The sequence below is a fragment of the Manacus candei genome, unplaced genomic scaffold (genome assembly GCF_025592945.1).
Source record: "Manacus candei isolate 608988 ecotype Guabito, Panama unplaced genomic scaffold, ASM2559294v1 h1tg000073l, whole genome shotgun sequence".
In the NCBI taxonomy this organism is placed as follows: domain Eukaryota; kingdom Metazoa; phylum Chordata; class Aves; order Passeriformes; family Pipridae; genus Manacus; species Manacus candei.
In genome coordinates, this window is record NW_026138121.1 from 4,744,754 (window position 1) to 5,000,000 (window position 255,247).

The 255,247-nt window shown below is 55.5% G+C and overlaps 19 protein-coding genes and 1 non-coding gene across 36 annotated transcripts in view; 10 read left to right on the forward strand and 10 right to left on the reverse strand.

Annotated features, from left to right (window-relative positions):
* Positions 1 to 9,623: 9,623 nt before the first annotated feature.
* SRSF3 (serine and arginine rich splicing factor 3) lies at positions 9,624 to 15,811 on the reverse strand. Its single transcript, XM_051808797.1, has 6 exons — positions 15,683 to 15,811; positions 14,701 to 14,908; positions 13,658 to 13,792; positions 11,389 to 11,427; positions 10,715 to 10,801; positions 9,624 to 10,440 (listed from the first exon to the last, which is right to left on the reverse strand). The coding sequence occupies exons 2-6, from the start codon at positions 14,904 to 14,906 to the stop codon at positions 10,413 to 10,415; spliced, it is 495 nt and encodes a 164-aa protein (XP_051664757.1). The 5' UTR covers positions 14,907 to 14,908; positions 15,683 to 15,811; the 3' UTR covers positions 9,624 to 10,412.
* Positions 15,812 to 15,914: 103 nt separating this feature from the next.
* On the forward strand, positions 15,915 to 25,708 carry LOC127480563 (parathyroid hormone 4-like). Of its 3 annotated transcripts, none has more exons than XM_051808798.1 (4): positions 15,915 to 16,004; positions 16,626 to 16,841; positions 24,168 to 24,337; positions 25,193 to 25,708. In XM_051808798.1, the coding sequence occupies exons 3-4, from the start codon at positions 24,249 to 24,251 to the stop codon at positions 25,578 to 25,580; spliced, it is 477 nt and encodes a 158-aa protein (XP_051664758.1). In that variant the 5' UTR covers positions 15,915 to 16,004; positions 16,626 to 16,841; positions 24,168 to 24,248; the 3' UTR covers positions 25,581 to 25,708. The 3 variants fall into 3 exon arrangements, with proteins under 3 accessions (XP_051664758.1, XP_051664759.1, XP_051664760.1); XM_051808799.1 differs by having other exon boundaries at positions 15,927 to 16,004; positions 16,623 to 16,841; XM_051808800.1 differs by lacking the exon at positions 15,915 to 16,004 and adding an exon at positions 16,019 to 16,122.
* Positions 25,709 to 27,901: 2,193 nt separating this feature from the next.
* Positions 27,902 to 43,812, forward strand: STK38 (serine/threonine kinase 38). 3 transcript variants are annotated; one of them, XM_051808750.1, is made up of 14 exons: positions 27,902 to 28,096; positions 30,288 to 30,423; positions 32,927 to 32,978; positions 33,123 to 33,245; positions 33,749 to 33,832; positions 34,535 to 34,658; positions 35,257 to 35,411; positions 36,993 to 37,095; positions 37,625 to 37,686; positions 38,230 to 38,347; positions 38,690 to 38,813; positions 39,484 to 39,579; positions 39,824 to 39,918; positions 40,710 to 43,812. In XM_051808750.1, the coding sequence occupies exons 2-14, from the start codon at positions 30,293 to 30,295 to the stop codon at positions 40,838 to 40,840; spliced, it is 1,398 nt and encodes a 465-aa protein (XP_051664710.1). In that variant the 5' UTR covers positions 27,902 to 28,096; positions 30,288 to 30,292; the 3' UTR covers positions 40,841 to 43,812. The 3 variants fall into 3 exon arrangements, with proteins under 3 accessions (XP_051664710.1, XP_051664709.1, XP_051664711.1); XM_051808749.1 differs by having other exon boundaries at positions 27,903 to 28,096; positions 30,291 to 30,423; XM_051808751.1 differs by lacking the exon at positions 27,902 to 28,096 and adding an exon at positions 29,439 to 29,453 and having other exon boundaries at positions 30,291 to 30,423.
* Positions 43,813 to 44,698: 886 nt separating this feature from the next.
* Positions 44,699 to 72,908, reverse strand: KCTD20 (potassium channel tetramerization domain containing 20). 3 transcript variants are annotated; one of them, XM_051808759.1, is made up of 9 exons: positions 72,830 to 72,908; positions 68,018 to 68,092; positions 53,854 to 54,053; positions 52,745 to 53,024; positions 51,594 to 51,696; positions 50,955 to 51,075; positions 49,825 to 50,022; positions 49,249 to 49,359; positions 44,699 to 47,890 (listed from the first exon to the last, which is right to left on the reverse strand). In XM_051808759.1, exons 3-9 carry the CDS (start codon positions 54,002 to 54,004, stop codon positions 47,598 to 47,600), a joined length of 1,257 nt encoding a protein of 418 aa, XP_051664719.1. In that variant the 5' UTR covers positions 54,005 to 54,053; positions 68,018 to 68,092; positions 72,830 to 72,908; the 3' UTR covers positions 44,699 to 47,597. The 3 variants fall into 3 exon arrangements, with proteins under 3 accessions (XP_051664719.1, XP_051664720.1, XP_051664718.1); XM_051808760.1 differs by lacking the exon at positions 72,830 to 72,908 and adding an exon at positions 66,569 to 66,616 and having other exon boundaries at positions 68,018 to 68,078; XM_051808758.1 differs by lacking the exons at positions 68,018 to 68,092; positions 72,830 to 72,908 and adding an exon at positions 61,402 to 61,498.
* Positions 72,909 to 74,451: 1,543 nt separating this feature from the next.
* ETV7 (ETS variant transcription factor 7) lies at positions 74,452 to 80,343 on the forward strand. The gene is given in 8 exon segments (XM_051808805.1): positions 74,452 to 74,498; positions 76,268 to 76,385; positions 76,656 to 76,820; positions 77,057 to 77,164; positions 77,968 to 78,234; positions 78,518 to 78,660; positions 78,972 to 79,072; positions 79,399 to 80,343. Coding segments are annotated over 8 exon segments (1,020 nt in total). The 5' UTR covers positions 74,452 to 74,492; the 3' UTR covers positions 79,511 to 80,343.
* A 7,092-nt stretch (positions 80,344 to 87,435) lies between these two features.
* On the forward strand, positions 87,436 to 92,452 carry BNIP5 (BCL2 interacting protein 5). 3 transcript variants are annotated; one of them, XM_051808767.1, is made up of 6 exons: positions 87,436 to 87,544; positions 88,592 to 89,328; positions 89,978 to 90,115; positions 90,579 to 90,640; positions 90,882 to 91,139; positions 91,812 to 92,452. In XM_051808767.1, the coding sequence occupies exons 1-6, from the start codon at positions 87,537 to 87,539 to the stop codon at positions 91,857 to 91,859; spliced, it is 1,251 nt and encodes a 416-aa protein (XP_051664727.1). In that variant the 5' UTR covers positions 87,436 to 87,536; the 3' UTR covers positions 91,860 to 92,452. The 3 variants fall into 3 exon arrangements, with proteins under 3 accessions (XP_051664727.1, XP_051664729.1, XP_051664728.1); XM_051808769.1 differs by having other exon boundaries at positions 89,981 to 90,115; XM_051808768.1 differs by having other exon boundaries at positions 91,815 to 92,451.
* A 4,397-nt stretch (positions 92,453 to 96,849) lies between these two features.
* On the forward strand, positions 96,850 to 105,813 carry PNPLA1 (patatin like phospholipase domain containing 1). The gene is made up of 9 exons (XM_051808773.1): positions 96,850 to 97,140; positions 100,232 to 100,464; positions 101,581 to 101,646; positions 103,585 to 103,797; positions 104,224 to 104,284; positions 104,366 to 104,506; positions 104,788 to 104,881; positions 105,145 to 105,255; positions 105,787 to 105,813. The coding sequence occupies exons 1-9, from the start codon at positions 96,939 to 96,941 to the stop codon at positions 105,788 to 105,790; spliced, it is 1,125 nt and encodes a 374-aa protein (XP_051664733.1). The 5' UTR covers positions 96,850 to 96,938; the 3' UTR covers positions 105,791 to 105,813.
* Positions 105,814 to 120,867: 15,054 nt separating this feature from the next.
* LOC127480545 (E3 ubiquitin-protein ligase RBBP6-like) lies at positions 120,868 to 135,176 on the reverse strand. Of its 2 annotated transcripts, none has more exons than XM_051808771.1 (11): positions 134,887 to 135,176; positions 133,126 to 133,225; positions 131,443 to 131,479; positions 130,158 to 130,202; positions 128,295 to 128,383; positions 128,080 to 128,176; positions 126,559 to 126,698; positions 125,506 to 125,696; positions 123,547 to 123,650; positions 123,071 to 123,111; positions 120,868 to 121,165 (listed from the first exon to the last, which is right to left on the reverse strand). In XM_051808771.1, the coding sequence occupies exons 1-11, from the start codon at positions 135,050 to 135,052 to the stop codon at positions 120,937 to 120,939; spliced, it is 1,239 nt and encodes a 412-aa protein (XP_051664731.1). In that variant the 5' UTR covers positions 135,053 to 135,176; the 3' UTR covers positions 120,868 to 120,936. The 2 variants fall into 2 exon arrangements, with proteins under 2 accessions (XP_051664731.1, XP_051664730.1); XM_051808770.1 differs by having other exon boundaries at positions 126,559 to 126,701.
* Positions 135,177 to 141,186: 6,010 nt separating this feature from the next.
* LOC127480554 (SUN domain-containing protein 5-like) lies at positions 141,187 to 144,976 on the forward strand. Its single transcript, XM_051808788.1, has 8 exons — positions 141,187 to 141,204; positions 141,403 to 141,443; positions 141,663 to 141,714; positions 142,008 to 142,077; positions 142,474 to 142,586; positions 143,541 to 143,708; positions 144,029 to 144,118; positions 144,764 to 144,976. The coding sequence occupies exons 1-8, from the start codon at positions 141,199 to 141,201 to the stop codon at positions 144,908 to 144,910; spliced, it is 687 nt and encodes a 228-aa protein (XP_051664748.1). The 5' UTR covers positions 141,187 to 141,198; the 3' UTR covers positions 144,911 to 144,976.
* Positions 144,977 to 148,456: 3,480 nt separating this feature from the next.
* Positions 148,457 to 150,801, forward strand: LOC127480565 (lysozyme C-like). Its single transcript, XM_051808801.1, has 4 exons — positions 148,457 to 148,667; positions 149,012 to 149,170; positions 149,410 to 149,488; positions 149,840 to 150,801. Exons 1-4 carry the CDS (start codon positions 148,511 to 148,513, stop codon positions 149,898 to 149,900), a joined length of 456 nt encoding a protein of 151 aa, XP_051664761.1. The 5' UTR covers positions 148,457 to 148,510; the 3' UTR covers positions 149,901 to 150,801.
* Positions 150,802 to 156,242: 5,441 nt separating this feature from the next.
* On the reverse strand, positions 156,243 to 159,261 carry PPIL1 (peptidylprolyl isomerase like 1). Its single transcript, XM_051808795.1, has 4 exons — positions 159,161 to 159,261; positions 157,936 to 158,090; positions 157,780 to 157,848; positions 156,243 to 156,515 (listed from the first exon to the last, which is right to left on the reverse strand). Exons 1-4 carry the CDS (start codon positions 159,223 to 159,225, stop codon positions 156,295 to 156,297), a joined length of 510 nt encoding a protein of 169 aa, XP_051664755.1. The 5' UTR covers positions 159,226 to 159,261; the 3' UTR covers positions 156,243 to 156,294.
* A 184-nt stretch (positions 159,262 to 159,445) lies between these two features.
* On the forward strand, positions 159,446 to 164,535 carry PSRC1 (proline and serine rich coiled-coil 1). Of its 2 annotated transcripts, none has more exons than XM_051808752.1 (6): positions 159,446 to 159,489; positions 160,964 to 160,994; positions 161,138 to 161,195; positions 162,274 to 162,613; positions 163,041 to 163,771; positions 163,998 to 164,535. In XM_051808752.1, the coding sequence occupies exons 2-6, from the start codon at positions 160,979 to 160,981 to the stop codon at positions 164,245 to 164,247; spliced, it is 1,395 nt and encodes a 464-aa protein (XP_051664712.1). In that variant the 5' UTR covers positions 159,446 to 159,489; positions 160,964 to 160,978; the 3' UTR covers positions 164,248 to 164,535. The 2 variants fall into 2 exon arrangements, with proteins under 2 accessions (XP_051664712.1, XP_051664713.1); XM_051808753.1 differs by lacking the exon at positions 159,446 to 159,489 and having other exon boundaries at positions 160,458 to 160,994; positions 163,041 to 163,197; positions 163,282 to 163,771.
* Positions 164,536 to 164,541: 6 nt separating this feature from the next.
* CELSR2 (cadherin EGF LAG seven-pass G-type receptor 2) lies at positions 164,542 to 197,574 on the reverse strand. Its single transcript, XM_051808804.1, is given in 39 exon segments — positions 164,542 to 165,139; positions 166,427 to 166,658; positions 167,024 to 167,123; positions 167,125 to 167,234; positions 167,538 to 167,681; positions 167,752 to 167,834; positions 168,474 to 168,502; positions 168,504 to 168,605; positions 169,111 to 169,227; positions 169,686 to 169,812; positions 170,660 to 170,736; positions 170,813 to 170,925; positions 171,769 to 171,943; positions 172,988 to 173,188; positions 174,560 to 174,686; positions 175,231 to 175,407; positions 176,199 to 176,442; positions 176,882 to 177,025; positions 177,841 to 178,024; positions 179,218 to 179,427; positions 179,511 to 179,605; positions 180,588 to 180,689; positions 181,257 to 181,440; positions 182,311 to 182,431; positions 182,772 to 182,913; positions 183,580 to 183,754; positions 184,148 to 184,261; positions 184,358 to 184,546; positions 184,857 to 185,023; positions 185,436 to 185,561; positions 186,028 to 186,191; positions 186,908 to 187,080; positions 187,440 to 187,528; positions 188,287 to 188,380; positions 189,283 to 189,533; positions 190,900 to 191,541; positions 193,478 to 195,752; positions 195,754 to 197,347; positions 197,462 to 197,574. Coding segments are annotated over 39 exon segments (9,519 nt in total). The 5' UTR covers positions 197,560 to 197,574; the 3' UTR covers positions 164,542 to 165,111.
* A 2,023-nt stretch (positions 197,575 to 199,597) lies between these two features.
* Positions 199,598 to 212,958, reverse strand: SARS1 (seryl-tRNA synthetase 1). The gene is made up of 11 exons (XM_051808743.1): positions 212,736 to 212,958; positions 210,431 to 210,501; positions 209,213 to 209,293; positions 208,788 to 208,946; positions 206,533 to 206,676; positions 205,982 to 206,137; positions 204,116 to 204,337; positions 203,625 to 203,754; positions 202,566 to 202,723; positions 200,481 to 200,610; positions 199,598 to 199,985 (listed from the first exon to the last, which is right to left on the reverse strand). The coding sequence occupies exons 1-11, from the start codon at positions 212,869 to 212,871 to the stop codon at positions 199,831 to 199,833; spliced, it is 1,542 nt and encodes a 513-aa protein (XP_051664703.1). The 5' UTR covers positions 212,872 to 212,958; the 3' UTR covers positions 199,598 to 199,830.
* Positions 212,959 to 215,863: 2,905 nt separating this feature from the next.
* ELAPOR1 (endosome-lysosome associated apoptosis and autophagy regulator 1) lies at positions 215,864 to 230,564 on the reverse strand. Of its 3 annotated transcripts, none has more exons than XM_051808727.1 (22): positions 230,427 to 230,564; positions 227,892 to 228,012; positions 226,959 to 227,151; positions 225,917 to 226,064; positions 225,234 to 225,314; positions 224,489 to 224,594; positions 224,256 to 224,405; positions 223,440 to 223,528; positions 223,176 to 223,353; positions 222,665 to 222,793; positions 222,487 to 222,577; positions 222,297 to 222,402; positions 221,623 to 221,760; positions 221,022 to 221,273; positions 220,194 to 220,367; positions 219,435 to 219,603; positions 219,002 to 219,098; positions 218,828 to 218,929; positions 218,015 to 218,141; positions 217,033 to 217,211; positions 216,786 to 216,951; positions 215,864 to 216,099 (listed from the first exon to the last, which is right to left on the reverse strand). In XM_051808727.1, the coding sequence occupies exons 1-22, from the start codon at positions 230,532 to 230,534 to the stop codon at positions 216,031 to 216,033; spliced, it is 2,973 nt and encodes a 990-aa protein (XP_051664687.1). In that variant the 5' UTR covers positions 230,535 to 230,564; the 3' UTR covers positions 215,864 to 216,030. The 3 variants fall into 3 exon arrangements, with proteins under 3 accessions (XP_051664687.1, XP_051664686.1, XP_051664688.1); XM_051808726.1 differs by having other exon boundaries at positions 215,865 to 216,147; XM_051808728.1 differs by lacking the exons at positions 227,892 to 228,012; positions 230,427 to 230,564 and adding an exon at positions 227,702 to 227,792 and having other exon boundaries at positions 215,865 to 216,147; positions 226,959 to 227,600.
* A 2,228-nt stretch (positions 230,565 to 232,792) lies between these two features.
* On the reverse strand, positions 232,793 to 233,108 carry LOC127480663 (small Cajal body-specific RNA 2). Its single transcript, XR_007907976.1, has one exon. It is a non-coding gene; the product is annotated as a small Cajal body-specific RNA 2 (non-coding RNA).
* A 730-nt stretch (positions 233,109 to 233,838) lies between these two features.
* On the reverse strand, positions 233,839 to 235,866 carry TMEM167B (transmembrane protein 167B). 3 transcript variants are annotated; one of them, XR_007907952.1, is made up of 4 exons: positions 235,735 to 235,866; positions 235,042 to 235,173; positions 234,288 to 234,761; positions 233,839 to 234,206 (listed from the first exon to the last, which is right to left on the reverse strand). XR_007907952.1 is itself a non-coding variant. In XM_051808802.1 (3 exons), exons 1-3 carry the CDS (start codon positions 235,742 to 235,744, stop codon positions 234,679 to 234,681), a joined length of 225 nt encoding a protein of 74 aa, XP_051664762.1. In that variant the 5' UTR covers positions 235,745 to 235,866; the 3' UTR covers positions 233,839 to 234,678. The 3 variants fall into 3 exon arrangements, 2 of the variants coding, with proteins under 2 accessions (XP_051664762.1, XP_051664763.1); XM_051808802.1 differs by having other exon boundaries at positions 233,839 to 234,761; XM_051808803.1 differs by lacking the exon at positions 235,735 to 235,866 and adding an exon at positions 235,273 to 235,297 and having other exon boundaries at positions 233,839 to 234,761.
* A 2,388-nt stretch (positions 235,867 to 238,254) lies between these two features.
* Positions 238,255 to 246,210, forward strand: INAVA (innate immunity activator). Of its 3 annotated transcripts, XM_051808735.1 has the most exons (9): positions 238,255 to 238,360; positions 238,918 to 239,042; positions 239,535 to 239,654; positions 241,246 to 241,450; positions 242,664 to 242,717; positions 243,217 to 243,619; positions 244,000 to 244,071; positions 244,140 to 244,677; positions 245,738 to 245,970. In XM_051808735.1, the coding sequence occupies exons 1-9, from the start codon at positions 238,288 to 238,290 to the stop codon at positions 245,822 to 245,824; spliced, it is 1,677 nt and encodes a 558-aa protein (XP_051664695.1). In that variant the 5' UTR covers positions 238,255 to 238,287; the 3' UTR covers positions 245,825 to 245,970. The 3 variants fall into 3 exon arrangements, with proteins under 3 accessions (XP_051664695.1, XP_051664694.1, XP_051664696.1); XM_051808734.1 differs by having other exon boundaries at positions 244,000 to 244,677; positions 245,738 to 246,210; XM_051808736.1 differs by lacking the exon at positions 244,000 to 244,071.
* Positions 246,211 to 247,021: 811 nt separating this feature from the next.
* Positions 247,022 to 251,895, forward strand: SHISA4 (shisa family member 4). The gene is made up of 5 exons (XM_051808792.1): positions 247,022 to 247,491; positions 248,587 to 248,758; positions 249,831 to 249,964; positions 251,241 to 251,420; positions 251,514 to 251,895. The coding sequence occupies exons 1-5, from the start codon at positions 247,419 to 247,421 to the stop codon at positions 251,558 to 251,560; spliced, it is 606 nt and encodes a 201-aa protein (XP_051664752.1). The 5' UTR covers positions 247,022 to 247,418; the 3' UTR covers positions 251,561 to 251,895.
* A 503-nt stretch (positions 251,896 to 252,398) lies between these two features.
* The window catches only part of LOC127480548 (myb-related transcription factor, partner of profilin-like), a 3,793-nt gene continuing 944 nt past the window's right edge, over positions 252,399 to 255,247 (reverse strand). The window contains exon 2 of the mRNA XM_051808774.1: positions 252,399 to 253,092. Within this exon, the coding sequence (XP_051664734.1) occupies positions 252,578 to 253,092 (515 nt within the window). The 3' untranslated portion in view covers positions 252,399 to 252,577. The remainder of the gene's footprint in view (positions 253,093 to 255,247) is intronic.

Below are 255,247 nucleotides of genomic sequence, written 5' to 3' on the forward strand. Positions count from 1 at the left end.
GGGAATCAGAAGGGAATGGGAACATCCAACTAGCAGCTTTTTAAAGTGGCAGAGGAAGGAGCTTGTGCAACCTGGAGCAGCTCTGTAGCTGCTGATGCAACAGTGAAGGATTCAAAAAGTGAAGTGACAGTGAGATAACCGACCAGCCTGGCTGCTGAGAACATCCCAGTTCCACCAGGGATCCATCCCAGGGCTAAACCAGACAGAAAGTCAATCAGACACAGATTTTCCCCTAGGAAAGTGACTCCATGATTCTCTCAGTGATTTTTGGTGGGGTGGGGATCTGCTCCCTGTGCCCTGGGATGGGGGGAGCAGGTTTCTGGCTGTTGCCAGCTCCACTCTCGCTTCCCTTGCTCTGGGAACTGGGGAGTTCTGGCTGCACAGCAGAGTCAGAGGAGACCTCAGCCAAGTGGGTTATTGGAAATGGGAAGTGGGGAGAGGGATGGCGTCAGGGTCTGGGTCAGGGAGTCCATGGGCACATCTGCAGTGGCATCACCAGAGAAAAAGGGGGAGAGGGGGAAGTGTGATTAAGAAAGAAGGTGGTACAGGAACTTTAAGAAAATCCCAAAGGTGACTCATGTTCAGTCCCACAACAAGAATGAGGAGGGGGAAGGCAGAGACAGGGAGCTGGGGACCAGGATCAGTGCCGAGGGCTGATGGGTTATTTCCTCCTCACCATTTATAGCCACCCTGTGGGATCTGTCACCTCCCCTGTGCCCCTCCCCGAGGGGTCCCAAACCCCCCAAACCAGGGGTCCCTGGAGGGGTGTGATTGTGGGAGAATCAGTCTTTATATTTCCTTGAACAGCTCATCCTAATGCCTGGAAGCAAGAGGAACATATTAAATGCCTGCACATTTCAAAGAAACCTCCTTCCCAGCATCAGGGGCACCCAAATACTGAGTGGCAGCCACTGCCTTGGCCATGGAGCCTTTGGTTTCATCCCCAGGGGATCTCCCCAGGTGGGGTCTGCAGACACTGAAGGGAGTGGAAGTCTCTGAAGACACGGATGCAAAGGCATTACTCACAGCAGGAGAGGGTGACTCAGCCCGTCCTCAGCCCGGCACAGCCGGAGATCCAGCAGGGAACGTGCTGGGGCACATCACTGCTGACTGCCAGCCTCATCCCCTGCCCTGTGTCCCGCTCTGACATGGGCAGCAGCACCCCCAAAAGTCAAGGGGATGTGGGTGGGAGCTCCAGCAGGGAGCAGGGAGTGGTTTGAGTTGAGGGAAAGAGTCAGGCTTTGAATGCTCCAGGCTTGGGTGGGATGGAAACCAGGGACATGTGGCTTTGTGGAGCCACATTTGGTGGGAATCACATGCTGAGGTCCAACCCGTGCTCATAATGACTGCTTTAAATGCACACCAATCCCTACATGTAGGGATTTTAGATGGTTTTGAGATTTAGTGGTCAAAGGTGTACGTGAAGTAGGGTTTTTTTGGGAGGGGGGAATATAATATTCCTGCTACATCAACCAGCATAGAGGGAAAACCAGCAAAGAGTCGGGCAGATGAGCATCCCTCAGGTCTTTTGCGATGGAGTTGGCAGAGATCAGGGCACACACTTCTTTTTCAAGGTGGGATAAACATAAACTCTGCAAAAACCTGAATTTCTGCCCAGGGAAACAACCTGAGAATGGGGAGAACTAACACAGCATCTCCATCCCAGCACAGAGAGAGGGACGAGCCCACGGGGTTGGGGCTCAGTCCTACAAAACACACCTTCCTACACCCCAAAGGTCCAACCAGGGCTGTGTCCCCCTGCTCTGTGGGGCACTGGGGTGACTTTTTTTCCTCCTCAGACAGCTTTTACTCGCCAGAACACCCCGGGCAGGTGTGAAATCACTGAGTTGGGACAGCAGATCGACAGGGGCTCTCCGGAGGCGTAGGAGGCTCTGCTGGGACAAAGTCCTGGGTATTCCAGCAATAAAAACCCTCTTCAGCAACATTCAAATCACCAAGAATTTTTTTCGTGCGTGCGTTTTTTTTTTTTTTATTATCTCTACTAACAAGCTTTTTTTCTTTTAAGTGGGAAACGTGAAGGCTCTTAATGAAAGCCTCACGCTCCAGCAGAAATCTAAATGAACCCAGTGTTCGGCTGGAGGGCGTTTATATCCCAGAGAAGCCTGTTTTCCCATCAGCTCTTTGAAGTGCCCAATTAAGTGATTTTATACTAATAGGATTTTCCCAGGAAAGAAAGACAAGAATGACAAAACGCTGAATGCTTGATTAACTCTGCCCCTAAAAGAACTCGGATCATGTTAATTGACTGTTTCCCTGCCATATCCAGCCCTTGTTTGCCCCATTTATGAAGGCATTTTGATGAGACACCAGACCCAGCAGAGTGGAAATACAGTCCCACCAGGCACAAATGGGGGATGAGACAGTGCCTAAAACAAGGCCTTTGCTTACTGGAAATATTCCTGGATGCGGAGCCGGGCTATGAATCGGTCGCTTCATTCGGCCCCTCACTCGTTTTCATCCAAGATTGTTTTTAGCCCCATTCAGAGTCATTAACGTAATTGCTTCACTGACTTTCCATGAGCAGCTTGGAAGCTTTGTGGGGTTTTTTTGCTGGCAGCAAAGGCCTCATTGTTCGGAGCATGGCTGGAGTACCTGGCTCCGAACCCCGCGCCCGTCTGCCCCTTTATTCACTTGCTGCTCCACCTCATTGCCCACGGCCCCGGCGCAGGACGGGGCAGAGCCCTGGCACCACGGAGGGGGCACGGACACCCCGCTGGGAACCGCTCCAGCCTCCTGCACAGCTTCCTGCAGGGAAGAAGCTCCATCCAAAATGTCCACACGGGGTTGTTTTGCAGCCAGCGATTCCCCGCAGGCATCGCAGCGAGAGGACAGGGACTGCTCCAGGAACACCGGGATCTTCCACAGCAGGATTCACCCCCTGGGTGGGAATAAGGAAGGGGAGCATGGGGTGGGGTTGCTCCCATCCATGTGGCTCCTGGAGTCCCCAGCCCTCGGCAGCTCTTGGTGCAGCCAGGCCCATGGAAGCTTCTTCCCACGTGTGGCACAGTACTGTTGATGAGGGATTTGTTGGTCCCCAGGCCATGGGATGGTTTGAAATCCATTGGGAGCTCAATCTGGCCCCTCACAGCTCTGTGTGAGAAGGAGGTGACAGCAGGAGCTGCTGACTGAACACTTGCTCACGATGTCACCTCTGAAACAGCCCTGATTTGGTGGAGCACCCTCTGCTCAGAGCACTCAGACAGGAGGGTGCAAGGCAAGTCCCTCCACTCCCACTCCAAAATAAATATTTTGGTGATACCAAAATGGTCTGTCCCACACAAACCTGTGCTCTGGGAGGTGCCTGCTGGCCCACTCACCCATCCCGCTGGCTCACCATGTGTCACCATCCCCTGGGATCTCCCTGTCCATGTCATACATTTTGGGAATGCCACCACTCCAGGTGAGGGTGGGCACAGGGTCGTGATTCATTCTCCCCTGTGCTCGGGGGCGAGGGGAAGGGCTGGGCATGGGGAGAGGGAGGGAAGGGGAAGAGCCAGGGGCAGATCAGCCCTGATCATGCCCGATCATGCCATGTAGGAGGGCAGCACTCGGTCCATGGACAGACAGACAGATGGACAGACCCCTGTCTTGCACAGTGACTTGTGCTGGTGCACAGTCTGGTGTGGAGCAGAGGGAATGGGAGGGGACAGCTGACATGGCAATAAACCCGTCGGTGGTGATATGAGAGCCACCACCTTGACACCAGGGTAAGGGTCGATTGCACTTTCCCTTCCCTGAGCAGAGCAGGATTTCCGGGAGTGGGGATGAAGCAGCAGCTCTCACCCCACACCGAGCCCCTGCTTGGCCCTGAGCTGGGCAGTGGGGATGAACGTGCTCCACACGCTCTGATGGAGCTCTGCCCAGGTCCACCAAACAGGGATCAAGGTCGGGGAATTCCAGGTGCCAAAATAAAACCTTTTTCTTTCGGTTTCAGCCCCCCTCGCTGGTTTCTGGGCCTCGCCTTTGGAAAGGAAATTCACTGGGACTTGGAGCTGCTCTGAGCAGTGCCACAGAGGATGGAAACAGGTTTAAAATGTCCTGTACTTCACCCTCCAGCAGTGGTGCTGCACCAGAGCCCTTCCCACCTCCGTAACAAACCTGGGCTTTGCTGAAAAGTTTAGAGATGATCAACTGTAAATCCACAAAGGGAGCAGGAGGGAGACAAAGAGGGAGAGGGAGGTTGTGAAACTGGGGACTGTCCCTTTGTGCTGGGCACTGCTAAGGCACCTCGAATCCTGGGTTCAGTTCTGGACTCCTCATGACAGGAAAACCATCGAGGTGCTGGAGCATGTCCAGAGAAGGGAATGGAGCTGGGGAAGGGTCTGGAGCACCAGGAGCAGCTCAGGGAGCTGGGGGGGCTCAGCCTGGAGAAAAGGAGGCTCCTTCTCACTCTCTGCAACTGGGAGGAGGGTGGAGCTGGTTGGGGGTTGGGCTCTGCTCCCAGGGAACAAGGGACAGGACAAGAGGAAATGGCCTCAAGCTGTGCCACGGAAATTCAGGTTGGACATCAGGAAAATTTCTTCCCCAAAAGGGGGGGTCAGGCACTGGAACAGGCTGTCCAGTGCAGTGGTGGACTCACCATCCTTGGAAGTGTTAGAAAAGCGTGGACGTGGCACTTGGGAAGACGGGTTAGTGGTGAACAGGGCAATATGGGAATGGCTGGACTTGAACTTAGAGGGCTTTTCCAACCTAAATGACTCCGTGATTCTAAGAAACTTGAAGCCCTAAAAACACGTCTACAGGTCAAAAAATACCCCACGGGTCCCTGCCAAATGTCCCCTGCGCAGGGGAACTCCTGAGTCCACTTCTGGTGAACTTTCCTCCACGAGTTTCCGAGCGGCACGTGTCACCAGGCAGCTGAGGGACAACTTGGCAGGAGCTGCAGTGGACACACCTGGAGCCAGCCTATCTCCCCAGCTGGGGCAGCCTCCTCCCACAAAGTTTATAGTACAAGTGCATGAAAAGCTGATCAATCCAGCACCAGGAAGGCGCGGCCCCGGGGCAGGCAGAGCAAAACCACTGGGGTTAGTCAGAAATACATGGAGCCCTCACAGCACCTTCCAGTGCCTGAAGGGCTGCAGGGAAGGGGGACGGGGATTCTTCATCCAGAACTGGAGGGAAAGGACAAGGGGGAATGGCTTCCCACTGCCAGAGGGCAGTGTTAGGTGTGATATTGGGAGGAATGTTCCCTGAAAGGGGGGGTGAGGCCCTGGCACAGGCTGCCCAGGGAAGCTGTGGCTGCCACCCTGGAAGTGTCCAAGGCCAGGCTGGACGAAGCTCTGAGCAACCTGGGCTAGTGGAAGGGCTGTGGAATGAGATGAGCTTTAAGGTCTCTTCCAATGCCAACCAGTCTGGGATTTTATGAAACAGTGACTGCAAACACTGACGTTGAGCTGTCAGTCAGTGGGGAAGGCTGGACAGTGCTGGGTCTTCCTGATGAATATTGTTGAATATTCATGTTCTAAGCAGCCTCTGCCCACGGGGAGATAATGCCTGTCTCACAGCTGGCAGGGCTGATTTTCCCAAGTGACACCCAGGGTGACACAGTGCCCCACCCTGCTACCACTGCCCCACCCTGATAGCAGGGAGGGCTGGGGCTGCCCAGGGCCTGTCACACCACGTCCTCGTTGTTTTGGGGGTGGTGCCATCAGCCCATCACAGCCTGTCAGTGTCTGTGTTGTCCAGCAAATGCCTGGGGACAACAATCTGACTGTAGCAGGATGAATCCTCTGGTAGTCAGGGAGTAATACCATTGTAATCAGTGACAGAATCTATCTGGGAAGGACACACACTTCCCTTTCCTGGCTGGGATCACTCCCACAGAAAATCTTACTTAGAGGACCAGGCACAAACACCACCCGAATCGATGTGAAGATTTGTTCAACTCCCAAGTTATGTCAGACACTAAATTATTAAATAATAGCCGGATGAATCACTTGGGAACGAACATAGCGTTCCTCTTGCATCGTCTACTTTATATTTGTCTGGATCTCGTGTTTATTTTAGTCCCCAACAGTGTTTGTTTGAAGGGCACTAACAGAGAGAACTTGTGGCCGTGCCCCAGTGAAGCTGCAGAAATGAAAGAGCCACCCCAGACAGTGACTGTTTCTAGGAAGCCAGAACACTCCTCACGCAGAGGGGATGCGGCTTCAGCTCCAGGAGCCGCTTCACCGGCTGACTGTGAACGTTGCCAAAGCCAAAATTGGCTTTATTTTGCCTCTCCTTGGCAGGTTGAGGTGTGAAATGGGAGCCAGCTGCATTCCAGCACCAGGGAAATGCAGACCTGCCCCTTTACAGCCCTGTGCCAGCACCTCATGTGTGGGAGCTAAGGTCGAACCGGAGCGACTGGAATTGCACTCCTGCCCTTCGGCCTTCTGTTTGCAAAAGGGGTTGATGCCCCGGTTTTTTCAGTGTTTTTCCTTTTCCAGCCAAGAGACTCTGCACTACAACAGCACCAGAGCAGGGGGATTCGTGGTGGGGACTGCAGCTCAGGTTTTGGGTGGTATTTCTGGTGTAGGATTTGAATGTGGGTACAGGACAGGGATTAAATCCGGCAGAAACTGGGAAGTTTGTCAAATGTTCAGACACTCTGAGGATCTTTATGTCAGGAGACATTGGAGGCATCTCAAGGTGATGAGATAATGGCAGATGAAAGTAAAACTAGAAGCTGAAAAGAGGTGATAACAGCAGAAAAAGGCTGCAGAACTGCTCAGGCACTGGTCACGTCCAGAGGTGGGTTCTGCTGGCAGGTCCCCACGAAGAAGTTCAGAGATAAGAACCTGTAACCTGCTCCAGGGCTGGTGCACAACATCTACAGGCACTGTGTGGTTCTCTCTGATCTCCTCTGACTTCAACCAAAAGAAAATGCAAAGGCAGAGAAAGGATGAAACACAAGGATCTTCCATCAGTAACGTATTTTAGTTCCTGGTATGGCTGGAGGACAAGAAGAGCAGAGCTCCACAACCAGGTGGGGTTTGGAGGAAGAGGGGGGGATAACACAGCACACCTGCTTGTCCAAGAGAAAAATAAAAGCTACTACATTCGGCTCTGGACTTCTGAAGTTCTTTTCTGCTCTTTTAGCAAGGAGGCAAATCAGTTTAATAGAGGAGAAAGCAGAAATTACCAGGCTCTCCCCCTAAACTGGGCCTTGGCTGCAACTCTTCCCAAGGCTCAATTTTGACATTAGCACTGAATATGATTACACTGGCTTCCTTCAGCTTTCTGAAGAGGGCCACTTGTAGCCCAAAACCTGGTGAATTTGAGTGGAACAGACAAAAACTAATGTTGCAAATACTTCACTTCGTTTTTCAAGGAAATTTTTTACCTTGTTTTTCTAACACTGTCTGTCAGCATTGCTTTTCTCCAGTTTCCTGTCACAACTACCACGTGGATGTGGACATGTCATCCTGCACATTGAACTGCAGCAGCTCTCCAGAGTAGCTGAAACACAGCTTTTTTAACCAAAAGCACTGTCATTATTGGGGAGGGCCACAACTCCTCACCCAAACACGACCCTGCCCAAAGGTCAGTGGAACAAATTGCCAAAAAAACCAGGAACATCCTTAACCTCTCCCTTTTCTAAGTGCAAGGCACATTCTTAACATGGTCTTCTGTCATAAATAAGGAGCAGCATGGACATAAAAAGAAAAAAAACAAGATCCTTTTTTTCCCAAACCCATTTGCACACAATGATCTCCCCAGGGACAGTGTGAGAAAAGAACCTCTGGGACGTGCTCAGGCACTGCTGAGGAGCCTGAGAGAACTCAGGATTAACCCCAGGATGCTCCTGCCTGAAGCTGGGGCAGCTAAACCTCTCCTCTAATTAGAAACACAGCTGAGATCACTGTCAACACCATGAAATGGGACACTGAGACAACTTGGAAGGTGTCAGGCAGCAGTGAGTGACCCACCACCCCTGGGGTCTTCAGAGCAGGGCTGTGGCTGAGGATGGGGTGCTGCCAAGGAGCCTTGGATAGTGTCCCTCTGTCCTCTCCTGGCCAGGACACACTGCTTGGTGGCTTTTCCTGGTTTCAGAATCTCTGGGGAGAGGCAAGGGCTGTCCCTGGTCTTACAACACCAACACTTCCCTGTACATTTAATTTCAGAGAATTAAACACAAGCCACAAGGCTCTACCTGTAAATCACACTCCCAGGTCGGTCCCTCCCTCCCAGAAAGGAATGGGAAGCCTGAAATCCATGAATGTGTTGCTGCATAAAAAATAACTCTTGCTAATTACACCCCGGGGGAAGGGCTGATCAGTCAGCACTTTTACATATTTATATATTTCCCATCTTTCTCTAGAAGCTAATTACTTTGTTTCCCTTCAATCCCCCCCATTATATAAAACCAGCACGGTTCTGATCAAAGAGGCAGCTTCCTTATTCAGCTGAGGAGCAAAATAGTCAGAAACCCGAAGCTGAAATACTTCCAGTTCCGCAGACTCTGTTGGGTATGAAAACCACCACCTGCTTCCCCGCTGGCACTTCAGATTTCTGTCCCTGCAGCAGCTGAAACAACTGAAGGCTCCTTGTCCCCCCGCGTAACCACAGGAGGAACAGCCGTGAGACACCACAGGCTGTGACCCTTCCACACCTCAGACACTGCCAGAAGCACGCAGGGAAAGGGAACAGGGCTGTGCACGCCCCTGGGCAGCGCCGGCACAGTCGGGATGTGGCACTTGGGGAGCAAACGCGGCCCAGCCCCGGCGCGGAGGAGCCGCCCGGGCCGGGCCCGCCCTGACCTCTGCCGGGGGCCTGCAGCAGTGCACGGCCCGGGCCGGCTGCACCCGCTGCTCCCTCACCCTCCGCGGTGAAACAGGGTCCTCCTCACGGAAAAGAGGGGCAGGGAAGAGCCCGGGAACCTGCCTCCGCCTTCCCAGCTCACCTGCATTTCAGTGACACACTGCAGCACACAGCTTTAACTGCTCAGGAGAATCACTCGTTTAGGTTAGAAAGGACCTTTAAGATCAAGCCCAACCACAAATAGTACTGAGTAATTAAAAAATCAATCAATCCAGACACTGAACTTAGCAGCCAAGGGGGCAGCACCAGCAGGTCCTTCCTTCACAGCTTCATCATCACCTTGTCCTTGCCTGGACAGCACCAGTGAAAGAAATTCCATCCTCAGACTGTTCAGTGTGAGGGATTTAATATCTAAACCACACAACTGAACCAATGGAGCACATCTTCTCTTGGATACAGGACCAAGGGAACAGACATCCACTTGCTCTCCAGTCGTGCCACAGTTTTACAGGGAGTGAATCTTCATGCAAAGCTCTGGTTTCCAGACCAGTAATTCCCAAACTGAGAAAGGAAGAACACCTTCAATGCTGTGCCCAACCCACACCCAAGATGCAAAGCCAGTGAACCCTTGCATCTCTAGCTGGTTTTCCAAGGAAGCATTATGGGGATCCCTGTTGGGCAAGAAGTGCCATCAGCTCCTGAATCCACCCTGGCTGAAGGGATTGGATTCCCGTGGAATTCCCTGAGGAGCAGAGGTGAGCAGAGACTGCAGGTACAGCCCTGCTGGACAGTTCAGGTGAGCTATATATAGCCAGGTGTGGTGACTGTCAGTCAGGTACGAGTAAATACCAAACAACGAGTTGTAACCAAAGCTTTAATCCCAAGGATCTCACAAAAGACATTTTACAAGTGACATGAAAAGTCTTTTACAGTAAAGAAATGTTTAACTCCTAAAGTTTACAATGTACCATCAGACACTTAACACATCCACTCCAGGTGTCAGTTCTGCTTGTGGATTTGGTCTATTCAGAGGCTCTGGAATAGATGGTCAATCAACAATCGGCTAATTAAGGACTCTACTCACACCAAGTACAAAATTAACTGATCCTACAGCTAAAAATTTGTAATTCATGGAATATAAAGCAGCTCAGTTCCAAGTAATGCAGTCAGAACTGGAGCTGGATGAAGCTGCAGCCCAGCCCTTCCCTCCCCGTGCCACTGGCTCGCTGCTCTGACTCTTCCCTGCAACTGGGCCATGGAGCACCCACATCCTGCTCTGTTCCAGGCCACAATTCCACAAGGAACACACCATCCCAGCACACTTCCTTGAGAGCTGAGCCCCAGCAAACCCCCCCAACTACAGACACAGAACATTTACCATTCCACACACACACACACACACACCATGTCTGATGGTACATTGGAAAACCATTAATAATACAAATCATAGGATCTGCTCAGAACCATATACAGATTCACATCTTTACATTTGCCACCTGTTACAAGATACAAGGAACAAAGCAAGTTCAACAGCTAAAACATTTTAAAAATGCACCAAGCTTTATGAAGTTTCAAAACAAAACAATGTTCTGTACATACTCCTGGCCTCGGACCTGGTGACTTCCTGTACACAGCTCCTTCCCACAGTCCTATTTCCTCTCATTTGACCTGGAGCGACTGAAGGACAACAGACAGGGCAGGTTTGGTTAAATCCAAGGTGCCAAGAGCAGCAGATTTTCCTTTAAACACCCCCAGTCCCCATCAGCAGATATTAAAGCATTTAAAAGATACTGTTCATTTAATAAAACTGAGTATTTAATTCTTCAAGGTGAAGAACCTTGTAAGATACTGGAGGTATTTCTCCACCACCACCTTTATCAGTATTACCAAGGCACAGGAAGTCATTTTTACATGTTTACTCAGAACACAAGTACTGGAAGACTCTTCTTACCTGCGAGACCTGGAAAAGGAGCGAGAAGGCTTGTGGTTCCTCTCCCGTGAGAGTGATCTCTCTCTTCTTCTGTCTCTGGAGAGGGACCTGGTACAGATCACACCACCACATGATCAGAGCAAAGCTCAATTAGGCCAACAAGGCTCCTGAAGCTTCCCTTCAGGAGTGAAGTTTTTGAACTATTCAACCAGAGGAAACCTGTTGCAGATGCCATTAACCTTCCCTTCAGGGAAGAAGATCAGCTTGAGCCAACAGCTTATGCTGTGCTGTGCACAGGCACCTAGTCCTCTGCAGCAGGTTTTTTTGCAGAATTCAACCTCATCACCATCCTGATTTATGGCTGATTCAATCCTGAAGGTCTTTTCCCACCCAAATGGTTCTGTGATTCTACACTTCTGGCAAAGAGCAGCACATTAACACAAACTCTGTGGAAAAACTGGCAGAAAACCACAGGGCAGCTGCAGAATGGAAAATACTTCTATTCTTAATATCCTTCCACTGCTAACTCTGGAATCTCAAACAGCTGAGTAATTCCAGGCAAACGACAGAAGCAAACCTATTTCCTTTTTACCAAACTATGGTCTGAATGTGCACAGCACATGGGGCTGTTTTGGGCTGTTCCTTTTCACCCCTCCAGGCCAGAGCAGTCCGTGGGGTAAGGAAGGGGTTCGTACCTGCTGCGGCTCCGGGAGAAGCTTCTCCTTCGTGGTGATCTAAAACCAGAAAACCAGATGTGAGGCACTTTATCCATTCTTTGAGCATTAACGGGGTGAGGCATTTCCCAACTTGTCAAACTCACTGTTGGGCCCAGGGAACGTGCCAAGAATAACTGGCATCCATCATCCAGTAAAAGGCATGGAAAGATTAGGCAGTAAAACCAAGCTCAGTGTGAACAGCACGTTTCCAACCACGAATTCACTTTAACTAAGAATGCGTCAGAGCAGAGTTGTCCAATGCAACACTTTCCATTTCAACTAAATACACTGCCCAGAACACCACACCAAAGTCCCACAAGTGGTTCCAAAAAAAAAAAATAAAAATAAAAAAAAAAAAATAGCACAGAGCAAATGTTTTGGAACCCATGCAAGCCAAAAAGGTCCGTAACAAGGCATAAGAGATATCAAGTGGGAAAAAAAAGTGAAAATGCGCTCAGTGTCAATTTGATAATGCCATTAAGTGCTACATTAGAACTGCATATTTGTGATTGTCATTTTTAATGCCATCGAGTGTGTTTATACTATTTTCTTATAAAAAAATTAAAAAATTAAAAATATAACCTTAGCTCGGCCCAGTTCATCCCAAAAAGTAATTGTTTTAAGTTTTGAAAACTGTTAGTAAAACCATTTAAAGGTGATAGGATTTTTCTGGCAAGGAAAAGCTACATTTGTTAGAGCTTTATTAAAAATTTAGTTTGGCATCTCACATGCAAATATCCTGGTTTTTACGTTATTCACAGTGTAAGAGCTTCCATATCACCCTTAAAAGTTTTCTCAAGCAACATATGTACGTTACCACTCAATTATGCACAGCCAGCCTTTGATTGAGAAAAGTAATTACTTATAAGCCGCTTACTCCTTATTTTAACCAGCAGTAAACTGTATAAGCAGGAAAAACTTACAAGTCTTTGGTTTCAACAAGCTAGAAATGGTGAGGTGAGGCTGCCGGACTGACTGCCAAGAAGAATTTGCTGAAAAGGTTTTGCCAGATGTTGCGTTGTATTTAGTTGGTTGGCGAAGGGGGTGTTGTGGATTTTTCCTGCTTTTTTGTTAGCCGAAGGCTGCTGCTGTAGTTGTTGTGAAGACATTTGGTAAATAAACAGCTGAGCTGATTGGCCGGGAATGTGTGGGCGGTCGAGGTGGCTGCTGCCGATTTGGTTAAGGTTGGAGAGAAGGCTGAGAGAAAACAGCATGCTCGGGAACCAAAGGGCGGTGCAACCTGACGACTGGCCATGCCTGGGTCATGTGAAACGACACCAGCCAAGCTGCATGGGGCGCGCTGGTCACATGACGCTGAAAGGGCTAGTTGGCTGGCTAATGCAGACTCAGAGGGTGGTGAGAAGAGACATGATGGTGACTCTGTAACGGGTTCATTTTTATTAATAGATGGACCAAAAAGCATAAAAAAAATGAAAAACAAGCCATCAGTACAACCATCTATTAGCTAACAATACTCCTAATGTGTTATTTTTTTTTTTTTTCTTTTCAACAGCAAAAGGGTAAGCTTGAAAACCCTGACTCGGGAGGACTTCACTCACCTGCCACAGGTAAATTCAGTCCTGTAAAAACCACGCTGCACATCTGAACAGCCAGACTAACTAGTCTGGGTCCAAGAACGTGCCAGTTCCCAAAAGTCCTGCTATATATTAGAGGTGTGTTTGCAAACCTCAACTGACAGGAATATCACACGATGCTTTAATTCTAACACTAAAGTGTAAAGATTCCAGATGTTTAAAGCAACTGTTACTTGATCCATTATTAAACAGCTGCCTGCTTGGGAAGTATTTAAATTCTGCAAACAAAGCGGAGAAACCCATCGGTATGGAAATGCTAAACTGCTGTATGTCATGTTCTGCCATTATGGAATAAAGGAATGGAACAGCCTAAGTTGAAGTATGGGGAAGAAAGGGAAAGTGTGACTAAAAGACGAGCAGATTTTAGGAGGAATGAGGATAAGCCCAGGACAGAGGGCACTGACTACCAACTGCACAGTCACCTAAGGACAAAAGCCAACATTCAACACAACTTAAAGTTCACCTCGATTTTGTGGAGGGGTTGATTTGGGGATTTTTTCCTTTTTTTTTTTTTTTTTTTCAGCATTTGTCATCTCCAAATCATGATCAGATAGATGAACGTTATCCATCAACATGCCTTTAACAAGCCTGCTTCTAGGATGCTACAGTGGTAACAGTGCCAAGAGCTCTAGGTGTGCTGTGCCCCCAGGTACCTGCGCCGAGGGGGAGGACTCCTCCTGCGATAGTCGTCCCGGGGACGCCGGCCCCACGAGGGAGGGGGGCCGCGGTTCCGACTCCGCTTCTCCCCGTTGGAGAGCTCCACTCTGACCCGGCACCCACACAGCGTTCTGGGAACAGACACGGGCACGTTAGTGTTTCCAGGGAGAAGGCAGCGTGGAATAAAAGCTGCCAAGTTCAGAGGAAAAAAAAAGGAGCAGACAAGGTAAAAACATTCTGTCTACAGGCAAAAGTAAAAGTGTTCAGAACAACTTCTGTGTGACAGTGGCTGCACCACCCCTGGAAGCGTTCAAGGCCAGGTTCAATGGAGCTCTGAGCAACCTGGCCTAGTGGAAGGTGTCCCTGCCCACAGCAAGGGGTGGAATGAGATGTGTTCTAAGGTCCCTTCCTCCCCAGACCAGCCTGGGATTCTAGGGCAGACGAAAGGTTTGGTTGCTTCTGAAAGCTACTGTGCCAGTGAAGGAGGCAGGGAAGAAACCAAGGCGAGTTTCTCTAATCAGTTTTACCTCTTTATAGTTACACTATCTTCAATTTAGCACATATGCAGACATCCAAATCATTTCTAACTTGAGAGTCCAATTCAGAAGTGCAAAATTAACCTGCCCTTCTTCCTGAATAGCATCAGGATGATTTTGACTGGATATTGGGAAGAAATCTTTTCCTGTGAGGGTGTTGAGGCCCTGGCACAGGTTGCCCAGAGAAGCTGTGGCTGCTCCATCCCTAGAAGTGTCCAAGGCCAGGCTGGATGGGGCTTGGAGCAACCTGGGCTAGTGGGAGGTGTCCCTGCCCATGGAAGGGGGTGGGACTGCATGAGCTTTAAGATCCCTTCCAGCTCAAACCATTCTGAGATTCTACTTCCGCACTATTAAGAAAACCCTTGGATCACACAAATAAACACTTCATAACAACCACATCAAGTCTTTGGCCCTACAGTTGAAACTTTTCAATTTACACAGCAAAACTACCCCAAAATTTCTTTTGCACAAGCCGAGCCAAACATACAAGCAGCACATCTTACCTTCCATCTAGTTCTCTTACTGCATCAGCTGCATCTCGTGGATCTTCGAATTCCACAAAGGCAAAACCGGGAGGATTTCTCGCCACCCACACACTGCGCAGTGGTCCATAGTAGCCAAAGGCTCGCTCTAATTCCGTTTTGTTGCCATTGTTTCCAAGGTTACCCACATAAACCTTGCAGTCCAGCGGACAAGAGTCGCGATGCATTGCTAGGACAAGAAAAAAGAAGTTCACACCTACTTAAACACAGAGCGTGCACTTGTTCACTTCCAAGGAAGTCGTTCTGTTGGCTCCTTCCGCCTGAAACTTCAGCGGAGATACGACCTGATGCGATGGAAACATTAATCTGCGTGCAACGGGCGGGCAGGGGGGGATTAATATCGAACAAAAAAATCCGAGTTGTTATGTCGCAGTGTGATTAAAATTCACTGTTTGGGGGAATTTCGTCTACTTTTAAGGTTTATGGCTTTGAAGGGGAGGGGTGGGGGGGGGTGTCCCTACGCCCTTTCCCTGCTTAGCGCGGGGGGGCCCGCAGGGGGCGCAGCGCGGGGGAGGCTCCATTGTTCCCGGATCGGGATTAGGATCGGGATCAGGGGGATCTGCACAGGGGGGTGGCAGCGCCATCCCCAGCCGAGCCCCACCGGCAGCGCCCGGGGAATCCCTACGGAGTGGGCTCCTCGGTGCGTCGTGAGGGACCAGCGCTGCCGCGGGCGGGCGGGACGGCGCCACTGCGCCCCCGCGGCACCTCCCGCTTTGCCTCGCACACCACCGAGAGCAGGCTGAGCACGGGCTCGCCCAGGCAACCCGCGGCCTCCCCGCCGCCTCCCCTCAGCGTTGCGGCGGCCGCCGCCCGCGGCCCAGCCTCACAAAATGGCGGCCGCTCTTTGTTTGCCGCCGATGCCGCCTCCATCCGCCCCACCGGAGCCCGAGACCACGGGTGCCGCCGCCTCCCCCCACAAGCCCTCTGGGATGAAGGTACTCACCGATGCTCAGAGGGGGGGCGCGCGAAGGGAGCCCGCGCTAAACTCAGCCGACTCGACCCCTCAGCGAGACCCCAGCTCCGCTTTTCCTCACTGGACAAAATGGCGGCTGGCGCTTACCCCGCCCGCCTTATATACGGCCAGCCCTCTCTCACGTGACGCGAAGTGACAGCGAATCAGAGAGCGCCGTTGAGCTGATTGACAGGTGGCGTCACTCGGCGTGCGCGGGTGGGCGGTGCCTCCGCGCCAATGGCGGGAGCGCTGAGGCGGCTCTGCGGGCCCCGCCCGGGCCCTGGGATCAGAGAGCGGCAACACCCTCGAAAATGTTGGTTTTTAATGGCCAAAATGAAAAATAAAGTTTTACTTCCTCGTGTCTCTTGCCCGGTCGGGTCCCTACGGGCCGTGGTTTTTAAGCATCATCCTCTCAGCACTGGGGTTTACACGTACGAACACTTCGTACGAGCAAACTGCTGCAAACTCACAAGTTTTGGCAGATTTTATATGGGTTTATGAGGCCCAAGAGAGGGAATTGATTTTTTTAGCACTAGAGAAAACAGTATTAGAACTGAGGATTTTTATTTACAGATACACAGTGCTGTTGATGTGCTTTACTAAACTCTCCTTCATACATGACATTTATACAACATGAGTTTTAACATGAATTAAACAAATAACTTGCTCTGAAGGGGTTTCCCTAGATAAAAAACCTCTTATTTTGGGATATCAGGTAATATAAGAATCCCCATCTGAGGCTGTTGCTGCAATAACCTCCCAAAACCTCCTTTCGCAGCCAAGCTGTGTTTAATCCAGACTTTATGTCTTTGACCTGGGCCAGGGAAGACAAATTTCTCTCTACAAGTAGAATTAATAACAGTTTAAATCAAATTATATGAGATAAGGCATTCTGAGTACAAATTAATGCATGTGGACTGTGTTTTCCAAGCAGGAACTGTGCAGAGGATGGGACGTCCTCAGTCTACGGGAATTCTACCAGCACGTAAATAAAACCCAGCTGGCATTAGAAACAACTAGCTGAGATAATTCCTTAGAATTTTCTGAAATATTTTGCAGCATCGTCCATTATTTTTAAGAGCTTTTTCTCAGTAAAATCCTCCAAGGGTCAAAACTGGCCAGGAGACAGAAACACAACAATGATTTTGAGGTAACGAATGCCCTAAAGTATCTTTATCATGTGTGCAGTTATCTCACAGTTACCTGCCTTTAATTAAGGAAATCTAATCCATTGTAATCTAAATTAGCTGATGGTTAATTTCCTGAGGCAACACAAACAAAGGAAATAATTTGAAGCTTGGGGCTGTTCAACCATTTCACTTTGTGACTTCTTGGAGACAGTGATTTCCAGGACTCGCCTCCCTTCTCCAAGGGGTTTGCAACACTCCTAGGCCCTGCTCATATCACATAATGTACATTTCAAATATGATTTAAGATTTGCAATAATGAATATTTTTTAAAAAACCAAACCAAACAAATATTAGTTAGAGAGCAACGTGGACAAGCTTGTAATCCTAACAGAACTTTTATCTTCATCCCAAAGTTACACATGATACAGGAAAATAATTCCAGATGACAGATTTGGCAACAAAGGATTTGTTCAGAAGTAAGTTCACCTCCTGCAAAGCAAACACAGCATTCAGCACTCACCTAGGACATGCTACCTGCTCTATTCAAGGTGCTTCTTACCTGGGGTTAAGATTATCACCATGTTTCATAAACCACAGCCCATAAAAGTCATGTCATATAAACATAATCTGTTTTCAGTTTGCTTTTGGCATCATAAAGAAACTAAATGTGGCCCATCACTGGGACAAAAGGCCTATTGGAATATTCAGCCTAATTCCCACAGTCGGGGTTGGGATGTCCCAGTACAGGCACACAGCACTTCTGTCATCCCAAAATCAGCATTTTGCTTGTCCTCTCCCAAAGACAGTCCCCGAGCCAGCTCTGAGAGCACTATATGTGTGTGTTGCACATACACAGAAGCTGAATTGTGTTACATTACTTTCTTCCTTGTTCCAAGTCTGTAAGGGTCTGAAAAATCCTGCTGGATCGAACTTTCTGGCTTTCACAATAAGAAAATGCCACTCACGTCTGATATTTGTGAGAGGTACAGAACTTTTACATTCATCAGATCTTGTGTGAAAGGAAGGAGAGAACATGGACCTCACAAACAAAACCAGACCTGCTGTGAACAGGTGGGTCAAGACTAGATTGGCAAGGTATTTAATAGCTGCACAGTGCAGGGGAGCACAGTCATCTGTTTTATAAACCTCCAGACCAGGATCCATGAGCACACGGACCTGGAGTAAGGTGTTCCAGTCAAGCTGCTGTCGTGGTTCCTGAGATTTCAATCCCACAGAAGAAAATGAACATGTTCTAGACATGATTTGGAAGAAACCTCAGCTGTGTGAGGCAAATTTAAGGGATCACAAATATCCTGAGTTGGAAGGGACCCACAAGGATCATCGAGTCCAACTCCTGGCCTTGCACAGGACACTCCAACAATCCCACCATGTGCCCGAGGGCGTTACCCAAACACTCTGTGAGCCCTGGATACTTCAGGAGACAGACAGTATTTACTGGGGAATATTTCTTTCGGGATCTCTTAGGGCTGCTCCTCAAGTGAAACTAGACATTACCAAAAACAGTTATTTACTGGCCTGGTTCTGCCTGCAGAAAGGGCCCTTGCTGGGAAATGTCACTGCACGAACACAACAGGAACTGGTGGTGGGGACATGTCTTCAGTCACAAACCAACCAACTGCTCACAGGCACAGCTCAGGCTGCTCGTGAGGTTCCTGTGGATTCGACCCATTTTCACATCCTGCCCAATCTTGGTGAAGGGCATTTTCTACTGAAACGACGACTTACACTTGCCTGATCTTTAGATATATTGCATAGATAGATATTTAGATATATTACAACCAGCTTGAGTGAGCTTATTCCCACAAATTCTTGTGTTTACAGCATAAGGTCCCTATCCTTTATTCCCTCGCTTTTAAAACATATGTATTTTTACACTGTGAAAGTTTTTAGCTGCACCTCAGACCTCATCTAAAGGGAGAGTGAAACAACAAACTGTGATTTTTGCATCACAGACTTAAACTAAGAGACTCAGCTCCCAGTGCAGGGGCACAGCACATCCCCAAGACTCAGCACTTGGGGATTAATTAGCGAGAAGTTCGTTTATTTGAATGACATGTTATTTGGAGACTTTTAGTTGCTCGTCCTTCATCCCCTTCTTTCCAGGTGTGAGCCTTCTGCCACTGTTGGGGTCCCACCTCCAAGGTGTGGGCAGCAGAGGGTGACATTCTCTTGCAGGGGCAGATCCCACAGAGCTCCTTTTCAGGGGGACAGGCCCCATGGAACAGGGAGACACATCTCCCTGTGTTTTGCTTTTGCTGGGGTGAGGTTCTCAGGAGACCTCCAGGCACTGCAAGGCTGTGGAACCAGGGATTAACTCAGAGAGCCCAGGGAGTGTTACAGAAGCAGCACAAGGGACCTGAGGCTTTGTCTCAGCTTCACCTGAATTTGTTTTGCACACAGAAAATATCCCATCTGGAAACTGTTATGGGGAAGGAAAACTAGAGTCAGCCCCAGGCTTGGCTGCAGGGCAGGTTTTGAAGGACAAAACACTCACCCTTGCTACTGTGTTCTGACAGAGCTGCCAGTCCCAGGAGCTTCTGTAAATCTGGCTTGAAATCAGAAAATGGGAAATGAAAACAGAGAGTCTGACTCACTGCTATTCAACTCTAATTTTAATTCCCTGGAAGATGGGAGTTCTCTCTGGAATGAAGCAGTATGTAGTGGATTAGGGGCCAAGATTTCAAACTGCTCCTGGAGTTTACCCCCCTCCCAAATGGTATTACTGGCATGGGACTGTCCTCCAGCAACAAGGAGGTGACACAGAGGAGCTAAAAGCACCCAAAGCAAAATGGAAAAGCCTGGAACCTGCTCCTAGGAGCTGAAATCTACCTCTTTAAATGGTTATGGAAGCAAAGGTGCTGCTGGCTGCTGGTGACGCCCCTGAACCACCTCGAGGTGTGAGTGTGGAGGTGCCAAAGTCTTTGTGGCCTTGGGGTTTGCTGCAAGGTGTCATTTCCTCCCATCTCTAGGTGAGGGAGGCCAGGAAGGGAGAGCAGCCCTTCATCAGCTGCTGCTCCACCAGCAGCTCAGGGGAACTATATTTACCAGGACTGTGGTCAAACCGTTTCCTCTCGGCAGGGCGGTGTCTGGTTTTCCACACACAGCACTCAGCAGCTCACAGGAATTCTGGTCTGATGGGTAAGAGCAGTAAGGGAAAAAAAAAAAAAACACAGCCCAAAAAACAATCCCAAAAAAACCGAGTTGACTTTTACATCAGGGAAGCACTTCTGGAGCCCATGCTCCTGTTACTGGTGAGTAACAGAGAACAGCACGTGGAAAAAATTCCTCAGATCTCTCTGCCCATCTCCCTGCAGATAGAGGATCCCTTTGATGCAGTACAGTCTTTGTTTAATTAAGTTTTCAAATCCCAGGCCAGAGGATCCCCCTTGCCCTAACGAGGCTATTTGCACATTTGCTTTGCTTTCTGTTCCCTCCCCCAGTTCCTTCTTCCCCCTCAACGGGGCCTCCAGGCTTTCTCTTCCCTTTTTCTTTGCTCTGCAGCAAAGCCATATTCCCTTCCTCCCCCACCTGGCTCCCTGGGGGAAGGACTGGAAAGCAAAACAAAAGAATCACTCGCTGGGAAACTATAATTGGCACAACCCTTCTCGCTCCAAACCTCCCACTGGAGAAGGTGAGGGAACAGCAAAGGCCCCTCCCGTGGGGAATCAGACCAGGAAAAGCTGGAGGGAGGGAGTGAAGGCTTTGAAGCCAAGGCTCAAAGCTTTGATGACTCCAAGAGAGCTTTGAGGGAGCCTCGAGGTAACCAAACTCCGGTCATCCCGGTTAATGCCATGGCAGAACAGGCTCCTGCTCTGCTCTGCACCGTCCAGGGCTCCTGCAGAGGTTAATTTATCTCAACTAAAAATATCACCTGGTTGTGCTGTTGGCACAATTTCCCGTTGTGACATTGGCACTGTGTGTGTGGTGGGGCTGAAGGGATGGGTAGGTAGAGCTGTACCAGCACCAGGAACAGATTTAGAGCTCGATGAAGCTGTAGTTTAGATCAAAATAATCATTGCACAGTTGCACCTTCTCGTTGTCCCTTCCATAAGTCAGAAATCATAGCTCAAAACATTACCTCCTGTGTGAGTGGCTGGTGTATAAATGTGCAATTGACACATTTTATGTATTTTTAGACATATTATAAAGCAGGAGTCCATCCTTGCCAGTGTCTCTTCCTTGCCCTGGGCTCCTCTCAGGGATACACGGGAACTCCAGTGCAGGTCTGGCTCTCAGGGAGATGTTACAAAGTCACGACCAAGTTAATTTTGACTTGTGCCAAGTCCTTGGGTGGAAGGAAAGGGCCAGTGGCAGAGTGTAGCCATGGCAGTGTGCTGTGACCATTAGGATATGTGCCCATGTACCAACCCCACATCGCCAGCGGTCACTCAATTAATGCTCTTCCAGCAGGGATGCTGAAAACTGCATCCAATGAAAACCCATTGTACACCAGAGGCTCGAAAAGTTCAAGGCTGAATTGGACCAGATGCTTCAGACATGACTTTGGCCAAGGCTTATTAATCCTTGAAGATGTAACTAAGGAACCTTGGACCCACGGTGGGTAATTCGGTGTAACCGCGGTGCAGCTGCTGCCCTGGAGACTCGGATGTGAAGCCAGGCCCTGATTTACCAACATTTAACAAATGTCATCTTTAATTGGTGACACTTTAATGAGTGACACGCTCCTTAACAATCAGGTAACGAAATTGGGAACACTCAGAAAAAGTGGGGCTCCAAATCTGTGTGAGGAACACAATAAACACCAATTTGGTGTCCATGGGAGCCGTGAGATCACACGAGGCTGTGCTAGCCCAGTCTCTGCAGGACAATGTGTCTGCATCCACCTGAGCCTGGCTTTGACTGTGCCTATGGGAAAGGAATCCACTGCTGCTGGTAACTAAGCAAATGATCTTTTCAATCCTTCTGGGGAATTGCTCCTCAGAGATGACAAATACATTCATTGTCTTTCACTTTGAGGAATAGGAACTGGTCCTCTTAAGTAGCTTCAGCCTAATGATCCAGCCACATCCTGAGTACCCAAATTCTGCTCCAATTACCTGTTAGAGCTCATACAGTGAGTATCAAACCTCACATGGTGCCAACTCATAGGGTTTCAAAACATATCAGAATTTGGCTTTTTGCCTGAGCCACAGCTTGCACTTCTATTGTTCAGTCACTTGATGAGTCTTCTCTGTTTCTCCTCAGCTTCCAAGATTTCAAACTAATTTCTTTACTGTACAATCAACAGATTTGAATGAACTTTCTACTGAGCATTAAAATCCAGTGGGATCTTATTTAGATTGCCCAGAGAAGCTGTGGCTGCCCCATCCCTGGAAGTGTCCAAGGCCAGGTAGGATGGGGCTTGGAGCAACTGGGTTTAGTGGAAAGTGTCCCTGCCCATGGCAGTGGGTGGAGCTGGATGATCTCTAAGGTCCCTTCCAACCCAAGTCATTCTGGAATTCCATGATTCTATGATTTACCAACCCCTCAGTTAGATTTTCAGTGAATAACTACCCCGTTTTGCAGATTTTATGACAACTGGCATCGCTGAACTCACCAGTATTACTAATTCAGATTCCTCCTACCCAAATCCGGTGTCCCACACGAGTCCACAGGGACAGGAAAGGAGGGAGATCTCTTCTGCATCCAGAGACCCTTTTCCTGATCAACCCTGGAACAACAGGGATCACCATCACCTTGGGGCACAGGAACCTTGTGGTAAAATCAAGTTCACACAGAACAGGAGAGACAGCAAAGGAATAACAAACTGCCCATGAAGTTGTGATGTTTGCCTTAGTCACAGCTGAACACTTTAGAATCCAGGATTTACTATCAGTGGGAACAGGGAGCTGTCTCATTTCAGTGACACGAGAGGAAAGGCCTTAGTCACAGAGAGGATGCCCATTGTCTCTGTGCTCCCAGGGCTGGTATAAAAGCAGGTGAAGGGCACTCGGTGTCACTGCAGGAGGACTTCACTGGGCTCAAACAACACCACCAGTGAGTAGGTAATGTTCCTTTTGTAACACATAGTAGGTAATGTTCCTTTTGTAACTGCAAGATGCTTTGTAATTAACGTATATTTTACTGTTGATCAAAATAGTGTTGCTTCTCTTTTGTGTATGAGCAGGAGTTCTACATTAGCACAATTTAAAATGTCATTCAGCAAGTAGATATACACATCTGTATGTATATTTATGTGCATGTATCTGCTTTTAATACAGATATTTTTAATCAGGGCTAATACTCATTTGTTATTTCATATCTAGTTTGATTTCAACGTGCTGCCCAAGGAAATCACTCACAGATTAGTGGAGCAGACTTATTAAGAACAAGCTTAATTGTTACAAGCAAATATATAATTTATTTGTATTACATTAATGTATAATTTGCCTTTCTATCCAACCCTTGACAATTCAATATTCAAGTTAGTATAAAGACAAGTCATTTGAGGAGATGCTGAGTTTTTTATTATCCCAAACTTCCCCTGCACAAAAAGAAGTATTTCTTCAAAGAGTTATATGGGAATATATCTTTACTATTCTTACATAATCATTTGAATGCTGCAGCTTTTGTTTTGTTGTCCCCCCAGGTTTTGATGTAACGATTAATACAGGATTTTCAGGTAAATGACTAAAGGGACAGACTGGAGCCAGTCCTGAAGCAGGGTACAGCCATTAGTGTGAAAAATGCAGAGGTTTTAGGGATAGACCTGGCAACAAAGACATGGTGGGTTGAAGGAATGGGTGGGAAGAGGTGTATCAATGCCAGAAGCAGATATAGAACTGGATGAAGTTATAATTTAGATTAAAATAATTATTGCACAATTACATCATCTGGTTGTCCCTTCCCTAAGCCAGAAATCCACTCCTTCACTGAAAAGAATTCTTGCATCAGTCTAATAAAACCCCAGATATTTGCATGTCAGCACTTGTACTGCTCATGGAAAAGGCCCAACCCCCAGGGCTATGAACACCTTTTAACTTGATATTCCTGCTCCACTTTTAAACACTTTGTTCTGTGATTTTCAGCAATCCTGATCTTCTTGACAAATTTCTGTGAAGTTTTATCAGGGAGGTCTCTTCCCAGTCCTGAAATGTACTTGCAAATGCAGGAGAGTGGGAGGTGTTATATTGAGAGGCAACACTGGGAAAGGAGATTTAGGACTCTGAGCAAGGAAATACAGAACTAAACCCTGAATCCTATTCATCTTTTCTGGTGTATGTTCAAATCCACATGACTGATGTTCTGGGAGGTCCTGGGATGATTTCCCATAGCACAATGCTCCACTTTTACCTGTGCTTAAAGGCTGAAATTCATTTTGTCAGGTGAAAGGAAGAACAGAGGGAAAGATTTCTGATCCCACCATCAGCTGCTGGTCCTGTGGAGTGGATTTAAGAAGAGAGGAAATGTTCCTGCCCCAGAGGTCTCTGCAGACAGTTACATTTTTGGCAATTCTTTTTTTTGCCTGTTTTGCAACGTGTCAAGAGATTGAAAAGTAAGTAACATCATCCTTTTACTTCATTATTATAATTAGAAAACTGCTTGGTTCTGATTTAACAGGCTGTGTTCTGCACTGCTGTCAGTAACTCCAGGCATGGGGGAAAGAAAATTCAATATATTTGATAGAGCAACATTTTACATCACTCTCTCTGCAGAATAAAATTAGCCCAATTGCATTTTTAGGTGTGTAACGTATCACATCAGTTGATGCTTTTAAACACAGTGTACAAACCATGTAAGGATGTTCAGCACAGGCCATGGGGATGGCACATGCTAAAATTCCATATTTAGGTTCCCATTTGGATTCAAATCTGCAGCAGGAGCCTATAGCTGCAGTTAGATGTTATCTGAACAGCCTGAAATCCTGAAATATTTGCATCCCAGAATTAGCCTGCCCTCCTCACTCAACACTGGGCTCAATATTTTTGAAGAATCTGAAGAAAATAAGGTTTTGTTTTTATTTCATGGACATCAGTGATTCCAGCTAAATTCCTGTGATTCCAGCTCTGGGAGGAGAGAAACAAACCCCAAAATCCTGTAACACTGAGGTGAAGGAAAGGGAACTTTATTCTGAAAAGAATCTAAATCTGGGAAAGCCCAAAACTCTGTGAGAGCTCTTTAAACCCGCTCAGGTCATTTTGTTGGTCTTCCCAGTTTGCCTTTTTTAGAAAAAGGAGGTTCAAGGTGCACCTTTGGGAATGGCACAGGGTTCCAGCTTCCTGCCTGACAGGCTGCTGGGCCAGCCTGAGTGGGAATGGTGGGCTGTGGCACCCCCAAAATGCTCCTGTGTGGGGTTGGTGGATGCCAATCAGCACCTCTGGTCCCTCATTCCCTCTTTTTTTCCCTGCAGCAGAAGAGCAGTGACGGAGCACCAGCTCATGCACGACAAAGGGAGGGCCTTCCAAGGGCTGAAGCGCCTGCTGTGGCTCCACAACGCCCTGGGCACCGTGCACACAGCCAGCAGCAGGGACATCCCACCTCCAAATGCCACCTGGGACGTGCAGAAGGGCCAAAATCCCTCAGATCTCCACAACAGCATCGATGGAGACGAGACTCCCAGCCTGATGAAGCAGCTGCTGGAGCTGAGGGAAGCACAGGGATTCCTCCCGTTAAAGCAGCTGGATTTGAAGAGCCCAAAGGGGAACTGGAACCCACGAGGCCTTTTGGAGCTGCTCCAAACCAAAGAGCTGGGCAGCAAGAGAAATCCCAGCACGCAGCCACAGGACTATTCCCGTTAGCCCTCAACCCCCCCCTGGGCTGTCCCTTGCTTTATACATGTGCTCTTGTAGGGAAAAGCTCCAGCACAAAGGTGAACTGCAAAATAAAGATAATTAACTGCATTTACACCTCCAGATGTTGATAGAGACCCTTATAAGGAGCCAAGTTCTCTCCTGAGCAGCTGAGTGCTGTGACTGTGAGATGGGTCACTTGTCACAGGCACTTCTCTTTTACATCAGGGCCCTCCCTGTCTGTCCTGGATACCTTAGGGGTGCTGCAGCCTCTTGGAGCTCCTGTAGCCTACTCAGCAGGAAGTTTGGGTCATTAATGTGCATATTTGGAGGCTCACTGGAGCCTAATGTTTTGGCTCCTGAAGAAAGTTATCTCCTAATACAGGTTCTCTTTCATTTCACCCCTGCCTGCAGTTCTGCCCCGCTCTAATAATGACTTTTCTTATACTGTAGGTCCAAAGGGGTTTTTTCCCTGCTTCTTCAGTGTAATGAAAGTTTTAAGCCTCTCATCCCTCAGTTTGTCCTTCCTTTTGCCAGGTAAAAGTTGACAGTGATCCCCACTCAGCCAAAGCCCTAAACATTCACCTTGTTCTGCTGGTGGAAGGATGAGAACCAGCTTCCAGGGTCTCTATTTCAGCCTTTTGTTCCAACACTTCCTTCCTTTTCTTTCCTCATGTGAAATCCTCTCCCAAGAGCTCCCACAGCAGCAGAAAACCAGCTTCATGAGGCCACCTGCATTTCCTGGAGTAGGTACCACAGGATTTTGCTGTTCACCTTTGCCATCAAACTGATCATCTCTGCCTAAGCAAAGCAAGGTCCAGTTTAATTGTAAAATCAGCCTCTCAGAAATGAAATCTCTTGTGTGTTACAAATTTATCAGCGTTTCCATCGTGTAGGGACTCCACACACCATTTTAAATCCTGAAATTCCTCTGTTGCCGATAGACTTCAACTGTGCAGAATGTATTTCTCAGTGATTAAAATGTTGATAATAAAAACCCTTTTCACCCTCTGAATTGTACTTGCTTTTGTTTTGGTAGAAATGTAAATAAATAAACGAACAAATAAATAAAAAACCCCTTTTGCCAATATCTGTCCACACATCTGGGATGAGTATGGAGTCACGTTTTTTTGGTTGTGTCACTCCTCACAGGTCCCTGTTAGATTCCCAAGGCCAATCAAACCATTACTGAAGCAGATGGTGAGGTGAAGAGCTGAGAGGGGTGAGGCAAAACCAGGTTACACTGCCCAAGCTATGAATTTGCTGAGCTGGGATGTGGGAACTCTTCCTCCCTGGAGCCCATAGGATGGAACCCCGGGAACCTGACTGTGACCAGCTCAAACCTCTCCAGAACTGGCTGTGTCCTGCCCAGCACACTCTGGAGCAGCCCCTCTGCCCCTGCAGATGTGGATTCCTCTGGGAATGACTCCCTTTGAGCCCTGGGAGGTGGAGGTGACCATGGGCATCGTGGTGGCACCTGTCCCTGGCTGTGCCTCCCTCCTGTGTCACCACGGGGTGACCTGATGTGTGTCACCCGTGTGGGGCTGGGGAAAACCGACCTGCCCTGGATGGTGAGAACGGGCTGTGTGCGGGGAGGTGAGACTGTGCCGAGTCCCCACGCTGTGAGCCCGCAGGTCACAGCACCATCGTGGGAAGGGGGGAAGGCAGCAGGACAGGGCTCGCCAGCCCTGCGGGGCCATCCCAAGAGCACTGCCAGGAGCAGGAGGAAGGCTGGTACCCCGGTGCTCCCTCTGAGGGGAGAACACGGGCCGACCCGACCCGATGCAAAGCGCGGGGGTGCTCCCGCTGCCCCCACGGCTGGGTCCGCACCAGCCCCCGAGCCCCTCCAGCCCCGGAGCCCCCCGGGCGGGCCCGGGGCCCAACTGCAGAGCCCCCGGCACGGCTCCCAACCTCGGAGCCTCCGCTGCCGAGCCCCAGCCGCAGATCCCCCATCGAGGAGCCCCCATTCCGGAGCCCTCAGCACAGAACCCCCATCCCGGAGGCCCCCGTTGCAGACGCTCAGCACGGACCCCAAACCCCAAGACCTCCCTCTCGGATCTCCCCATTTTGCAGCCCCCACTACAGAACCTCCATCCCGAACTCCCCATCCTTGAGCCCCCATCCTGGACCCCCCAACGTGAGCCCCCACCCCGGTCCCCCAGCACAGAACCCCCAGGGCGGAGCCCCCAGCGTGGACCCCCATCCAGAGACCCCGCCCCGGAGCCCCCACTCCGGAGCCCCCTCACAGAGCCCCCTCAGCCCCGGCCCGGCCCCTCAGCCCCGGCGCAGGCGCGGCGGGCGGCCCGGTCGGTCGCTGCCGGGCGGGGCGGGCCGGGCGCGGGGCGCCTGCGCTGCCGGAGCGGTGCCTGGGCCGCCCGTCCCGGCCGGGTCGCCGTCGGAGCGGGGGGGACGCGGCGGTAGCGGCGCGGGGGCTCCGGTGCCCCCGGTCCCCCCGGTCCCGTGCCCCCCAGCCGCCTCGCCGAGACCCCGCCTCGCCTCCAGCCCGCCCCTCCCGGGGGGCTCCGGTAAGCCGCTCCCGCCTCGTTACCGCGGGCGCTCCCCGCCCGCTGCTCCGCATCCCCTCCCCGCCCTCCTGATTCCTCTCCTCCTTCCCCCGGGCCCTTCGCCGCCGCCGGGGGAGGGGAGCGGGTGTGGGCCCCCCCCAGAGCTCCCGGGTGTGGTGGGGCTGGGAGCGGGGGTGCCGCGGGCCGGGGTCTCTCCAGCGGTGGGTTCCCCCTCCTCCCCTCAGGGCGGGGGGCTCGGGCCGCCTTTGTCCGCTCCCGGTGATGCTGCAGGGCCCCTCCGCCCGCCGGGCCGCGGAACCGCCTCCCCCGGTGCCCCCTGCCCGGTCGATCCAGCCCCGCACCGTCCCACCCGCCCCCGTGGGGGTCGGCGGGCTCTGAGCCCCGTCCCCGTGGAAGGGGCCGCCGCCACCAACAGGTGGTTTGACACCGATACTTTCTCCTTTCTTCCCCTTGTCTTTTTATCCCCGCACCTCTTTCTGTCAGATAATTCTCCTGGTTTGATCTCTAGGAAGTGAGAACCGCTCATGGCTTTCACACCTCCCGCTTAGAGCTATAGGTGTAACAGCCCCATCTCCGGGGGTGTAACAGCCCCATCTCCGGGGGTTGTAACAGCCCCATCTCCGGGGGTGTAACAGCCCCATCTCCGGGGGTGTAACAGCCCCATCTCCGGGGGTGTAACAGCCCCATCTCCGGGGGTTGTAACAGCCCCATCTCCGGGGGTTGTAACAGCCCCATCTCCGGGGTTGTAACAGCCCCATCTCCGGGGGTGTAACAGCCCCATCTCCGAGGGTGTAACAGCCCATCTCCGGGGGTGTAACAGCCCCATCTCCGAGGGTGTAACAGCCCATCTCCGGGGGTGTAACAGCCCATCTCCGGGGGTGTAACAGCCCGTCTCTGGGGTTGTAACAGCCCCATCTCTGCAGAGGGTGATACCCCATCTCTGAGGTTGTAACAGCCCCATCCCTGGGGATGTAACAGCTCATCTCTGCAAGGTGTAAAACCTCTCTCTGGGAGCACACGGAGAATGTGACCCCCCCTTTGCGTGGAGTCACTCAGAGCTGCTCCTCCACAAAGCCACGGTCCCACCTCGCATAAAGAAATAGCACCATCCCCAAAATCATCCAGCTGAAGGTCCTTTTCCGCCAGGATCCTGCACAGGCAGCACACAAGGAGCTGGTGTCTGTAGAGGAGGTGGTTTGCAGGGGCCCGGCGGTGACGCCTTGTAAACAGCTGCAAAAAGTGAACAGAAAGAGTCACTCAGAGCTGGTTGGCAGCACCCAGGGTTGTACAAAGGGGAAGTGTCTCACCTATGTTTGTCTGCAACTTCTAGTAACAGTTGCAAAAGCGTTACCTCACTGTGAGTTACGTGATACCCAGGAAAACCAGTTTAAGGGGTAGTTGCACGTTTGAAATCTTTGTTTTTAATGCATTTTAGGAAGCACAGCTTGGTTGTCAGATATGCCCTGAGACTGCTACTGGTCGGAAGTGGCACACACCAGTATTTACATATTGGGTTCACAAAGACAGAAATGAAAATATGAAAATATATATTTTTTTCTCAGAAATAAATATGTAGGATACTTACACTAGGGTTTGTTTTTTTGGGGGTGTTTTTTAAACTGCAGTGTGTTCAAAGGCAGTGATCTTCTGGATTTGTCCAAATTTTTGGGTGAAAACATCTAGGAAAAGTGCTTAGAGGCAACTAAATGCCTTTTTTGTTCCTCCCTCGGTTGCGCTGTTAGTGGGATGACTTTCAGGATGTTGATGACTTTCACAGCAGAGGAGCCAGGAGGCAACTGATGGAGTTATTTCTGCAGGGGTTACAGGAAGCACAACTTCTGGATTAGGTGTTTCAGGGTGATATTCCTGAATTTTAAACATTTACTAAAGATAGAATGTGTTGGGAGCAACAAACATACGCAGTACTGGCTGAAATTGTGGTTTTTGAGGCACCATATTTCTTAAGTTTCCTTCCCTCTTATTTCAGATCAAATATGTTCAAAACAGGAAGTTTGACTTGTACCTTTTATTTTGTAAGACTTTTCCCTGCTTCGTCTTAGTTCAGACTGGTGGTATTTGTTGTTAAAATCCGAGCTCTGTGATTCAGCATCATTAAATTGATTTCAGCTCTTGTTTGAAGGCTATTTGCCATTTATGATGTTTAGTTTTCTCCTCCCTTTTTCTCTCCTAGCAGCCATGGCAATGACAGGCCCCACGCCGTGCTCGTCCATGAGCAACCACACCAAGGAGCGAGTTACGATGACAAAGGTGACGTTAGAAAACTTCTACAGCAACCTCATAGCACAGCACGAGGAGAGAGAGATGAGGTAAAGATCCTCCTTGTTTCTTTTCCAAACTGGGTAAGAGCCCAAATTTATATTAACTGCGTTTAGCTTTCCTGAGCCAAAGCAAAAATCATAAAATCCCAGGATGGTTTGGGTTGGAAGGGACCTTAAAGCTCAGCTCATCCCACCCCCTGCCATGGGCAGGGACACCTTCCCCTAGCCCAGGTTGCTCCAAGCCCCGTCCAACCTGGCCTTGGACACTTCCAGGGATGGGGCAGCCACAGCTTCTCTGGGCAACCTGTGCCAGGCCCTCCCCACCCTCACAGGGAAGAATTCCTTCCCAATATCCCATCTAACCCTGTCCTCTGACAGTGGGAAGCCATTCCCCCTTGTCCTGTCTCTCCATCCCTTGTCCAAAGTCCCTCTCCAGCTCTCCTGGAGCCCCTTTAGGCCCTGGAAGGGGCTCTCAGGTCTCTATGGAGCCTTCCCTTCTCCAGGTGAGCACCCCCAGCTCCAGAGCAGAGGGGCTCCAGCCCTTGGAGCATCTCTGAGGCCTCCTCTGACTGCCTCCAGCAGCTCCACGTCCTTCTGTTGTTCCCAGAACTGGAGGCAGCTCTGCAGGTGGGGTCTCACCTGAGGGGGCAGAGGGGCAGAATCCCCCCCCTGCTGCCCACTCTGTGGGATCAGCCCAGGGCACGGGAGGTTTCTGGGCTGGGTCATGTCCAGCCTCTCATCCACCAAACCCCAGAGTCCTTCTCCCCAGGGCTGCTCCCAGTCCCAGTTATCTGCCCAGCCTGTGTTAGTGCTGGCATTGCCTCGATCCATGTGCAGGACCTAAAGGAAGGCAGTCTTTTCAGGGACAAGGAGGGGTTGCTGTGAGGAGTCACTCAATGCTACCTGAACCTGTGGCACCTCTTTAAATCCATCAATCCAGTATAAAATGGGATTGGACTGAGCTGTGTGACTTTCCTTTGGCTGGATCTTCTCATTTGCTGAATACCCTCAAGCTGTAGCCCTGGGACTTCTGCTGTTCTCCCAGCTTGCCATGGAGTCTATAATCAGAATTTGGAAAACGGTTCAGTGTTGGTTCCCTTTTGGCCTTGCTGCCAAAGCCATAACGAGCTCCTGGAGCAATGAATGCCAGCTCACTACAGGAGCTGCAGAAATGAGGCAGCAATTTAGAAATAAATCCTAACTTGCAGAGATATTTCCTTCAAAGTTTCAGATTAGGAGAGATCGAGGTCTAATTCAGACAGAAAACATCAGTGATTTAATTCCTTTCTTTCTCTTTGCACAGCTCTTGCTTTTTAAATGTATTTATTTATTATGAGCACTATTGTCTACTCCCCAAAATCTCAATGTTTGTTTTTTTTTCCTGTTTGGGATCAAGACTTTGTCTGAACAAACAGACTGGACTTTATAAGTTGCATGTTTTTTGTAACAGCAGCTGTGTCTGTGGTTGTGCAGTTTGGAGTTTCAGTGGTGTTGACACTGTACCCTGAAGTGCAGATTGGGCCTAGTAAGGATATTTGAGGGAGTTCTGACCTGAGCTGTTTAATTCTGTGCACTGCACTGGCTGCTGGAGTCACTGGTTTGGGTGTGGACTGGGAGGACTGGACTCAGAGGGTTCTTAAACGAGGGCAAAGCGATTGAAATGTGCCTGATGGTGAAGTGATAACCCCAAATGTTATCACTTTGCAGCAGCTGCACAGGGCCCCAGGAGACAGGAAGAGGATCTTGTGAAGGATGACTTGCAGAAAGAGAAGGAATTTTTTAGTGCATTTGTGATGTTAGACAATAAAACCCCCCAAACCACCAAACCCAGTTCAGCCAGCTGTAAATATCGTTGGCATTGGGAAAAAATTCCCAGAGGATAATCATTGCAAGTATCCCCTGAAGCCATTCCCCTTCTGAAGTCTTGCTTCCTTCTTTCCTTTCTCCCAAATGATCCTTGTGGACTAAGGCTGTAAATATTTCTGAATTCTTTAAAGAGGAGAACATGTACAGACACGTTTCCTCTTCCCAAATATTTGGAGTATCTCAGGTCTTAGGCAATCTAAAGTAACTTTTCTCCTCCCACATATGATGAGTTGGAGATGCAGAGAAATTTTAAGGGTTTTTAAAGAACCAATTCTCCCTGGAATAGGTGAGACTTTGATGTTTATTTATTATGGCTCTGCCCTGAAGTGACTTGCCCAGCTGTCAGAACGAGATGAGAATTGAACCCAGATCTCCTCAATCTGGGTTTGTGTACAACAAAAATGTACAGTTGAATAACATGTGAAACTCAAGGCAGGTTTAGATTATTAAAATTAAAGAGGACAAAGCTGGAATTTTAAATTTGGATAGTAGATGCTTCAAAATTAATCTCCTGAGTCTCCCTTGTCCATAATACATTTGCTATTTGCTGGCACAGAGCAGGGCTGGTTGTTCTGTGCACGTGATTAAGAAACAATGTTAATGATTCAACCTTTATTTTTCTAATTTGATTAAAAAACAAGGTTAATGATTCAACCTTTATTTTTCTGATTTCTCTCTACTCTAGACAAAAGAAACTAGAACAAATGATGGAAGAAGAAGGCTTAAAAGATGAAGAGGTAACAAATATGGAAAAATTATCTTAATGCTTAAATACAAGTATTTTTCTTTTCCAAATGGAGATCTGGGATCTTTCCTTGAAGTTGCTGTGATCCCTGTGGAACCCACCTGCAGAATTCTCACTGGGGTTTCTTAAATTCTAGAAAAGAATCAGGAGATCAGCTCATGCACAAAAGGAAACGGAGTTTCTTCGCCTAAAGAGAACAAGGCTTGGGTTGGAGGACTTTGAGTCTTTAAAAGTAATAGGCAGAGGAGCATTTGGAGAGGTGAGTCCAGAAAAAAAATGTGGTTTTAACTGGCTCTGGAGTCTGTTAAAGGCTTGCTTAGTTTATACAAGCAAAAGGTAAATGTTGTAGCAACCACAGACTGATTTTTAGCTGAACAGTCACGTGCATCTCTTTACCTAATAAATGCTGGTTTAAAACATTCTGTGCTTTAAAGGAACCTGAACGATGTCGAAAAGGACTTGATGGGCAGGTTTGGAGAGGGTTTTAATGGTGAACTCCTGGGGCTGGGCTTAGGGAGGGCTGGAGGGCCCTTGCAAAGTCTCTTCTGGTGGCCTTTGGAGCACCTGCTTTAGGTGTGAATTGCTGGGTGCCATCTCTGCTAAAATTCTCTCTTAGAATTAACGGGACTTTTTGCTCTTTCTGAGCACTGTGCTTTTTGGGGCTTCATAATCTGTTTTCATTAAATGGAAGCCAAGGGCTTGATCCCCAGCTTTGTGCAGAGGTGTGCTGGGTCTGACTGCAGTTCTTTGTGTGCTCCCCAGGTGAGGCTGGTGCAGAAGAAGGACACGGGGCACGTTTATGCCATGAAAATACTGCGCAAGGCTGATATGCTCGAAAAAGAGCAGGTAAATACCCCCCTGGAGCAGCACTGGGTGACTCCAGGAGGTCACTGGGATGTGCAGAGGAGGAACAGGCAACTCTGCTTTAGGTTTAGTAGCTAAAAAGTTGTGGGCTTTTTTTTTTCCCCTCTTTTTTTACTGAGGAAATAAGTCAGAAAAACCTCTGAATTCCTAAGGACTCGTCTTCTAGTGGGTCTTTCAACACAAACTCATGCAAATGATTCATTGGAAACTTCAAGATCAGTGTTTTCTTGCATTTCTGACTTATGGGATCAGGTATAAATTTCAAAGTGATGCAGCTGCTGGAATTCAGACTCAGACAGACATGAAGCAGCAGCATTTAACATTTTTAAGGCTTTCCTGTAGTGCTTCTGGGAATAAAATGATCTGAGACAGTCACTTCTTGTTCAGCACTGGGGTGAAGCTCTGGGTTTTCAAAAAGAGATCTAATGGTTTGATATTTTTGTAAAGAATTGAGATATTTTTGAGTGTATGATTTATATTATATATAGGTTTAATGGGTATATATAACATATAAACCATACTATATAATTAACCACATATTGAAATTCTGATGGTGTTTCTGCCCTTGTGCAGAGGTTTGACTGTTGAATTCTCAGTATTTGCTGCTTTCCAATATAATACTTGAATTGCCTGTGCAATAAAAGCATCAGCTAAAACTAACCCAGGGCATCTGTGTGTGTCCAGGTTGGCCACATCCGTGCAGAGCGGGACATCCTGGTGGAGGCTGACAGCCTGTGGGTTGTGAAGATGTTCTACAGTTTCCAGGACAAGCTAAACCTCTACCTGATCATGGAGTTCCTGCCTGGAGGTAACTGGAATCCAAAAACTGCTTTCCTGTTGTTTGGGGATTGCTAATTTCTTAATTGGCAAATATAGTCTGAGATCAGAGTGTGTGTGGGTGCCCTGTGTTTGTACATCTGGGAAGGAACGAGTCTTTGTAAAGGTTTCTGCTTTTTGGGGTACTGAGATGTTTGGGGCAAGCTTGAGGTCTCCTGCTTGGGTTTGAGCTGCAGGTGTTTAAACTTGGCCTAAATATTCTTCTAGTTCCTCCCCTGGCTGTCAGCAGAACCCCCACATAACCAGGTTTGGATTCTCTAACCTGTTGGTTTTAACTGAATGCAGCAGAAATAGCTTTTTTTCTATAAAGGTCCCAGTTCTTTCCTCATAATGACCTGGACTGACCACATGGACTGATAAAATCCCAAATCTGGTTTTCCTGATTGAAAATTGAAAGTGGTGGGACAGTGGTACCTGGAGGCTGCAGGGGGGAGAAGTTCCAGTGGGAAACTGGACAGAAGGTCCCAATTCTTTCCTCATCACAACCTGGACTGTCACATGGACTGTTAATTTAATGTCTTAAATTAGTGAGAGTGGAGCCTGTGTGTTCACCTTTGGGGGGTTTCCAGGTGACATGATGACACTGTTGATGAAGAAAGACACTCTAACAGAGGAGGAGACACAGTTCTACATTGCTGAGACCGTGCTTGCCATTGATTCCATCCATCAGCTGGGCTTTATCCATCGGGATATAAAACCAGACAACCTCCTCCTGGATAGCAAGGTATGGACTGGCCACTCCCTGGGGAGGATAAATAGGCCTTGTGATTTTTAATATTGACCTGAACTAGTGATGAGGGTTGTGAAAGAAGATGGTGCTTCTTTTTTTAGCCCTGTTCTTTCCAGCTTTTGAGGTGTAGCTGCCATAATCCTGGGAAAAACCCAAGCCAGGAAAGACCTCCCTTCCACCCCAGCTGTGCTCAGACCTCGAGCCCTCTGACAACTGTTTAAGCTATTTTTGGCTCTTTTAGCTGGAGTTTCAGTTCTCCCCTTGCAGTCAAAGCTGTTTCCTTTTGCTCTCACATCTGTTACACTCCCACTTGCCAGCATGGGCATAGATGGTTCTATCAAACATGAAGGATGTGGCTGTTCCAGACTGAGAATGGAGGTGGGATCTCCCTCAGGATCAGGATCTATTCCTGAGGGCTGGCCAGGCTACCTGGTTATTGCAGGCAGTTTGCAGAAAGCCTCATTGTTTGAGTATCCTCCTGTTGCTCACTCCAAATATACCTAAAATCAAGCTTGCTTGGAAAAGGTTTGCCAGCAGTAAATAATTCCTTTCCCACTACCAGGTTGGAATTACTGATGTAAATAATAGAATCACAGAATCCTGGACTGATTTGGGTTGGAAGGGACCTTAGAGATCCAGTTCCACCCCCTGCCATGGGCAGGGACACCTTCCACTAGCCCAGGTTGCTCCAAGCCCCGTCCAACCTGGCCTTGGAGACTTCCAGGGGTGGGGCAGCCACAGCTTCTCTGGGCATTGTGTCCAACTCAGTGTGTTTACATCTAGATGTAGATAAATTTGGGGCTTTGAAAATATATATTTTAGATATACTTCCAAAAATTGCACTTAGTGTGGTCATGTTATGCACCAGGACAGATCCAGTCACTGAATTTAAGGTGTTTCTGTCTCTTGGGGTCAGTTCACAACCCAGGGGCTGCAGCTGCATCTGGAGATGTTTCCTTTCACTCTGAAGTAATGGGGAGCTGCAGGAGCAGAGGCTTCTTGAAGGGCTTTCTTTGTGGAATAGTGATGAAAGTATCAATAGCTTCATTCCATGTACACATCCAGTGTTAGGCTAAAACAAGGAATGCAAAGGACATGGAGGTGCTGGAGCATGTCCAGGGAAGGGAACAGAGCTGGGGAAGGGGCTGGAGCAGCAGGAGCAGCTGAGGGAACTGGGGGGGCTCAGCCTGGAGAAAAGGAGGCTCAGGGGGGACCTTCTGGCTCTGCAACTCCTGAAAGGAGGTTGTGGCCAGGTAGGGGTCAGGTTCTGCTCCCAGGGAATAAGGGACAGGACAAGAGGAAACAGCCTCAAGCTGTGCCAGGGGAGGTTTAGGTTGGATTTTAGAAAAGATTTTTTCCTGGAAAGCATGTCAGACACTGGAATAAGTTGCCCAGGGAAGTGGTGGAGTCACCATCTCTGGAAGTGTTCAAGAGGCATCTGGATGTGGCACTTGGGGACACAGTTTAGGGGGGTGAAGATGATGCTGGGCTCTCTTCCAACCTTGCTGATTCTGTGATTTGCTCTGATAATGTCTTGTCTTGGTTCTGTCCTTTGGTTGGTTTGTTCATTTCTAGGGCCACGTGAAACTCTCAGACTTTGGTCTGTGTACTGGACTGAAGAAAGCCCACAGGACAGAATTTTATAGAAACTTGAACCACAGTCTTCCCAGTGACTTCAGTAAGTTCTTTGGCTCCCAAGGGTATCTGGGTGGTTGTTCTCAGTGCCTGACATAACTCATTTTAGTGTGAAGGTAGAAGGCTACAGTGGGGGGGGTTTAATAATTAAATTATATCTTGAGATGTAATTTTGATTTTCTGTAAAATAAAAACAGTTTCAGTTACTTTAATGTACAAACCCATCTTCACTTCCAGAAGTTTGTCTCTGAAACAGGCTCTGCTGTAGCCCTTTGCATGTGTAATAAACCTGGCATGAAAAGATGGTGGCTGGATCTCAAGTGTTATTTAAATTAATAAGCAAGGACAGGCTCTTTGAACATACTTGGATATGGAATAACTTGGATCATGGATTTAAATAAACCCTGCAAGCATGGATCAATAATGAAAGGCTGTTGTCAGTCAGATGATGTCTATCTTACATGGGTTTGGAAGTTGCTGGTAGGTTTAGATTTAGGGTGTAACAGTTTGGGGGTTAAAATGTGTATTGGGTGACTATTAGGATTCAGTCACAGGTATTGAATCTCCTTCAGCTTTTCAGAACATGAATTCCAAAAGGAAAGCAGAGACCTGGAAGAGGAATCGAAGGCAGTTGGTAAGTAGGTCTCACCTGGCTGGAAATGTTCCTGCATCCAAATGGCCCATGGATGCACATGGAAGGGGTTAAAGCATTCCAGAGTTCTGAACAATCCTGAAAGGAAGAGATTGATGCTTTTTTTTTTTTTTTTGGGAAAAAAAGAGGAATGACTCTAATTTGTCCTTCACCCATCTGCTGAACAGCTGGTGACACATGTGCCTGAGATGGCACTGCCAGAATTATTTGCATGGATATCTGATGCCTGCCAGGCAAAACTAAAGGTTCTTGCCATGCAATCTAACAAAGGGCTGCTGACCCATTCCAAGGTATATCTGGACAGTGGTACCTTTCCCCACATTCCTGATGGTATTTTAAGACACCTGCACATGAACATGTTGACTTTGTCTCTATATATCAGGAAATAAAGGCTTTACCCAGCTTTGCTAAAGGATCTCAGAGACAATCTGGTGTCTTCCTTAACATAACCAGTGTTGTGTAAGTCCCCAGTTCCACGTCAGGCAGTTTTCCCTAAAGATGCATGACTGATGGTGTTTGTTCCAGGCTTTTTCTACTGTGGGAACTCCAGATTACATTGCTCCTGAAGTTTTCATGCAGACTGGGTACAACAAGCTGTGTGACTGGTGGTCCCTGGGGGTCATCATGTACGAGATGTTGATTGGTAAGTGCAGGGGTTGTAAACAGGGACTGTGGTGTAGGATTCCAGCTGCATTTCAGGGAATTCCAGACTGGTTTGGGCTGGGAAAGACTTTAAAGCTCATACAGTCCCATCCCCTGCCATGGGTAGGGACACCTTCCACTAGCCCAGGTTGCTCCAAGCCCTGTCCAACCTGGCCTTGGACACTTCCAGGGATGGGGCAGCCACAGCTTCTCTGGGCAGCCTGTTTATGTGCTCAGAGCATCCACTCCTTCCCTGGTCAGTGAGGTGTGCTCTGACCAGCACACTGCAGACTTCAGGAACTGTTTTTCCTTTATCTAAGGCTGTATTTTTGTTTCTTTTCAGGTTACCCACCCTTCTGTTCCGAGACTCCTCAAGAGACTTATAAGAAAGTGATGAACTGGAAAGAGACCCTGACATTTCCTCCAGAAGTTCCAATCTCTGATAAAGCAAAGGATCTTATTTTAAGGTGCCAGTCACATGGTTTGCCAGTTAATATAGCACTGATTTTCTTGTCTTGCTAACTGTGTTCTGTGCCTCTCATGGCTTGTTTCACATGGGAAAACCCTGATGGTACAAACCATTGTGCACATGCACCAAATGCTGAACTCCCTCGTCAAATACTTTTGTCTCTCAGGTCATTTAGTTGTTCCCTGACTGCTCTGGCAAAATGTTTCTGCTCCTTATTTTGCTTGCAAGCTTCTCATGGAAGCCACTTTAATCCTTTTGCCAGAGCTGGCTTCTTACAACAGGAATGATTTTGCCATTGTATGCACTGGAGCATACAAATGTATCCCAGTGCTTGCTGACTCATTGTATTTCCAATCATTATCTATTCTCAGGACAGAAATATAAAGGTCTACATTTATAGACTTTATATGTTCTCCTGCTCTATCCTGGTCCTGAAATAGAAAGGCCACATTATCCTGTTGTGAAGGAATAGCACATCTTAACTGTGGCATTGGACATGACATTCCTGAACATAACTCTGTGTGTTGGTTTTGCTGTGGGAGTTCTTAGTCTGCTCCATTTATATGTTAAGAAACTGTAGCAGTATCAGTCCAGAAAGCTGTTCCATTTCTGGGTGGAATGCTTTCATTTTCATTCTCCCTTCATTTTCATTCTTCCTTCCATCCCAGATTTTGCTGTGAATGGGAGCACAGAATTGGTGCATCTGGTGTGGAGGAAATAAAGAGTAACCCATTCTTTGAAGGGGTTGATTGGGAGCACATCAGGTAAGATGCTTTGCAGAAAAGGAAGCTGCTCTTCTCTAGGGACTGTCCAGGCCAGTCCTGTTCAGCAGCAGGGAGCAGGTGAATGGAATTTATCATATCCAGGTGTGGGTTAAAGTATTTTGTTCCCTACCTGAAGCTTGCTGAGGTTTAGGCACTTTCAGTCTTGATTCTGTTAAGAAAGGGAAAGTGGCTGCATCCTGCTTTGTCTTTGAAATCTTAATGCTCCATCTGCTCTCCTTGGCAGAGAGAGACCTGCTGCGATTTCCATAGAAATTAAAAGCATTGATGATACCTCAAACTTTGATGAATTTCCAGAATCTGATATCCTTAAACCAACAGGTAAATGATTGTTTGATTCTGCATGTGAACAATCTTTCCTCTCCTCCAGTAAAATCATCTTTCCTGTTAATCACAGAAAGGATCTTACTAGATGCTAACTTTTTTTTCTCATGAGCACATGCCTTGGTAGCCTCGTGGTGCAGGGTGTGCAAGCTGGAATTGGGGTTCCAGGAGATGCAGGATGGAAATGATGGGGGAATTATCTGAGAAAGGGCATCTCTGAGGCAGCAGAGCTCCCAGCCAGTTCAGATCTCAGCAGGACCTTGGTACTGGCTGATCCCTGCTGGCACAGCTGACACTTGGAGTAGTGGGTGGGGAAGGGTGGGACAGAAGGGGGATGTTTTGGTGTAAATTTCTAAAGGATCACAGCATAGTCACACATTTCTCCATGAGTTTAAATACAGAATCACAGAATGGTTTGGGTTGAAAGGGACCTTAAAGCTCATCTCATTCAACCCCCAGCCATTCAACACCTTATACTAGCCCAGGTTGCTCCAAGCCCTGTCCAGCCTGGCCTTGGACACTCCCAGGGCATCCACCACCTCTCTGGGCAACCTGTGCAAGTGTTTCACAGCCCACACTGTAAAAAATTTGTCTGAATCTACCCTCTTTTAGCTTAAAAGCATTGTGCCGTGTCCTGTGCTCCAGCAGTTCTTTCCTGGGCTTGAAGCACGAAGCTGAATCCTGGGTTTATGATATTTTTTCCTGCCCTATCCCACATCCCGTGTTTTGTATGAAAATAAACTTGGCAGTCTCCAAAGGGTAACTTTATTTCTTCTGTGTCTTCCCAGTGGCAACAAGCAACCACCCAGAGACCGACTACAAGAACAAGGACTGGGTTTTTATCAACTACACCTACAAACGTTTCGAGGGCCTGACGGCCCGAGGGGCAATCCCGTCCTACATGAAAGGAGGGAAGTGACACAGCTTTACCTGGGACTTCTGAGCCGTGGAATTCTGTTGCTGTACTTTGGGTTTATACCCATAAAAGAATTTTTTTGGTTTTTTTTTAAAGGAAACTTGAGGGCTGTCAACTCTCGGAGGAGACTTCAGGGCCCTGTTTTGTTACACACCTGGTTGTTACTAAGGATTTTTTTTTCCTGCGCCATTGAAAAATTCCACAATGTGTTTGCATCATCTCTGCTGCCAGCACCTTCTGCTGCTTCAGGAGCAAGAGTTTTTCCTTTTTAAATCCTTTGCCACATTGTACAGTCCATCGGGAGATGGGAGCCTTCCCTTTGGCATTGCAAAGCACGGGATTCTGTAGGATTGTTTGCCAGTCCTGCATTTAGTGACAAACTCACTCTGCCAATTCTGCCAGCACTGTTTGCCCAGTGGCTGAGGACTCCAGTAACAAAGCAATAATTAAAGCTTGAGACAGACAACTCTCCAGGAAACTGTCGAGCAGAAGGACACAACTCGGATTGCCTTAACCTTAGTTTGTAGTGCTGTTTTTATAATGCTTCTTGGAAGCCTCTCAATAGCATTTCTCAGCTCTGTCACAGTGGCCTCCAGTCCTGGTGCACTTTACTTTTGGTACTAAGTTACCCTCAAGCCATTTAATATTTTTTCTAAATTAAGAAATTGTGCAACACTTTTCCTTCCCCGCATAGAGGAGAAATGGGCCATTCCCTGCTCGAGCACGGAGTCTTTGGTTGCTGTGTGACAGGGGGGATCTGTGAACAGCCCAGATAAACCACAGCTGGTCACACTGTGCATCTGGAATTAGAACAGAGGGAGGGAAGTTTCCTGAACCTGATCCTTGGTGGGTAAGTTGTGCAGAGCTGGCTCAGCCCAAGGCTCCCTTGGCTGGCTGGTGCCATCTCTCGGCCATATCTGAGCTCTGCTACATCTTCACTGGTTTAAAGACAAAAAAAACATCTGTGGCGTTTTTGCTCTTGGTTTTGAGCAGAACAGGATCAGAATGTTGCTGATGGAGGCCTGCCTAGTGTTTCCTTACAGAGCTGCTCTTGCTGTCCTGGCTGAACCATCTGTCCCTGGAGTCTTCCACAGACTGGGGTCACTTTTGGGGCAGTGGAACCCACCGTGTCCACTCTTAGATTATTGCCTACTATAACTTATAAAAGTTCTGATCAGGTTCTCTACAGGAGAGCCCCAAAGTGCCTTTCCTTGCCTAAGCCTCTCTGGGAACATGGTACCATTCTGGGAGGGAGGGTTCTGCCTCAGTTGAGCTTTTCCTAATTCCTTTTTCTAACCACGAGCTCCACGTTGAGCCTGTTTGTAGTTAACTCTGCACTTCCAGGGGCAGGTGGCATTAACCCTTTGGGTCTGCCTGGCTCCAGTCTGTAATTTGCAATCAGATTGATAAAAATTATAACTTTTTGAGGTTTCTAAAAGCATGTCTCAGTTTGAATTATCTTGGATTCCTGCAGACTTCTGTTGGTGCTGAACACTAACTCCAGAGTACAGACAAGACAAAGCTCAAGTGACGTTTCACAGGAAAAAAAAAAAAAAAAAGGCTTCCAGGGCTGTTTAGTCTTGAATTTCTTGATTAGGAAACAAAACAAAATGGGTTTGTAGTGGAACTTTTTTTAATAGGTGCTTTTAGGGAATTTTTACCTACATGTCTTTTGAGTGCCATCCTGAAGGACTGATGGGGGATTGCCAGTACTGTACATAACTCCTTCGTGTCCTCTCCTCTCCCTCACCACCCCCTGTGCTTTTTGTACTTGTCCCACGACTTTAATGACTTGCCATAAGCAGTTTAGGTACCAGTTGGATCCTACCAAGCTGAAATGCAAAGCAGCCTTAATCAGAAGTGATCCCAGGATCACTGCAGTCAGTAGGGCTCACTTGGATGAATAAGGGCTAACGGAAGGAATGACTTATAGGATCAGGCTTTTACCAACTCATCCCTAAGATCACCTTCTGCTCCCTTTGTACTTTGTGTGAAGGGCTGATACCAACTTCTCCTGCAGTTTCTTCCAGCCATTTGAAAATGTTGCCTTATAAACCATTGGAAATAATATAAAACCATTTTTTTTTTCAATTCCTAACTACTTAGTTACTGCCTTAAAATGAAATAAAAATCAGAATCCTTTCAAGCTGCTGTGGATTAGCAACAAATGATTTTGAGATAGTAGCTGCATTCGTAGCCCTTTACTGAAAGGGACCAGCATTTTTATTTATAAATACCAAAGAAGCTAAACAATTATAAGTTGTGATGACTTGCTGTGAAAAAACCAGCTCTCTAGTACTGTGTATTGTGCATTTTTAGTGCTGTGTTTGAAGTGTGACCCCTCAGGTCACTGAGCTCAAGGTGGTTTTTCAAAGGCATGAGGAGCAGTTGGGTACCTCATTCCTGTTGTCTTCCAGCAGAAGTTGGATGTCTTTGAATCCAGTCCTCTTGGACACACCTTCAGTGGTAGCATCTGTATCCCAGGTGCATTTTAAGCCTGCTTCCTATTCCAGTTTTTCACCAACTTTAGGGAAAAAAAGTGTGTCCTACAGTGTCTCCTTCCCAGGATCCATAATTCACTGCTAACTAAGGATTTTGGATGCCTGTTCCATCTCCCATGGTAGCCAAACATTTTTCTTAGCTGCTTGTGTTTTGAGGTTGTTTGTATCTTTGGCTCTTTTTTATTAACCTGCAGTTGCTGGACTTGTAGGAGTAATTCCAATCTGAATTTCCAATGGATCTGAACACCTTATGCTGCCAGTTCATCTCTGTATCATGCCTAGCACAAAGCTGCACTAAGTGTTTCTTATCACTGTGCCCCGACTCTGCCTTAACCTCTTCAGTTGAAAAAGCATTCTGTAAATATTTAAAAGCTGTTCCAAAATTGCACTGTAAAATTTGGCAGGTGTAGTCAACTTTTTATGGATAGATCTCATTGTGTTGTGTAAATAAATAAAATCCACTTCGTAGACACACTGTTGCTGGCATGTTGTGTTTTACAAACTGGAACTGTGGAATCCCAGACTAGTTTGGGTTGGAAGGGACCTTAGAGATCCAATTCCACCCCCTGCCATGGGCAGGGACACCTTCCACTAGCCCAGGTTGCTCCAAGCCCCATCCAACCTGGCCTTGGACACTTCCAGGGATGGGGCAGCCACAGCTTCTCTGGGAACATGTGCCAGGGCCTCACCACCCTCACAACCAAGAATTTCATCCCAATATCCCATCTAATCCTGCCCTCTGGCAGTTTGAATCCATTCCCCTTGTCCTGTCACTCTGGTTCCTGATGAACAGGCCCTTCTCCACCTTCCTTGTAGCCTCTTCAGATACTGGAAGGTGCTCTTGAGGTCTCCACACAAATCTCACCTTGTTCAAATTCTTAATGCCTTTCCCAAGCTTCATCACGAAAACCCTGGAAGTCCATCCAAGGCTGAAGGTGGAAACCAAAGCCAGACCTGCTCCAAAGCTGTTTTCTTCCAAAGGCAAGTAGGTAGAAGTGCAGAGCAGCTTTCACAGCACTGACCAAAAATCCTGGGGCCTGTCAGAGATGCTGCAGTTTGAGGGTCAAGGGGGGTTGTCTCAGGCCTGGGCTGCCTTTGGAACATCCCTGCAGTGAGTTGGGATGAGCTGAAAGAAACTCAGAGTCTTCTCAGCACAAAAGGTGGGAACATCTCTGCAGTTGGGCCCTGCCAAATCAACCAGGCTCTGTCTGATGCCAGGCTACTCCTGAGGCTTTGGAATCACAACCACAGGTACTTTATGAAGCAAGGAAACAAAACCTTCTATCCCCCTGTCCCCAGCCTGTTCTTCTACTCTTCTACTTGTTTTAAAACAAGTTTTAAAACAGCCAAACAAGCCACATATAATTTATATTTTAATACAGAAACCATACATCTGGAGTTCATACACAGCATGGGGAACACTTCAGTACATCTAGAATAAGACAAGAGTTGACCTTGTACCTGAAGTAGGTGACCATGAGAGGAGGAAAAGCAAACACTTTTTTAGTTTTATTCAGTGTTCCAATGGAATTCACTTTACTAACAAAAATTAAAATCCTGAATTCATCTTTAGTTACTTGGGAAAGCCAATAAACTACACTGGGTGAGTGGTAAAAACTTCATGGAAATCATGGGAGCTGGAGGTCCAGTTGATTACACAGGGAACCACGAGCTCCTACAGGCAGTGACAGTCTTTAACCCATGGCCACTATTTCTAACAAACTGGCCAGATCCTTCCAGAGGCTGAGGTGACCCCTGGGCTCAGGGACACACACGGTGGGATTTGGTTTGGCTGGCCATGGCACTTTGCTGTCAGATCCCAAAAGGTGCCATCGAGGTCCAATTCTCAGCACCTGATGCCTTGACAGAGTCCTGAAGAGGAGCTTTCAACAACACCCCCCCTTCAGTCCCTAGAGCAGAACATGTGTAAGCTCCAACTCCAACTCAGCTGGGCAATACCAATACTCAAATAATCAAAACTGACACTGTAGTAAAAATAAATACACACTGAAAAACATAATCACAGGGCCTGGGGGGCATCACTGCTGGGCACACAGGGCCTGGGGGCAACCTCCATCCCTGCTGGGCACACACAGGCTCACCAGTGCTGCTGTCTGTCCTGAGGGAATGGCTCATCACCAGGGCTGGGAATGGGGCTGGTCTGGCCCCAGGTGGGAGGTTAATGGTCCATATGTCTTCCTTTCTCTACTACAAAAATAGAAATTCATCTGGAGCAACAGAGGGAGTGACTGCACACCCCCCCAAGCTCTGTGCAGGCACTGAAGGACACTTCTTGTACTGACCCAATGACACAGAGGGAGGAGTTTTCAAAAGTACTCAGGTGGAACTTGGACATCTGAAACCCTGGGACCTGAAATCTTCTCACAGGCACTTTTAAAAAGAAGAGATCTATTTGCTGCACTTGGGAAAAAAGCTAAGAACAGAATCAGAAACCTGTATCCACACAAATGGGAACTGAACATATCAGCAAGAGGTGTCTTGGCAGAGATTTGTTACTCATAACTAAAAAGTTTTGCTTGATCTTGTCATGTTACACCGAAAACCACAACCATCCTCAGCAGCAAACAGCAGCAATCTTCACTGGTCAGCAAATGCTCCATGCACTTGGCAGTCAGAGGGAGAATAATACAAATTGATGTATGATGCAGTCCTGATAATAAAGGATTAAACTTTCTAGGGGCAGACTAACACTGACCTCTGCTTTGCCAAGTCTGACCAGGTAGCTCAGTGCCCAAATGGTCCAGGTTTCAACACCATCTAAGAGCAGCACTGACCTGAACAACTCTGCAAGGAACCCTGTCCCTCTCTTTCTTCCTGAATGGTTTCAGCTTTTCTTTGCAGCAGCACCATGTTCAAATACTGTAGTTCTGGAGTCTTTAAACTCCCCTCCAGCCAGAAGGGATGGCTCTGTGAGGCTGCCCTGTTCTGAGTGCCCTCAGCTCAGCTGGGGCAGAGCTGAACTCACCATGTGCTCATCAGTGGTTAAGTCAACCTAGAGGGAAGTCCTACAGGTAACTCCTACAGAAAATTCCTAAAAGAAACTCCTGCTGCAGGAACAAGACCAGCAAGCTCCAACCTATCTATGCTAAACCAGCCTGGAGTGTGTCTGTTCTCACAGTCACAGCTTTGTTGGCCCTGAACCCAAAATTCCCAGAGCCTTACACAGACCAGGATACTACACTCAGAGCAGCAAAGGAGTTGTTGCCAAGTATGTGTATTTTTCTCTCCTGAGGGCTGGGTTACTATTGGTATTTCTTACCTGTCTGACAACAAAATAGTCCACTCAGTTCCACACTGGGAAGTAGCTGGCCTTTTAAAGCTGCAGCAGCACAGTGTTCCTTGGAGAGTCTACAGGAATTCTGACCAACTAAGGTGGATGAGACCATGGATTTTATTCAGGTACTGTTTGTTCTGGGAGCTCCTCCACTGGCTTTTTTTGTCTTAGCAGGGGGATGGAGGAGACAACTGAAAGTCTGTAGCATGCACAGTCACCTCTAGAAAGGTTCACATCTACTTGGCTACTAAACAGATTTACTTGGTTGGTAAAACATCAGCTACAGTCTCTTTTGGGTTTTCCTTCAGCACCATCTACTCATTTTACTGAACTTAACAGAAAACATTCCTAAAAACAATGATTCCATCTCATGGAGAAGTATATATGGGACATTCCTGTGAACAGGCATAAGCTTCCTATGGACCTGGTTTATCCTAGACAGTACAGCATGCTGGATCCAAAGCCAGGTGGCAGTGCAAACAGATTCCTCCACGCTCAGGATTTTGCTGTCACAACTGTGCTACATTTCTGCTGGTTGATGAAAGAGCATCATCTGTCCTGCTTTGATGTTCACTCCTCTGTAACTGATTCCCACAAAAGCAAAGCTAAGTGCCTAATGGTAAAGGAAAGCTTTGTCTTGACAGGCCCAGAATTTCCTCTCTCATGTCAAACAAGATGTTTCTACATAATTGTGCTCTTCTTTTAGAAGTTTAGATAAAATATTCAGCACCCACCAATCCGGAAGCCTTTGTAGCAGAAACAAACGGCATCGTTTCCTTTTTGTCTGAGGAGATGTTGCTTTTGATTGCACAATTAAGACTATGGAGTGTGGCTCTTTATTAACATGCTTGTAATATGACAACGCAGTAAGAGCATGAATAAAGCACCTTGCAGGAGTCTGTGTTCCACTGCTCGGGACGAGACCACGCTGAGATGTTCCCACATCCAGCAGGATTCTCCAGCACTAATCCGGGACATCGTTCAAAACCATCTGGGAGAAGGGGGCGTTCAGCCTGTCCAGTTCATCCACCTGGGGGGGGTGATGCATTATCACCTCGTGGTCCTCTGAGACATCATCCCCCACCGTGACCAGGTTTGTGAGGGATTTGCTCCGAACACACTGGAAATCCACGTGGCGGCTCTTGCCCTCCTCCTTCTCCCAGGACATCTGGATGAAGGGCCGCTGGACGTAGTTGTAGATCACTTCTGAGCGCCCACCGGGCCTCCTCTTCACCTTCTCTTTGCAGGTGGGATAGCCTGGAAGCACAGACAGCCCCTCAGCTGCACTGCACCCCTCTGACTCACAGCAGCATTCCAGAAGAGCCAGGTGGGAGTGACTGTGGGGTCAGGGAGGGACACACACACACAGCTCAGCAGACAAATGCTCACATTCCACATTTTACATCACTGGCTTGCAAAAGACTGTTCTCTTTTCCCCTGCCAAGGAGTTCTGGAAGGCTGGACATTCCTCAAGAAGGAAAACTTGAAGCTGCAGGAGCAGGCCATTCCCATGTGCCAAAGGTGGGGATGAAAAGGAGGAAGAAGGGGCAGGCAAATCAGGAGGACTCTGAGGATGTCATGAGGTTACGCAGGGGAAAAAATGAGAAGGGCCAAGGCTAAACATGAGGCCAGGTGTACCCAGAGGGGCAAGGAGGCCAAGGGCATCCTGGCCTGGACCAGCAATAATGTTCCAGTAGGACCAGGACAGTGATTGTCCCACTGCTGAGCCCACACCTTGAATCCTGGGGTCAGAACAAGACAGACATTGAGGGGCTGGAGCGTGTCCAGAGAAGGGAACGGAGCTGGGGAAGGGTCTGGAGCACCAGGAGCAGCTGAGGGAGCTGGGGGGGCTCAGCCTGGAGAAAAGGAGGTTCAGGGGGGACCTTCTCACTCTCTCCAACTCCCCGACAGGAGGGGGGAGCCGGGGGGGGGGAGTCGGGCTCTGCTCCCAGGGAACAAGGGACAGGAGGAGAGGAAACAGCCTCAAGTTGCAGCAGGGGAGGTTTAGGTTGGATATGGGGGAAATTTTTTTCACCAAAAGGGCTGTCCAGCCCTGGCACAGCTGCCCATGGTGAAGTCACCATCCCTGGAGGGACCTAAAACAGATGTGAATGTGGTGCTTGGGGACATGGTTTAGTGGTGGGCTTGGCAGTGCCGGGTTAATGGTTGGACTCAATGATCTCAGAGGGCTTTTCCAAACTAAATGATTCCCTGATTCTCTGACAGGAGGGTGCAGCACTGTGTGTAGTCAGTCATAGGATCAACAGCTGCACAGCACCAGCCATTTTGTGAGCAAACACAGCTACTATAAAAATAAGACAGTCTCCCAGGACAGAGCACAACTTTCTCTAAATCCCTAAGGGACTGCTTGGAGCAGCAGGTGGAAGCATTTGACTCCTGTTTCCTGTTTACTCATTCCTAGGCTTACTGGTACATTTTATGTATCTTTTACCTTCCTTTAAGGCGAAGGAACATGCCCAGATTTGACCAGTTTCATGAAAATAAATGTAAACCACAGAGTAAACCAGGAAATGCCTGGAGTTCAGAGGGAACCAGGCTTTACTGACTGTGGAGTCACCTGTTTTAGGATTTCCCTTGCTGAAGCAACACCCTACCTTCGATGCCAATGCGAATGTTTTTCAGGCCCCGTTCCTTTAACACGGCTTTTGCCACGTCCCGGTTCTCGATGTACTTGAAGAATCTGTACAGCTTGGAACTGTAAAGGACTTGAGAAATAAAAGAGGTGATTAGAATCTACAAAGAGGAACCTTCTCCCTGTTTTTGACGTGCTCAGCTGCGAGGCTGCCTAAAACCAGGTGTGGTTTTCAAGGTGCCTGTTCTCCTCACTGGGATTAGCTGTACTTCCTTGTGGGAGGGTAGTGATGCACATCACAGTCAGGACAGACTGGGAGGTGATGGGAGTGGAAAGCAAAGAGTATTCCCTCACTAAGGAGCCAGGAAAAGGCTCAGGAGGAGGCAGAAACACAAGGAAAAGCTGCAGTGTGTGCTGTCAGTCCCAACACAGGGATCAGAGCACAGCTCTGGTATCCTGCCTCCAGCAGTGGCAGCTCAAAAGGAGTGCACAAGACAGGGCTCCATGTGCCAGCACCTCCTCCTGGAGGAAGCCTGGAGTTTGGGAATGGGTCCTTTCCTGGCACACAGAGCCAGGAGCCCCAGTGCAGAGCCCTTACTCTGTGAGTACTCCTCTCCCATGGGAGGTGGATGATCTTCATCCCAGTCCACGGTGTCTTCATCTGTCAGCACGACGATGTGACATTCCCGCTCCCCCTTCCTGGCACTGTCCACCATGATGGGCAGGATCAGCTCCTCCAGGTAGCTGTCAAACTGCTTGTGAGCCCCATCGTTGGAGAGCTCGTGCAACAGAGCACCTGGGGAGGCAGAAATCAGACAATGAGCTGTTCTGCACTATGAAAATGTGTCCCAGCTCTGCACTTCCAGATCTATCCAAGAGCACAGCGGGAATTCTTCCTTAGACAAACTGCTCAACATATGCTCAGAGGCATCAACAGCCTCTAGCTCCAGAACTGGCAAAATCAGATGTACAGACTGCATTTCAAATGGGATACAAATTACACTGCAGAACCATTTCATGGCCACAAAAAAACCCCCCACCAAGCTCCAACCAATACAGTGAAACAGTAACAGACTGAATAATTAATTCATTTTGATTCTTAACTTGAATTCCCAGCAACAACCTCTACCCTTGAAAGTACATTTTGCTGCCTTCTCTGTGATCACTCATCAGAGAAGAGGGCAGGAAATTCCACCCACGGCCTGTGCTCCTGTACCACACACTCCATTTCACTACAGTGCTTTCCACAGATTTGCCTGTGCCAAAAGTACTTTCTTGGCCAGCATGCCCACCAAAAAGCTGCTCCCAATCAAATCCCTTCATGTCTAGGAACTCTGCTACTTCCCAGCTTTGGTATCCTTTGTTCCTGCTTTGCCCATCATTCTTTAGCTTAAATTATTCATGATTCTCTGGTACATTTTGGATACGAGTCATAACCCTGCTTTTAGCTTTCATTTTGTGGGCTATAACAGCAAGCTCTGCTTGGCCTCTGTTACAAAAAGAGACCAGAATGTTTATAATTTGCTTTTTGACCAAGATGTCTGCATTCTGCAGGATTCAATCACTTCAGTTCTGATTAAGGCAGCAAAAAAGAAGCTGTTTAAATGCAACTTGAGCCCTAGTGGAACCCACATGTTCATGCTTAAACTAAAGCACATGATTAAGAGCTGCACTGAATCAGGATCCACGCAGTTGATCTCCCAGGAGCTGATTTCTTTCCATACTTACTTAAGTCTTGACATTTGATTGTGTTGAAATCAAAGTTTATGCAGAGGTAATCACATGTGTCTCGAAGGTCTGGGATGGAAATCCCATCAGGGCAGTTAATGATTCCAGTTTTGTAATAATCCTGTGAATATAAGGACAGTTTTTAGAGAGAAAAATTAAGGATGTCTCGGACTCTGATAATTCCTAATTAGTTCTTGGTTTTGTTTACCAGCATTTGAGAGTTAGAGAGGCTGTTTAGAGCTCTTTGAACAGTAAAAACAACCCTGATTGTTCAAGAAGCTACATCTGCAGGTCCTCTTGGGTCTGATAAATGATGAGCTCCAGTTAAAACTTTTCCCATGGCACAGAGTTTAGTAATATCTCATATGCAATAGACATTAATATGCAACCACAAGGTCAGGGTGCAGCTCAGGAATTCCAACAACAGGACTCAGGGAAGGTAAAAGGCAAGATGAGCAAATATCTGGAAACACTGACTTCTACCAAGGTCTCCTATATTTTTTCTTTAAAAATCACGATGCAAAATGTAAAAACAGAATGTCCCAGGGAGTGCAGCTGCCTGGAGATGGCTCAGCTTTGCACATGTGACAAACAGATTGTTTATTTCTCTTTTTTCCCCATCTGCAAACATCTCCTTACCAGCACCGTGCGGAACACGGCCGAGCTGATCCCCTCTGCGATTTCATACTCTCCCTTCTCATTGGGCCTGGTGAAATTGTATTCTCTTCCTGGTCCAAACATTCTGAAGAGAGAAAAAACCCATGTAATTCCACAAGAACACAGAAATGCATTTATTCCAAGGACAAAGAGATGCACTGGGGTTAAAAAAATGCTTCCCTGTGAGGGTGGTGAGGCCCTGGCACAGGTTGGCCAGAGAAGCTGTGGCTGCCCCATCCCTGGAAGTGTCCAAGGCCAGGTTGGACGGGGCTTGGAGCAACCTGGGAGAGTGGAAGGTGTCCCTGCCCATGGCAGGGGTTGGAATGAGATGGGCTTTAAGGCCTCTTCCAACCCAGACCATTGACACAGAGATACAGTGACTTAAACCCACACTCCAACTTTACTTCCACGCTAAATAGGGACAGGAGCTGGCTCAGGGAAGTCTGGGCTCTGTTGCTACAGCTACTGTGTAAGGAACAAGTCAAGGAACAGATCATTCAGCCCTGGGGCAGAAAATCCCCTGGCAATAAAGCCCTTTCACTGACCTACACCCGATAACTCCACGTGTTTTGATCCCCTGTTTCATTTGTGTTTTACTCAATGACCAGTGCAAGGGTCAGTGACCTGACAGGACTGACCTTTGGTCAGAGAGGGGGGGAGTGCTGGCAATACAGAACATGAGTGTTTCTTGTTGCAGAAGCAGGTTCCAACCTCCCAGTCCTGTTAGAGGGAGCCGAGTAACTTCTCTTTTGGGAGAGTATCAAAAGAGGGCAGCAGGAGGGGATGGAGCATTATCATACTCCCCACTCAGGAGGGAGGTTATCAGCTGTGGACAGATGTACTGCTTACAAACCAGGCAAACACTTGGACAGAAAAGAAAATGAGACCACATTTGGCTTAAAGTGTGCATTTTCTGATGGAAGTGGACCAAAGGGAGACTCAATCTAGAGAACTACCAGTTCTCCACCTGGTCAGGTCTTCAGGGCCTCCCTCACAGGCAAGTTCTCACTGAGGTCACCCTTGCTTTGCTTGTGTGTACAGATGAGATCACAAAACAAACATTGTGGGTTTGCTCCATTTTAACAAACATTTGACCCATTTCAGTTACCTTGGAAACAAGGGCCGTGACCCACCTTCCCAGCATGGTGTCAGGGTGAGCAGTGAAGATCTGGGGGTTCACTGCAAAGCGAGTGCCATCCACCACAAGGGTCACTTTCTCAGGAGCCACTGTCTGTGAGCTGCTGCTTGAAGACAAAGCACAGCATCCATGGCGTTCCTGGGGACTAAAATATTCCACCTGTCTCTTGTTTCCATCTGGGAAATGGCAGCTGTGAGTGTCTTCAGGAGCAGAGAGCATGCAGCTGATCTGGGGACTTCCTGGGCAAGTGCTGTGTCGGCATTCGGGCTCCAAACCTGAGGGAGACAAATGAACACTGCAGGGTAAGAGAGAATTTATTGGAAAACATCATTTCATAGTAACACCTCCTACTGCAACGAGAAAACTGAGTCATACAATTAAGGACTCCAGTAGACACAACTGTCAGAGTAATGTTGTATCACAGAATCACAGAATATGCTGAGTTAGAAGGAACCTACAAGAATTACCAGTCACACTCCTGGCCCTGCATGGGACAACCCCAAAATCCCACCACATACTGTGGTTCAAACACTTCTTGAGCTCTGTCAGCCTTGGGGCCATGACCACTGCCCTGGGGAGCCTGTTCAGTGCACAATCACTTTTGGGGGAAGAACCTTTTCCTAATATCCAACCTAACCCTCCCCGACACAACTAGACTGTGTTTTTGGATAAAAAAATTTCCTAACGAACCCCAGTGATGGTTTCAGTGGCAAAGGGCAGGAGCACAGGAATTAAACAAGCTCAAAACACAGACACAGACCCTCCCAGGCAGCTGCAGCAGCAGCACACACCTCACCAGGTGCTGCAAGTCAGCAGTGCTTGATGCTGGTCCGTGGTGGACACACTGCCCAGCTGCTTCCAGGGAATCTGTTCAGGGACAATCCCAGCAGGAGCCATGAGCTGGCCAGCCAGGGCATTCCCATGGGATGATGCTGCCAAGTTGCTGAACTCTGCTGTGAACTGCTGTCCTTTAGAGCAGGGTACACACTCCCCAGTGCAGCCTGCCTTGTGATAGTGGAACCTCTTCCAAAACTGAACAGCCCTCAGAGAACAGAAAATAACCTCCCTTGAGGATTATGAGGTGAGGACACTATCCTTACTTACCCTCAGTCCTGGGAACTGCAGCAGAGCTGTGACCTCCTACCACCACAGCACTTTCTTCTGACTCATGAGATGCCACAGTTCTGTTCTCCACAGGGCAACTGGACTCTGGGTTCCTCGACCAGTCTGTCCCCCCAGCACAGTTCCCATTCATGCTGGGCCTCCGTGCTGTGAGGAGTTGGTGGCGTTTCCTAAGGGAAGAGCTGCAGAGAAAACACCAGGTTGTTGGTTTTGGAGGGAACTCCCAAGCAATGAAGCTCAAATCCCTGCATCTGCTACCACAAGCCAAGTCCCTCAGGCTCAAAAGGCATTTTTGCAGGTATTTAACTGTGTTTCAGAGGCTTATGATGCCCCTGTACTCACTTAGGAAAACGAAAAAAGCGTTTAAAGCAACCAGGGGTCTATTAAATATATTTCATCTATAAACCTTTGCTTTTTTTAAAGCTAAGTCTAAAGCCACTGATGTCTTTAGATCACATGTGCATTCCTGCAAATACCTTCCTGGCAATTATCCTCCCTCCAGAACTCTAGTGCCCTTTAAAAATGTTTATGTATCTCTTGATTCCCAGCCCTGGCAAAATGAGCTCTGTAACATGGCTACAGCCTGAAATATAACATTTTCCCAGTTAACAGCTCAGGAGTTGCCACTTAACCACTGTGAGGTTTGACCAGGAGGTTCCCTGCTCCCAGTCACTCCTTGGTTTTGGGTTTTCCTTCTTGATTTATGCCCCTGCTGTCACACAGTGCTCACTCCAGTATTTAACCCAAAACAGTCCTACAAAACCCACTTGTATGATGCAGAACATCCAGGACTGGAGAAGCCTCACACACGATGATTTAACCAACACCACTCAGATCTGGAATGTTCTTCCAGAATATGCAGACACAGCTTCCATTTTTTTTCCAAGTGAAATTCTTCCTCCTTGTTTCTATCTTTAAGACCCACTTCACTCCCTGTATCTCCTAACAGATTTCTTTGCCCTCTTTCCCTCACTCTCTCTGGCATTTGTTTTGCCCTGGACAAGAACCAGCTCTCCTTTCTTGCCTTCAACTGTTTTCCTTCTACTCTCTAAAACACAAAGCACCAATTTCCTCATTAATGAATTTTCCCAGTTTCCCCCCTGCTGCACAATTGTCCTGGGTCTTTTCCTTGGCTGAATGAAGACTCCAGGGCCTGTGGGTGCCATCTCTTGTCTCCTGGCAGAGCCCTGCCTGGTAGAGACAAACCAGATAAAACACAGCACTAATAAAACAACAAATGCCAAGGCAGAGTTGGCCAGTTTTCTGGACAGGACCTGCTGAGGGTGAAGCCTTAATGAGCAGTTCAGTGGTGGGTTTCAAGCCCATTGTTACTGGCAGTCAGTGGAACCATTTAATTCTTAATGAGAATTTAAAAAAGGAAAAACAATTCCTTTCCTTTGCTCTGTAAACCCAATATTAAGTTGCCAGCATTGTTATATCTGTGTATTTTTAGAAAATCTGTTGCTTACACATCATGTGATGTTCATCTGAAGGAAAATTTTTGGCAACAGCAAACCCATTTCTTTTTTAATGGCTCTGGCTGGAAGGAACAGCGACAGGAGGAGCCTCCGAGGGTCATCTCAGTCCCAGCAACTGGGCAGCTCTCAGGGAATCACCTCCCCCTCTGCTCTCACCCAACACAGCCTTGGAAACTCCCTCTCCCACATCTTCCTGGACCCTGGGCAGATCCCCCCATCACTCCCACCACAAACCCACCAGTGGCTGTGAACACTGCCCTGCACTGGGGAACACTCATGGATGATCTCCTGATTATTTCCTGCATTACTCAGCAGAGTTTAGGCAGGGAATCAGAGAAAGGCAGCTTCATCCAGGGACACTCAGACTGCACACCTTCCCCAGAGCTCTGCCTTCCAAGCCCTATTGAAGAGATGTCAAACAGAACAAAGCCCCAACAGACTGAATTTCACAGCCACCAAACTGGGTTGGGTGAATGTTGCAATCTTTGTTCATCACCTCAAGCTCTAATTAAATGCAGGCACAGCTGAAGAGACCCTGAACACCCCTCAGCAGTCCTCAACTACAACAGCTCTGAAATTATTTACAGAACTATCATCAGATACACAGGAACTACAACACATGAATTTTCCCTGATAATTTCCTATTCTTCTGCTGCTTAATCTGCTAAGCAGGATTTTTAGGAGAAAAACCCCAGCTGATGGACACCCTTCTCCTTGTTCTCTTCTGTTAAAACACATTCACAAACAGCTGCTCTTTGCAATGTGGTGACTCTTCCAGTGTCAGATCTGACTTTCCTTATTGAATCTTCAGGAAGTGGAACATCCAGCCCTGCTGATTATCCAACCTGGGCCAGGCTGATGACAATTCCCTGTCTTGTGGCCCCTCTTGGCATCCCAAATCCTGCACACCAGGTGTCAGCAGAATTGAGGAAAGTGAGTAAGGTTCCTTTAGCACATCTGGCTGGTACAATAAATCCCCAAAGCGGTGATTTAATGAGACAAATATATTGCAAACACACAGAACCCAGCAGGGAAACCAGGACACAAAGACTTCAAGGCCAAACTCCTGCCTGACCAGCTTACAAATGTCCTGGTTTCCTTTCATGCCCAGGATCAAGGAGAACTACCTGTGCTGAGAGTGAATACCTATAAATAATAATTAGCACTATTCATCTTCAAAGCTTTTTACAAATATTAACTGCTCATTGCTCCTAACAGCCCTGGGAAACACTGCAGGGAAGTGTTTTATGAGAGAAAACAGGGACACAGAGGAGGAACCATAATCCTGAGGATCAGAGGAACAGCTCCACTGCCTACCCAGGTGCTACTCTGACTTGCAGCACGTTCACCACTCAGCTCCAGGCACCAGCAATTCCCAGGTTACCACCTTCCTTCCAAGGCTCTTTCCATGCATGTTTCCACCCTCTGGGAAGTGTAAATTAGCTGGTACCACAGAATGGATCATGAGCAGTGAACGAGCACCTCAATCTCTTTCTCACTTCTCTGTGACCTGTTTGTGTTCTCAAATCCTGGAGGATCAGGTGAGGAGCAGTTTGTGTTCTCAAATCCTGGAGGATCAGGTGAGGAGCAGTTTGTGTTCTCAAATCCTGGAGGATCAGGTAAGGAGCAGTTTGTGTTCTCAAATCCTGGAGGATCAGGTGAGGAGCAGTTTGTGTTCTCAAATCCTGGAGGATCAGGTAAGGAGCAGTTTGTGTTCTCAAATCCTGGAGGATCAGGTGAGGAGCAGTTTGTGTTCTCAAATCCTGGAGGATCAGGTAAGGAGCAGTTTGTGTTCTCAAAATCAGTCCACAGAGAAGCTGGAAGACTCAGCTGGATTTTGGGAGATGGGCATTCAGGAGTAGCAGAAGTTCAAGTCACATTCAACACTAAAGATCAAAGAGCTCCTTAACAGGCTGAGATTTTATTTTTTTAAAGGAAATCAGTATCAGAGTCAAAAATCAAAATTCCCATCTGGCTCTGGCCATTGGTTACCTTAACTTGGGATATGTAGGTCCCTCCTCCCTCCAGAACATGCCAACACCAAAAATGAGCTGTGCAACTGCACAAACATCTGTCTCCAAACCATGTGCTGGTGGTCCTGGTGAAATAATCTTTATTTGAACTTGCCTAGAAGCCTTGTCTTTTCTTGAGAGAAAAATATGGAAGTCATATTTAAATTATTTTTAATCACCAAGTGGAAACAGTTTTATTTAGCAACGAACCTTTGGCACAAACAATTCATGCTCCAAATGCTTTGCAGAGATGAAGAGGGTGATCCTTGTTCTGTGCAGTTCTTAAGAAGGAAGCGTTTCTGCAACGTTGAGAGGCTGGGAAGATCTTCAGCACGTTTTCCTTCCCCACCCTAACGAATCTGAGGCACATCCAAAGCCATTCCCAAGGTTTACAGTTCTCCCTCAGCTGCTGGAAGGAGCTGAATGGCTTAAGTTGCACAGAGCACCATAAACAAGGTGATGTGTGCCACGAAAAGGAATTGAACTACAGCAACATGCCCAGCAGAGAAAACCCATTAAGATGCAGCACTTTATTAAACAAAAGGTAACAAAAGCATCAGTACAAACCTGCTGGTTTCTACTTTTATTAATTATATAAATATAATATTTTGTTATATTGATAAGGATATATTCCTTACCCTTGGGACTTTGTTTTAAAGAACCACTACAGAGTATTTTAGGTATCAAGAACTTCACAGAAACTTCAAAGGAAAACAATGAAAAGCTGAGCTGTCCAAACCCACTGAATTACAGCCCCTGCTGTAACATCTGACAGCTTTTGCACGGCTTCACTGTCATCTGGCATGGCAGGAGAGAGGTTGTAAGAGAGTAAAAATAGTAGAAATGAGTAATTTACTTCACCATTCGGTTTGTAAACGGCAAGGAAGGACAAGCAGTGAGTGAATCAGGTGGTGAGCAACCCTCCCCCTCCTCCTAAACCACAGCATAACCACCAGGACTGAAATAAAACTCCAAACAACTGCTTTTTAAGGTGACAACACTCCTTTAAGTCCACAAAAACATTCCCATGTACAATTATTGTCAGAAATATGAGCCAGCAGGAAACACGAGTACGCAGGGTGTGCCTGACCTAATTCTACAGTCAACTCCTTCAGAACAAGATGGATTTCTAATGGAACTGCATGTTTTTCCACAATGGCCAAAGCCTGGCTTTAATGTCTGTCCTGGTTTAACCCCAGATGGCAGCTCAGCCTCACACGTGCTCATGTTCCCTGCTGGGATGGGGAGAGAGCTGGAACAGAAGCTCGTGAGTTGACATAAAGACATTTTAATAGCTAAAGAGAAGAGAAGGTTGTGTGGAGACCTCACAGCCCCTTCCAGGATCTGAAGGGGCTACAAGGAAGATGGAGAGGGACTCTTAGTCAGGAAATGGCCTGACAGGACAAGGGGGAATGGCTTCCCACTGCCAAAGGGTAGACAGATATTTGGGAGAAATTCTTCCCTGTGAGGGGAATTCTTCCCTGAGGCACAGGTTGCCCAGAGAAGCTGTGGCTGCCCCATCCCTGGAAGTGTCCAAGGCCAGGTTGGATGGGGCTTGGAGCAACCTGGGACAGTGGAAGATGTCCCTGCCCATGGCAGGGGGTGGAATGAGATGACTTCTGGGATTCCATGACTCTATAAAAACTGCACGTGCAAGTAAAGCAAATCAAGGAATTCCTTCCCCACTTCCCATGGGCAGGCAGGTGTTCAGCCATCCCAAGGAAAGCTCCATTACACCTAATGGGGACTTGGGAAGACAAACACCATCACTCCCAACATCCCCCCCTTCCTTCTCCTTCCCCCACCTCTATATTCTAAGCAGGATTCCCTATGGTGTGGAATATCCATCCCTTGGCTCAGCTGTCCTGGCTGTGTCCCCCCAACTCCTCAGTGGTGGGGTGGGGAGCAGAGCAGACCTTGGCCCTGTGTGATTCCTGCTCAGCAACAACTAAAACATCCCTGTGTTATCAGCCCCCTTTTCCAGCACAGATCCCAACCACAGTCACCTACTAGTTACCAGGAAGAAAATTAACTCTCTATCAGCCAAAACCAGCATAAATTTCTTAAAAGACATCCTTGGAACATGCCAGAAGTTTCTCTGAACATAAAAGCAGAGAAACAAACTCCTAATGATTGATTTCCTACTCTGTAAAGGGAAAGCCCCTTTGGGCACTGCAAGGGGCTCTGAGGTCTCCCTGGAGCCTTCTCTGCTCCAGGCTGAACATTCCCAGCTCTCCCAGCCTGGCTCAGCAGGTGTCCCACAAGGAGGGAAGTTGGAGTCCCCAGGTGGAGCCCCAGGCACTGCCCTGTGCACCTGAACCAAAGGAGATGCCCAGGGCAAGGTGAGAGTTGGCAGGTCTGAGGCTGCCACTCCCTGGCACCTGTGGGTACACCTGGACCACTGGAGAAAAACATGGAAGTGCATCACATGGATTGCACCAGAGAGAAAAACACCTACCTGGAGCCTTATCATGCTCTTCATGTACCTATTAATGATCCTCATTTCGTTTTCCAAACATGAACACAACCAGACAATAAAAGCTGATTTAAAGGTTGAACCAGCACAGGCACAGGCCAAAAAGCTTTTTCCCTTGTTATGAAATAACTCTATCAATATACAGAGGATTCCTTTTCCATCTGGCTCCAAATGATAGATGGAAAATAATGTCCAGCAGGACTGATGCAATGCAGGGCAGCCCAAAAACTTTGGCAAGAGACAGCAAGGAAGCTGATGAAATGCTGGATTGTTCCTCCCATTCTGTGCACAGAGCTGCACTGTTAGCAAAGTTTACTGACTTACTCCTTTACTTGAGGCTTAACAAAAATCCACTGTTTCAACCAATGCAATTCAAAACTACAGCTGGCAGTCTGCTTTTAATGGTTTAACACTTCATTTGCACACCTGGGGTTAAGACCCAAAGCTCACCAGGTCCTTCTGTCACCACCAGTGCTCTGTTGAAGGAGCCACATCAGTGCCCCACACTCAGAGCATCACTTCTTTTTAATCACTAAAATTAACACATGCAGAAAAATCATGGAGATTTATGAACTTGATGTAACCTTTTACAGACTTGTCCAAAATAGGAGAGTCCTCATGGCAGCCTCATCAATGGGATGGATGAAGTTGTCCCACCACAGCAATGTCCCACCACCAAGAGGGTCAGAAGGGAACAAAATTCTCCACCAAGGCAACAGGTTAATGCTTTTCTATTTCCCTCCCTGTGGGGCTCAAGGTATTTGTGTTAAAGAGCCACAACCAAGCAAACTATAAAGGCTCTTCACACTGCTGGAATAAAGGCAAAAAAATTATGTATTTGATCCTCATAAAGAGCTTTTTACCACTATGGCAGTGGCAGCTTTGCTAGTGCTGTCTGATTGAATTCAGCAATTTAAATAAAGCTGGCTTCCTTGGCAAAAGGATGGAATGTGCAGATCTGATGAGGGTAAAAGGGAAAAACTCTGGCTAAAGATGAGCTGTTGCAAGTATAAGCAGGTTATTTTTATCTAGAGACAGGAAAAACAAATGTTCCTCTGCTAAAATAGAGAATACTGCGCTAAATAAAGTTTTAAGGCAGGTGACACCTATGAGTTACACTTTCCCTTCATCTGTGTCAGATTAAGCTACAAACACTTATGTAAAAACCTGCAACAAGAGAAAGAGCAGCAGAAAACAGAGTTTTGCTGTGTTCTCTGTTCTACCACTTTCTGCAAAAGTACTTATAATGCTTTCAGAAAAACCCACGTGTTCCAACAGAGCAGAAAAGCAAGAGCTGCCTTATCCCCTTGGATTTTAAAATGCTGGTTTCTTTCTCAAGTTTTGCTCTTGGACAGCTAAACTGAACTCCGTTTCAAATTCACACATTCTTAATTGTAAGCTGCAGGACAAAAAGCATAAGGAGAATTTCTGAGGGAATTCTAAAGGGAATCTGATCCACCTGCAGCCATTGGAACTTCTGAGAGAAAACTAATCCCCCCCTTTTTCCTGGAGTAACTGTGGAGCAAACCCTGTGCCCAGCACCCCCTCCCAGCTCCTCACTTACTGCCGGCTCATCCGTCCTCAGTGCTGCCAGCACCTGGATCCCCAAATCCTCCTGGATCCCAGGGAAGCACTCAGGCACAGCAGGGCTCGGTTTAACCTCTGGGAGCAGCGCTGGTCACTCCCCCAGAGCTGATTCACGGCAAAATTCCAGTTTAAGAGTCCTCCCCCCCCCCCCGCAGCTGATTCACCGAACGTTTGAACACAACCATCTGTGCCCCGACAAACAGTTTTATTTTAAGGCTTCTCTTTCGAGCAAAAGTTCCCCCCCAAATTCTGTCTCTCTCCCAGATTCCTGGTTCAGCCTGTTTTTGCAGGAATTGTGTGGTGGAAGAGGTCCAGTTTTGTTAAACACCCTCCTGCCACATGTCCCTTGTGCAGGTGGAGAGGAATCAACTACCAGATTTTTTGGATCTGTACATAACCATGTGCATGTGGATTCCCAAGTCCAGAAGACCTTGGCCTTGGGCCCAAATCAATTTACAGTAAATGAGGATAAAATGAGTTATTCTGATACATCATGAGCCCCTCCCTCAGTGCTCAGGGGCCCTCACACAGCAGGGCAGAGCTGTCACACTTTTATGCCACCTGGAAAGGTTCCCCTCTCTCAGCTCAAATATGAAATCAATCTGTTCTGGTTTTCTCACTGCCTTCCCCTAAGATAAGAGTTGGATTTCCCAGAGACTGCTCCAAACACAATTTCACAGAACAACAGAATTAAATACATCACACACCACCAACAATACAGAATTTTTAATGTAAATAGAGCCCGAAGAAGCAGGAAACTCTTTTTATCCTGACCAATGCCAGTGACAAAACATGTCCTGACAAGTCTTCAACTGGGAATGAAAGATGCCTTAAGAGGGATCTTACTTAAAAACAACCTATCCAACATAAAAAATTCCAAGTTGTCCCTAATTTACTGACTTTTGCATTTCAAGCACTTGTTAATACCTTTGGTTTGGGGGCAAGATTTTATTCCCTTAATGCCCAATTATCTTGCCTGTTTAGATTCAGGTGCACCAAAGCACCTGTGGCCTGGTAAAGAAGTTGGGGAAATGTAAAGAGCAACAGCCTCTAATCAAGGTGTGTTGTCCCACAGCAGGTGAGGCAGGTGGCCATCAACAGGACTACAAAAAAAAAAGCTTTAATAACAATACACATTTATATATTATATAAAATAAATTTATATAATTTATATCATTTTTATACCTATAATTTATAGAGTAGCTTTTATAATTAATATGAGTGGATTATCTCAGAGCAGAATATCAGCAGAGAGAATAATCAGCCTAAAACAAAACACTCTTTCCTCATTTATGGAGCTTTTAGTTTCCTACAAAAAGTTATCTGGCGTGTCACCCCTAAAAAAAGGCACCTACTTGCTTTGACTCTTATTTTAGAAGGGCTGTGAGCAGCTCCAAACTCCACCTTCCTCCTCTGGAAGGGATCCCAACTAGTAACTGCTCCCTCATTCCCAGCTCGTGCCCTACAACTCCAACTGCCATTGATTTTTAACCAATGACACAGCAGCAGTCTGGAAAACTAACAATAGATGGCACAGTTTTGAAAGTTTGAATGCAGCTACAGGAGCTGTTTACCAAAGGGATTTCAAAATAATAATAATAATAATAATAGAAACCGAAACAAAACGGGGGAAGCTGCAATGGAATGCAATTTAATTTGAAATATTGCAGAGTTGAGAAAGAGGTTCACGACTCAAGGCCCAGTGTGGAAGGGCAGAGCCAGGCCTGACAAAACTCAGGTGTTGTCACCCAGCACAGGAGATCTGTCCCAAACTTTGGGATGAGACAGGACACCCCTGCCAGGGGGATTATGTGGCATCCCCAGGAGGCACTGCCACATCTCACCACAAGAGTCACTGGAAGGCAGCTCAGATAAAGCCACAGCTGAATTTTCCTGCTGAAGGGCCGAGATGCTCCTTGGGAGCAGAGGCACAAAGGGAAGATTATCAGTGTTGTCCTCAAAAACAACAGTTCCCTGAATCAAACCCACTGTTTAACTCTCACTAAGATACTGATAATACCAAAAAGCAAAACAAACATAAGGCTACTCACAGAGTGGAGCCACATCAGTAACTACAAGCAATGCAGAGTAATCCAAACCCAAAATAAACACGGGATTTTTTTTTAGCACAGTTACAGCTCTTCGGAAAACACATCTTGGTTTATTTTTAGGGAGGCAAAAGCAGGGGCTAAAATTTCAGCCAGGTGAGGCCAACCATCAGCACTCCCAGTTCATGTCAGCAGAGAACCTGATACCTTATTTTCAAGAACTGAAATGCAGCTCATGACTCCAGACCAACAAAAGTTCACGGTGGGACACTGGCAAAACACCTCTTGATTTGTTTACACGTCTGGATAAATATTTTACATGTCAAGCATAGTTCTAACACTTTCTAAGAATATTCCCTTGCATTCTTTCTCCTGTGACTAATAATTCTTACAGAAAAATATTTGGCTACTGCAGTGGTACAGCAAAATTAGCCAGGAACTGGAGCCATATTTTGTGGGAGTTTAAAAAAAAGGGAAAATACCACTAAAAAAAAAAATACACAAAGTTGAGAAAAGCAGAGAGGATGCCTGTTTCGACACACATAATGAGGTGGTGGTGCAGAGGAAAGGTGCTCATTTGGGCATTGAATAAGGTCACTCTTGAAAAAGGAAAGTTCTAAAATTGAAGAGTATTCCAGAACAGTCCACTCCATTTTGTTTTTAATCTGACAAGAAAGAACCCATCAATATTCTTGCCAAAACTGCAGCTGGTTTCATGTTTATATCCAAGCCAACATGCAAAAGAAAGGCCAGGACTTAAAAAAATTAATTTATTTCAAAGAAATGGTCTTCAAAGGTTGTCCTTGGGAGGAATATTCAACTCTGCTGCATAACCCCAGAGATTCACAAATAAATAAGCATATTCCAGTTTATGCATGATTTTAACAAATCCTTAACAAGATAGATTTTAGTGCAGAGCCTGCTAATTAAAGGGTCTGTTCATGTCCAAAGCAGCTCTCTAACCCAAGAATTCCAACTCAGTCCTGATCAGACATGACCAAAACAGTGACATTTTAGAACTTTTAACATGAAATGAGTTGGCTTTTGTCAATCTGACTGGGGATACAAGAAATCAGCTCTTGGTGGTAAAGCTGCACTGCCCCTCACATGAGCAGAAATCCCAACAGGCTCAACACCAGCAGGAGAATGTTTCCTCCAGCCCCGTGGTAGGATGAGGGGCTGGAATGTTCCCTGTCAGGGCTCCCTGCTCTGGGGAGGAGTAAAAGCCTTTAAATCTCACAGCTGGTTCAGAGGAGGTTCTGTTTTGTTATTTTTGCTTCAGCTGTGACAGCCTAATTAAAGACACTGCTGAGTGTGTGCAGCACACAGGGGGAGAGGCTGGAGAACACTCCATTTTCTGCTTTAATAATAGTTTCATCTTTCAGAAATGCAATAATTCCACTCTACAAGTGGTGAAGTGGCATTTCCCATAGCTGCTCCCACCACCTTTAAAATGCTCTTGGAATGACTTAACAGCACCAAGTGAAGACACAGAGATGCCCCAGCTATGGACATTAACCAATTTTCTGAAAACAACTGAGAGCTTCAAAAGCAGCTTTTAAAAGGAGAGGCCCATGATCTTGGCAAAGAACATTTTGTAATAGGGACATTTGGCAGACAAAACACCATTTAAATATAGCACAGCCCTAATGCACTGAGCTCTCCCCAGGTTTATAATTATCAATAAACAGAACCCCAGTTTCCCCCTTGCTCAGGCAACACAAGGTAACAGAAATCATCAGACTGGTTTCACTTCAGTGTTTCGTGCAGCACATTCCCAGAGGACCATCTCTAACCCAGCTGTCCATCACTCCTCAGCAGAACCCCACGTGAAAGCAGCTCCTCAGATCAAATACATTCCTTTAGGTCTTCCTGAGATGCACATCATTCCCCCTGGGAGGGGACTTCCCTCCCCAGGGAAGCACTTCCCTCCCATTCCCCCACTGGCCAGCACCCCAAACCCCCCGAAATGGGGCAGGGACAGACACATTCCAGCCCTGGCACAGGCTGAGAAAGCTGGGAATGGGAAAGCTGCTCTCCCACATGCCCAAGAAATGTGAGGGATCAATATTTCTCCCCATCAGTGCAGCACCCAGATCAATGGTTTCCATCCCACTCAAAAGGGAGGTCTGAAATGGCTCTGTGGCACAGCTGCATTTGGGGTAAAAGCTAAAACCTGCCCAGTCCCAAATGACTCAAACATCACCTAATTTACACACCATTAGATGGGAACTCATAGAAACTGGATGTGAGCAAAGCCTTATGGTTTTGAGGGGCTTTATATCAAACTGAACCATTCCTCAAACACACCTGAATCATCTGATTTGCCCATCACCGAATAATCTTATTTTTTTATACTTGCAACTTGGCCTGTCTGAATGGAAAAGAGTGAAGTAGATTCTATAGAAAAGAGTCAGATTGTGCTTACCTATATTAGAGAAACTCCATGGATTTCAGAAATCAAAATGTAACAGCAAATTAGAAACTGAAATTCTAATAATCTGTATTTCTTTTCTATTCCTTAGTTGGTCTCCTGATTAAAGTTTCCAGAAACAAAGCAAACTTTTAAAAAATTTCCAAAGACTCCTTTCCCAATATAGGCAGTGAGGTCTTTTTTCCAAAAATCCTATCAGTACAAAGGCCTTTGCTACATAAATGTCCACCTCCTGAGCCTGTATCAGTCCCCAACACCTGACCAAGGGCTTCTCAAAAACCATCAGACTACAGGGAAGTCTGCAAGTGCCTGCTGGAACATTTCTGTCAATGGATTAGGGAACTCATTCATAATAACTCCCAACTGCCCCAGCAGATAACATTCCAGGCAGACTGGAGGCTTTTCTGGGGGTAGAGATTATGTAACACCACAGTTTTTAATCCCCCCGCCCAGAGGAAGAAGAAATGAGCTCACTTTCATGTAGGTTAAAGCTCCATTATTGTGTTTTTTTCCATTCCTTGTTCCAGTTATGCTGAACTAGCAGATGCAATGGGAGCACATGAACTGAGGGACTTGGAAAATCCACCCAGCTCATCTCCAGCCCGACCAGGAACTCTGCTGCTGCTGTGAAGTTCCTCCCTTCCTGCCTTTTCCCTACTCACCTCCTTTGTGGACCTCTCACTCCAGTTTCTCCAAGTTACCAGCACAACCTGAGTGGGAACTGCAGTCATTCAGTTATAAAACAGATACACTTGGAGAAAAACAGCATCACTGATTATTAAATTGAGAAAAACCACTCAAACTGGGGCAGGTGCTTAATCCAGGCAGTTTACAGGACATCCAATGGGATCCTGTGGACTCAGAGATTCCCTCCAGCAAACGGGACTAGCTGCTGTCCCAGCACAGGGAGCCACAGCACTGGGCTCCAAGAGACTCAGCTGTGCTTTCTAGACCAGGAATTACATTTATTAAAAATCCCTTGCTATTTACACCTGCCCCATCTGTTTTTCAAAGCTGCACAGCCACAACTTTGCCTACCAGCAGCAATCAGTAACTGTCACACACCCTCTCACTGCTGTCACAAGGGGCAGTTCTGCTGGTTTTATGGCTGCCAAGCTCTGCTTCCTTCTGAAAATTCCCTGATTGCATGGACTGAACTACAACACCCCATCCCAAGTGAGGGACTGTTTTATGAGAGCTGTTTGGTAACTGATTTCATTTCCCAGTTCCTGTAATACTCACTGTTGCTACTGAAAGCATGACTAATAAAGGCTAATCTATATTATTTGTCCACAAACTGCAGAGGCAAACCTGACACGCAGAGCTGCAGTCTCATTTCTCTATATTCATTCCACTTCCATCACCCCTTTTTTTATTGCTTCTTTTGGCTATTTCAGTATTGAATCTCAGGCAGATTTTCATTCTCACAGTCAATAGCTGAGTAATTCTCCAGCCACTCTGACAGTGGGATAAATATGACCCATTTCAACTTATAGTTCACAAGGGTATTACTATATTTGTGTGTTCAGGAGCAAAACTGAGGACTGAACATTCCCGCTCCCAGGAGCAATCCATGGATCAGCACCATTTCTAATAGCTGCACATAACACATTTGAGGTTGTTCTGAGGGCAAGAGGGAAAAAAACAATCCCAAACTGCAGATGAAATTACTGAATGTTGAGCTTCAGTGACTACAGCCCACTTCAGTGCTGCTCCCAAGACTAACAGCCATTGATTTTCCTTCTCAATTTCAGGCCTGTGTTGCCCTTCAAAAGTCCTCAGTCCTTCTTTTGTGTGGAGCCAAAACCCACCCAGGCCAGCCTAAAGTCTCTGCCAGGTCAGAGGACACACTGTGACTGCAAATTAGAACAAGACACAGGAGGGGAAAGGTCCATGAAAGCTGATGGAATGAGACACAGGGAAGGCAGCTGCCAGGACTTCATTTACTTACAGCAACTGTCATTATTTCCCTGTAACAGATTCCCAAAACACATTCCCTTCCAGCTGCCTGGCTTACAAGTCCCAGGTTCTCTCTACTGTCAAGGCTCAGAACAGTAAAGAATTCCCATGGCAAAGCCATCCAAAAGCCAGGGACCCAAATTTGTACTAACCTTGGCTAAAGAAGGTCCAAAAGCTTTAGCTGATTGTCATGCTGGAACTGGAGATCCAATCCAGGCATCAAAAACCTGAAATTAGAGGGGTTTTCATCAACAGTCTGGCCAGGTCTCCCCAAAAACCAGATATGGCAATTACACTGCTTCTACAGAAAAGGTTAATTTTAGCAAATTGGTAATTTCTGAACTCAGCATTAGCTCTGGTTATGCTACTTATGACTAAAGTATGGAAAAGAATGCTGGTGGCTCCTCATCCTTTCACATTCCCTCACAGAAAGGTGTTTATTGTGCTGCTTGTCTGGATGTGGGTTAAATTAGCCAGTAATGAACTGATCCTCCAGATAAATTCACTTCTTATTAAGCAATTCATCTAAAAATCAGGAGATCCTTTAGACAGCTCAAGTGACCTTTATCAGCAGGCACCAACTCAGCATTTTTCTTGCAAAGAAAGAGCTCATTATCCACACACTCCTCTGGGATCCCAGAGCAGAATGCAGCAGTTGCAGAGTCTGTCCCGAGCTGAAGCTGAAGGGAGACTCACTTTGTATTTATTAAACTTTCTAGAAGGAGGAAGAGCCTCTGACAGTGGCTTTGGCAGGAACAGGCACCAAAGTGAGAGTGCACAGGGACATACAGTGTCAGGGAGCCCTGCAAGGCTCCTTTCACAAGTTCTTTGGCTGCTGGGTTGGCCTCTTTTGCAGTGACTTTCCTAACAGGACTCTGCAGCTCTGATGCAATTATTAATCCAGTCCCACTGCTTGGCCAATGTCCCTTTATGATCCCAGCTTTTGGCAAAAGGGGACAAAGGTGGTGTTAACTACAGCACTGGAGCCTTAGAGCAAATTCATTACAAAGGGTGAAGTGTTATTTACCTTTCTCTACACCCAAAATTTTCTGCTTGTGGGTTTTCAGGTGTTTAAAGGAGAGTTAATAGCAACATTTTTAAATAATATTACACTCTGCTTCCTTTGACTGTGCTGCTACACTGTGAACTAAACACTTGGCTGCCCATCACTGGCACAGGGAAGGAGTTCAAGATGAGGCTGAGTGACAAACACATCCTGGCATGGCCCAAACTTGGTGCTGAAAGCAGCAACTAATAAAACAAGATGATGATTCTTACTTCTCATGAGCTATAGAGACAGACTGAGTCACCACACAAAGAAATGGTACAATATCCTGAACAGAAAACTCCAAGCCAGCGCTTATGAAACCTGTTGGATTCTGAGAAGGAAAGACTGAACGTGCCAAGACATGAAGGTACCTCAAAGACACTGGGGTAGGATCAGATTTATGACTAAATCAGCTCAGGGAAGAGGGTTTCTCAATTCTGATGGTTATAAAAGACATAGCTCAGGTAAGGCTTCCTCTGGAGCACAGGAAAATAAAGTGTAACTCTGAGTGATTTTGAACATATCCAACAAACTGAGACTGATCTCAGATGATACATTTCTGTTTGCACAAGGAAGATCAGTGATGAGGCTTCTGGAATGACTGTCTTAGCTTCCACTCAAAGAACTGTCTCAAAACCTGTCCAGAAAAGAAGCAACCCCAAGAAACCCCACCAAAAAATAAGATAAAGCCCCCAGCCACTTCCTCTGCCTGTAGGTCCATGCAATCCACATCAAAGCTCAAATGGCTTTGCTATAACTTGGTTCTCACCACTGTTGAGAAGAATAGAAATAACCAGTTTGGTCCTTCCAACTACAACTTCTTCCAGGTCAGCACCTGCAGCTTGACTGGGCTCACTGAGCTCCACTCATTTATACAGTTTAATACCAAACAGAGAGCTCCCCAAAAATGAAATGATGTGATGAACTCCTACAACAAAGATCACTCCTTTCAAACAGAAAACTCACCCCCTTCAACTCTACCAGCAAAAGGCAGCACTGAAAGAGATCCAAAAGCTTTTTCTGTGCTGCAAATAGGTCTGTCTTGAAACAATATCAATAACTCAGCACGTGCCTAATTCCATGACAGCAGAACTTACTTTAACCTCTTCCTAATTGCTTTAAGATAAGCTGAAATAAGTCTAGACACAATCATCTGCACAGGTTTCACTTATTCTACATAAACTGCTGTATTTGAGCTGTAAGATCAGAGCACAGAAGACCCTTTTACGTGGATGTTATTATAGGAAATAAAGACAATTGTGCCAGGATAAACAATTGTTGTACAGGCTGCTTTGCAAAAGGGCATCTTTTTTTAGTGATGTAAGTACTCAGAGGTTATAAACAGCATCAGTCTATTTTGGTAAAAGGTGACTGTCCCTAAATAGAACAGTAATAAAGGCACGTGGCAATCCAGCCTGAAGAATAATAACAACTCTCACAAGCAGCTTTGTCTACAAACTAACCTACAATTTCTGACCCCAGTAATTCACTTGTTTTGATGTTTACATCACAAAAAACACTTCTCTGAACTGAGGTATTTACAGCCCTCAAAGCCAGGTGACTGTGTGTAGTGGCAGCCTCACAGCCCCAGCACAGGGTAAACAAGGACACACCTCATCAGGGAAAGCTGAGCCTTCCCACTGATTCCCAGCCACAACCTCCTCCCAGTGAACTGTTGGGGATTGTGCAGGAAGGACTGGGACTGAGGTGAGGATAAGGCACGTTCAGGGAGAACTTTCTGCCTTAAAGCCATAACCTACTGCTACAACAGGATTTGGGTTTGCAGCAATCCTGGCAAAGTCATTCAAAAAACTCCCCCTACAGAGCTTCTCAACCTCCCAGGTTTATAGAACCAGAGAATGGCCTGGGTTGGAAGAGACATTAAAGCTCAGCTTGTTCTACCCCTGCCATGGGCAGGGACACCTTCTACTATCCCAGGTTGCTCCAAGCCCTGTCCAACCTGGCCTGGGACACTTCCAGGGATGGGGCAGCCACAGCTTCTCTGGGCAACCTGTGCCAGGGCCTCAGCACCCTCACAGGGAAGGATTTCTCCCAGATATCCCAACTAATCCTGCCCTCTGGCAGTGGGAAGCCATTCCCCTTGTCCTGTCACTCCGTGCCCTTTTAAATAGTCTCTCTCCATCTTCCTGTTGGCTCCTTCAGGTACTGGAAGGCTGCAGTCAGTCACCCCAAAGACTTCTCCTCTCCAGGCTGAACAATCCCAATTCTCTCAGCCTTTCCTCACAGCAGGGCTGCCCCATCCCTCTGATCATCTTGGTGCCTCCTCTGGACCTGCTCCAGCAGCCCCATGTCCTTCCTGTGTTGGGGACCCCAGTGCTGGAGGCAGCTCTGCAGGTGGGGTCTCACCTGAGGGGGCAGAGGGGCAGAATCCCCCCCTCCCCTGCTGCCCACACAGTGGGATCAGCCCAGCATATGGGGGGTCTCTGGGTGCCAGGGCACATCCAACATCTCATTCCCAAGTCCTTCCCCCCCTCTGCAATCAATCCCTTCATTCCCCAACCTGGATTGATCCCGGGGGTTGCCACAACCAAGGTGCAGCACCTTGAGCTTGGCCTTATTAAACCTCATACCCAAGACTGTTTGCATTATTATCACCCCTTCCCTGAAAAGCCTCGGGTCACCGAGAAGGCAGCACAGAGAGAGGCAGGATCAGGGATGACACAAGAAAGTGCCTACAAGCAGAAGTGGGCTGAGGTCTCACCTACTCACTCATTTAGGGGAAAATCCCTTAAAACATCTGCTCCTTTCAAAGACCAGTGGGGACAGAAAGGAGGGAGGGCAAGGAAGGTAAACTCAAGCCTAAAACCATGGTAAGAATAACACTGCACCAGCCTAGAGCCCCAGAGCAGGCATGGGAGGGCAGTGTGTGACCAAGCAACACCCCAAGGGGAGGCTGGTTCCATTCTGGGGGTGGTGGGCACAGCAGCAGGCTCAGCACAGGGCACTGGGCACAGTCCTGGCCTCCCACACAGCCCAGGAAACAGGGTGACATGTCAGGGACACAGGGATGCAGCACTAACCCACGGATAACAGCCCCAGCCCCCTGCAAACACAGAGTGTAGGAAACGCCCTAAAGACCCCCTTTCCAAGTAAACACAAAAAAGAAAGGGGCACCCCCAGCCCCACAGAGGCTCCCACTCAGTGCACACAAGGTGCTGCCCCCAAACACACAGAGAGTAGCCCCCAAAGCCTGCCAGGCCCCTCCAAAGCCCACTGACAACAATAAAGCTCCCTGTAGCCCCCCCCCGACCTCTCCTCCATGTCTCCTATGATTCCAGACCCCTTCTCAGCCCCACAGCCCCTCCCAAAGCCCACTCACAACAATGAAGTCCCCTGTGACCCCTAGACCCCCTCTCAGCCCCGGTGACCCTAGACCCTCCTCCATGTCCCCTGTGACCCCCCAGACAACCCCCTGGCGCCCCAGGCCCCTCTGAAGCCCAGCGACAAGAATAAAGCCCCTTGTGACCACCCCAGACAACCCCTCAGCCCCCTCCTCCATGTCCCCTGTGACACCCGCACTCTCCCTCAGCCTCGCGCCCCTCTCCACGTCCCCTGAGGCCCCACCTAACCCATTCACAACATTGACACCCCCACTGACCCCCCCCTCGGCTCCGCATCCCCCTCCATGTCCCCTGTGATCCCCAGACCCCCCGACTGTCCCCTGTGATCCCCAGATTCCCCCTCAGCCCCGCACCTTCCTCCCTGCCCGCGGCGCAAGGAAGCCCCCCCCCTCCCCAACCCCACGGCACACCACAGACGCCCCCGGGCCCATAACCGCCCGCAAAGCACGGAGAGGGCCGTGAAGACCCCTAAAGGCTCATAATGAGCCGGGAAGAAGCCCCCTCAAAGCCCCAAAGAGTCCCGACCCCTCGCCCCCATGCCAGGCCTCACTCACCGCGTCCCCGCCGCGGCCGCTCCCTCGGGCGGGCGGTGGGCGGAGCCCCGCCACTGAGCCCCGCCCGCCACCCACACCGACAGGCGATTGGCCCCGCTACGTGATTGACTTCCCAGACTGGCCAATGGGAAGCGAAGAAGTGGGAAGGGGTGGGGCGTGAGGGGGCCGGAGAGCGGAGCTCTCCCAGTCTATCCCAGTGCCCTTCAGGACACCCCAGTGCTCTCCCAGTCTATCCCAGTGTCCTCCCAATACATCCCAGTGCCCTCCCAGTCTATCCCAGTGTCCTCCCAATACATCCCAGTGCTCTCCCAGTCTATCCCAGTGCCCTTCAGGACATCCCAGTGCTCTCCCAGTCTATCCCAGTGTCCTCCCAATACATCCCAGTGCTCTCCCAGTCTATCCCAGTGTCCTTCAGGACACCCCAGTGCCCTCCCAGTCTATCCCAGTGTCCTTCCAGGACATCCCAGTGCCCTCCCAATACATCTCAGTGTGCTCCCAGTCTATCCCAGTGCCCTCCCTGTACATCCCAGGGCCCCTTTTGTCCCTAAAAAGTTCCTCCCAGTCCTTCCCAGTCCCATCCAATCCCCGCCAAGGCTATCCCAGTCCCCTCTCAATGGCTCCCAGCCCCCTCCCAGTCCATCTCAGTATATCCCAGTCTACCCCAGTGGCCCCAGCGGCTCCCAGTCCCCTCCCAGTGCCCCTTTTGTCCCTCCCAGTCCCACCCAATCCCCTCCCAGTCTATCCCAGTGCCTCCCAGTCCATTCCAAGTGCCCCTTTTGTCCCTTCCAGTCCTTGCCATTCTCATCCAATTCCCTCTAATTCTATCCCAGTCTATCCCCAGTGGCCCCCAGTCGCTCCCAGGCCCCCTTTTCTTCCTAAAAGTTCCCTTTTTGTCCCTCCCAGCTCCATCCAATCCCGTCCCAGCCCCTCTCCGTCTATCCCAGTGCCTCCCAATCCCTCCCAGTAGACCCCCACGACGTGTGCCTACTCGCCACACCTGAGGTGTGCGAGCGGGCAGGTGCGCACCTTACAGGTGTGCCCCCACCTCCCGCTGCTCGCAGACCCCTCCCCCGGGTCCCCCCGCCCCGCCCGGCGGAGACAAAGGACGAGCCCCGGTATTCGAGGTGATCCCGGCCTGTCTCGGGATCTCTCCCTCCTCCAGCCGTGTGGGATCCAGGGAGAAGATCTCCCGGACGGGATCCCCGGGAGAAGAGGGTTCCCCGGTGCTGTCCCGGTGCCGGCAGCGAGCGGTGCGGGACCCCCCGCACGGAACGGGATGCGCCAGGAGGATCCGGCTGCTCCGGGCGGAGCGGGATTCCCCTGAATGGATCGGGATGCCCTGGCAGGATCGGGATGTTCCGGGCGGAGCGGGATTCCCCTGAAGGGATCGGGATGCCCCAGGAGGATCGGGATGCCCCGGGCGGAGCGCGATTCCCCCGGAGGAGCGGGAGGAGATTCGGGTCCAGGGCCCCGAGAGGGGCGGAGTGGTGGTGGTGGGGGGTGAAGGCCACGGCCCCGGGCGCTGCCCCCCGCCGCTCTCCTGCCTCCCGGGGCTCCGGCTCGTTTCGATTTCGTTTCTCGCCGCGATCGCGCCGAAGCCGCAGCGGCCGCGGGGCCGGGACCTGACCGTGCCGGACACCGAGGGCTCCGGGGCGCGCCGGGGATGCAGGTAGGAACCGCCTGTCCCCTGCCCGGGCCCTCGTCCTCCCTCCTCCCCGTCCCCACGGGCTTTCCCCCCCTCCATTCGAGGTGGAAGCTCATGCCCCCGCCGAAGGGTGACCCCCCACCCCACCCAGCCCACCTCCAAAGGGCCTCGCAGAGCCCGGAGCAGCCGCGGGGCTTCGCCCCCCCACCCATTTGGGACTGAGCCAAAAGCTGCTCTCACACATCTAGGGGTTCCTTTTCACCCCCCTTTTTTCTGGCTTTCCCGCTCCAACCCCTCCAAGGACAGTATTTCCTCTTGAAGCAAAGAAAAACTGTCTTGGAAACGTGTGGAAGCAGATAAACGGGGATAAAAGCGAGAACATAAAATCAGGAGAAAGTAATAAAAATTCAGAATGTATCTCGTGGCCTAGAAATCTTTAGGAGCAAGAAAAATACGAGATTTGTTCTGTTTTTACTGTAAATCTTGTTGTGAGAGAGTCACACAGATGGGAGAATAAAATAACTTTTAGATAGTTCTAGACAAAATACACTGCTCATTTCTTTCACTTTTATTTTCCCCTTATTGCTTAGAATGAATCTGAAAGATAGTTTGCATTGCTGCCAAGCCTGCTCAGAGTTTATTCTGGAGTCCCACTGGTTTGCTTGTGCAGTGTCATGGACCTGCCTGCTTTGCAGAGACAACCAGCAGCCACCAAATTGTCCTTCTGCTGAGGAAAACCCCTCACCAACCTGCTGCTACTGCCAGGGAAGCACTTTTCCCTGGAGGGATGCAGTGCATTCCTCCTGTCCCCCATTCTCCTGGTTTTGGGAACGTCAGCTTTGCATTTAAGATGTTTCCAAGCCTCACCACTGTAACATTCTTAACCTCTGATTTTCAGGACACTCAGCTCCTCTACCCCGCACACACAGTCGAGGGGAGGCTGCTTTAACCACCTCCAAAAACCTGCCTGAGCCTGAAGTGCTCAGAGTTGGCAACTGCTTTAGAAAATACCATTTGCCTGCAAAATTGTTAATTTTCCAGTGGGTGAAGCTGAGAAATTGCTGGGATTCACATGAATAGATTTTTAAGGGGAAATATTATCTGCTTGGCTGCCAGTAATGTTCAAGATCTAGATGGGGCTGGAAGCAGGATCTGAGCTCCCTTGTGGCTCGTGAGCTCTGACTGAGAGAGAAAAATAATTGTTGAAGGGCTGGAACTCGATGGCTGGTCAACAAAAGGGGTGGGATGGCCATTTCCCCTTATGCCCAAATGATCACTGGGGATAAAGCTGGAGATCTCTCTTCACACAGTGTTTTTAAGACAAAATCTAAGCACTATTGCCAGCTTTATTTCTCAACTCTAAATAATTGAAATGCTGTCCTAAAACCCTGGGCATCCAACGAGAATCTGAGGATCCTGCAGGAACTGGGAGCACAGGCACTGCAGGCTCTGCCAGTCTTGGATCCATCTCCTACTTCCCTGCAGCCCATGGGGCAGTGGGGATGGATAACCTCCTTCCAGAGCCTGACTGAGGGCAGGTTCCTCTGCTAAAGACAAGAGCTGGAGAAAGAGAGGGGAGTCTCTGGCTACTAAAACTGAGTTGGGCAACCAGAGACTCATCCTGGGGCTGGGGCGAGGAAGAACGTGAGGAAGATGTATGGAAGAGCTGCAGACAGCACAACAGGCTGCTGGGAGAAAACAGCTTGAAAACACTGGAGCAGGCATTTCCAAAGCCAAGGCAGGACCAGAACTGGGAACTGACCCCACTGATATGTCTGATCTCTTTTCCCCAGGGCAAAGTGGCCATCAGCTCTTCCAGCCCTGTTGTGGCAGCTTCATTACCACCCCCATCCCAGGCCAGACAGCCACTCATCAGCACTGGGGAGATCTTCAAGCTTCCAGGCAGGCTGAGTGAGTAGAGGTTGAGCAAGTCAAAGCTGCTTACTAAAGGGCAGGGTGGGGTATGGTGGGTACAGCCACAGTGTCCCACCCAGGGACCATTCCCTGCTGGCAAGAGGGACAAAGTGTCATCAGGGTTCATTTTCTCTCTTTGGAGTGTTTTTGATCTGTGAGTGCTTAATACAGAGGGAAAGTTCAATGACAGAGAAGAAATCCCACCCTGTCCCTCAGCAGTTTGGAGGATGGAGATAGAGTTGTTTCAGAGGCTGCTCCTGGTTTCAGGGATCCAGCCCGCCCTGTGGAGCAAGGATGACGTGATCCACTGGCTCAGATGGGCTGAGAGGGAATATTCCCTTCGGCAAACCGACGAGAGCAAGTTCGAAATGAACGGCAAAGCCCTGTGCATCCTCACCAAGGAGGACTTCAGGCACCGAGCTCCCAGCTCAGGTTAGACCCAGTGCAAGGGGGTCTCAAGGATCATCCAAGCACAACCCGTGGTCTGCTGAGAGGGGCTGGATGGGTCCCAGCAGGCCAGGCTTTAGCACTTTGGTGCTGGAGACAAGGACAACCCTTGTTGTTGGGGGGGAATAACCTTGTTATTATGTTATGTTATAACCTCAGCAACATCACCTTGAGAGAGTCTATTGTCCAAAGTCATCTGAGCAGAGTTGCCTTCCCTGTAGGTGATGTGCTTTATGAAATACTCTGCTTCATTAAGACTCAAAGAAGAGCTCTGGTGTGCAGCCCTTTGCTGAACTCACCCTTTGGGAAGGCCAGGAGCACGGAGGAAGGTAGGATGGAGAACAGCAGCTGCCCAGCAAGCAGAACCTGCCCACAGCTCCAGTGGGTTACACACACCTGGGGTTTGGAGCTCAGCCAGCTGAACCCATCCCACAGCACCTGAGAGAGGCAACCAGGTCCAACAAAGTCCAGGTCATCTGGGAAGTTTGTAGTGATGAAGCAGGTCTGGGCAGAATGAGGCCTAAGCAGCACCAGGGGGGTCTGTAGTGACCAGGCAAGTCTATGACTTCCCTAAGAAATCTGCCTGCAGAGTGAGATCTGGATCAGGGAGGGTCAAGCGTCAGGCAGAGGCACAGCCCTGCTGGAGACTGGTCCTGCTGCATAGCTGGGAAAGGGCTGAGGAGCCAGGGCTGAGCTTAAATAGAGCTTCTGGGCCAAAGGGTAGTGGGGAGAGGTCCCAGGTGAGGCTGTGTGGGCCAGTGAGGCTTATTAGTGCCCTGGGGGGGCCCAGGTAGGGGTTGGGGTGGGGAGAGGTTGGTATCATGGCTGGCTGTGTGTGGAGGTGGATCTGGGAGGTGGATCCTGAGCACTTCTGCTGGCTCTTGTAAAGTAACGAGCACCTTAAGTCTCTACAACAATTTGCCAGGGGGTGCCTGTGCTCTGGCACATCCTCCAGTTCCAGTTTTTCCTCTGTACCTGACCCTGACCCTACTTGGCATCTCCTCTGACCCTCCTAGACTTTCTGCTGCTCCTGCCTTAGGAAAATCCCAGGCTTTCCTCAGCACCCTCCTCCCCTGCCTGGGCTCCACCAGGCTGATAACCACCCTGGGCTGTCCCTCCCCTCCTGTTTCAAGGCTTTGGAAGATCTGGGACCTGCCCTAATGTGCCACAGGGTGTTTATTTGGCTTTTTTTCCCTTTTATTTGCAGGGGCAGACTGCAGTGCTGAGGCTGCCCCAGTCCTTGTTCCCTCCTGGCTGGGCTGTGCACAACAGCCTGTGTTCCTCAGCCACGTGGAGCCACTGAACCTGTCCCATCACAGCTCAGAGAGTGGCTGCAGGGCAGGTGCCATCTGCTCCTTTCCTACAACCCCGTTGGCCCCAGTGGATGGGAAAATGGCAGGTAACTATGAATTTATAGCCTGGCTCCTTGGGGAAATGACATGGTGCTTTGTCCTGTCTGCCCAGCTGTCTCCCTCCCCTTTATTTCGTGCTTCCCCACCTCAGTTTGCCCCCCTGAACAAACTGCAGTTCGTGCCTGTGTTCTGAGATCTCGCAGTAGAAGTGCTCTGGGCTCTTCTGATATTTATTGTCACTGCTGCCACGTGTGATCCTGGTGCTGATACACCCTTGCTGGAGCACAGTGGGAGCTCTGTGACCATTTATTCCCCCCCCCCATTGCTCAGACTGCAGGTTGCTGTGGGAATACGTGTACCAGCTCCTCTCCGACCGCCGCTACGAGCCCTACATCAGGTGGGAAGACAAGGAAGCCAAGGTCTTCCGGGTGGTTAACCCAAATGGACTTGCCCAGCTCTGGGGGAACCACAAGGTAAATGCAGTTGAGAACAAATTTGTCACCCCTGGGCTTCTGCAGGTCCCTTTCGTGACCTGTTCCCCAGGGCTGATGGCACAGGGAAGGGGAAGGGGGGTCACGGTGGTTGCTGAGATGCCAGCCTGGTAAAGAAAGAGGGACTTTCTCATCCCCTGGAAAGGAAAATGATGATTGTGAAGGCAGTCTGGGTTGGAGACCTACACTGGAACCATCTAGAATGTTCCACTTGTGGTCCTGCTGCAGACAGACCCAAACCAGGTGTCGGCACTTGCTTTCACTCAACACCCCACAATTCTTCCCCTTTCCAGAACAGGATGAACATGACCTATGAGAAGATGTCACGAGCACTCAGACATTACTACAAACTCAACATCATCAAAAAGGAGCCAGGGCAGAAGCTGCTGTTCAGGTGAGACGAAGCAGAACAGAGAAATGAACCCAGGCCCCCTCTGATGGTGCTTCCTGGGTTCCAAGCAAGAGCTGGGATCCTCAGCAAGGCCCAAGGGTGGCAGATCCCCTCTGGTGAGCTCCAGAGCTCAGCTGATCATGGCTTGGGTTGGAAGGGGCCTTAAAGTTCATCTCCCCTGCCATGGGCAGGGACATCTTCCACTAGACCAGGTTGCCCCAAGGCCCATCCAGCCTGGCCTTGTTGAGGGCAAAGGCTCCAGTATTTACAGCCTGCTTTGGGGCTGGGTTTGGACATACCCTTAAAGTCATGACAAAAATGTATTGCAGGTTTTTGAAGACTCCTGGGGAGATTGTCCATGAGAAATCCAGCAAACTGGAGCAGCTGGAGAATGAGGACCATGAAGATTCAAAAGAAGACCCACTGGAGGTTTCACTCTAGAAAATCTTTGGAGGTGCCTCACAGACAGACTTGTGCTCTGCTGGGAAGTGCTGGTGTGTCTTGCATCTCCTGGACAGAAGGCCACAGAGCTGGCCCTGGATTTCAAAACCTGCCCTGAGCCAAAGCTGGGACATCTCTGGGGCTTCATTAGCAAAACTCCCCCAGAAACCATCCCCCAGCCCCGACAGTGCATGGGAATGTGTGTGGACTGGTCTTCTGCTTGTTTCTCTCCTGCCCTCGGGGAGAGAATGTGATATTTTTGCTCTGAAAACTTTGATGCTTGTCTTTAAGGCTCAAACTTGCTGGCAGAGATCTCGCTGTTCTTCCAGAGAGATGTGCTGAGCAGAGCAGAGCGTGTGCTCTGGGTTGAGCAGCCTTTGCAGTGAGTGGTGTCCCTGAGTGTGAACGTGCTGCTCTGAGTCTGAGCCATTTCCCTGACTTCTAAATGGACTTGTGTTGCAGAAATGGGGCACACTGGAATCACAGTGGCTCCCCTGTGATTAAGGGTGGGAGTGTGGTGAAATATCTGCCTGGATCAGGCCTGGCTAAAGCTCCAGGGTTGCCCTAAGCTGGTTCTCACTTTAACTCCTTTCCCTCCAGGTGATGCTTTTTGTAATTAGCTGATTGAATAATGTGAAAAGAAACAAAGAAAGTAATGACTGTGAGCCCAGTCTGGTCAGATATGTGGTTATTTGCTTTGAGTTTGAAGCAGGAATGCCTTGAGGGAACAGAGTGTGTTTGTGTGTGTGTTTGAAAACATAAAATACCCACTAATATTTTCACATTGCTTTTCATTGAGGAAATAAAATCCTGTGACTGTGTAAAGTTGAAAATCCCACTTCTTGCTGGTTAAAGGTCTGAAACTGGGAAAGTCCAGCTTTCCTCCCCAGGACAAAGGTCTTTGGGCAACTTCTATACCTGAGTGCAGCAATCTGAGCCACTCAGGAGCTGATGGGTGAACACAGCACAGACATGGGGGGGTTTTGCACCATGAGGTTTCCACCAAAACTGGTGGTTTCCAACCTGAAATTACAGTTCCTTTTTTGCTGTAACTGGTGTTGCTCCTCCAAAACTACTTTACAGCTGGAGGCTGGAGATGCTGGTAGGGCTGTAGCCAGCAAGAGGTGGTGGTGGGATGGGTGGTGGCTGATTGGCAAAGCCTCAGCAGCTCCGGAAACACTGCCTGAGAAGTTTCACTTCCACAAAAAATCACCAGCTCACTGGTAAAAAAGAGGTGCTTGGCAATTCAAGGGAGGGAGGAGAAGGAAAGGAAAAGCTCTAATGGGGTAAATGAGAGTAAGGTCACAGCCTGTGGGAGATTCTGGCCGGGAAGGGAGGCCAAAATCTTTGCTAGGAGAGGGGCTGGAGGTTACCCAGCACCCACCAAGCTGCAGCCTGGGGCTGCACCACACCAGGAAGGTGCAGTGAAGCACCCAGATCTCATCCTTCCTCTCACAGAGGGGGCTTTTTGTCCCAGGGAAGATTAAAACCAGATCTTTCTTGGGATAAAATCCATCAGAGTAAGGGTAAATCTTCTCCAGCCCTGCTGGACATCTTTGGTGGGACAGCAGACTTCCTTCCTTGGCCACTGTCCCACGCTGGCCCTGTGCCACTCCTGGAATACACACCCATGGGTGCATTTTTCGTGACCTTCCCTTAACAAGACATCCCTACACTTTCTTGCCATGCAAACAGCCCTGATGGTTGCTGAGCATTCCATCACTTCCCCAACCCGTGTGCTTGTTTTGTTGGAGCAGGTGACAGTTGGTGACCCTGGTGCTTGTGATGTGACCTCTGTTCACTTGTTTTTCCTGTGATGACTCAGGATCACTCTGGACTTGGACGGGAATTTCCTCTCCTGCCTGGGAAGCTGCCAAAACCTCTCAACACTCCTTGATCTCAGAGGGTGAAAATCCAAGGGCACCTGAAATCCAAAGGTTCCAGGCTTTCTTTCCTGGAAAAAAGGGCTTTTGTTGGCCTGCAGGAGCCCTGTGCTGAAACTGCCAGTCCCACTCCTGAAGGTCAGTACAGGAGAAGATTCCTCCCAGAAAAAAGGTGCCACAACAGAAAGCTTTTGCTGCCCAAAGAGTGCCAAGAGTGGCCCACCACCTGCACACGAGAGACAGGCAGTAAGGGTTTTCTTTCCTGGGGGGAAGGTGTGAGATCCTGGATCTGAATCTTGCTGAATTATTGATATGGGTCAGAACCAACTCACTCTGTGTGTGTGTGTGCAGGTGGGGAAGGACCTGCAGGAACGTGGTAAGCCTGTGCTGAGGGCACAGGGCAGAGCTGAAGGCCTGTAGCTGGGCTGTCAGTCAAGTCAGACCTGCCTGGTAGCCTGAGCACACCACAGCCCTGCAGCCTGTGACTGGCTACAGCACAGCTCACTCTGGCCTGGAATTGTGTGAATGTTTTAGTGAAATGCTTTTTTCTTGGTTGAATTTTACTCCTGTAAAAACCTTTTGCCAAAATATCTTATTTTTTCCCACTAAATTAAAAAGAATTTCTCTTAGAGAAGAGTGTGTGACTCTTTCTCCGGACGCTAATTAGAGGTTATAACGAACCAGAAGGCCTTTAAAAAGTCTTAAATAAAAATATAACTACTCTGGGCAGCTTATAGCTTAATGAAGAGTGTAACAGGCAGCAAGAGTTTTCTGTCCTGACAGCTTTTGTCTGGGAGGAATCTTCCTCTGTGTTCAATTTTGGGAGTCGGACTGGCAATTTCAGCACAGGGTTCCTGCAAGTGAATGACTGCCCTCCCCCAGGAAAGAAAACCTGTAACCTTTGTAATGCAGGTAAAGTTGGTGGGCCACCCTGGGCACTCCATGGGCAGCAAGAGCTTTCTGTCCTGGCACCTTTTATCTGGGAGGAATCTTTGTTCATATCCAATTTTGGGAGTGGCACTGGCAGTTTCAGCACAGGGCTCCTGCAAGCCAACAAAAGCCCTTTTTTCCAGGAAAGAAAGCCTGGAACCTTTGTGTTACAGGTCAAGCTGGTGGGCCACTCTTGACACTCCATAATCAGCAAGAGCTTTCTGTCCTGCCACCTTTTGTCTGGGAGGAATCTTTACCCGTGCTGAATTTTGGGAGTGGGACTGGCAATTTCAGCACAGGGCTCCTACAAACGAGTGACAGCCCTTTCCCCAAGGAGAGAAAGCCTATAATCTTTGGGTTTCAGGTGCAGTTGGTGGGACACTCTGGGCACTCCATAGGCAGCAAGAGTTTTCTGTGAGGGCACTTTTGTCTGGGAGGAATCTTTGTCCTCATTCAATTTTGGGAGTCGGACTGGCAATTTCATTGCAGGGTTCCTGCAAGAGAACCACCTCCTTTTCCCCCAGGAAAGAAAGCTCTAACCCTCGGTGTCTCAGGTGTAAGTGGTGGGCCACCCAGGACACTCCATAAGCACAAAGAGCTTTCTGTCCTGGCACCTTTTGTCTGGGAGGAATCTTCATCCGTATTCAATTTTGGGAGTTGGACTGGCAGTTTCAGCACAGGGCTCCTGCAAGCCAGCAAAAGCCCTTTTTTCCAGGAAAGAAAGCCTGGAACCTTTGTGTTACAGGTCAAGCTGGTGAGCCACTCTTGACACTCCATAATCAGCAAGAGCTTTCTGTCCTGCCACCTTTTGTCTGGGAGGAATCTTTATCCGTGCTGAATTTTGGGAGTGGGACTGGTAATTTCAGTGCAGGGCTCCTACAAACGAGTGACAGCCCTTTCTCCAAGGAGAGAAAACCTATAATCTTTGGGTTCCAGGTGCAGTTGGTGGGACACCCTGGGCACTCCACAAGCAGCAAGAGTTTTCTGTGAGGGCACCTTTTGTCTGGGAGGAATCTTCGTCCGCATTCAATTTTGGGAGTCGGACTGACAATTTCATTGCAGGGTTCCTGCAAGAGAACCACCTCCTTTTCCCCCAGGAAAGAAAGCTCTTACCCACGGTGTCTCAGGTGTAAGTGGTGGGCCACCCAGGACACTCCATAAGCACAAAGAGCTTTCTGTCCTGGCACCTTTTATCTGGGAGGAATCTTCGTCCGTATTCAATTTTGGGAGTGGCACTGGCAGTTTCAGCACAGGGCTCCTGCAAGCCAACAAAAGCCCTTTTTTTCCAGGAAAGAAAGCCTGGAACCTTTGTGTTACAGGTCAAGCTGGTGGGCTACTCTTGGCACTCCATAATCAGCAAGAGCTTTCTGTCCTGCCACCTTTTGTCTGGGAGGAATCTTTATCTGTGCTGAATTTTGGGAGTGGGACTGGCAATTTCAGCACAGGGCTCCTGCAAACAAACAACAGCCCTTTCCCCCAGGAAAGAAAGCCCTTACTGTCCGTCTCTCACGTGCAGCTGGTCAGTCACTCTTGGCTCAGGGTGGCCCAACAAGTGCACCTGAAACCTAAAGTTGACAGCCTTCCTTTCCTGGGGGAAAAGGCTGCTGTTTCCTTGTAGAAACCTGCCCTAAACTGCCAGTCTGACTCCCAGTATTGAATACAGGTGAAGATTCCTCCCAGACAAAAGGTGCCAGGACAGAAAGCTCTTGCTGCCTATGTAGGGACAAGGGTGGCCCACCACTTACACCTGAGATACTGAGGGTAAGAGCTTTCTTTCCTGGGGGAAGGGCTGTTGTTCCCTTGCAGGAACCCTGCACTGAAATTGCCAGTCCGACTCCCAAAATTGAATATGGACAAAGGTTCCTCCCAGACAAAATGTACCCTCACAGAAAGCTCTTGCAGCCCATGGAGTGCCAAGAGTGTCCCACCACCTGCACCTGAGAGACCTGGGCTGAGGGCTTTCGTTCCTGGGGGAAAGGTGCAATTTGGGAATTTTGGAGTTCCCGGGAATCTCTCATATCCTCCCTGGGGCAATGTGTGTCTTTCCCTGCTATAAACAGTGGCAGGAGGGCTGTAAATCTGCTGATTTCCTGGAATGGGGAGCCATCCCTGTTGGTAAACAACGGAGTCAGCACTGCTTGTGCCGGGGAGTTTGGTGTGGGTGTGTGAGGAGGGAGAGCACACAGCCCTTGACATGGCTGGAATCAGGGGCAGTGGAACACAGGCAGGTGCCCTGTGTGGGCTTTCCCAAAGGTTTGCAGGTGCTTTGATCCCTGGAGAACATCACCCACATTCAGCAGCACCAGGTCTGGCAGTGTTTGGGGCAGAGTGTTGCACAGTGGCTGTTTTTTACCCCACTCATGTGCTGGGGGAAGCAGCTAAAACCAGGCTCAGGGGTGGAGGAAAAGAGGATTTTCTTTGGGGGCTGGTGCCCAGCACCCTCTTGGATCAGATGAACTGCACAACTGGGCTGAGAGGTTTCCAGCAAAGCCATGTGTTGGCTGTGCTGTCCATCCAAACCGGGGCTGGTGCAGGGAGTAGTGTCTCCCCTCAACATCCTGTTGTGGTTCAGGTTATCTCCTCAACACCCCTGTCATGGTTCATATGCTCTCCTCAACACCCTGTCATGGTTCACATGCTCCCCTCAACACCCCTCATTGTGGTTCAGGTGCTCCCCAAATGCTCCTGTCATGGTTCAGGTTTTCTCCTCAGCACTCCTGTCATGGTTCAGGTGCTCTCCTCAATACCCCTGTTATGCTTCAGATCTGAAACTATGGATGTTTTTGTGCCCAGGAGGTTGTTGTTGGCTCGTGGCTGGTGTTGGCTGCAGGGCACCTTTGTGGTCCATGGAAAACACAGCAGGCTCCAACACCCACTCAGGTTGGCTGTGGCTTTGGGTAGCCAAGCCTTGGAGACCTCCAAGGATGGTGATTCCCAACCCCTCTAGACACCAGTTTGAGATTGTCCCACCCTCCTGCAGAGGAGAGTTTTCCTGATGTCCAACCTCAGCCTTGTGTCCTGTCGGTCTTCTTCCAAAGAAATTTGGGTGATTTGACCCTTGCCACCTTCTGAGCCTGTTGTAATCCCCTGTTCCTCACAGCTCCATGTGGGCAATGCCTCTCCTTTCCTTTTGTTCCATCTTCTGAAACAATTTCCTGCAAGGAGGTTGGTTATCCCCTCCTGTGTCCCCATGGATTTAGTTCTGCTTTTCCCTCCAGCATCTCTGGCCCGAAGATACCAACCCTGGCATTGTGTGCTCCCTCCTCATGACCACATTTCCTACCAGCCTCCTTCTCTCCAATACTGATGAGAAAAGTGGACAAACTTGGATCCAGATCCCTCCCCTCCACTCTTGTAGTGGGGTTTTGGTTCCTCTCAGTCTCTTGCAAACATCTTTTTCTTATGCCTCTCTCCCACTGGCTTTGAGCCTGTCCCAAATCCCAGGAGGGGTCTGAACTTGCATAAAGATCTGGATCCAGAATCACAGCTCGGGTCAAGATTTTTCCTGGTGTCACTTCAGGTATCCCATCTCCAGGCTGTGTCTGGAACTGCTACGACAAAGAGCAGAAGTCTGCAAGAGGTCACAAGTTAATACTGATTCCCAGCTGAACCATGACAAGCCCTCCATGAGCAGAGATGGGATTTAGACTCAGCCTTGAATAACCTCCAGTAGCAAGATCTCCAAACTGGAGGTGGCCAAACTGCTGGAGTGGATGTGGCTTTTTGTTTTATGGGTGTTTCAGAGTTAAAAAACCAACAAAATTGATTGTGAAAGTCCTTTTCCTGCCCCGGAATCGACCTGTTTATGGAAGGATGTGGACATGTGCTGGGGAGCAGCACAGAGCTCCTAATGGAGGATTTAATTATTTATCAATAAATGGGGATGCTGAAAAACCGAGCCAGGTAATTCCAAATCAATACTAGACTCTGATTCATCGGTGTGGGCTCAGGAGAGACGTGCACTGGATCTCTCCCAGTCACAGGAAATTATGTGTCAGAGAGTTTACAGAAAGGAAGAAAATAATCCCGGGCTGTTCTGACTGCAAACCGAACCCATAATCGGGAAAAGGCCATTTGTATCCAGGGAAAACCTTGGCTGCACATCATCCCAGCTGAAAACCAGAGACAGTGCATCGCTGCTCGGCTGGGAATCTTTCCGAGGGGTTTTCCAGGAGGGGTTTTTCCAAAGCCTGCGTCCCGCCCGGCAAAAGCATCCGGCTCCCTCCCTGCGAGGTGCAGTGCGGAATTTTGCCATCAGGTGGCAAAATAGTGATGGGGAATGGGGGAAGCACCTGCCGGAGGGTGTCACACTCACGGGGGTGGGCACAGAGGTGGCCCTGGGGTCAAAAGGAGCTTTGGTGTAAGAAAGGTTTGATCTCAAGAAGATTTTCTTGGCTCGGGTGCGGTTTGCAGGTGTTGGGATGTGCCCGGTGGGAGATGCTGCGTTCCTGGGAGAGGCTGAGTGGGAGCCACGGGGGTGTGAAGGATTCGGGTCATGAGCTGCTGCTGATTCACGTTTTAGGGTGGGTCTGAAGGACCCCAGGGTGGGGTTGGAGGATTTCAGCCCAGCCATGCCCAGTGTTAACAACACCAGGGTTGTGGGTTTGATCCCTGTATGGATCATTCACTTAAGAATTGGACTCGACGATCCTCGTGGGTCCCTTCCAACTCAAAATATTCTGTGACTCTGATTCTGTGTCTCAACAACCTGACAGCACCGTGTCCCAGAGTGTCTGTGGTCCCACAACATCCTCTGGGAACTGACACGAGCAGGGCAATCTGCTTCCTTCTTTTGTCTGAGAAAAGTTACGACTTCCCTTTACAAAAACAACCCAGAAAAGCCCATAAAAGGCACCACGCACAGTGAAAAACAACAAACCAAACCAAACCCAAAGCCGAGCAGCTGCCTGAGATAACTGGTCTCAAAGGCCAGCTCTGACACCGGCTGACAGGTGATTTTTATGCTGTTTTTGCTGCCACTTGTCACAAGGAAATTGTTTTCTCCTCCAGTGAAACTCACGCCCACTGGTTTCCGCCACGAGGGCGGTGATAACGGGGATTCCTACCTGAATGGCTGCTAAAAATAGGAATTATCTCAGCCCTCCACCGGCTTGGGCATAAAAGGGCACCTCCCAGGAGAGCCTGAGAAGAACCCTTAGCGCCTGTGGCCGAGGAGCTTGTCTTGACCTGTGTCCAAACAGGCAGAAATACTGATGGAAAGGTAAAAACCAAATAATGAACAGTGTGGCCAATGCACTCGAATCGTCGAAGTAGGATGGGGGTTGTGGCTTTGCTGTGATTAAATTTAGTGGAATGATTTGTTATTGGGTGGTTGGTGGGGTTTGGTGTTGGCTTGGATGAAGGAAACTTGTCTTCCTGATCCCCAGAACCAGCCAAGGTGGGGTGGGTGGGTGTGCTGGGCATTCTGATGATGTTCACTGAGTCTGAGGGGAGGCTGATGCCCAACTCCAGGGTGGTTTTACAGCCCAGTGTACCAGGTTTCTGTGCTTGCTCCCTCTGTGCTGTTCAGTGGTGGAGAAAGTCTGTTTTGGGTCTGGTTCTTTGAAGGGTGAAATTGGTTTCAAAGATAAAACCAACACAAGGCACGGTCACAGCTTCCTGGTTTTTCAAAAGCAACATTCCTGTTTAATTTTGCTTGCCAATACAGAGAAAAAGGGCAATGGGAAAGGCAGGGAGTGGGTGGTCCGAGCTCTGTTCACAGCCCTGTGCTGGTGGGAGCTCAGAGGGACTGTGTCACTGAGCAGATTTACAGGAGCCCATATTTCCCTTGACCTCTCCAGCCTTGCTGAGGGAGGATTTTCTTTTTAGCAGCCAATACTTTAAGGGGAAATACTCAAAAATCTGAATTGTGTCATTCACCGTGTGCTCCTGGGGTGTCATTTTTGATCACAATGTGGGAACACGTTGCAATGGGATGACAGGAGGGTGTCTGGGTGATGACCTTACTGGGTGAAACCCCCTGGATGGTGACCAAGTTCTCCCCTGAGACATGCCCAGCCCATCTCCCGCTCCCTGTAGTTTCAGTTCCTTTATCAGTGGTGTCTACAGTCCATCATAAAACCCTGCACCAGGAGCAGCCAGATAACCACTGTAAAACTGGCTGATCAGTAACCAGGAACATTAACAGACTCAGGCACCCCTGGGTGCCAGAATGGGGGGGGGAGGATTTCCATCATGCCCAACCCAACTGTGCAGCCACTTGGGGAAAGCAAAAGCACCAGGCTGAAAATGTTGTTTTTCTCCCCAGCAACGTGAGGGCTCCGGCTGAGGAGGTGCCTCGGTGGGATGTGGGGAGGCAGCCGTCGGGCAAGATCCTCTCCCTGGACAGGCAAGAGGCCAAGAAAGTGCTGGAGATTTATGTCAGGCGCTCGCTGAGCTGCCGTGAGAACCCACCAGGGGCCAAACAAACCCCACAGGAGAAAACTGGAGGGCGAGGGAGGAAAACGGACGGGCTGCAACGGTCAGAAAGCGACTTCTGCACGTACTCAGGTGCCAAATCCAGCCCCAAGAAGAACCAGGAGGAGGGACTCAGAGTGCTGGACCTGGAAGAGGCTCTGGATGATGACAGCAAAGCTCCCCAGGAGGTCCCTAAAGAGGGGCCGAAGCCCAAGAGGAAAAGCACAAAAAACTCCTCCCAAGGCAAACCCCAGCATTCGGGTTCAAAACCAACCTGGTTGAAAAGTTTCTTAAATTTCTTCTTCAAGAGGAGCCCCGAGGACCAGAAGGAAAACGCAGGGCAAAAAGCAAAGGAGAAAGATGCCAAAGCTTCTCAGGGCTCCAAACCAGAAGGAGCCAAAAAGCACAGAGTAGACTCAAGCACGTCCCCAGTGCCAGGCAGAGCCCCGAAGAGGAAAACCAGCCTCAAGAAGGTTTTCTCCTTGAAGAAGCACGGGGAGGAGGAGCGGGGAGAGGCGGGATCCGGGGCGAGGACCAAGCGACCCGGCTGCCTTCCCCTGAGGCACGTCCTGGCACCGGCCACGCCAGGTGGGACCCCCACTCACCCACCCCTGACCCACCCCTTCACCCAACGGGACCTCCCTGGGCTTCTTTTGGGAAAAACGTCATGTTTAGTGCTGGTTTCTAATGAGGTGTCGCCCTCCCGGGGCTTTCTGGGGTTTTGGGGTGGGCTTTGGAGACTCCAGTCCCAACCCGCTGCCCCAGGAAAGGGTTGTTCTGCCCGTGCTTTGAGCACCTGTCACCCCAAGCCTGATGTTGGCAGTAACCACCCAAGCACAAGTTTTCGCCCCTCTGGCAACCAAGGGTCACGGGGGTTTAGTTTAAACCTGTGTTTGAGACCTGAGATTAAATCCCAAACCACTCCGGGGCCGATGTTAAGGTGTTTGACATTTGCCATGGGGGTGGGTGTGGTGCAGCAGAGCCCGTGGGACACCCAGTTCCACCCCTTCCAGTGCCAAAACACTGGTGAGGGGATTTACAAGGAGCTTTGGCAGATCTGGGGCAAGTCACAGCTGCTCAGCTGTGGCTCAGAAGGCGCAGCCACATCCTCCAGCACAGGAATGCACTAATCCAGGGTGGGCACCAGCACATCCAGTCCCTGCTGCAGCTGCTTTTCCCTTTCAATCAATCACCAACAAAAATAATCCTCACTGCTGAATGTGTGTTTTCCTTCCAGCAGAGGTGGAGCAGCCCGATGGCTACTACACAGAGGTCTCAGAAGAGATTGGGCTGATCGTGCAGGGCAGTGAGAGCCAGGGGAGGAGGGCAAGTGGATTTGGGGAGCCCCCACAGCCACCTGGCACCGATGGGGTTGGTGAGTGTTGCCCTTGCTGGCACCTACAGAAAAGATATGCACACAAGACTTGTCCCCACACAGAGCCTGCACAGCACCCAACCCCTGCTGCAGTCCTGATGCAGGGAATACAAAGGCTTTGGTGGAGGTTTTCAGCATCAGGTCTTGATTGGGGGAGAGAGAAATTCATGGAATCTCCGAATGGTTTGGGTTGGAAAGGACTTTAAAGATCATCTCATTCCCTCCCTCTTCCATGGGCAGGGACAACTTCCAACTAGACCACACAAAGGGCAAAATTCAAAGGCAGGAGCGTGGTTTTGCTGGGTGAGGGTAACAAGGCACTTGGAACAGGCTGAAATGGTTTTTGGAGGGATGGAGAGGGACAAATGTTGCTCAGGGAATTTTTTCTGGGGACTAAACAGAGCACGTGGGCGTGGGAGGCTTGGAGAAAGGGCTGGAGATAATGTGGGATCTCTGTCTGCAGATGAACCCATCAGGAGGATCGTGGCCCTGCTCCGGAGCGCAGGAGATGAGCTGGACAGGCAGGTGAGAGGAGAGCTGAGGGAATGTGGGCCAGGCTCTGCACTGCTGTGAAATGCAGCAGCACCATCGATCCCCTGGCGCAGGGGATCAGTGAAATCAAGGAAATGGCAACTCCCAATTCCCCAGTCCTGGGCGTGGTCGGGGCTGTCTGTGTGTCCTCCCTCAGCGTGGGGTGAGGGCACCAGCACGGGGCTGACACGTGGGACCCCTCGCTCCTGCCGTTGTTCCCCTGCCTCTCCCCCAGATGCGGGAGGACGCGCGGCTGCAGCTCTTCTTCAGGGACATGTCCTACAGCTCCTTCAAGGACCTGGCCGACGCCTACGTCCGGCGGGAAATGACGGCCAGCAGGGCCGATGCCGACCCCCAGGAGATCCAGTTTGCCTTCACGGTCCACCTCACAGCCACGCTGGCTGGGATCTGCAGCCAGGCAGTGAACAGGATCATGGGCTTCGGCACACGCTACCTGGAGGATTCGTTTGCGCCCTACGGCAAAATTCTCCAGGTGAGGAGGAGGATGAGCCCGGGGCTGAGCTTCCAGAAGAGAGTCAGGGCAAGTGCCCAGGGAAGCTGTGGTTGCCCCATCCCTGGAAGTGTTCAAGGCCAGGTTGGACGGGGTTTGGAGCAACCTGGGCTAGTGGAAGGTGTCCCTGCCCATGGCAGGGGGTGGAACTGGATGAGCTTTAAGGTCCCTTCTCAACCCAGACATTCTGGGATTCCATGATTCTGGTGCCCCTCTGCTCTGGAGCCAGACTGGAGCCCTCTGCTCTGGAGCTGGGGGTGTTCAGCCTGGAGAAGGGAAGGCTCCAGGGAGAACTTACAGCTCCTTCCAGTGCCAAAAGGGGCTCCAGGAGAGCTGGAGGGGGACTTGGGGCAAGGGTCTGGAGTGACAGGACAAGGGGGAATGGCTTCCCACTGCCAGAGGGCAGGGTTAGGTGGGATATTGGGAAGGAATCCTTCCCTGTGAGGGTGGTGAGGCCCTGGCACAGGTTGCCCAGAGAAGCTGTGGCTGCTCCATCCCTGGAGGTGCCCAGGTTGGACAGGGTTAGGAGCAACCTGGGCTAGTGGAAGGTGTCCCTGCCCATGGCAAGGGGTGGAACAAGATGAGCTTTAAAGTCCCTTCCAACCCAAAGCATTCCACGATTCCACGATTTTATGAACGTTTCTTCTGTCTCAGCAGAACAGAGAAAAGCTCAGGACAGACCACTGTGACAGCCCAGACTGAAATCAGCTGCTGTGAAGGGCCTGTGGTGCCTGGGAACCCAAGGATGAAGATTTACTGGTGGGAGGACAATCCCTGATGGTGACCTGGATGTGGGGTGAACTTCTGAGCCCTGGATTTAAAATCCTCGAAGGAAAACCTGAGCAACAACCAGAGCACTGTGAAATGCTAAAAACCCTCCTGGCTGGGGGCAGAGAGTCTGTGAATCAAACAAAGCCCAGATTTCACCCTGTATTTGCATTTTAGCTCCCACCAAGTGCATGTGTTGAACCTCAGGGGTTGTTGGTGTTTGTGTACGTGTATTTATTTACCTGCTTTTCTATATGTATCTGTGAATGTACAACATAATTTTTGCAGTTTCTGCTGTCAGCCAAGCATCCAGTTTGGAAAAAAACATAAAACTCAACTAAATTGGTGCCTAAATGCCAGCCAGGCTTATCTTCAGGGTGTTGTGTGAGGCTTTTATAGATGGAATAACATTTGCTTTGCTCCAGCTGCTGTGGCTGCTCCTTCCCAGCCAGATGCCAAGTGGCACAAGGGACTCAGGGGATACACAGTGCTGTCCTGCCAATTTTACGATTTATAGTCATTCCCTTTCCAGCAGAAGGAGATTTACTGCCCAAAGCAGCTTGGGTTAACACCAAGAACTGGGTAAAGCTCGTTCCTGAGCGGCGCAGGAGCCGTCACTCCCTCGAGGACCGAGGGGATTTGCAGCTGCCAGGGTCTCACCTACAAGCTCTAAGAAGATGTGAAATGTCAAAGGGATTTAAACCCTAATCACTGGGAATGTTTCCAGCTAATCTTTGCCCAGACCCCTAAGCAGGGCCATGGATTAAGGCAGCTTGGGGTGGGGGGGGTGAGTGTTGCCAGGGCTCGGTGTGATGGCACCAGCAGGAGCATCTCCCTTGCGAGGTTGGACCCAGCCTGGAGTGAAGGAGATGAAGTTTTGGGGTTTGGAGTGTGCAAGAGGTGGGATGATCTAGTAGGTTGAAGGTGATGGTGGCAGCAAACAAATATGTGTGTCTGGGTCAGGGCCATGTGTGGGGTGACAGTCCCTTGTGGGCTTTTGGTGCCAGCTGGGTCTGTCCAGCACCTCCTCTCCTGGATTCTCAGTCCATTTAAAACCCTAAGCAACAGAAAATAGGGAAGCAGAGCCCTTGCAGGACGGGAGCAGCCCTTCCCCACCCCGATCCACATCCCTGTTTGTGAAGCCTTTAAGGGCACATCTGACAGACCCAGAGAGTTCAGTCACCGGCTGCTCAAGGCCCCGGGGAGGGGGGATACCTTGCAGGGGCTCTGTCTAATTTAGCCTGGGGTAATTAGGACCGTGGAAAACATCAAATCCCACTCCTGGATCCTGCCAACAACAAGTGCAGCATCAGCACCATGTTTCCTTTTGGCCAGGAACCAAACTGGGAGACTTTTACTGCAAGAGAAACCAAAGCTGCTCTTGGCTGTTTGTAACTGTCCCAATGTCCCCATTCCCTGCTGGGAGCCTGGGGACTGTGCTGGGCTGGTGGGGAGGTGGTGGGGACCCATCTGGAGGATCATGCAATGCCTCTATTTGTTTTGCATCTGAGCTTGTGCAATGCCAGGGGTGGGAGCAAAAAAGGGTTCTGTTTCCTCCCTGACTTCCCAGAGGATTTCATCTTCCATCAGCATCTGGGACACACCCGCCAGGTGAAACACCAGTGAGGCAAACAACTCATCTCTCCCATTCCCTTCTCCTGTGCTTCTCCCAATACCACAGCTCAACCAAATACTCTCCTTCTGTGGTCACTGGACCGTTTCCAACCCATCAGGGCAGCAGTGCCTGGAAAACGAGGAGCAAAATGTGCCTATCCCCCTGCACAAGGGGCTCCTGCCCTCAAATAGCCCAACCCAAAGCAGGGATGCTGCTCCAGCCCAGCACAGTGGGATGAGGTCAGAAGTGGCCACAGCTGCTGTTTAGTACAACACCTCATGTCCTTCTTGTGAGTGACTCTGGCATCTTGGGCTAATCTCTTGGTTATAAAATTGAGAACCTGATTGCCTGTGGCCACTGAAGATATTAAGGAGGTTTTAAAGAAGGGCAAGTTATAAGTCCCGGGGGGTTGAGCAGTTTCCAGCTTTTGGCATTACCTTCATCCTTCCCTAAACACCCCGTGGTGGCTTCCAACAGCAAAGACAATCCCCTCGCACGAAAATCCCTGGGATCACAGACACCAACCATCTGGGCACTGATCCTGCCCAGGCAAGGAGCAGCCCTGTGCCCTGCACAGCCCCCAGCCCTCCTGGTGCTCAGTGTGAGTCGGGGACCTTCTCCCCAAACCCACCTGCTGCCGGGATCCTCTGTCTCTGAAGCTGTCAGGCCCTCCTAATCCTGCTTTGCCAGGTGGGGAGGGCAGCTTAGAAAATCAGCCCGGCACTTAATGAGCCAATTAGTGCAAAATTTGCTGTCACTAAGAGGATGATGACAAGGTTTCTTCTCACGGGACCCTGGAGCTGAGCCAGGGGGGATGATGTCTCCTGGAATGCTGTCCCGGGGCCTCAGAGTTTGCAGCAGGGGAGGGTGCAGGGGTGGATTTGGCAACTCCCAGACCCCTTAAGAAACCCCCCATGACTCACTGCAGGACAGAGGACCGTGTTCCTGCAGGTCCCGTGGGATCATTTACACCTTTCCCAAATCTTGGCAGTCAGGGCTGGGCACAACCAAGGCAGTGCAAGCGCTGAGTGGAGCAGGAGCATCCTACACCTCTCCATGCAGAGCCTGCTGCATTCCCTGGGGGCCTGACACGGGCACAGCTCACCCCCAGGGAACACAGGAACAATTCCTTCCAGTGTGCAAACACTCCTGCACTTCCAATGCTCTGGAGTGTTGTGCTGGTTTAAAAGTTAACCAGCAGGGGGAATGAACTCAACCCAAAAGAGAGATTATAAATCAGACAATTTAATAAAATAATACAATAAGTACGATTATACAGACAAGCAGTTTGGTTTTAACCCACAAAACCCAAATGTATAACCCAGCACCCTGGAGCATGAACAAAATGGTGTTTCTTGTCCCCCTCCACCCCCCCCGTGTCCAAAGTAAAGGGAGAGGGGAAAAAAAAGACCTGCTGGTGGGAGAGCTGTTGCAGTCTGGTCAAAAGTGGTGATTGCAGTCCAGCTGAGGGTGTTGAGCTGCAGTCTTCCTCTGGATCCCACGAGTGGTAAAAAGGTTCCAAACCTCCAAGTTTATATATTCTCCAATTCAGGCAGGAATGCTCAGTCCTTCCCTCAGAGCAGGGAATTCCATAAGAGGGTATGAGGACAGGAACATCTACAGGCCTCTACTGCTAACAGTTTCTGGGCAATGGCATGGAAGGCTGTAGAATACACAGTTTTGGGTTATACCCATACCATGATGAACTGGTCTCAGCTGTCCTAACTAGGACAAGTGTTTGGACCAGTCGCAGCAAGAGATGATTTTTTTGTCCTTCTTGGACTTGCCAGTACTGGAAGAAAGTCCTCTAAATGAAAGGATTTTTGCTTTCCCAAGGGCTGCAGGAGCCAGTGGCTTGAATCACACAGCTCAAAGCTCAGATATCACCAGGAGGCTGGTGGAAAGGCCGGAATGTGTGGGAGACTCACCCAAGGAGGGGATGATACAAAACATCAAACACTGGAAAGACAAGAAATGAGAAGCTCCAGTAAGGCTGTGATCTGAAAGCCCTGATTCAAGCAGTTGTTCACCTCCAGGATAACTCAGGTAATTATTCAACATGTCTTGGAGCTGAGAACTTGCTGCTGTGTGTCCTGACATCCAGGCAGCACCAGAGACCTGCCCTGGCTGTGCTGGCACATTTACCTGGGGTTCAGGCAATGTCCACCAGTGACACTTCAACCCAGGGACAGTTGGCACATCTCTGCTCCCAGGACACAATTCTTGTCATGGGGATGCAACAAAAGCTGGAGAGGACAAGTTAAAATGTATAAAAATTGGGGGTGAAACCGCCCTGCAAAGGTTGTATCAGGATGCCGGGACCATCCTCTGTTTCCCTGCATTGTCCTGGCCAGGTTGGTGCATGACATGGGGAAGGAGAGTTTGTTCCTTCAGCCTGTCATCACCCACATGCCAGTGTTGTATAGACAAATCCTTCATTTCAACATATGTAGTATTCACATACAGTTCAAGCTGTATGGTTTTGGACAACATAAACACACAGTATTTACCAATATTTATTAAACACTTCTGTTGAAAATGGCATTTTTTATTCTGTATGTTGGCAGCAGCATTGGAGCATTAAGGCTGAAAAGACACAAAGAATCTACTGAATTTCTCCATGTCTTTTCTTAAACTATTCCCCAGGAAATGCAGACAGCCCAAATGCACTTTGATTTTGGTTCTGTAACCACAGATTTGGGGAATGTGGTGCTACTGTAGGACCTCATAGGGAGGGGGAGAGAAAAATAAACCCAGCTCTTTGGTTTTTACACCCCCCAAATAATATCCAAGAGTCAGGCAAGGAAAAAAACCCTTCCAATGGGGAGCAAATATAAGGAATATTTCCAAACCTAACCCAGCCCTGCATCCACCCCTTGTGTAACACCCTCTGGCTTTAAGTGTCTTATACAAGCCTTTACTCACTCAGCACTGAGCTGTGCCTAAGCCAGGATTAATGGAGAATCCTATTTAGGAAAACACCCTTTGATGAAGAAAGCACAAAGCAAAGAGGAATTTTTGCACGGATGTTTCCAATTGTGCCGGGCACAGGAACATCAGAACTATCTCTGGGAGAGCTCCTGGGGCACTGCAGACCCCTTGGAATGAGAGGGGAGCCTTGACTCAGCCCTGAGCATCAGCCTGGCTGTGGTTGAGGATTATAAGAGCTGTTTTGATCAGGGGAAAATTTCTGTTTTTAGCACAGGCAGCAATTAAAATAGCTCAGGAATCTCAACGCCTCGGGGAGCTGTCATAAAAGGAGGCAGAAAATCCATCTTCTGGACTCCTCTGCACCAGAGATGAGCCTGGAGGGAGTAGAGCAGAAGAGAGCCTGAGTTTCACCTGGTGAAAAAGGACAGCCCGAGACACCGAGCCGGACCCAGCGCTTGGATCCCGGGATGGCTGTGGAGGATCTCCGGGCTCCGAGCACCCCTTTCTCGCTCTCCTTCTCGGGCAGTGGTTTCCTGGCCCTGTACCAGGTCGGGGTGGTGCAGTCCCTCCTGGAACTGGCTCCCGAGCTCCTCAAATCTGCCTGCAAGGTCTATGGATCCTCAGCGGGGTCCCTGATCGCCGCCGCCGTCGTGTGCGGGATCGGCCTGGGTAAGGAGACCCTCACCTCCCTTTCCTTTCCGTGGGGATTCTTATTCCAAAAAGGGTGCCTCGAAGTGCTGGGGGGGGGGGGGGGGGGTGTTGCAAACGATACAACTTTCCTAATTCTTTTTTAATGGTCCTAATGAGCCCTTTGATTAGTTGTTTTCGTTGATCACGGGTTGCGTGTTAGGCCTTAAATCGCTTTTTTTTTTGCCATAAGCAACTTTTGTGAGAACACAGCTTGGGAAAAGGGCTAAAACTGTAAGTTTTAAAGTTAACCTTGATAGGCTTCAGTGAACAAAGCCTGTGAGAGAAAGATGTGTTGTTGAAACTGGACATCTGGAGACCAGGACCTTTTGCAGAAACCAGCAGGTAACAAAGAAGTCTAACAAAGGCTCAGTGTTTGTGTCAGAAAGTCCCCACTAAAGATACCAAAAAGACTAAAAGCATGAACTAACTAGCATGAGCAATGAGGCATTAATAACCAATAGTGGGTAGAATACTAATTAATGAAAAGGAATGATGTAATTTAGAACCAATGAACATTAATTTCCTTAGATTTGTTAAAAATTTATAAACAGGTGAAAAAATGACGTGTTGGTGTCTGGGTGGAGGCAGGATTTTTGTTGGCCACATGTACACCCAGAGCTGCAAATGAAGTGAGGCCTTGTCTTCTAACACCAAAAAGGCAGTGGTTCTGACTCCCAAAATGCAGAGTAAGAGGGTTCTGCCATTCCTGAGGATTTCAGGGGTGTTTGGCAGCAGGGATGCAATGCTGGTATAACTCCTGTCGCTCGTGAGGCACCAAAGAAATCCGAGGTGTTGTCACTTTTGGCAGCCAAGCTGGAGCAATTTTGGGTGGTGTAAGGGGAAACAGCAGGTTGTGACAGTCTGAGTGTTCACTGTCAGATGGGGAGGAGATGCTTGTGTGGGGAAATCTGGATGTGCCTGTATTCCATTGGCTCATTTTCCTGCTCCTGCTGAAGGAGCCGAACTTCCCTTCTGCTACGAGGTCTGAGGAGTGCTGAGATGTGCCCCAAAGAAAGTCTACATGGCTGCAGACTTGGCATCTCCATGGGATATGCCCATGAAAAGGCCCTTTGTCCCTATGGATCAGGTCCCTTGGGTTCCTCAGCAGCAAAGGGACATGGGTGGCGTTCACAGGTATCCACAGAGGTGACAGCCCTGTTTGCATGTCACTTTGGGTCATCCCACCCAACCTTCCCAGAACAAGGGAAGAGGTGGTGCAATTCCCATTTCCAGACAATGGAGCATCTTTCCCTGTGGTAAAAGCTCAAGGGCTCATCAGTGGGATGTGCCTGATGGAACAGCAGTGTATATACATATATTTATATATATATATATATATTTAGAAAGAGCAGAAATAAACATTTCTGCCCATATGGGGTAAACTCCTCCACAAATCAGCAAGGGCCCCAAAATTTCCTCCTGATTCCTCATGCTGGTGTAATGGATGGAGCTGGGGATGTCCAGCAGGGTAAATAAATTTAGGAACTGCTCTTGCTGGGGGTACCAGTCCTGAAACAGGGCTCTGCTTCCGTAGGGGTGAAAGGCACCCTCCACTTAGAGGGGTTGAGATGATCTTGTGCTCAAAATACCTTCCCCAGGGGAAGAAAAGACATTTTGGGTAGTGATGACGCTGGTTGGGTTTCTAATAAGGAAAATGAAAGTGGCACAAACTCTGTCCAATTCACATTGGGGCAAAAAGAGGGTGAAAGGTGTGTTTGGTGTCCCATGGGGTGGCTGCAGTCAGGTCCCTGTCCCCTGCCCTGACCTGGGCTGGGTGAGGAGGTCTGAGCTCCCCGAGCCAGTCTGTCCTCTGCCACCCCACAGGTCATCTCCTGGGGACATGCCTGGTCACCAAGCTGCTGCAGGCAGGGACAGACATGGCACTGCTGCCAGGGTCATCCCTTGCGTGCCCCGAACCAAAGCCCCCAAGCTGGGATTGTCTCTCACCTCCTACCCAGCAGCTTGTGGGCAGTTTTTCCACATTTTCCTCATTCCCAGGATGCAGAGCAGCCAGACAGCGCCCTGTGGGTGCACCACCTCCCTGGGGTGTCCCTGGCTCTTTTGGGATCCCCGAGGACCCCGTGTGACCCTGACAAGCACTAATCATCACCACATGGCCTCAGCATCTGCTCAAACACACATAACCCCTCTTAATACCTGTGTGGCTCCAGGTGCCTTCGGGACACTCCATCTAATCCGTCTGTCTGTCCAAGCAGTCTCATGAGACAGCATGGAAACCTCTGCCCCTACAAAGCCGTGGTGCTGAGGCTTCGTGCCAGTGCAGGGCCCAGGGAGCTCCCCTGGGTGCAAGGATGGCTCTTTTGGAGCTACATGAGCTTTCTGCTGAAGGAGTTTAACCCCCAAGGTGGGATATTCCCCCAGGGGAGCTCCCCATGTCAGCAAACGGACCAAACTCCCTCCCTGGGATCAGGAGTTTGCTGCACTCCTCTTCCTCCCCATCACTGCACAGCCTTTAAAACCCAGAGTGTCCTGAGCCTTTGGCCAGGGCTCTGCTGGGGCTCTGCTCCTTTAATCCAGCTCCTGGGATGTGCAGACACTTGTAATGGTTATTAACACCATCTCACAGGTGGCTGGGGGAGCTCAGGTGAGCGGGGAGTCCCAGGACACTTGGCTTGCAGGAGAGCCCTAAACAGAGTAGGTGCCCCTCATCCTCATCCGTGAGCCATCCCATCCCCCCCAGGCAGCTGGAAAACTGGAGGTGGAAGGCAGGAACGTGTTGTGCAGGTCACATTGGCACCTCTAACTCTGTCTGCAGAGTTCTTTGGAACCTTTCCCTAATCCCTCCCTTGAGCACCTGTCTCCGGTGCAGACGGGGATTTCACAGACGGGGTCACACTCAGCAGCACGTTGTCTTTTGAGGACATCGTGGGGGTGATGTCCCCTTTTCTGCCCTGCCACAACATTCCCCAGCAATGTCATCCTGGGGTCACACAGAAGGGCTGCAAGAGGCTTTATTTGTGGGGAGTGTTAGGAATAGGATGAAAAATATAACTGGTAGGGCAGCAGGGATATTGACTTTCTCTCTGTCTTTCCCCTGTCTCTGTTTCAGATGACCTGAAGGAATTTTTCTTTGCCCTGGCAGCAGAAGTCAGGAAAACCATCCTGGGCCCCCTCTCTCCCAAGTGCAGCTTGCTGGCCAATATCAAGGCTGTTCTGCAGCGAATGCTCCCAGAGGATTCCTACCAGCTGGCTTCAGGGAGGCTGCACATCTCACTCACACGGGTGGCAGATGGCCAGAATGTCATGGCCTCGGAGTTCAGCTCCAAAGAGGAGCTCATTCAGGTACACAGTCGTTCCTCTGATGCTGAGGAAGATCTCTGCCCACTGCTCGGGGTGGAGGAACCTGAACTGATGTTTTTAACTGCACTGTTTTCTACCCTGAGTAATAAACATTATAGTGCTTGCCAGATTTTCTACTGAGAGGATCAAGAAGCTCTGCCAGAGCTGTGGTCCCACCACAATAAGCTCCCTGACTCTTGGAGGGAGGGAGATGTGAGGTCCAGAGTCAGACAGGAACAAATCATGCTAAAAAAGCAGCAGGGTTCTTTCCAGCCTCATAAAGCTGATGTTGGTGCTCTAATTAGTGCTGATGACTCTTTAAGAGCTCTGTTAGTGCTCAGCTCTCTGGAGAGGCCTCTCCTCAGCCAAATCCCATTGGCAGTGGTTTTCCTCATTGCCTCAGCACTTTCCTGGGAGGCAAGAGCTGGACAAAGCCAAACAACAAGCAGCTGATTAAGCAGTTAATTATCTGGTTAATTACCTGGGGGAAGAATCCCAGGGCAAAGACTGTGAGGTCTTAAACTTACTTGTCACAGGGTGACAGCAGAGGGTGGCAACTCCATGGAGATGTTGGAGTTCACCCCGTGGTGCCTCTTCTAGGCAACCCAGGAGCCCAGGGAGCTCATTCCCAGCTGATGGGGTTGCTGGAATATAGTTGCAAATGCCACAGCAGTGGCTTTCTCATTGACAAATCCCAGCAGGATGAGGATGAGTTGTGAGGGTGTCTTGGTTTTGTCCAAAAACCTGCAAAGATGAACAATGGCCCCAAAGCTTCACCTTGCCACTCTCACAGGGCAGTGTTGGACAGTGATATGTAGATTTACACCTATTAATTCTGGCAGGGCTTAATTAAATCAATGTTAATTAAATTTAAATAAATTTAATTTTTAAAATTAATTAAAATCTGAAGGGCTTTGCCCTGCTCAAGAGAATTATTTCAACTTTAACAAAACGAGCTGTTTTGCCCTTCTTGAAGCCTTTCTTGCCACAGTCCAGGTGGCACTGGCAGCCTGGCTCCAGACTTCGTCAAGGCTGAATTTTCAGGCACCCAGTCAACAGCTTTTGTCCAGGGGAACTTTGACAGGAACATTGACTTCTGCAATCCCTCTCCTCCCCCAGGCTCTCCTCTGCAGCTGCTTCCTTCCTATTTACTGTGGATTCATCCCTCCATCCTACCGAGGAGTGGTGAGTGATATTTCCAATAAAACTCCCGCTCCCAGCAGCGTGTTCTTGGGTTTGAACTTTATGTTCCCTTGAGCAGGGTGGACTATGTAGGTCCAGGCTTTTTCTTTAGCTAATGGAGAAGGATAAACGTTTCAGCTTGTTCTCCATCCCATCCTAAGGTGATAGCTGGGTGGAATTGCCATGTGGAGAGGCCTCTCCTGCTTTGCCCACAGACAGAGCGTGGATGACTCAGTCTTGCCTTGCAGATCTCCAACGTGAGCTGAGAGGAATCCCACGCTCAGGAATTAGAGACACAATCCACTTATTCTGGGCAGGGTCCGCCTGCAGTGCAGGTGTCACTGAGATCAGGTGCAGACCTGCATGGCTGAGACACCGAGAGTCTGTGGGAGGATCCTCCCCCAGCCCTGTGCATTTTCACACCCTGTGCTTGTCTGGCTGAAGGAGGAGCACGTCAGTGTTTTCCAGAGCTTTCAGGGATGGGGCAGCCACAGCTTCTCTGGGCAACCTGTGCCGGGGCCTCACCACCCTCACAGGGAACAATTCCTTCCCAATGTCCCATCCAACCCTCCCCTCTGGCAGTGCAAAGCCATTCTCCTTGTCCTGTCACTCCAGGCCTTGGCCAAAGTTCCTCTCCAGCTCTCCTGGAGCCCCTCTAGGCACTGGAAGGGGCTTTAAGGTCTCCATCCCTGGTAGTGTCCAAGGCCAGATTGGACGGGGCTTGGAGCAACCTGGGCTAGTGGAAGGTGTCTCTGCCCATGGCAGGGGGTGGAACAGGATGAGCTTTGAGGTCCCTTCCAACTCAAACCATTCCCTGGGTCCATGATTGCTGTGTGAGGCCCCTCTGCACTGTCACTTCATGAACATTTAACTTGATCAGCTGCAACCTCAAACCCCACTGAGGTGGATGGCAAATTTAGATTCCTTCTGGGACACAGCAAATGACATTTTCCTTGCCCAGTGAGCAATCCCCCAGGGCTTTACAGACAATTATTAAAGTGGGAGCCCTGCTGCTCGAGTTCAGGACTTGAAAGTTATACAGCACTGTGTGTTTGGTGATGTTTGAACTGGCTCACAACTGCCAATTTTTTTTTTTTTTACAAACCTTTGTGAATTAAAATAATTATATTCCCATCTTAATAACTGCTGTGGATTACAGCACCTGGTCAAGGGGCTGGCTGGGTGCCACAGGCGGGGCAGCTGGAGGAGCTCGTAAAGCCTGGGATTAAGAGTAAGGGTGGGAAGAGATGCTGTTGAAAGAAGAGAGGACGTGCTGGGACTGGTTTGTGGTGGGAGATTCTTCCCCTGGACTCAGCACTGGTGAGGCCACCCCTGGAGTGCTGTGCCCAGCTCTGGGCCCTCAGCTCAGGAAGGATATTGAGGTCCTGGAGCAGGTCCAGAGGAGAGCAACGAGGCTGGTGAAGGGACTGGAGCACAAGTGCTCTGAGGAGAGGCTGAGGGAGCTGGGGCTGTTCAGCCTGGAGAAGAGGAGGCTCAGGGGAGACCTCCTCACTCTCTGCAACTCCCTGACAGGAGGGGGGAGCCAGGGGGGGTTGGTCTCTTTTCCCAGGCAACTCTCAGCAAGACAAGAGGGCTGGGTCTGAAGCTGTGCCAGGGGAGGTTTAGGTTGGAGATTAGAAAGAATTTCTTTCCAGAGAGGGTGCTCAGCCATTGGAATGGGCTGCCCAGGGAAGGGGTGGATTCTCCCTCCCTGGAGGTTTTTAAGACAAGACTGGATGTGGCATCAGTGCCATGGGCTGGGAACCACAGCGGGGTTGGATCAAGGGTTGGACTTGATGATCTCAGAGGTCCCTTCCAACCCAGCTGATTCTGTGATTCTATGATTCTATGATTCTATGTTGCCCATGGAGCTGCTGGTTCTCATCCTGGTGACACTGCCATGACCCTCAAAGCAAACCCTCCCTCTGCTCCTGCCCTCAGCGCTACGTGGACGGGGGGTTCACCGGCCTGCAGCCCGTGTCCAGCCTGGAGGAGCCCGTGATCACCGTGTCCCCCTTCACTGGGGAGCTCGACATCTGCCCCCGGGACTGTCCTGCCATCTTCTTCTGCTTCCAGATCTTCAACGGCAGCGTCCAGATCTCCATAGAGAACCTCTGCAGGATCAGCTACGCTCTCTTCCCTCCCAGCACCATGGTGAGCCCACCAGGGCTTCTCCCAGCTTTGTTTTGGTTAAAAGAAATCAGTTCTGCTCCTGCCTTCCCAAGCTTTAGGGTTCAGTTGAATCTCCACCACTTATTAATCAGATTTCAAAGGTGGGAGGGAGCACCATCTGTTATGGAAGGACATTATTTGGGGGGGACACACTGCTGATGAGTGGGCAACCTGAGGTGGGGGTCCACAACCTGCAAAGGACCAGATGGAATGAGATGATCTTTAAGGTCCCTTCCAACCCAAACCATTCTGTGATTCCAGTGTTTCTGTGGTTGGAAACCAACCTGTGCTTGCTGCCTTCCCAAATGGGCCATCCCGACCCTCCATGGTCAAACAGCTTTGGATAGATCCTGCACTGCCCTGCCTGGGTTGGGGCTCTTCAGTGACCTCAAGTCTTTCTCCTTGCAGGTCTTGAACGACATTTTCTCCCAGGGGTACCAGGACACTGCCCTTTTCCTGTACAGGAACAGTAAGTGCCACCCCAAGACCTGATTGATGGGCAGATGTTTGACAGACACAAACATCATCCCTTTCTCTCCGTGTCCCACAGATGCCTTTGGGTTCAACTACTTTGATGGAAATTTCCGCTTCGGCAGCACCTGTGGGAAGAACAACTCCACCCAATCCAAGGGGACACACCCCGGCCTGTACAGGAGGGTCCCTGAGAGCCTGACTCCTTACTTCCTGCCAGGTAGAGGATTTGGGGTGCTGAGCTCGGGTTTAGGGCTGCTGCAGCCCTCAAGAGGAGCAGTGTTATATTTCAGACACTACTGAGTTATTTATTATAGTAAATATTTCTACATCTGCAGTAGCTGCTCACAAAGAGGCTTTGTAAGAGTGGCTCAAGCTGGACTTGGGTCTGGGCTTAAGCATTTACCTGAGCTGCAGCTGGACAAGAGGGATTTTTGCATTTATCTGATTTTTTCTGTTACTGATCTTTATTTCCTTCTGTGTTGTCGTTTGTGGGCACAGGCTTGTGGAAGAAGGAGCAGATGAATGGACTGCAGGATCCCCTGGCCAGGATCCTGTTGCAGCCATACAGGCTTCCAGCTTTATTCAGGAAGGGGTAAGAACACCCTGAGAGAGGCATCAGAGAATGACACACCAACCAGGGGTCGTGGCTTCAGCAGTGGTGAGACAGCTGAAGGGACACATGAAGGGATTTAGTGTTCCCTGAAGGCAAACTCTCAGGGAGAGTGGGTATGGCTGGTGGGAACACCACAGGATCACTTGGTTATGGAAAAGATTGTTACAGGGTGCATTTACCATTAACACCTTTTCCTGCCTTTGCCCATCATTAAACTCAGGCTGTTTATTTTACTTTTGCAGGGTGAAGAAGGTGTGGGGGCTGCTGGAAAGTGTCACCTCCCTGGTACAAGGACTCCATAAACTCCTCCAAACCTTGGTGCCTGGTTTGCCCAAGAGAGCCGTGGACAGGAGGTGAGAAGCTCAGAGGATGCAAACCCTCAGCAAAGGGAGAGGAGGGAAACCCTGGGGGACCTCACCCATGGGTCACTGATGCTGAGCGTGGCTAAAATCTCCAAATGTGGAGTAGCCCACGTTAAAAATAGCTATTTTTCCCCCCCATTATATTATTTTGATATCTCAAAGGAGCTACAAAACAGCTCAGTGCTGCTTCCCTATTGCAACATAATCGTGTTCCAGATATTTATCTGCTGGGCTTTGTCCTGGCACGACATCAGGAACGCTCACCAAGATCCCGAGACATGTTTTGGCACTAAACTCTCAGGGATTTGAGGCACTTAACTCGTCACACCGACAGCTTTTAAGTCGTATCTCCCCAAAACCTGCTTGCAAGTCCCTTCATGAGCAGCTGGAAGGAGACTCGCCCAGAAGGATTCCACACAAACTGCTCAGCTCTGAGAAAGCCCTTTGGTGTCACACACCCCTGGGGCTGCTCATTGCTCTTGGTCTGTGGATCTTGACTCAGGTGTCCCTTTGTCCCCACAGGTAACTGTCCTGGACAGGCCCTGGGGGTCTCTGATGCCGCTCGGTTCCGCTGCCTCGGGAAGGGAAGGGTGAGACCAGAGCTCATCTCACACACCAGCACGGCTGCTGGGTTTCTGTGGAGTATTTTGGAGGGTGTTTTTTTTTCGCCTGGGAGCTGATCCTGCCTCCAGTGCTGCTGCCCCTGCTCGGGCCTGACCTGCTCTAACATGACAGGCGAGGCAAAGCTCTGGTGCTGCTCCTGTGACCCAGCAGAGGCTGCAGGAGCCACTGGGCAGCTTCACCTGCAGGCACCCACAGCCCAGCACCTGTTTCCTTCCCCTCTCTCCCTCCTCATCACCAGCAGCCTCCCATCCCTTCTTTTAATGCAGATTACAGGGCAGGAATTTGCCATGAAAGGCCACATTTTAAGTGTTTTCCTCCCACTCAAAAACTTCCAGAGCAGTTTCATCTGAGCAAGGGAGAAGCCTTAGGGAGCATCCCACTGGGCAGGAACCAATTTTTGTCCAGTTCTCTGAAGTTACTTTACCAATTCTCTATCCTTGAGCTTCACACACCCCCACAGCTCTGCTTCTCCTGCCTGTGGAGGTGGGAGAACATTTGGATCCCCCTCAAATTTGCAGCTGTGGACAAGAATGGAGAAACCTGAAGATTAACCTCCTCCTACTTCAGAGTCCTGCAGTCTGTGCATTCCCTGACATTTCACAGATAAATGAGTTCTTTTCAGGGGATTGTCTGTAATTTGCAGCCACCCACAGTGCAGGGCCCAGGCAAACACCCCCTGTGTTGCTGGTCTGTACAGAGAATTAACTGGCAGCTCTCTTAATTATCCCAAATCCGAGCTGCACATCAGAGACTGATGGGTTGGCTTCAACCTGAGTCTCCCCTATTTGATGGTTCCCAATGGACAACAAATGGATCCCAATAGCACAAACTGTTTATGTGAATAAAGAACCTGTTTAATTGCACAAAGGGAAAAGGAACAGAGGGAAGTTTCATCCAGAGGGCCCTGGGGACTCCAGGTATGAATGTGGGGAGCAGCTGAAGGCTGCTTTGATGTAAACAGATCCAAAGTTAGCTCTGAATGCTCTGTGAAAGATTAATACACCAAGTTCTGCTATCTTTGGTTGAAATCGGGGACTTGGGAATATTTTCTCTGGAATGAGCTTGCAAAAAGAAACCTGGATGCTTATTTCATAGAATCATGGAATGGTTTGGGTGGGAAAGGTCCTGGGCTTCCTAGCAAGCACCTCCAGGCAGGATATTCCCATTTCAGTCAGACTCAAGCAGTTACACTTCAAATGGGAATTAAAATCCCCCAAAGAAAATTTTCCCTTTTTTTTTTTTTTTGGACACCCAAATCCACTAAATGTGTCTGCAAATCTCAGCCACAAACAGGAGCACAGTTTGAACTGCCCAGTGTGTCCCACCTGCCCCTGTGATGCTTAGTCATAAAAACTCAGTAAAACTTGGAGAACTTCAACAAAAAAACAACCCACAAGGAACACCCAAACCAAAACAGTCCCAGCAAAAAGCCCTCCTGCTCCAAACCTGCAGAGATTTGCTAAGAGAGAAATATTTGACAACTCAATATTCAAATCAGCTGGTTTTTGCTTTATTAATCCCTCACCTTTTCAAGGAAGCACAGCTGGTGCTGCCTCCTCTGCACGAGCTTGGAGCTAAGGGCAGCAGGAGGCTTTGCCAGAGGCAAGGGATAAATCTTGGCATCAGTTGGAATCACCTTGTGCAGGACATTGTTTCACCCCAAGAAGCAGACTGGAAACCCAGCTGCACCCAGTTGGGATGGATCCACTCTGGAATGCCTCCTTTAAGGTGGGTCATGGGAAGCACCAGGGGCTGGGGCAGGGATAGAAGGGGCTGTTGGTCCTGCCTGTGCTGGTGATGTCATTGTCACTGTCACATCCTTGTGCTCCTCAGTGCAGGTCAGGCTCTGCCTTCAGGCTGGGCTGCAAGTTCCTCATTCTCTCTTTGAAAGATAAACTGGAGCTAAAGGCAGCAGCGGGGCCAAAAATGCTCTTCTGTGGCTGGCCTGGCCCTAAAGGGAGGAAAACCACATTATTCTGTCTGACAGACACTTCTGGCAGTTCCTGTGAGACAAACTGGATTCAAGTACCTGAGCAGAGCTGTTCCCTCCCTCCTGCTGTCCAAAGGGCAACAGGATAAGCAGGTTTTGATATCCCTCAAATATTGCCCTCCCACCACTGTGCTGCTGTTTGCCCCATTGAACTCAGCAGAAATGTGAAGCCTCAGGTGGATGGGATGAGGGTTTGGAGGCATCCCAAGGCAGCAGGAGCTCCTCCAGCTCTGGGGAGGGAAGAATCCCAGAATCTGATCCAAGCAATGGAGCCAAACAAAACCAAGCCCGTGCTCAGTCCTGCCTGTGGCCCTGGCTGTTGGCTGCAGGTGCTTTATGCCAGACTCTGCTTCTAGTGCAAGGACTAAGGAGGGTGCAACTCCCTGTGCAATTGTCCTGCTGGGCATGTGGATAGAGAGGCAAATCCTTGTGGATTGTGTCCTTTGGAAACAGGACTTACTCAAGAAATCAGGTACAAGTTGTTCACAAGTTTATCCCCCTGCTGATTTGGCAACATCAGTGATATTGCACAGATAAACAATAAAACAGCCTTTTCCTGGCCTAGATCACCGGGGCTTTTCCTTCATGGATATGGAAAACCTCCTGTGTTTCTCCTCTGGAGACTGAGAGCCCAGACTCACCTCTTGGTTGCTCCCTGGCCTAACAAAGGAGTTTTGATTCCTCCCACAGGTGACCTGATTTCAGTGAAAAATGTTGCAGCCCAGCTGCAAACCAGAGACAGAGACTCCTGATAGCCCAGGAGTCCAAAGAAGCCTCATTCCTACTGTGTTGCTTCCAAAAGCTCCACGTAGCTCAGAGTGATGGAGCCTTTAAAAATGCAACCATGGAAGCAACAGCCTCATACTGTGTCCTGCACTTCTTAGTGGGCCTAGAGCTGGTTTGTTTTCCATGGAAAGATCTTCCTTGCTTTTATTTTATGTTTTTCAAGCTTTTGTTTTTAGACCTGGAAGGGTAACAGTTCTACTCTTTCCACTTCATATTCCTCGTTTGGTGTGGTCCTCCTAGAACAATATTCAGGTCTTTTTTTTTTTTTACTTTTTATTTATGTGGCAACATTTTAAATAATCAGCATGTTGAAAAAGCTGTGACAATTCACCTAAGCTGACAAATTCTGAAATGTTGAAAGACTCAAAACCAAAAAGGAAATAAATAATAAAATTGTAAAAAATGTTGCATTCCAGCAGATACTTCTTTGTATTTCTCTAGTAATAATAACACAAACTGGGAACTGAAATGCTGAGGATTCACTGGTTTTCTGTTCAAAATTGAAATGGGAGAGGGCATTATTTTGCATAGGATTGCAGAAAACTACAAGTCTTGGATTTAAACCTGCCCTGTGTTGCTCAAAAATGATACAGGTAGAGGTTTGCCTGCAGCTCTGATGTGCCTTCCTTGCACTCAGAATTTCTCTGGCTGCAACCAGAGTGGATAAGGAGAAATCTGGATTTGACCCTGGAACCCTTGAGACACCCTTAATGAAAGGATGTGTGGACAGAACCTGTTATTACCTTGCAAGCTGAATAAATAAATGGCTTTCTCCATGGAAAGAGCTGCTTTTCCAAAGAGCCCTTCTGAGCCAGCTACAAGCCTTAATCCTCACCTAAAACAGGTTCAGCACAAAGCCTCACTAATAACCCCTGACCCAGGGGGGCCTTTTTACCCATTCCTGATGTCCCCACATCTTTTCTGGAGCCTCCAAAGTCCCAGAGAAACCCTTTTGGCAGTGACAGCCCTGGGCCAAGTGTCACTTAGCCCGTGGAAACTGGTGGGGTAAAGGAAGTGCTGGTTCTTTACCCTTCTGGGGGTGGTGAAGGTGATGTGGGGCTTCATCTTCTGCCTGGGTGGTCCCTCGATTCTCTTCAGTGACCTCCACAGGGCCTGTGGCTCTGGAGCAAAGTTCTCTCAGTTCTGGCTTCCAGTGCAGGGGCTCCTCACCTTTCTGATATGATCCACTGGTGAATGAAAGCTTAAAGCCTTTGAAGTAATCTACAGGGAAATCAACTGTTGGGAAGAGAATCCAGCTCTCACTGCCTGTTCCTCAACAACCTGTTCTCCAGCAGTGTGAGCTGTGACAGGGTTGACTGGAAAACAGGGATACTGGTGACCCCGTGGTTAACTGGAGTTGGGTTTGGGGATCAGGGATCACCAAACTTTGCTGCTTTGTGATCAGTGGGTTATCAAACACCTCACAGGGCACATAAGTCTGCATTTCTGTCCAGGTCCTGGGGGCCTGAGTTCCATGGGAGAAAGTTCTACCATGCCCACTGTGGCAGAGAAAAGACCAAACATCACCAGAGAGTGACCAGGGAGCTTCAGGAGAGGCTGGGAGTCAAATAATCCTATAATGCCAGGGATGCAGGGATCCCTCTGCCCAGGACCCTCTGGGTGCACTGGCAGCATCTCTTACCTTCTGTCAGCAACCCAAAAATGTGAGAGAAGCCTCCAACCTACCTGCTCCTCACTCCCAGTCACTTACTCAGTCTCTTTAAGAAGCAGACCGTGTCCTGGTAGCCAGAGGCAAAAAACCGGTCCATGACCTGCAGGGAGGAGGTGCCAGTCAGGGCAGCTGGGCCAGGCAAAAGGGGGCTCGTGGCTCTGGGTACCTGTAGGAGCAGCTCACTTGGCGTTTGGGGAGCTGAAAAATGTGCTGTAAGCGGCAGAGGTTCCTCGTGGAGAGGTGCAAAGTGCAGTCAGAGAGCTGGAAGTTGAGGAAGGCGGCGGCGCCGTCCCGGGGGCAGATGTCGTACTCGCCGGCGAAGGCAGACACGGTGATGGTGTTCTGGGACACGAAGTCAGCTTTCCACATGGCCAGTTCCCCGTCCACGTAACACTAGGGGGGACAGCAGGGAACCCTGGGCCCTCCTGGTGTCAGGGAGAGCAGTGCTGTGTCCCATTTGGGGTTTCTTCCCCACCCAGGCTGAGGCTCTGGGAGTACAGAGATGCCCTTCGAAGGAGCAGCACAGTTTTGTGTGCTCCAGGTTCACACCCACCACCTCCTCCCTTCCAGCCACAAAAGCACTCTTTAACTGGGAGGCAAGAGCAGCAGAAAGGAGTTGAGCCAACCCTGGGGACAGGGGGAGGATGAACAATTTTGTGAGAGGGTCCGTTCAGTTTGCAGTAAGGTCAGATTTTGGGGCACCTTCCTCCCTCTGTAGACACTGTGGGAACATGGCACTGAGCACCTTTGGTGGCAAACACAGGTGTAAACATCCTCAATGCCACCACTGGAGAAAGAGCACAGCCTAGAGGGGCCCTTGGCCTGACCTGGGACAGAGTCTCCAAACCACAAGGTACTCACCACCCCACGGTACTTAGGAGGGAAAAATCCAAAATACCCTGGGATGAAGCAGCTGCACAGTATGGCCTGTGGGTGAGACAGGAAGGACAGAGGTGAGCAAAGAGCCACAAAACCTGTTGCCCTTGGGAGTGGTGGCTCATCTGTGAATGCCAAAACAGAGACCCCCCCAGCTGGGTTATTGGGCACCACTACTGGGCACCAGACCACGCCTGATATCCACAGCCAGGGCTGGAGAAGTGGGAAGGGAACCTGTGAAATGCCTCAATTTGCTCCCTGCATACTCAGGATAATTCAGCCAGCAAGTAGAAGGGCTGATTGTTTGTATTATTTCAGCTTGTGACCCTGTCTGGATTCAGAGGGGTAAGGGCAGAATCATGGGGTGGGTTACAGCGAGGCCCCAGGGCCTGTTGGGATGAGACAAGGGTTAGGGTTGGGTTTGAAACTAAAAAGGGTGAGATTTAAATTAGAAATAAGGAAGAAGTTTTTTACAGCGAGGATGGTGAGGCCCTGGCACAGGGTGCCCAGAGAAGCTGTGGCTGCCCCATCCCTGGGAGTGTCCAAGGCCAGGTTGGACAGGGCTTGGAGCAACCTGGGCTGGTGGAAGGTGTCCCTGCCCATGGCAGGGGGTGGAATGAGATGAGCTTTAAGGTCCCTTCCAACCCAACCCATTCCCTGACTCTGTGCTGTGGGGCATGGCCAGGCAGGAAATCCCACACATCTCCCACGCTGTGGCTGCTCCCACCTGGATCAGGTCCTCCTTGGAGGCAAACTCGGACACGGTCACGCTTTTCCAGTCGCGCACACGGGTGAGGACAATGTGCAGCTTTCCAGACACCAGCTCGTGGGCATTGGGAGGCAGGTGTTTGTCTAGGCCATACCTTAAGGCTTTATGGACTCTTTTTCCAGGAACAAGCCCCCAGAGGGAGGTTGTCAGACAACTGAGGAGGGTATTCTCGAACTCATCTGAAGCAAAGCAGAGCAATCATTCCACATCCCTTATATGATTAGTTACATACTATTATGTATTATTTATGTACTTGCTGAGCTGCACTTCCACCTGGGAAAGGGGCATTTTAGCACCTTGTGAAATGCTCACACAGAGCCATTATTTTCATTAGGGCTAAGCCTCTCATGAGTGGACCCAAATTTTCCAAGGACTTTCAAAATTGCAGGAAGCAGAAGTATCTTGTTTTCTTATCCCATTTCTCTTGATTTTCTCCACAAGGCATCTTAAAAATTTTTGGAGATGTGGGAGAAAACTGACAAGAAGCCTTTGTAAAACTTTTCCTCCTGTTGGTTCTTGAATCTGTGTTCCCCCCTGATGTATTTTCTTTCCCCTCTGTGTTTTGAGAATCTACCAGCAAGCCCAAATGACTTATTAAGGAGAGAACTTCTGTTTCTTATATTAGACATGCTTACTATTAATTCAAATTAATAAGATGCATGACTTATTTAATAATTATATCTAATCTGTTTTCTCTCTGCTGGTCAGTTTACTCATGTTTTCCACTCTTCCAGAAGTCAATAAAGCAAAATTCTAAGGAATTAATCACTGACTAATTAAAAAAAAACCCTTTTGCAACTCCCAAATTCCAAGATATTTGATCTCTTTAGGCTCAGAATGGACAGAAGTGCACAGCTCTTACCTATATCAAACCCACACAATCCAATTGTAGCTATAATTGATCCTGAAGATGATCCATAGATCCTGGATGCAGATTTCAGTATGTCAGGAGACAATTCCAGCAGAGCAGACAACACTCCAGCTTCGTATATAATCAAGAAACTGCAACCTCTAAAGAATATAGAGTAAGGTCTTCCCTCTTTTCCACTTATCCTCATCATCTCTGCAAACACCAAGCACTGCAGCCACGAGAGAGCAGCTGCCCAACACCTTCAGAGGGTTTTCCAGAGGCAGCCAACCCTTAGCTGTGTCCCACTGTCTTATATCCCTCTGTTGGTCGTAAATCTCCGAGCCAAACGTCCAGTGAAAGAGCAGCAGTGGGCAGAAGTGGATGGTGTGATGTCTTAATGCCTAAGGCCACCCATTAAAATCAGATTATTACATGGCAGGGTGCCTGAGGTGAGCACTGAGCTGCTGGGCAGCCCCGGGGCACGGGGACACGTCACACTGATGTGTTGGGGAAGCAGCTCAGGGGGGGCCCAGAAATGATTCCTCAGGAGGGAAAAGCTGCTTCCCCAAGTAGTGAAACTCCTCCAGTGGTACCCCAGGGTACCAGCACGAAATTCCAGCCTCTTGGGAGGTAGGAATCAACAAATATTTCCTGGTGTGAGTCTTGCAAGATGCTCCCCAAAGCTCTCTTGCCCCATTTGTAACACGTTACCAAACCCCATCCCAGGGAGTGGAAAGGGTGGTTGGATTACTAAAAAAAATCACAACCCAGGTTGTTTTCCTCGTTTCACAATTTCAGGGTCCAAGTTTGCTTAAATAAAGGGTAAAAATACAGAGTCCAGGTAACAACTTTTGGCTTCACCTGCCTCCTAAATGGCCAAGGTTTCAGTGGAGCAGCAGGTTCGTAAAGAAGTAAAGAGGAGGGGCGAAAAAGTCTGTCAAACCCAGTGATTTACTGATTATCCACCCCAAAATGCAAAACCTTCTTAGCCCTGCACCCTGGAGAGACATGGGGAAACTCCTACAGGGAAAACCAGCTCTGAGCTGGGCAAGGTCAGAGGCAACTGGACAACACAACCAACATCATCAACTTGGATATATTTCTCTGGAAAATCTACCCAATATCCTCAGGCAAAAAGGCTTCCAAAACCACTTTGGAGATGCTTCTTTCCCCCTTGCTGTGTTTTGAGGCAGTGCTGGAGGAGTTTGGTGGCTCGGTACTGCCCTGATCTATGCAAAGGAGCTGCAAAATACCCCTGGGGGTGACAAAGAGGCTGGGCTGTGGTCTCCACTAACCCCCAAACCGTTCCCCGGTGTTAATCCAGCCCAAATTCCCCCCGGGAGCAGTGTCTGTCACCACCAAGCTCCACCCAGGAGCCACTAAGCTCCCTGCACACACCCTGTGGGCCCATTGCAGATCCCACTGCTGAGCTGCAGGGGGAAAAGAGCAAAGTAAAACTGAAGAGTCAGGAGAGGAACAAGTATATTCCGTGACTAGTGAAGAGCACAAATGCACTGCAAATAATTTTCCATCTGCTCTTTAGTGCAAGGGACACTGAAGAATTAACTGCAGTGAGAGGGTTGATCCCAGAAGCTGCTCTGAGCTGCTTATGGGGTGCAAGAGGGATGTGGCACTTGAAACCCACTTACTTCGTGGTAAGGCACACAAAGCTCCTGAGCTTAAGGAAAACTTTGATGCCCAACTCCGTGACCTGGGTTAAAAAAAACAGAGCCAGCCTTGCAGAAGCACCAGCATTCCCACTGCTTCCAGCCTTGGGTTCAATCCCTCCTCCCCTAAATCAGCAGCAGGAGCAGGGAGCCAGAAGTGTGACCCGTTATTGCACTGCTTTCCAAACACAGCTGGACAGCCCTGTCACTGCAATCCCAAACCAAACCCATGGATCAGGCCACACAGGCCACGTTTGACTCCTAATTGCATGTCTGTACTATTGAGATAGTTTGTAAATCCGTGCCCAGTCTTGCAGCACCAAGAAGTAAATGGTGTTTATCTAAGCCCTAGGTACAAAGTGCTTAGGAAAAGCAGAGGGAAGCCAAGCCTCCACCTGCTTATTCCCTCCTAGCAGGTGCTGCCACGTCTCCCTGGCTTTCAAACCCTTGGACTGCTCCTCATGGAGGGCCAAGGAGCTGGAAAAAAAATTGAACTGTAAACCTATTACACAGCCCAGGGTGAGCTTTGTGTCAGAGTGAGGTACCCAGACCTCCAAGGTGGGGCTCGAAATGTGGGAGAAATCCAGGTGGTCTGAATAGGAGTGGCCCAGGTGGCATAAACAGTGAGGGGGAAATCCTGCTGGGGAAATGCAGAAGCTGTTTCTCGGCCCCTCTCTGCTCTGCCCCAGGATGGGACACAGATGGTGTGTGTCCCTGAGGGATGCCCTGGGTTTTAGGTGTGTTGTTTTACCAGGCCAAATGCCCCCATGCCCTTTGGCACTTGTCATGTCTCCATCCCTGTGTCAGAAACCACTCCAAACTGAGGGACTCTGCTCATCTGTCCCTCCTCTCTTCATCACAGCTTTGGGGACAAAGCCAAGCTTGGCCTTGAGCAAACAGAGCATCCAGGGTGGGCCAGTTTGAAGCTCCATTAGCCAAGAGAAACAAAGGAATCCATGTGCCTGAGAACACAGGGCAATACCCCAAACAGGATCTTCTTCCTTTGGCATTAAAATGATCCAGGAGCTACCCCAGCTGCACAGCCAGGACACAGCAGGAACAGGCTGGCAGATGCCAAGAGGTTCTCTTGCCTCCCCAAGGTGGAATATTTGAGCACTGAGCTGACACCAGATCAGACCATTCTTTCACAGGTCTGCAGTGACAAAGATGTGACCTCAGGGCTGCCTTGTTCTGGGAATCCAGTGTGTTCCTAACCCACACACAGACTCTGAGCTGCAAGTCCTTTCAGGAGAAAGACTTTGAGGAATTCGTTTCTGTGGGGCAATGAATCACCTCAGAATCAGACCTGAAGCACTGGCACTTCAACTCATTGGATGAGTTGGTGCTGCTGTGCTGCCAGGATTAACCAGCTGGGATCTGGAGGGGAGCTGCTGCTCACACAGACCACTGCATGTCCAGAAATATCAACTCCTGCAATGGAGAATAAGGGAAAAGCCACGCCCTGAATGGTTTTTGCACTCAGCCACAGATTCATCCCCCTTAGACAGCATTGTCTGGCTGCCCCAAATGCATCCCCCTGGCTGAGGAAGCTTTTAACTGAGTGAGATGTTCAGGGCAAAAGGGAGGGGCAGGAGGGGCTGAGCTCATCCAAACTGTGTGATGAGTCCTCCCCCAAAATTTCCTGATCCAGCCATACTTGCAGCAGTGCCCAGCACTGATCTAAAAGCCCCAGGACAGTTGAAAAGGTCCAAAAGAGCCATTTCCTCTTGTCCTGGAACAAGAGGCTGCAAATTCTTGTGGCTTCACATTTATTTTGTCAAGACTATCCCAACACCAATGGATTCAGCCTTGTCCATATCCTGTGTCCTGGATATCCAGCACCCTCAGTGCCTTGCTTTGGTGAATAACTGGAAATAACCTCTGATGCTGGGGTTCAAAACAGGGGATCTCAGCATTGCCTACACCTACAGCAGGGGAAAACCAAAGGATTCAGGGGGTGTAGAAATCCGAAATAGCAGTTCTATTTTGGGGTTGAAATCTTCTCTTGGAAGATCCTAATCTTAGCAAAAATCAGTTTGTGTTTCTCTCTCACCTTCATGGAAGCTCAGCTGCTTTTTATTTGTGTCTAACCAGTCGGTGAAGTGATTAATGGAGGAGTTTCCAAGGCACCTCCCCAGTTTAGTGCACTGAAACAGGGGCAGAATAAAGGAGTGGCTCTGGCAGTGCTCTGGACTTGCTGACACTGGCCCAGAGAGCACATTCCCATCTGCCTGCCCTCCTCCCAGAACACCGATTTTAAGGGTTGACACCACAATCAACATTTTTGCCGCTGATTTCACTGACAACCTTTATTCTGAGTAGGAAAGAAAAAAGCATTAATGTTCCACCCTGGACCTCGCCTCTTAAATTGGTATTTCTCTAAATTTGGCAGCTCCCAGTGCCCCAGCATCCCTGGCTTTCCTTCTAACAGGAATGTGGCACACAAACCTCCAGTCTGTACTACGATTAGCATTAATTAGAGAAACCTTTTCCCTGTTCTCATGACAAACATCTCACCCAGGCACATGACATGATGTCAGTGCCCACTGCAGCCACGTGGGCTGCCCTGATGGTGATGAAACAGTGACTTCACCGGTGCCCTAAGGAGGAGGGAGAAGGTGGTGCTTGCAGACAAGACCAGGTCTCTCTGTTGAAGAGACTTTCCTGCTGACATCTGCACCCCCGGGGCTGTGAGGACGAGATGTCTGAGCAGATCCCACCTCCAGGCTGAAGGAGTTAGGGCAGGCACTGCTTCACACCTGCAGTGCTGTGTCCAGCTCTGGGCCCTCAGCTCAGGAAGGACATTGAGGTCCTGGAGCAGGTCCAGAGGGGAGCAGCGAGGCTGGGGAAGGGTCTGGAGCACAAGTGCTGTGAGGAGAGGCTGAGGGAGCTGGGGCTGTTCAGCCTGGAGAAGAGGAGGCTCAGGGGAGACCTCCTCACTCTCTACAACTCCCTGACAGGAGGGGGGAGCCGGGGGGGGTTGGTCTCTTTTCCCAGGCAACTCTCAGCAAGACAAGAGGGCATGGTCTCAAGTTGTGCCAGGGGAGGTTTAGGTTGGAGATTAGAAAGAATTTCTTTCCAGAGAGGGTGCTCAGCCATTGGAATGGGCTGCCCAGGGAAGGGGTGGATTCTCCATCCCTGGAGATTTTTAAAAAGAGACTGGATGTGGCATCAGTGCCCTGGGCTGGGAACCACAGCGGGGTTGGATCAAGGGTTGGACTTGATGATCTCAGAGGTCCCTTCCAACCCAGCTGATTCTATGATTCTATGATTTCAGGCTAGAGGAAATTCTTTACCCTTACCAGAGCCTTAGGATCACCCTGTTATAGCAGTAAGACACCTCAGTAGTAGATTATAGAATCTCAGAATGGTTTGGGTTGGAAGGGACCTTAAAGCTCATCTCATTCCACCCCCTTCCATGAGCAGGGACACCTTCCACTAGCCCAGGTTGCTCAGAACCCCATTCAAAGATTTTAGGTGGTATTAGAGCAAAGTTACATCATTCCCTCTTCTCAGGTAGTGGAGATACTGAGAAGAGCAGAGCAGTTCCCCATCAGAAGGCAGCCAGAGTCACACTCAGCCTTTCTGAGCTCTTCATTGTGCCCACAGCACTGAGGAGCTTTGCAGTGCTCCTGGTTGTGGGATTCACTGTCAGCAGCCTCATGGCACATGTGGAAAGAGAAAAGCCCCAGGAAGAGGTGGAATCACGGAATTATTGGAGTGGCACTGGGAGCAGTGGGAGGGCACTGGGAGCACTGAGGGGAGTCACCTCCCAGGTGGGGCAGCCCCAGGTGTGAACAACGAGGCCCTTCAGTGAGCTCTGGTTTCGTGGGATGTTTTCAATTATGTAGCTGGATTCTGTGAGAGTGAACAAATTTATTAGTACGTATAACTGGAAAGGAGTCCGTGCTACCTCTCGAGCGTGGTGAGTTTGCACACGAAAGGGGAAGGTCAGGCAAACCTTTCTGTCCTGACGTAGCTTCTTCCAGGGTAGTAGTGATGCTTTTCCGCTTGGATCTGCCCTTTGGCGGGTTTGGTCCTCACACACTGACTCCTTTTGCGAGTCCCCACCGCCACCCTGTGGTGGTTTGGCGAGAACTGGAAGGGCACAGGTAAAAGCCAAGCGCTTTTTGTGTGTTATTATGACACATCAAACACAATTTTTAAGAAGTCAGACATAACACCATCACTTAACGTTCCTGTGTCCCGCAAAACCTTTCAGAAACACGCGAGTTCTCACCACCCACTGACACAAACACTCACTGGGCTTGAACACCTGGCAGAGCACGAGCACATGAGAGAAAGGATTGCTATGTTTGGGATTCCCAGTTGCTGAATGTGAGTGAAGTGCCTCTGAGAAAATCAAGCGTTTCTGAAGACACGTACTTGTGTGGAAAAAAAATATATGTCCTCAGGAAAAAAAAAAATCACTGAAACTTGGTGGAAAAAAAAATCACTGAAACTTGGTCATCTCATCATAAAATGCACCCACAAAGAGAACTTAATACACATAGACAAAGTGCAGTCAGGACTACACCCCCCCAGTTCTTCACCTGGACTTATCTGCTTTGCATTAAACATTTCTGGGTATTAATATTTGCATTATTGGAGAATTTATACGTCTGTGCAGCTCCATGCCTCAAAAAAACACTAGCTCACCTGAGCCTCAGGTCTAAGATGCTGGTGAAGCATTTGGCAGCAAAAACTCTGTAACAAGTATAACTGGCACTTTCCTTATGGCTCAGAGAGGTAAAGCAATCCTACATGGAAGCACTGGCATCTAGTAAGGAATCAGACTTCAAACCATGTTACAGAGTGAGCAGCTGAGCAATGAACCCTGCTGCAAGTAAAAGCTCTCCAGGTGTCCCATTTTCCCACAGAATTCCCACTGTTCCTTCAAATAATGTAGGAAAGCTACTGTTGGAAGCCTGAGGCTCTTTTTATTCCTTTCCTAAAAGATTTCAAGTTTGCACAGCAAACCCAAGGCCTGTTTTAGAGGGTCTGGGGGGGATATACTTTTTTCAGTGGAATCACATGTGTGCTGTTCCCTTTGGAGGGGGTGCAGGAGGACCCCTGTGAGGGGTTGTAGAGGCATGGACTCCTTTCTTCTCTGGGGTTCAGGGCAAAGGGTGAAGCCTTTGTACAATTTTCTCAAAGTTAGGTGTGATGTCAGCTTGAGCAGTGATCTGTAGAGAAGCCAGTGAAATGATTTCTCCTGCCAACGTCCCCTAAAACTGCTAGAGAAGAAAAAAGAAGCTCATTCATTCAACACCCCACTCACAACCTCCCTCCTAAAAAATACTCTGTTCACCCTTAATCCTTCCATTTTCAAAGCTGTATGGCAGCAATGTCGGGGTGAAAGGATAAAGAGTTTGCTTTGGAGTTGGAGGGGGAAATAAACCGTAGAGGGCTTGCAAGTCTCCTTTCAAGGACTGAGAAACCTAAAAACAGGGAGAGGGAACATACTTCCTGCATCCTGAGTTTTTCAGCCAATGAAAAACTGGTTGAGCCCCAGCAGCACCCAAGCCCCTCACAGCCACTCGCTCCCCCACCAGCGGGACCAGGGAGGGAGTGGGAAGGGTAAAAGCTGGAAAACTGATGGGTTGAGATAAAGACAATTTAACATGGAAAGCAAAGGCAGCACACGGAAGCAAAGCAAACCCAGGAATCCACTCCCTGCTTCCCATGGGCAGGCAGGTGTTCAGCCACCTCCAGGAGAGCAGGGCCCCATCATGTGTGATGGTGACTTGGGAAGACAAACACCATCACCCCAAACATACCCCCCGAGTTCTTCCTCCCCCACTTAATACACTGAGCATGATGTCCTGTGGTCTGGAATATCCCTTTGGTCAGTTTGGGCCATCTGTCCTGGCTCTGTCTCCTCCCAGCCTCCCATGCACCCCCAGCCCCCTCGCCAGTATGAAAAGCAGAAAAGGCCTTGGCCTGTGATCACTGCTCAGCAATAACAAAAACATCTCCATTATCATCCCTGTGTTCAGCACAAATCCAAACCACAGCCCCATGCCAGCCCCTGGGAAGGACATTAACTCTGCCCCAGCCAAACCCAGCCCAGAAACCTTTTGCTCTTTTGTCAGACATGCCAATATGAGAGACTCCTGCAACTCATCTGTGACACATCTCCTGGGGTTTATTTCTTTTACAACTATTGCCTCTTTTTACTTTTACCTTTCAAGATTTGTTCTTGTTTTCTTGGGCTTTTTGATGCATACAGAATGAGAAAGAAAACCCATGTCAAAGGCAGCCACCTGAGGTAGTGGCCAATCAAGTTAATGTCCAGTGACCTGCCCTGGCTTGTGATATACAGCACATGTAAATAAAAACACACTAGATCAGGGTTTTTTTCTGGCCTATATTGTTTATTGTTCAGAAATGCTTTACAAGGGGTAGTAGGAAGATGAATTAAGAACATAAGGTTGGCTACTCCTTCTTCACCTCCTTCACAGGAGGTTCCATTCGAGGACGTTTTCCATGTCGGTGTCCTCTTTGTCTTGGGAAGCTTGAGCTGGTTTGTTTGAATTGTCTTTGTACAGTCACTTTTGCTTTCCTCTTCCTCTTACCATTTCTTGTTTTGGGTTTGAAAATCACAGAATCTGCTTTCACAGGCTCATCTCTCACACCTGGAGACCTTGGCCGTGAATGGAGTTTTCTGTGCGGGGGTGAAACAAAACAAAACAAAGCAAAACAAAAAAAAAGGAACTTAATTCAAAATACTCACTCTTCTCTGTTGTTTTCCACCCAAATTTGGTTTGGGTTTTTATTTTTTTTCCCTCCTCATATGGTTATGTCAAAGCTTGTTTCAGCTTGCTGCCAGTGATGGAATCATTGACTGCTGCCCCTGGAAGAACTTGGTAATGTAAAAGTTTCTGCTGACGAGGTAGAACAGCTGCTGCTCTGTGAGTGCAAACCCACCCAGGAAAGGTCAGGTTATCTCCACTCTCTTGTGTCACTTGAACTGCCAGAGCCATGGATGGATTTAGGAGGGTGACACTGGCCTCTGCTGGTACAGAATGCACACAGCTGGCACTCCTCTGCACTGACATGCAGCTGGAATCGTTTTTGTTGCAGGAAGAAGCAAAAAGAGCAGGTCTGAATGGCTGCAGTGTAGTACCAGCCACGGAGAAAACACGATTCAGCCTGAAGAGCAGAGCTCCGTTTTGAAATGCCACCTCAGCCTAAATTCACTGCTCATCTGTCAGTTTGTGCAGGATGACAAATGCTGGGACTGCAGCTGACACAGAGGGGTGTTCTGTTGGCCAGATGTCTGAGAAACCTCTGGCACAGCCCTCTGCTTTGACCAAGGCCAGTGACCACACTGGAGAAGAGTCATTTCTGAAAGCTTCTAAACTTGGCCCCTGGGAAGGTGACTCAGTGCCACGACTCTGGGAGAGGCTCTGGCAGCATCACCCACAGACACCTGTAATACAGCCTCCTGCCCAAGGGATTTTGGGAGATGAGAAACATCAGGTTTTCTTTTCTAAAGAACCCCCAAAACATGTGTCCCTGTTTGTTACTCTCTGATTTTAAAGAGGAGGGTGGTTGGAGGGGTATCACAGTGGCGTTTCGTGTTCTCAGTTTTCTCATTTTTCTCCAGCTGCCTGTTCCCTCGGGACTCCCCTCATTTCCAGATCCTCATCCCTGCCTGCCACATCCTCCCCCTGGCAGTTCCCTCAGGCTTCTCTCTTTTCACACTCAGCTTTGTGACTGTGGGGGAGGCTGCCCGTGCTCCAGAGAGACTCCCTGTGCCCAGGGCTCCTCTGCCCTCCTGGATTCCCCAGCACCTCACACTCCACAGCCTCAGACCTGAGCAAATATTAACTTATCTGCTCTCAAACTCCTTTTAATTCTCCCACAGAATTTTTAATTGTCCCTGTGCTGTTGGCTCAGGATGATGGGTTTGGCCTGTTCTTGTCCCTCGGGTGCTATTTTCTTGCTTACTGAATTTGAGATTTTTAGACCATCTGTGGGATGGATTCTGGGTTTTGTTTTGATTTCTCTATAAGATTTTACAAACACAATGCACCCTTACATTTCATTTCTAGCAGATGTACCTAAAGGAAGGACTAAGTAAATAAAACAGACTCCTCCCTCTCCAGCTGAGAAAGCAGCCTGGCTCTTTGAGATGACTAAATTGAAGGTGTTCAAAATGGGCATAAAATAACAGCCTTGACTTTTCCAGTAATTTGCTCAATTAGAATCAATTAAGTTGTTAAAGAAAGAATGTTGGAGACTGATTTCTATTGGGAAATAAATTTCTTCAGCCTTCTTCAGTCAGGAATCACAAGGGCAGCTTTCCACCTCATCCTTTAATTATATTTATTTTTTATATGTACTTATGGTTTCCCCAAAAAGAGCTCAGAGTCCTCTTTTCAGTCATATGCTGGAGTTTTATTTTAAATAATCTTACTGTAAGCACAGATCCCCTTTGTGAAAGCCCACCCAAATTAAGCCATTTAAAAATTAATTACCACTTTTATTCTCCACAACTACCTGTGCATACTTGTTTCATTATAAATCACAAGTTCAAAATATTACATTTCTGTGGAATACTCACAGTTCCCAGGTCGGTTTGCCACTTTGGAAGTCATTCCCAGCCTAGAGGCAGAAGAACATTTACAAACAGGTGCCATGAATCTTCAGTAGACTTATGAACAAAAGCCTCCCCAGAGGAGAATTGCTTGTGTACTGCTGTAACTGCTGTCAGTCCAGAAGTAATTCGATGGCAGATGTAGGAACACATCCCACAGAACACTGTTAGCAATGAGTGGTAACCCAGAGCACCTGTATTTAAAGTGTTAACACCAGGTTGGGAAGTGAGGGGACCACGTTCAACAGAAGTGTGATCTGGGTTTGCCAGACCATATCTAAAGAGCTGTCTGCTTCTGTAATGGCAGAAAATGTGTCTGAGAAATAAATTAAGCCTTATTCAATTTAGCCCCGCTGAAGGAGATGTAAATTGATATTTATTTCCCTTTCTGCTTTTTACAAATGGCTTTTCTTACAAAGAGTTGAAATAAAAGTCTTTGTTACCTGGCCTAGGAGCTGGTTGGTATTTAAAGAATCAGCAGAAACACCTGTCTGATGGCATGTTGGGGAGGTGTGTCCCTCTGATTCCAGCAGTGCTGTTCTAATACCTGTGTATAATTAGAACAATCAAAACAGGTTTTAGCCAAACAAAAGAAATTTTGGGGGTTCTCACCAATTGTAAAAACATGTACAAGATTAATGGGTGAACATGGACTTGAAAACGGGTCAATATGGTGCTGAACTGGGAGCATGAGGCTCTAAATGTTCAGCAGTGGAAGCAGTTTCTGATATGCCACAAATTACAGTTCTGACATTTAACTGAAGATGTCGAGGCTGTGCCTCCACTCTCCTGTCTCACAGTGACAGGTTGGGTCAGTCCTGCCTCAGCCACGGGCAAACCCATCTGTGGGATTGTTTTTGCTCAAGGACCTGGGTCCACTGGGTGGACAGAGCAGAGGGACAGGGAGACACCACGTGAACCTTGATGGGACTTGATTTCTGGGAGAGAACAGTCTGTAATGTTGGACTGTGTGATGTTGGCTGCTGAATGACACCGCCCCTGTGTCCACTGCCATGGGCAAAGAGCAGGGACTGCTCCAGAGACACCAGCCATGGGCTCCTGATGCACTTTACAACCATCAGCCTGCCCTCCTGGCCTGGCAGAGCTCTGGGGTGGATAGAACCCACAGCCATGGGCTGGATGAACCCCACAGGCACCTTGGAGGGATGGCCACTGACCATGGAAACAACATGACCCAGATGGTTTAGAATAAGGGCTGGAAAACATCCAGGAGGGGCATGGCCAGGACCCTGGGGTTAGTCTGTACCACCTCACACCATGCACAAGGTGATGCCTTAAGATCCACAAGTATATAGATTTTAATGTAGCTTTTAGCACTTTTTAGTAATTTTAGGAAGGAGCTTTTAACTAAATACTTTTGTACCAAATTCCAAAATACTGCTTACGTTTCTAGTCAAGGATTTCAGTGAATAGAGATCTTTAGCAAGCTAAAGGACATCTAGTCTGCAGAGAGTGTACAAGGACAAGATATAACCAGTGCATTCGTTGATATAACTTTAGTCAAAGCTGTTCAGAAAGCTCAGAATCCTCGAAATTGTTCTGAGCAGGACAGAACATCATGAGGAAGAGGAAGATGGAGGAAGACAGAGGAAGGTAGAAGAAGGTAGAGGAAGGTAGAAGACCACCCACCCAATTCAGGGAGGTGGGCCTGAGGGAGTGCCTGAAGGAGCTCCTGGGGGATGAACAATTTTATGGATGGGTGTATCCCTTTGGATATGATAATTAGCTAGTGTCATAGAATTGTAGAAGCTATCCTGTGTGCTTGTGCAAAAATGTATTTTATGCACCTTAAGGTGCTTCAATTAAAGACCAGCTCTCTACCTTTCTATACTAAAATTGTCCAGAGAATTTTTCTTTGATTTTAGGCGACAAAGAGCCGGGGGGGGGACCCTTCCAGTCAGGGCAGTGGCACAGAGAGTGGTCAGGGTGGTGCCAGGCTCTGCCTGGGGATTGTTTGCCTGCTTTGTACACTCTGCTATTTAATATTGTTGCTGCTACTGTTTGTTTCTTAGTTCATTGCTGTTCCTAGTAAATTGTTCTTATCTCAGTCCGTGATCTTTACCTTTTGTGCCTCCAGTTCTCCTCTCCATCCTGCTGCAGGGGGAGAGGGATGAGGATGGGGAGTGAGCAAGTTTGGAGTGTTTCAGTGGGAGCACTAAATTGGGGAATACCACACCTAAATCACAGCAAAGGGAAAAATGCTTCCTGGGTTTTTTCTTTTCTTTTTTTTTTGTCTTTGCATGAGACAAGTCCTTTCCTATTCAGGGTAGACTGAGGTATTAATTAGAACTGGTGACACAGTCATTTTGTTCCATCCAGTTTCTGCTCTCAGAAGATCAGGTGTGATGTTCTGAATTTACAAATGTGGGGTTAACACTTACAAGTGTCACAGTAACTTCTTCCACAGCAGGGAATTACATCTGCATCAGTCATTATCTCTCTACAAAGGACACATAACAGCTTATCTGGAATGGGAGCTGGGGAGGAGGAGGAGGAGGAGGAGGAGGAAGAAGAAGTTGGCTCCTCTTGTAAAAGGGGAGGCTTTTCCTTCTTTTCTCTGGCATAAGCTTCCCTGAAGGGGGGGTGGGGAGAGGGGAAGGAAAAAGACAAAAATTAAAGGTGTATAAAGGAAAACTTTTCCATGCTTTGGGTTTTATCAAAGTAAAATAACGGATGGAATTCTTCTCAGTCCACTTTAACCCCCTAAACTGCAGGCATTTAGTTTAATCTGCTTTTTTGTAGCCTTAATACGAGAAGGGGGAGGGCGAAACAATTTTCCTTCTGCAAAACTCTCCCATCGTTGCATCAACTAAAAAATGAGCTCAGAGTAGAAAAATAACTTTTTGACAGCTAGAAATGAGATGAAATGAATTCCACCTTCCCTTTGCTAGAGGGTAAATTACAGACTCATGATAAAGCTGGTCTCTGGGTAAATACATTTTATAAATAGGAGAAGTTTGTGTTAAAGCTTCTACCAAAGGAGATTCAAGACAGACAAACAGAAGGGCTTAAAATGCATAAGCATACCCATAATGACAGATCAGAGAATCATAGAATGTTTTGTGTTTGAAGGGACCTTGGAGACCATTTAGTTCCCCCTGCCATGGGGGTGACACCTTCCACCAGCCCAGGTTGCTCCAAGCCCTGTCCAACCTGGCCTTGGACACTTCCAGGGATGGAGCAGCCACAGCTTCTCTGGGCAACCTGTGCCAGGGCCTCAGCACCCTCCCAGGGAAGAATTCCTTCCCAATATCCCACCTAACCCTGCCCTCTGTTGGTTTAAAACCACTGTCCCTTGTTCTGTCCCTGTCTGCCCGTATCAAAAGTCCTTCTCCCTCCTTTTTGCTGCCACTGTGGTGACACTGGCACTCAGATGTTTCCACGTGGTTTCCCCTTGTTCCCTTCTGGATCAGTCCAGTGAATTCCACACTTACACATTAATAATTGGTATGGCATATTTTCCCTTGGGGGTGATCATTATTCCCTTTGCACTGGGGTCCTTCACCTCCACCATGAAACTTGCTGGAATCCCTGAGCTCCTTTTGATCCTGGGAACACCCTCAATGTGTTTGTTCTGCTGAGAGAAGAAATGCAGACGCAGCTGATCTAAAAAACCCACACTTAGAATGATGTTTCAATGATTATTTGAAGTGGCAAAACCTTTAATCCTCTCCTTCCACCTAACGGAGGGGCTGCTCCATCAAAATACTTATTTCCCAGAGTCAGTATGGGAATAATCATGGCTATATAATGAATTTGCCAGGATGTTCCAGAGGCTGAAGCAGTGTTTTGAACTCAGTTGACATCCTTGGACTTAATTTCAGGTGAAATACCCCTTGGCTCAGAGAAGGGACACAAACCCACCCCTCCTCCAGGGCTCTGAATCAGTCACTGGGGAAAACTTCTGTTCCCCATCTACAGTTGAGGCTGAATTCATCCCCCAGGCACACACATTTAAACATTAAAGGGTGTGAATACTCAGCCAGAGCCTTGTGCAATGAAAACACACAAATATTCAATAGATGGAGTCAACAGAAACATTGTGTTTTTTAAACAGAATACCCAATACCATGAATTGTCATTGAAAAGAGTTTAAACCAGCAAAATTTTCAGAATATTTATAAATATATGTATATTTCAATATATAAAAATATGTGTCTCTCACAGAGAGAGATCTACAGGCATATTTAATGTCTATGACCTGGGAAAAAGGAAATTTTGCATTGATAACTTCAGGTCTCCCTTGAATTTTGAAGAGTGTTACAACATTGGCACATAACCTTTGTATTTCACCCCAAGAGTGTTGGATCCCAAAATATAATATCTGCAGAGAGAGATTTGAGGGATCTTTGCAAAAAGCCATGGGCTACAGAAGCTGGGAAAAACCCTCTTCATTGACCTCATCCCTGTGGATTTTTCCTGCCTTCTCCAGCAGAATGTGAGGAAACTCTTTGCATGATGTTATCACATGCCCTGCCCAAGCCAGAGAGTCAGCACCCTGATCTCACCAAACCTGTGCAGAAGACCTTTTGTGCTTTCTCTCTCCCTTTGTGTTCCCTTAATCCTTGCATTCTGTAAACCCAAATGCCTTTTTTCCCCCCTGTAATTCCCCCAAGATAAAATGGGTTTTCCCCTGTGATGTATGTGTAAAACCCCAGATTTATTAACCTGGGTTTTCCCCTTACGTCATCCCCTAAAAACCCCTATTTGTAATAGCTGTAATAGTTACAACCCTCTGCTGAATATGTAGACCCCAAACCCTTTCAATATGAACTTGTAAGTCCAACAAAGCATTGCAGTTTCTTGCCCCCAAGCTGGGATCATCTCAGCATTATTGACCTCCACACAAGAGAAACAATCCTTCATGGTCTATTCCAGTGTGTTTGTGGCATAATTGCCAAGGTAAAAAAACTTATAAAAACTGCATTAAGCCCAGAAGTTCTCCCCGGTCTTACCCCTGTGTTTGGGCACTTCTTCTTCCAGTGACCTTGTTGTCCGCATTTGAAGCAAGTGATGGGTGGTGGGAGTGGACCCAAGGGTACCTTCAGGTAACTGCAGGTTTTTTTGGGGGGAAAAAAAGGAAAAGGCTTGCACGTGTCTCCCTTTTCAAAACCTCTCTACGATTCTTCCGTCGCCCTCGACGACCGGGTTTGACACAATCCACACTCACTTGCTGGGGTCGTAGTAAGAGCAGGACTGCATCATCATGACCCTGATCTTTTCCTCTTCAGGAACGTTGGTCTCAGCCAGGCTGGGGCTCTGCACGGCAGGGAAGGGTTGGACACACACCTCAGGAACGAGTTTGAGCCCCCCCCCAGAGCCAAAGATGACCCCACTCACACCAGCCCTGGAAAGAGCAGCCCAGTGCCGGCTCTGGTTGGATGAAACAGCTGCTTGTATAAAACAGAGCTGTCCTGAGGGTCTCCTGGGGAGTCCTTGCACCATCCCACGATGTTTCTGAGCCTGGGAACCCACCTGGAAAGAGCAGGCTGGGGCACTGAGAGCCTTGGGCCCTGTTTGTACCTGGCAGCAAGTCTTGGGTAACCAGCCCAATCTGCTTCCAAGAGGACTGAGGGTATGTGTTGAAAAAGTTGTACTATCCAGTATCTTTAAAACTGATTTTTAAGCTCCAGACTATTGGCAGAAGGTCTCTGCTGCACTTGGAGTTGGGAAAGATGGGTGCAAGCAGCACTGTTTACATTTTGCAGCATTAGGAGGACACCCCCTTGCAGAGGCAGGGCAGCTGGTTTGGCTTGCTGAAATTCAGCTTCAGACACAGGAGCATTAAAAGGAAACAAGCTTTTCATAGCTGCTCAGCAAGCCAGAGGTTCTTTTCAGCAGCCTGACCATGGTGTGCTGCAGGCAGTCCAACTCCACAGTCCCCAGCTTCTTCTATTCAGTCATTTAACTGCAGAAAACACAATCTGCAGGTTTTTGCAGTCGAGATGGTCTTTTTCACATCCACCTTGTGATAGAAACCCTCTGCACAACCAGATCTTCAGATTATTGAAGCCAGCTGATTTTTTTTTTTTCTAAGTAATATTTGTTCAAATGATTTTATTACACACTAGTCCAGATACAAGCAGGGCCTAAGGGAGTAAATGAGTGGTTTGGATCTTCAAGCACCCAACCACTCAGGGCTTTGCTTTTATTCACAGAACAAACCAAGAAAGGCCAACAGTTTATTTTGTGGTTGTTCCATGGACAGTGTTTTCTCCAAATAACATAACCCAGACCGACATCTATGAAACAATTTCCATTAACATTTAAAAAAAAAGAAGTTATAGACACTTGAGTAATTTGTTTGAATCGAAATGGTTCACAAAACACATCCAAGCCCCCCAGAACCACTCCTAGAATAGACCAAAATTCAAATATGGCATTTGGTGCAGAGCAATAATAGAACACAAAATGTTTTAGAGCACGTTGCCCCCGTGCTGAGCCAGTCTGCAAACCATCACAAGAGTAAAACTTCACAGGAGTTTACAGAGGCAACAACATCTTTAAGGACAGCACTAGTGAAGACCAATTTCTTTTGGTGGCTGCCTTCCAAACTGATTTTTATTTTTTTCCTTCTGGCCAATGTACATAGTGTGATTTCTGCAGTGGAGGAGGGAAGACATTACCAGTGGGAAGGGATTTCTTTTTTTAGGAAATGAATTCCAGCCTTTATTATCAGAAGAAAGGACTTGCTGCTGTGTTAATTTTCAGCACAAAAATAATGAATTGAAATAGTAAACAGCTGCTGAAGTGCTTCTTCTTTGTGTCTTGAAGGTGAGTGATACTGCAGCATTATGTTGGGGCTGATAAGGTGCTCCCCTTCCATCTTCCCAAACTGGGAACTTCTCCCAGGATAGTACTCAAACATACATACATTTTAAACTTAAAATGCTTAAAATAAATACTTAAAATTACTAAAAATAAAGTTTTGTTCTCATTACAACAGTTATCCAGCTATAGAACACAGTGTAAGATTTAAAAAATATGAAGCAAACATATTTTTTCTTTTAGTATTAGAGAATAATATCTCTACCTCAACGAGCTGGGCCAGAGGGAGAGGTACAGAAGAGTCAGCAATCTGTTCAAAAAAATTAAACACATATTCAAGTTCTGCAACCAAAACATGGCAATAGTTAACCCCCACAGTGGTCTGAAAGTCTGCACTACAGCCTCTGCCACTGAAAAAGGCCTTTCCACCCTAGTGCCATGGGTGTTTCTTCAAAACAAAGTCCAACCTCATGACAGATTAGGAAAGCCCCTGAAAAGAAACTGAGAGAAACAAACCTGCCTGAGATCAACTTATTGCTCAGAACATCTGGGGAGGGGCCCTTGTCAAATGCTCACAACTGTGCAGAAGTTGAAGGGATAAGAAAGGTGTCAATTTTCAGCTAAAAAGGATATAAAGACCATTGAAGTCTATTTGATAAGGAAACATCACTACAGGAAACTTATTTTCAGTGCAATTAGTGCCTCATCACTTATAAATGCAGGTGGAGATGCTTTTCTGAGCACAGTGGAGCTGTTTGGCACCATCAGGCCTGGGCGTAGCAGCCCTGAAACGTGACCTCTGCCCTCCTGGCAGTCAGTCCAGAGGTGCCAACCTCACCAGATCCCACAGAATCCAAAGGAAAACACCAGCTCTGAACATCAACCATTACTGTAACTCACCACTTCGTCTAGAGAAAACCCCAGCTGCTCAAACTATTGCAGTGAAGGTGTTTGCCATGAGAGAGTAGCCTACAAAACCAGAGGAGACTGGTTTCATGTCTTTTATTAGACCACAGGCAATATCACCCACATTGGCCTGAGAAGTGTGAGAATTTAGTATTATTCTCCTTGCTATCAGACCAGACACAATTTTTTACTGATGATGAATTGATGGCCCTCTATTTTTTCTCCATTGCAGCCATACATAACCCAGACTGACATCCGTGAAACAATTTCCATTAACATTTAAAAAAAGAAGTTATAGACACTTGAGTAATCTGTTTGAATCAAAATGGTTTACAAAACACATCCAAGCCCCCCAAACCACTACTAGAATAGACCAAAATCCCTCCCAGATGCCAACTGGAACATCTGGCAGGAATGCAGTCCCCAGGTCTGGTTAGGACTGAGCTGCAGTGCTCTTGGGGAACTGTGCAAATGATGGCTTGGCTCAGGTTTTACTGAAAAAAACCTGTGCTGAGTCAAATCAGCTGCATTTACAACATATACTAAATTTGACTGGAAAATACATCAAGGCTTGGAAAATTAGTACAAGGGTTTGTATTAATAGTTTAGAATTAAGTGTAGAGAAAGGTTGTGGGTTTACATACTGCTTTTGGTGTTCCCTTGGCTGGGTTTTTTTGACATCTGGAAGAAGAAATAAAGGTGATCAGAACTTAAAGCAAAGCACTCACAGCCAGCACAGAGCAGTGAAACCAGACCCTAAAACCAAAGCCATGTTTGTGAGCACAACCCTGAGGCATCAAGAGTGCCCGAAAGCACTGAAGCAATGACAGGCAGGGCCACACAGAAATTCAGGGGGTTTTGCTTGGATATGCTTCCTGGGGACCAGGATGCTGCAGTCCTGTTTGTCTGGGACACGCTGTGACTCCTCAGGGCACTTTATTTATTGAGAATCAACACCAGAAAGACATGGCAGAGTTGTCAGCTGATAATATCTCCTCACTGTGGGCAGAGGCACCTCTTTCAGGAGGATGGACTTTAGATGGTGCTGGTGGAGTTGAACCAGAGCTGGTGTGAATGAACACAGAAAGGACAACAATAATCCTGTAGTCAGGATTGCACCTGAATATCTGTAATTCTAACCAGTACCACTGATTCTCTGTCCAGAATTAAAACTTGGAACACAGGGATCAGCTCAGGGTACTGTCCTGGCTTTTGGCCAGGACAGGGTTAGTTTTTTGAAGAAACCAGGAGGGGCTGTGGCCAGGGCCCAGAGGTTATTCTGTCCCCCCTCAGGTCATTGCCAGGGCAGGGAGAAGGGACTCTATTCCAGGGGGAAGGGGTTCCATCCAGCTGAGCAAACGTGGTGTCCAGTATTGTCTATTATCTGGGGTTTTTTTCCTGTGTGAATCATTACTTTTCTTACACCTTTTGTTATTAATATTGTTGCTGTTGCTGTTCATTTTCTCATCTCGCTGCTCTTTCCTGTAAATTGTTCTTATCTCAACCTGTGATCTTTGCCTTTTGTTCCTCCCGTTGGAGTGGGGAGGGGGTGTTAGTGGGAGTACTAAATTGGAGAATATCATTCCTAAACCCCAACAGGTACAAACAGACACAGAAAGATAACCTGTAACATTTGGTAACATGCTAAATTGTTTTTATGAATTTCAGTATTGGAAGGGATTAACTATTCCTTCGTTGCACTCACACAAAAGCCAGTGCAGTTTAGGGTATGGTTCTTTTTCTCTTGCCTGAAATGAGCACTGTCTTTAGGAAACTAAAAGGAATTAATTATGGATGAATATCCTTGTTTGCACAGGTCACCAGCTGGCAACCCTTGGTGTTTTATCTACAGCTAGTATGGGTGTGAGAATGAATACCTGCCATACCCTGCAGGGACTCCTGCAGGAGGTCTGTCCCTTCCCCAAGTGCAGGAAAGAGTCAAACACTGATAATCAGACCCTTCTGAAAGGGGAACAAACTTTACCCTACAAGGTATACCTGTCTTTACTATAAAAGCAATAAAAGCATTCACATAGAATACAGAATCTCTCCATGTAGAGGGAACAGGATCTGTGATTTGGCTCTCAGCAAAATCAACCCCAAGAACAAACCCTATGGAATCATCTTAAAAGTCACCATTGCTGGAGTTTGAACTCCATGTCCCAGCAGGCCAAAAAATCTGGTGCCTTTGGGGCAGATACATTAAAATCTACTGCACAACAACACAAAACAACTGCAGCTTTAACATGTACAGTCTGAATTATCCATTGAAAAAGCTCACACACCGACACCCCTCACAAGGGATCCAGTGCTTCGTGGGTACTCACTTAGCTTCTGCTCTGCTGGCAGCTGTGCCTGCTCCAGCAGGGACTCTCCTCACGATCACCGAGGAATTCTTCAGGATCAGGGCATTGGCATCAGTGTATTCTCAAAAAAAAACACAAGAAAAAACCCCCATGAGAATGGAGATCCGTGGGAATGGGTATTAATATCCCTTTAGGGACCTGAAAGCAAAAGTTTAGATGCAACATCGTGCTTTGATTGTCTCAACACACAAACAGAACCTTTGAAGAAATCTTCAGGTTTGATAATCAAACCAAAGTAACAAAATCTTTCTCTTTTTCTTTTTTTTTTTTTTTTAATAGTTTGAATGCCAACAGCACAATGCTCTCCAAGGTCACTAAAGGACAGTTGCTAATTCAGAAGGTTCTTTCCTGATCTGGCTTGAGTTGCTTTTGCTTCTGCTAGGCTACAGACCCAGCAGATCTTTGGAGAAAGGTGAGGCACAGCAGTCTCCCTAAAGTCAGATTAGCTTATCTGCAACCAAACAGGTACATGGTTAAAGTCTGAAACCTCTGCATCATCTTTTTCATGGCTTTAGCAGTTCACCTGCACTGCTGGTGCTCGGGACTGACAGACCACAGTTGTTCATTCCCATTGCTTTCAGCTTTCTCTGCCAGATTCAGAGAAATCTGCCCAGTTTGCTTTAATGTCATAGAAACACAGAATCACAGAATGCTTTGGGTCAAAAGGGATCTTATAGATCATCTCGTTCCACCCCCTGCCATGGGCAGGGACAGCTTCCACTAGCCCAGGTTGCTTCAAATCCAGGTTGCTTGGACACTTCCAGGGATGGGGCAGCCACAGCTTCTCTGGGCAACCTGTGCCAGGGCCTCCCCACCCTCACAGGGAAGAATTCCTTCTCAATATCTCATCTAACCCTGCCCTCTGTGAGTTTAAAACCACTGCCCCTTGTCCTGTCACTATCTGGCTGTATTAACAAGTGCCTCTCCCTCTGCCCCTCCTGGCAATCAGTTTAGAAATGTCAAACTCATCAGATCCCACAGAATCCAAATAAAAAAACAGTTCTAAACATCAACCATTATTGTAACACACCACTTCATCTGGAAACAATCCCAGCTGTTAAAACTATTGCAGTAAAGGTGTTTGCCATGACAGAGTAGCCTATAAAACCTGAGATGAGAAAACCCTGCTTTTAATACGCCCTCTTGAGATACTGGGTCACTGTTTTGATGTGTCCCCACAACCTTCTCTGTGCTGAAATATCCTCCCACATTTCATCAGCATTTTACCTTGAGAAATTTCGGAAAACAAAAAAATTTATCATCACTCTATGTTGCACATCAATGTGCAAGATGGGGGTTGGTCTCTTCTCCCAGGCAGGTATCAGTAAGACAAGAGGCCATGGTCTTTAGCTGTGCCAGGGGAGGTTTAGGTTGGAGATTAGGAAGAAATTCTTTCCAGAGAGGGTGCTCAGCCATTGGAATGGGCTGCCCAGGGAAGGGGTGGATTCTCCATCCCTGGAGGTTTTTAAGATGAGACTGGATGTGGCATCAGTGCCATGGGCTGGGAACCACAGCAGTAGTGGATCAAGGGTTGGACTCGATGATCTGGGAGGTCCCTTCCAACCCAGCTGATTCCATGATTCTCTGAATCCCATGTTTGGGTTTCCCACCCTGCTCAATCCCTGGAGTCACTCGCACTCCCAGTGTCACACACCCCCCAGGCTGGGTGGGCCCCAGGGCGACTGTGTGGGGACCAGACACGTGCCCACCACCCCCAGGTACCTTCATTGGTCTGGGCATTGAGGATCTGCAGGTCACTGTTGGCCTCCTTCAGCCTCTTGCAGGCCATGATGCGATGCTTGAGCTCTGCCAGGGCGATGCTGGGGCCGGGGAAGGTGACCACGTCCGAACTCAGCAGGGAGGAGAACTTGTAGTGCACATGTGACATGGCCCTGCAGCCACACACACACACACAGAGCCAGGAGTGACCCCTCACTGGGGGCACTGGGGCACTGCCTCAGTGTTCCACCGAGGGAGTTTTGGGACACGAACCCAGGGCACAGCAGAACACCCCCCACCCCACACTGTGACCTCACGTGACCAAGGGCACTATGGAAAAATCATAGAGACATGGAGCCCCAGGATGGTGTGGGTTAGAGGGGACCTTACAGATCACCCAGGTCCACCCCCTGCCATGGACAGGGACACCTTGCACTAGCCCAGGTTGCTCCAAGCCCCATCCAACCTGGCCTTGGACACTTCCAGGGATGGGGAAGCCACAGCTTCTCTGGGCAACCTGTGCCAGGGCCTCCCCACCCTCCCAGGGAAGCATTTTTTTCTTAATATCTAATCTAACCCTGCCCTCGATGTCAGTTTAAAACCATTTCCCCTTGTCCTGCCACAATCTGCCCGTATTTAAAGTCCCTCTCCAGCCTTTTTATAAGCCCCCTTTAGGCACTGGAAGGCCACAATGAGTTCTTCTCTTCTCCACGTTTAACAGACCCAGCTCTCTCCTGCCATGGCTCCCCCATGACCTGTTAGGGTGTAAGGCAAGGACAGCTGAACCTGGCTGTAGAGCTGAGAGGGCAACCCCTTCCCCATGCAACTGTGCAACATTCCCAGTGCCTTCCTGCTTCTGCATGAGAAGAAAATGGTCTGGGCAAAAGAGCTTTTTAGTGAAGCAAAGGGTGAAAAAAAAGACATTTGCTAGAAAAGCCAATATCTGATAGAGATGCAATTTATTTTTTGTTTGTTTGGTTGGTTTTTTTTTTTAGAAAGAAGCTTCATTCTGCACCCAGGTGAAAGTTGGCTGGGACTGATACCTGCTGGCCTTCGTCTGCTTGGTTCTTCCTCAGTTTTTTTCTCTTCTCTGACTGAAAAACTGCAAGGCTGACCAAGCCAGCCAGCCCAATCCTAAAAGGGTGTGCCATTCCCAAACAGAGAGGTGTAAGCTTCATCCATAGTAAAGGCTGTTGAGAAAGTCATGAGTCATCTCCCATTCTGCAAGTCAAATTCTTGGCTGTTTTCCCACTCCTGTTGATAGAATTGTAAATTACTTAAAAATAGCACTTAAAATTTGTAATTTTTTGTACCAGCAAGTTCTTTGTGCTGTTAAGAGAAAGGTTGTGCACTATAGACATATGACTATGTTTCCCTATACAGATGTTGTCTTCCCTCAGATGGAGTTCTGTTGTCATTTGAAAGCTTAGTGGAAGGATTTTTGGTTTTATCATGATCCGTGTCAGCCCTCTGCTACAGCTGCAGCATCAGGATTCAAGTTGTTTAAGCACTAAATTAAATTTTCACTTTCCATGCAGTTGTCATTTTTTCCAGTCCTCTTAATTCTTATCTTTAAATAAACAGTTTAAATATTTGCTTACTTGAGGTTAAAACAGTGCTATCCATCCTTGTCCTGTTGAGATAAGCTACTTGTTTGAAAGGCAGAAAGTTGAGATGACCAAGAAAATATTTAGAAGAAGGAGGCCTACAAGAGAGCTGGAGAGGGACTTTGGACAAGGGCCTGGAGTGACTGGACAAGGGGGAATAGATTTTAGCTGAAAGAGGGTAGATTTAGATTGGATATTAGGAAGAAATTCTTCCCTGTGAGGGTGGTGAGGCCCTGGCAGAGGTTGCCCAGAGAAGCTGTGGCTGCCCCATCCCTGGAAGTGTCCAAGGCCAGGTTGGTCAGGGTTTGGAGAAACCTGGGCTAGTGCAAGGTGTCCCTGCCATGAAATTAAATGGGCTTTAAGGTCCCTTCCAACCCAAACCATTCTGGGATTTTAGTCTATGTTCTTCAGCTGCCCAAAGCTGAGGAAGGGGAAAAGGAAAGGGAAGCACAAAAGAGCTGCTGCATAAGCAGGATAAGGGAGGGCAAGAAAGATCCTCGCAATGAGGATTTCTAAACTCCTTACAAAGCCTAGGTTCAGCTAGGTCTAACCTTAGCCTCAGACTTTGACAGTGGTGGTGCCCCATTTCCAGGGGAGAGTCACAGCTATGCAGTCCACCTGCACTTCAGGGATAGCCCAAACCAGGCTTATCCTGATGGAAATATTGATAGAGTGAAGCAGTTGGCTGCTAGTCAGTAGGGCAGAGAAGATAAATGTGTTTGCTTTAGCTTTGTTTTCTTCTGTACTTTGGTTATCTTGCATAATTTGGGGCTTTGAAACCACCTTTCAAAATATTTTTCCGAGGCACCTTCGTTTCCTTGTACCTGAGCCAGGAGCTTTCCAGCCTGCAAGTCCACCCCAGAGCACAGGCCCTGCTGCTCCTCAGCCAGTCTGATCCAAACTGGGGCTGAGGATCAAGTGTATCCATAAGAGGCACAGCAGTGATATTTGCAGAACTGCCTTGGGGCCCCAGTTGCCATCTCTGTATGTCCCTGGTTGTGTTCCTATCTTTGCAATTTTTTTTTTTTTCAATAAGCAAGAGAGTTTTCTTCTGATAACAAAATTCAACGTTGGCACATGGCTGGTTTCCAAGCAGTGGCTGGATTTACTGAGCAGACAGGTAGGAGGAGAAGTGACAGCCCTTATCAGCACTAGGCAAAGGACTTAGGTTTCCACCCAAGTTTTTGCATCCTGTCTTCAGTTATGCAGGACTCTGGTGCCTATATGAGCATATTTTGTTGGATATACAGGCAGAAATGCCAGGTGGGTCTGTTCCAGCTACTGTGCTTGCACTTGGCAAAGCCTGGTCCTCTCACTTGCTCACCATGGGTTTATTAGAAGGCCTGAAGCTGGGTGAGGAGCACTCCTTGCTTGCCACTTCACCTTCCTGCACATCTCCCTTGCTCTACAATCAGGCCTTTTGCTTCCCTTACAGCAGCACCACGTGGTCTATCTGTAGGTTTCTGCTCAGAAATCCCAGGATTTGTTGTCTTGTCCAAAACCTGGCTTCTCTGCCAGTTTTCCCCCTGCTGCTGCTCTGCACATCAGTGTGGGACCAGAGCCAGTGTGAGTCAGTGTGGAGGGTACCAGGGGCTGTCCTTCACCCTCTGTCAGCACAGTCCCTTTTAGAGCAGGTTGTGGTGACCTGCAAGGGAAAGGGATGCAACAGAGGCCGTGTCCTTGTGGTCTCCTTCTCTTGGAGAACAAACAGGATCTTGCATGTGATGCCAAGTCTGCGTGGGGTGGTATTGCCCAGGCTGTAAATCAGAAGTGAAAAGCCTCTCAATGCAGCTGAGGGTGAGCCAGGATGAGGAAAAGGAGAAGAAATGAGATGCTGAGGATGTTTTATTAGGGCAGGAAATGGGACAATGAGACACATGCAATGGCACTATCTGGGTATCCTCTCTCTCTGGTAATTATTTTGAGGCCATGATCACACCCACTCTGGTAGGAGTTGGAAGTCCTGGAGATAATAAATTTCCCAAAACTTGGGAGTGCAATGGGACCAACTGGACAGAGGAAACAAGCTCAAATTAATACTTCTGTCCAGCAAAGGCAATGGTATTAACCTTTTATAGGTAACAGAAACTGATAGAAAAGATATGGTTGTTCCAACCACAGAATCACCTCTAGTTAACTCACTGGGCACCAAAAATTTGTCTTTTACCCACAAAGCTGTAAGAAACTGGGCTTCACACCTTCCAGGGCTTGTGGTTCCTTTACCATAAGGTGACCAGGCCCCAGCACAGGGCCTCAGTGGCAGCAGGAAGGTTCATCCTCCCTCCCTGTGCCCACCTGTGGGCCTGGCAGTGCTGGTGGTGCTGAGGCTGAGACACAATAATCCCCAGAGTTCTGACACGTGTGGCCCTTCCAATCCAAACCATTCCATGATTCCATGATCATTCTATGATTCCTGGCCCTCTGCGAGCATCATTTGTGTTTTTGTACACAACTTGCTCATTGGATGGTGGGCTCAGCCCAACATTAAGGCAGTCCCACCCACCAGCACTGCATCTGGGGGGCAGAACCCACAGTCCCCCTGTGGCTGTCACCCTGGGCACCCCCGTGGTGGCAGCAGAGCCACCACTGCTGTGAGGTCAGAGCTGTGTGCCCTGTGGCACAGGGGCAGAACCCACGGCTGCCCCGGGGCTGCTGCACTGGGCAGACCCCACTGAAGGGGCTGAGGACGCAGAGCTGAGCACAGAGCCCGGACATGGCGAGAAAGGCTCCCCCCAGGAGACGTCGTGGGTCTGCCAGACGCTGCTTGGGCTGTGAGGATGAGGTGGCAGAGGTGACTGTGGAGCTGAGAAGCAGGTACGAGGTCGGCTGCTCCCGCCCGGGGTGTCACACTGGGGCAGTAGGATGGATGTGGCACAACGAGGTCAGTGGGGTTGGAGCAGCACGGGGAAGCTGACAGATCAGCCCTGTGGCATGCAAAGTCTTCCTTCTGTGGGGATAGGTCTAGGCCAAAAGCCTGGCTCACTCTGTGTGGGGAAGGGAAGGGTTTGGAGACCACCAGCACCCAGGGAAGAGGTGGGGGTGCCGTGGTGGGGAGAGCAGCCTGTGCTCCCTCTCTGAACAGCCACTGAGAGGTGCCTGCCAAGGGGAAGGTTTGGGTCAGGGGCCAGTGAGAAGGAAGACACAGGGTGAGAACTGGGCTGTGCTGCTGGAGGGGACTGCTGATACCAGCTTGTTTCTCTTCTCCTGGAAGCTGTGCAGATGCTCCCCTCACTGCAGCTCTGGTGAACCTTCATCTGGAAAGGGTCAAAGAAATTGCAAGTAAGCTCCTCACTGACACTTGCTGTGACATCCTCTGGGGTGAACTGGGAGAGCTGTGCTGTGCCAGAGCTCCAACCCAGTGTCACTAGTGGCAGGAGAGGTGCAGGATGCTGCACTTTTCACCCCATGGAGGGATGTGTAGGGCCCAGTGCCCGTGGTTGGCTCAGCATCCTACAGACAAGACCTCAAGAGACAGGCACAACTTTTCTATGGTTTCTTTGGCCCAGGGATGTTCCTGAGGCAGATTTGTCAACTGGCAGACGACCTTGTCTTCCTGGGGAGAAACCGTCTGAGCCCATACATCCTCAAGGCGTACGTACTGCGTGTTCCTGCTGTGGCCAGGGGGCAGGAGGGGGATGTCTGAGGGCCAGTGCAAGCAGAGGGGAGAACCGATGGTGTTCCTCAGCCAGCAACCCGGGGCTCTCACCTGGGTGCTGTTGTGCTGCAGCCACTCTCAGGAGGCACCAAGAGCAAAGCCCCTTGGCAGTGCCACTGGCACACCAGAGCCAGAGCCCCCAGCTTTGGCTGTGGTAGGACAAACTGCCACGCAGCCAGGCATTTGGGGCAGAGCCAGGTGTCTGCAGGGGACTTTCCCCAGCTCTGGCGAGACATTGTGCAGGTCTGGGAAAGCTCTGGGAGCAAAGCCAGGCAAGACTCCTATGCTTCCCTGTTGTGAAGGGGGTTGCCCAAGACTTGGCTCATTGACAGCCCCAGGACTCCCTCTCTTTCAGGCAGAAGATGGTCCGGCAGAAGAAGAGCTTTAAAGTCTATGCCTTGTTGCTCTCAGTGTATCTTGGTGAGTTTTCACGAGCAAAGAGCTGAGAGCAAAGGCCTGGCTGTGCTGGATGCCAGCTCTCCTTTGGGGCCATTGTGTGTGGAAACTCCTGTGGCCCAAGTGCTCCCTGCGTGTGTCCTTGACTGGGAGTGACACTCAGATCACCAGTAAGACTTCCCAGGTAGTCTCATGGCCACGCTACTGCTGCAGCCACTGGACTGAATGGTGTGCAAGGCTGCAAGAGAAGGGTGGAGGTACTTCCAAGGCTGAACTGGGGATGCCCAGAGGGAAGGGGCTGTGCAGGGGGGTGGATGAGGGGGCACCTCTCCTAGCCCATGCAGCCTGGTGCTCGCTGCAGTGAGGGGAAGCAGGGAGCAGCTCTGGGGCACTGAGCACACCTGAAGACTGAGCTGTGATGTCTGCTGAAGCCTGGGCTGATAGCCCCAGTCACAGGCACATCCCCTCTCTGCACCCCCCCTTCCACACCCCTCAGCTAACCTGCTGCCTGATTCCCAAGGCAGCAGGGAGGAGACAATGGTCCCTCAGGGTTGGCTGCCAACCCTGTCCAGTAACAGTTCCTTCATGGTGTGAATTGCAGTTGGAGTTTTCTGTGGGACCTCCCTGCCAGCGTGGACACTGCTGACAAAGGGACTGATGCAGGTTGGTGACTCTTGTGGGATGGGCACCTCCTGCAAGAGAGTGTTGCTGATGGTGGCTGGATAAACCTCGGGCTCTTCTGCTTCCACACAGTGTGACCCAAAGAAGCAGCAGACTGTGCTGTGTCTTCCTAGGGAAGTCTTCCTGGGAAGCCTGGTGGCTCTGGCAGTGGATGTTCTAATGGACAGTTTTCCCTTGCAGGGGCTGACAAGTGTATTTCCAACAGGCTTGAAAACCTTCTGGTAAGAGCTGTTTCCTGAACTGGAGCTGGGTCTGTGTAGATGTGTTAGCTGACCTTGCTCATTTTCCAAACAACAAAGGCTCCAGTACTTCCCTCCTGCCTTTGCCTTTTGCTCAGCTGTGGGATGGAGGGAAAGCACACGAGTGTCTCCTCGCTGACCTCAGGTGCTTCACCAAGCGGGTGGGCTGCTCTGACAAAATCTGCTTTTCTGTTCCTGCAGGAATTCAGACACGTTGACTGAAACCCAAAAGTTGCATCTTCTGCTGGAGGAGGTCGGTCAGCTGGGGGTGGAGATCAGTAGTGGGAAGAAAGTGACCCTGCATTTTGGGGAAAGAGGCTTGGCTGGGCAGAACTGCCAAGGCAGCACTCCTTGGGGTTGGTGGTGGGGTCAGGCTGTTGTGGCCACGGGTGCTGTTGCTCAGTCCTCGTGGCTCACATCAGCACAGTCTCACAGCTCTGGGGCACAGCTTGCCCTGCATGTCTGACACCCAGCTCTGCCTCCTTGGGCACTGGTGGCCGTGCTGAACTGTCCACTGACAGGGCCCTTTTCTGTGTTTGCTCACAGCTTTCCCAAGAATTGACCAAGATGACTTTGGAATCCTATGTCAAGACTGACTGGGCCCTGAAGAGCTCTGGTAGGGACACAAGCAGCCTGGTGTCCTTGCCCTGTGCTTGTCTGTGTCCTGTCCTTGTCCTCCATGAGGGTGACTCTGGGGTTGGCCCCCCACATTCCTGTGCTGATGGCACAGGGATGACAGATGTTCCTGTGCTGGATAGGGGCTCTCCTACTCTCTGCTGCACTTGGAAAGGGAATGGCTGGGTTGTTCTTTGCTGCCTCCCAGCACTCTAAGGCCTGTGGGAGAAGCAGTCACCAGGCATGTGGCTGCTGTCACTGCCCCGTTCAGCTGGGCACCCCCACTGGTGGGGAGATGAGGACATGGAGCTGGACAGTGGCATCAGAAATGGTGTCTGAGCACCAGGGCCTCTCAGTCTGCAGCCTCTTGCAGCCATCTGCTCTCCCTTCCTTACAGGAGCCACCATTGACACTCAGAGAACTTCCCAGACCTACGACTGCAGAGAGAGTTGGGTCTGCAGGATTTTATACTTCTTCTGGACTGCCAACCCTCCTGATACTATTCTGCAGGTATCTCAGCAGAAATCATCAGTGCCAGTTTCCTTCCTTCCTGTGAAGCTGGGGACTGTTCTCAGGGGCTGCTCAAGCCACAGTGTAGATCAGGTTCCTCAAAGCAAAGCTGGAAGGCAGGGCTGGCCTTGCTGGGAAGCAGCAGTTCCCCTTCAGAGGGGAGTGGAGCTGAACTGAGCTGTACCTGCATGCTGCCCACAGTCCTCAGCCACAGCTGGGTGAAAGGCTTTCTTTCTTCCTGGTGACCCTGTGTTATGGTTTAGCTAAATTTCTTCATACCATCGTGTGGTTTTGGAGAAGTGCAGGGCACCACCACCTTGCCCCCACCACAAGGTGGGGAGCAGGGAGGGAGGAGGGGTCCCACCGGGAAAAATACTGCGAGAACTTAGGAGAATAAAGCTGCTGGCAGGATGGGAACTTGCTCTCTTTGGTTCCTGGGACTGCACCCCCAGCTTTTCTGTTATTGTTTGGTTGTTGTTTTGTTCTCTGTCTTTAGTAAAACTCTTATTCATTTTCATGCTCCACTCGAACGCCTCATAATTTTAAAAAAATTCATAATTTGTGGGGAGGGGTTTTCATTCCATCAGAGGTCCTGCCTCCTGGGACACATTGTCAATAAACCAAGACACCCTGTTTCCACACTCATCCCTAAGAGCCACTTTTCACAGATGGGTGGTGAGAACAGGGGGGATGCCCCACAGAGACCCTGGGCAGAGGTGTTTCTGCTTGGCCCCGATTAGGCTGGTTTCATAATCAGTATTCTCTGTTCTGTCATGCTAATCTCCTTTTGGCTGGCAGGGAAGGCCTTCTACTTCTGTCCATTCCCTCACAGGTGCCTTATTTTGAGGCTGAAACAGAGCCCACAGACACACCAGCCCCAACACTTCAAACCACGTGGGCAGCTCTGTTGGCCCCAGCCTCTCACACCTCACTGCTCTCACATTCTGGTTGCAGCCAAATGTTTCCCCAGGAAGCTGCTGGGCTTTCAGTGGGCATCAGGGCCAGGTGGTCATCAAGTTGCCAGCACGAGTCCACCCTACTGCCATCACAGTGCAGCACATCACCAAAGACGTCTCTCCGAGCGGGACCGTCATCAGTGCCCCCAAAGACATCACTGCCTTTGTGAGTCTGCTGGGCACTGCTGGGGGGGTTCTGGGCCTGGGGGGAAGCCAGGACAGGGTCTTGCTTGCTTCTGTGTGTCCTCTGAGCTTTGTGTCCGGCTCTCTCCTGAGCACTGCAGTGCCCAAGTGCAACACTTCAAGGGCTCGAGAGGTTCATCCTTCTTAGGACTTGTTCTGGTTCTTGACCCAAATTCAAGGCAGAGCCTGAGCTCTACCCTTACCAGTCCTAGACTACTGTAGAGCCCCAGGAAAGGCTGGGTAGGTAGGTTTCCTCTTTGTTGGGACGGGTCTGAGCTGCTCTCCTCATGCTTTGCCCCTGAGGGAGTGGATGCAGCCGGAGAAGAGGAATCTCTCCTGGGGACATTCACCTACAACGTGGAAAAAGAGCCCATGCAGACTTTCCCTCTGAAGGTACACTCCATGCACGGGGGACAGATGCCAGGGAGCAAAACGGGTTTGCCTGCAAGTGCATGGCAGGGAGGGTGGGAAGGTTTCCTCCCTGGGCAGAGGGTCATGGACCATCTGACAGAGACCTGGAGGGGCTGGGAGGGCTGAGTTGCCAGATGCACATGCAGCCACTCCACCCAGCAACGACCTCGTGCCGTGGAGAAATGGGGACGAGTGGTGGCACAAGCTGTCAGGCATCACTGTTGCTTCCACCCTGTGACCTGCTGACAAGCTGGACAGTGTCCTCCCAGCACAGCATGCCCCTTCTCTGCCACTGCTCTCAGCCTGCCAGGGATGGCAGGAGCTCAGTGGGGTCACACACCAGCTGCACTGGAGCACCTCCCCAGCCCCTCTGACAGCACAGAGCAAGGGGCAGAGGGAAGGGAGATGCAGCCCCAGCCAGGCTGGCATGCAGAGGATGATGCCAAGTGCCTTCCCTTGTCCCCAGCCTCCCCAGGAGCCCTGGCACCAGCAGCAAGCCTCAGATGTCCCCTGTTTCTCCCACCTGCTTTTGGGAGCTTGCTCCTGAGCAGGAAGAGGGCTACCAGGCTGCTGATTCCATGGTGATTTCACTGTGGCTTTTAATGCTCCCATTTTTGCTCTTCACAGGATGTGCTGCCTCCCAGAGCCTTTTCATATGTCAAAATTCTCGTGAAGAGCAACTGGGGAAACCCGTGGTACACCTGCATTTACCGAGTGCAGGTTCATGGAAGGAGGGAAACCCAGAAAGCCTCAGCCAAGATCCAAGATGAATAAGGAAGAAAATGCAAAAGAAGAAAGGGCAAGGGGTGTGAGGGACTGAAAAAAAGTTATTAAAAAGTTATCAATAGCTTGGAATTATCCTGGGTGGGGCTGGGGAGGGGGGAAAGGGCAAATTCTGCCAAGGGGAGACACTGCACTGCCCCATTCCACAGGAGTCCAAAGCAAATCAAACCAACACCATGCAGCCACTGCATGGTTCATGGCCCTTCCTGGATCTCTGGCAGCTGCATCTACGCTGGATCTAAGGTAGTAGCAATAATTCTCTCTTTCTCTCTCTCTCTTTCTTTACTTCTTCCTCTTCTCCTAATTTCCTAAATTCCTTGAATATTTGGGTAACTTAAAGCTGGGGTGGGTTGGAATTTGCTAATTCAATGCTTTGTGAAATGCTTTATGTTGACTGAATGCTTGTTTTAAGCTTTTACCAAGCTCTCTTATTTTCCAAAGTTTGCCAGGATGCTATTTTGGCTCTCTGAGAAGCATTGTAGTGTTTGTCCTGTGTGTGACCTTGAAGCATAAAAGAATTGAAGGCCCCTTTTAATGAATCCATTGGATTTGGAAGCTTTTTGTCTTTTTGATGTAAAAACCCTTCAATGAGCTTGTGTGAAGAGCCTGGAACTTTACAAGGGACAAGAAAGGAAATGGGGGGAAATGGTGTGGCAACCCAATGCTGATTTTAGAGGGTGCATGTGGGACTGTGCCAGGGGAGTTTTAGATAATATATTAGGAATCACAGAAACATTGAATCTCCTCTGTTGAAAGGGACCCACGAGGATCATCCCTTCAGGTCCTGCATCCAAGTCATTAATGAAGATGTTGAAGAGCACAAGGCCTAAGATAGAGCCTGGGATGTTGATTTGGAAGCCAGTGCAGTTGACTTGGAAGTGACCTCAGCATCACCATCCTGGCTGGAAGGTCTGTAGCAGACTCCCATGATGACATCTGCATTATTTGTTTGCCCCTTGGTTCTTACCCAGAGGTTCCCAACTGTGCCATTGCCAACTGGGAGCTCCAGACATTCCAACCCTTCTATCACATACGATGCCAAGTGCCACACCCACTGCCCTGCCCACCCCTCCTGAAGAGCCTGTAACTGTCCAGAAGAACCAGGTGAAGAGTTTTCTGGGTGAAGAACCTTCTGGGTGAAGAACCAGAGCCCAGAAGGGTGGTCAGGCACTGAAACAGGCTCACAGCACCAAGCCAGCTGTGGGACACAGGGTGAGCTCGTTGTGGTGGTCCCGTGCAGGGACAGGGGTCGCAGGAGTTGGACTCCATGATCCTCGTGGGTCCCTTCCAAGGCAGGAGATTCCATGACTGGTTGTTTCCAACCCATCTCTTCTAAACACCTGACACAGTGATATATGTGTCCTGTCCCAGAAAAGGGAGAGTGGAAGCCACAAGTCCAGGGTTTAAGATGATGGCACAGTGCATGGAAACATCTACTCCTTCACCATAGATGTGTAGGGAGAGACTAATTTGTGCCATAGCTTAGCACTACTGACTAAAATAAATAAAGCCTTAGGCCCCAGGAATTGTATTTTAGCCTTTATTTGATCTGTAGAACTGTAAGCAGTCGATAAGGAAGTACAAGTAAAACTTTAACTACGGGATATCGTGTAACCAAGGGCAACGAAATGTCTCCAGAAACAGACAAAAAGGGGGCCATGAGGCTGCTGGAAGGAATCAGAAGAGCCCTGGCATGGCAAACAGGGTTGGATGAGCAGAAGTACCATCAGGAAACCAAGTGACCTACAGAGACTATAAAATCCTTTAGCAGTCGACAGGCAGGGCCTCTCTTTGGAGGCACCAAGCTCAAGTTGTGACTACCATTGCATAATAAACACAGCAGAAGAAGGAACCCTCTCTGATTCTTTTTATGAAGCACAATTCAGGGACGAGCCCTGTTGCAGTGGCCTCTGTGTAACTCCTACCATAATCTGGTTGGGGGCTGTATAATTCCTACAATGAGTGGGATCGCTGAAACCCAGCAGTTGGAAGGGTCTGTGGGAGGATATGGTCTCAATTCCCAGTTTTCCACAGGCAATGTGGTGGCCTGTATGGTTATTTTTCTTAGGCTAGTTTTTCCTGTACTCCCATTGAATCTTTTCTTTCTGTTGCTCACTGTGCTGCCATTGTTGAACCTCATCTGCCTGGGTAGTTTCCCTTCTCCTCAGGCCATGGGAGGATCATGGGTTCCATCCTCCCAGAAGTACATGAAGGGCAAGAAGGGGACCTGAAACAGTCACCATGGATTGACCACGGCCAGATTGTGGCTGAGCAGCCTGATTGTCCACTAAGATGACACATCAATTCCAACAAAATATCTTGGATAAGAAACTCCCTCAATCAGTTGCTCCAAGGCTCTGATGTCTCTCTTGATTACCTTCAGATTTCTGGTTGTTGGTGCTTCATCACTGCACACAGCCCTCCCACCCACCTGCATCTGCACTTGCTTCACCCTTTTGCTGGTTTCCTAAAGCTCCCTGTGTCACCAAAATTTGGGAATGAAACTCCTTAAGATCAGTGTAACCTTAGGCAGGCATTACTTTATTATGGTGCCTGATGCAGGAGAGAGAGCTCCTGCCTAATGAGCACCCCTGGCTCAACACATAAGTGTATTTATTAGACAGGATATACACATTCATCAGAAAAGTGTTGCAGTTTGTCCACCTTTGTTCATTGTTCATGGTCCACACTGGGCATTTCTGCATGTGAATCGCTCTCTTTTTTGCACTTTTGTTATTAATATTGTTGCTGTTACTGTTCATCTTCTTATCTCATTGCTGTTTCCAGTAAATTGTTCTTATCCCAACCCCTGATCTTTGCCTTTTGTGCCTCCCATGGAGGCAGAGAGGGGAGCAGCTCATGGTCTTTTTAGTGGGAGTACTAAACTGGGGAATACCATTCCTAAACCATGACAAGGGGGGACACAGCTGGGACAGCTGACCCCCCCTGGCCCAGCCCATATGGCATCATGCTCAGTGTATAAAGCTGAGGGCAGAAGGAGGAAGGAGTGGGACATGTGGAGAGGTGGTGTTTGTCTTCCCAAGCCACTGTTGGTACATGGTGGAGCCCTGCTTTCCTGGAGGTGGCTGAACATCTTCCTGCTGATGGGAAGAAGTGTGTTAAATATTTATTTTGCTTTGCTTGCATTGCATGGCTTTTGTTTTCCCCATTAATCTGTCTGTGTCTCAACCCACCAGTTTTCTCACTTTTAAACTTCCGATTCTCTCCCCCATCCTACCAGGTGGGAGAGATTGAGTAACTCAGCAGAGTACTGGGGTTAAGCCATGACACCCACACAAGGCAACCACAACCTCTGATCCGTGATACTTGGAATAATATCAAACTGAGGACTGCTGGATTGTCTGTGGAATGCCTCAGCCTTGCAGAACCAGTGAAAGAGTTACTGGCACCTTCCAGGAATGTTTTTGGAGTTTGGCCCACTTCCTTATTGGCTTTTTACTGTAAAGACCGCCCAGACTTCCCAGTCATGCTTGCCTAGCCAGCTGATCCTCCTCCTGGAGGAAGGAATAAAAGGCAGCCCTTGGCAGACAGGCAGCTCAAGTTGCTTTGGCACATCTTGCTGTGGACTGCATGATGAGAAAGTCAATGCTGTTCCTCGGCTTCCTTCTTGCCTTCCTTGCTCTGGCTCTGCCAGGCACCCAGGGAAAAACCATCTCCCGATGTGAGATGGTGAAGATCCTACGTAGGAATGGATTTGAGGGCTTTGTGGGCAAAACTGTTGCTGATTGTGAGTATAACGAGCTGCCATTGGACCTCTCTGCCTCTACCACCCTTCTCCCTCTCAACTTCTTTGTGATGTTCCAGCAGCACTATTCTGTCCCTCCATTCCTTTGACTTCATCATCTCTCTTCCTCATCCCCTTCCGTGCTCCCTTGTTTAGTTTACACAACAAATACCCAGCCAGAGCTTCATCCCTCCAAGCATTTACCCATCCAACTCTCAAGCTTACAATATCACCAGTTTAATTACTTCTTCAGCACCTCACTCATCCTTAATCCTTCCATCTCTTTCCTTTTATTTACCCTGGGCATACCTTGATGTTCTCCTGTGGGATGTCTCCTCCTCCTGCAGGGATGTGCCTGATAAAATACGAGAGCAGCTACAACACCAAGGCGTACAACAACAACGGGCCGAGCAGGGACTACGGCATCTTCCAGATCAACAGCAAGTACTGGTGCAACGATGGCAGGACAGCTGGGGCCAAGAATGCCTGCCAGATCAGCTGCTCAAGTAAGTGGTGGGACAGAACAAAGAGCCTTTCTTTGTCCACTCCTTGAAAGCACCTGCTCTGTCCGTGATTCCTGCCCAGCAGCCGCTCCGGGCATTTCTATCCATGTGTCCTTCTATTCATCCATCTTCTCAGTGTCCCACCTTCCCTTCCTGATGAACACCTTTCCTTCTGCCAATCTGTCCCTGCTCTTCCTCTGGCCCTCTTTCCTCCACGCTGACTTTTTCTCCTTTCTCTACAGAACTGCAAGATGACAATATTGAGGACGATATTCGGTGTGCCAAGAAGATTGCTCAGGAGGCTCGTGGCCTCACTCCCTGGTAAGGATATTTGCAGTGGACACTGGGGAAGAGTGGGCAAAGGAGATAAAAAAAATCCTGCTACTAACTGGGGGGGGGGAGAGGGAGCAATTGGTGAGAAGCTGTATTTGGTAAAGGTTAGCACAGTCCTTCTCCTAGAGCTGAAAGTAGTGAGGAGTCCTCACTTTCAGAACATGCTCTAGCTCCCTAAATTTCCCTCCTCTCCCAGAGATCTCCCTTTTTGTTCTCTTCCCCCAGATCCCTTAGAGTCTTTCATGCCCACCTTTCTTCACCCAAGACTCTCAAAGACTAACCAAGTCTGTTTTTATGACCAATTCAATCCTCAAACTGCATAATGTGTTTGTTCTCCAGGTACGGCTGGAAAAACCACTGCCAGGGCAAAAACCTGAGTTCCTTTGTCAAGGGTTGCTAAATCACTCCACAGGCATCGATTGTTTTCTCAGCATCACCAGAAGTGAAGAGTGAGAGTGTTTGGAACAGAGGCTACAGAAATGGATGGGTGTGGGGACTTAAAAGCATATTATTAAGGTAGAGAGGGTGCTGGCTATGCTGACTGACCCTGGGAAGCCTTTGTACTGCTGCAATGCAAATAGAGAACTTAGAGCTGGTGGCTTAATACAAACAAGGCTTAGCAGCAGGGCACTACAGGTGGAATTTCAACCATTTACTTGCATAATCCCATCTCAAGATTCTGTTGCCTTAACTAACAGGGCTTTGCAACATTTAGTGTTTCTCTCTCTTTTTGTGTCTTTCTCTATTCTCTTTATTCTCCTTCATCCCTCCCTTCCTCCAGTCCTCCCTCCCCTTCCTTCATTTTTTTGCCCACCCTTATTGGAGTGTCTGAAGTGAGAAAATACAAAAATTGATGAATGCTGTATCAGACCTGCAGAATTGTGTTGCCTTATGATTATGACAGTCACTGACTATGGTGGGGAAGTACAATTCACTGACAGAGAGAGAACAGAAACTATGATGAAACACAAACCTTGTTCCTTAAATTTGCCTGAGCATCTGCTCTTGGCTGGTGTGAGGGACAGGACACTGAAACGTGTGGACATCTGGCCCAGCTCAATGTGGCTTTTCTTGTCATCCTTTGAGGAAGTTGACCAAGCACAGCCTAGAATGCAGGCAGCATCCCTGTGAGGAAACTATGGGTTGGAAAACCTATTGGGAAAGGGAAATGTTTCGCCATTTAGTTCATGAGTCCTTTTCCCAGAAGAAGGCTGGGTCCAGGAGCAGTGCACAAATGGAAGGTGATGTCACTGAAACCATATTTGTTCTTGTGCTTTCTGCTTTGGGAGGCAGTGACTGCTTTGATGTTTATGCAATAAAGGGTTGCTTAAACTCTTGTCTGTGTGAATGTATAAACTGACTATGAAAGCCATGTTTGTTTAGAGGGCTGAATCTTAAAAAAAAATGCTCAAAGTAGCCTTGCCAGAAGACCTTCTTCCCAAGTACAGGGCAGGTAGTGGCCCTTTCCCCTTCCACGACCCAAGGACTTCATTCCCTCATCAAATAATTCAGGGCAGAGCTATTTTACATACTGTCCATGACATTTTTTGAGAAAACTCAAAAAAACCCTTTGAGTCACAGCCTTACCTTGTCACTGTCTTCAGTGCAGGTATTTCCATCTACTGCAGGGTTTGAGCAAACCTTCTTATAAGGGGTTTTGGTTTGTGGGTTCAACCCTGGTAAAGGGGTGCTTTCTGCCTACCCAAATATGAAGACCACGTGTGCATCTCCACGGGCCATACTCAACAAGAGAAGATCAGGGGTTGTGGAAATAAACTCTCTGCAAATGAAAACATGTCCCTGCTGCCGACTGATGGATCCTCCTGCAGCCCTGTGACCCCCGGTCCGAGCAGGAGCGGGGCCGAGCACGGGTGCCCAGCTGGGGTGGTGCATCCTCCCCTCCCCTGTGCCCTCTTCTTCTCAGCGGCTCCTCATAAGCCTTGACTGTACAGTTACCCCAGCGGGGCGGGGAGAGGGGCAGGAGCGGGGTGGGGAGAGGGACAAGAGAGGGGCAGGGAGAGGGGCCGGAGCGAGGCGGGGAGAGGGGCAGGAGTGGGGCGGGGAGAGGGGCCGGAGTGGGGTGGGGAGAGGGACAAGAGCGGGGCGGGGAGAGGGGCAGGAGCAGGGCGGGGAGAGGGGCAGGAGCGGTGTAGGAAGAGGGGCAGGAGCGGGGCGGGGAGAGGGGTCGGAGTGGGGCGGGGAGAGGGGCAGAAGCGGGCGTGGAGAGAGGGGCAGGAGCAGGGCGGGGAGAGGGGCAGGAGCGGTACAGGGAGAGGGGCAGGAGTGGGGCGGGGAGAGGGGCGGAGCGGGACGGGGAGAGGGACAAGAGCGGGGCGGGGAGAGGGGCAGGAGGAGGGTGGGGAGAGAGGCAGGAGCGGTGTAGGGAGAGGGACAAGAGCGGGGCGGGGAGAGGGCAGGAGCGGGCGTGGAGGGAACCGGCGGCGGGGCGGGGAGAGGGACGAGAGCGGGGCGGGGAGAGGGGCAGGAGCAGGGGCGGAGCGGGACGAGGAGCGGCGAATGCAGTTTTTGGCTGGGCTCTGCTCGGCTCTGCCCGGCGGCAGGAGATGACCCCGAGGGGAGTCAGCCCCTGCCTTTGGGACCCTTCCCAAGGCCGTGCTCGTGCGGTGATGGAGCGGGCGCGGGAAGGATGCGAGGAAGAGGAGGATGGCTCTGGAGAGGTTTCCCGAGGCAGGAGGTGGGTAGGAAGGGCTCGCAGCGCTGCAGCGGGTGTGCTGGGGCCGAGCCGGGTCGGTGGGTGCCAGCACAGCCCCGTGCTAGCACAGGGGGGAGGCTGCACACGGGGGGATCGGGGGGACCTCGGGGGTCCCCCCCCAGCCCTGCCCGCGCCCCACTGCGCAGCCCCGCTCGCCCGCCCTCCTCCTCGGCTTCCCAGGGCAGATGTTCCTCCTGGAGATCCCCGCTAGATGGGCCCCGCGGCCCTGCAGGAAAGGCTCTTCTGCACAGGCAGCAGCGGGAATGCGGCTCCTGGCTTTCGCTTGGGGTTTAGAGGGGGAACGAGGGCCAAGGGAGAAGTGCGAACACACGTTGTGCAAGTTTCCTGCCTCACAAGGACACGGGGCTGGACCCCGCAGCAGAAATGGTTTGACTTTACTTCGCACAAAATGCAAGAGTGGTGTAGGAGGGGGCATATTGCTAATTTAACCCTAGTGGAAGGTGCCCCTGCCCATGGCAGGGGGGTTGGGACAAGATGATCTTAAAGGTTCCTTCCAACCCAAACCATTCCGCGATTCTATGAACACCTTTGTAGCCGAGGGCACCCTCCTCCAAAGTGCATCAAAACAGGCTGGAGCAGCTGCAGGAGTTGCTGTCCCGTGCAACCTCCCTGCCGTGGGCAGGGATCAGCTCCTTCCCTGGTCACTCCCTCCTGGCCCTCGGCACAGCAGGCTGCACACCTGGGAAGTCGTTTCCCTCCTCAGTGGAATGGGGAGCAAAGGAAATGGGGAACAAAGTAGAGGAGAGGAAGCTGTGAGTGAGGCAGTGCGGTGCCATGGGCGGAGCAGCACCCTGGGGTGCACGGGGTCGAGTGGGGCACAGCCCGTCAGTCCCACCAGCTGTAACATCTGTAGGACCATTTACTGTGGGACATTAAGGTAAGTAATTAGATTGCTGCAGTTATTTTGCTGACAGTCTAGGAAACACTAGGAAAACCCCCAGGAACAACACTTCCTCCTGCCTCAGTCCCCTGCTGTGAAAGGTAACTTGCCTCTCTCCTTGCCCTAGCTCAGGAGTTACCATACCTATTCATACCATTCATCCAGTTGGTCTTTCCCAAACCCAGCTTGACTTGCCAGGACACAATCCAACCTAGACTTGTGGGGTTCCTGCATCCCCTGGCATCCTCCATATCCTGTATGCAGGGCTTACCTCTGTCAGGCTGAGCAAGGGGTTGTTTGAGTGACCGGTGTCAGCCAAGGGTTTCCTCTGTGCCTCCAGAAAAACAAGCTAGAGCACTTTTTGGACTTACCACGATTTCGTAGAGCTCTGAGACCGAGGTCTTCAGTCAGTGCAATGGACCCAGCCCCAAAGGCCAGTGATCACATGGTCTGGGCTTGGGTGAGCAGCATGCACCAAGCGAAGGTGAAATCCTGCAGAGAGGGGGCTGATCGGATTGGGGGGGCAAACTGTCTTTGGGAACTGGCCAGAGCTGGGTTCTCCATCTCACCCCCAATAGTGTGATTCAGTAAATGCACATTGCTTCCCAGTGCAGGTCAGGAAAGCCAGGGGAACTGGGGAGAGAGCTGACCTGGGACACAGGCGCTTCTCCCTCGGAGCCCATGTGCCCAGCGCCCGTCCCACCCCCAGCCCGGGCACGCGAAGCACTCGCCCAGCTCCCCATGTGTTGGGTAAAGAGGCAACAGCTGCAGGGGCCCTTCTGCTGCCTCAGGAGCTGGGACAGCACCCAGAGCCAGGCCGGGATCTAAATTTAACCTCGTGCTTTGTGTGTTTGGACATGCGAGTGCAGGCTCCAGCCCCCAGTCCCCACCGCCTGCCCCGGAGGAGACGGGGACCCAGCGGAGCTCCAGCTGGCTGGGACCTGAGGAAGAGGGGCTGGGCCGTGGGGCAGGAGGGGGAGAAACGGCGGGGGGAGCAACACCATGGAGCCTGCTTCTCCCCAGGATGACGTGAAGAAGAGGCAACAGAAGGAGAAGTCCTGGGCACTCCGTGGGCAACCAGGGCTTTCTGTGCTGGCACCTTTTCCTTGCAAGGAATCCTCATTTGTAACGGGTTTGGGGGGGGTGAGCAGGCAATGCGGGCTGGGCAGACCAAAGGGGGGACAGCAGCCCTGTTTCCCAGGACAGAAAGCTTGTTAAGTTTGGCTTTCAGGTGCAGTGTGTGGCGCAGCCTGGGCACTCCGTGGGCAGCCAGGGCTTTCTGTGCTGGCACCTTTTCCATGCGAGGAATCCTCATTTGGGTCGGATTTGTGGGGGCGAGCCGGCAATGCTGGACGGTGCTGACAAAAATGGGGACAGCAGCCCTGTTTCCCAGGAAAGAGAGCTTGTGAACTTTGGCTTTCAGGTGCAGTGTGTGGTGCAGCCTGGGCACTCCGTGGGCAGCCAGGGCTTTCTGTGCTGGCACCTTTTCCGTTCGACGAATCCTCATTTGTAACGGGTTTGGGGAGGGCGAGCCGGCAATTCGGGCGGGGCTGACCAAAGGGGGGACAGCAGCCCTGTTTCCCAGGACAGAAAGCTTGTGAGCTTTGGCTTTCGGGTTGTAGTGGTTTGGACTTTGTTTTCCCCCAGAGGCTAAGAACAGTGGTAGACCCCAAGGGGTGGAAACCCCTGGAAGTTTTGGAGTTCTGTCCAATGGGCGCTCCTGCAAAAATGTCAACATCCCACAAGCTCACCGGAAAAGATGAGTTGTAGTTTGGTTGTTGTGGGAGAGGTGGCCATGTCGTAGAGCCACGAGGGAGGGGCTCTGAGCCCCTCGGGCCCTCTGGGCCTTCCCAGCCCCTGGCTGGGGGGGGCTGCAGGGACCTGGAACAGCATAAAGCTGGGCTAGGTGCCTGTAGTTATGCCGGGAGATGTTTTCTCCATGGGCACAGAGCAGCAGCCGGCACTGACCAGAGAAATGGTGGCAGAGAGCCAGAGATAAGAACCTGAACTGAAGGAGCAGCAGAAGCAACATGCAGCACCAGAGAAAGGACTCCTGGAAGGAGAGCCGGGAGAAAGAGAGCCAGCAGCCTGAGAGACAGAGTTCTGGGGGTAAGACTGCACCAGCCCCCCAAAACTCCCTTGAGACCCCTCTTGGAGAAGAGGGACATGGACTCCTATTTTGGAGAAGAGTTTTAGACATGCAGCACCAGAGAGAGAGAGGAGCTGAGAAGCTCAAAGGACGTCCCGGAGCTGGACCAGGATGGCCAGATGGAATGTGGGGGGAGTTGACCTTGGCTCCCCCCCCCTTGCACTGCTGCCACGGTGGCAGCCTGAGAGACAGGGCACAGAGGCCCTGCAAGGAGCTGAGTCTCCTGGAGATACCAGACCGTCACGAAGACCCCCCTGTGTCTTCGTGATATGACGTGGTGATACGACCTTGTCTGGGGTTACGAAGCCCACGGAAGACCCCTCGGTTGGAGGCGATGGGGCCGAGAGAGGCTTGAATACCTCCCTCGTGAGTGCTGGCAGAAAGCCAGCTATCAGCTGCTGCATGTGGAGAAGACAGACAGAACCTGCTGCCTCAGAAGATGCTGCTGCTTAAGGACTGGAAGGGATCTGTCCTTCTTTCCCTCCTGGACTTTTATTTGGAGGGGAGAAGAGATCTGATCAGTGTAAATACATATGTCATGGTAGAGATAGTTGTGATCATGTGTATAATGTGATATGGTATTTATTTGTACAGTCATTGTAATATATTCCCTTTCCCCCACTTTGAGTCTGGTGTGTTTTGTCTGGAAAAACCCATCTCACATTAGGTTGAGATGTGGGAGGGGGAATAGAGCTAGGGAATTGGATTTTGGGGCCATCTCAAACCATGACACAAAGTCCAGTGATCCCACAGGTGATGGGGGAACACCCTGAGAGGTCCCAGGACACTTTGGGGGGACACACAACACAGAGGGAGGGGAAATTTAGGCCCCCTGCCCCCCCCAGCAGCTCCACGCCCCTGTGAGGGGCCCCCCCAGCCCCCTTTTTGGGGAGGGGTCCCAACCACACCAGAGACCCCTCCCCCCTTCCAGCCTCCACTAAACACCCTACTCCAGGGGGGTCCCCTCAAACCCAACCTCTTTTATTACAACAAAGCTGTACAGTTTGCGGGGGGGGGTCCCGCAGCCCCCTCTACCCCAAGGGATAGGCCTTGATGATCTTGACGTCATCCAGTGGCCGGTCCTGGGCATTGGTCTCCACCATGGCCAGGCGGCCCAGCACGCCCATGCCCTGGCACACGCGCCCGAAGATGCTGTGCTTGCCATCCAGCCATTGTGCAGGGCCCAGTGTCAGGAAGAACTGGCTGCCATTGGTGTCCGGCCCCGCGTTGGCCATCGCCAGGATCCCAGCGCCTGAGGGACATGGGGACATGGGGACAGGGACCTTGGGGAGGGACATGGCACCCCATGGCCAAGGTCTTAGTATCACAGGGAACAGGTCACCTCATGGATGGGGACTCAGGGGACACGGGAGCTCATGGATGAGGACTCAGGGACATGTCACCTCAGGGATGGGGACACGGGGACATGGACCTCAGGGGGAGGACATGGGGACATGGCACCCCTTGGCTAAGGTTTATGTCACCTCCAAGGACGGAGACAGAGGAGACATGGCACACCTTGGCCAAGGTCTTGGTATCATGAGGGATGTCACCTCATGGATGGGGACTCAGGGACATGGGAGCTCAGGGATGGGGACACAGAGAACATGGCACCCCGTGGCCAAGGCCTTGGTATTATGGGAACATGGTACCTTATGGAAAGAGATGGAAAAGACATGGCACCCCATGGCTGAGGTCTTGATATTATGGGAACATGGTGCCTCATGGAAAGGGATGGAAAAGACATGGCACCCAACGGATGGGTCCTGGGGGACATGTCACCCAGTGGAGGGGTCTTAGGGAACCTTAGGAAGAACTGGTTCCCATTGGTGTCTGGCCCTGCATTGGCCATTGCCAGGATCCCAGTGCCTGAGGGACACGGGGACAGGGACCTTGTGGGGGGGACATGGGGACCTGGACCTAAGGGGTGGGGACATGGGGATACAGGGACATGGACCTCAGGGGTGGGGACACAGGGATGTAGCACCCCATAGAAAGGGACATGGCACCCCATTGATAAGGTCCTGGTACCATGGGGAACATGCCATCCCATGGATGATCCCCCATGAATGGGGTCAGGGGGGACATGGTACCTCATGGTTGGGGTCCTGAGGGACACAGGGACATTTCAATCCAAGGATGGGGACACAGGGGACATGTCACTCCATGACCAAGGTTCTCACATGATGGTGGCCATGACATTCCTATGGATGATCCTTCATGGATGGGGTCTTTGGGGATACGGGGGATGTGTCATACCATGGATGGGTCCTGAGGTCCTGGTGGATATCCCACCCCTTGACCAGGGTCCTGGGGATCCCAGGGGCCCCAGGGGGTCTTCCCTGCTATAGGTGGGGTCCTGGGGATCCTGGGGGTCTTCCCTGCTATATGTGGGGTCCCAGGGTCCTGGGGGGTCCTGCCCTGCTATAGGTGGGGTCCTGGGGATTCCGGGGGTCCCAGGGGTCCTGCCCTGCTATAGGTGGGCTCCCAGTGTGCCAGGGGTCCCCCCCACTCACCAGTGAACTTCAGGTCAGGGTGCAGCTCATCCTCAAACTGCTTTCCGTAGATAGAGGCACCGCCGCGGCCTGTGGGAGGATTTGGGGGGTCAGCGGGATCCCTAGCACCGGGGGGGGGGGGTCCCAGGGGGATCCCGGGGGGTGTCTCATGCTCACCGGTGCCCGTGGGGTCCCCACCCTGCACCATGAAGTCCTTGATGACACGGTGGAACTTGGTGCCATTGTAGTACCCGCGACGGCTGAGCTCGGCAAAGTTCTTACATGTGCGGGGGGCGTGCAGCCAGTACAGCTCCAGCACCAGGGATCCCATCCTGGGAATGGGAATACTGGGAATGAGAATGGGGCTGTGCAGCTAGGACAGCTCGAGCACCAGGGACACTGGGACACTGGGAATACCAGGAATGAAATGGGAACGGCACTGGGAAGGGGGGCTGTGCTGCCAGTGCAGCTCCAGCACCAGGGATCCCATCCCAGGAATGGGAACAGTGGGAATGGGAATGGTCCCAGGAAATGGGCTCACCCCACTGTGACTCCACGGGATCAGGGCAGAGGCACAGTGGGGGGAAGGGAGGGGATCGGGGGGCAATGGGGGGCAACGGGACACTGGGGGGACACCGGGGGGGCAACCGGGACTGGGGGGACTGGGGGATAACGGGGCTGGGACTGGCAGACACCAGGAACAACGGGACATGGTGGGGACACCGGAGGGGGTCTCCAGTCCCGGGGCTGCCCCGACTGGGAGACACTGGGAGCTTCTCCGTGCCCACCGGGGAACCAGGTGCTGCCCGGGACACACCCCGGGTCATGGACACCGGTGGACACTGGGGGGGCTGGGGGACACCGGGGACTGCCCGGGACCGGGGGGACACCGAGGGGGTCTGGGGAACACCGGAGGGGACTGGGGAACACCAGGGCCTGCCCGGCACAGGGGGGACACTGGGGGTCTGGGGGGACACCGGGGGCTGCCTGGGACCGGGGGAACACCGGGGATCACGGACACCGGGGCTGCTTGATACCCGAGGGTCTGGGGGCTCACAGACCCCGGGGACTGCCCGATCCCGGGGACTCACGGGCACCGGGGTGGCTCAGGAGGGACCCCGGGGGTTGCCCGGTCCCGAGAGCTCGCGGTCAGTGGGGGCTGCCCGGTACAAGGAGGGACCAGGGGGACACCGGGGGTTGGTGGCAACGAGTGGTCTGTGGGCTCATGGACCCCGGAGGTTTCCCGGTCCCGGGGGGGGCTCAGTATCGAGCCTGGTACCGGGAGTAGGGGGGTGGGGGTGGCAGCCCCCGCTGTCCCTGCTGTCCCCGCGGCAGGGGGCGGGGCTAGGGGGTGGGCGGGGTCTCTCCCGGTGCCGGCGGGGGGCCCGGGCCCGCTCCTTACGTGGTCTCCATGGACACCGTCGGGGGCTGCCACGAGTCGGGAGGCACGGCTGGCGCGGCGGCCATGGCGGGCGCGCGCTTCCGGGACACGCCCCCTTCCTGTTCTATGAATAAAGGGCGGGGCGAGCGGGAGAGGGACAACCAATCAGCGCGAGGCGCGCAGAGGAGATTGGCCAATCGGCGTCGCGGAGTAAGTAGGGCCAGCCAATGGGTGCGAGGGGGCGGGGCCGCCGCCGTTGAGCCGCAAGGGGCGTGGCGGCTCCAATCAGGTCACGCCCCCTGCATGAAGCCACGCCCCCCGCGGCGCGCGCGGAGCGGGAGCCGGGGGCGGTGAGAGGGGAGGATGGTGGGGGGGATAAAGGGGGGACACGGGACCATCCTGGGGGTTTCGGGGGGGTCCCGGGGAGGAAACCGGGCAGGAAACCGGGCAGGAGGGCACGGGCGGACCGCGGGGAGCACGGATGGACTTCCCCTGTGCGGGGATGGTGTGACGCGGAGTCGGAGTGCGGGGCTGGGACCACCCAGAGGGGGCTGAGACCACCTTAGTGTGGGGCTGGGGACACCCAGGGATGGGGCTGCGGGGCTGGGACCCCCCTGTGGTGCTGGGACCCTCTTACTATGGGGCTGGGACCCCCAGGGATGGGGGTGTGGGGCTCGAACCACCAGGGATCGGGATGTGGGGCTGGGACCACCCGGTGGGGCTGGGACCCCCTTAATGTAGGGCTGGGAACCGCGGGGTTGGGGGTGTGGGGCTGGGACTCTCCTGTGGTGCTGGGACTCTCTTACTGTGGGGCTGGGACGCCCAGGGGTCAGGGTGAGGGGCTGGACCCCCGGTGGAGCTGCGACTCCCTTAGTGTAGGGCTGGGGACCCCCAGGGATAGGAGTGTGGGGCTGGGACCCCCAGGGATCGGGATGTGGGGCTGGGACCCCTTTAGTGTAGGTCTGGGACCCCCGGGGATGGGGGTGTGGGACTGGGACCCTCAGTGTGGGGCTGGGACCCCCAGAGATCAGGATGTGGGGCTGGGACCCCCCCAGTGAGGCCGGAACCCCCTTAGTGCGAGGCTGGGGACCCCCAGGAGTGGGGGTGCGGGGCTGGGACCCCCTCGTGGTTCTGGGACTCTCCTAGCATGAGGTTGGGGACCCCCAGGGATGAGGGTGCAGAGCTGGGACCCCCCGTGCAGGAATGGGGTGATGTGGAGTTGGAGTGTGGGGCTGCGACCACCTTAGTGTGGGGCTGGGGAACCCGGGGAGAGTGGGGGGGTGGGGCTGGGACCCTCTTAGGATAGGGCTGAGGTGCCCCAGGGATGGGGGTGTGGGGTTGGGACACCCCAGTGTGGTTCTGAGGACCGGGGTGGGAACTGGGACCCCCCACTGTCGGACTGGGACCCCCAGAACTGGGAATGTGGGGCTGGGACCCCCATATGTAGCACCGAGGACCCCCGGGCTGGGGGTGCGGGACTAGAACCCCCAATGTGGCACTGGAGACCCCCTGTTGTGGCACTGGGGACCCCCAAGGGTCGAGTTGTGGGGCTGGGACCCCCCCAATGTGGCACTGGGGACCCCCGGGTTGGGGGTGCGGCACTGTGAGTCTCCCGGGCGGGGGTCCCCGGTGTCCCCTCCCCGTCCCTGTCCCCGTCCCGATGACGCGGAGCCTGGCGGTGCCTGGCACTGGAACAGGCGGTGCCACCCGGGCACTGGCCGGTGCCACCGGGTCCCCAGGGAGGTCGAGGACATCGAGGGGGGGTCAGGCCCTGGCGGGGGGACCCCGCCGGGGTTGGTGGTGACCCCCCCGCTCCCTCAGCAGCCCCGAGCCCAGGCGATGGCCGAGGACCGAGGTACGGCAGTGACGGTGGAAGTGCCAGCCCCGCGTGTCCCCTGTGTCCCCTCCCCGTGCAGGGGGGCCGGGGCTCGCCCCCAGTGTCCCCCGTGTCCCCTCCCCGCGCGGGGGGGCAGGAACTCACCCCCAGTGTCCCCCCAGATGTGCGATTTGTCACTGAGGAGAGCTTTGACTTCGGGATCCTGTCCCCCTCTGACAGGTACGGGGGGGCTGGGGACAGGGGGGCACGGGGGGACAGGGGGACATGAGGGGGACAGGGGGACATGAGGGGGACAGGGGAACGTGAGTGGGATAGGGGGAGACGGGGGGGACATGGGAACTGGGGGACAGGGTGGGACAGAGGGACATGGGGGGGACAGGGGGGAGAGGAGAATGGGAGGACATTCATGGGAGTGGGGGGTACATGGGGGGAAACAAGGGGGGGGCAGGGGGACATGGATGGGAATGGGCAAGACAGGGGGACATGGGGGGGGAACAAGGTGGAGACAGGGGGAGAGGGGAGACTGGGGGACAGGGCACCCCGCAGATGGGGACAGGGGGGACTGGGGGACATGGGGGACAGGGCACCCCATAGTTGGGACATGGGAGACAGGAGGGACATGGGGGGACAAGGGGGACATGGATGGGATTTGGTGGGCAGGTGGGACATGGCACCCCGTGGATGGGGACATGGGGGGACGGGGGGACATAGATGGGATTTGGGGGACAGGGGAGACAGGGCACCCCATGGATAGGGGTGGGGGGCATGGCACCTCATCCTTAGGGTCCTGGGGGACATGGTATTCTATGGGCAAGAGTCACAGGGCATGTGCCACTCCACAAACAGGATCCTGGGGGTCCTAGGGACATCCCACCGCATATATGTGGCTCTGGGGGATGTGTCACTCCATAGATGTGGCTCTGAAGGTCCTGGGGGATGTGTCACCCTGTGGGTGGGGTCCTGGGGGTCCTGAAGGATGTGTCACCCCATGGATGTTGTTCTGGGGCTCCTGGGGGTCCTGTGGACATGCCCCCCCCGGATGTGGCTCTGGGGGTCCTGAAGGATGTGTCACCCTGTGGGTGAGGTCCTGGGGGGCCTGGGGGATGTGTCACCTCATGGGTGGGGTCCCAGGGGTCCCGTGGACATGCCCTCCCCAGATGTGGTTCTGGGGTCCTGGGGGTGCCATAAGTGGGGTCCTCGCTGGGGTGGGGGATCCGTGCCACCCTTGCGGTGGGGGGGAAGTGACAGCGGGGGGGTGGTGGGGACAGTGCTGAGCCCCCCTTCCTCTCCACCCCAGCCAGGATGAAGAGGAGGACGAGGAGAGCCCGGGCGGGGGGTCCCGGCGCGGGGGAGGGTGCAGCGGGCGCTGGAGCCCCCTGCGAGGTGCCCGCCTGGAGGAGATGGTGCGGGAGGCCACTCGCTTGGCCGCCCAGCTCGAGGGGTGTCACCTGCCCCCCCCCGCCCCCGGGGACCCCCCTGGCCCCGCCGCCACCCCCCCAGGCACGCCCCGCAGCCCCCGGCGCCAGACGTTTGTGGTGAAGGACAGCCCGGTGAGGGCACTGCTGCCCACCGTGGAGTCCCAGGCACCGCCCCCCGCCAAGCCCCGGGGGGGGCCTGCTGCCACCGCTGTCCCCAAAGTAAGTGACACCCCGGGGGGTGTCCTCATCCATCCCCCCTGTCACCAGCCATGGGTCCCCTCTGTCCCCATCCATGTCCCCCCCGTCCCCATCCATGTCCCCCCATCCCACCTGTCACCATCCATAGAGTCCCCCTGTCTCCTCTGTCCCCCCCGTCCTCATCCAGGTCCCCCATGTCCCCCCCCGTCCCCCATCCCCCTCTGTCCCCATCCATGTCCCCCTTTTCCCCCCTGTCCCCTCTGTCCCCCATTGTCCCCCCATCCCCCCATCACCATCCATGGAGTCCACCCTGTCCCAATCCATGTCCCCCCTATTCCCCCTGTCCCCCCTGTCCTGTCCCTGTCCCCCTGTCCCCAGGGGGCACCACGAACCCCCACTCCCCTGCTGAGCACCGTCCCTGTGTGTGTCCCCCCCCCCCTCTTTGCAGACCTCCCCCAGCCGTCACTTCTCGGCAGCGCCCAAGGGCCCCCCCGGGGGCAGGGGACCCCCCCCCAGCCGCGGGGGCCCGCCCCGGCCGTGCCTCACCCAGGGGCAGGGGGGCAGCGCCCGGGGCAGGTCGGAGCCCCCCCGGGGGGCCACGGCAGGTACGAACGGAGGGGGGGGGACACGGGGACACCGTGCCCACGGGGAGGCCCAGGCGGTGCCCCCATGCCCCCCTCTCTCCCCAGGCCAGCCCAAGGCGAGAGGGGGCCCCGCTCCCTGCCCCCCCCCCACCCGCCAGCCCCACACCAGGAGCACGGTCCCCCCGGGCCCTTCGGGCCGCCCTCCGGCCCCCGGTGCCCTCCCCAAGGTGCCCCCCCGGCCCCCCGCGGCAGGCGGCAGGACCCCCATCCCCCGAGGTAAGGCTGGGGGGGCCCTGGGGGGGCGGGGCCCCCCCGCCGTGCCTCAGTTTCCCCACAGTTTCCCTCCCCTTTGCAGGCACGGGAGGGGCGCGGGGGGCCCCCTCCACCGCAGCCTCGGCCTGCAAGGCAGGATCCCCCCCCGCCCGCCTGCGGCCCCCCCGCAAGACGGCAGCGAGCAGCACCCCAAGGTGACACCCCCGGCCCCCCCCCCATGCCCACCCGAGGGACTCGGCGTGCCCGGCCCCCCCCCAGCCTGGTGTGCGGTGGGGGGGGACAGAGCCGGGACCCTCCCCAGGGACGAACGACAGCACTCTGGGTTTTGGAGGGGGGGGGGGGGGGCAGAGCCGGGCCCCCCCCCCCCGGATCAAACCAAGTTGCTCTCTGCGTTTTGGGGAGGGAAGGAGGGAGCAGAGCCGGGACCCCCCCAGGGACAAACCAAGGCACCCTCTGGGTTTTGAGGTTGGGGGGAGGCAGAGCTGGGTTTTGGGGTGAGGTGGCAGAGCCGAGCCCCTCCCCCGGCTGACTAGCCAAGGCACCCACAGGATTTTGGGGGAGGGGGGGGCAGAGCTGGGACACCCCAAGGACAAGCTGGGGTTGGGGGGGCTCAGATCTAGGAACCTCCAGGGACAAACCAAGACACCAGTTGGGTTTTGGGGTGGGGGGGGCGTCAGAGCCGGGCCCCCCCCAGGGATGAACCAAGACACTAGTTGGATTTTGGGGTGGGGGGATCAGAGCTGGGAGCTCCCCAGGAAGGATCCAAGGCACCCACAGGGTTTTGGGGGGGGGGGGTAGAGCCAGGACCCCCCCAGGAAGGACCCAAGGCACCCTCTGGGTTTTGCTTTAATTACAAAAGGTCCCGTCAGCCATAGAAACCCCCCTGCCCACCCCTCAGCATGCAGGGTTCTCTCTCTTCCCCCCCCAACCCCCACCTCTGGGTGCCCCCCCTAACCCCCACCCCTGGGGGGGATGGGCAACTATGGCGGGAGCTCAGAAATCCCTGCACACCCCCCCCTGACCCCACCCCGGGGGGGGGTTGGCACCACAACTGGCACCACAATTGGCACAATGGAGGGGGGGTTGGCACCTTGAGGGAGGGGTGGCACCTTTGGGGGGGGTTGGGGGGTCGGCACAATGGTAGGGGGTTATAAATCTCTTTTTTTTTTTTGTATTTTCATGTATTTTTTAAATAAAACCCTTTGCCGGGCATGGGGATGATGACTGGGGGGGAGGGTGAGGGGGGGCACCTGATGCCACCCCCCCTTCCCAAGGTGCCAATCCCTGCCAGGATCCAAAGTGCAATGGGGGAGGGAGGGGGGCTGTGGCTCCTTTCCCCTCCTCCCCAATCCTGGTGCCCCCCCCCAGTCCCGGTGCCCCCCCCATGTCCTGGTGCCCCCCTGGCACTGGGGGGGCAGTTCCCGCTGGGTGGGTCCCCGTTAGATCGAGGTCTCGTCGCTCCTGGGGGGGGGAGGGAGGGGATGGATAAAATGGGGGGGTTGGCACAAAGTGTGTGTTGGGGGGGGATAAAAAACAAGACAGACAGATGTGTGATGGGGGGGGTGCCAGGGTGCCCTCTGTGCCCCCCAGCACCCAGTGCCCGCCCTGGGGGGATGATGAAGGGGTGGGGGCGGTGAGGGGAGGCAGGACCCCCCCCATGAGTTAATGGAGAAAATTAAAGAACAGAAATCTGGGGGGGAGGAGAGAAAAGCCGGGTTAGTGCCAACAGTGCCAACCGCCCCTGGGCACCCTCATCCACCAAGGGGGGACAGCGGGTGTCTAACAGGCACCCAATGGGCACCCCAATATCCAGTGGGCACCCAGTGGACACCCCCAATATCCAGTGGGCACCTGGCAGGCACCCCAATACCCAATGGACACCCAACAGGCACCCCAAGGGATGCCCCAACACCCAACAGGCACCTAATGAGCACCCCAACACCCAACAGGCACCTCAACACCCAATAAGCACCCCAAGGGATGCCCCAACAGGCACCTAATGGGCACCCCAATATCCAGTGGGGACCCAGTGGACACCCCAACACCCAATGGACACCCCAATATCCAGTGGGGACTCAGTGGACACCCCAGCACTCAATGGGCACCCAATGGACAGCCTGACATCCAATGGGCACCCCAACACCCAACAGACACCCAGCAGGCACCCCAAGGGGTGCCCCAACACCCAACAGGCACCCCAACATCCAATGGAACCCCAACACCCAGTGGGCACCTTAACACCCAATGGACAGCCCAATGCCCACTGGACACCTGGGGGGCACCCCAATATCCAACGGGCACCCAATGGTCAATGGGCACCCAACAGGTGCTGCTAGACCTGATGGGCACCCAGCGGGTGCCCTTTGGGTGGTCAGTGGGGGCACTCAGTGATCAATGGGCACCCAGTGGGCACCCAATGAGAACTCTTGCGCCCCATGGGCACCAAGAGGAGCCCTGGCACACAGTTACCTTGGCACCCAGTGGGAACCCAGTGGGCACCCAAAGAGCATCCAGTGGATGCCCAAAAGGAGCCCTGGCACCCAAAGAACACTTCATGGGCACCCCATGGGTACCCTTGAACCCAGTGGGTGCCCAAAGGGAACTCTGGCACCCAAAGGGCACCTCTTGGGCAACGTGGCGCCCAATGGGCACCCAGTGGGATCCCTGGCACCTGATGGGTGCCCAAAAACCACCCTCACACCCAGTGGGTGCCCAAAGGTAACCCTGGCACCCAAAGACCCCCCCGATGGGCACCCAAAGCCACCCTCACACCTGATGGGCACCCAAAGGGCACCTCTTGGACACCCTGGCACCCAATGGGAGCCCTGGCACCTGATGGGTACCATGGCACCCCACGGGCACCCAACAACCACCCTGGCACACCATGGACACCCAAAACCAACCTGGGCACCCCAAGGACTCCCAATGGACACCCAGAAGCACCCCGGGCACACGCTGGGCACAGGCTGGCACTCACTCGGAGCCGGAGGAGTCCTCATCAGCGGTGCCTGCGCGGATGCTCATGGCGATGGGGGTGAGGCCGCTCAGCTGCTCCTCGAGGCTCTGCCGGGCCCGGGGGGCCGGGGGGGCACCCCCGTCACTGCCTGACGAGGCGGCCGTACCCGCAGGGGGCGGCGGGGGGGGCCCGGGGCGCTGGGCACTGCCCCCCCGCTCGCTGATGGGGGGCAGGCACTTCTTCTTCAGGATCCCTGCAGGGGAAGGGGCATCACCCGGCAGGTCTGGGGGGTTCCCATCCCACACACGCCCCCTGGCACCCAAAGGGCACCCGGGAGGGACCCTGGCACCCAAAGGGTGCTCAATGGCCACGTTGGCACTCATTGGGTGCCCAAAGGGAACTCTGGCACCCAAAGGGTATCCAATGGGCACCTTGGCACCCGAGGAGTGTCCAAAAGGACCTCTGGCACTGGATGGGCACCCAAAAAGAACCCTGGCACCCAAAGGGTGTCCAGTGGGCACCCGGGCACCCAGTGGGTGCCCACAGGAAGCTCTGGCACCTGATGGACACCTGAAAAGTACCCTGGCACCCACCGGGCACCCTCGGGCACCCCCATACCTTTGTGTGGGTGGGGCAGGGGCAGCAGCAGGGGTTCCCTGGGCAGGGCCTCCCCGTTGGGCCTGGGAGGGTCTCCCCGGGGGGGGGGGCCTTGCCCCCCCTGCCGGCTGCACCCGCAGCCCCTCGGTGCCCGCCACGCCCTCGCTCTCACTCGCCGTCGTCACGAACTCCCCGGGCCAGTACGGGCACCCCGGGGGCATCCGGGCGGCACCTGCAGGCAGGGGGTTGGTGGGATGGGCAGGGCCAGGGACCCCTCCAGCCCCCGTGGGTGCCCCCCAGCAACAACGAGCCAGGGCCAGGGTCCCCCGAAACCCACTGGGTGCCCCCCCTTAGCACCCCAGACTGGGGGAGGGACTCCCCTCATACCCACTGTACCCACTGGGTACCCCCCAGCAACACCGAGCCAGGATCAGGGACCCTCCCCAACCCCACTGGGTGCCCCCCCCCAGCACCGGCCAGGCCAAGGGTACCCCCATCCCCAGCGGGCGGCCGTTGGCTGTTGGGGGGCCGTTACCGGGGCCGGGGGGGGCCGGGGGAGCCCCAGGTAGAGGGTCCCAGCCGGGGGGGGGCTCGTCGTCGCTGTCCGACGAGTGGGTGGAGCCGTAGGAGCCGCTCGGGTCGTCCAGGGACAGGTCACTGTCCGAGTCCGTGTCGTGCTCTGGAGGGGTCACGGCTCAGGGGGGGCCCGGGGACACCCCCCGTGCCCCCCCACAGGTGGGGGTCGTTACCCTCGGGCTGCTCCTGCGCATCGAGGAAGAGTCCCCCGGGCTCGGGCAGCGGCCCCGGGCTGCCCGCCAGCCCCGAGTCCTCCCTGGGGGGGGGGAGCATGGCAGTGTCAGTGCCTGGCACCCCCCTGGGGCCCCAAAACCACTGATAGACACCCCTCGGAACCCCAAAAATACCGACAGACACCCCAACACCACCGACACCCCCCCTGGGACCCCAAAACCACTGCCAGACACCTGCTGGGACCCCAAACCCACTGCCATCCCACCACTCCATCCCTGTGCCACCCCTTCAGCCCAGTGCAGTGGCCCCCAACCCACCAACTGCTTAACCCACCGCTCTACCACTCCATGACCTGCCACTCCAGTGCTGTACCCCCACCAACCCACCAACCCCTGCAACCCACCCCACGACCCCATGACCCTGCCACCCCCCCATGGCCCATTGCCATGTCACCCCCCCACCCCACCACCTGCCACCCCCCCACCCCTGAGCCGTGCCATCCTGACACCACCCTGCCACTCTGCCCTGCAGTGCTGTCACGCTCCCACCTTGCCACACCACCCACCACCCCCTCACCCTCTCACCCCCAACACCCCCAGGGCCATGTCACCCCACTCCCCCAATCACCTGCCAGCGCCCCTGCCACTGCCCCGCCATCCTGCCACATCAGTGCCATCCCATTGTCCCCCCATGCCACGCGCGGTGCCCGCCGTGCCCGCACCTCCTGACGAAGGGGATGTAGCTGTGATGGGCTCTTGCCGGACCGGGCTGTTGCTGTGCAGGGACCCGAGGACCCCCCGCCCGGGGGGGCACACAGCGGCCCTGCCACGTATGTGCTGTCCCCGCTGTACGCCTGGCACAGGCACAGGGACGTCACAGTCGGGCTGCCCCGAGCCCCCCCCCAGCCCCCTGGGGGGCTGGTGGAAACGGGACAGGGGCATCACAGCCGTGCCGGGGTGCCCCGAGCCCCCCTCTGTCCCCCGGGGGGCTGGCACGGGGATAGGGACATCGCAGCCCTGCCAGGGGCTACCCCAAGGCCCTCTGAGCCCCCTATCCCAGAGACAGGGACGACACAGCCATGCTAGGGGCTGCCCCCGGCCCCCCAAGCCCCTCCATGCCCTCCAGGGGTCTGGCACGGGTACAGGGATGCCACAGCCCAGCCAGGGGCTCCCCAGCCCCCCCGTGCCAAGGACAGGGACAACGCAGTCATTCCAGGGACTGCCTTGAGACCCCCCGGCACCCCCAGCAACCCCCTGGGAGCTGGCACAGGGACAGGGACATCACAGGGGTGGCCCGAGCCCCCCGTGCCCTCTCCCGTGCCCCCTCCCGTGCCCCCCCCATATCCCCCCAGCACTCACGGGTGTCAGGGTGGCCTTGGTGGCCAGTGGGGGGTGGTGGTGGCGGGCACAGCTCAGGCGGAGGCTCCTCCGCACCTCCTTGCTCAGCACCACACAGGACAGGAACATGAGGGGCCCCTGGGCACACGGGGGGGCACATGGGCATGGAGGGCACAGGGGGAGGGGTCAGACAGCCTCGTGGGGGACCCCAGTGTCACCTGAGGGGGCTCCCAAAGATGTGGGAGGCACCCCTTTGGCACCCCAAACTGGGTGAAGGGACCCCCCCACACACTGGGTGCCCCCCATGGGCACCCTGGATACGGCAAGGGACCCCCCCATGCCCACTGGTGCCCCCCCAAATGGGTTTGGGACTGTGAGCTCTGGGAGTCCCAGGAGGGGAGGTGCCAGGGCTCTCTTGGGGTCCCAGGGTGGGCTCTGGGGGTCCCAGGGGTGGTGGACTCTGGAGGTCTCAGGAGTGGAGGTTCTCAGCTCTCTAGGGGTCCCTGGGGGTCCCCAGGGTGGGCTCTCCGGGGGTCCCAGGGTGGGGGCTCTGTGCTTTAAGGGGATCCCAGGGAGCGATGGGGGTGCCCACTGACCTGGAGGCAGTTGGAGGCAGCAAACAGGTAGTGGCACAGCAGGGCATCACTGTTCACTGACAGCAGGGCCAGCAGCCAGGCCAGGCTGGGCACAGCCAGGAGCACGGCCGCTGTGCGGACCCCCGACCTGGCACCCAACAGCACCCCAGTGTCACCCAACAGCACTCTAGTGTCACCCCAGTGTCACCCACACCACCAGCACAGCCGCCGTGTGGACTCCTGGCCTGGCACCCCAGTGCCACCCCAGTGCCACCCAACAGCGTCCCAACAGCACCACAGCAGCAGCACGGCCACTGTGACACCCCCAACCTGAGTACCCCCGATGTCACCCCAGTGTCACCCCATGTCACAGCCCCCTGTACCTCCCCCCTCGTGGGTGCCCCAACGCCCTGTGCCCCCCCACCCTCCACGGGCACCCCAGCACCCCATACCCCCCTGTCCCCAGTGCCCCCCTGCCCCCCCACGGGTGTCCTGTGGCCCCCTGACCCCACAGATGCCCCAACCTCTCCATCCTTTAATGCCCTCCTTGGGCATTAAAGCCCCCAGTATTGCCCTGCCCCCAATGCCCCCTGCCCCAAATGCCCCGTTACCCCCCATGGGTCCCCCTGCTGCCCCCCCAGTGGCCCCTTGTCCCCAGTGCCTCCCTGCCCCCTTCAGTACCCCCAATACCCTCCACCGGTGCCCTCTTGTCCCCCAATTCCCCTTGCCCTCCTTGGGTGCTCCCCCTGGCCCTCATGGGTCCCCCTATGTCCCCAGTGCCCCCCCATTGGTTCCCCCCCTGCCCCCTGTGCCCCCCTGCCCCCTCTGGGTGTCCACCATGCCCCCCAATGCCCCCCATGCCCCCCTGTCTGCTGTGCCCCCAGCCCCCTGTGAGTGCCCCCTGTCCCCGGTGGTCCACCCCAGCCCCCCGTGGGTGCCCCCTGTCCCCGGTGGTCCCCCCAACCCCCCGTGGGTGCCCCCCTCGGGGCACTTACGCCGAGCCCTTCTTCTGGAAGCCCTGTGGGGTGGCACACGCGGCCCTGCCCGCCAGCACAAGGAAGAAGATGCCGACCTGGGGGCGAGGGGGGTGAGCGGGGCGGATGGGTGGGGGTCTCCCCCACCCCTCCGCCCCCCCGGCCCCCACTCACGGCGAGGGCGGCGGCGGCGGGGCCGGCCAAGCTCCACACGAGAGGGTCGTGCAGGGCCAGCCAGCAGAACTCGGGGGTCCCGTAACCCTCAGGGTCCAACCCCACGGCCAGGCCTGCAAAAGGGGGCGCAGGGGCGGGGCTGAGAGGGGGCGGGGCTAAGGGGCGGGGCTAAATGGGGCATGGGTGGGGCAGGTGAGGGGGTAAGGTCGGGGGTGGGGCTGCTTCGGGGGCGGGGCTATGCGGAGTGGGGCTTTGATGGCAGGGGGGCGCTGGGGATAAGAGGGCGCCCGTGAGGGGCTTTGGGGGCACAGAAGGGACCCATGGGGGGCGTTGGGGGGCATTGGGGACAAAGGGGCACCCATGGGGTGCTCTGGGGGCATGGAGGAGACCCATGGAGGGCAGGGGGGCACAGGGGGGGGCTATTCTGGATTGGGGAGGTGCAATTCGGGATTGAGTGGGGCTATTCTGGGTTGGGGCGGGGCTATTCCAAAGTGGGTGTGGCTACTCTGCATTGAGGTGGGGTTATTCTGAAATGGGGGCAGGGCTATTGCAGATTGGGGGTGTGGCTGTTCTGGATTGGGTGAGGCTATTTGGGATTCGGGGTTGGGCTACTCTGGATTGGGGTGGGGCTATTCTGGATTGAGCGGGACTATTCCCTATTGGGGGCGGAGCTCTTCTAGATTGGGTGGGACTATCCTGTTGGGGGTGTGGCTATACCCAGGGGCGTGGCTATGCTGGGCAAGATGCACCTGAGGGAGGGGCTATATCCTGGGGGCGGGGCTACACTTGGAAATGAGATCAATCTGATTGGGGAGGGGGCTCGAGGGGGCGGGGCCATCACTGAGAAGGGGGCGGGGCCACCAGAAGGCCGGTGCCCAGGTGGGCACCCAGCACCAGGTGGGCTGTGGGGTGGGGGTGGGGCCGGGGGTGGGGTCAAGGTGGGGGGCGGCGCTCACCGGTGATGAAGGCAGGCAGCCCCCAGCCCAGCACGTGGTAGAAGCGCATGGGCCCCCTGTCCACGCTGCGGGGCTCGCTGCGGCGCCGGTACAGGTGAAGGGCCTCCAGCAGCCCCCAGCCCACTGCCCCCAGGTACAGAAACTGCAGCAGGATGGCCACCACCGTGCAGGCCAGCTGGGACACCCCCACCCCCATCACTGGGTGTGCCCCAAGCCCAGCCACACAGTCCCATCCACCCAGGATGGCCAGCACTGCGCAGGCCAGCTGGGACACCCCCACCTCTGTCGCTGGGTGTCACGGAGCCCACCCACCCAGGATGGCCACCAGATGGGCCACTACACCCCCTCACTGGGTGTCATTCACCCCACCCACCCGTCCCACCCACCGCCAGATAGAGGTACTGCAGCAGGATGGTCCCCACACCCTGTCACTGGGTGTCACTGAGCCCACCCACACTGTGCAGGCCAGCTGGGACACACCCACACCCGTCACTCATTGTCACTGACCCCACCCACCCAGACCCACGCACCCCCAGGTACAGGAACTGCAGCAGGATGGTCCCCACACCCCCTCACTGGGTTCACTGGGTGCTCACTGACCCCCCCAGCCAGCCCTGCCCGCTCCACCCTGCCCACCACACTCGGACACAGGATGGCCCCCACCATGCACACCCCCTGGGCCACATCCCGTCACTGCCATGCCCACCGGCCACACCCAACGAGCCCCACCCACCAAAACCCACCCCTCCCCCCTTACCCTACCTGTTCCAGCCCTAGCCACTCCCCATCACCTCCCCAGGTGTGGATCCCCAACCCCAAACCCCCAAATCCCACCATTCTCCACCCCTCCCCCCTCTCACCACTTATTTCACCCACACCCACCCATCCACAACCTCCCCAGTGGTGGATCCCCAACCCCCAAATCCCACCAGTCCCCACCCTTCCCCCACCCCTTCCAGCCCCACCCACCCACCTCCCAGGCTGTGAATCCCCAACCCCCAACACCTAAATCCCACCATTCCTCACCCTTTCCCTCCCACCCTCGCACCCCCAACCTCCCCAGTGGTGGACCCCCCAGCCCCCAAACCCCAAATCCCAGCAGTCTCCTCCCTTTCCCCACCCATTTCAGCAGTCTCCCAAGCTGTGAATTCCCCAACCCTCAACCCAGATCCCCCAATCCTCCCTGTCTCCCCCCCTTTGCTGTCCCTGCCCTGCTCACCGGGAGCTCGGCCTGGTTGATGCCTAGCAGGAACACGAGCTGTGCCAGGAGCAGGGCGGCGGCACCGTGCCGCCGGATGCTGTGGCGGTTGGAGCGCAGCCCCCGCAGGGTGCCCAGGGCCAGCACCACCAGGACCAGCCCCGCCAGGGCCACCCCCAGAGAGCCGTAGGTCAGGGCTGCCAGGGGCAGCACCTCCCCGTTCTGTGGGGAGACACGCCCATGGACACGCCCCTCCACAGGGACATGCCCAGGGACACACCCATGGACACGCCCATGGGTATGCCCATCCACAGAGACATGCCCAGGGACATGCCCATGGACATGCCCACCCACGGAGACATGCCCATGGACACATCCATGGATTTGCCCATGAACATGGACACACCCATGAACACATCCATGAGCACACTCATGGACATGCCCATGGACACACCCATAGACAGGGACATGCCTATGGACACCCATGGAGCCATTCATGGACACACCTATCCACAGGGACACACCCATGAACATGCCCGTTGACACGGACATGCCCAAGGACATGCCCATGGACACAAATATGCCCATGGACATGCCCATCAACAGAGACATGCCCATGGAGAGAGACACACCCCCTCCGTACAGCCCATCCAGTCACTGGGCCTGGAAGGCCTCACCCGCAATGCCACACCCCAGTGTGAAACCCCACCCACATCGTTCAGCCCTGCCCCTTTAATCCCCACCCACATTGCCCCTGCCTCTTGGAGACTGACCTGCCCAACTGCTATTGGCCCCGCCCCAAGGGAGCCCCACCCATCCTGATCAGGCCTGCCCACTGAAGCCCCACCCACCTTTTGCAGCCCCGCCCTCACAGGCACTTATCCCTGCACTGACCCTGCCCCATTAGGCCCCTCCCCTTCTGCTAAGACCCTCCTACCCCTGTCCCCTCCCCTTTATCACCAGCCTCTCCCCTGCCCCTGTAACCCTGCCCCCATGCCTGGAACTGCCCACCAACCTCATGTGCCCCATGTCCCAGTGTCCCCAGCAGGGCCCTGTCCCCACCCCCTGTGTCCTTCCACGTCCCCTGTGTCCCATCTGTCCCCCGCCATGTCCCTGTGTTCCCACCAGGGCCCTGACCCAGGTCACCCTATGCCCCAGGGTTGCTGTGTCCTATCTGTTCCCGTGTCCCCATGTCCTCTCTGTCCCCATACCGCTGCGTTCCTATGGCCCCATAGCCCCATGTCCCCCCATGTCACCCATGTCCCTCTGTGTTCCCATCCCCCTTGTGTCCTTATGGCCCCCATGTCCTCTGGTATCCTCATACCCCCATGTTCCCATGTCCCCCACCCCTCCAATGTCCCTTCATGTCCTCATGTCCTTGGTGTTCCCATGCCCCCATGTCCCCCACCCCACCCATATCCCCGTGTCCCCTGGTGTCCCTATCCCCCCATGTCCTGCCATGTCCCCCAGTGTCCCCCCATGCCCCTGGTGTCCCCATCCCCCCGCGTCCCTCCATGTCCCCATGTCCCTGGTGTTCCCATCTCCCCATGTCCCCCTATGTCCCCCCGTGCCCCCGGTGTCCCCCTGTCCCACCTCCCGGCGGGATATGTCCATGAGGACGGCGAAGCTGGTCAGGTGGTGGCACTGGCAGCTCACGTGGCTCCGGTTCCTGAAGGCGACCTCGCAGCCCCGCGCCGACCAACCGCCTGCGCCCCCCGTCCTGCGGGGACCCGCGGGGACATCACGGGGACATGATTGACACAGCCGCACCCACCGGGACACACCCACCGGGACACAGACCAACCCCCAGTGCCACCCATCCTGCGGGGACCCGTGGGGACATCACGGGGACATGACTGACACAGCCGCACCCACCGGGACACACCCACCGGGACACAGGCCAACCCCCAGTGTCACCCATCCTGCGGGGACCCGCGGGGACACCACGGGGACGTCAGGGACACACCCACACCCACTGGGACACACCCCCAGTGCCACCCACTCTGCAAGGACCCGCAGGGACACGATGGGGACGTCAGGGACACACCCACACCCACAGGGGTGTCCCTTTCTCCCCCGGGCTGTCCCTGTCCCCCCGGGCTGTCCCTGTCACTCCCAGGGTGTTCCCATTCCCCCCAAGTGTCCCTATCCACTGGGCTGTCCCTGTGCCGCCCCCTCCCCCCCCGCAGTGTCCCTGTCCCCCCGGGGTGTCTCTGTCCCCCCGGAGTGTCCCTGTCCCCCCAGGGTGTCTGTGCCCCCCTCACCGCAGGGAGTGGTTCCAGAACACGCAGATGGGCTTGGAGCGTTCCTGCGTCTCCAGGAGCCGGAACTGGAGGGTGACGGGCTTGGCCAGTGCCCGGGGGGCGCCTGTGCCCGCCGTGCCCCCCGCGTGGACACTGATGCTGACCACGGGTGTGTTGATAATGGGGCGCTTGGGCACCCTGGGGTGGGGCACCGGGGTCAGGGGACCCAGTCGGGGCACCCCAAACCCCACCTCGGTGGCCTGCAATGTCCTGGTACCCCGCAGGCACCACCCCGCTCATCTGTGGCCCCTCCTTTGCGCACCCCACGGGCACTGTCCCCTGCACCCCCCTCCACGAGACCCCTCCCCACCCCCTGTGCCCCCACTCCTGCGGCCCCCTCCTTATCCCTTGTGCCCCTCTCTTGGGCACCCCTTGGCATCCCATGGGCTCCATTCTTGGGCACCCCTTGGCCCCCTCTCCCTTTGGTGCCTCCACCCATGGGCACCCCTGGGACCCTCCTTATCTGGTGTTCCAACCCCTTGGGAACCCCTGGGCACCCCATGGACCCCTCCCCCTGCACCCCCACCTCTGGGTACCCCCAATCCCCTGTGCCCACCTTACCCTTGTCACCCCATGGGTCTAATCCCCTGTGCCACCCCCCCCAACATGAGCACCCCCTATCTCCTCTTCCCCCACCCCTGAGCACCCCACGGGTACCTTTGGGCACCCATGGGCCCCCTCCCCACCCTGTGTCCCCATCCTGGGGCAATCCACGTGTCCCCCATCCTCGAGCACCCATGGGCCCCTTCCCCATGCTGTGCCCCCATCCTCAGCCACCCCATGTGCCCCCTTTCCCATCCCTGCCCAGCTTTCTGAGGACCCCCCCAGTCCCTCCTCCTGGTACCCTCCCGATGGGCTCCCTCGCCCTGGCATCTCCCCTGCCTCGCCCAGCCCCCCGTGCCCCCCCGCGCCCCCTTCGGTGGTGGCACCGGAGGCTGCGCTTGTCGCTGTCGAAGCGCGGCGGGAGGAGCCCTGCCAGGGTGCGGTAGATGATGACGCTGGCGATGGCCTGGCCCTCGCCCAGGGCCGGGTGTCGCCTGTGCCGGGTCACCACGGTCACCTCGCCGTCCTCCTCCTCCTCCTCCTCCTCCTCTTCGGCCTCTTCCTCCTCCTCCTCTTCCTCCTCCTGCCCGCCCGTGCCCGGCGGGGCCTGGCCGTGCCCGCTGGAGGGGCCTGGGGGGCACGGGTGGGGGGTGGCATCATGTGTCACTGTCCCCATGGCCGTCTCAGTGTCCCCCACCCTGCCACCCCCATGGCTATTTGGGGGTCCCCAACCCTGCCACCCCCATGGCTACACTGGAGTCCCCATGGTGACAGTGGGGTCCCCAACCCTGCCACCCCCATGGCCACTCATGGTGACAGTGGTGTCTTCAGCCCTGCCAGACCCATGCCAGGAGCTCCCCATTCTTGCCAGCGTCATGGATGCCGGGGGTCCCCCCATCCCTGCCAAACCCATGCCAGGGGCTCCCCAGCCCTGCCAGCCCCATGGATACCAGGGGGTCCCCATCCCTGCCAGCCCCATGGATACCAGGGGCTCCCCATCCCTGCCAGCCCTATGGATGCCAGGGGGTCCCCCCAGCCCTGGCAGCCCCCCTGTGCCCCCCAGACTCACGCCTGCCGTCGGGAGACCAGAAGACGCTGTCGGGCAGGATGACAGTGGTCTCCAGGTCTGGGGGCTTCTCCCCACGCAGGGCCTCATATCGGGGCAGGCGGGCACCCGCCGGGCTGCTCTTGTCCAGCCGCACCACTGACACCACTGCGGCACCCATGGCATGGCATGGCACCCATGGCATGGCATGGCACCCACGGCACGGCATGGCACCCACAGCACGGCATGGCACCCACTGCACCCACAGCACCCACAGACCCCGGGGGACACAGATCCCAGCACACACTGACCCCACTGCAGCACCTGTGGCATGGCACCCATGGCACAGCATGGCATCACCCATGGCATGGCACCCATGGCACAGCATGGTGGCACACCCATGGCACCCACAGCACTCACAGACCCTGGGGAACATGGAGCCCGGCACCCAGGGCACAGCATGGTGCCACTCATGGCACAGCATGGTGTCACCCATGGCATGGCACAGCACCCATGGCACACACAGACTGCAGGGAACACGGAGCCTGGCACCCACTGACACCACCGAGGCACCATGGCACCTCTGGCGTGGCACTCACGTCCCCTGAGCACACCCACGGCCATGTCCCCAACACACACATGTCCCCAGAGTCACCCATGTCCATGTCCCCAGCACATCCATGACCATGTCCCCAATACACGTCCCACCACACCCCTGTCCCCAGAGCCCCCCTGTCCCCAGCCCACCCCTGTCCTCAGCCCCTCCTGTCCCCAGCCCAGCCATGTCCCTAGAGTCCCCACGTCCCCAGCCCACCCCCAGCCCCAGCCTCCCCCGTCCCCAGCCTAGCCACGCCCCCAGCCCCCCCCAGCCCCATCCCTGCGTGTCCCCAGCCCCGCCTGTCCCCAGAGTCCCCCCTGTCCCCCGCCGTGTCCTCAGCCGTGTCCCCAGCCCCCTCCTGCCCAGCCCCTGGGGGGGCACTGACCGATGTTGGGGGTGACGATGGTGAAGGGGCTCAGGTAGGTCTGGGGCATGTTCCGTGCCAGGGCCCTCGCGTACTCCTCGAAGTGCCGCAGCAACTGGGCCGTGCCCCCCTCCGTCTGCTGGATCAGCTCCCAGTGCCGCTTGTTGTCCGCGTCCAGCAGGGCACTGCCCACCCGTAGCAGGTTCTGGAGGCACGGCAGGGTGGTGGCATCGGGCTCTGCCACTCTGCTGGCCGGGAACAGGGTCCCCAACCCCACCCCCCCCGTGCCACCCCCCTGCAGGGCTCTGCGGTGCCCTGGCACCCACGGCGGGGCACAGGGGGGCTGTACCCACCCTTCCCCCCGAAGGCGAGGGACACAAAGCCCTGCCCCCTCCATGAGGGTGCCCAGCACGCCAGGGCAGGGGCTCTAGCATTGACGCAGCTCCCCAGATAGGTTCCCATAGCCCACCTCGGGGCCTGGGCTCCTGCCCCGGTGTCATCCCCCAGGAGGGTGCCCATCGCCCCGGACTCTGGGCTCCTGCACCAATGCCCTTGCCAGGTGGATGCCCATCCCCCTGGCATCTGCTCTTCTGCCCCCCACATGAGGGTGCCCATCCCCCTGGTATGCAGCCTTCTGCACAACCTCCTCCCTCCTGGGAGTGCCCATGATTCCAGTGTCTGGGCTCTGGCACACCCACATGTGGGTGCCCATCACCCCAGCCTTTGGCCTCCATCCCCAGTCCCCCCTTCACAGGCAGGGGCCCCCCACCCTGGCATCCTACCCCCACGTGAGGGTGCCCAGCACCCTGGTGTCTGGGCTCCTGCCCCAATATCCCTCCCTGTCCTGGTGCCCATTGCCCTGGCATCTGACCTCCTACACCAACACCCCCGCCCAGATGGGTGTCCATCACCTCTGGGCTCCTGCACCCACAGGAAGGTGTCCATCAGTGTCTGGGCTCCTTCCCCAACTCCCCCTGCCAGGAGGGTGCCCATCCCCCTGGCACCCACATTCCTGCATCCCCCTGCACCTTCCTCCTGCACATAGGAGTGCCCCACATGCTGGCAGTGAGTGCCCCCCAACCTGGTGATGAGTGCCCCCCACCCCGAGAGTGAATGCCCCACACCCTGGCAGTGAGTGCCCCACGCCCTGGCAGTGAGTGCCCCACACCCTGGCATCTCCCCTCCCTTCCCACCCCCTCCCTATGCCACCCTCCACCTCCCACCCTCCTCCTCTCCCCTTTCCCACCCCTCCCCACACCGTGCCCACCCCGATGCCCCTTTCCCATGCCGTGCCCACCCTGATGCCCCTCTCCCACCCCGTGCCCACCCCGGTAGCCCCTCTCCCACCCCTCTCCCGCCCCTCCCCAGGCCGTGGCCCCCGCGATACCCCCGCCTCACCTCGGTGAAGTGCACGTCCTGCGTGGCGGCGAGGCGGAAGCCACGCTGGCGGCTCTCGTGGCGCAGCAGAGCCCCTGCCAGGCGGTATGCCAAGCGCACGTCGCTGCCGAAGTACCCGCGGGCTCCGCGCGTGGCCTCGCGCAGCGCCAGCGCCACCCGGCGCGACTGCCCCGCGTCCCAGCGCGACTCGTTGCCCACCAGCTGCTCCGCCTGGGGGGGACACGCGGGCTCAGGGTGGCACCGGTGGCACCGCAGGGGGCACAGACGCGGTGGCGGGTGCCAGCGCGGCTCACCCAGGGGCGCAGGGCGGCGAAGGCCAGGGCGCTGCAGTTGAAGAGGTTGGGGGGCAGCCACCCCTTGTGTTCGTCGCAGTGGCGCAGGGCCGTGCCTGGGGGGGACACTCGGGTGGCACCGTCGCAGGCACGGCAGGGAGGGCACCACGGGGGTGTGTGGTGCTGGCAGTGCCATCACAGCGGTGCCCCCCCAGTGCCATCTTGGGGGGGGGCCGGGAGGGTCGGCCCAGCCCGACTCGGTCTCCGTGGTGGCACCGTGGTGGCACCGCCCCAAACCCATCCTAATTGTGCCACCATGGTGTCACAACCCCAACCCCAACCCTGCAGTGCCACCAGTGTCACCACCCCAAACCCATCACAGTAATGCCATCATTGAGTCACCACCCTAAACCTATCCCAGAGGTGCCACCAGTGTCACTGCCCCAAGCCCATCCTAATTGTGCCACCACTGTGTCAGCCCCCTGCCCTGTCCCAGCAATGCCACCACAGTGTCATCCCACCCCAACCCCACCTCAGCAATTCCACCACTCTGTCACCCCCCAGTTCCACCCCAGCAATGTCATCATGGTGTCACCACCCCAACCCCATCCCAGAGGTGCCACCACGGTGTCACCTCCCTGCACCACTCCAGCAATGCCACCACAACTCCCTCCTGCCCCATCCCAGCAATGCCACCGTGGTGTCATCCCACCCCAAACCCATCCCAGTTGTGCCACCATCATGTCACCCCCCAGCCCTGTCCCACTGGTACCACCAGAGTGTCACCACCCCATCCCATCCCAGTGGTGCCACCACAGTGTCACCTCCCTGCCCTGCCCCAGCAGTGCCAGCACTCTGTCACCTTCCCAAGTTCCACCCCAGCAACGCCACCATGGTATCATCCCACCCCAAACCCATCCCAGCTGTGCCACCATCATGTCACCCCCTCAGCCCTGTCCCACTGCTGCCACCACAGTGTCACCATACCAATCCCATCCCAGTGGTGTCACCACTCTGTCACCCCCCCCAGCTCCATCCCAGCAATGCCACAACAGTGTCCCCAGTGCCACCCCACCCTGTGCCTGTGTCCCCACGTACCCACAGAGCCCTTGGGACAGGGTGCAGCCGCCGGGAGCCCAAACCGGGTGCGGGGCCACCAGATGTTGGCCTCGATGGCCCGGGGACAGCTGTCATAGTTCACTGCGGGCACAAGGGTGTCACCGGGGCATAGCGGGCATGCAGGGGGACAGCGGGGTCACCAGGGGGACAGAGGGACACAGAGAGACAGCAGGGTCACCAGGGGGACAGCAGGGCATGCAAGAGGACAGTGAGACACAGGGGGATAGCGGGTTCATCGGGGGACAGAGGGACAGGGGGGACAGTAGGGTCACCAGGGGGCAGAAGGACACAGAGGGACAGCAGGGCACACAGGGGGGACAGTGGTTGACACAGGGTGACAGAGGACACTTATGGTGACACAAAGTGACACAAGGTGACACAAAGCGGCACAACATGATACGAAGTGACACGAAGTGACACAAGGTGACAGGAGGTGACACGAAGTGACACAAGGTGACAGGAGGTGACACGAAGTGACAAGGTGACAGGAGGCGACACGAAGTGACACAAGGTGACAGGAGGTGACACGAAGTGACACAAGGTGACAGGAGGTGACACGAAGTGACAAGGTGACACGAGGTGACACGAAGTGACACAAGGTGACAGGAGGTGACACGCGGTGGCACAGCGCCCCCGTGCGGTGCCCACCTTCGCAGCCGCCCGCTGTCACCTCGGCGAAGGGGTTGTCGCAGCGGTCGCAGTGGCGGCCGATGACCCCTGCCTTGCAGGGGCACTGCCCGCTGGTGGCATCGCAGCGCCGCGACAGCGATCCCGTGGGGTAGCACTCGCACGGCTGGCACGTGTCACTGCCCGCGGGCCGGTAGTGGTTGTCCTGGGGGGGGGCAGCGGGTCACTGCGGGCACGGGGGGGCGGGGGGGACAGGGGGTGACAGGGGAGGACAGAGGGTCACGGGGGGGGCAGGGAGGGACAGGAGGTGAGAAGGGGGACAGAGGAGGACAGGGGGTCACTGCGGGCACGGGGGGGGGGCAGAGGGTGGCAGGGGAGGGATTGGGGAGCAGGGGATGACAGGGGTGGCAAAGGGTGACAAGGGGTGACAGGAGGGCAGGGGGGGACAGGGGGTCTCAGGGAGTGGTACAGGGTGACAGAGGGTGACAGGGTATGGCGGAGGGTGGCAGGAGTCACAGGGTGTTACAGGAGGTGGCAGGAGGCGATGGGGGTCACAGGGGCTGACACGGGGTGACAGGGGGTGGAAAGGGTGGCAGAGGGTGGTAGAGGGTGACAGGGGGTGACATGGGGGAAGGGGATCACCACGGGAATGGTGGGGAGGGGGCAGGGAGTGGCAGGAGGTGACAAGGGGTGGCAGAGGGTGAAAGGGGGTCACGAGGGGGTCACAGAGGGTCACAGGGACTAGCAGGAGGTGACAGGGAGTGTCAGGGGATCACTGTGGGCATGGGGGGACAGAGGGGGTGGCAGTGGGTGGCAGGTGGTGGCAGGGCGTGGCAGGGGGGTCACTGTGGGCACGAGAGTGTGACAGGGGGCCGCAGACAGTGCCACGGGGTGGCAGAGGGGTGCCAGGGGGTTGAAGAAGTGGCAAAGAGTGGTAGTGGGGTGCCCAGGGGTGCCAGGAGGTGGTAGGAGGTGATATGGGGTGACAGGGGGCACAAGAGGTCACTGAGGGCACACGGGGTTGACAGGGGGTGGCAGAGAGTGGCAGGTGGCACCAAGGGGGTGCCAGTCCCACCTTGCAGCGACACTCGCCCGTGGTCTTGTTGCAGTCAGGGTCGAAGCCCCTCGAGGCGTCACAGCTGCAGGGGCCACATGTGGGGTGTCCCCACCACCCCCGCGGGCACGGTTGGGCCTCCCTGTGGGCACCAGGGCTGGCACCGGGGGGGGCACTGCCTTGGGCACCCCCACGGGGCCACTCGGACACCCCTTCGTGACCCCTTTGCCCCCACAGTGTCACTCAGACCCCCACGGTGACACTTGTGCCCCCACAATGCCCCTTGGACCCCCACAGTGCTCCTTGTGCCCCCACAGTGCCCCCTGCACCCTCATAGTACCCCTTGGACCCCCAGAGTGCCCCCTGGATCCCCACCCTGACCCTTGCCCACCCACTGTACCTCCCACGTGCCCACCCTGCCCTTTCCATGCCTTGCCTGCCCTCCCCAACCCCCCCCCCAGTGTCCCCGCAGTGTCACCCACCGGTGCTGGCACAGGGTGCCGAAGGTGCCCGAGGGGCAGTGGCAGGTGTAGCCGGGGGCCGTGCCCGGCCGGCGGGCACATGTGCCCGGGGGCTCGCAGGGGTCCAGGGCACAGGCGCTGACACAGCTGTCCCCAAAGTACCCTGGGCATGGGCACAGTGTTGGGGACACGGCCTTGGGGACACGGCATCAGGGACACAGCGGGTATCAGGCAGGCAGGGACGGGGACAGAGGGGCAGGGATAAAGGGGTGGCAGTGCCCAGGGAGAGTGGGACAGGGACAAGGGGATGGTAGTGCTCTGGGGACAGTGATAAGGGGTGGCAGTGCCCAGGGGACAGTGCTGGGGGTGGCAGTGCCCAGGGAGGGTGCAGTGCCCTGAGGGGCAGGGAGGATGTTAGGGGGGTCTCAGTCCACCAGCATGGCACTGGGGGTGTCACAGGGGTGTACTTGTCCTAGGAAGTGTCAAGGGGGTGTCAGGGGGTGTTGGGGGGGGTCGCTGCTCACTAGGGTGGCACGGGGGGGTGTATCAGTATCCCTGGGGTGTCAGGGGGATGTTGAGGGGGTCTTAGGGGAGGTCAGGGGTGTCCTCTCTCACTGGGGTGGCACTGGGGGGGGTATCAGTGTCCCGAGGGTGTCAAGGGGGTGTCAGCGGAGTCTCAGGAGGGTCTCAGGCGGGTCGGAGGGGTCCCTCTCACCAGGGTAGCACTGTGGGGGGGGTGTATCAGTGTCCCAGGGGTCTCAGGGGTGTGTTGGGGGGGTCTCAGGCAGTGTTGGGGGGTCTCGGGGGGAGTCGGGGGGTCCCCTCTCACCAGGGTGGCAGCGGCATGAGAAGCTGTCCCAGTCGTTGCTGCAGTAGCTGTGGGGGGGGCAGGGCCCCGAGTCGCAGGGGTCGGGCAGGGCACAGCCCCCCTCCACGTTCATCTGGGCAGCCTGTGCCAGGCTCAGGGCACCCGCCGTCACCGCCGCGTCCCCCACGCGCAGCCCCTGCGGGGTCCCCCGTCAGTGCCCCCCACTGAGAGCCAAGACCACCCCACGCGCTACCCCTGACACGTCCCCCCCAGTGTCCCTCAGTGCCACCCGGGACCCCCCGAGACACCCGGAACCCCTTCCCGGTGTCACCCCTCCTCGGTGTCCTCCCACTGTGACACGGGACCCCCTGGGACAACCCAGACCCCTCTGCATTGTGTCACTCTCTCTCCTCCCCGTGCCCCCCGTGCCCCCTGTGTCCACCCCGCACCCACTGTGCCCCCCCGTGCCCCGTTAGCTGCAGGCAACCCTGGAATCCCTCCTCCCCATGGCCCCCTGGTGCCTTCTCCGTGCCCCCCCCCGGTACCCTTCATTCCCCCAGTGCCCCCTGTGCCCCCCCTGCCCCATTACCTGCAGGCACCCCCGGAACCCCTCCTCCACGGTTCCCCCTTCCCCGGGCAGCCCCCCCAGGCTGAGGGTCCGCAGCCGCAGCCCCTGCAGCTCCCCGGAAACATCGCCCACCGCCTGTGGGGGGCACAGGGACCACCGTGGGTGCCTTGGGGTGGCACGGAGAGTGCCGGGGTGGCACCCATGGGGGTCGACAGGGTGGGTTCCCCCCACCTGGTGGCGGCCGTAGTCGAGGGTGAGGAGAAGGAGGGTGGCGGGGGGGTCGCGGCCGGGCCCGCCCCCCCGCAGCTCCAGCTCCACGTGGTGCCAGGCGCCGTCGTCTACCTTGGCCTCTGGCAGGCGCAGGACGGCCAGGCGGGCACCCCCCTGCCAGGCCCCCACCTCCAGCTGCCCCTCGCTCAGCTGCGGGGGAGGCACACGTCAGGGACCCCCAAAACCTGGGGGGGCACCGGGAAATACACCCTCCCCCCCAGGGGGAATGTCCCCCCCAGAAGTGGCACCTCCTGGCACTAACCCCGGCAATAACCCCCCCAGGGCAATATCCCCCCCGTGCTCCCCCCCGTGCTCCCCCCCGTGCCCCCTCATGCTCCAACCTGTGCCCCCCGATGCCCCCCGTGACCTCCCCGTGCCCCTCTGTGCCCCCACGTGTTCCCCATGCCCCCCGTGCTCCTCCCTGTGTCCCCCGCTGCCCCCCGCTGCCCCCCGTGCCCACCTGCAGGGTGAGGCTGAGGCGCCCCCCCGCCCCCGCCCTCAGCAGGACCCCCCGTGGGTGTCGGGTGCGGAACATGAGCCGGAGGTGCCAGGGTAGGGCGAGGGGCAGCGCCAGCCCTGCCCACGCCACGCGGCTGCTGCCCACGAACCGCTGCGGGGCCGCCATCTCTGCGGGAAACACGCGTGGGGCCGTGCCCGGCCCCGGGACACCCCCCCCCCACCCCCGCACCCAGCCCGGGCACCCCCCGATCGTGGGGTGGGGGCACATCCCACACCGCACCCACCCACGGACCCCCCACAACCCCACAGGGACCCCCGCATCCACTCAGGGACCCCCCGCAACCATCCATGGACACCCCCCCACAACCACTCACGGACCCCCCACCCCCATCTGGAACCCCCCATAACCCCACAGAGACCCTTCCCAACTCCCACGACCCCACCCCAACACGGAGCCCCCGCTCTCCTCATGAGACCCCTTCACTCCCCCACGGACCCCCTCGCTCCCCCCGAGGACCCCCCCCGACCCCCATGGCCCCTCCCCAGGCACCCCCCGTGACCCCCCCGTGCCCCCCGGTACCTTCCTGGCAGGTTTTGCCCCCGAAGCCGAGGGGGCAGCGGCAGCTGAAGCCCCCCCACTCGTGCACGCAGGTGCCCCCGTTGTGGCACGTGGTGGGGTCGCAGAGGGTCTTCTTGTGAGGGCAGCCTGGGAGGGGCACGGGGAGGTCACACCCCACACCTCCCCCGGCCCCCCGACCCTGCCTTGCCACATCCGGGGGGGTGCAGACCCCCCCTCCCATCCCCCCCGCCCCACACCCAGAGGGCACAGAACTTTCCCCTCCACTCCTGGCACCCCCTGACCTCCCACCCCACACCCGGGGAGCACAGACCCCCACCCACCCCCAGCACCCCCTGGCCCTCACCCCAAGGGGGCAGAGACCTCCACACCCCTGGCACACCCCCCCACCCCAAAGGGGGCACAGGCCCATCCAGCCCCCAGCCTTGGCATCCCCCCACCCCAGTCCCCCTCCCAAGGGGGCACAGCCCCACTGCCCTGTGTCACCCCATAACCCGCCCCCCCCATTTCCCCCCCCCCCCCCGCAACGGCTCCCAGCCCCCCGCAGCCCCCCGGGCCGCCCCCCCCCCGCGCCACCAGTGCCCCCCGTGCCCACCGGGCAGGGTGCCGTTGTTGGCGATGAAGGTGCCCATGTCCACGGGGCGCTGGTCGATGTGCAGGTGCCTCATACACCCCACAAAGTGGCGGCTCCGGATCGGGAAACTCTCGGGCAGCGTCGGGACCCCCCCGAGCAACAGCGGCCCCGTCAGGTCCAGCGACCTGCAGAGCCCGACGGCAGCCGGTGGGGGGCGGGGGCTAAGGGACCGCGCAGGGACCCCCCCAACTCATGGGGAACCCTTAGGGACCACCCAGGGACCCCATAACTCATGGGGACCATCACGGACCACCCACAGACTCTATAACACATGGGGAACCCCAGAGATCACATAGACACCCTAAAACTCATGGGGACCCCGAGGGATCCTAAAACCCATGGGGACCCTGAGGGAACCCCAAGGGACACCCAGTCACCCCAAAAGCCGTGGGGGCTCAAGGGACCCCCCAGGGACCCCTCAAGCCACCAGGAACCCCAGGGATGCCCCAGGGACCCCCACCCACCAACTAATCCATGGCCCCCCCAGGGAAATACCCCCCTTGCACTGCCTCCCATGGCAATAACCCCCCTCCATGGCAATAACCCTCCCAGGGTTATTAATACAACCCCTTGGCACTGCCCCCCAAGGCCAAAAAACCCTCTCCCAGAGCAATACAGCCCCCTGGCAGTGCCTCCTGTGGCAATAACCCCCCAGGGCAATACCCTCCCATGCCAATGCCCCCCTCACATGGCAATAACACCCCCCCATGGCAACACACCCCCCTGCCCCCCTATGCCCAAAAACCTCCCAGAGCAATACACCCCCCTGGCACCGCCCTCATGCCACACCCCCCTGCGCCCCCCGGCCCAGTCCCACGTCCCCTCCCTCCCCCCCCCACACGTCTCCCCCCTCACTTCTTGCGTGCCCCCCTGGGTGCCCTGGGCCGCGCAGGAGTAGTTGGCGAGGCGGTGCCCAAAGCGCAGTGCCATGGCCGTGTCACAGTCGTCCACTGCCACCACGGCCACCTTCTGCTCCGAGGGGCCCTGTGGGACCCCCGAGCGCCCCATCACGGCCTGGGGGGGGCACCGCGTCATGGGGGGGGGCACGGAAAACACCTCCCCCCGAGCACCCCCTCCCCCCCACCAGGGTAATACCTCCCCTCCCAGGCAATAACCAATCCCGTGCCAATCACCCCCTGCCAGGGTAACAACCCCCCCAGGGCAATACCCCCTGTGCCAACTAGCCCCCCCCCAAGGCAATGCCCTCGGTGCCAATCACCCCCCCCACAGGGTAAACAACTCTCCCAGGGCAATACCCCCTGTGCCCAACCAACGCCCCCTGGGCAATAGCCCCCGTGCCAATCACCTCCCTCCCATGCCAATAACCCACCCAGGGCAATACCCCCTGTGTCAACACCCCCCTGTGCCCCTACCTTGTTGTAGTAGTGCAGCTGCACTCGGTGCCACTGCCCGTCACTGACACCCCCAGGCACGAACGGGGACACGGTGGTGGTGGTCTCACCTGCGGGCACAGAGCCGGGGGGACGGGGGTGTAGCACTGCATGGCATGCAGTGCCAGGGATGCAGTGCCAGGGATGCAGTGCCAGGGGTGCATGGCATGCAGTCCCCAGGGAAAGGATGGCAGGGAGGCAGTGCCAGGGATGTGCTACTCAGGATGTGCGCCAGGGATACAATGCCAGGCAGTGCCCAGGATGCAGTGCCAGGGATGTGGCACATAGGATGCAGTGCCAGGGATGGGGTACCCAGGATGCAGTGCCAGGGACATGAACCAAGGCATGTGATGCTAGGATGCACATCCTGGGGTGCGGTGCCAGGCAGTGCCAGGGACAGATGTTTGGGATGTGATGCCCAAGATGCAGTGCCAGGCAGTGCCAGGGATGAAGAGCTGGGGATGGAATGCCTGGGAGGGGGTGCCTGGATGCAGTGCCAGGGAGGAGATTACCCAGGATACAGTGCTGGGATGCAATGCCAGGCAGTGCCATGGATGGGATGCCCAGGATGGGATGCTGGAGATGCAGTGCCAGGCAGTGCAGGGATGGGTTGCAGGCAGTGCAGGGATGAGATACCAGGAATGCAGTGCCAGGTAGTGTAGGGATGGGATGCCCGGGATGCAGTGCCAGGCAGTGCAGGGATGGGGTGTCTGGGGTGCAGTGCCCAGCCATGGCAGTGCCTGGCAGGGAAGCCAGGAGTGCAGTGCCAGGCATAGGATGTCAGGGCACGGTGCCAGGCGGTGCCAGGCAGTGCCAGCTGTGCCCATACCTGCGGAGAAGGTGAGCTGGAGCTGCTCCCCCACGATCTCCAGGGCCACGAAGTCGTGGCGCGTTTACAACGAGCGCCCGACTTCCGCTGGCCCCTGGCAGAACCGTGGGGGAGCAGCTCAGTCTTGGGGGGTACGGCACAGGCCCTCCTGGCACGCCTGGAACCGTGCCCTGCAAACCTATGCCCTGGACCTGACCCTGGTCCCCTACACATCCTAACACCCCCCAGACCCACCTGTCCCCCCAGACACACCCCTGACACCCCCCAACTATACTGTGCCCCCCAATCTTACTGTGCTCCTCAAACACACCCCAAACTTGACTGTGCCCCCCAAACACACTCCAACACCCTCCAGGACTCCCTGTGACCCCCAAACACCCCTTGGGCCTGACTGCACCCCCGAAACACACTCCAACACCCACTGTGCCCACTGTGCCCCCCAAAAACACCCTGACACCCCCCAATCTCACTGTACCCCCCAAACACAGTCCAACATCCCCCGGACCCGACTGTGCCCCCCAAACACACCTTGACACCCCTTCCCCCCCATACCCCCCAAACACACCCCAACAACCAACATATCCTGCTGTGCCCCCCGAGCACGCTCCTCACCCCCTGGGCCCCCCTGTGCCCCCCAAAGACACCCCAACACTCCCCAGACCTGACTGTGCTCCCAAACACACCCCAACACCCCCTGCCCCATCCCCCTGCACCCGCTGGGTGCCCATCACTCGCCATCGCCCCCCACCCCACTGCCCCGCATGCCAAGGGGTCACCCCACCACCCCACACCCTTTGCCCCCCTGTTGTGCCCTCAGGAAACCCACCACCCCATATTTCATCACCCCCACCCACCCAATGCCCACAGGACACCCATCACCCCACACCCCACATGATACCCCCTTGGACACTCCTCCCCCCAAATGACACCCCAGGGACACCCCTGACCCATCCCCACCACCCCCCCCGGCCCCCCCCCCCCCGGTGCCCCCTTGACACCCTCTCGGTGCCCCCTCAGTGCTCACGTGAGGCCGAGGGTGAAGTGGAAGCGCTGGCGGAGCCCCCGGAAGGTGAGGAAGGATTTGGGGGGGAAGCTGCGGGTGCTCATGGCACAGAAGGGCTTCTCGTAGTGCCCGGGGGGGCACTGGCACCGGAACCCCCCCACCAGCAGGTTCAGGCACGTGCCCCCGTTCCGGCAGACCCCTGGCGTGCAGCGGCCCCCCCGGGCACTCAGCTCGCAGTGCTCCCCTGGGGGACACATGGGACCCCAAAATTAGGGGGACAGGGTCCCTCTTTCCCCCTCATTAACCCCAGAGAGCCCCCCTCAGGCACTCAGCTTGCAGGGCTCCCCCAGAGGACACCCAGAACCCCAAAATTAGAGGGTGGGATCCCATCTCCTCCCTACTGCTCCCCTGCGGAACACCCACAACCCCAAAAATCAGGGTGGGGGGTCCAATCTCACTCCCCCATTAACCCCAGAGAGCCTCCCCGAGTGCTCAGCTCCCAGAAGCCCCAAGAAGTCCCAAATCGGGGGGTGGTAGGGTAGGGGTCCCCTCTCCCTCCCCCCCCCCAGCATCTTCATCCTCAGCTCCATCACCATGGCGACCACCTCCCATCACCATGGCAACCAGGAGAAGCCCCCTCCCCTCACATTCCTTCCCCCATCCGGGGGTCCCGTGGGGGGTTGGGGTCCCCAGAGTGGAGGTGGGGGGGATGTCCCCAGTGTCACTAGTCCCCTTGTGATCCTGGGGGAGTGTCCCCAGGGGTCCCCACCCCACACAGGGGTTCCCCAGGGCTCTGCCCCCCCCCAAGTGTCCCTGTCCCCCCTGCAGGGACCTCATGGGGGGACCATGGGGGGGTTGGGGGGGACAGCGGGGATAGGAGGCGTGAGGGAGAGGGGGCAGAGGAGAAGGAGGGAGGTGGGGAGATGGAGGAGGAGGAGGTTGAAGGGATAGAAACAAAGGGGAGGAGGGAGGATGGGGATGGAGAAGGGATGGAGGAGAGATGGAGGGGGATGGAGGGATGGAAGGATGGATAAGAGGAGGGAGGGATGGAGGGAGGGATGATGGAAATGAACACCATGAGGAAGGAAAGGATGGAGGAGGGAGGGAGGGAGAAATGGAGGGAGGGAGAAATGGAGGGAGGGAGGGAGATTGAAGAGGAGGTGATGAGGGAAGATGAGGATGGACACCAGGAAGAAGGGATGGATGGATGGATGGATGGATAAGGGGAAGGAGGGAGGGAGGAAAGGAGGGAGGAAGAGCGGATGGATGGATGGCAGGATGGAGGGATGAGTGGAGGGATGGATGGATGGATGGATGGATGGATGGATGGATGGATGGATGGATTGATGGAGGGATGGATGGCTGGAGGAACGGATGGAGGATGAAGGATGGAGGGATGGATGGATGGATGGATGGATGGATTGATGGAGGGATGGATGGATGGAGAACTGGATGGAGGATGAAGGATGGAGGGATGGATGGATGGATGGATGGATGGGGGGATGGATGGATCTAGGGACAGATGCATGGATGGATGGATGGATCTTAGGCTGGACAGAGGACAGAGGATGGCAGAGGCTGCCTGAGGCCCCCGGGCCGGCACTGCTCACCGGTGAAGTCCTCATGGCACTCGCAGGCATAGCCGCCCTCGCGGCTGCGGCAGCGCCCGTGGGCACCGCAGGGGCTGGAGTAGCACAGGTTGATCTCGGTCTCGCAGTAGTCGCCGGTGAAGCCGGGCGGGCAGCGGCAGCGCAGCCCCGGCACGGGTCGGATGGGCCGGAACAAGATGGTGTCGGAGGCCAGGAAGGGCGCGGAGCTGTCGAAGCGCAGCACGGCCACGCAGCGCATGTAGTTTTCGCAGGGCTCGCGCAGGCACACGTTGTCATCGAAGGGCAGCACCCGCTGCGCCGTGGTGGTCGCCAGCAGCGAGCGGTTGAGGTAGAGCCGCTCCTGCAGCTCCTCAGAGGAGAAGAAGCGCGAGGCCGCAGGTGGCGGCAGCAGCGCCGACAAGCTCACGTTGAGGATCCGCGCCGGCCCCACGTCCGTATCTGCCTGGATGTTGAAGAGCACGACGCGGTGCCGGGGGGTGCCCAGCACGGCCGCCACCCCCTCGAGGAAGCGGCCGAGCAGCGGCGACAGGAAGAGCTCCTGCGACATGTCGGCCAAGCGCAGGGTGATGCTGTTGCTGAGCATCTCGTCCGTGATCACCGTCACCCGCAGCACGCACTGCGCGCTGGCGCTGTGCACGCCGTCTGGGGACACGGGGACAGGGGTCAGCGGGGGGAAATGGGGACACCGGGGATACGGGGAGGAACTGGGGACGCCGAGAACACGGGTCAGCAAGGGGGGGCTGGGGACACCGGGGGACATGGGGGTCAGCAGTGGAGAAATGGGGACGTTGGGGGACACGGGGGTCAGTGGAGTGGCTGGGGACGTTGGGGGATCAGGGGTGGGGGACATTGGGGTCTGGGTACATTGGGGGGTCAGGGTTGGAAGGGTCTGGGGATATTGGGGTCTGGGGGATATTGGGGTCGGGGGGCCATTGGGGGTCTGGGGGACACTGAGGGGGCGGGGGTGGCCTGGGGGACACTGGGGGGGAGGCAGGGGTGGATGATCTGAGGGTGGGTGGTGGGGCAGGCATGGGGTGACCAACCCCATTGGGCACTGGCAAGTGGGGCTGGGGCTGGTTATGGGGTTGGGGCTGGTTATGGGGATGGAGCTGGTTATGGGGATGGGGCTGGTTATGGGGTTGGATCTGGTTATGGGATTGGTTATGGGGTTGGTTATGGGGTTGGGTATGGCTATGGGGTTGGTGCTGGTTATGGGGGTGGAGCTGGTTATGAGGTTGATGCTGGTTATGGGGCTGACATTGCTATGGGGTTGGTGCTGGTTATGGGGTTGGTTATGGGGCTGGTTATGGGACTTGCACTGGTTATGGGGCTGGGTCTGGTTATGGGGTCAGGGGAGTCAAAGTCCTTGCCCAGCATTGGGACACCCCCCTTCCTCCTCCTGCTCCTCCTCCTCCCAGGGCAGTGGCACTCGGGACAGATGGGCAGTGGGTGGACAGATGGAGAGAGGGAGCGTGGGGACTGCGGGGGGCCCAGAGGGGGGTGACAGAGGGGGGGGGGTGGCGGGGCCGGTGGCCCGTGGCCGGTGGCCGGTGCCGGGGGGGGGGGGGGGCGGTTGCCATGGTCGCGGCTGCGGGGGCCCAGCTATGGTCGGACCTTTTGTTCCCCTCGCGGCTGCCCCCGCTCTCGGGGGGGGCTTGGGGGGCCCCCAGCCCCCAACCTTTGTACCCTGGGTCCCCCATTTTGTGTGGCCGGAGCAGGGACCCCAAACTGGGGGCGGGGGGGGGAACACGCGGATGGGGACAAGGGACATCACGGCCTGGGCTGTGACTCAATTTCCCTCCCTGCTCTGGGGAGGGGGGTAAGGAGATGCTCCTCCACCCTGGAGTGACCCCCACCCCCGGCAGCACCTCCTGGCCCCCCTGAATCAAGGGTACACCCCCCTCTTATCCCGCGAGCCCCCCATTGCGTTTGGGGACCCCCCAGTGAGGACATCGGTGGGTTCCCTCCCCCCCCCCCCCCCAAATACAAGCACTGGGGTATCCTGGAAACAGCCATTGGGGTGCCAGGACCCCCCAGTACTGCGCTGCACCTCGAGCCCCCCCAAATTCACCCACTGGGACCCCCAGCACCCACGCAAGGGTAGCAGGACTCCCCCCTTGCACACACCAGCCTCTGCAACCTCCCCCCAGGTACACACAGTGGGTCCTGCCCCCCCCAGCGCCACACAGAGAGGTGCCAGGACCACCCCAACACCCACCAGGGTCCTGCCCCCCCAAAAGATGGTGCACTGTGGTATTGGACCCCTCCGGACACCCCAGAGGATGGGGAGGGAAAAGGGGGTGCTGGGGACCCTGAATGCCTCCAGAGGGGTCTCTGGGCTGGGGGAGGGCACAGCATCCCCCTCACCCCTCCCTCACCTGGATCTGGAGGGTGAGAGCAGCCAAGATGAGTGGGGCCCCAAAACACCTCAGTGGGTTGGCAGGACCCCAATGCACATCAGCCCCCCCACTCCGATCTGAAGGGTGGGGGCAGCCAAAACGGTGTGGGGAGACCCCATAGCAACCCCAAACCTCCCCACCTCCTGTGCCCAGCCCACCCCCCTGGGCAGGGGTCCTACCGGACACGGAGACCCTCATGACGGCCTCCAGTGGGCGGTTGTTGTCCAGGGCGGGGCTGAGCCGCAGCTCCCCACTCTGGGGGTCCAGTAGCACCAGGTTGAGCTCGTTGCCCTGCTCGAAGGCGTAGGTGAGGCGGTCGGACACGTCAGGGTCGTGGGCTGGGATGCGGCCGATGACACCGCCAGGGAAGCTCCCGGAGCGGTTGGTGATGTAGTTGTTGAAGAGGATCTCGAAGTTCTTCAGTTGGGGGCTGTTGTCGTTCGCGTCGCGCAGCCGCACGTGCACGGTGGCCCGGCTGACCAGCGGCGCCGACGTGGCCTGGACCACCATGACGTACTCGGCCTTGGCCTCGTAGTCCAAGTCGGCCAGTGCTGTGAGCTCCCCGGAGAAGATGTCCAGCTGGAAGACCTCCGGGATGTTGCCCTCCACGATCTGGTACATGATCTGGGCGTTGGTGCCCTCGTCGGGGTCGGTGGCTGTGATCCGGGCCACCACCAGCCCAATGGGGCTGTTCTCCTCCACGAAGATGTCGAACTCGTCACGCTCGAAGACAGGTGGGTTGTCATTGACGTCCAGCACCGTCACCTGGATCTCCACTGGCGTCCGTCGTGCTGGCACCCCCTTGTCGACGGCAAAGGCCCGCAGGGAGTAGAGCGGCACGTTCTCCCGGTCCAGGCGGCGCAGAGTGCGGACGATGCCTGAGGTGGACTCAATGATGAAGTCACCATCACCGTCGTCACCCCCCTGGAAGGTGTAGAAGACCCTGCCGTTGAGCCCAGAGTCGCGGTCAGTGGCGGAGACCTGCAGAACGCTGGTGAAGGCGGGGACATCCTCGTAGACGGAGCCCTGGTAGGAGTGGCGGAGGAACTGCGGTGCGTTGTCGTTGACATCGCTCACCAGGATCTCCAGGTAGGTGGTGTCGGATTTCTGGGGGATGCCATTGTCCCGCGCTGTGATGGCCAAGGTGTAGGACACCTGGTCCTCGTAGTCCAGTTCCATCTGGGTGGTGACGGCGCCAGTGTTGGCGGCGATGCGGAACTGGGGGATGCTGTCCTCCATCAGGTAGGTGATGCGGGCGTTCTCCCCGGTGTCCTCATCCGTGGCGCTGATCACCACCACCGTGGTGCCCACCGGTCGGTCCTCGTTGATGTTGACGGTGTAGTGGGAGCTCTGGAAGACAGGACGGTGGGTGTTGGCGTCGGTGACGTTGACGACCACCAGGGCGGTGTCCTGGCGGGTTCCGTCGGACGCTGCGACAGTGAGCAGGTACTGTCGCTCCAGTTTGTAGTCCAGGGGCAGGGCAAGTGAGATGAGCCCCCCACCGCTCTGGCTGGTGATGGAGAAGCGGTTGCGGGTGTTGCCGCTGGAGATCTGATAAGTGATGACGCTGTTGGCGTCGCGGTCGACAGCAGACACGGTGAGGACACTTGTCCCCACTGCCGCATCCTCGTTGAGGCGGGCACCATATTCCCTCTGGGTGAACTCGGGGCTGTTGTCATTGACATCCAGGATGGTGACACTGACGCTGGCCGTGGAGGCCATGGGGGGTGTCCCCTGGTCCTGCGCCTCCACGCCAAAGCTGTAGAAGTCCATGGCCTCCCGGTCCAGCTCGGAGGCCACCACGATCCAGCCGGTGCCATTGTTGATGGTGAAGGGGAAGCCAGCGCCGGTCTCCAGCAGGGTGTAAACCAACCGGCCATTGTCCCCTGAGTCGGCATCGATGGCCTGCACGTGGATGACGGAGTAGCCCACAGGGACGTTCTCCAGCACGGTGGCCTGGAAGGGCGTGCTGACAAAGATGGGGGCATTGTCGTTGACGTCCAGCACCTGCACAGTGACCAACCCACTGATGTTGGAGAGGGGCGGGCGGCCGCCATCCTGCGCCCGGATGCGCAGTGTGAACTCCTTGGTGACCTCGAAGTCCAGGGGAGTGATGACGTCCAGGGCGCCCGTCTGGGCATCGATGTAGAAGTGGCCACGAGTGTTGCCGCTGACGATGCTGTAGTGCACCAGGGCGTTGCTGCCCTTGTCGCGGTCAGTGGCCGTCACCCGCAGCACGGCTGCATTGGGCACCACATCCTCGGGCACCTGTGCCACGTAGCGCCGCTCGCTGAACTGCGGCGCGTTGTCATTGTCGTCCTCCACCGCGATGCGCACGGTGGCCGTGGCACTGCGGGGCTCCTGGCCCTGGTCTGCCGCCTCCACCAGCAGCTCGAAGGCATCCACCGCTTCCCGGTCCACAGGGCCGCGTGTGCGGATGACGCCGGAGCGGGGGGTCGATCTCGAAGACCTCGTTGGCGCTGCCGGCATTGAGGAGCCGGTAGAGCACGTTGGCATTGGGTCCGGCATCGCCATCAGTGGCACGCACGGTCAGCACCTCGTAGCCCACCTCCAGGTTCTCCCGCACGCTCTCACGGTACTCAGGCTGCTCAAAGGACGGGTCGTGGTCGTTGGCGTCGCCCACGGTGATGGTGAGCGTGGCCATGGCGCTGCGCCGGGGCGCGCCGTGGTCGGCCACTGTCACGCGGAACACGTGGGTGCTCTTGCTCTCGCGGTCCAGCGGCGCTGCTGTGGTGACGGCGCCTGTCACGGGGTCCATGGCGAACAGGGCGTCGGAGCGACTGTCAAAGAGCGCGGCCATGGCGTAGAGCAGCCGCCCTGCTTCGCCCTCATCAGGGTCCTGCGCCGTCACCTGTGTCACCGGCGTCCCCGCGGGCCGGTTCTCCTCCACCGTGGCCTGATAGCTGGAAGGCTGGAACTGCGGTGCCGTATTGGGGCTCCGGCGGGGGCGGAGCATGGGGGGTCCGGGGGCTGCCCTGATCTGGGGGGCCTCAACAGCCCTGGAGCCCATCGTGTCCCCTGTGCCACTGGTGTCCCCAGTGTGTCTGGTGTCCCCAGTGTGTCTGGTATTCCCAGTGTTCCTGGTGTTCCTGGGGATGTTGTTGCCCCCAGCATGTCCGGTATTCCCAGTGTCCCTGGGGACTTTGCTGGTGCTCTCAGTGTCCCTGGGGATGTTGGTGCACCCAGTGTGTCCAGTATTCCCAGTGTTCTGGGTGTCCCTGGGGACTTCCCTGGTGCTGTCAGTGTCCCCGGGGATGTTGGTGCCCCCAGCATGCCCAGTATTCCCAGAGTTCCTGGTGTCCCTGGGGACTTCTCTGGTGCTCTCAGTGTCCCTGGGGATTTTCCCAGTCACCTCATTATGTCCAGTGTCTCTGCTGCTCCTGGGGACTTTCCCGGTGCTTCCAGTGTCTCTCCCAGTCTCCCCAGTGCATCCAGTATCCCTGATGTCCCTGAGGACTGGGGTGCCCCCAGTGCCCCCAGCCCCCCCAGTGCTCAGCATGGCCCCGGCGCTCTTGCTGTCTGAGAGGACGTCAGTGTTCCTGGTGTGTCCGGTATCCGCGGCGCTCCCGCTGTCCCTGAGGATATGGGTGCTCCCGGTGTCTCCAGTTCCTCCAGTATCCCCTGCGCCTCCGGTATCCCCGGTGCCTCCAGGAGCGTCCCTGACGCCTCCAGCGTCCCCAGCGCCTCCAGCATCCCCAGCGCCTCCAGGGCTCCTGGTGTCTCCAGCATTCCTCGTGGCTCCAGTGACGCCGGTGCTCGCGGTGCCTCTGACGCCCGCGGTGCCGCCGGTGCCTCGGGACCCCCAAACGCCGCCGCCGTCCCTGCCGGAGCCCGGTGCGGTCCCATCGCTCGGCGTGGGCCCGGTGCCGCCGCCGCTGTCCCCGGTGCTCGGCGGGGGCCGTGCGGAGCCGTCGCTGTCCCCGGTGCCGCCGCTGTCCCCGGTGCCGCCGCGGCGAGCCTGGAGCGGCGCCGGGAGCGCGTCGGGAAGGCGGGGGCGGATCCCGGTGCCGCTCCGGCTGCCGGTGCCGGTGGCGAAGCCGATGCCGGTCCCAGTGGCGGAGCTGATGCCGGTCCCGGTCCCGGTGGCGATGCCGGTGTCGGTGGCGATGCTGGCGGCGGAGCCGATGCCGGTGGCGATGGCGATGCCGGTGGCGGGTCCCGGTGCGGGCGGCGGCAGCAGCAGCAGCAGCAGCAGCGGGAGCAGCGGCTGCGCGGCCCGGCGGGCGGGTGGAAGTCCCATGGCCGCTGCCCCCCCGGTGCCGGTGCCGGTGCCGGTGCCCGCAGCGCCCCGCGCCGCCGCCTGCGCCCCGCCCGCGCCCGCGCGCGCCCGCCGGGGCGGAGCCGCCGCTGCACCGGCCCCGCCGCGCTTAAAGGAGCCGCCGCCGCCCCCGCACCGGCACCGGCAACGGGACCCGCACCGGCAGCGGCACCGCGGGGGGCACCGGGCGCACCCCCGAGAGCAGGTTGCGCGCACACACGTAAAGTGCACACACACACACGCGTGCATTGTGCACACACACACATGTAAGGTGCACACACACACATGTAAGGTGCACACACACGCATGTAAGGTGCACACACACACACACGCGTGCATTGTGCACACACACACATGTAAGGTGCACACACACACACATGTAAGGTGCACACACACACGCGTGCATTGGGCACACACACGCATGTAAGGTGCACACACACACACATGTAAGGTGCACACACACACGCATGTAAGGTGCACACACACACACACACGTGCATTGTGCACACACGCATGTAAGGTGCACACACACACGCGTGCATTGTGCACACACACGCATGTAAGGTGCACACACACACACACACACACGTGCATTGTGCACACACGCATGTAAGGTGCACACACACACACATGTGCATTGTGCACACACGTAAGGTGCACACACACACACATGTGCATTGTGCACACACGCACATAAGGTGCACACACGTGTAAGGTGCACACACACACACACACGTGCGTTGTGCACACACACATGTGAAGGGCCTGGCACACACACGAACGTCACGGGTACACGTATGGCACACGTGGGGAGCACACAGGTTGCATGTGCAGGGCGCACGTGTGTGAGCACATGTGAGTGACATGGGCAGAACACAGGGTACGTGTGTGACACACAGAGCACACACAGCACGTGTGACACTCAGAACACACACAATACATGTGACAGCACACAGATCATGTGTGACACACACAGCACATGTGACACCGTGACACACAGCACACGTGACACACACATGTGGCACGGCACACAGCTATGTGTGACACACAGCACATGTGACACACACAGCACGTGTCACACACACACGCCCCGGCTGTGACCCCAGTCACGGGGGTCCATGTCCCCCCACGCCGTGGGACCACCCACCCCAACCCCTGGGCTGGTCCCACCCCACAAGGACCGAGGGGCACTGGAACAGACTGGCAGGGACTGGGAATGCTGGGGGACTCTGGGGGGGACCAGGGATGATGGGGGACACCAGGACAGACTGGCAGGGACTGGGGAAGCTGGGGGGCGCTGGGACAGACTGGGCTGTACCAGGGATGCTGGGGGGGCAGTGCCACAGACTGGGGGGGACTGGAGAAACTGGGGGCACTGGCAGACTGGGCTGTACTGGGGATGCTGGGGGGCACAGGGACAGACTGGGGGGGGGACTGCAGAGGGCGGGTGGGGGCGGATCCCCGCGGTCCGTGGGTGCCCCCCCAGCCGGCGCCGGTCCCGGGGCGTGGGTGCGGGCAGGTGGCGCGGAGCCGGGTCCTCCCCCCCGGCAGAACGGGTCGGACGGGTCCTGGGGGAGACCCCCCCGCGCCGGGGCGGTGCTCGGAACCGCCGGGCCCCCCCCGCCCCCGCCGGGGGCTCCGCTGACTCACGGGGGCCACTCCCCGCCCGCCCCGCCCGCCCCGACGGGAGTTCCCACGCATACACGGGACGGGAGGGGGGAGCAGCCGGCCCCCCCCGTAGTAATGGAGAGGGATAATCCCCTCCTATGTGTCCCCCCCCAGCCCGGTGGGGGAGCGGGGCGGCAGCTGGGGCTGAGCCTGGGGGCCCCCCGGCCCCACTTTGCATCACAAAGGGGCTTTGTCTGCAGCTTTGTATAGGGCTGGGAGAGGGGAAAGGGGGGTCCTCGGGAGATGGAGAGACGGAGAGACCCCCCCCTCGGGCTGGAGACACCCCCCCTGCACGCTGGGGCGGAAGTTGGACCCTCCCGTGCCCCCTCGGCACCCCCCCAGCACACGCAGCTCAGCAGCTCTTGCCTTTATTAGATGGAGGGAGAACACGGGGGTCCCCGGCCCCGCTCAGCGGGTGGGGGGGCCACACGAGGGGGGGGGCCACACATGTGTCAGTTCTTTGTGCTGCGGGGGGGGGCCCACGGTGACTCCCCCCAAGCGAAGCTGAGGGCATGGCCCAGCAAGGAAGGTGGGATGACTCAGGAGACCCCAAAAGTCCCTCGGGGGAGTGCGGGGGGGGCCCCCTCAGACCGCCATGTTCTTCACCTGCTCCTCCAGCCCCTGCTCCCGGGCTCCCCCCGCCTTCTTCTTGCCCCCCCCTTCCTGCTGCTTCTTCTGCTTCTTGGAGAGCTCCTGCTCGATGGGCGCCGGCTTCACGAAGGGGATCAGCTCCCGCAGGTCTGGGGGGCACACAGGACCCCTGTCACCCCCGTCACGGGGAGAGCAGGGGGGAGTCACTGGGGAGGGTTACCTGGGGCGTGAAATCCTGGGATGGAGGGGGTCACAGGGGTCATGAAATCCTGGGACAGGGGGTCACGGGGAAGTCACAGGGGAGGGGGTGTTACTTGGGAACATGAAATCCCAGGACAGGGGGGGGTCATGAAATCCCAGGACAGTGGGGGGGGGGGGTCACAGGGAGGGTCACAGGGGAATGAAATCTTGGGATGGGGGGCTCACAGGGGCCATGAAATCCCGGGACAGGGGGTCACAGGGGCCATGAAATCCCAGGACAGGTGGGGTCTCGGGGGGGGGGTTGTCACAGAGGCCACAAAATCCTGGGATGGGGGTCTTGGGGGGGGTTACCTGGGGCCATGAAATCGCAGGATGGGGGGTCTTGGGGGGTTACCTGGGGCCATAAAATCTCGGGACGGGGGTCTCGGGTGGGGGGTTGTTACCTGGGGGCATGAACTGCCGCAGCCTCTCGGGGACCAGGATGCCCTCGGGGGTCTGGTGGTTCTCCAGGATGGCGCATATGGTGCGGGTGGTGGCACACATGGTGGCGTTGAGCATGTGCACGAACTCCACCTGGGGGGGACACACCCCACACCCCGCAGTGACTCTGGGGTCCCAGGCCCAGTATGGGGGGGTCTGGGGGGGGGAGGAGGGGAAGGGGGGAACCAATGCCCTGAGACCCAGAAATAGCCCGATTTTAAGGCACTTTCAGCACTTCTGTGATTTTAGGACAGAGCTTTGAACTGAACACTTTGGCACCACATCCCAAAATGGTTTCAGTAGAGAACAATTTTTTAGCAAGCCAGGAAACATCTACTCTGAAGAGAGTGTTTCGGGTGTTCCCCCAAACAGGGTAAAAATTATTATATTTTGTTATATATTTCCATATTGTAGTTAGGTTTTATACATTTTTATAAATTTCTATATATTTCTATATATTACATATATTTATATATGTAATATATTTACATATATTTATATATTACATATATTTATATATATACATATTACATATATTTATATATGTAATATATATAATATATATGTTATATATATTTTATATATAATACATATATTATATATAAAATAGATTTTACATACATTTTATATATTGTATATATATTTATATACTTAAGTATTAATATATTATTCTGTTTTACATATTAGTTTATATATTTTATACACTAGTATATTATATTTATACATTTTATATACTTATATATTATTGATATATTAGTCTATATTCTATATATTATTATATTTTATATATTATATTTTATATATTTTATAAAACTATCTATTTATATATTAAGTGTATTTATATATTATATATTTTATATATTCATTTACTTATTATTAACATATTCATGTATATTTTATATATTATTCATACACTATATATTATTTCATACACTATATTTTATTTATATCTTATATATTTACATATTATACATTTTATATATTAATTTACTTTTATATTATTAAATATTTGCATATAATTGATACATTATATTTGATATATTTCATATATTTTTATATTATAAATTTAATATATTTATAGACTTATATACTACACATAAGTATATATTTTATATATTCCTGTATTTTATATGTTATATTTTAAGTATTCTTAGCTATTGTACATACATTTTATAACACCTCTCAGTTCTTGGAGCCCCTGATGAAATCTGGGGGGAAATTTGGGGAAAATTTGAAGAAATTTGGGGAAAACCTGGAGAAACTTCGGGGGAAATTTGAAAAAAATTTGGGGAAGTTTGGGGAAAACTTAAAATTTGAGAAATTGGGTGAAATCAGAAGACAGAGGAAATTTGGGAGAAAAATGAGGAAATTTGGGGGAATTCTGGGCTGGAATTTTGATTTAAGTGCTGTGGAGGGTCTGGATCTTGATTTAGGTGTTGTGGATTAATTGGATCTTGATCTAAGTGTTGTGGAGGGGTTGGATTTTGACTGGAGTGTTGTGGATTTACTGCATCTTGACTTAAGTGTTGTGAAGGGGGTGGATTTTGATTTAAGTGCTGTGGATTTATTGGATCCTGAGTGTTGTGGAGGAACCGGATTTTGATTTAAGTGTTGTGGAGGGGTTGGATCCTGACTGAAGTGTTGTGGATCAACTGGATCTCCACTCCAGTGCTGTGGATCAACTGGATCTCCACTCCAGTGCTGTGGATCAACTGGATCTCCACTCCAGTGCTGTGGATCAGTCTGTGCTGGGGCAGTGTTGCTGTTGTGGTGGAACATTTTAGTCCCCCTTGTGTGGTGCCCTTTGGAACCTCTTCAAGTTCCCTCACTTCCTCCCCTAAATTGTCACTAAAAACATCTCTTGGGAACAAGTCTGGGCTCGTTCTCTTGCCAATATCTCGAGGTATTAACAAGCCCTACATATATTTCTGTTTTAAAGCCCTGGTTGAGCCCGTGAGCTCACGGCTCCGGAGTGCTCCAGGGGGACACGAGTGACACAGAGAGGGATGGGGGACACAGGCAGGCCCCCCCAGAACCCCCAGGCTCACCTTGTCCATCATTTTCTTGGTCTGGCCGTAGCGGATGCGCAGCCGCCGCGCCTGGTAGTCAGTGCAGTTGGAGCAGGACACGAGCTCCCGGAAGGCTCCGGAGCCGGGAAACCAGGCCTCCAGATCCAGCTTTTTGCTGGCTGCATGGTTCAGGGAGCCTGGGGACAGCAGGGACACAGGGCTGAGCGGGGGGCTGGGGGGGGCCCACTGTCTGCCCTGAGTGTGCCTGTCCTGGGGATGAGAGATCCCATGGGATGAGGGATTCCTGCTCTGTCATGGGGATGAGGGATTCCATGGGGTGAGGGATCCCATGGGATGAGGGATTCCTGCTCTGCCATGGGGATGAGGGATCCCATGGGATGAGGGATTCCTGCTCTGCCATGGGGATGAGGGATTCCATGGGGTGAGGGATCCCATGGGATGAGGGATTCCTGCTCTGTCTTGGGGATGAGGGATTCCATGGGGTGAGGGATCCCACGGGGATGAGAGATTCCCTGGGGATGAGGGATTCCCTGGGGATGAGGGATTCCCTGGGGATGAGGGATTCCTGCTCTGCCATGGGGATGAGGGATTCCATGGGATGAGGGATTCCCTGGGGATGAGGGATCCCATGGGGTGAGGGATTCCTGCTCTGCCATGGGGATGAGGGATTCCATGGGGTGAGGGATCCCATGGGGATGAGGGATTCCATGGGGTGAGGGATTCCTGCTCTGCCATGGGGATGAGAGATTCCATGGGGTGAGGGATCCCATGGGGATGAGGGATTCCTGCCCTGCCCCAGGGATGAAGGAGTCCCACTCATCCCAGGGAGCCTTTATCAGGATCATTCCCCTGTCAGCACTTCCAGGAGGAGCCGGGACACTCCAACTGTCCCTCTGGAAGGGCCAGCAGGGACAATCCATCCCACCCCCCTCCCCATGGACCCAGAGAATTCCACAGCAAATAAAACACACCCTTCCCTCCCTCCTCCTCCTCCTCCCGAGGGCTGGGGACAGGGAATGCCGAGCTGGGGGGGGGTCAGGGCCGGGGGGCACTGGGAATGTGCTGGCAGAGCTGTACCCGAGACGATGTTGACGATGTGATAGGGAATCCCGAGGGACTGGTAGAATTCCTCGGCCGTGGAGATCATCTCCTCAAACAGCTCCCAGGACTTGTTGTCGTGGGGGGAGGAGTAAACGAACTGCTCGATCTGCAGGAGAAGGGAACGCTGGGGACACTCGGAATTCCCAAATGGAATGCCGTGGTGACACTGGGGACACCCAGAATTCCCAATGGGAATGCTATGGTGACATTGAGGACACCCGGAAGTCCCATGGGGAATGCTGTTGTGACATTGGGGACACCCCAAATTCCCACCAGGAATCCCCTGCTGTTGTGACATTGGGGACACCCCAAATTCCCACTGGGAATGCTGTGGTGACACCGGGTACACCCTGAATTCCCACCAGGAACACCCCAAAATTCCCATTGGAACCCCCCATGACCCCAAACACCCCCTGGATCCCCCCCCGGGAATCCCCTGCTGGCCCCAGCACCCCCGAGCCCGTCACCTTCTCGAACTGGTGGACGCGGAAGATGCCGCGGGTGTCCCGGCCGTGGGATCCCACCTCCTGGCGGAAGCAGGTGCTGATGCCGGCGTAGCGCAGCGGCAGCTCCTCGGGGCGCAGCCACTCGTCGCGGTGCAGGGCGGCGATGGGCTGCTCTGACGTGGCGATCAGGTACTTCTCCTCCACGGAATTGTCCTCTGCTCGCTCACTGCCCTTCCCGATCACCTGCAGGCACAGGGGACAGCGGCGTGGCGTGTCTCCCCACCGCCTGCGAATCAAGACCATCGCTCTCAAGCATCGCTGGATCCAGTGGGCGGTGACTATGTCCATTTCTTTTATACTCTCAGCTTCTCTTTTCCCTTACTCTCATCCTGGTTTTCCTCTCCCCTAAACAGTTTCTCCCCCCCCCAAAAAGGGTTCTTTTCTTTTCTCTTACTCTCCCTGGCTCTTATCCTACCTTTCTCTCCCCTATGCATTTTTCTCCTCCCCAGAAAGGTTATGACAGCACCCAAAAGTGTTAGCTTACCTATTGATTATGATAGCACCCAAAAAATGTTAACTTACCTGTTGATTCAAAATTGTTAAAATAAATCTTATCAATATATATTTTCATACACCGATTATTTAGTGTCGTTTCGCTTTAATCCACCCCAAAGGAATTTTTGATAAAACCTGGGTTACCCCCCCCCCTCTTTTCCTGGGGCGGGTCGTAACATTTTTGGCGTCACGGACAGGAGTGTCGGAGGTTTGCTCGTTCAAAAAAAGCCAAGCAGGAATTTTTCTTTCCCCCGCCTCTGTGAAAGAAAGATGTGGAATGAGGAGGGTGGTTTGCCTTGGGCATTCCAAGCTGATGGCCCTCCTAAAAACTGTGGGGAAGAGCGAGGAGTTTTTTTCTTCTCTCCTTGGAAACTGGGCACACTTCACTTTTGCCTTAACTCAAGGTGTGTGTGTTGGAAAGGCTCCGAGGCCATTTTGTTCTTGGCCTGGTCAGCTGGCTGTTTTCTGGCTCCAGTTTGCCTTTGTTTCCTGCACCCTGTTCTGCCCCCAGACCCGTTCTGTGCCCAGACCTGCTCAGACTTCATCGGACAGTTTTGACCCACCCGCAGAGGAACCTTTTGGGGAGGACGTTGCCTTTTCCCTCCTCCACTCCCATGTTGGCAGCAGTTTGTGAGTATGCCCCACGGAGGGGTTCGGGGATGGGGGTGGGAGATGCTGCTTGTCCCGGGGGTTGGGGGGGTTTCAAAGGGTTGGGGGCAGGGAGGAGGTACCTGTGTCACCCATGGAGGTGGAGACAAGACACCAGCCTTGTCACCTCAGGGCCAGCACAAGCTATCTCCTCGTCCCAGGACCAAAACATGTCACCTGTGAAGACGGAGCCAAGAGATGGACCCCTTCATCACCAAAATGTGTCACTCACAGAGGTGGAGCCAAGAAACGGGCCCCTTCAGCACCAAAATGTGTCACCCGTGGAGGTGAACCCCAAAGATCAGACACCTCCTTGTCACCTCATCACCATCAATGTGTCACCCGTGGAGATGGAGCCAAAAAACAGGCCACTTCATCACCAAAATGTGTCACCCATGGAGGTGGACTCTAAGGATCAGCCACCTTCTTGTCACCTCATCACCATCACAAGCCACCTCCTTGTCACCACAACATGTCACCTGTAGAGATGGACCCCAGAGATGAAACACCTCCTTGTCACCTCATGGCCATCATGTGTCACTCCTGAAGACTGACCCCAAGGAGAGGGGAAGGGAACCACCACTGCTGCCACCACTGGAACAGAGGGGACCCCACCACCTCCCTCCCCACAGCCACAGCCCCAGGGGGGTGTCTGGGCCCCAAATGCCACCCCAAAGCCCAGACCTTGTAGAGCTCCTCGTCGAACTGGCTGAGCTGGGCCACCTCCTGCATGACCTCCTTGCGCATGAAGAAGGGGGTGTAGACCGGGGTGTAGCCCCGGGCCCGCAGGCTCTGCAGGGCGTACTGGATCAGGGCCTGCTCCAGGAACACCAAGGGACCCTGGGGACATGGGGGGACACCACCCGTCACGCTCACGCCATGCTGGGCCATCCACCCTGCTCAGCAGATCCCACGGAGCTGCTCCAGCTCTCGGGCCCAGCATCGTCCCAGATGGGGACGGATCCAGAGGCACCACCCGGGCCAGGGTCCATCCCACACCACCCCCACGGGGGCTGCCATCATCCCAGGGATGGATCCAGAGACATCCCACACCACCCCCACGGGGGCTCCCATCATCCCAGGGATGGATCCAGAGGTACCACCTGGGCCACAGTCCATCCCACACCACCACTCCCACCGTCCCACTCGGCAGAGGAGAAACCAAGACCCCCATTCCCCCTCATCCCCCCCGGATCCCAACCATTCCACGCCCCCGTGGGGGTCCCAGCCCTCACCTTCAGGAAGTAGCCGCGGCTCCCGGCCACCACAACCCCCTTCTCGCCCTCAAAGCCATCCACCATCACCACCAGGTCCACGTGGGAATACTTCTTCCTGCAGCTACAGTCGCCCCACACCCGCTCCACCTTGTTGTCCACATCCTGCATGAAGACAGCAGAATTTGGGGCCCATCACCCAGTGCCCCATAACACCCCGAATTCCCAAGGACCACCACAGAGATACTAAGTACAGCCCGAATTCCCGCCAGGGACCCCGTGGTGACAGTGGGTGCCCCCAGATTCCTGCTGGAACCCCATGGTGAGCCTGAATACACCATGAAATCCCTGCTGGGACCCCACAGTGGCACCTGGCACCCCCCAAATTCCCACCTGAACATCCCAGTGACCCCTGGGCCCAGTGGTCGTTACAAATATGACATATTACAAATGTTACATTACAAATATTACAGATGTTACAGTCTGGGCCCAGTTTGGGAGCCCAGACCCCCCTGCCTGACCCTGGCCCAGAGGAAAGGATTTGGGTTCCATCACCCCATCACACCCCCACACCAGTCCCTGCACTGCACTGGGACCAGTGGTCAATACAAACATTACGTATTACGAATATTGTATACCTGTAAAATGTAATATATGTAAATATTACACATATTACATATTACAAGTATTGTATATTACACATATTACAAATATATAACTGTAAAATGTAAAATATGTAAATATTACACATATTACATATTAGAAATATTACATATTACATGTATTACAAATATTACATATCTGTAAAATGTAATATTTTAATATGTAATATTAAAATATGTAATATATGTAAATACTACCCCTATTACATCTTAAAAATATTAAATATTAAGCATATTACATATTACAAATATTACAAATGCTACAATCTGGGCCCAGTTTGGGAGCCCAGACTCCCCAGACCGACCCCAGCCCGGAAAGGAGGATTTGGGGCCCCTGACCCCATCACCCCCCAGCCCAGTCCCTGCACTGCACTGGGCCCAGTCCCTGCACTGCACTGGGCCCAGTTTGGGAGCCCAGCCTGCCCAGGCTGACCCTGGTTAGGAGGCCCGTTGGCACAGGGCCCGAGGTGTTCCCTGGCCAAACATTCCCGGGATGAATGGAGGCAGCGGAGGGGAGAGCCAGCCCCCCCTCGGGAGGAGCCTTTCCCATGGATTCTCCCGACAAAGGGGTGCCTGGTGCTGTCTGAGCCACCCTTTGTGTGCTCCCGGCGGGACTCTGTGCCGGCTGCTCCGGCCTGGGGGAATCCCCCTGGAGCCCCCCAGCTCTGGGCCCCTCTGCCACGGCCCTGAGTCCCCACCTCCCTCCCTGTGTCCCCATCCATCTCCCTGTGGCCCCTGTGTTCCATCTTCCTCCCCCTGTCCCACCTTCCTCCCCTTGTCACCCCCTCCCTCCCCCGTCCATGTCTCTCCTGGTCCCATGCCCACCTCCCTCCCTGTTTCCCATCCCCACTTCCCTCTCTGTGACCCTCTCCCTGCCCATATCCCCATCTCACTCCCGGTGTCCCATCCCGTGCCCCCCCCCCCCATCCATCTCTTTGTGTCCCCACTTCCCTCCCCATGTCCCATCTGCCTCCCTGTGCCCCATCCCCATCTCCTTCCCCTTCTCCCTCTCTCCCTCCTCATGTCTCCACCTCCTTCCCCATGTCCCATCTCTCTCCCCCTCTCCTCATCTCCCTCCTCATGCCCCATCCATCCCCCCGTGTCCCCATCCCCATGTCCCCATCTCCCTCGCCCTATTCCCACCCCTCTCCTAATCTCCCTCCTCATGCCCCATCCATCCCCGTGTCCCCATCTCTGTGTCCCCAGCTCCCTCCCCAGGTATCCACTTCTCTCCCTGTCCCACATCCCTCCCCTCCCCCTGTCCCATCCCCACCTCCCTCCCCGTGTCTCCATCTCCCCTTTTAAGTCCCATCCCCATCTCTGACCTTGTGTCCCATCTCCCTCTCTGTCTCCCACCTCCCTCCCCATGTTCCATCCCCATCTCCTTCCCACTGTCTCCATCTCCTTCCCCATGTCCCCACCTCCCCCCCCCCCCCCCCGTGTCCCCACCTCACTCCCCATGTCCCACGTGCCTTTCCCTGTCCCTCTTCCGGTGTCCCACATGCCTTTTCCTGTCCCTGTCCTCCTCCCCATGTTACAGGTGCCTTTCCCCGTCCTGTCCCTGTCCCGTGTCCCAGGTGCCTTTCCCCGTCCCTGTCCGTGTCCCTGTCCCACCTCATCGTTGCTGATGGGCACAGAGGGGTGCAGCAGGTTCCCGATCTCCCGCAGGCTCTCGAACCGCTCAGCCTCGAGCCGGAGCCGCTCTGAGTCACATTCCTGGATGGCCTCATCGATGAGCAGCCGGAGCTGCTTGATCTGGGACACCTGGAGAGCCTGCGGAGAGACCCCGCAGAGAGACCCTGCAGAGAGACCCTGCTCAGGGCAGGGACCCCCGGGGACAGGGGGGAGGTGGCCCAGCACGGCAAATCCTGGATCCAGCACGGCAAATCCCGGATTCAGCACCACAAAGCCTGGATCCAGCACCACAGATTCCAGATCCAGCACCACAAATCCCAGATCCAGCATGGTGGGGCTCAGGGGGGCTCAGGGAGCACAGGGGGACTCAGGGGGGCACAGGGGGCTCCGGGGGTCCCACTCACCCCCAGCACATCGGCCGTGAGCCCCTCCAGGTTCCGGGCATTCTCTGGGACTGACTCGTCCGTCCCCACCGGCTCCTTCCTCTGCGAGGAGGGAAAAGGGACCCCATGAGGGTTAACGGGGGAAATTCCAGTGGGAAAGCTCCCTCAGGGACACGAGGGGGAGGGGAGCAGGCAGGGAGGGACCCCCAAAGGGCTGAGGGGGGAGGGAGGGACCCCTAAAAGGGCCAAGAAAGGGGGTGGAGGACAGAGGAACCCCCCAAAGGGTTAGGCAGGAGGGGGGAGAGAAATCACCCCAAAGGGCTGGGGGGGAAGTGGAGGAGGGAGGGACCCCCAAAGAGCTGGGGAAGGGGGTGGGAGGGACCCCTCAAAGGGTTGGGGAGAGGAGGAAGGAATATCTCAAAGGATGGTGGGAGGGGGGTGGAGGGAGGGACCCCCAAAGGGCTCGTGGGGAGTGGGGGAGGGAGGAACTCCCAAAAAGGGCCAGGGAAGGGGGTGGGAGAAACCCCTAAAAGGGCTGGGGGAGGGTGGAGAAGGGAGGGACCCCGAAAGGGTTGGGGAGGAAACGGAGAGGCCCTAAAATGGTTGGGGAGGGAGGAGAGAGGAAACACCCCAAAAGGTTGGGGAGGGAGGAGAGGGAGGGATCCCCAAAGGGCTGAGGGGATGGGAGGGACCCCCAAAGGGTTGGGGGAGAGTGGAGGAGGGAGGAACCCCCAAAAAGGGGCAGGGAAAGGGGTGGGAGAGACCCCTAAAAGGGTTGGAGAGGGGGGGAAGGATACCCCAAATGAGTTGGGGAGGAGGGGGTAGGGATCCCTCAAAGGGCTGAGGGGGTGGGAGGGACCCCCAAAGGTCACCTCTGCTCAAGGGGCTTCAGGGATCAATGTGGGGAGGGGAGGGGGGATGGTGGCAGGGAGGGACACAGGGGTCCCCCACCACCAGCCTGGGGGGTGGGCACTGGGAAGGGCTGGGGGGAAACACCCCCAGGGACAGGAGGGAGAGACCAGGGGGGCTGGGAGTGAGAGGGGGGCACCAGGGAGAGGTCTGGGAGTGGGGGGGGCACCAGGGAGAAGCCTGAGGGGCTGGTTTGGAGGGGGGCACCAAGGAGAGACCTGGGGGGTTGGAAGTGGGAAGGGGGCACCAGGGAGAGATCTGGGAGTGGGGGGAGGCACCAGGGAGGGGGCTGGGGGGGGTGGCCCCGGCTGGTGCCCCTGTGGTGCCCACCTTCATCTTGTCCCCGATGGTTTTGCTGCAAAGGTTCTTCAGCTTGTTCAGGTTGTCGGCACGAAACCTGCCTGGAGAGGAAGGAGGGGCTCTCAGAGGGGGTGGGACTGGGCTGGGGTCTCCTGGAGAGGAGAGGGGGGGCTCTCAGAGGGGGTGGGACTGAGCTGGGGTCCCCAGGGGCCATGGGGAGCCCCCCCCCGGGAGCAGGAGGGGAGTTGCAGCTCTGGGAATGCCCCAGGGTTTGGGTGGGGTGGGGATGGAAAACATCTGGAGTGACCCCCGGGACCCCCAGGGCAGGATGGGACCTCCCTGTGGTGGGACAGGACACCTCCACTCCAGGCTGGCACCCCCACACTGGGCTGGGACCCCCATGCCAGGATGGGACCTCCCATTGGGATGGAACACCCCCACTCCAGGCTGGGACCCCCATTTTGGGATCTCCTATGCTGGGCTGAGACCCCCATGTTGGGATCTCCCATGCCAGGCTGGGACCCCCAGCATCACGCCAGGACCCCCCTGCAGGACAGTCCCCCTACACTGGGCTGGGACCCCCCACACCAGGATAGGACCCCCATGTTGCACTGGGACCCCCATGTCAAGCTGGGACACCCCACACACACACTGGTGACTCCCACACTGGGCTGGAACCCCCCCCACTGAGATGGGAACCCCCCACTCCACTGACACCCCCCACACCGAGATGGGAAACCCCCCTCTCCACTGGGACCCCCATGCCAGGCTGTGGCCCCCCACACCAGGATGGGACTCCCAAATCAGGGCCACTCCAAATCAGGGTGACACCCCAAATCAGGGTAACCCCAAGAGGGTGACATCTCCAAACAGAGTCACCCTAAATTGGAGTGACACCCCAAATAAGGGTCACCCCAAAAAACGGTGACACCCCAAATGAGGGTCACCCCAAGAGGGCGACATCCCAAAACAGGGTCACCCCAAATTGGAGTGACACCCCAAATCAGGGTCACCCTGGGAAGGTGACACCCCAAATCACGCGGGGGAATCGGTCCCGGGGGGGCAACCCCGAGCCAGGGAATAGGGAATGGGATGGGATGGGCACGGCGGGATTGCATCAGCCACGCGGCCGCCACTCTGTGCCACCCTCTGCCACCTACCTCCTGTCACCCCCTGCCAGCCCTGTCACCCTCTGCCATCCCTGTCACCCCCTGCCAGCCCTGCCACCCCCAGCCCCCCCGTCGCGGGGGTCCCGCGGCGCCGCGGGATTGCATCAGCCACGCGGCCGCCACCCTGCGCCACCTCCTGTCACCTCCTGTCCCCTCTGCCAGCCCTGTCACCCCGTGCCGGGGGTCCCGAGCCCGCGGGGGGGTCGCTGGGAACGGGGGGACACCGTGGGATGAAACGCTCCGGGCTAAAGCAGGGCCCGATCCCACAAGGGAGGGATCGGGAGGAAAGGGGAGCCCCCGGCGCCGCTTCCACCCCCTGGAGAGGGGGCGTGGGAACGGCGGGATTGCGGGACGCCCACCCCATCTCACCCCCCACCCCGCGCTCGGCACCCAGGGGTGGGGCGGGGGGAACATCCCACGGCCCCAAATCCTGCCGGGAAACACTGGGATGCGGCTCCTGCCCTCTCCCCGAGCCGCCCCGGGGTGAGAGCCCAAAGAGGGGAGATGGGACCCCAAATCGGGGGGTAGGATCCCAAATCAGGGGGTAGGGACCCCACATTGCTCCCATTCCTTGTGAGGAACAAGGAGGAGGGGGTTCCATCACCTGGGGGTGACCGAGGGGACAGGGGGTGACAACCCCTCGGAGATCCCCCCACCCCAATCCCGGAGGTCCTAAATCCCTGGGGAGGGGTCCCACCACAAGGCTGGGGGCGGCCGGGGGGTGATAAACGACAGGGGATAAGGGGTGACAAGCCCTGGGGGGTGCCCCAACCTCTATCCCGGGGGTCCCCCATCCCCAGAAGAGAGGAAATGGGGGAGGGGTCTCATCACCTGGGGACCCCCATTCCCAGGGACGGGTCCCACCACCAGGCTGGGGGCGACCGGGCGTGACCGGGGGGGACAAGGGACAGGGAGCAGTGGGTAACAACCCCTGGGGGGGTCTCCCCACGCCACTCCCAGGGGTCTCCCAATCCCCTCCCAGGGGGATCCTCCATCCCTTGGAAGGAGCAATGGGGGTGTCCCATCACCTGGAGTCCCACCACCGGCCTGGGGGGTGGCTGGAGGTGACCCGGGGGTGACAAAGGACAGGGGACAGGGCGTGACAACCCCTCGGGGTTCCCCCACGCCCCTCCCGGGGGTCTCCCCCCCGCCACCCCCCCACGTACACCTCCTCCAGGCTCCGTCCGCGCGCACGAGCGCGTCCACGAGCGCGGGGTCCTTGAAGCGCTTGCGCTGCATCTCCCGCACCATGGCGGGGTCTCCACCCTTGTCGGCGCGGAACAGGTCGAGGTCCAGCACCATGACGGGAAGCGGGATCGGGAGCACGGCTGAGAAGCTCCGGAGAAGCCGCACTGCGCATGCGCCAAATGGGCGGGGCGTGAGTGTGCAAGAAGTGGGCAGGGCCTGAGCGGCGGAAGAAGCAGCACCCCCTTGCGGGCAGGAGGACCAACCTGGTTTGGGGGGATTTCGGGGGGTATGAGGGAGGATGTGGGGAGTTTTAGGTGGTTTTGGGGGAGTTTCAGGGGCTGGGGGGGATTATGGGGAGATTTGGGGGGGTGTCAGAGTTGCAGGGATTTGGGGAGTTTCAGGCGTTACGGGGGGGTTGGGGGGATTTCAGGGGGTGTGGGGGACTGGGGGGGGGGGATCTAAGGGGGTTTCAGGCGGTTTAGGCGAAAACTCCCGCAAATCCCCCCAAAATCCCCCCAAAATCCCCCCATAACCCCTGAACTCCCCCGAGTCCCCCCATAACGCCTGAAATCCCCTAAATCGCCCCCAAACCCCCTGAAAATCCCCAAAACCCCTCAAAACCTCTGAAAAACCCTAAATCCCCCCCAAACCCCCTGAAAACCATGAAACCCCTCAAATATCCCCCAAAACCCTCCAAAACCGGGAGAACGGGGGGGGGGAGGGGGAAGAACGGGACTGTACCGCACTGCGCATGCGCAAAGCCGGCGGGGCGTGGGCGCGGCAACGGGGCGGGGCTATGTCGTTGTAGAAGCAGCACCCCCTGGCGGGCGGGAGGACCAACTTGTTTCGGGGGGGCGTTGGAGGGTTTCAGATGGGGGGTTTCAGGGGGATTTCCTGGGTTATGGGAGGATTTTTGAGGGGATTTGGGGGGATATAAAGGGTGTGGGGGGTTTTGGGGGGGGGGGTTTCAGGGGTTATGAGTGGCTTCCAGGAGGATTTGGGGGGGTTCAGGGGGTGTAGGGGGATTCGGGAGGGATTTCAGGGGTTAAGGGCGAGATTTTGGGGGGCTTCGGAAGGGGAGATTGGGGGATTTAAGTGGGTATAGGGGAGTTTGGGGGGGTTTCAGGGGGTATGGGGGGATTGAGAGGATTTGGGGGGTTTCAAAGGGTCTGGGAGGGTTTCAGGGGATACGGGGGGATTTGGGACGGTTTCAAGGGATCTGGAAGGATTATAGGGGGTGATGGGGGGTTTCAGGGCTATGGGGGGATTTGAGGCGGTTTCAAGGGATCTGGAGGGATTATAGGGGGTTATGGGGATTTCAGGGAGTGGGGGGAGTTCGGGGGGATTTGTGGCGGTTTTTTGGGGGGGTTGTGTGGTTTTCGAAGTTGGGGAGGCTTGAGGGGGTTTCAGGGGCTATGGGGGAAAACCCAACCAAATCCCCCCCAAAACCGGGAGCACTGCGGGACCGCATTGCGCATGCGCGTCTGGGGCGTGGCAAGGGCGTGGCACTGGCGGGCGGGGCTTGTTACGCGAGGGGGATCAGCGCCCCCTGGCGGCGGGAGGACCAACCTGGTTGGGGGGGGGTTGAGGGGGTTTCAGGGGTTATAGGAGGGCTTTTTGGGGGGTTTCAGGGGTATGGGGGACTTTTGGGGGGGCTTCGGGGGGTACAGGGGAGTTTTGGGGAGTTTCAGGGGTTATGAGAGGATTTTTGGTGGGGTTTGGGGGGATATGAAGGGGGTGGGGGGATTTCAGGGGGTACAGGGAGATTCTGGGGGGGATTTGGAGGAGCTTTGCCCCAGATATTTGCCAGATATTGCTTTTTATCACCCCAAAAAAGGCTTTTTATCACCACAAAAGTGCTTTTTTTCCCCCCAAATTGTGCTTTTTAACCCCTCAGACTTTGTGTTCCGGCCTAGGCTCAGTTTTAACCCCTCAGACTTTGTATTCAGCTCTGTTTTAACTCCTTGGACTTTGTGTTGGGCTCGGTTTTAACCCCTCAGCCCTTGTGTCAGGTGGGTTTATCAAGGCTGAGACCATCTTTAGGACTGACAGACCCTGAAGTGGCAACAATCCCCTCTCTGCTGGATCCCCGGGGGATGGGGGGGCTTTGAGGGAGTTTTGGGGAGGGGTTTTGGGAATTGGGGGTTTCAGTTTGGGGGAGGCTTAGGAGGGGGTTCAGGAGTTATGGGGGTTGGGGGGGGGGTTGAGGGGGATTTGGGGGGGTTTCAGGGGGTAGGGGGGTTTGGGGAGGATTTGGGGGGGTTTCAGTTGGGAGGGCTTACAGGGGAGTTCAGGAGTTATGGGGGTTTTGAGGAGGTTTCAGGGGGTGGGTGGGGTTTGAGGGGATTGGGGGGTTTCAGTTTGGGGGGGCTTTCAGGGGGATTGGGGAGTTATGGGGGGACTTGGAGGGGCTTCAGGTGTATTGGGGGGATTATGGGGGGGTTTCAGGGGGTAAGGGGAGTTTAAGAGGATTGGGGGGTTTCAGTTGGTGGGAGTGGGGCTTAGAGGGGAGTTCAGGAGTTATGGGGGTTTTGAGGGGGCCTCAGGTGTGTTGGGGGATTATGTAGGGGGCTTTCAGGGGGTAGGGAAGTTTGGGGGGGTTTCAAGGGGCAGGGAGGGGTTGAGGGGATTGGGGGGGTTCAGTTTGGGGGGGGCTTAGGGAGAAGTTCAGGAGTTGTGGGGGTTTTGAGGGGGATTGGGGGGGGTTTCAGGGGGTAGGGGGGGATTTGGGGCTTTGTGAAGGGGTTTCTCTGAAGGCTGCTCTCTCCTTTCCCTTTTCCTTCCCTCTCTCTTTCCTCTCCCAACATCTTGGAACGCACGGTAAGCTGGACTCAAGAATTCCAGACAATCCCTGTTGTGCGGGAGATCCAGTTGGCCGAGGTTGAGTTTCCCGAGCGACCCTCTGGAACTGCCTGACTTTGGACCCAAGTATTTGCTCCCAGATCCGCCAAGGGACCTTTTCCCACCTCCTTGACCTCCCCAAAACGCGCAGGTGGAAGGGAACCAAACCCCCGGGAATGTCGCCGGTCGTCTGGGATGAGTCGCCCAACCTCCCCCTCACCCCCCTCCCCTTGTGCCCCCCGTGCCTGCACCCCCAGAACCGTGGTACAAACCCCACTCCTGTATTTGGCATTTTGGGGCGCTCGGGGGGGTCACAGGGGTGGGGACACGGGGGGGACACGAAGTACAAAAGCCATGAGGGAGCTCCAGCCCCAAGAGGGTCCCTAAGGCCATGGTGGGGGGTGGGGGGCACAGGGGGCCCCCCCTGCCCCATCACAGCTCTCGGTCAGTGCTGCTGGACGAGCTCTTGAGTGGCACCGAGTCGAACCCGTCCGGCATCCGCTGTGGGGTGGGGACACTGAGGCACGGGGACAGCCTGTGGGGGGGAAACTGGGGCACGGGGACCCCCCCGTGGGGACACTGAGGCACAGAGACCTGCCAGAGAGGGGACACTGGGGCATGGGGACAGCCTGTGGGGACACTGAGGCACAGAGACCCGCCAGAGAGGGGACACTGGGGCATGGGGACAGCCTGTGGGGACACTGAGGCACAGAGACCCGCCAGAGAGGGGACACTGGGGCACGGGGACAGCCTGTGAGGAGAAACTGGGGCACGGGGACCCCCCCATGGGGACACTGAGGCACGGGACCCCAAGAAGGGGAAAATTGAGGCACAGGATTCCCCCCCAGGGGAAACTGAGGCACTGAGACCCCCAAAATCAGGGAAAGTGAGGCACAAAGACCCCCCCAGTGGGGAAACTGGGGCATGGAGGCCTCTGGTGATGGGGAAACTGAAGCACAGAGACATTCCGCCCCCAAGGGTGGGGACACTGAGGCACTGAGACCCCTGGGGGGGGGACACTGAGGCACTGAGACCCCTGGGGTGGGGACACTGAGGCACGGGGACAGCCTGTGGGGGGAAACTGAGACATGGAGACTCCCCGGGGGGGAACTGAGGCCCGGGGCACCCCCCAAGCCCCTCCCCTGCTGCGGCTCCTCCCGGGCCGTGCCCCCTCGTTCCCCCCTTACCTTGGCCTTCAGGGCCCGGAGTTTCCCGAAAAGCGACATTTCGGTGGCAAAGAGCAGCTCGTCCTCGGCGTCCTCGCCCTCCATGATGGCGCAGCTGTCGGGGGACGCCGCCTCTCCCTCCCGCGCCGCCGCGTCCATCACCAGCTTGGAATACTTGTATTCCAGCCTGGGAATGCAGGAGGTGCCATCACCCCCCCCCCCCGAGGCGACAGTGCCACCCCCCCCCAGCCCCGTGGCCGTCGCTCACTTTTGGGTCTTCTTCCAGAAATAGGCGGCGAGCGCGGCCAGCAGCACGGCCAGGCCCGTGCCCGTGGAAATTCCCACTTTGAGCCAAAAATCCACGCTCCGGCACGGCCGCGACTCCTGCGGGGGCAGCGCGACCCCCCCGTGGCACAGCCGCGGCTCCCGCCACACGTACGTGGTTTTCTGGGGAGGTAAATGGGCTTTAATGGGGTTTAGGGGTTCCTAAAACTCACCCTTGTGGGGCGGGGAGGGAGCTGGACCCCTGCCACATGGCAGTGGTTTTATGGGGAAGGGGAAATAGGGGGTTTAATGGGGTGGGGGGGGGTCTCAAAGCCCACCCCCGTGGTGTCGGGGCAGGACTGGGACCCCTCCACACATGGGTGGTTTAATGGGGGGGAAAGGACGTTTAATGGGGTTAAGGGTCCCCAAAGCCATCTCCGTGGCATTAGGGAGGGACCTGGACCCCCCCCTCGGGTCCCACCACGTGTAGTTGGTTTCATGGGGCGGGGAACGGAGGTTTAATGGGGTTTAGGGGTTTCAAACCCCATCCTGTGGCACAGATGCACCTCCCCACACACGTATGGGGGTTTCTGGGGGGGGAAATGGGGTCTAATGGGGTGGGGAGTCTCAAAGCCCACCCCCGTGGCGTTGGGGCAGGATCGGGACCCCTCTGCGTGGTGGTGGTTTTGTGGGGAGGGGGAAAGGATGTTTAATGGGGTAGGGGGTCCCAAAGCCCATCTTGTGGCACAGCCATGGGGCCTCCACATGGGGGTGGATTTCTGGGGGTGAAAAAGGGGTTTAATGGGGTTTAGGGGGTCCTAAAGCCCACCCCCCCTGGCGCCGGGGCGGGACCAGACCCCTCCATGCAGGGGTGGTTTTGAGGGAAGAGGAAACAGGGGGCTCAGTGGGGTGGAGGTCTCACAGCCCAGGCAGGTGGGTGGATTTCTGAGGAGGGGGAGAAGGGGCTTGGGGTGGGGGTCACGTACCTGAACACCCCCTATGCAGGCGCCGGGGATGGCCCGGTAGTGGGAGGGGGTGCAGCGGGGACAGCCCTGAGGGGACACCCACAGCAGGTGGAAGGTGCAGCCATCACAGGTGCCTTCGGGGCATTTGCTGGGGGAGGACAAGGGGGGTCAAGTGGTGGTGACACCATAGGGTGACACCACGGGGGGGGGACAGGGATAGGAGCAGGAGGGTCCCCCAAGTGAAGCAGCCCAGGGATGTCCCTCTCTGCCAGCAGAAGATGGGGGGAGTCATCCTGGGGGTGCCCACAAAGCCCCCCCCATGGGTCCCCAATGTCCTCCCCCCCACCTGAGGACAGCCAGGGTGACATCCCAGGGTGGGGGAATGGTGACAGAGATGTCCCCAAAGAGAAGCACCCCAGGCTCCCTGCCAGCACAAGATATAGGGTCACCCTGGGGGTCCCCAAAGCCCCCCCTGGGGTCCCCAGTGTGTTCCGCCCCCCCCCCCACCTGGGGACAGTCAGGGTGCCAGTGACACAGCCATAGTGACACCCCACGCTCAAGACACCGTGACAGGGGTGTCCCGAAAGTGAAGCACCCCAGGGATGTGTCCCTCTCTATAGGTGATGTGGGGGGGTCATCCTGGGGGTCCCCAAACCCCCTTGGCATCCCCGGTGTCCCCCCCCACACCTGGGGACAGCCGGGGTGACGCCCCAAGGTTGGGGACATCACGACACCAGTGTCCCCAAAGTGAAGCACCCTAGGGACCAGCCCACCCCAGCAGGAGATGGTGGGGTCCTCAAAGCCCCCCCCAGGGTCCCCAGTGTCCCCCCCCACCTGGGGACAACCAGGGTGCCACTGGGGGGGCTCAGGGGGTCACAGCGCAGGCGGAGGGTGGTGGCCCTGCCACTGGTGCAGGGCTGTGTGACATCATTGGACCTGCCAGGGGACACGGGGTGTCAGGGGGATGCTGGGGACACGGTGGGGTGTCCCCCCCATCCCTGCCCCCACCTGAAGAAGAAGATGACGTCGGGCAGGTCGGAATGGCTGCCTGGGAACAGCTCCGGGGGGGACACGACGCCATCCAGCACCGCGCTGGTGGTGACACCTGGGGGACATGGGGCCATCCCCGTGGTGTCCCCGGGCCACCAACAAGTCCCAGGGTTGTCTCCAATCACACCAGGGTGTCCCCAGTCACACAAGGGTGTCCCAGCATTGCCGAGGTGTCCTTGTCCCACCAGGGTGTCCCATTCCCAGTATCTCTCACCCAGCAGGGTGTCCCCCACGGTGGCCCATTCCCAGTATCCCAGTCCCTCACCCAGCAGGGTGTCTCATTCCCCTTCCCAGTATCACATTCCCAGTGTCCCATTCCCGGTCCCACAGCCAGCAGGGTATCCCACTCCCAGTATGCTGTTCCTGGTATCCCATTCCCAGTATCCCTCACCCAGCAGGGTGTCCCCCAGGCTCACGGGCTGGGAGGACACGGCCCCGCGGGCCCCGGCGCTGTCGGGGGGCACAACGATGGCCTGGCACACGTAGGATGTCACCCGGCGGGCGGGGGCCCCCCCCCGGCCCTGCGGCACCGAGTCGGCACACGAGGCCTTCTTCCTGCCCTGGGGACACACAGCACGCCTGGCACACGCCTGGCACACGCCTGGCACACGCCTGGCACACGCGGCACGCCTGGCACATGCAGGGCACACGTGGCATGCCTGGCACACGCCTGGCACACGCCTGGCACACGCAGGGCATGCCTGGCACACATGGGGCACATGCGCAGTACACACCTGGTACACACGGGGCACAGAGGGGGCACACGCAGCAGAGTGTGTTCCCATGTGTGTGCCCGTGTGCCTGTGGCCACCCTCCCGCATGCCCAGGCATGTTCCCATGTGTGAACATGTGTGTTCCTGTGCCCTCCTCTCGGTGTTCCCATGTGTGTACCCGTGGGCCGGTGGCCACCCTCCCATGTGCTCAGGCGTGTTGCCATGTGTGCACACATCTGTTCCTGTGCCTCTCTCTCTGTGTTCCCATGTGTGCACACGTGTGTTCCCATGCCCCCTCTGTGTTCCCATGTGTGCACACGTGTGTTCCCGTGCCCCTCTCTCTCTGTGTTCCCATGTGTGCACACGTGTGTTCCCGTGCCCCTCTCTCTCTGTGCCCCCCGTCCCGCATGCCCAGCTGTGTCCCGGCCGTGCCCCACCTGGTGGCCGCAGGGGTTGAGCTGGAAGCGGTGGCTGTAGCGCAGCCCTTTGGGGGTGAAGCTGGGCCCGGTGCCCACCTCCAGCCCCATACCCAGTGCAGGGAACTCGTAGAGCAGCGTCCGGCCGGGCAGGGACAGGGACAGGCTGCAGTTGTTGTAGCACAAGGAGCGCAGCTGGGGACAAGGACACAGTCAGGGACCGGGATGGGGACAGGGAAAGGAGCACAGGGACATAGGGACAAGGGGTCAAAGACAGGGATAGTGGTCAGGGACAGAGGGATAGGGACAAGGAGAGGGGGCTCAGGGGTGGATGTGGCACCCACTGGGGACACCCCTGTGGGCACCCCAGGGAGCTGGCACTGCCCCTCAGGGACAGGGGACATGTGGTGTCACCCACTGGGGTCATAAAATGTCACCCACTCAGGGTCACCCACCTCACACTCACCCTGTCACCCCCCTGGGATGTCCAGGGGAGCTGATGTCACCCACCCTGTCACCTCCCTGGGATGGCTGGAGGGCTGGTGTCACCTCCCTGGGGACAGTTGGGGATTGGCATCACCCATCCAGGCATCACCCACCTAGGATGGCCAAGGGAGCTAGTGTCACCCACCCTGTCACCCACCCAGGATGGCCGGGAGGGGCTGGTGTCACCCACCCAGGGTCAGACACTTTCACCTCCCTGGGAACAGCTGAGGGGGGCTGACATCACCACCCAGGCAGTGTCACCTGCCCAGGACAGCTGGGGGACCTGGTGCCACCCGCCCATGACAGTGTCACTCTCCTGGAACTGCCCAGTGCTGCCCCTGGGGAACCACTGGGGATACGCACCTGGTTGCTGCGAGTGCCGGGCCCGCAGGGGTGGCACAAGGGGGTCCCTCCCGAGGGGGGTCCCCGCAGGACAGTGCCAGGGGGGCAGGGCTGGCAGGTCCCCGTGGGGTCCAGGGCACTGCCGGGGGGGCAGGGGGCACAGGGGCCCGTGGGCTGGGGGGCACAGCGGCGGCAGAAGGAGGCCACCCCCCCCAGCACGTTGGTGACGTTGATGCTGTACAGCTTGGCCACGTCACCCGTGTAGCGCCGGCCCTGCGGGAGACATGAGTGTTACCAGGGCAGGAGTGTCCCCTGGAGTGTCCCCTGGAGTGTCCTCTGGGCAGGAGTGACCCCTGGGTGGGAGTGTCTTGGTGGATGGCAACAGGGAAAAGGGCAGTAATTCCCACTGTTTGGGGATTCCCTTGGCCTTCAGAATGTCCCAAAAGGGAGAAGAGGACACCCCTGGGACTCTCAAAGGGAAGAGGGCACCCCCCAAAGGGAAGAGGAGGCACCCCAGGAAACCCTCTAAGGAATATGGGACCCCCCCAGGCCCTCCCCAAGGGAAGGGGGGACACCCTGGGACCCCCCAAAGGGATGAGGGGACCCCCCACCCGGCCCTCACCGGTTGGTGGTAGGGGGTGCGCTGGAAGGCCCAGGTGAAGCTCAGGGTGCCGTTGTGCTGCACCACGTACGTGTAGGATCGTCGGCCCGTGGAGCCCCTCCAGGTCTCCACCGGGCTGGTGGCACGGGAGTTCACACCCTGCGGGGACAGCGACAGTGTCCCCTGCATGTCCCAAAGGCTCTCTGCCGGCAGGGACACTGGGGACCCCGAGGAGGGGCTCTGGGGACCCCCAAGGTGCCCCAAACCTCTCCTGCTGGCGGGGAGGGGCTGATCCCCTGGGTGTTTCACTTTGGGGACATCACTGTCACAGTGTCCTCAACTTTGGGGTGTCACCCTGGCTGTGCCCAGGTTTGGGGGAGGGACAGTGGGGACCCCGAGTTTGGGGACCCCCAGGGTGACCCCTCCATCTCCTGCTGGGAGGGAGGGACACATCCCTGGGGTGTTTCACTTTGGGGACACCACTGTTACAGTGTCCCCCCCAAACCCAGTGTGATCCCCCTAAATACGTGTCCCCCCGCTCACCACCATGAATGGGGGACACCACTGTCACAGTGTCCCCCCAAACCCGGGGCGACCCCCCGAAGTGCCCCCCGCTCACCACCATGAATGGGGACACTGTGACAGCAGTGACCCCCCTCAAACCCGAGGTTACCCCCCAAAGTGCCCCCACTCACCACCATGAAGTAGAGCTCGCAGCCCACACTGCAGACAGTCTCGAACACGAAGGTGATCCTTCCCACCTCCCGGCTCTCCATGTCCTCCAGCACCGGGCTGGGAGGGCTGGGCACAGCGTGGGGACAGCGTGGGGACACTGCCAGCCCCGCCGCACGGCCGCACCCCCCGGCCGCAGGGACACCCCCTCACCTGAAGCCCGGCACCACCAGCGTGAGGATCATGAAGTCGCTGTCGGAGGCTCCGGCCGCCGTGTAGATGAAGTCCCCGGCTACCTCCCAGCCTGCGGGGACACGGCGGCGCTTGTGGGGCCCCGGCTGTGCCCGGGGAGGGGACAGGGAGGGGTCAGGGAGGGGACGGCCCCCTGTACCTGCGACGCCCTTGTACTCGAAGCTGATGCCGCTGAGCACGGTGGTCTCCATGTTGGGGGGCAAGACGTTCCACCACTTGTACTCCAGGCCCAGCGCGGGCTCCGTGCCCGGCGGGCACGACAGGCAGGCTGGGGACACGAGGGGACAACCCTGCACCGAGGTGGCACCCCCACCTCCCCCCCGGCAGCTCCAGGGACCCCGGTCATCCCTTGGGGACAATTATAGAGACAGGAGGGGACAGCCCCTTTGCCCTGGCAGCTCTGGGGACCCTGGTCGCCCCTTGAGGACAATGACAGGGATATCCTTAGCGGAGCTATGGGGACGGGACAACCCCACCCTGGGGTGGCACCCACCTTCCCCCCCCGGCAGTTCGGGGTGGCCCGGTAACCCCCCTGGGGGACAATGATGGGGACAGGAGGGGACAGCCCTGCCCCCAGGACGCCACCCCCCTCCTGCCGGCAGCTCGGGGTGTCCCTGTTGCCCCCCGGGAACGCTCCGGGGCGGCCTTACCGGAGCCGTTGGAGAAGGAGCCGCGGGGACAAGGCTGGCAGGAGCCCCTGGCGCCCTTGGCAAAGCCGGGGTTGCAGGGGGGGCACCGCGACCTGCCCCCCGAGGGCGGCAGCCGGGCCGCCCGCGGCAGCTCCTCGCTGCAGATCTTAGGCTCTGCCCACTTGTACATCAGCTGCGTCTGCCGGGGCACCGCGTGAGGGGGGGGACACCCACAGGGGACACCCGCAGGGGACGGGGGGGCCGCCCCGGGGGTCCCCGCGGTACCTCCCCGCCGGCGTCACAGGCCGTGTGGGTGTAGAAGAAATCCTTGTCCGTGCAGGGGGGACGCGGTTTGCAGGACCCCGAGCCAGGCTCTGCCGGGGGTGGACACGGGGGTGAGGGGCCGGGGGACCTCAACGCTGTCCCCAACACGGGGGGGGTCCGTGTCCCCCATCCCAGCCAAGGGACACCGAGTCCTCCCTGTCCCCTGCATCACCTTCCCCAGGGACACCCCCACAGCACAATGTGGGGGGACAGGGGCACCCCCAAGGCCACCAGCTCTGGCGTGGGGACTCCCGGGTGTCCCCTCTTCCCAGCAGAGGTGTCGGTCGTGAGGGGACCCCAACCCACCACGGGATGTCGGGTCCTCCCTGCTCCCCACATCATCTCTCTCTCCCCCTGGGGCACGGACTGGGGGGGACAAAGGGACCCCTAAAGCTGCCACCTCCGGGTGTGGGGACCCCCAAATGTCCCCTTTCCCCAGTGCAGATGTTGGGCTTGCAAAGGGACCCCAACCCTACCCCCACTGTGGGATGGCAGGTCCCCCCGTTCCCCCACATCACCTCTCCCTTCCCCAGGGCACAGAGTGGGGGGGACAAGGGGACTCCCAGAGCTGCCACCTCTGTGTGTGGGGACCCCAAGGGGTCCACTCTCAGCAATGTAAACACCAGGCTCACAAGGGGATCCCAATCCTGTCCCCTCCACAGAATGTCGGGTCCCCCCTGCTCCCCCCATCACCTCTCCCATCCCAGACCGGGAGGACAAGGGGCCCCCCAAAGCCGCCCCCCGCGGGCGCGGACACCCCGGGGTGTCCCCCCTCACCGGCGTAGGAGTCGGGCTCGCAGGGCTGGCAGGCGGTGGCCCCTTTCCCGGAGAAGGTGTCGGCGGGGCAAGGCTGGCAGGAGGCGGCGCCGGGCGCGGGGGCGAACGTGCCGGGCTTGCAGGGGAAGCACTCGGAGGTGAACGCGACCCCTGGGGAGGGCAGGGGGCTCAGGGGGGGCGGGGAGGGGGGGCGCGGGACCCTCTCGGGCCCCTCCCTGCCCGCCCCCACCCACCTGTGATGCCGATGTTCCTCACCAGCACCGGTTTGGGCGCCTTGGACCACACGGAGAAGGCGGTGGTGCGCCAGTACAGCACGTTGTTCCCGCGGCTCAGCTCCACCTGGGAAACGGGGAGCCCGCTCGATCGGGGGGGGCCGCGGCCGGGGAGGAGGTCGGCACCGCAGGGGGGTCCCGCTGCCAGGGAGGGGGTGGGGACTATGGGGGGGGGGGGGGGGTCCCACTGCTGGGGGGGGTTGAGACCATGGGTGGGGGGTCCCACGGCCAGGGAAGGGGTTGGGATCATGGGTGGGGGGTTGGCACCAGGGATGGGGGGGGTCCCACGGCCAGGGAAGAAGTTGGAAATAGGGATGGGGGGTCCTGCTGCCGGGAAGGGGTTGGCACCACGGGGGAGGGTCCTGTTGCCGCGGGGCAATTGGCACCATGGGGTGTGTGTGTGGGGGTCCTGCTGCCAGATACGAGGGTGGTACCGAGAATGGGGGGGCCCTGCTTTTGGGGAGGGGGTTGGCACCATGGGTGGGGGGTCCTGCTGCTGGGAAGGGGCAGGCACCGCAGGGGGTGGTCCCAGTGCCAGGGAAGGGGTTGGGATCAGCGGGGGGGGGTCCTATGGTTGGGGGGGTTGGCACAGTGGGGGGGCGCATAGTCCCCTCTCTGCCATCACCCTCCGCCCCCTTTGCTCCTCGGGGAGCACCTTGTCCCCAGGCGAGGGGCCGGGACCCCCGGGGTCCCCTCCCCCACTCACGCTGTGGAATTCCCAGCCCTTCTCCGTCGTTCTCATCCACCGGGATTCCTCCACCGTAGGCTGGCACTGGTCATTCTGCACCTGCGGGGGCGGGGTCAGGGACCCCCTGTCCCCACGGACCCCCTCGTCCCCATGGACCTCCCTCCATCCCCAGAGATCCCCCCTGTCCACAGGAACGCCACTGCGCCCCCAGGGAATTTTCCTGTGTCCTCAGGGCCCCTCCCGTGTCCCAAGAGACCTCTCCATGTCCCCAGGGACCACTGCCATGTCCGAAAAGACCCCTCCCACGCCCCCAGAGACCCTTGACATGGCCCCAGGCAACCCTCATCAGGTGATCTCAGGTCCCCAGGGCCCCTCCCCTGTCTCAAGAGACCCCTCCACGTCCCCAGGACCCTCCACCATGTCCCCAGGGACCCCTGACATGGTCCCGGGCAACCCCTCAGGTGACCCTCAGGTCACCAAGGACCCCTCCCCTGTCCCTCAGGCCCCTCCCATGTCCCCAAACACCCCTCCCCTGTCCCAAAATACCCCTCATGTCCCAAGAGACCCCTCCCACTTCCCGAGCCCCCTCCCCTGTCCCAAGACACCCCTCCCTTGTCCAAAGACGCCCCCCCCACCCCCAGGGCCCTCTGTCACGGCCCCGGGCACCCCCTGAGATGCCCAGGTGACCCCCCAGCACCCACGAAGAACTCGAAGATGATGCTGCTGTCGGGGTACAGGTACTCGAAGGTGACAGTCCCCGCCTGCTTGAGGCTCACGGCGAACATGAGCGTGGCCGTGCACTCATCCGTGTTCGAGGCCACGTAGTCCCCCCGGGGCACCCATGTTGACCTGGGGAGGGACACAGCCCCAGAGGGTCCTGTGGCCATTCCAGGTAGGAATGGGGGGGTGAGACCGGCCAGGAGGGCCCCTGGGGAGCAGGGACGGGGTGGGGGACACGGGGGGGTGGGGTGAGTGGGGGTTGGGACAAACCGGGAGGTTTGGGGGTTGTTGGTACAACTGGGAGGGGTTGGGAGTTGTTGGGACAACCAGAGTGTTTGGTGGGTGTTGGTACAACCAGAGGGGTTAGGGGTTGTTGGTACAACTGGAGTGTTTGGGGGTTGTTACATCTGGGAGGTTTGGGGGTTGTTGGTGGAACTGAGAGGGGTTGGTAGGTGTTGGGACAACTGGAAGGGTTCAGAGGCTGTTGGTGCAACCAGGAGGACCCCCTTGAGTGCTGTGGGGACTCCCGTGGGTGCCACATCCTAGTGCCACATCCTGGTTTCGCACCCCAGTGCGCCATCCCAGTGTCACATCCTGAAGCCACGTCCCACTGTCACATCCTGGTGCCCCCTCCTGGTTTCCTCCTGTTGCCCCATCCCAGTACCTGGTTTCCCATCCCAGTGCCCATCCCAGTGCCACATTCCATATCCTGGTTTCCCATCCCAGTGCCCCCATCTGGGTGTCTCATCCTGGTGCCTGGTGCCCCATCCCAGTGCCCCATCTCAGTGTCCCAACCCAGTGCCACATCCCAGTATCCCATCCTAGTGCCCCCTCCTGGTTTCCCATCCCAGTTTCCCATCCTGTTGCCCCATCCTGGTGCCCCTCCCAGTTTCCCATCCCCTATCTTGGTTTCCCATCCCAGTGTCCCACCCTGTTTTCCCCATCCGGGTTTCCCATCCCGGTTTCCCATCCCATATCCTGGTTTCCCGGTTTCCGCTCCCAGTTGCCCCTGCGGTTCCTCACCCGCTGCAGTTCCCAGCGGTGTTCCCGGGCCCCTCCTGCAGCTCCAGGTTGGTGGCCACGTTGGCGAACCCGCGGGGCACCTCGTCCCACTCGTCGAAGCGGACACCGGTGCCCAGCGAGTAGGTGCCAGCGGCGCAGGGGCGGCACGACTGCGCCTGCATCTCCAGGAACTCGCCTGCCTTGCAGGAGAACGCTGCCCACGGAAACCGGGATCGCAGGGAATGCCCCCCAGTCCCCCCGGGGGTGCTTCAGCCTCACCATCCTCAGCTCCACCTTCCCGGGTGCTCCCAGCAGGAGGATCCCCCATCCTGCCCATCCCACAAAGGAACTCCCCCCAATTTATGGGGTTTGGCACCTGACCCGCAGTGCTTCCCAATCCAGGCGGGATGGGACGCCTGGGCACAGAGACAGGGCACCCCCAGGGTGTGGGGGAGTTGGGATTCCCATCCTGCTCATCCCATTTGGTGCCTCTGTGTGTGGGATTCCCACCCCTCTCATCCCATCCCAGTGCATGTGTGTTATTCCCGTCCCTCCCATCCCATCCCAGGGACTGTGCGTGTGATTCCCACTCCATCCCAGTGCATGTGTGTTATTCCCATCCTTCTCATCCCATCCCAGGCACTCCATGTCTGTTATTCCCATCTCACCCAATCCCAGTGTAATTCCCACCCATCCCATCCCAGTGTTGTTCCCATCCCACCCCTCCCACTCCATCCCAGGCACTGCATGCGTGTTATTCCCACCCAATCCCGGTGTGATTCCCTGCTCTCCCACCCCATCCCAGACGCTCCATGTCTGTTATTCCCATTCAATTCCAGTGTGATCCCCTGTTCTCCCATCCCATCCCAGGCACTCCATGTGTGTTATTCCCACCCCTCCCATCCCATCCCATCCCATCCCACAGGTGCTATCCCGGCCGTTCCCGGCACTCACCGCACTCAGTGCCGCGGACAGGGTCGGGCAGGCCGGTGCAGAGCCCGGGGCTGTGTGGCACTGCCACCCTCCAGCGCGACCCGGCGCTGTCACACGCCGTGTACTCGTAGTGGTACTCGGACTGCGGGGGGGGGCACAGGGACAGCACGGGGGGAGCTGCCCTCGGGACCCCCGTGCTGCCCCCGCCAGGGCTGCACCCCCACCGTGCCCCCCAGACAGGGGTGTGCCCGCCAGGAGGGGCCGCACCCCCACCCTGTGCCCCCCAGGAAAGGCTGTACCCCCACCTCGTGGTGGTGGGATTCTGGGGGTGCAGGATGCTGGGAAATAGGGGTGCTCAGAGTGGGGGGTGCTCTGGGAAGGGGTGCCCAAGGAGGAGGGTGCTGGGGAATGGGGGTGCTCAATGTGGGGGTGCTCGTGGGGGGGCGGGCATTAGGGGGGTGCAGGATGATGGGAACCGGGGGGGCTCAGGGTGGGGGTGCCCAGGGTGGGGATGCTCTGGGTGGAGGGTGCTGGGCAATGATGGGGCTCAGGGTGGGGTCAGGGAGTGTGGGGGTTCCAGGGGGTGCCGGGGTGGGGGCTGCCTGTCTGGGGGGGTCGCTGCAGGCAAGACTTCAGACAGCACGACCCTCCCCCCCCAAGGACCTGCCCCCTCAGCCACCAAACCCCAGGGAGGGCCGGGGGGTCACCCGAGACCCCGCCCCCGACACCCCACGGGGCGACACAGCGGCGGGGCCACCCTGTGCCCCCTCCCCGGAGTGGGGGGGGACACCCCGCCCTGTCGCAGCCTTAGGGTGGCCGAGCCGGTGACACGCGAGGTTCCTCAAACACCGGGGGGTCCTGGGGGGCACCGGGGACAGCGGGGGCACCGTGACCCCCCCATCCCACCGGCTGTGCCAGGCTGGGAGCGGCTCAAGGCCGGCGGGGAGGTGATACAGGGGAGGTGACACCGGGGACAGACACGGCGTGGGCAGGACCAAGGACGGCGCTGGGGGAGGGAACGGGGTTTGGGGGACGGGGTCGGGGGGAGACCCTCCACCCTCCGCACAGCTCTGGGGTGTCCAGGGGGCACGGGGGGGCAGGTGTGCAGGGTACAGGGGGAAGCTCACCACCCAGTTCTGGGGTGTTGGGGCACAGGGGTACAGGGGGCACAGGGGGGTGGGCATAGGGTACAGGGGGAGCCCCCCATCCCTCACAGCAGCTCTGAGGTGTCAGGCAGGGGTGGTACCGGGTACAGGGGGCACAGGGTACTGGGTACAAGGGGGAGCCCCTCACCCTCACACAGCTCTGGGGTGGTGGGGCACGGCGGGTAGGGGGGGCACAAGGGGTGGGCACTGGGTGTAGGGGGAGCCCCCCACCCCCGCGCAGCCCTGGGCTGGCAGAGCGCGGTGGTTTGTGCTCCCGGCGGCTGCCGGAGCGTGGCAGGTTGATGGGAAAACAACCGCTTTGATGTTCCCGTCAGCTGGAAACGGCGGCGATGGGGGGAAGGAAAAGGGGGGATAGGGAGGGGAGAAAAGGGGGGTAGAAGGGAAAAGGGGGGATGAGACGTGTCTGCAGCACCCCCCGCCCGTATCTGGGCAGCCCCGAGACCCCCCCAACCCCGCATAGGGCACAGAGGAGGGTCCTCTCACCCTGGGGGTACCCAGGGGGTCACCCCAGCTTTGAGCAGCCCCGAACCCCCCATCGCTGTCGCTCCCGAGGGATCCCCTTGGGGAGAAGGTTTTTTTTCCCCCTCTTCCTAAACTTTTCTTAGGTTGTTTTTTTTTTTTTAATCTAAATAAATTGACCTAATTCAGCCGCGGGGTGGCCCGGGGGGGCGAAGGGGGGGCACTCCGAGGTGTCACTGTCACCCTGCTCCGGCCGGGGGGGAGCGGGGCTGTCCCTAGGGAGGGACAGAGACAGGGGACACCCCCCCGCCGCGGGGAGCCGGTCCCTGGCGGGGACAGGTGCCAGCTCTGCTCTATTGTTCCCAGCTCCGGATCGTGGAACACGGACAAAAAAACTGGATCACGGCGCGAAAAACATTCCTGGCCCAGATTAAAAAGCAGCCGCAGGTCTGGGGGGGGAAAGGGGGGAGAACAGCGGGGGGGGGCACCCCAGGGAGGTGATCTGGGGGTTCACCCGCTGTCCCCGAGGCGGGCAGAGCCCAGCGAGTGACAGATCCCCCGGTTTTTCCTCGCAGGACACTTTGGCCACCGCGTGCCGGGCTGGGAATGGCACGTGGCCACTGGGAATGTCCCCCCCTCCCTTTCCTTGTCACCCCGCCCTTCCCAACAGCGCTCGGGGAGGGTTTGGGGCCACCAGAATGTGTGTGAGGGGTTGGGATCTGGCGGCAGCGATAGGGTGACACCACTTGGGGTCCCCCCAGGAGACCCTTGGAGTCTGTCAAGGCCCCCCCCTCCCCAAGGGTTCGCCCCGCTGCAAGGACCCCCATTCCCTCCCTGTCCCCCCCGCGCTCCGGGGCTCCGGTTCATGTCCCGGGGGGTGTGTGAGGAATTCGGGGGGGTTGTGCCCCCCCGCCATCCCCGGTGTCGGTACCTCCTTGCAGACGTGCAGCTGCTCCGCGGCGCGTCCCGGGGACGCGGTGACAGCGAGACACAGCAGCGCCAGCGGCGCCCACCGGGCTCGGGCTCCGGCTCCGGCCATGGCGGCGGCAACGGCGGCAACGGCGGCAACGGCGGCGGCTCCGCGGCCCGAGCGGCACCGGCACAGCCCCGCCCCCGCCAACCGCCCGCCCCCCGCGCACCGGCGGCACCTGCGCCGGGAACGGGAACCGGAATGGGAACGGGAATGGGAACGGGAACAGCACCTGCGCCCGCCCCCCGCAACGGGAACGGGAATGGGAACGGCCATCACCCGCTGGGATCGGGATCAACACCCCCGGGAACGGCACCTGCGTCCGCCAACGGGAATAGGAACACAACCCCCGGGAACAGGAACGGAGCCACCGGGAACGGCACCGGGAATGTGAACCGAGCCCCCAAGAACCAGCACCAGGCACTGGGAATGGTACTGGGAACGGAGCCCCCAGGAATGGCACCGCTAGCGGGAACGGAACCGCCGGGAATGGTACTGGGAACGATCTCCGGCATCGCCCTCGGGAACGGCAGCCACGGGAACGGGCCCGGGAGTCGGCACCGGGAATGTCATTGATGGGAACGGCACCCGGCATCGGTACCGGGAACAGAGACACGACAATGGAACCCCCGGGAATGACATCCCGGGAATGACACCGGGCATCGGCAGTGTTTTCCATGGAAACAGCATCGGGAGTCATCCCCGGGAACGGCACCAAGCGTCATCCCCGGAACGTATTCCCGGGAACGGCATCGGGCATCACCCCTGGGAGGTATCCCTGGGAACGGAATCCCGGCACCGGGACCAGCCACGGGCATCACCCGCGGGAGGTATCCCCGGGAACGGCCCCGCCCCAAGCATCATTCCCAGGACGTTATTCCGGGAACGGCCCAGGATATCACCTCCCGCTCCGGGAACGGCCCTTCCTCCCACCCCCCCCAGGGCTGGGGGGACACCGGGACGGGGGTCCAGGGGGCTCACGGGTCCCCCCACGCCCCCGAGCCGCCCCCACCCCCACGGGCGTGTCGCCGCCGTGTCCCCCCCGGGCCGTGTCCCCGCGAGGCAGGGCCGGCCCCGGGGACTGGAGGGGACAGGACTGGGGGACACACACACGTGTTCTGGACATGGGAGACACAGGGAGGGGACAGAGCTGATATGGGGATAGAGGAAGATGGGGACACTGGGACATGGGGACACAGGAGATATGAGAACATGAGGGACACGAGGACACTGAGGGACAGAGCTGATGTGGGGCACAGGGGGACACAAAGGGGTTGTAGGGGACACAGGGGCCATAGGGACACAGGGGGACATGGGGGATACAGGGGATATGGGGGCATAAGGGGACACTGGTGACATGGGAACAAAGGGGACACAGAGGGACACGGCTGACATGGGGACACGGAGGGACAGGGGGGCCCAGCTCTGTCTGTGGTGGTACAGGTAGTGTGGGCACGGGGGACACACCCATGGGGAGGGGACACATGTGTCCCCAGGGCAGCCCAGGGACAGCCCCGGGATGCGGTGGCAGGGGGTGGCCATGTCCCACCCTGGGCTGCCCTGGGGACACCTCACACACAGAGCCCCCCCAGGACAGTGTCCCCCCTTCCGGGGTGTCCCCACAGCAGGGCCACCACGGCTGCTCCTCCTGGCAGTGCCAGCACTGCAGCTGTCCCCTGGGCACCACCGTGGCCTTGTCACTGCCACACCTGTCCCCTGGGCACCACTGCGGTTGTCCCCTTGTGGCCACCCCCTTGTCACTGCCATGGCCATCGCTTGGTCACCACCATGGTGACTTGTCCCCTATCGCCACCACAGCTGTTCCCATGTCACCATGGTGGCTGTCCCCTGGTAACCATCAAGGCATTGTCACCACTGTTGCCATCTCCTGGTCACCCCGTGGCTGTGCCCTCGTGGCCACCCCCTTGTCGCCACTATGGCTGCCCCTCTGTCACCATGGCCATCCCCTTGTCACTACTGTGACTGTTCCATGGTCATCATCATGGTCTTGTCACCACCATGGCTGTCCCTTTGTCACCAGCACAGTGGTCCTCTTGTCATCACCGTGGCCATCCCTTGGTCACCACCACGGCTGTGCCCTGGTCAGCACCATGACTGTCCCTGTCAACGTGGTGGCTGTTCCTTTGTCACCACGGCCATCCCCGTGTCCCCACAGAGGCCACACCAGGGTGTCCCTGCCGCGTGTCACACGGACCCTCCAGGGCCGTGGGTGAGGCCCTTGCGCCCCGCAGGGCCCCGGGGGACGAGGCAGGGCCGCATCCCCCCCGCCGGTCGCGGTACCCCCCCGGGGTTCTGTGGCCGCGGGCTCGGGTCAGAATCGCAGGGCGCTCACGGGCCGGGGCAGTGCCCTGGGCCTCGCCTATCTGATCGACTCATCCCGCCCGGCCCAGCCGCACAGCGCCCCAGGGGCTTCGCGGCGCCTTCTTCTCACCTCGGCCCGGCGGGGCCCGGCCGATCGAATAAGATCAATGTGTAGGGGGAGGGGGCTGGCGCCTCACTTACGGACTCTCACACCCCTCACACGCCCTTACACACTCACACGGCCCGTTACATGCTCCATTCACACACACATGCCCTCACACACACATGCCCTCACACACACATGCCCTCACACACACATGCCCACACACACACATGCCCACACACACACATGCCCACACACACACATGCCCACACACACATGCCCTCACACACATGCCCTCACACACATGCCCTCACACACATGCCCTCACACACATGCCCTCACACACATACACACCCAACCCTCTGCCTGCCTCCCGCCCGCGCCACCGCCGCCACTCCCCGCCGTCCGCTTCCGGTGCGGCCCCTTATATGGCGCTGCCGCGCGGTGCACTATGGGAAGGGCACGGTGAGACGCGCCCCGCCGCAGAGCGTCCCCTGGCGGCGGGAGGACCCGCAACGTCCCCGACCCCGCAGGCGGGAGTAGCCGGGACGGGAGACCCCAATACCCCATGAGATCCCATACCACCCCACGGGACCCCCCGAAACCCCACAGCACTCCTCAAAACCCTACAGGATCCTTCCCCCCCCAAACCTCACAGGGAGCCCCCCAAAACCCCACAGGACCCCCAGGCTAAGAACCCATCCCCAAAGAATCCACACCCCCCCCCTCACAGTACCCCCAGGCTGGGCAGCAGCCCCACAGGACCCCCCCACCAAGTCCCAGGGGACCCTCAGACAGGACACCTACCCCACAGTACCCCCCCTGAACCCACAGGACCCCCCCATGACCCACAGGATCCCCAGACAGGGCGCCTATCACATAGGGACCCCCCACACCCCACGGGGCTGCCCCCCCGACCCCACATGACTCCCAGGCCAGCACTGCCCACAGGGGAGACCCCACTTTATTTACACATGGTATTTACAACCGGAGAGGGTTACCCCCCCAGGACAGAGGGGAGACCCCCTCGAGGGGCCCCAACTCCAGGGGTGAAGGGAGACTCCCCTGATGAGGGTGGGACCTCCAGCCCCTCGTAGACCCACAGGACAGGGTTTGGTGCTCAGGGGGCACAGCTGGATACCCCCCACCCCTGGGGGGCTATGGGGGGTTCCTCACTCCCTGCTCCGGAGAATTCCCAGGAAATACTTTTCCAAGGGTTTCAAGGTGCCCCAGAGTCCCCACCAGGGCTGCCCTTGGGGGATGGAGGAGGGTCATGGACCATGGTGGTCCTGGAACCACCACACGCAGGGTCTGGGCTGCGGCACTGTGGTCAGCACTGGGGGCTCTGGGGTCAGGACCAGGGGGCTCAGGTCAGCACTGGGGTCTCTGATCCATACTGGGGGCTCTGGGGTCAGCACTGGGGGCTCTGGGGTTGGTACCAGGGGTCTCAAATCAGTACTGGGGTCTCTGGGGTTTCCAGGATCAGTTCAGGGGTCTCTGATTGGTCCTGGGCTCTGTACTGGGGTCTCAGGTCAATTCTGGGGTCTCTACAGTTGGTACTGGAATACCAGGATCAGGACTGGGAGCTCTGGTCCATCCTAGGGTCTCAGGGTCGATCCTGGGGTCTCTGGGGTCAGTCCCAGGGTCTCAGGTTGGTACGACAGCATTGGGGTCAGACTTGGGGTCTCAGGTGGATCCCTGGGGGTCTCTGGGGTCAGTGCCAGGTCTCAGGGGGTTCCCCGGGGGTCTCTGAGGTTGGTGCCAGGTCCCAGGAGGGTCCCCCTGGGGTCACTTCCCCACCAGGACGTAGAAGGCCATGAGGAGGCAGGACACGGACACGGCCACGTGCAGGCGGGTCCCGATCACGGCGGCTGGGGGGACAGGGGTGCAGTGAGACCCTCTGGATCCCCTGTCCCCATCCCAGACCCCAATGTTCCCCGTATTCTCAACCCAGACCCCAGAACCCACACCCCACACCCCAGTGGTCCCATGACCCCACCCTGTACGCCAGTGTTGGTAGTGCTCCCAGCACTCTCCCCAGTCCCCTCCGCCCTTGTGGAAGACCCCCCCAGGCCCCCATTGACACCCCCCACCACCAGACGCCCCCTCACCCTTGTGGCAGACCCCTCAGAGCCCCACTGCCCCCCTCACCCTTGTGGCAGACCCCCCAGAGCCCCCTCCTCTCGGACAGCAGCCAGGAGCGCAGCCGGGGCACCTTCCTCAGGTAGGCGCACGTGCAGACCAGGAGCAGCCCGAACACCAGCAGCCCGTCCAGGGAGTACACTGCGGGCACGGGGGGTCAGCGGGGCCCGGGGCACCCCCAGGGCCCCCCGTTACCCCTCCGGACCCCTTAAACCCCCTCTGGACCGCCCCGTTCCCCACCGTTGGTCATAGTGACCCCCAGAGCCCTCCCAGACCTTCCACTCCCCTCAAGACCCCCCAGACCCTCCCAAATCCCCTCAAACCCCCCGTTTTCCTCCCTGTTCCCCTCAGGACCCCCCATTCCCCTCACCGTTGGTCATGGCTGCCCCAGGACCCATTCCCCCCCAGATCTCCCCCAATCCCCTCAGCGTTGGTCATGGATGCCCCTGTTCCCCCCGCAGGACCCCCCAGCGCCCCCCCAAATGCCCCCCATCCCCTCAGTGTTGGTCATGGCAGCCCCAGGATCACTCCAGAGCCCCCATTCCTCCCATCCCCTCACCGTCGGTCATGGTGGTCCCAGGACCCCCCAGGACCCCTCAAACCACCCCCGTCCCCTCACCGCCGGTCATGGCTGCCCCAAGATCCCCCCGGACTCACCCAGGACCCCTCAGACCCCCCAAAATCTCCCCCCCATCCCCTCACCGTTGGTCATGGCTGCCCCTCCCCCCCGCTCCCCCCCCGCCGCCAACGCGACACTGGAAGCGCCCGCAGGCTCGACCAGCCGAGCGCCGAGCGCCCGAGGGGGAGCGGGAGGGGACAGACGGCCTCAATAGAGCGCCGATGGGGAGGGGTGACACCAGTGTCGCCCAGCGCTCGCCCAGCAGCACCAGTAAAGCCGCACCCCGCGGAGCCCCGGCGCGCTCGGGTGCTGCCAGTGTGCTCGGACGTGTGCACAGGCCTTATCTCAGGCTTCCAGTAGCCCCCCAGCGCACCCAGTAACCTCTAGCCCTCCCAGTAACTCCCAGTGCACCCAGTCCCCATCCCAGCCCCCAGTTACCCCTCAGTATTCCCAGCAAGGCCCCAGTGCAACCAGTCCCCAGTGACCTCCAGGTTCCCAGTAACTCCCAGTCTAACCATAAGCTCCCCCCACAAGCTCCCAGTTCCCATCACAGCTCTCCCAGTAAGTAACCACCAGTCCCCCCTGTAACCTTGGGTCCCCCAACAACTCTCAGTCCCCCCAGTATCCCAGCCCCTCCAGTAATCCCCAGTCTCCCAGTACCTCCATGTGCCTCCCAGTCCCATCCTAGCATCCCCCATAGGTCTCCCCAATGACCTCCAGTGCACCTAGTCCCCAACTCAGTTGCCCCAGTAACCCCCAGCTCCCTCAATAACCTCCCTAACCCAGTGGGACCAGTGTACCCAGCAGATCCCAGTGTTCCCAGTGTTCCCAGTGCATCCAGCACCAGTGTTCCCAGTGTTCCCAGTGCCCCCAGTGGGTCAGTGCCCCCTGTAATCCCAGTTCCCCCAGCAGTCCCTAATGTTCCCAGTGTTCCAGTGCCCAGTGTTCCCAGCAGACTCCAGTGTGTCCCCAGTGGTTCCAGTGCCCCCAGTGTCCCCAGCAGGCCCCAGTGTCCCCAGTGCCCCCAGTGACAGCTGAGGAAGCACCACCGGAGGCTGGAGGAGGTCTGTGATGTCCCTCTGTCCCTGTCTGTCTGTCCCTGTGTGTCTGTGCCAGGCTCCATCCCTGCAGCCAGCTCAGACCTCCCGCCTTCACCTCACCAGCCATCCGTGTATCCATGAGTCCTCCATCTATCCACGCATCCACCCACTCACCCACCCATCCATCCATCCATCCATCCATCCATCCATCCGTGTATCCATAAGTCCTCCATCTATCCATGCATCCACCCACCCACTCATCCATCCATCTGTGTATCCATGAGTCCTCCATGCATCCATCCATCCATCCATCCATGTATCCATGAATTCTCCATTCATCCATCCATGTATCTATCCATCCATCCATTCATCCATTCCTCCATCCATCCCTCTATCCATCCTTCCATCCATCCCTCCATCCATCCATCCCTCCATCCATCTATCCGTGTGTTCATGAATCCTCCATCCATCCTTCCACATACCTGTCCATCCTTCCATCCATCCATCCATCCATCCATCCACCCATGTATCTGCCCATCCCCCATCCCATCCCATCCCATCCCATCCCATTTATCCTATTTATCCAATTCCATTTGTCCTATTTATCCCATGCCATCCCATGCCATGCCATCCCATTATCAGATTTATCCCATCTCATCCCATTTATCCTACTCATCAGATTTATCCCATTTATCCCATCCCATCCCATCCCATCCCATCCCATCCCATCCCATCCCATCCCATCCCATCCATCCCATTTATCCCATTCCATTTGTCCTATTTATCCCATCCCATCCCATCCCATTCCATTTATCAGATTTACCCCATCTCATCTCGTTTATCCTACTTATCAGATTTATCCCATTTATCCCATGCCATGCCATCCCATTCCATTTATCCCATTTATCCCACCCCATCCCATCCCATTTATCCCATCCCATTCTGGGGCCGGTTTTTCTCTCCCCGCTCCTCCCCCGGGTCAAGCCCAGACCCGCCCGGGCCCGGGCGCGGCAGCGGCGGCGGTGGCGGGGCCCAGGTAAGGGATCCCCCCTCCCCGAGACCCCTTGCGACCCCCCCGGGATCCCCTCGAGACCCCTGGGGCCCCCCTGAGCCCCCCTGGGATCCCCCTGAGCCCCCCCATCCTGGGGGTGCAACAAGCAGCGACTCAGGGAAACTGAGGCACGATGGCACTGGACAGTGGGGGGAGACCCCCCCCCACGCCCTCTCCCACTGCTTCACACCCCCCAAGAGTTTGGGGGGCTCTCGGGGTGCCGGGGACCCCCCTTTTCCCGGGTCCCACCCCCCAGGAGCCGCCGGAGCTCGGAGGGAAAAGAAAGGAAAACTGGGAGAGGCGCCCAGCGAAACCGCCCCCCCGCCCCCCCCGCCGCACCCTGAGCACCTTTGACCCCCTCGAGGGTGTTCCCCCCCCCCCCCGCGCCAGTCCGCACCCTTTGTTTATGGTAGGACCTACAGGAAGGCAAAGCAAACACAGCCTCGCCTTCCCGCCGGGGCCGTGCGGGGGGTTTGGGGGTGCCGGGGGGGGGGGCGCAACCATAGGTGCTGCCTCGGGGGGGCCGGGGGCGAGGTGTGTCCCCAATGTCACCTGCAGGGTCCCGGCACGGAATGGGGGAGGCGAGTGACGACGACAGCGGGATCATGCTGCTCTCGGGTGAGAACGGGGGCCTTTGGTCCCCCCCCATGGGTGCTCTGACAGACGTGCCCCCCCCCAGGCTGAGGACGGGCCGCTTGAACGCGGGGGGACACCGTGGGGACATCCCAAAGCTGCTCGGGGGGGGAGGTTTGGAGGAATGGGGGGGGACACGGGAGGTGCCCCCGGGTTTGGGGGGGCGGGGGGTGCTCTGGACAGGGTTTGGCTCAGCCAGGTTTAGCGGGGGGGGGGCGGGGGGGTGAGTCAGGGTGAAACCTTCCCCCTGTGCCTCCCCCGCGGCGGCGGCACGGCTCTGCCGGGGGGGCTGGAACCCCCGAGGGTGCTGCTGGGGGGGTCATGGATACCCCGGAGGGGCTGGAACACCCGTGGGTGCTGCTGGGGGGGTCATGGATACCCCGGAGGGGCTGGAACACCCGTGGGTGCTACTCTGGGGGGGGGTCACGGCTGCTTTTTCCTCCCACCGGCCTTGACATGCACCGATTGCGGGGGCCGGGGGGTGGTGCCCGGCTGCCCCCCGTGCCCTCATGGGTCCGTGCCCCCGTCCGTGTCCCCCCCAGGCCCGGCCAGCCCGGTGCCCCCCCCGAAGGAGCGGGTGCAGGCGGGGCGGCGGCAGCAGCAGGCGCTGGAGGCGCGGCTCGAGGGCTGCGTGCAGGAGCTGCGGCGGCTCTGCCTGCGGGAGGCGGTGAGAGGGGCTCGGGACCCCCGGGGTGACCCCCCTAACCCGAGACCCCCGGGGTGACCCCCCCCCCCAGCCCTAAGAGGGACTCGGGACCCCCTATGTGAACCCCCCTAACCCTGAGAGGGGCTCTGGACCCCCGGGGTGACCCCCCCACTCAGGCCTCGGTGGCCCCCCCGCTCGGTGTCCCCACGAGTGACGCACAGGGACCCGCGGTCCGACCCCACCCCGAGCACGGAGACCCCCTGCCTGCCCTGTTCCTCCTGCTGCAGTGACACAGCTCAGTGTCCCCACAGTGGCACTGCTTAATGTCCCCATGGTGGCACAGCTCAATGTCCCCACTCAGTGTCCCTGTGGTGTCCCCGTGGTGTCCCCACTCAGTGTTCCTGCAGTGTCCCCGCTCAGTGTCCCCACTCAATGTCCCCGCTCAGTGTCCCCGTGGTGTTCCCATTCAGTGTCCCCGCAGTGTCCCCGCTCAGTGTCCCTGTGCTGTCCCAGGAGCTGACGGGGACGCTGCCCCACGAGTACCCCCTGAAGGCCGGGGAGAAACCCCCCAAGGTGCGGCGCCGGATCGGGGCTGCCTTCAAACTGGATGAGATCGTTGTCCTGCATGGAGTGGTGAGGGGTCCACGGTGCAAAGGGGAGGGGTGGGGACCCCTCCTCATCCCATGCTATCCCATACCGTCCCATGCCATCCCATACCTCCCCATGCCATCCCACACCATCCCCATCCCGTGTCATTCCATCCCACCCATCCCATCCATCCCATCCCATCCCGGGGCTGTGGAAGATGCCCAGGGCTCCCATGAGGATGTCGCTGTCCCGATCCCGTGGGTGGGGGTTACCAGCGCCCAGGATGCTGTTGGGGTGCCGGGGTGCCCAGTGAAGGGATGTGTTGGGATTCCGGGTGCTGCGGGTGGATTTGGGATCCCAAATGTGATGGGTGGTGTTGGGGTGCTGGGGGGATGGGAGGAGGTGGGATTCCAGGTGCCATGGGTGGTGCTGGGGTGTCGAGGTGATGGGATGTGTTGGGGTTCCAGGTGCCGCGGGCGGTGCTGGGATGTTGAGCAGATGGGATGTGTTGGGGTTCCATGTGTGATGTCAGCTTGGACGCTGAGGGGGTGGGAAGTGTGGGAGTCCCAAGTGCTGTGGGTGCTGTTGGGGTCTCCAGCGGGATGGGAGATGTTGGGGTACCAGGAGTGATGGGGGCTGTGGGGTGCTGAGGTGTTGGGAGATGTTGGGGGGTCCATGTGTGATGGTGGTGTTGGGGTTCCAGGCACCGTGGGTGCTGTTGGGGTGCAGAGGCGTTGGAGATGTTGGGGTTCTAAGCACTGTGGAAGATGTTGGGGTTCCAGGTGCTGTGGGTGATGTTGGGGTTCAGAGGTGTTGGGAGATGTTGGGGTTCCGCGTGTGATAGTGGTGTTGGGGTTCCAGGCACTCTGGGAGGTACTGGGCCGTCCAGGTGAGGTGGTGGGAGATGTTGGGGTTCCACAGACGCAGGGGTGCCGAGGGGCTGGAAGGTGCTGGGTTGTCATGGGGCGTGTCGCTGTGTTTCCAAGCACTGTGGGTGCTGTTGGGGTGTCAGGACGGGTGTCACTGTGGGTGGTGTTGGGGTGCTGAGGTTCTGGGTGGTCTTGGGGTGTCACGGTGGGTTCTACCATGTTCCCCAGTGCTCTGGGCAGTGTTGGGGTGTCACGGTGGGTGTCGCTGTGGGTGTGGTTGGGATGTGTTGGGGTCCCAAGTGCTGTGGGAGGTGTTGGGGCAGTGAGGTGCTGGGAGATGTTGGGGTTCTGTGCTCGATGGTGGGTGTTGGGGTGCTGAGGTGCTGGGTGCTGTTGGGCTCTCAGGGTGGGGGCTGCCGTGTTTGCCGGTGCTGTGGGGGTTGTTGGGGTGTCAGGGTGAGATGATGGGTATTGTTGGGATGTGTTGGGGTGTTGAGGTGATGGGATGTGTTGGGGTGCCGATGTGCTGGGTGCGGTCGGGGTGTCAGGGTGGGTACCACCGTGTTTCCCAGTGATATGGGTTTGGTTGGGGTGCCAAGTGCTCTGGATGGTGTTGGGGTGTCAGGGTGGGTACCACTGTGTTTCCCAGAGCTCTGGGTGCTGTCGGGCTGTCAGGGTGGGCTCTGCCGTGTTTCCGAGAGCTCCGGGCGATGTTGGGGTCTCACGGTGGGCCCCGCCGTGTTCCTGACCCTCCTCCCCGTGCCCAGGACCCCCTGGAGCGGGAACGGGCGCTGCAGCTGCGGATCGCCGAGGCCTCTCGCCGCCTGTGCCACGAGCAGAACATCGGGCGGCGCCTGCGGAAGCGGCGACAAACGGCGGCGCTGCGGGAGGAGCAGAAGCTGCGCGACCTGGAGCAGGTCCTGAGCCAGCGGCGCCTCCTGACCGGGCACAGGGACACGGGCACTGCCCACGGTGAGACCCCCGGGACCCCCAGCCGAGGGGGGGGCAGGAAGGAGGAGTGGGGGGCAGCTTGGTGGGGTCTCCCTGGGGAATGCACTCCAATTCCCCATCCCAATCCCTCTGGATGCCCCCCAGTTCCCCATTCCAAGTGGGTACACCCCAGTCCTCAATCCCCAATGAATGCACACCCCTAGATAACCCCCAAAATACCATCCCTGGGGAATGCACCCCAATTCCCTATCCCTACTGAACACACCCCTTGGGTACCCCTCAATACACCATCCCTAGTGCCTGCCCTCCAATCCCCCCCTAGAAACTCCCTGGAATGCCATCCCTAGGATGTGCACCCCAACATGCCCTCCCTGTGAATGCACCCTGTTGAGTGCACCCCAAAACTTAACCCCATTTATAGCACCTCGAATGCACCTCAGTACTTCACCCTATTGATTCCACATCCTGAGAGCACCCCAAAACTTCACCCCTCAATGCACCCCAGTACTTCACCCCATTGATTGCACCCCTAAATGCACCCCAGTACTTCACCCCACTGATTCCACCCCTTGACAGCACCTCAAAACTTCGCCCCCTCAATGCACCCCAATGCTTCACCCCATTGATTGCACCCCTGAACGCCCCCCAGCACTTCACCCCTGTTGCTTGCACCCCAGAACTCCCTCTGATCCCCCATCCCCTGCACCCCAAAGGGGGGCAGGATGTGGCCCCGCTGCCGTGTCCCATCCCGTGTCCCATCCCGAGCCATCCAGGGGGTCCCACTCTCTTCTCGGCCCCGTCCCATCCCTGTCCCCTTGCAAGGACCGGGGCCGTGGTGGCTCCTTCCCTGCCCATGCCCCCGACGTGCCCAGCCCGGGCAGGCTGGGATGAGGCTGGGATCGGATTGGGATCAGGCTGGGATGAGGCGGGGAACAGGCTGGGAACAGGCTGGGATGAGGCCAGGAGCAGGTTGGGAGCAGGTTGGGAGCTGCCCGGCTGGGCAGAGCCGGCCCGGCCGGTACCGGAGCGTGTCGGGACAGGTGGCGTGAAGGGAGGAAGGAAGGGAGGGGAAGAGGGAGGGAGGGAAAAAGGGGGGAGCGGAGCCCCGCGGGGACGCGCTGGGAGGTGGCGGGGCCGTGGGAGAGTTTGGGCACCGGCGGCGGCTCCAGCTCTGCTCTCACCGTGCCCCCTTTCCCCCGTCCCTCTCCCCCCTGTTCCTGTTCCGGCCCCGCAGAGCTCAGCGGCTCCGAGGAGAGCTCCCTGTCTGACACGGGCCTGCTGGAGGAGGGTAAGGGAGTGGAAGGGAGTGGGGGGGGTCTGGGCAGACATGGGAGTACCCCCCATGTGTCCTCTCCATCCCAAACACTTCACGTGTCCCCTCATCCCATCCCTCCCTGTTCCCCTCCACCCCATTCCCCTCAGGTTCCCTCCATCCCATCCCTCCCTGTTCCTCTCCATCCCATCCCCCTCATGTTCCTCTCCATCCCACCCCCCTCGTGTCCTCTCCATCTCATTCCCCTCATGTTCCTCTCCATCCCATCCCACTGTGTATGTCCCCTCCATCCCAATTCCCTGTGTGTTCCCTCCATTCCAACCATCCACCTGTCCCCTCCATCCATCCCCCCGTGTCCCCTCCACCCATCCCATCCCATCCCATCCCATCCCATCCCATCCCATCCCATCCCATCCCATCCCATCCCATCCCACCCCATCCCATCCCACCCCATCCCATCCCATCCCATCCCTTCCTGTGTCCCCTTCATCTCAGCACTCCCTCTCTCCCACAGAGGACACACGGCCACCAGGACCTGCCACCCCACGGAGGTCCCCATCCCCTGAGGACGCCACTGAGGAGGAGGAGGAGGAGGAGGGGTCGGGACCGCCCCCATCCTCCCCCAGCCCCTGGCAGGAGACCAGCCTGGACAGACCCTATGAGAGGGGCAGAAATCCTGGAATCAACACCGGGAATGGGGAAACCCGGAGCTCTCGGTGCTACCTGGGGTCCCCCCTGGGGTCCCCCCTGGTCACCCCCAGCAGCCCCGACCCTGCAGCCCCCCCGGCGGCCAGGCCAGGGGACCCTCCCTACCGGTTTGTCCCCATGAGGACCCTGGTGCTGTGCCAACAGGGGGGATCCAGTGCTCCCGGCACCCCGGAGACACTGGCACGGAGGGGACAGAGCCAAGCCTGGAGGTACGGCCTGGGCACGGCAGGGGACATGGGAGAAGGAGGGAGGGGGGGACCCCGTGGGGAGAGGATGGAGGAGATTCCATGGAGAGGATCCCATGGGGAGGATGGAGAGGATACCATGGGGAGGATGAAGCTCAATCCATAGGAAAGAGGATGGAAATAACCCTGTGAAGATGAAGGAGCTCAACCCATGGGGAGGAGGTTGGAGAAAATCCCACAGGAAGGGTGGAGATAGCCCATGGGAGGAGGCTGGAGACAGCCCCATGGGAGGCTGGAGCTTGGCCCCACAGGGAGGATGGAGATAATCCCATGGGAGGCTGGAGCTCCAGTGCCATGGTATTAGCTCCACTCTCCAACCATGGGGTTCCGTGACCTTTCCCCAGGATGGATCCATGTCCTTCGCCCAGGGTGGATCCCTCTCCTTTCCCCAGGATGGATCCCTGTCCCCTCCACAGGTTGGATCCCTGTCCCCTCCCCAGGGCGATCCCTCTCTTTTCCCAGGGTGATCCCTCTCTTTTCCCAGGTTGGATCCACCCTGGCCGCCCCTGGAGCCCCGGGGCCGCCCCCCCGGGCCCCGCCGCCGCCCCCCGCACTGCGCGGTGTCATTCCCGCCACCCGCGGGCCCCTCGTTCCTCTCGGGATCGGCCGAAAGCGTGTCCAGCGTGTCCAGCGTGTCCCGCGCGCCCTCCCCGGGCGGCTCCGGCCCCGACGGGTCCCTCGCCGCGCCCCTGTCCCTGCCCGGGCCTCGCCCGCGGGGCCCCCCCCGGGTCCAGCCGCCCCCCTCGGGGCTCCTGTTGGAGCAGGACCTGGCCCCGCTGCGGTACCAGCGCCTCGTGCCCTCCCGCTCCCGCATCGTCCGGACCCCCTCGCTCAAGGACTACGGCGGGGCCCGGGGCCTCTCCCGCGCCGCCGTCACCGAGGAGCTCCGCTCGTGGCACCAGCGCGCGCGGCTGCGGGGGGCGCGCCCGCACTCCCTGGACAGGGAGGCGGCCCTCGGGAGACCCCCCGGAGGGACCCCCGGGGACGGGCCCCTCGCCCTGGCCGTGCTCTCGCGAGTCCAGGTAGGACACGGGGGGCTGGGGGCACCCCCGGGGGGCTGCCTTGCGGGGGGAGGGTCACCCTGAGGTGGGGTCAGGTGATGTCTGGCTCTGGTGGGGTCCCCAGAGTGGATGTGGGGTCCTGAGGGCATCCATGGGGAGGAATTGGGGTCCCACGAGGGTCCGTGGGGCAGGACTGGGGTCCTACAAGGATCCCTGGGGCAGGAACAGGACCTTAAGGGGGTCCCTGGGGTGGGATTGGGGTCCTACAAGGGTCCCTGGGGCAGGATTAAGGTCCCACGAGGGTCCCTGGGGCAGGATTGGGGTCCCACGAGCGTCCCTGGGGCAGGACTGGGGTCCTACAAGGGTCTCTGGGGCAGGAACAGGACCTTAAGGGGGTCCCTGGGGTGGGATTGGGGTCCCAGTGAGTCCCTCTGGTCATACCCAGGGGCCCACCAGCCAGACCCACGGGGGTCCCGGGGGCAGCACTGAGGTACCCCTGGGCAGGGGGGTCCCTACTGACATTTTGAGGGCCAGTCCCCCCCTTCTCCCTGGTCCCGCTGGGGGGGGTTCCCCATGGCACAGCAACATCGGACAAATGGGGACCTACAGCTGTACCCCCACAAACCTCCCCAGCCTCTGCCCCAGGGGGTGCCAAGGCGCCCCTTTAGAGTCTTGCTCCTGCCCCTGGGACCCACATGGGACCCCATCCTGCTCCAGGAACCCTCTTAAGGTCCTGGTTGTGCCCCAGGGACCATTGTGGGACCCCTGTCCCACCCCGAGAACTTCTTTAGGGTCTTGGTCCTTCCCCAGAGACCCTTGTGGGACCCCAATCCTGCCCCAAGAACCCTCCTGGGACCGTGGTCCTGCCCCAAGGGCCCTTGTAGGACCCAGTCCCACCCCAGGAGCCCCTTTAGGGTCTTGGTCCTGCACCAGGGACCCACCAGGGACCCCAGTCCTGCTCCAGGGTGCCCAGCACAGGGTGAAGGTGCCCCGGGGGGTGCCCTGGGGGTTGCCCAGCACAGAGTGGGGTGCCCAGTACAGTGTGGGGTGCCGGCACCCACGTGCTCCCCGTGCCCCCCAGGCCCCCCCCGTGCTGCGGCGCTCGGTGCCCGGGGTACCCGTGCAGCTCTACGTGCCTGAGAACGGTGAGATCATCACACAAGTGTGAGCAGAGCCCCCAGCCCGGGCTGGGGGGCACAGCCTGGCTGGCCCAGGGACCCCCCACCCCGATGTGGGGACACGGGGGGGAGGCACGGTGGGGTGGCACGGGCTGGCCCCCACCCCGTGTGGCCTCAGTGGCACCGGCACCACAGTGCTGATGGTGACACTGGTGACACTGTGACCCCAATGCTGATGGTGACACCATCACCCTGATGGTGACGGTGACACCTTGACCGTGGTGCTGATGGTGACACTGTGACCCCGATGTCACCACGATCCTCAGTTTGGGGTTCTGGTCTCTAATAAAGGTGGGTTTTGGGATGTGTCACTCTCGAGATGTGTCACCTCCGTGTCCCCAGCCCTGTCCCCTCCCGGGATCCCCATCCCTGGGGACAGTTGGTGCTGCCAGGTTGGGGCTCTGGGATTTTGGTCTCTAGCTGTGCTCAGGGAAGTGGTGGGATGCCCCCAGTGCCAGGGGGTGCCCCAAGTGCCAGGGGGGTTCCCCAGTGCCCAAGGGGATGTCCCAGTGCCCTGGGGGATGTCCCCAGTGCCAGGGGGGTTCCCTAGTGCCCAGGGGGGTGCCCCAGGTCCAGCTGTGCCAACCCAGCACTCAGTGAGCGTGGCTGGAATGGGGGACTGGGAAACGGGGCTCAGGGAGGGGAAGGGGTAGAGGAGAAGGATGGGGGGCAGGGATAGGGGGCAGGGGAGGGGGGCAAGGGGGTGGGCAGGAAGGGTGCAGGGGATGGGGTGCAGGAGGAGGGAAATAAGGGATTCAGGGAAAGGCTGGGGTGGGAGAAGGGGTGCTGGGAGGGGAAATGATGGGGTGCAGGAAAGGGAAATAAGGGGTGCAGGGGTGGGATGGGGTGGGAGAAGGGGTGCAGGGAAGGGATGGGGTGCAGAGGAGGGAAATAAGGGGCGCAGGGGTGGAGTGGGGTGGAGGAGGGATGATGGGAGGGGAACTGTTGGGGTGCAGGGTGTAGGGAAGGGGTTGGCTGCAGGAAATGGTGTGGGGGGAAGGGGTGCCCGTGAAAGGACGGGGTGCAGGCAGAGGAGAGACACGGGGGGCAGGGGAGTGGCGGAAGATGCCGGAGGGACCACTCAGGGCATCTCCTCATCCCCCGGCCGCGCCCGGCACCGGCGGGGCCGCTCCTCCCGCCGGGGGCGGGCGGGGGCCGGTGGCTGCGGCGGGGGGCGGTGCCGAGTGGGGGGGGACACCGGGCACGGACCGACCGAGCGCCGCCGGCTGCAGCGTCACTGCGGGCCTGCGCCCGCCCCGCGCCGGGGGGCACCGGCAGGCACCGGCAGGCACCGGGGGACGCTCGGAGCACCACTGCGGCACCGGGAGACAGCAGCACCGGGAGGCACCGGGCGGCACCAGGGGACATCGGGAGGCACCGGGAGGCAGACACCGGGCGGCACCGGGAGGCACCAAGAGACACCGGCAGGCACCGGGAGGCACCAGGAGACACCGGCAGGCACCGGGAGCGGCCCCGCGGCCCCGGGAGGAACCGGGAGGCACCAGGAGAGGCCCCGGTGCCGCAGCGCAGCCTTCGCCCCCGCCCCGGGCAGTGCTGAGCGGGGACAGCGGGCCCGGCCCCACGATGGGGCCCGGTGGCTCCGGGGGCAGGTGGCCCCTGGCCGGGACCCTGCTGGTGGCCATGGCCACCTCGATGGGTGAGACATGGGGGCCCGGGGAGGGGGAGCCCGGTGCCACCCTGAGATGGGACGCGGTGACACCGCCTGTGACCGGGGGGTTCCTGCTGGGGGGGATCCGGGGCCACCCCCCTGACCGGGGGGTCCCGGTGAGGCCACCGGCCGTGATCGTCACTCACCACACGCGGCCCCTTTCACCCTTTCACCAACGTGCCCCCCGGGCTCTGTGTCTCCCACGAAGAACAACCCCCCATTTCCCATTTTCGGGGTCCCCGGGAGCTACCGGTCCCCGGGAGCAGTGGGTATGGAGCCGGGGTGCTCACGCCGGGGGATGTGGGGGGTTCCCACGCTCGCTGCCCCCCGTGCCTCAGTTTCCCCACTCAGCCCTGAGCTGCCGGGGGCTCTTTTTGGGGTGCGCGGCCCCCTGGGAGACCCCCGCGGGAGGAAGGAAGCCCACGGCCGCGGCTCCCCGCCCGCTGCCCCGGCGCCTCCCGCCGCCCCCGGGCCTGGATCCGCGGCTATTTCTGGGAAAACAGGTGGCTCCGGCCAGAAATAGGACGGGAGGTGCCACTGGAGCATCCGGGAGGGGGGACGGGGGGGCTCAGGGGACCAGAGGGGTCCAGGAGCTGCGTGGCATGGAAAGGGGTCTGCAGGGGTGGGGGGCAGGACAGAGTGTGGGGGGGTGCACAGGGACCGGAGGTGGGGGGACAGAGGGACACATTTTGGGTGTCCGTGGGGCAGGAGGGAGGGGTCCATGGGACAGGATGGAGCAGAATATTGGGGGTACATAGGGGAACAGTTTGGGGGTCCGTGAGGCAGGAGGGAGGAAGGTTTTGGGGGTATGTAGGGGCACAATTTGGGGGTCCATGGGGCAGGATGGAGCGGAATATTGAGGTCACATAGGGGCACATTTTGAGGATCCCTGGAGCAGGATGGACCGGAGCCCAGGGGTGGGCACAGGGCAGGATGGACCGGGGTGCAGGGGGAGCAGCAGCCTAGGACACGGCGGGGTCCAGGTTGTGCCACGTGGGGCAGGGGTGTGTGTGGCGCTGCCAGTGCCCCCGGGGCAGGGTGGCCGGGTGGCCCGAGGCCCCGGTGACAGGTGACCCTCCGCAGTGGCCGGGGGCGAGGACTGCCTATGGTATGTGGACAGGAACGGCTCGTGGCACCCGGGCTTCGACTGCGAGTTCTTCACCTTCTGCTGCGGTACCTGCCACCAGCGCTACTGCTGCAGGGACCCCCTGCGACTGCTCACCGAGCGCCAGCAGCGACACTGCCTCGCCTTCAGGTGCCGCTGTGGGGACACGGGGGGCATCCCCAGGGCGCTGGGGGTTCCTACTGGGCGCTGAGACTGGGTGCTGGGCATTGGGACTGGGGGGCTGGGTGCTGGGGACTGGGACTGGATGTTGGTGCTGAGAGCTGGGACTGGGTTCTGGGCACTGGGACTGGATGTTGGTGCTGGGACTGGGTGCTGGTGCTGGGCATCGGTCCTGGGCTGTGGTACTGGGTGTTGGTCATGGGGCAGTGGTGCTGGGTGTTGGTGCTGGGACTGGGTGCTGGTGCTGGGCATCGGTCCTGGGCTGTGGTACTGGGTGTTGGTCATGGGGCAGTGGTGCTGGGTGTTAGTGCTGAGCACTGGGCACTGGTACTGGGTACTGGATGGTGGGCATTGGGTGCTGGACGCTGGGTGCTGTACACTGGTGTTGGGCACTGATACTGGGCAGGGGCACGGGGTGCTGGACACTGAGCACTGGGTGCTGGGCATTGGGCAGTGGTGCTGGGTGCTGGGCAGTGGTACTGCGTTGTTGGGCCTTGGGCACTGGTACTAGGCCCTGGGCATTGGTACTGGGTGCTGGGTACTAGTACTGGATGCTGGGCCCTAGGCACTGGACACTGGCTGCTGAGCACTGGTACTGGGCACTTGTACTGGTTGCTGTGCACTGGGTGCTGGGGACTGGTACTGGGCACTGGTACTGGGTGCTGGGTGCTGACAGTGTCACTGGCCAGTGTAGTGTCACTGGACATTGGGCACTGGTACTGGGCATTGGGCACTGGCAGTGTCCCTGGGCAAGTATCCCTGGTACTGGTCACTGGTCACTGTCACTGGTACTGATCACTGGCCACTGGGTGCTGACAGTGTCTCTGGGCAGTGTCCCTGGTCACTGGTCTGTCACTGGTCCCTCAGCGCTGGCAGTGTCCCTGGGCACTGTCACTGGGCACTGGCAGTGTCTCTGGGCAGTGTCCCTGGGCACTGGGCACTGGCAGTGTCCCTGGGCAACACCACCGAGCACTGGCTGGGGTGAGGGTGCTGGCGGTACCCCCCAGGCCCCCGTGCCCATGCTCGGGGGTCCCTCCCGCAGCCCCAAGACCATCGCGGGCATCGCCTCGGCCGTGGTGCTCTTCATCGCCATTGTCACCACCATCGTGTGCTGCTTCATGTGCTCCTGCTGCTACCTGTACCAGCGGCGCCGGGCCCCGCCCACCCCCCTGGCAGGTGGGGCACGGTGGGCACGGGAGGCACGGGGGGCAGGAGGAGGGAGGGGGATGAGTGGGGGGTGCAGGGGGGTCCTGGAGGTGCAGGAGGAGTGGGAGGAGCAGGAGCCGGGGGGGGCGAGGGGTGGGGGAGATACTGGGGGGTCCGAGGGAATATCGGGGGGAACTGGGGGGGGGGCCTGTAGGGACGAGGGGGTGCAGGAGGAAGGGGTTGGTGTAGGAATGGGGGTGGTGCAGGAATGGGGTGGTGCAAGAAGGGCAGGTGCAGGAATGGGGGGGCAGCAATGGGGATGCATGAAGGTCCCGTAGGTACCCTCATGGGAGGGGAATTGGGGGGCGGGAGGGATGCAGCGGGGATTCGGGGGAGGGGCAGAACAGGGGGCAAGGGGGGTGTGGAGGGAGTGTAGGACTGGAGGGGGCAGGAGGAAGGAGGGGGGAGGGAGGGTGAAGGAGGGTCTTGGAGGTATGGGGGAGGGGAATTGACGGGACAGGATGAGGGGGCTTATGGTGGGGGGTGTAGGAGTGGGGAGGTGCAGGAGGAGGGGGGTCCTGAAGGAACTGGGGGGGCTGGAGGGAAGCAGGCAAGACTTGGGGTGTTGAGAGGTCCTGGGGGGGTGGGGGTAGCAGGGATGGGGGGTGCAGGGGGAGGTGCGGGGGGGGTGCAGGAAGGGCCCGGAGGTCCAGGGCGTGGGGGGGAATTGGGGTGTGTGGGGGGTTGCAGGGATGAGGTGGTGCAGAGGTGGGGGGGTGCAGGAGAAGGGGGGTGTATGAGGGTCCTGAAGGAACTGGGGGGGCTGGAGGGAAGCAGGAGGGATTTGGGGTGTTGGGGAGAGGTCTGGAGGGATGGGGGGTGCAGGAGAGGGGGTGCAGGAGGGTCCTGGAGGTCCAGGGGGGCAGAGGGGGTTGAGGGGGCCTGGAGGGATGGAGAGGGGAATTGGGGGTGCAGGGGGGTGCAGGGGTGGGAGGTGCAGGGGGGTCGCTGCAGGGACGGGAGGAGGTTGGGAGGGGCTGGAGGGGTGCAGGGGGGTTGGGGTGCAGGAGGGGGGAGCTGCAGGGACGGGGGGGCGGCAGGAGGGTCCTGAGGGTACCGTGTGTGGGGACTTGGGGGGCCGAGGTTGTGGAGCCTGGAGAAATGCAGGAGGGGGGAGATTCGGGCACTGGGGTGTGGGGGTGCTGCTGGTACCACGCTGGTGTCCACCCACCTCCCGAGGGGCACGGACACCCCTGGGCACCGCCGCCGTGCCCAGGGTGCTGCAGCCCCCCCATCTCTCCCGCAGGCCCGGAGATCCCCCTGTCCAGCTACCCCCCCGCGGCCCCCCCGGCGCCGTTCCCCGTGGACCCCAAAGCCGGCCCCGCACCCCCCCAGCCCGGCTTCACCCCCATGGCCATGTACCCCCCTCCCGGGCCCGCCCAGTACCCCGTGTACCCCTCGGGGCCCCCTGTCTACAACCCCACAGGTGAGCAGTGGGGGGGGGCGCGGGGACCCCCCCGTCCCGCGGGGGGCCCGCTGGGCTGGCAGGGGGTGACTCCCCCGTGTGCTCTCTCCGCAGCAACCCCACCCTACGCCCCGCCACAGCCCAGTTATCCCGGAGCCTGAGCCCCCCCGGGGACCCCCGCACCCGCCGCCGGCCAGCGGGGCCGGGCTGGGGACCCCCGCCCCCCCCCGAGGCGCTGGGGGGGTGCCCCAGCGCGGGGGGACGCGGCGGCAGCGGCACAGGGTGGCCCTTGTCCTGCACACTGGGCCCTTTGTGGGGGGCCGCCCCCCCGCCTCTGGGTGCCCACGGACACGGGTACCCGCGGGGGGGTCCCCAGGGGGGTCCCCCGAGGGCCGGGCGCCGGTGCCCCCCTTCACGACCACCCCTGGATTCCCCCCCCCCGGGGCTCTTCGCCCCGTCCCCCCCAGGATTGGCATTAAACCACTTCTTGTGCCCACGCGGTGTCGGTTTGGTGGCTCCGGAATGGGGGGGCAGAACCCCCTCGTCCCCCCCGGGAGCTGTCAGAGGTGGGGGGGACATAAACTCCTTCTGCTCCCGGGGCTTCACCACCTCGGAATGTTGTTGGGACGTGCAGGCCCACCAAATCAGCCGCTGGGATGAACCGGCCTGAGAGCGCTGCCCCTGCCAGTCCCACTCGAAAATTAGAACACGAAACCACCCCCGGGCACATTTTGGGTGAGAAAATGGCCAATTTAGTGCTGGGAGAGGGGTCAATTCCCCCATCCACCCCCTCTCCTGGTCAGGTCCTCTGGGAGGAAGGGGGGGTCACCCCAATGGTTGCTCCTGGTGGGATCCACCCCCCCCAAACCATCACCAGGACCGGGGTGGGGGGATATTTGGGACCACCTTTGCTTCCAGTGGGGGGAAAAGCCAGGCGGCCCCCCCGGGGATGCAACCCCACCCCCCATCCCCCCAAAAACCCCTCGAACATCCTGGGGCTGGGGGGCAGCCGGGGGGGCACCTCTGAGTTTTATTCGAGTGGGGACTGAGGGGCCAAGAAAAAATAATAATAAAAATTAAGAATAAAAGCCGCGAGGCGGGCACTGGACGGAGGGGTGGGGGTGTCCCCGCCGGCCCGGGGGGCACACACAGCCAGCTGCGTGGCGCGGGGAGGGGGCTCAGGGCCTGGGGACCCCCCTGTCCCGGAGGTAGAGGTCTCGGATGTCGGAGAGGCTGCGGCCGAGCGCTGCCAGCGCCTGGGCGATGCCCCGCAGCACCGCCGCGGTCTCCCGCCGGCTCTCGGCGTATTCCCGGCGGAATTCCCGCATCTCCCGCACCAGCCGCTCGCCGGAGCGTGCCAGGCTCAGCTCGGGGCTCTCGAGGGTCCCGCTCGGCCCCCCCGCCCCGGGGGGACTCTCGGCCCGGCTCAGCCGGCCCGGCTCCCGATCGGGCTCCAGGAGGAGGCTCGGGAGGTCAGAGCCCAGCGGGTCCTGCCGCCCCCCCAGCTCGCCCAGCGCCACTTCGGGGGGCGCGGGGGGCGGGGGGCTTCCGCTCCAGCCCTCGCGGGGCAAGCGCCGCTCGGAGCCGCGACCGGGGACGCCGGGAGTGTCAGGAACGACGGGAACACCGGGAATGCCGTCGGGCTCAGTCTTCACCTCCACTGGCTCCTCCTTCAGCAGCTCCTCCTTGACGCCTGTGGGGGGGAGGGGGAGCAGCTGTGGGATCCCTCCCAAGTGACTGATCCCCTTGTCCGTCCCACGTCCCGGTCCCAGTGTCCCTGTCACAGTCCCCTCTGTCCCTGCCCCGGTCCCTCCACCCACCTGTACTGGTCCCAGTGTCCCGGTCCTGGTTTTCCCCACATCCTGGTCCCAGTCCCTTCGTGGCTGTGTCTCCCAGTCCCTCCATGTCCCTGCCCTGTTCCCCTGGGACTGTGTCCCCATCCTGGTCCCCCCTGCCCGAAATCCTCCATGTCCCTGCCCTGAGTCCCCTTGACCTGGTCCCAGTGCACCTGACACTGCCCCCGTGTCCTGGTCCCTCCACACACCTGTCCCTGCCCTGATGCCCCCCTGTCCCTGTCCCCCCTGTCCCTGTGCTGGTCCCTGTTCCCCCACATCCCTGTCCCAGTCCCTCCATGTCCCTGCCTTGGTCCCTTGGACCCACGTCCTGGTTCCCCATGTCATGGCCCCATTGTCCCTGTCCTGGTCCCTCCACACCTCAGTCCCGGTCCCAGTGCCCTGTGTCCCTGTCCCATTCCTCCATGTCCCTGTCCTGTTTCTCTGTGTCTGTCCCTGTGTCCCCTCACGTCCTGGTCCTTGTCCCCCATGTCCCTGTCCCTGTCCCTCCACACACCTGTCCTGGTCCTGGTGCTCCCATGTCCCTCACACGCCTGGATCACCCACGTCCTGGTCCCAGTGTCCCTGTCACAGTCTCAGGATCCTCATACATCCTGGTCCTTTGTCCCCCACATCCCTGCCCCAGTTCCCCTTATCTCTGTCCCACTCCCCTGTGTCCTGGTCCCCCATATCCCTGTCCTGATCCTGGTATCCTCCTGTCCCAGTCCCAGTGCCCCTGTTACTGTCTCTGTCACCCACGTCCCTGTCCTGGTCCTCCATGTCCCTGTCCCTCTCTCCTGTCCCTGTGTCCCCTCCCATTTCCCTATGTCCCTGTCCCAGTTCCCCTGTCCCTGACCTGGTGCTCTGTGTCCTGGTTCCCTCAGGTCCCACTTCAGTTCCCCTGTGTTCCTGTCCCTCCACGCACCTGTCCCGCTCCCAGTGTCCCTGTGTCTGTGTTCTGGTCCCTCACATCTCTGTCCCTAGTCCCCACATCCTGGTCCCATTCCCCTCTGTCCTGTTCCACCCCATCCCAGGCCTGCAACCCATGTCATCCTATCCCATGTCCCCATGTCCCTGTCCTTGGCCCCCATGTCCCTGTCCTGGGTCCCCATGTCCCTGTCCCTCCAAACCCCTGTCCTGGTCCCAGTGCCCCTGTGTCCCTGTCCTGGTGTCCCATGTCCCTGTCCTGGTCCCCCACATCCTGGTCCTAGTCCCCCTGTATCCTGGACCCAGCATCCCCTCAGCCCCGTCCCATTCCTCCACATCCCAGTCCCATTCCTGGTTTCCCATGTCCATGTCCTTGTTCTCCACATCCCTGTGCCTTCACTGCTTCACCCCAGCCCCAGCCCTCCCATGTCCCTGCCCCATCCCCTGGCCCCCATCCCATTCCCGTGTATCCCTGCCCCGTTCCCCCACATCCCCATTTCCCCGTCCCCATCCCATTCCCCCCATCCCCATCCCATTTCCCCCATCCTCATCCCAGTCCTGTTTCCATTCCCATTATTCCTATCCCGTTCCCCCTCATTCCCATCCCATTCAATCGTGTCCCTGCCCCATTCCCCCACACCCCCATCCCATTCCTTCCATCCCCATCCCATTTCTCCTGTCCTTGTCCTGGTCCCATTTCCATTCCCCTCAATCCCATCCTGTTCCTCTGTGTCCCCATCCTGCTCCCTCCATCCCCATCCTGTTTCCACTGTCCTGGTCCCAGTCCTGTTTGCCTTGTCCCCATCCCGTTCCCCCATGCCCCTGCCCCATCCCCATTCCATCTCCATCCCATTCCCCCTCATTCCCATTCCGTTCCCCCTCTCCCATTCCCTTCCCCCATGTCGCTGCCCTGTTTCCCCACATCCCCATCCCCTTCCCTCTGTCTGCATCCCATTTCCACCATCCTTGTCCCGGTCCTGTTTCCATTCCCCTCATTCCCATCCCATTCCACCATGTCTCTGTCTCGTCCTCATCCTGTTCCCTTCATTCCCATCCTGTTTCCCCTGTCCTCATCCCGGTCTCAGTCCC

What these genes read in the sequence shown, in the direction of transcription:
- SHISA4 (XM_051808792.1), top strand. Translation starts at nt 247,419, where the DNA reads ATGGGGCCCGGTGGCTCCGGGGGCAGGTGGCCCCTGGCCGGGACCCTG. An exon ending in CCCGCCCACCCCCCTGGCAG is followed by an intron (nt 249,965 to 251,240) that starts GTGGGGCACGGT and finishes TCTCTCCCGCAG; the next exon opens with GCCCGGAGATCCCCCTGTCC. An exon ending in CCCTGTCTACAACCCCACAG is followed by an intron (nt 251,421 to 251,513) that starts GTGAGCAGTGGG and finishes CTCTCTCCGCAG; the next exon opens with CAACCCCACCCTACGCCCCG.
- LOC127480545 (XM_051808770.1), bottom strand. Translation starts at nt 135,052, where the DNA reads ATGTCACATGTGCACTACAAGTTCTCCTCCCTGCTGAGTTCGGACGTG. An exon ending in CCAACCAGCTCCTAGGCCAG is followed by an intron (nt 123,112 to 123,546) that starts GTAACAAAGACT and finishes TTCTGCCTCTAG; the next exon opens with GCTGGGAATGACTTCCAAAG. An exon ending in GGCAAACCGACCTGGGAACT is followed by an intron (nt 121,166 to 123,070) that starts GTGAGTATTCCA and finishes ACCCCCGCACAG; the next exon opens with AAAACTCCATTCACGGCCAA.
- STK38 (XM_051808750.1), top strand. Translation starts at nt 30,293, where the DNA reads ATGGCAATGACAGGCCCCACGCCGTGCTCGTCCATGAGCAACCACACC. An exon ending in AGAGGAATCGAAGGCAGTTG is followed by an intron (nt 37,687 to 38,229) that starts GTAAGTAGGTCT and finishes TGTTTGTTCCAG; the next exon opens with GCTTTTTCTACTGTGGGAAC. An exon ending in TGATATCCTTAAACCAACAG is followed by an intron (nt 39,919 to 40,709) that starts GTAAATGATTGT and finishes GTGTCTTCCCAG; the next exon opens with TGGCAACAAGCAACCACCCA.
- ELAPOR1 (XM_051808726.1), bottom strand. Translation starts at nt 230,534, where the DNA reads ATGGCCGGAGCCGGAGCCCGAGCCCGGTGGGCGCCGCTGGCGCTGCTG. An exon ending in GCATCATCTTCGAGTTCTTC is followed by an intron (nt 225,315 to 225,916) that starts GTGGGTGCTGGG and finishes CCGCCCCCGCAG; the next exon opens with GTGCAGAATGACCAGTGCCA. An exon ending in TCAACCCCTGCGGCCACCAG is followed by an intron (nt 219,604 to 220,193) that starts GTGGGGCACGGC and finishes GTGTGTCCCCAG; the next exon opens with GGCAGGAAGAAGGCCTCGTG.
- SARS1 (XM_051808743.1), bottom strand. Translation starts at nt 212,871, where the DNA reads ATGGTGCTGGACCTCGACCTGTTCCGCGCCGACAAGGGTGGAGACCCC. An exon ending in TCGACGAGGAGCTCTACAAG is followed by an intron (nt 204,338 to 205,981) that starts GTCTGGGCTTTG and finishes CTGTGCCTGCAG; the next exon opens with GTGATCGGGAAGGGCAGTGA. An exon ending in CATCGTCAACATCGTCTCGG is followed by an intron (nt 202,724 to 203,624) that starts GTACAGCTCTGC and finishes TGCTGTCCCCAG; the next exon opens with GCTCCCTGAACCATGCAGCC.
- KCTD20 (XM_051808758.1), bottom strand. An exon ending in AATCAAATGTCAAGACTTAA is followed by an intron (nt 50,023 to 50,954) that starts GTAAGTATGGAA and finishes CTGCCTCCCCAG; the next exon opens with GTGCTCTGTTGCACGAGCTC. An exon ending in CATTCGCATTGGCATCGAAG is followed by an intron (nt 47,891 to 49,248) that starts GTAGGGTGTTGC and finishes CTGTGCTTCCAG; the next exon opens with GCTATCCCACCTGCAAAGAG.
- LOC127480565 (XM_051808801.1), top strand. Translation starts at nt 148,511, where the DNA reads ATGATGAGAAAGTCAATGCTGTTCCTCGGCTTCCTTCTTGCCTTCCTT. An exon ending in CTGCCAGATCAGCTGCTCAA is followed by an intron (nt 149,171 to 149,409) that starts GTAAGTGGTGGG and finishes CTTTCTCTACAG; the next exon opens with AACTGCAAGATGACAATATT. An exon ending in GCTCGTGGCCTCACTCCCTG is followed by an intron (nt 149,489 to 149,839) that starts GTAAGGATATTT and finishes TTTGTTCTCCAG; the next exon opens with GTACGGCTGGAAAAACCACT.
- PSRC1 (XM_051808752.1), top strand. An exon ending in ATCCTGTCCCCCTCTGACAG is followed by an intron (nt 161,196 to 162,273) that starts GTACGGGGGGGC and finishes TCTCCACCCCAG; the next exon opens with CCAGGATGAAGAGGAGGACG. An exon ending in CTGCCACCGCTGTCCCCAAA is followed by an intron (nt 162,614 to 163,040) that starts GTAAGTGACACC and finishes CCCTCTTTGCAG; the next exon opens with ACCTCCCCCAGCCGTCACTT.
- INAVA (XM_051808734.1), top strand. Translation starts at nt 238,288, where the DNA reads ATGTCACCTGCAGGGTCCCGGCACGGAATGGGGGAGGCGAGTGACGAC. An exon ending in TCGTTGTCCTGCATGGAGTG is followed by an intron (nt 239,655 to 241,245) that starts GTGAGGGGTCCA and finishes CCCCGTGCCCAG; the next exon opens with GACCCCCTGGAGCGGGAACG. An exon ending in GGACAGAGCCAAGCCTGGAG is followed by an intron (nt 243,620 to 243,999) that starts GTACGGCCTGGG and finishes ACCTTTCCCCAG; the next exon opens with GATGGATCCATGTCCTTCGC.
- LOC127480554 (XM_051808788.1), top strand. An exon ending in CCAAAGACATCACTGCCTTT is followed by an intron (nt 143,709 to 144,028) that starts GTGAGTCTGCTG and finishes TTTGCCCCTGAG; the next exon opens with GGAGTGGATGCAGCCGGAGA. An exon ending in TGCAGACTTTCCCTCTGAAG is followed by an intron (nt 144,119 to 144,763) that starts GTACACTCCATG and finishes TGCTCTTCACAG; the next exon opens with GATGTGCTGCCTCCCAGAGC.
- LOC127480563 (XM_051808798.1), top strand. Translation starts at nt 24,249, where the DNA reads ATGTTCCTGCCCCAGAGGTCTCTGCAGACAGTTACATTTTTGGCAATT. An exon ending in ACGTGTCAAGAGATTGAAAA is followed by an intron (nt 24,338 to 25,192) that starts GTAAGTAACATC and finishes TTTTCCCTGCAG; the next exon opens with CAGAAGAGCAGTGACGGAGC.
- TMEM167B (XM_051808802.1), bottom strand. An exon ending in CTGGGGGGTCTGCCACAAGG is followed by an intron (nt 234,762 to 235,041) that starts GTGAGGGGGGCA and finishes CTGTCCCCCCAG; the next exon opens with CCGCCGTGATCGGGACCCGC.
- PNPLA1 (XM_051808773.1), top strand. Translation starts at nt 96,939, where the DNA reads ATGGCTGTGGAGGATCTCCGGGCTCCGAGCACCCCTTTCTCGCTCTCC. An exon ending in CCAAAGAGGAGCTCATTCAG is followed by an intron (nt 100,465 to 101,580) that starts GTACACAGTCGT and finishes CTCCTCCCCCAG; the next exon opens with GCTCTCCTCTGCAGCTGCTT. An exon ending in CTCCATCCTACCGAGGAGTG is followed by an intron (nt 101,647 to 103,584) that starts GTGAGTGATATT and finishes TCCTGCCCTCAG; the next exon opens with CGCTACGTGGACGGGGGGTT.
- SRSF3 (XM_051808797.1), bottom strand. Translation starts at nt 14,906, where the DNA reads ATGCATCGCGACTCTTGTCCGCTGGACTGCAAGGTTTATGTGGGTAAC. An exon ending in AGTCCTCCCCCTCGGCGCAG is followed by an intron (nt 11,428 to 13,657) that starts GTACCTGGGGGC and finishes TTCTGGTTTTAG; the next exon opens with ATCACCACGAAGGAGAAGCT. An exon ending in TTCTCCCGGAGCCGCAGCAG is followed by an intron (nt 10,802 to 11,388) that starts GTACGAACCCCT and finishes GATCTGTACCAG; the next exon opens with GTCCCTCTCCAGAGACAGAA.
- BNIP5 (XM_051808767.1), top strand. An exon ending in CCTGGCACCGGCCACGCCAG is followed by an intron (nt 89,329 to 89,977) that starts GTGGGACCCCCA and finishes TTTTCCTTCCAG; the next exon opens with CAGAGGTGGAGCAGCCCGAT. An exon ending in ACCTGGCACCGATGGGGTTG is followed by an intron (nt 90,116 to 90,578) that starts GTGAGTGTTGCC and finishes CTCTGTCTGCAG; the next exon opens with ATGAACCCATCAGGAGGATC.
- PPIL1 (XM_051808795.1), bottom strand. Translation starts at nt 159,225, where the DNA reads ATGGCCGCCGCGCCAGCCGTGCCTCCCGACTCGTGGCAGCCCCCGACG. An exon ending in TGGGGACCCCACGGGCACCG is followed by an intron (nt 157,849 to 157,935) that starts GTGAGCATGAGA and finishes ATCCTCCCACAG; the next exon opens with GCCGCGGCGGTGCCTCTATC. An exon ending in CCCTGACCTGAAGTTCACTG is followed by an intron (nt 156,516 to 157,779) that starts GTGAGTGGGGGG and finishes CATGTCCCTCAG; the next exon opens with GCGCTGGGATCCTGGCGATG.